This window comes from Callithrix jacchus, chromosome 9 (genome assembly GCF_049354715.1).
Source record: "Callithrix jacchus isolate 240 chromosome 9, calJac240_pri, whole genome shotgun sequence".
Classification (NCBI taxonomy): Eukaryota; Metazoa; Chordata; class Mammalia; order Primates; family Cebidae; genus Callithrix; species Callithrix jacchus.
Genome location: NC_133510.1, coordinates 90,027,002 through 90,315,359, shown reverse-complemented (window position 1 = coordinate 90,315,359; position 288,358 = coordinate 90,027,002). Strand labels below are relative to the sequence as shown.

The window sequence follows — 288,358 nt, the reverse complement described above, 5'->3', positions numbered from 1 at the left end:
GATCATGTGCTACAAAGCCATACTGGAACCATCTCCAGTTCCCAACCTTGCTGTGGCTTTGTATTCTTGCTGATAGCTTCTTTGAATCCATTAGGCAAGAGCAGAAACATTTCAGATTGTGTCTACTATGAGTCTGATTCCATTCTAGATTTATATTATTTTTTCCTCTGAGTCATTATTTTTGTTATATGTGTATATAATTATCTAACCATCACAACAATTATGACATAGAGTATTTCCAGCTTCCCCTCAAAAATTAGTTCATGCTCCTTTGTCATCAATCCTCTGCTGCCATCCCCAGATCCTGAAAAGTACTGATTTGATTTCAGTCACCATAGTTTTACCTATCCCAGATGATGCATTTACCTATTGCATATAAAGAATAAAGTTTGTTGAGTCTGACTTCATTTACTTAGCATAATTCTATATAGATTCATCAGTGTTCTTGTGTATAGTAGTAGTTTGTTCTTTTTTATTTCTGAGAAGTATATATGTATATATCACAATTTGTTTAAATATTCCTCATTCGATGAACAATAGTTTGTTTTCAATTTTAGGATATTATAAAGAAATATCTAAAAATACCCACATACAGATATTTTCATGGCTATACAGATTCTTTATATTTAAAAAAATAGCTGGGAGTTGAAAAGCAGAGCTATTTGATATAGGTAGGTTTAACTTTATAAAAAAACTGCCAAACTGTTTTCCAAAGAATCTGTACCACTTTGCATTTCTACCAGCAATGTATGAGAGTTCCAGTTACTTCTTATCTTCAACAGCAGTTGTATTGGTTTTAGTTTGAGCCATTATAGTACATACGTAGTTGTGTCTCACTTGGATATTTATATGCATTTATGTAATGATTAGTTATGTTGAGCATGTTCTCATGAGCTTACATGACAGTACTATATCATCTGTGGTGAAGTGAATTTTCAAATATTTTGTCCACTTTTTAAGTTGGAATTTTTTTTTTAGTATAGAGAGTTAAGAGTTTTAATGTGTACTAAATACAAATCTTATATCAAATATGTTTTGTAAAGATTTATTTCAGTGTTTACCTTTTTATTTTCTTAACAGTATCTTTTAAGTCAAGGTAGGTTTTTTTTTTAATTTTGTGAAGTTAAGTATATACATTTTCTTGTGGTTCATGACTTTTGTGTTCTAAGAAATCATTGCTTAACCAGTGTCACTAGAAATTTCTTTCGTGTTATCTCCTAGAAGTTTTATTGCATTAGGTTTTAGGTATGTTTCATTTTAAGTTGCCTTTTTTGTGTGTGTGCTTCTTTGGTGTATAATAACCAATTGTTCCAGCATCCTTTTTTGAAAAGACTTTTCTTTTTTCATTGAATCATCTTGGCATCATTTTTGAAGATTCAATTGGTGGTTTCTTAAGCTCTAGCTTGAGCAAAGCAAAGCACCTGGAGATCATAGGGAGTTCAGAACATTAGGAGGAAGATCTTCACAGCCAATAAGCTTAATTGTCTAATCTACATTGTCCATTGACTTCATAATTTAGTTCAGCAAAGATGGTGACATTCTGATAACTTGGAACCAGTATTACTGATGATAAAAAGGGAGCCTTGTATATCTTCATTAAGATTTTGTTGGCTGTCTTACACATACTGGGAAGAAATGGCTGGAGCAGAGAAGAGCTATCACTATTGTCTTGTAGATCTTCTTTACTGGGTACAAGGTGGAGTCCTACTCTTTAAAGGCCTTGAAGATGATTCTGGCCATCAACCAGAGTTGAGAGCTATACACTCTCTGCTAAAGCCCCATTACTGTCTGCATCTTGCCAATCTTTTAATATATTCACTTATTTATTTTTATTCAAAGAAAAACAAAATTATATAAACAAACATATGTTAATGTAACATTATGTGAAAATATGCTCATGGTTCTTTGGATTCTAAATACAGCCAATCCAGCATGAATATTCATAGTACAGTTAACTGAGCTGCATATTCTTGTTTGCACTGAAAATTGATGGGGATAAATGAAACTGCCTTGCATAGAAATTCTTTTGACTACTTGCTATCAACATCTTATTGCTTTACAGCCCTATTTAGCTCCATTTATATTGCCTTTTGCATAGGAGTGAAAATCAACCAAAATGATGTAAATATATGTGAGGGATATGATCCATTAGTTCATGCTACAAGTGAGGATGAAAAAAGAGATCACAAATCAAAGGGCAAAAAAAAGCAAGTGGACATGAATGCCTTGCATTGGGGCTTGGGGTGCTCTTATTTAGAAAATAAATGTCATTTTGCCAAAACTAAGGTAGTCAAAATGATTTCATTCTGATACACAATAAAGATGAAGACCAAGTTGACCAACAATTAGCCAAAAGACCATTTTTGCCACTAAGTTGATCTTAAAATCAGCCAGAACTATTTAAGTCTTGATCTTTTAAATTTTAAATATCTAAGTAGTTGAAATCCAAAAGTTTACTTAATGGTCTGTAATTCAAAGACTTCAGCTCTAGATTTATTTTCATGAGTCAGAGAAATAAAAAACTTGAGTTAAAAATTCATCATTCAATAATCTTCTAAATGATTTCCTTTCTATAATTTGTTACATTGACTTTGTTGAGATTAATTTAAATTATTTTTTGTAAGAGGAGATTTCAAAACTTGGTTACAGTTCACTTGGCATTTCACTTTTGTATCTTGAATTTCTAATTATTGCATGTCTTTAATGACCTTCTGGCAATGATGTTATAACCTACCCCATCTGAATTAATATGCATTATAACTATGGAAACAGTCCAGGTTAACAGAAACTAATCTGCTGCCACCTAATCAAATGAACATATGTTTTAAAATATCTTCAAAATCATACAATTAGTACTTAACCTGACAGAGTAATATAAATGAAAGACAGTCTGTACAGCCACTGAAAGTCAGAATTACATTGCATGGTTTCATACCATACCCACACACACCGAATTCCAGTATATCACATTTCCCTTTCTAAATGATTGTCAGGTATCTTTCTAAATGGGTTGAAGGATGATTCCACTTTAAAATTTTCTAAAATAAATTAGAACTTAAGGTAAATTTATTAGACTTTGGAATTTATCATAATGGATTGGCTCAAGTTTAAAACTAAAATAAGAATCTGTCCTTCATCTATAATCTTTGAACTTCCATTTTATTTTGATGTGATCAAATTTATTCAAAAAGAAATATTTTTAAAGGGGGGTTTGATTTTTCTAATATCTTCCATTTAAAAAACTATGAACATTTTTTGTTTAAGGGAAACACGTTTCAGATTCTTTTTTAAATAGAATCTCTTAAAATGAAAAGGCAACACTAAAATAACCAAAACAAAAACTTACTACAGATGTTCTTCGATTTATGGCAGATTTATGTCCCAATAAACCTATTGTAATTTGAAAATATTGTAAATTAAAAGTGTGTTTTGCTTAGAATATTTTGTATCTATGATGGGTGTATCCAGATGCAAACCCACCATAGAGTGAGGAGTTTATTGAATGCCTGTCAGTTTGGCACCATTGTAAAAGTCCCAAAATCATTAAGTCTAAACATTGTAAGTTGGGGATTTTTTGTATTATTTGTGATATTGTAATTTAGATAAGGTTTAACTCACATGTGAAATCCTAAAGATGAAGGGTCATTTCTAGACTATTTTTTCTTAGGAACGTATAATCTGGAGCTATGCTAAGGCCTAACTTTAACACCATTGACACAAACATATTAATCATTAAAAGAGAGAAAATCAGCTACAGAAAAAAAAAATCACTGTAAGAACAAGAAAAAAATATTCTCCCTTTGCTGAAAATGTTGCAGCTAAACCCCTCAAAGTTCCCAGTTGAATAAATTATAGGACAAACTTCAGCACATCTACAGGACTGGTGTCAGTAGTGAACAACCTGTAGTTGTGAGCATCACTGGCACTTGAATCCAGTCCTTCTGCATCCTGGATAAAACTTCCTTTTACCTTCTCAGCATCCTGGAGCATTCTTTCTTTTATAAGATCTCATTCATACTTGCACTCAGTGCTCTCTGGCTGCCCTCTGCCCCTTTTAAAATACAATCTCAAGGGCAAAAGATCACTTAGTACTTCCCTGTACTACATGTGTCCATTTAAAGTTTATCCCTCCCTCTCTCTAATTCTCCTTAAAACCAAAATGCCATCTTTGAAGTAATTCATGCCTTGTTTTGCGATACTATAGCTGCTCCATACATTTTTATCCATCATTCTATTTTAATAGAATGTCCATTTAAAAAAATTAGTAATATCTGAATTTAATCTTACATTTAATGAGTTTAATGGATGTTACTGGGTCAATTGTGTAAAAACACTGGTGTTATGGAAATAAGAAAATGTGGTACTTGTTTATTGGCTTTTACCTCTAAAAGCATGTTTTCCTAAACAAAGTGTGTATAACATTAGTGGTACATGAGTAACTTTAGATGAGGCATCAATAAATGTGCTATGTTAATAGTTGTATGTATATTTTGATGTATGCCAGGAAAAATATATTGTGCACTTGAAACTCATGATTTTCAGGCATAAAATTGCTTAGAGTTAAACTAAGTTTTAAAAAAAAGTTAATTTAAATTGGAGTGAGAAAAAATCCAAAGTAAATAATAGTGCAGATGAGACAGGAAAATCATGAGTTCCATAAGGACAAGGAATGTACCTACCTTCTTCATTTTTGAATCTTTAAGCCTTCATAATTACCACATTATGTGTATTGTATTTCTTTGAATATTGAATGCTTTGTCTCATTTATGGTAGATTTTATGATCTAAAAAATTTACCCCAAAGAGTGAAATGCTTGATCTATAAAAATACTTCTTCAGGAACCAAAGTATTTTAGAAGAAGAGCTTGTGATTCTCAATTTTTTTTTTTTTTTTTTAATGGCAAAGAAGACTTTAAAGGTATCACAATAGGATAGGGAAAGACCAAAATGTAGTCTGAACTTGACTGTGCCGAATCAAAGGGTGGGAGGACTTTTAAGGGCTGGGGTGAGCTGGAGACCAGGGGCCGTCAGTGTTTGCTAATTGACTTCACCCAAAGGAAAAATACATTTTCTCTTATTATTGTGACAGGAGGTAGTTTCATAATTAAAGCAAGGCTCCGGTAGAAGTTAGGCTCCTACTATCCCACAAAATTGGGAAACAGCAGCACTATCTCCCTTGATGTTTACATTTGAAAGAGATGGCTTCCATGTCCTTGAGAAAGCCATTCCAGGGTTGTAAAACTGGTAAGAGGCTTTTAAAAATATTTGCATAACATAGAAAAGATTTACTATTGCAAGTTTTCTAAAGAAAGAAAGGCTCTAAGGAAAGGGAAATCAGGGCCTAGAGTCAGAAAGAACAGGTACGAAGTTTTTCCAAGCTGAGAACCCAAAGGCCATGTTGATGAATGCTTATTTCTCATTATTTAAGAAGAGTTGTAAATGGCTAGGTGAATGTTTTAAAACCCATTGATTCCTATTGGGAAATTGCCTTCAGAATTTTTTTTTAATTGTACTTTAGGTTCTGGGGTACATGTGCAGATCATGCAGCATTGTTGCATAGATACACACATGGCAATGTGGTTTGCTGCTTTATAAGTGCGTGGAATGGCTTTAAGCACTTCCACCACCACCAGCTTTGCTGATTCTTTCTTCTGCACACCTTAAGACTGAAGTTATTCACACTGTATTTCTTTAGAATGCCTGATCATCTCTGTTAAACTACATGAAAATAAGCCTAAATCAGAAAATTGAAAATTGTTACATTATGTGAACACATTTTCAACTATATGGCACATGGAGTAGACTGCAGACTAGAGGCTTAGGTTGTTTGTTAGGGTTATTGCTTCTACTTGCCTCTTTTTCTGGCATCTCTTATTCCTCACTTTGCATATAGCATTGAATTCCAGTGGGTTGAACACTGTGAGGATGATGTTTGGGGTCAATATCTTTTACTTTTTTCTGTTTTTTACTTTTTTTTTTTTTTTGAGGCATGATCTCACTTTGTTGCACAGGTGGGAGTGCAGTGGCACAATCCCAGTTCAATGCAGCCTCAACCTCCCAGACACAAGTGAACCTCCCATCTCAGCTTCCTAAGTAGCTGGGACTACATACATGTGCCAGCATACACAGCTAATTTTGTTCATTTTTTTTTTTTTCTGGTAGAGATGGGATCTAGTTTTTTGCCCAGGCTGGCCTCTAACTCCCGTGCTCAAATGATCCTCTCCCCTTGGCCTCCCCAAGTGCTGGGATTACAGGCAAAAGCCACAGGACCTGGCCAATGCCTTTTTCTATCCATTGAAAGGCCTAATGATGAACCAACCATATGAGAACCAATTCCAGAAATGCTTTGTGCTTCTGCAGGTTTCAAGAAGGTACAGACCCAATTCTCATAGATAGGTGTCAAGAGAGGTTTTATCCCACTCCTATGTGGTGAGATATTATTGTTAAGCAATAAAATTACCGCTAAACTAGAAATCAAGTGTCTTGTTCTCATATACGTCCTGCCTTATTCTAATTCCTTCATTTCTCTGTACCTCAGTCTTCTTTGCAGTAAAATAAAAGCTTCAATTAGATGGTTTCTAAGGCTGACTTCCATCCTGAAGTTTCCTGAGTCTCTCATAGTTTAGCATGGTTAGACTATAGATGAGGTAAGGAGGGAATGTAAAATAAATGAGTTTAGCATCATTGCCCACCCACCTGTGTGTCTATTAGGAAAAAAACAAAATATTCCCAGCTGTCATCACGACAAATGATTCACTGCTGATTCCTTTGTTACTCTCTCTCGCTTCTTTCCAAAAATGATTTATTCCTGTCGTAAACAGACCTAGAGTAAGAATAAAAATAACCAGAATGATGGCTTCCATAAGCTCTCCCTGAGAGGCCTGGCAGTTTATGTGAAATTGAATAGAATCCTTACAACAAAGAAGATATTAACCACAAAGAACATAGGTTATGCATGACAGGCATGTGTGTGAATGTATGAGTGTGTGTGTGTGTATGTGTGTATGTTCAAAGCAGAGTTGTTACAAGTTACAGAAAATAAGAATAGGTGAAACATATTCTCCCTCAGATTAATCCTTTAAAGTAAACTTTCAAGTAAAATTCCCAAATGGATCCAGATTACAGCCAACCGCCTCCACCCTATCCCCAGTGACAAATACAAGACAGCTGCTAAATTTAACATGCCTTTACTGGAACACCAGTACCTCCTGCACAATAGCAGGCTATGTGCTGCCAGTCCACAGGATGTACTCAATTTCTGAATTGCTGCACAGCAGCCCTGCTGATCCTTAATCCTTGTGAATATAGCACTGACATGTGGCCAAGACCTTCAGAGGATTGATTTTTAAGGGAAAAAATAGGAACAAAAGAAAAGAAAAAGCTCAGCACAACATGTTAAGACACATCCTGTGAGACAAAAATTTTGAGATGAGGAAAAAATGACTCAATAAATAAATTTAAAGACACGCAGTCTCCAATATACAGATGGTTTCTGTTCTTAAATTTCATTTGCAGATGAGTTGTTTCAAAATGGGAATACATTCCTCCATGGAAATAATGGTTTACTTTTCAGTTGGGCACCCATGTTAGGCCATAAGATCCTATTTAATCCAGAATGTGCCTTTTGTAAGTAATATAGAAATGATATCAAATCCATCACTTATAATACTAACTGGGTTGAAAAAATAATCATTAAATGCAACATATGTGCTGTTAGCCTGATTCTTTAATTTATTGAACACCGAATAAGTTGTAGGTGAGACTACATGACCAATGAAACAGGTCTAATTCCTATCCTTATCAAACTGATTAAGATCATGATTGATATGCTTAGGTACTAGCAATATTTTCAACTGATGCTGACTGCAAAGAAGGCAACTGGATACTCCAATATACAGTGTTCATATGACTCAGTCAGTGGCGCCATTCTTGTGTGGTACACATGGGAAAACAGAGAGTTGATTCAGTGAGTGACATAAAATATTGCATTATGGGTGTTAGCAACATATATCTGCATGGTCAGGATCTCAATTAGTGTCTGTGGGCTTCAGGAAAACTGTCAAGAGATAGGTAGGTTAAGAATATCGTAAGTGGAAAAGGCATTGACATACATGGTAGGCATTGATCCCTAAGTGAGAAAGAGAACCATTTAGCACTAATATATAACTTACTTCTTATGCCTGTCTTAGAGGGTTAAAGAACTTGGTCCCTAAAACTCACATTTGTCTAAGTGTTTTGGATCTGTTGAATTTGTTTGAGGCGTGGTAACCAGCCAGAGTTAAAACTGATTCTCGTTTTAGAATAAGCTTTATTTCTTTCCCTATTTTCTTCAGCCTCTGGGTCTAGTCTCACTTGTGATCTTGTGGCAGGCACCATTATGGCTAGAACCTATTTGCTTTCTATTGGCAGTTTCCAACATCCTGCAGCAGACTCATTTCTCTTACATTTTAATCATATTAGAGCCCCCTTTAAGTTCCTGTTGACAGTCTCTCTGAATCCAGGAAATAATCAGGGTTATTATTTAAAGGGACCCCATGCAAGGTGACCCTTTAAAGTACCCTAGTAACTTTTTGTAATAGAAAAATGTTCTGCATACACAAAAACAATTTAATATAAACAGGCATCTTCTCAAGAAGAGGGCTTTCTGCTCAAAGGGCACAAAAGGATTTAGCACTGTGGCTATTATGTGAAAGACCTGGACTTCTTGCTAACATAGATGTCTAAAGTGTCTCCCAATTAAATCTTGGCTCAATACCATCTGCTCATTCCTCATGAAGAACTCAGGAAGTAGCCTCTGCACTATTTATCTTTTCAATTTCACTGTGTCTTTCCTTCTCTGGCTTGATGCTGATGCCAAGAATAGTCCTGAAGCTTTCCTGTTACTTTATAATCACAGAATTGGCCACTTTTGAAAATTCAAGGGGCGTTTCTGTTGCAAGAAAAGAAAAATAGCTTTGAGCTCAAAGATTCCTTCCTGTCCTCTTTTTTTTATTATTATTTTTTCTCCTTAAACTCTTTAAAGGAAGACAAAGGGACACATAGGCGGTGGTAACAGTGGGACTCAGGATTTACAAACGGCAAAGTTAAAAGTTGATTTCTTTATTTCAGAGGGATTCAGATTTCATGGGCTCAGGGAATGAGTATGTCAGGAAAATATCCATCCTTCATTGTGGATAAGCCATGCTGAGTTGAAAATGAGGATATTTATTTCAGAATAATTGTGACCTCAGAGAGCAAGAGGGTAGGGTCTTCAAGAAGAAAAGATGTCTCTAATTCTCTTGCCCAAGTTTTGCAAGTGAAGATATAGAGAAAGGGCAGTTAAGAGCAGAATGAGGCTAGTACCACAGAGAAATTATTAGGTGGTGATTAAGCTAAATAAATAAGAAAGGCTAAATACTATTTAGCAGCTGGACTAGTTTGAGTTAATATAGGTTTATTCTTCTAGTCTCACCTCAGAATGCAAGAAAACAAATCCAGTGCCTGGTAAGGCTCATTCAGGATTATACTAGGACCTTTTCAATTCAGATATTAAAGTATGGCCTCTTGTAGGTTAAAGAGGTAATAACTTGGCTCAAGGTCACTGCTTTATACATATAATTTATATTCTGTACAACAAACCTGAAAGAAAGAAACTATTGTCTCCATTATAAAGAAGAGAGAACTGATATTCAGAGAGGTAAAAAATAACTTGATCCAGGTCACAGAACAAAAAAGGTAGAACAACTTGAACCCTGGTTAGTTTGCTATGCAAACCCATTTTATCCCTATTGTCCCATGCTGACTCTACACCTACTAGCAGCAAAGCAAAGCAACCAGATTAGCCTAGACCTGAGAGGGAAGGAGACCAGGTTCTAAGCACTGTGATCCTACCTTCTGCATTCTTGTTTGAATGTGTTTGTGAGTCTAGGGAAACCATCAAAATGTGGGAAGATAATAAACAACATAGAGAACCCTGGCTCCCTAATGCCATTTTTCTATATAGTCAAGCCAACATGGCTCACTTCCAGACTTCAGGTTATAGAATAAACAACTTCCTATTTATGTAATGCATGATTCACAGTATTCTTACAGTTAAACTTGATCCCAACTTGCATGATAATAGGGCACCCTGTACAGCAGCAGAGTGCCAATTCTGGAGCAGAGTACCTGGCTTCAAATCCCAGTCCTGCCACTGACTGGCTGTATGATGTTGAGTAAGTTCCCTAACCCTCTTTGTCATAGTTTCATCATATGTGAAACTTAAATGGATTTACTGGCGCAAATGGATTTAATGAGGTAGAAGTCAATATTTGTAAGAGACTAGGAATTGCACCTGGCAAGCTATATACAAAGGCTTTTTAAAATTTGTGTGTGTGCTTCATGTGTCTGTCTTTTAAGTAGAATTGTTTCAATTTCCTCATATAGTAATTTGAAAAATCATAAATTTTTCTTTTTGTGGTTTTATAAAGTTTCTGTGTGTCATACTCAATTTTAAATATAAAAAGCTGTCGTATTATACTCCTTGTTTAAACTTACTAGTATTTTCTATCAACAAAATTAAAGTTTATATATGTGATGTACATATGTGTAACAAAGACCACTCTCTATGATACATAAGTATTTATGAGTGACTTCCACATCTACTATCTCATTTTAATTCCTTCAGCACCTCCAAGAAGTATTTAAGGTGGCTATATCAACCTCATTTAACAGATTAAAAAAGAAAGCTTACTGACATGCTCAAAATTACGTATCTAGTGATAGAACTGAGACCAAATCCATACCTTTTCATACCAAATTAGTGTAGCTTGTGCAACTCATGGTAATATGCCATGTGGCAAATTTATATAATTTTCCTTTATTAATATTGTAATACTGACCTCTCATCAGTAGCCCCTAGTTGGTGAAATGACTTCAGTTATCTTTGGTTAAGCATTTAACATACATTTAAGTAAATATTTAAAATGATACAAATTACGATTAATCTAAACCAATATGGAAATGATCTTACGCAAATTTCCAGATTACCTTGCAGCTGAAGTGGCCATAAAACTCAGTCCAGGACAATGAGATTGGAATTCTGAAGGCATTCTGGGAACATTTTTGCTAATTTTTCTCCATATACTTTGTTCAAAGTTCAGCCCTCACTTTTTGTGGCAGGAATCAATTAGTGAGTTTTATTAAAGATGGCAGAGGTGTCAATTGAGAACAGGACAGTGCTTGTGAATTTGGCAGCTTGAAGGATCGGTTCTTAACAAAAGTTGAGGTGATGAGTTAATTAGTGATGTGAAGAGATGGGTAGTCTATCAAACTTTTTGTTGTTGTTTGTTTTTTTATAGAGATGCAGTTTCACCACTTTGCCCAGTTTGGTCTTGAAATTCTAGGCTCAAGTGATCCACCTACCTTGGCCTTCCGAAGTTCTGGAATTACAGGTGTGAGCCTCAGCTCTTGGCTGTCTATTGAACTTTGATTCAGAACGTAAGTCATGGAAGTATTTTTTGCAGCATCAACTAGTGATGTCTGTCAAAATGTAAAATGCACCCTTGAGAGCCAGAGATTTTACATCTAGGAATCTATTCTTAGCAGCATTGAAGTAGTGAAGATTAGAAATAATTTAAATTTCTCTCAGTAATGAAAGTATGCACCTCTGCTGTAGGATAGACAGTCAATAAAAACACTGAAGTAGCCTTAAAGGTACTAACAGGGACAGTTGTCCAAGACATATTCTTAGTGAATAATTTTTTGAATGTCAAGATTTGAAAGAATAAATGCAGTACATTGCAGTTATATATAAAAGCCCCAGCTGGGGGCAGTGGCGCACACCTGTAATTCCAGAACTTTGGGAGACCAAGGCAGGCAGATTGCCTGAGGTCAGAAGTTTGAGACCAGCTTGGCCAAGAAGGTGAAATGCTGTCTCTACTAAAAATACAAAAATTAGCCAGACATGATGGTGCATGCCCATAATCCCAGCTACTCAGGAGGCTGAGGCAGGAGAATCACTTGAACCAAGGAGACAGAAATTGCAGAAAGCCAAGATTGCACCACTGCACTCCAGCCTAGGCGACAAATGCAAGACTCCATCTCACGAAAAAAGAAAAAAAGACTATATATATATATACACATACACACACACATACAAACACACAAACACACACACACACACATTGTGAAGGGAAGGAGGCATTAGAAAATGTTTAAAACATGCATTCTTCTGTATTTTTTTGTGCCTTATACAATGGTAATGTGCTTATATATTTATATTATTTTTTAGAAAAGGGTTTCTTAAAAACTGTGAATGGTGGTAAAGAAAGCAGATACAGTCTTGTAGAGATTACTTTTGAAAACCTATATCAATAAAGACAAGCACAGAAATTATGTTGTAGCTGAGAAAAATTGGGGTTCAGATTTATTATTTTTTTTAAGATGAAGGGCACTGTGTATATATTAATTGGGAATGATTTGCTGGGTAGAAATACCATATTTCTTCTATTGTAAAATACAGTTTTTTTCATATTTTAATGATTCTGCAATTGGAATATGTTTTGTAATCCGTTAAGTGAAGTATAGAGGATTGGCATTAGCTTCTACAAGTCATCTTGAGGCAATATTCACCAGAATCCTTTTTAGATTAAATTTTCCACTTGAGGTCTTTGAAGCCTACTTGTGTTCACTTCTTGGGTTGTTTACCCCTCCTCTTTTCATTCTATGTTAAGGTTGAAATTGGCACATTCTATTACTTTCCCTTTCAGCCTGGTAGGCTTTGTCCTCACATATCCTTACATTGAAGAAGAAGGCCTTTGATGTTCAAGTATTTGGGGGATTTTTTATTAGCTTTCCTGTCTTGAAGCATATAATTTTTATCTTTGTGAAATGCACATAAAAGCTATCATAAAAGTGGAAACAAAAGCAAATTAAGAAATATTGATGAGGATGTAAAAAACCCAAAACCCTTCTGCATTGCTGGAGGGTATGTAAAATGCTACAGTCTCCATGGAAAATTATATAGAAGATCTTCAAAAAATTAAACATAGAATCATTATTTGATACAGAAATTCTACCACAAGGTATATATTTAAAAGAATCTAAGGCACACCCATGTTTATAGCAGCGTTACTCACAATAGTGAAAAGGTAAAATATTTCCAAGTGTCAATCAACAGGTGACTAGATAAAGAAAATGTGGTACATACATATGATGGACAATAGTCAGCCCTAAAAATTTAGGAAGGAAATTCTGACACATGCTATAGCACAGGTGGACCTTAATGAAATTATGCTAAGTGAAATCAGCCAGTGACAGAGAAAACATACTGTATGATTCCACTTATCTGAGATACCTCAAGATCTATCTCATGAGGTCAAATTTATAAGAGAAAACAGAATAGTGGTGCTAGGGCAAGGGAGGTGGGAGTAGAGGAAAATGAGGAGTAATTGTTTAATGGACACATCATTTCTATTTGGGAAGGTGAAAGAAGTTCTGGAGATGGATGTTGATCGCACAACAACGTGAATGTTCTTAGTGTCACTGAACTGTACAGTTAAAAATGGTTTATGTAGTAAGTTCTATGTTTTGTTTATTTTACAAAATTAAAAAGGAATAAATGTACATAAAGTAATGGCACAAACTATATTTCATGGCAGCTTAGATTTTAAGGATTATTAAAAGCTCCAAAGAGAAAGGTAGCACGACACTTGAGAAGCAAGATTCAGCTCAGAAGTGCAGGATCTGGCCTTCAACAGGAGGAACTAAAGGTGCATCAGCAGCAGGGAGGGACAAAAGGTTGCAGGGGAAGATATGTTCACAGATGTATTAGTATGAAAATAAGGGAATTTCCCTCTAAGTGGCATCTTAAGGGAGTTTCCCTCTAAATGGTGAATTACTTTAAACAACATTTGAAATGAGGCCATCAGGTGGGAGGGAAGAAAAGGGAGGGGGTGTGTGACATGTAAGAAGAGACTCTAGAAGAAGTAGTTAACCCAAAGAATGGGAAGTTAGCCCCACAGAAAAACATAAATTGTCAGCAGTACTGAGTCCCCACTTGAGAACATAAAGTATAATCAGTATGAATAATTGTTATTTACTCCAGCAAAGTTCACCTGTTTGTGTGCAGATAAGACGAAACATGGTTAGGTTACTTCAGGATCAAAACTGTACAAGTTTAGAACAATGGCAAGAAGGAGGCAGGTGAGGAAATTGAGGATCATTTGCATATATATATTTAAATGATTGTTAATTTTTTAAATTTTAAATGGTGATAATAATAGATCTTACCTCATACAGTTGGGTAAGTTGAATGTAAAGCATGTAAAACTCTTCAAATAGTGTATCTGGTACTCAGAAAGTATTTAATAAACATCAAATATTATTACTGTCATATTACCATGGGTTATGAAATATATTCTAGACAATGAAGAAAGTGAAGACAAGTGAAAGATGACGAATAATAAGAAAGTCACTCAGCAGCTTAGAGGTGTTGGTGAGAACAACAAAAAATAATCATATTGAGGACTTTTGAGCAAGTAAGCCAGAGTTAAAACTTTGAATGCCTGGAGAGCATGACAAGAGATTGGTGGGTAAACTAGGGAGGCAAAGAAGTGGGTAATATAACTTGATAACACATGCTTCAGTGAGCAAGAATTTGCAAAAGGAACAGGCTGTTACACTTGGAAACTGTCAATTTGAGCCAGGAGGAAGTTAACTTCCCCTCCTGGTCCTAAGAAGCATGGCATAAAAGAGAAAAGAAAAACAACTGTGATTCCATTTGAAGAGAAGCAGCTTCTCAAGGGACAGCTCAATTTCAGTAAAAACAGACATGAAGGGAACAATCAGAGAAAAAAGTAATAATTTAAAGATGTTCACTAATTACACACTTAGAGCTCAAAAGGATGGAGAGATAAAGTTTTAAGACAGGAACTTTTATTTTTCTTTATGACAGATTGAGTCAGATCAGAAGAGGTGCATCGAGTATGGGAGGAGATGGACTCAAAGTCAAACACCTCTTGTTCTCATGACTATAAATGGGAATGTGGCTGATATGCTTATTTTGACCTTTTAACAGGGTTAAGGTCTCAGACCTGATTGAAATACTGGGGAGTCTGAGAGCTCCTGCTTAAAGTTAAGGTAACTAGCAGTTTAAATGATGCACTATTCTGTGCTGTGTGTGTTCTGCCTACTCCATCATTTTAACTCTACATATATTTATACCTTGTATCCTTGAATAGATTGCAGACTTCCTCAGAAAAAAATATTTTCTTTTAAGTTTATCCATTTGAAGAGAAGTAATTTAGAGTACATACTCATATTTTTTTCTTAAATATAATTCCTTTATTACTTGGGTCATAGGAGAGACTACATTATCATTTTAAAATTTATACTTGGCTGTGGGTTTATAAAGAATAATTTTAGAAAAAGAACCGTATATTCTCTGTTATTAATCTTGGTATGATAATATTTTATGTTCAAGAAGGAATATGGGATAGAAGAAGATTCCCATAACCAGAATATAGAATACAATTGAAATGAAATATGAAGAATATTGTATTATCTGCCTTACATAATTGTTTCTTTTTTCTGGCCTTTTTTTTGAATATTTACACAGTTTGAGCAAGACCAAATTTACTTGAAGATTGTTTGCTTTAAAACCTAATGATTCTTTTAGCAACTAAAGTACTGAAAATAATTTTGTACAAATGTGTTTGCCACTAGATTGTCTACAAGTCAGACACATTCTTGAAGATGAAAACAAGTATTAGGGGAAAAAGGATATGTAAATATGGGGAAAAGATCTGTTTCATCACAGGAATTGAATCTGATATTAGGCTCTGCAATAGCTTATGGCTAACATGTCCTGAATAACGTTTTGCCACAACTTTAGTCCCTGGGTTACTTCTGATTCAAACCTTTGCAACACTACCATCTTAACCTCTCCTGCACAAGGAACACAAGCATTTTCAATGAGCATAGTACCGCAAATTGAAAAAAAAGTTCAAAAAATTCTTAATACAAATATTCCTAGGATGTGTTAACTGTTATATGTCAGAGTACTTTCTTTCCTTAGATGTATCATTAAACAATATAAATATAAATAAAGGCCTTTGTAAATGCATTTGATCACATTACAAACCTTATTTGAAAATTCGGAGTGATTTTGATATTTGTATTTTTTTCTTTTTTCTTTAATATTAAAAGAGGATATATCAAAGTGCTATGATTGATGTCTTATTTTTTCCTTTCTCAACAAAACTTGAGTAAAATATTCAACAATCATATTAACTGCCTTCATTTTTAAAAACACTCAATTATTGACTGCTTGCAAAATGTTCATTAAATGCAACAAATATCATTAGCATGTATTAAATAATATTATTTTGTGAAAGGAAAGTAAATCTTGGGGCCCCCAAATCATGAAGCTAAAGGGAAAAGTTAAGCTGGTAACTGCTTAGGGCAAACCTGCCTCTCATTCTCTTCAGTCACCCTTCTGCTCAGATAAATGCATACCTGATTGCCTCATTTGGAGAGGCTAATCAGAAACAAAAGAATGCAACCATTTGTCTCTTACCTACCTATGACCTGGAAGCCCCTCCCCACTTTGAGTTGTTCCATCTTACACATATTAATTGACGTCATCTGCCTCCCTAAAATGTATAAAACCAAACTGTGACCGTACCACTTTGAGCCTATGTTGTTAGGATTTCCTGAGGCTGTGTCACGGGCATGCGTCCTCAACCTTCCCTAAATAAACTTTCTAAATCAATTGAGACCACTCTCAGATTTTTGAGGTTTATAATTTGACAGAACAGTTATATTTCTATTGTTGAAATGCAATGAGAAAAGTATTAATATCAACTACCAGATATTTTATCTTTATATTAATAAGAAAAATAATTCAAAAATGACTAATTTACAGCTTTCAAAAAAGTTATCTTAGCCCAGTCTTAGATTAGCAAAGTTGTTAGCGAGTCATTGATATTTTAAGTCAAATTATAGTAAACTTTATAATTATTGTATCTGTACCTTTCACAGATAAAATAGTTAAGAAAATGAACTATATAATAATTTCAACCTTTTTAAGTCTCATAAAATTATTATACATGAGGACTTTAAGGGTCTAGTGAAATAAATAGTTCATATTATGTGACTTCTAGATAAATAAATACCATAAAACTCTCAAATTTTCTGCTAGAAATAATAAAAATAAATACTTTTTTATGCTCTCAATTTTGCTACCTCTTAAAACCCAAAATATATGTTAAAACTTGGTGAAAAACGGCTATAAACTTGCCTTGATTTTGTGATTTTGATTTGAAAGTACCTTAATGAAGTGGCATAAGCATTTGATTTTTTCTATTTTACTTAGTGAACATTTAAATGGATGTTTTAAACTGCTGAATAGCTCTGAAAGAACTAAGGTTCTTCATTTTCAAAAGCAAAATTCTCTTCCCTCACTTTAATAGACACTCATACAATTAAAAAGCAAGCACAGCCATCCAGATGAGCAATCAGCAGCAAAGGGAAAAGTTATTATAAAATTGCTAATTATCAGAACAGGCAATTATAGTTTAGACTGACTTTCTGAAAGCACTGCTAACATATGTGTAAGACTAAATGGTAAAATGACTTGGGGATATTAAAAAAGAAAATGCTTGTTACTTTACTTTCAATAAAGCACTCACATGTAGAAAAACTCATTCAAACCACATCTTTACGAGGCAGATAGTGTTGTTCCCATTTCACAATTGAGAAAACTGTAGAGGAGAGTTGTAGTAACTTTTGCAAAGCCACAGGGTTGGTAAGTGGTAGAGCTCAGATCATCAGCCAAGTCATTCTGACTTCTGATGTCCTTGTTTCTTTGTGATCACACAGAGCCCTGTCTGTGTAGACACATGGAGCACTATGATAAACAAAACCAAAAATTGGAAGATTAGAATTTCACTGCAAAAGTTTTGGATGTGTGAAGCTCTTGGCACTCTGTCTGTGCTACACTGTAGTACTTCGGCAGGCCTGTCGACAAGAATGTTATCTGCAGTCAGCAGTTCTAGCACTGCACAGAGACAGGGAAAGAATATCTGCTTTATATCAACGTGCTTGCTTGCTTCCTAGACTTTCTGTTTGACAGTATTTACTTGAAAGTGACCTCTGCCAGAAATATAACAGGACTCATTCAATGATAGAAAACTCAACATATAACATGGTTCTTCCATTCATCCCAAGGATGTGGTCTTGTCACAAGAAGACTATCACCTCAGCAATTTCCAATTAAACAAACCTCTTACTTGTGTACATTTTCTTGTTGATCTATCTATTTGCTTTTCTTATCTACAAGTGTTTCTTATAATGTTCAAAATAAATTGGGCATAATTCTTTCTCTTAAGAGAAATCAACATCTCTCTTAGTATATATAGCACATCACCCCAAACCTTGGGGCTAACATATCACCCCAAACCTTGGGGCTAAAATAATCACTACTACCAATTTTTATTTATTTATTTGGTTAGTTAGTTAGTTTATTATTTTTTTATTGCATTTTAGGTTTTGGGGTACATGTGAAGAACATACAAGATTGTTGCATAGCTACACACATGGCAGTATGATTTGCTGCCTTCCTCCCCATCACCAATATTATTTGGCATTTCTCCCCATGCTCTCTCTCCCCAACTCCCCACCCCCTGCTGTCCCTCCCCTACCCTATTCCCCCCAACAGACCCTCCTGGTGGTTGTCCCCTCCTTGTGTCCATGTGTTATCATTGTTCAACACCCGCCTATGAGTGAGAACATGTGGTGTCTGATTTTCTGTTCTTGTATCAGTTTGCTGAGAATGATGGTTTCCTGGTTCATCCATGTCCCTACAAAGGACATGAACTCATCATTTTTTATGGCTGCATAGCATTCCATGGTGTATATATGCCACATATTCCCTGTCCAGTCTATCATCGATGGGCATTTGGATTGGTTCCAGGTCTTTGCTATTATAAACAGTGCTGCAATGAACATTCGTGTGCATGTGTCCTTATTGTAGAACAATTTATAATCCTTTGGATATATACCCAGTAATGGTATTGCTGGGTCAAATGGAATTTCTATTTCTAGGTCTTTGAGGAATCTCCACACTGTCTTCCACAATGGTTGAACTAATTTACACTCCCACCAACAGTGTAAAAGTGTTTCTATTTCTCCACATCCTCTCCAGCATCTGTTGTCTCCAGATTTTTTAATGATCTCCATTGTAACTGTTGTGAGATGGTGTCTCAATGTAGTTTTGATTTGCATTTATCTAATGACCAGAGATGATGAGCATTTTTTCATATGTTTATTGGCCTCATATATGTCCTCTTTTGTAAAGTGTCTGTTCATATCCTTTGCCCACTTTTGAATGGGCTTGTTTTTTTGTTTTTTTTTTTTTTTTGTAAATCTGTTTTAGTTCTTTGTAGATTCTGGATATTAGCCCTTTGTCAGATAGGTAGATTGCAAAAACTTTTTCCCAATCTGTTGGTTGCCAATTCACTCTCATGACTGTTTCTTTTGCTGTGCAGAAGCTGTGGAGTTTGATTAGGTCCCATCTGTCTATTTTGGCTTTTGTTGCCAATGCTTTTGGTGTTTTAGTCATGAAGTCCTTGCCTATGCCTATGTCCTGAATGGTTTTGCCTAGATTTTCTTCTAGTGTTTTTATGGTATTAGGTCTTATGTTTAAGTATTGAATCCATCTGGAGTTAATTTTAGTGTAAGGTGTCAGGAAGGGGTCCAGTTTCTGATTTCTGCACATGGCTAGCCAGTTTTCCCAACACCATTTATTAAACAAGGAATCCTTTCCCCATTGCTCGTTTTTGTCAGATATGTCAAAGATCAGATTGTTGTAGATGTGTGGCATTGCCTCTGAGGCCTCTGTTCTGTTCCATTGGTCTATATCTCTGTTTTGGTACCAGTAACATGCGGTTTTGATTGCTGTAGCTTTGTAATATAGTTTGAAGTCTGGTAGTGTGATGCCTCCATCTTTGTTATTTTTGCTTAGAATTGGCGATGCAGGCTCTCTTTTGGTTCCATATGAAGTTTAAGATGGTTTTTTCCAGTTCAGTGAAGAAGGTCATTGGTAGCTTGATGGGAAACTACTACCAATTTTTATCCTATCTTGCCATTTTGGACAGGAATTCAGCTGAGTAATTTGGTGCCATGTGAAATTAAGTCAGGATTAATTTCCAGTTAATGTCTGTTCTGGTCTGCCAGATGCTTAATGCTTTACTCAAATGCCTGGCACCTTCTTGGAAACAGGTAGAAACTGGGCCAGCTGGGCTCTTCTTCTTTTTATGTGGTCTCACAGTCTCTACACCTGCACTCTCCAACCAGAGAGTCAAGCTTCTTACAAAGAAATTAAGGCTTCAAAAGAAAAAGTTCAAAAAGCTCCAAGTCTGAACTGCAAACCTTGTCTTACTACCTTTGCAATACATCTCACAATCGTAATTAATAATTATAAATTCATTTTTGATGTCTGTTGTGCTATATTGTAAGGTCCATAAAAACCAGGACAATGCTTGCAGTCATTCTGCTGTGTCCCATGTGTTTATCAGAGTGTCTTGGGCACAGCAATAAATATTTGATTAATGAATTAATAAATAAATAATTTCAGTCCAGGTTGTGGTGGCTCATGCCTGAAATACCAGCACTTAGGGATGTTGAGGCAGGTGGATTACTTGAGATCAGGAGTTCAAGACCAGCCTAGCAACATGGTGAAACACCGTCTCTATTAAAAATGCAGAACTGGGTGTAGTGACACATGCCTGTAATCCAAGCTACTCGGGAGGCTGAGGCAGGAGAATCACATAAACCTGGGAGGCAGAGGTTGAAGTGAGCCAAGATTGCTGCCACTGCACTCCATTCTGGGTGACAGAGTGAGCTTCTGTCACCCAAAAAAAAAAGAACAAATGAATTAAATATAGAAATTTTAACAAAAGAAGTAGAAAAGCATAGCACCTAAAGGTATGGTAATTATTGATTGTCCATCGAACAGGATCATTTTTGAGACAGCATGAATTACTTGTTGAATTATTTTATGATAAAAATATTACCATTTTAAAAGTACATGCTATATACCAGGTTTTTTTTTTACAAAAAATCATCTTTTTTAATAATAACTCTAAAAAGTAGATATTATTATCTTCATTTCGTAAACAAGTAAACTATAACTTAGGATAAAGTGACTTGTCTAAAATCACAGAGCTATTCAAAATATCATATCATATTCTGGTCTTCTACCTGGTTATGAGGTGATAGGGGTTGACTAGAGGTGGGTTTTAATGTTACACTGTCCAAGTCAAGTGCAGACCCCAGATACTTTACTTTGCATATTGTGAAAAGCACTCTGAATCAAACACCTAACCTATTGATTTGGTAGCTTTTGAGTAACCTTAACCATCGAAAATGTAGGACTTAGCCCGTATAGGACAAGTAAAAGTGGTGTGGCAAAGATTCAAGGTGCAGGAATGTGTCTATTGATATTCCCTGAGGTAGCTTTCAGTAGAAGACCAATATCCATAGAGAAGACATGAAAGGCCAACTGCTCAAATGGCTTATTCTGATCTGTAATGAGTAACAGGATAGTCTGTGGTCCTGTATTTGCTTCCCTGCCATGATCTGGCAAATGTAGGCCCTTAATGTTATTTTATAATCTCTGATTAACACCTGTTTTAGCAACATTTTATTAGGCTACCTACCAAAATTCTGTTTACAAAATCTACCAAAAGCTCTGGCTGACTCAATAAATATAAGGACAAACTCCAGCATAACATAAAAGAACTGATGAAAATTTGAGCTGCCTTCCTAAAATAGAGTTTACCATTTGCATCCAACCAAGTTTAAATTGCCTACTATAACAAACAAAAAAATCAGTTCTCTTTAGAAAAATATAACAGAATCTACAACATAATATCCAGACTGCAATCTTAAATTAGCCAACATGCAAAGAACCAGGAAAATCTGACTCATTCTTAAGAGAAAAGACAATCACCAGATATCTACCCTGAAATAATCCAGATGTTTTCTTGAGTATATAAGGATTTTCAAAGAAGATGTTATAACTATGCTTGATCATGTACAATTAAATTTTCTTCAAATAAATGAAAAGCTAAGAAAATCAGCAGAAAAATAGAAACTATAAAAAATAGTTAAAAATTCTAGAACTGTAAAATACTAAAAGCAAAAAGCAAATAAAAATTATTGGATAGACATATTCAAGTGTCCAGGGAAAAAGCTCATGGGAATAAAAATTGATGAATAAAAATGATCCAATACAAAGAACAGAGAAAACTATTGAAAAAAATCAATGACTACACAAGGGATGTGATAATGTTGAAAGATCCAACATACATTTATTTGAAATACTGAGAGAAGAGAAAATGAGACACATAAATAATTGAGAAAATAATGGCCTAAAACTTTTCAAAATTGATGTAACATGTTAATTTATAAATGCAAGAAGCTAGTGAACTGTAAACAGGATGAATACAAAGAAAATCATACCTTCTTATCTCATGGTAAAACTACTGATTAACAAAGATATAGAGAAATTTTTGAAAGCACCCAGAAAAACTTATCACATTACATATAGGAGTGTAACAATTTGAATAACCATCAATTTCTCATCAGAAACGATAGAACTATAGAGGCCAAGAAATAGTAAAACATGTTTAAAGTGCTGAAGGAAACAAAACAAAATAAAACAAAGCTTTGATCCAGAAATCTATATCCAGCAAAATATTCTTTAAAAGCTGTATTAGTCTGCTCAGGCTGCCATAACAAATTAATACAGACTAGGGGGATTAAGTTACATACATTTATTTTTCATAGTTCTGAAGACTGGAAGTCCAAGGTGAAAATGTCATTAGGGTTGGTGCCTAGTCACAGTGCTCCCCTTAGGTTGTAGATGGCTGACTTCTTACTGTGTGCTGGTATGGCCTTTCTGTGATGCATGCAGTTGTGGGGGGCGGAGAGAGAGAGAGAAAGAGAGAGAGAGAGGAGATTATATATATATATATATATATATATATATATATATATATATATATATATCTGTGTTGTTTTTTCTTGTAAGGACACTAGCTGTATTAGATCAGGGCATAACTCTTCTGACTTCATTAACATTAGTTACTTCCTTATTCCAAATACAGCCTCACTAGGGTCAGATCATCAATATTTGAATTTGGGTGTGTGTTGGGGGCTGAGAGGGGCAGGGGATTATGTATTCAGTCCACAACAAGAATGAAGGCAACATTAATACATTTTTAGATATAAGCAAACTTGGAGAATTTATTACTAGTAGATTTACACTAAGAAATGCCTAAAGGAAGTTGTTTAGGTGAAAGGAACATGAGACTAAAGGGAAATTTGGATCTTCATGGAAGACAAAAGAGCTTCAGAAGTAATAAATATCTGAGTACATATAATTTTTTCCTCCCAGTTTCTTTAAAATATGTAGGACAGTTGAAAGCAAAATTTTATATATATATATATAACTTTACATACATATAAAATTATATATATATATAACTTTACATACATATAAAATTATATATATATATATAACTTTACAAATATATATATGTAACTTTGTTTATATATATAAAATTATATATATATATATAATTTTACAAATATATATATATGTAACTTTGTTTTGTGGGATTTATAATGTGTGTACAGGAAATACATAAGACAACTATAACATAAAGGATGGAGGGCAATATAAATGAAGCTATGTGGTTGCAAAGGTCTTATATTTTAATGCAAATATAATATTCTATGTAGGGTACAAAATATTAAAGATATATTTGTAATAAACATAGCAATCACTAACAATATAAAATACAGGCCTATAACTGAAAAGGTACCAAAGCCATCTTGAAAGTGTTCCCACTGAATGAATTAGGACCACTTTGTCAAAAAAGTCAGAAATTTTAGTGACATACTTATTGCATAAGCCCCCAATGTCATCAATAATTGAAAGTGGATCTAAACTCCACATCTGTCAACCAAGTCTGTGAATGAATTACTATTCTCTTCATTCTGCAATATTCTGTAATCTGTTTTTTCCCCAGGAAAAAGGAGTATACTGTTTGGACCTAAGAGACTATTGCCTGACTAATTTATTAGCTCCTATAATCCCTTCAAGAGGTTAGTTGCTTCAATCATTCTGCAAATATTTATTGAGTTACTGCTATGTTCCTGGCACTGCTCTTGCCCTATTACCACGTTACAATGCAGAAAAAAAGCCTTTTCAGCAAGCAGTGCTAAAAATCAATTTTATGGTAAAAAAAGTATCATTCTTGGCCTTGTGGAATATACATAAGAATTAAACCTTAACCTTACTAAAGCTTTCAGGTCTCAGAGACAAACCATCATAATGATAGACTAGGGGTTGGGGGACACTGATGAGAAACTGTTAGCCGGGGTGGTCTTCAAGATAACATCATTACATTCTTCGCAGCCTAAAGGATTCTCTCCCATTTAATTCCACTCCTAATACACAGTTTTAGAGCCAAGAAAAATAAAATGCACACTCACCTTGTCTAAAGAGGATTTCTAATTTTAAACCAAGCTGAAACAGTTAAACTTTTATTAAAGTAGTGTTTTTTTTAAAAAAAAAAAACTATTGTGGCATATTTTTTTATTACATATTCACAAGATAGCCAGCACTAATCTAGGCCCTGGAAATGCAGTTGAAAGCAAAACACACAGTTTTTGCCCACAGAGCTTATATCCTAGTAAGGGGAGATAAATTATAAGTAAGCAAATAAATAAAAGCATATGTCCTGTATTACAGTGTGTTAAGAGATAACACCAAGTAATGCCTTCATGAAAATAAAAAGCAGTGGAGGGATTATGTGAGATTAGATGGTCATCTCAAGCAAACACATCCACAAGGCATAATAAGCCTCAGGAGTGGCAGGTGTTCATGAGCACTTTACATTGCATACTTGACCTAGGACATGAACCATGTAGGGAGCAAGTCAAGGCAAGATTATGGAGAAAAGATTTCAAGCCCATGGAGGATCAAGGGCCAAGGCAGAAAGGAGCTTGGCACATTTACAGAACTGAAAGAGGTTAGCAGGGTCTGGATCATGTGGGATCTTGCGGTTTTATTAAAGACTTTGGAGTGCACTCTAAGTGCGATAGTACAATCGGAAACAACTAGAGGATTTTAAGCAAAGGAGTGATATGATTGGATTTACATTTTTTAAAAAGTCAATCTTGACACTTGGAGAGATTGGATTAAAGGGAAATAGGAGTGAAATCAAACTGACAAATCAGAAGGCTATTGCTTTGATTCAAACAGCAGATGATGGCTGCTTAAAACAGGATAGTTGTGGTGGAATTTCAGGATGTCTGGGATCTCTTCCTCCTCTGAATTCCTGTAACATTTTGTTTATACCCCCCTTTTTTGTACTATAACAGTCCTGTACTCCCATTTTAGACTCTTTTGATAGAAGGAACTAAATCCTGCTCACCTCTATTTTCTCTTGGTTTCTGAATAGATTTTATGTAGCAAGTAGCCAATGATTATTTATGCAAAATAAACAAAATTATATTATTCTCCTTTGACATGTGCATTGTTACATGAAAATGTACATGCTGTATTTGGATAACAAAAATTAAGAATACAATATTTGTTATGTTTTTTAAGGTTTAAATCATATAGAATTTTTTTTAGTTTGGCTTTATTTTTATTCCCTTGTGTAATACTGCCAAGTATACATTTTATATCTACTCTTGAGTTAAATCAGTACAAACAAATCTTCAAGCAATTTTTAAGTGGAGGAAAAATGTATTTTTCACTGTCTCATATCTTAAAAATAACTGAGCCAATTTAATTTACTCTTTCTAAAGTGAGGGCATTGGGAGAGAAATGGTAGTGATGAGATGTGGAACAAATAAAAAAAAATAACAAACCTCTATGTCCTGCACATGTATCTCATTAAAAAAATAAACTTTTTTAAATAAAAAATAAATTTAAAAACCTTTTTTTTTATAAGACCAAGGCTAACATTTCAATTGCAAGCAAATTTCTTGAATGTTGTAAGCAAGATGGAAATTGAAATAAAAGTTATTTTTGCCTTTGAAGAAAAACTTCTGCAGTTTAACGTCAAAGGTCTTAAGCTAAGATAAAACGTTTGGGTTTTGAAAGAGCAATTCAAGAAAACACTACTTGAGGAAGATTATGAATACATGTGATACATCTTTAGCAAGAAAATATTGTGAAAACATATTGTGGAAAGAGAAATATAAGAACATCAAGAGTTGAATTTAATGATCTATATTGGTGTACTGTTTTTCTTTACTGATTATAACTTCTTATCCTATTCCCTATCCATCTGTCAATAAGCACCTCATCTGCAATAAGGCTATTCTGTGCTCTGTAATAACTATTACTCCATCATATACATTATGCATATATCCAAAAAGAATCACATGGATTCCATAATATTTAGAAACACTCATTGAAAAAAATTCAGAAGTGAGGAACTAATGAAAAGGTGGACTACAAAGGAAATATCCATGATATATTAACTCATCTGAAAAGTATTCTGTGGAAAAAAATGCATCATAAGGATATCAGCTAACTGTTGGCCAAATGGAAGAAACAGTAAGGAATTGCTTATTGCGGATTTATTTGGAGAAAACTGGTCAGCAACAGCTAAAACGAATGCTAATGATGTATTTCATGCTGTGTTATGAAAGTGTTTTTTTATCTTTCATCGAAGTCATGTTATTGCCCTTATGATAATCTACTGTCTTACGTGCACTTTGAGAATTGGTGCTCAAAGTTCAGCAAATTTCTCTTTGTAAACATGGTTATACCAAAACTTATCTTCTGCTTATTCTTCAGATATTGCTCAGCAAAACTTTTCTGACTAGAAATTTATCTGTTACATGCTGTCTTTTGACTGAGATTTTTAGATCCACTACCATGATTATTTGTTAATGCCAACTCATTCACCAAACTGGTGGGTTTAACTGACATTGGTATCTCAAAACCTAGTAATAGATACTTCATAATATTTAGCAAATGAATGAATGAAGTGCATTTATGCCTTGAATTTCTTACCTTAATTTTTTGACTGAAACAATTACCAGATAGAAACAAGTTCTCTAGCAATTATAATGAATAGGTTTTCTACTATACAATTGCTTAAAAGAGATGTTTTTCAATAAATTGAGATATTTTGACAAAATATTTTATGTTTTTGTTAAATATATCCAGAATCTAACTTTTATATTGGCATAATATAGAGCTCATCTTTTTAAGTGCCCGTGTAACCAAGATGGACCAAATACTGGGCCATAAAAATTTTAAAAATGGAAACCTTGCAGTGTGTGTTCTCTGAACAGAACAGAATCAAACTGGAAATCACTAACAGAAAGAAAATAGAGAAATCTCCAACCTCTTGGAAGCTAAACAACACATTTCTAAATAATCCAAGAACCAAAGAGGAAGTCTCAAGGAAATAAAAAACACTTTCAACTCAAAATGGATTATGGACTTAAGTGTAGAATGTAAAACTATGAAACATTTATAAATAAGAAGAAATCTTTGGAATCTAGGACTAGGCAAAGTTATTAAACTTGACACCAAAAGCATGACTCCTGAAAGAAAAATTCATGAATCTAACTTGATCAAATTTATATCCTTTTGCTCCATGAAATACCCTCTTAAAAATACAAAAAAGAGAAGCTACAGACTTGGAGAAAATACATGCAGACCATACATATAAAAAATACTAGTATCTAAAATATATATCTATATATTCCATATTATATGTGGAATATAATTTATTCATATCACATATGGAATATAATACATATCTCAAAACTCAACAGTAGAAAGACCATCCAATTACAAAACAAGCAAAAATAGGAAAAGACATTTCACCAAACAGTATACACAGGTGGACAATTGCACATAAAAAGATGTTCAACATCATTAGTGATTAGGGAAACGTAGATTAAAACCACAATAAGATGTTACTGTTCATCTTTTAAAATGACTAAACAAAAAATACTGCCAATGCTAAATGCTGGTGAGGAAACTGAGGAGCTGAGTTGCTTATACATTGCTAGTGGCAATGTAACTACTGCTCTGGAAAGCAATTTGGAGGTTTATTTAAGAAAAAAATGAGTATTACATAACCTAGAAAATGCATTCTGAGTATTTATCCTACAGAAATGAAAACTTATTTTTATATAAAAACCTGTACACAAATGTTTATAAAAGCTTTATTTGCAATAGTTCTTAACCAGAAACAACACAGCTATCCTTCAATAGGTATATGGTTAAACTGTAGTACATATCATGGAATATTACTTGGCAATAAAAAGGAGCAGGCTATTGATACAGCCTACTACATAGATTAGTCTCCAGATAATTATGCTGAGTAAAAACAATCAATCCAAACATGTTTATACTTTATGAGTTTATATATATCATTAGTGAAACAATAAAATTATAGAAATGAAGAACAGATTATTCATTGGCAGTGATAAAAGAAAAACTTAGTGATATTTCAATTTTAAAGAATTAGTGCTCAAATAAACTCTTTAAAATTTAAATGTGCTCTAGTTTTTCTTTTATTATATCTGGTGTCAGAAGTGAGAATCTGAAAGACACTACCCAATGAAGACATCTGGGAGCGACAAGCGGGCAGGTGTAGACGCCCTACTGACTGTGCTCACTACATCTTGCTGCACATTTGGAAGTCATCACTGGGAGCACCCTAGGGTACAAGAGTCCCACAACTTCTGTTGATTCTCCAAGTTTACTTGAGCGTTTTTTTGTTCCAACTGAGTTTAAAAGTTGCAATGGAAATAAAACTGGGTCTGGTAGGGAGGCTTCAGATTTCTGACTGGGTCAAGGAATCTGAGACTTCATATCAGAACCTCTAGTTAAAAAGATAAATCTTATGAAAATTTAGAATTATTTTGGCCACAATGAAGTTGTAACCCAAACCAAATTGCTCATCTATGGGGGAAAAAATCGTGAACACTTCTGAAACAATGGAATGTATTTTGGATTGGCATGTAGATGCTTCTAAGGTCTTTGTCTTTCTATCGTCCTCTCTACTCTGAGTCTGCTGATGTTTTTACTGGTTTGCTTACCTTCCTCCAACAAAAGGTGGAAGGAGAAATAGCTAGATAAGTTACTGCTAATGTTAGGCTCTCAGATCAACCAGGTATGCTTTTTTTGAGACAGGGGCTTGCTTTGTCAACCATGATGGAGTGCAGTGGTACATTCTCAGCTCACTGCAGCCTCATCCTCCCAGGCTCAGACAATCCACTTACCTTAGCCTCCCGAGTAGTAGGACTACAGTCATATGCCACCACACCTCCCTAATTTTTTATTTTTATTTTTATTTTTTGCAGAAACAGGATCACACAATGACCCCTAGCCTGTTCTTGAACTCCTGGACTCAAGTACTTAGTAATCTAGTTAAATCCATGCTGATAGGACCCAGAAAAGCTCAAAATTGAATGAAAGAGTGAGAATGGTGTTGCCTTGAGGATATTAGTGAATGCAAACCCCTATTTGGCCCATGTATGAGCCAGAAAAAGACAGACACACACACACACACACACAGGCACCTCTTTTAAAAGCCATTTCTAAAGTGTTTCCTGTCCATGCTGACTAGTCAATCAACTAGACCTGCAGACAAAAGAAAGATAAATTGCTACTGATACCAAAGCCCACTTGGAGAGTATATTAGTCCATTCTGGCAACGCTATAACCAACTACTTGAGATTGGATAATTTATGAAGAAAATAGGATTAATTGACTTACAATTCTGGAGGCTGTATAAGAAGCATAGATGGGGAAGCCTCGAGAAACTTACAATCATGGCAGAAGGTGAAGGGGAAGCAGGCACATCTTCACATAGCAGAGCAGGAGAGAGAGAACAAAGGGGGAAGTGCTACACATTTTTAAACAACTGGTAATGACAATTAACAGATTGTTACTAAATATCTGAGTTATTTCTAAGTTAAAATACTTTACATTAATTACTGAACATATGTTTAAAGTATGTATATTTTGCCATCTCATTTTTCATATGGAATAGAGAAGTTAATGTGTATAAATCTGTTAAGCAAAGCCATAAAAATTGTGTTATGAGAGGATGTTTATCTACAAAATGCTAATCTAAAGCAGTTAACAATTCTTACCAGTTTTTACTAAAAATTAAAGTTACTAAAAGGTAACAATTCTGATTATTATATGTAATAAAAACTTCTAGAAATAATAAGGGAATGACTGTGCATGCAAGGGAAATAGGCATGTTTTAGAAAGAAAGAAGTCTAAGGATGTGACTTGGTTAAGGAAAAAAGAGAGTAGTTTTTGTCCTAGAGTGACTAATTGCTCCACACTTAAAAAAATAAAGAATATAGGACAAACTGAATTGTTATAAGAAAGTTATAGAAGGGTTGGAAAAAAGAAAATTTGAAAGAGGAATCTCATGTGCAGTGATGCTAGCTATAATTGAATGAATTTATAAGAAGTGCTTCAAAAATGAGCTGTAAAATCAAAAGTACACTGGTACAAAACTAGAAGCTGGATTTTTTACTGTTAAACAAAGTAAAGTGTACTTGGTAAAATGTTTTCCTTATTTTTAAGTAATTGGCCCAGGAAACAAGGAGTTGTGTTTTATCAACATGATTTCTTGTACTTCATGTTGGCTGTTATTAGTCCTTTGATAACTGAAAAAGCGAGTCTTCTCAATATTAGAAGAACTAAGTTTTTTTGTTCAACTCTGCAACCTTCCTGTCCTTGCTTTTGTTTCAGAATAAACTGCCGATCCTGTTTAATCAAGTGTTTTAGACCTTTTGAAAATTTTTACAAACTTCTCAAAATAAAACTCTAATTTAAGTCTGTTTGTCCTCAAACTAACTTTGGAACATACCAGAGGGTTTCTGTGATGTTTGAAAGAATCTTTAAAAGAGAGATACAGTAGTCCTCCCTTTATCTGTTTTTCTCTTTCCAAGGTTTTATGCACAGTTAACAGTGGTCCAAAATTAGGTGAGTGTAAGACAATAAAACATTTTGAAAGCGAGAAAAAGAGCACATTAAAAATTGTTCTATCTTATTATTAGGTATTATTGTTAATTTGTTCATTTGCCTAATTTATAAATTAAACCTTACCTATATATGTACGTATAGAAAAAGAGTCATAGTACTCATAGAGTTCAGTACCATCTGTGATTTCAGGTATTTACTGGGAGTCTTAGAACATATCCACCATTGATAATGGGGACTAGTGTATAAAACTTATTGGGTTCATTTAATATGTTAAATTATATGGGAAGCATTGCCAAATAAGAAAAGGTATTTAACATTCTTTGAGTTGGATGTTAACCCATATGGATACATTGCTAATATGTATTCCAGAAAGTATAGAAAATTTTTAGAAACCTGATATGTTATCAATCATAATTTTGGTTATTATTTTAAAATGCCATATGATACAGAAAAGAGCTACATTTATTTGCCAGTTGTGTCATTATTATAATAAACTCTCATCAGATTTTTAACCCTGGCCATTCTTATTCATAGACAATTATTGTTTTGATTCTTCTCAAAAGCACTCAGCCACAGTCCAGAACTGTTTCTATTACTCTGGTAAGAATTTCCAGGACTCTAGCTAAGAAACTGTGTTCGTGAAACTGCTAACCAAGATCAAGCAGTACAAGTCTTAATTATGTGGAACTAAATAACTGATGAGGACAATACTTTTTTGATTTTTTTATTTGAAACATTGCTAGTTCTTTAATGCTTTACTCTTCAGATACAAAGATTTTTTTTCTTTAAAACTATAACTTACAGCAATTTGGCAAATTATACTTTTACAAAAAAAGATTATTTTTTCCTATCTACCTGATTCCCCAGAATCTCGAAACTATTTGTGAATATTGTTATTTTATGGCTATATAGTTATTTGTATAAGTTCAATAAGAGTCTGCTCTTTTTGTGACAAGACAATTAAAAAAACTATTTGTATTACCAAAGTTTTGATTGGAATGTCTTATAGAAGAACGAACATAGAACCACTTGTAACCAAACAACTATAAGAAACTGAGATTGACTTTATACAGACAATAAAAGCCCCTTGGAAAAACTGACATGGTAGCTTGAATGTATCAGGTACATACATGACTTCCTCACAAGGTTCCTCACCTTACAGTGAGTTAAGAATGTTACTTCCTGACAATCCCAGGAACTTCTAAATATTCTAGAGACTTTGAGAAGAGTTTATCCAAATCTATAGGTAGTAGAGGTACAGTCTGACTGTGAGTCTTTGACCTGGTTTCTCACCCTGGAGAGGCTTTTTAGAAGTCCAATCTGAGGTTTTTTAATCAAAAGTTTCAGCAAAAGCAAGATTAACAGAAAGAGCCTCGGGCTGGGTGCCATGGCTCATACCTATAATCCCAGGATTTGCCAGGCTGAGGTGGGCAGATCATTTAAGGTTAGGAGTTGAGGGAAGTCTGGCCAACATGGTGAAACTTCATCTCTGGTAAAAACAAAAATAAGATAAATAAATTAGCTGGGTGTGGTGGTGCACACCTGTAGTCCCAGCTGGGTTTTGAGAGGCTGAGGTGGGAGAATCTTTTGAACCCAGGAGGCAGACGTTGCAGTGAGCTGAGGTGGTGCCACTGCACTCCATTCTGGGTGACAGAGAGAGATTCTATCTCATCAAGAAAAAAAAAAGAGCCTATATAACCAATCACTATTCTTACTGCCTTGCTGCTTTTATATAAATAGGCCAAGTTTGATGAGACTAAATTTATTTGGTTATCAAATTAGTCTTACTCTGATTATCTTCTGTAAAAATCAGGATGTCTACGGAGAGGAAATGTATGTTTCAGAAGCAAGTATAGTACACCTGTTATTAGCTTGTAGCTCTATTCTTTGCTTTCGAGTTTTATCTTTTACCTATAGATTGGACTGGATCTTGAATTCATATAGATTCCTACAGTTCAATATTCTCCCCCTTTTCTGAATTGGTATAAATGAAAACAAGAACTGCGGTTTCTGAAACACTACAAGTTGCAGATCAACAACTTGACATAATTTTAGAGGATATCTCTAATGCCTAATGTGTGGGCCACTCAAGAAGTTGCCTGAAATGTCCAATGCCATAAGCAGGGACACTGAAACTGCAAACCAGGAACACGTGCCTTGAACTCAAATCTAGAAATCTTCTTGACTAATTACGCTCTAGACTCAGAGCTGAATTTTTGGTATATTTTGGTCATTGACCTTTGCTTTTCTTTTGTTTCTTTAGAAATATTAGTGGATTTGGTTCATGGGGACCTTGGCTAAGAGGCATACTCCACTGTCTTGGTACTATCTTCCTGATAGTCATCATTATAATCTCCATGGTATGTTATATTTTCTCAAGGGTCTTAAATGTGTGTTTGCAGACATTTGACAGTATGCCAGATGGTCTCACTGTGATTAGAGCAACAAAAATAAAATGAACAACAAAAGGAATCTCTTCAACAAGCCTGATGCCTTGATTTATGAGTTCCACAGAGACAAAGACAATTTTGTCATGATGATCACACAGACTGACTCTCTTGCCAGTAATGGTCAATCTCTCATAAATAAGAGGATGATCAAAAGGGGTTAATTTTTTTTTTAAATTTTTTATTGGATTATAGGTTTTGGGGTACATGAGCAGAGCATGCAAGACAGTTGCATAGGTACACACATGGCAGTGTGCTTTGCTTTTCTTCTCCCCTTCACCCACATTTGGCATTTCTCCCCAGGCTATCCCTCCCCACCTCCCCCTCCCACTGGCCCTCCCCTTTTCCCCCCAATAGACCAAAAGGGGTTAATTATTTTTTAAAAATATCTAATTGGGAAGCCATTAGTCTGGGGTGAATCAGGCACTTTAAATTCTTATATAAGCAGACTAAAGTGCATTGTAAATAGTAAACTGAAACTAGAAACTGCACCACTAAGAAACCACCAACTAAACTCTAACGAGAAACTTTCCACTCTAACCAATCAAAACTGTTCTGTTTGTCTTGCTTCTGCAAAGATTTTATAAAAGTTTTTCCATTCACTTCTCCCAGCAGAGCACTAGTCATTTGTGGACTGGTGTTGCCTGGATTCATTAATCTCTGAATGCACAAATAGACTCTAAAATTTATTTATTTTTACCAGCAGGAATTGAGGAAAGTATGGAAATGGGAGGGAAATAAATGCGACTATGAAAGTGTACATGAGGGATTCTGATGGAAATATTCTGTATCTGGAGTGTATCAATATCAATATCCTAGTTGTGAAACTGTGCTATAATTTTACAAGACAATCCCATTGGGGAAAACAAGGTGAAGAGTACCTGGGATCTCCCTGTACTTTTTCTTACAACTGCATGTGAATCTACAATGATCTTAAAATAAAAGGTTTAATTAATAAATTATAAGGTGAGTGTAATTATTACTCCAATTTACAAAGAAGAAAATGGAGGCATAATTAATTTACATGATTTGCTCACTGTGAAAGGATTATTATGGAAGAGTTAGAATTTGAACCACTTTGGTTTTGAGAGTCAGTTCCTCACTTTTAATCCTGAAGCTTTGTATCTTTTACTTTTCTTTTGGCTGCATGTGGCCCACAATTAAGTGGGATTTTGCTTATGATTACACAAATTACATTTTACAAAATAATCTTGTAACATTCCAAGGAAATCAATATTAGACAGCAAACAGCGAGAATTCTTATTAATAGCTCACTACAAATTATTCCACATTATACATTAAATACCAATATTCAAACCCTCATAAATTATTATGAAAAAAATATATAATCTAATATGTATACACAAAATTAAATTTTTGTGAACTAGATATATGTGGAAATTCTAATTCAAAATGTAATTTGTGCAATGGCTTATAAGGACTACTTGCATGTTTATAAAGGTAACCAGGAAAAGCAGCATGTTTTTAAAATAATTGTTTGGAAATCAAACAAAGTTAATGTAAGCCTCAATTCAGTCTTCAGGCTCAGTCTTCATTCTCAAGAAGGTCTCTTAATTAAAAAGCATAATCATATAAAATTTATGTTAACTCTTTGACCATTAATGAGACTGATTTTTTGGTTATATTGAGGTAGCAGTTCTACATTGAAAATATTGTAACCCGACATTGTATGAGGTCGTATAATGTTTCTGTGAATAAAGATTTAAAAATATTCTAAATGTCTTTTTTAAAATCAAAATATAAGTGGCGATAATTAATCCAAGTTATTTTCTTAGCTTCTCAACTGTTTTTTGTTTTTATTTCATTCTCACAACCTTATGAGGTAGAGAAAATATGATGGACTATGCATGACAGATGAAGAGAGGCAGATGAAGAACACCTAATCAGTGTACAGTCTTCTAAATAATAACCTAAGTGAATGCTAAATTTAATGTCATTTGAAATAAAGAGTTTGTGATTAGCCTGATATAATGTAAACAAAAAGGTACCAGTATATAAAGTTGGTCCTGAAGTCATTTATTGAAGCACAATAGACCAATGGTGAACTCTGTATTTGTGGATTTAGGAAACAGTATTGCATAGAGTTTGACAAACAATAGTCTTCCATATCAGACTGTGACTGTGCTTAAATCCTCAAATGGTTATAGGGTCAATAGGCAGTTATATATTACTCTTTTTCTGTCTCATTTCCCTAGCATATTAAGGAAAGAAAATGCTGGCAACTACGTGTGGTTATTTTTAAAATGAGACAGGATACTTACATAAAATACTGAATGAGTTACTGCCTCACTGCAAATGTTTAATCAGTGATAGGAGCAGTGAACATTGGAATCATAATAATTACTGAACAAAAAAGAGTTTATTAAAGGAAAGAGGGAGGAAACCTGTTATTAGCAGGAAAGCTAATTGTGACAGGTGCTTTATATTTGGTATGTCATTAACTCTAGACAAAGACATACTCATACTTCAAGTTTAAACTTTTTTTTTTAATGGTCATTTTGCCCAATTTTATCAAGGCATTTGTTGAGTTAAAGAATGCATCAAGGGTTGGGCAAGGTGGCTCACACCTGTAATCCAGGCACTTTGGGAGGCCAAGGTGGATGGATCATAAGGTCAGGGGTCTCTACTAAAAATACAAAAATTAGCCAGGCATGGTGGCATGCACCTTTAATCCCAGCTACTCAGGAGGCTGAGGCAGGAGTATTGCTTTACTCAGGAAGCAGAGGTTGCAGTGAGCCGAGATCACGCCATTGCACTCCAGCCTGAGTGACAAAGTGAGACTCCTTCTCAAAAAAAAAAAAAAGAATGCATTAAGTATTTTGCATTTGAAGAGCACCTGACATACAGCAAACATTCAATATGTCAGTACCTATTACTATCAATATTACTAAGTAGTGAAGCAACCATTAGAATGTGTTCTGTGTGACACCAATGCACATCATACATCATGGAGGTATTAATTATCAGTGCTTTTGAGTTTAGGTTCTAAGTCTTCCACAAAGAACAATAAATATCTACACACAGGAGACTGGAAGGAAAAAAATAAAAAATAAAAGTCTTTTTTATTTGTTCTCAAATTTACCATCACTAGAAGAAGTCTAATTAATATACTGAATTTCTATTCATCATAAATAGATGTGATGATTTGGAGATGAGTAATACACTGTCTTGTCCCTCAGAGAGTTCATAGAAGACTAGGAGCAACTTACATTTGAACAGATAATCTTATGTAATGTGGCAGTTACTATAAAAGAAATAGGTAAAGAATAATATGATTATATACAATTTATTTTAGTAGAAAAAGAAAATTACAAACATTTCTATAATAACTACATGTATATGAAAACCCACATATACATAAAAAGCTATGCATATACATCATAAAGACTTTTATATATATAGTATACATATGTATCCTTTATATATAAAGAATACATCAAGGGCTGGGCACAGCGGCTCATGCCTGTAAACCAAGTACTTTGGGAGGCCAAGACTGGTGGATCACGAGGTCAAGAGATCGAGATCATCCTAGCCAACATGATGAAAAACCATCTCTACTAAAAGTACAAAAATTAGCAGAGTGTGGTAGTGCATGCCTGTAGTCCCAGCTACTCAGGAGGCTGAGGCAGGAGAATCGCTTGAATCCGGGAGGCGGAGGTTGCAGGGATTCGAGTTTGTGCCATTGCACTCCAGCCTGGTGACAAATGAGGCTTGAGACTCCATCTAAAAAAAAATATATGTATAATTAATATGTATAATTAATATATGTTATATATATTTATATTATATATAATATATATTTATAAATATATTAAATATATTATACATAATATAATATATATACTATATCATATATTACAATATATCATATATAATATATATAACAATATATATCATATATAATATATATAACAATATATATTATATATAATATATTACAATATTGTATAATATGTTACAATATATATTGTATAATATATTACAATATATATAATGTATAATATATTACAATATATATTATATATATATACTCATTCATTCACTTTAAGCATGCTTGCAAGTTAGACCACCATATTGTCATCATATACAAACCACTGTATCATTACTTTATTTGATCCAAATGTTCAGTTGAAATCAAACCAAGTAAGGTTTGATAAAACCCAGTAAGTAATCTAAGTCTTTCATATTTGGGTCATCTCTGACATTTTTATTGCACTCAAGATGATGCTCCCTAATATTATAAACAATGATTTTGAAAGCAAAGTTTACATTGAAAACTTCATAACTCATTATTTCTGTCATCTCTATATATTATTACTAATTAAAATTAGTCTCTGGAAGCAGAAATGCTATTTTCTTATGTTTTTCATAATAGACTATCATTATCTGAGATTAGAAATAGTCTAGTAATAAATATATGAAGACATTTGCTACTGATTGCTTTAAGCAGACATTTTGCGTGAGATATATTTGTATTTGTGTTTATAAAGTTTATCTTCTGCACATTCCAAAAGCACTTCATTACATGATGTTCCCATTTATGAGCTATCTCATAGAAAGCATTCCATTTTCTGCATTGAGAGAAATGAGATGCTTTCTCCAATCATTGTTACATTGTGCAGGTTTTTATATTTTCCTTTTTCAACTTCTCACATCACATGTTATTATAACAAATATATTATAAAATAAAATAAATGACTATATGGGAAAATAATGAGGCTTGGGAAGAAATAGTCTTCCATGCAATAATTTTTTCCTCTGCAGAATAAAATATTCTAATTTGCTCCCAACTCAGTGCTTGAAATAATGGACATAATAGTTTCTGAAATTACAAAAAATAACGTGACAAGAAAAACGAAATTTAGAATATCATTTTAAATAATAAAACAGTCAATACTGCAAAAAGGTAAAAGATGCAAAGTAAACTCAAATGTGTGTAGACTACACCACCCCCACCCACCACCATTTACCAAATAAGGTGTGTTCCACTGGCCCTCTAGTGGTGATGTGTTAGAATCATAGATTCCTATACTCAAAGGGTAAAAAAAAGCTGTCTTCTTTCAGAAGTACTAAAGTGAAACATGTTCCTGTAAATGCCATATTCCGGGAATATATTTTTAAATCTCTGTGTGGGATGTAAGTAGAGAAATTTTCCTCAGCCAATGTGGGGTTTCTTCTTGTACCCCTCAATAAAAGCTATGTCAAGTGAAGATGACAAATTGGGATACCACATGGTACATCATAATAACGCAGTACTTTTGCCACATTAAGCTTTGCAAAAGGTTGCAAATGAGTCATAGCACAAAGTTCTGCAAGCCCTGCAATGTCTCTCTCCATTGCACCTTAATTCTTTTCAGCAAGCCCCATCTTACTGGAGCCCTAGCATTTTTCTCAAAAGAGAGTGCCCTATTGTTATATGTTTATGACAGACAGAAATGACTCTGAGGTTTCAGACTGAAGAGCAAGTGCAGTTACCTCCTGCATTGTCATCTTCTTAGAAAAGCTTCCTGATGTTTCTGGACAGATAATCCTTCTGAGAAAACCCCCTCAATATTAAATGTATTACAAATAATACATTTTATACCATCCACTGAACTTTATTTGGTTCTTGGCCATAACAACAGTGGTCTTTATAAGGAGGAGGATGTCACAGCTCCCCTGACAATAATGTGAGCCTAGGACTCATTTTTATAACTTAATGCAAAAATATCCAAAAATGAATTAGCAGCTCTCTCTCTCATGTTTCTTTTTTCCTTCTTTTTTTTTCCTTTTATTTATGTATTTTTGAAATAGAGTCTAACTCTGTCACCCAGGCTACAGTTCAGTGGTGCAACCATGACTCACTGCAACCTCAACCTCCTGAGCTCAAGGGACACTCCCATCTCAGCCTCCCAAGTAGCCTGGACTACAGGCACATGCCACCATCCCTGGCTAATTAAAAAAATTTTTTTTTGTAGAGATAGGATCTCCCTATGTTGCCCAGGCTGGTCTTGGACTCCTGGGCTCAAATGATTATCCTGCCTTGGCCTCCCAAAGTGCTGGGATTACAGCCTTGAGCCCCTGCACCTGCAGCCCCACCCATTAAAAAAAAAAAAACAAAATCAAAACGTTGCTACAGAATAAATAATCTATGTTTGCATAAAAACTGAAAATAATATTTTATCAATTCAGCCTCCTACAAAAGTATGGTTGCAGAGCTCTGGGATTAGTGCTGTCTATGTGGAATGGAAAATTAGGCATTTTGTGTGCTTATTCTGTCTACAATATTTTGCTGCAAAACCAAGGCAGAAAGTGGGGACAGTCGTTCCTCAAAATAAACAAGTTAGTTGGAAGGAAAGGAAGGAAGGAAGGAAGGAAGGAAGGAAGGAAGGAAGGAAGGAAGGAAGGAAGGAAGGAAGGAAGGAAGGAAGGGAGGCAGAGAGGGAGGGAGGGAGGGGAGGGGAGGGAAAAGAAAGGGAGAAAAAGGAGACAGATAACAAAAAGCAAGGAAGGAGGGAGAAAGAAAAGAGTCAATATATCCTGTTTACAGGAAAACCTTTTAGAGCACAGTACTTCTTCAAAGCAAGCAAAGATAAAACAGATCATTTTCAATAATTTACTCTGAGTTGCTAAGATCTTCATTTTTTTTTTTGAAGGACAACATCCAGGTTGATAATCAGGGATAAAGTACCATGTTATTGTAAAAGTCAAATACACAATTAGATGCTTCTTTTGCAAACAAAATGAAGTACAATAAGTATCACAACTCTGTAAGAACAAAGAAGTATCACACTTAACACCTGCAGCTAAGTTATGTTCACGTTAAATTCGTGGCAGTAGCATAGCATATTATTAAATTTCATTTAACGTACTGCTTTTCAGAATTCATTTGCCATTGCCAATTTTAATGCCTAGGACTGTGTTAAAGAAATTAGTTCTTTAATTTTCATTTAGTTTTATAATATTTAATGCTCTTTTGACTTGATATTTCCTTAAATAAAAAAGATATACATATATTTGCAAAAATATATTCATAATTGCATATGCTATTACTTATATGCATGAAATATACATATATGGATACATACATTTGCATACAAACACACACATATCTCTATGTATTTGAATCTTGACCATATATTAAATACATTAGTTTTATTCAGTATAAACTTTATAATATATTCCAGAAATGTTATTAAGAATGAAGAAAGATTAAAGAGAAAATGCACTATATTCCAAAACTAAATAATATTAATTTTGCATAACATTGATTTTCAGTGGCAAAAATCTCAATTACTTTTGTGCCAATCTAAAAACTCAGGAAACTTTAGTCTAATATAATATTATTATACAATGAAAAATTTTTTTAGCAGTTACAAATAGTAAGATCATCAATGTCATGCATACAGTTGGGGCTACAATTAAACACACCCTTATTAATGCACATAAATGCTGAAAGAGGAAATCATGCATTACTTTAATTTGTAAAATTTTAAGTTAGCGATTTCCATCTAACTTTTTAGGCCTTCTGAGTCCTGAGCTTTCAAGGATGCCTTATAAATTGGTTGTTAACACCGTAAAAGATGGAGCAAACAGACTAACCTAAATAAAATTCTGGCTCTATTATTTAGTACCTCTGTGCCTTTAATTCAGATATGTCTAGTCTCTGAATATATTTTCCTAGTGGTAAAATACCACCCAACTCTATGTTTATTCAAAGGATTAGAAGAGACATAATATGCCAAGTGCTTTTGCACAGAAAGTTTTACATTTTAAGAGTTAGGTAGATGGTGAGGCATTATTATTGTTATTATATAAAAAATGAATCAGTCTATAAGACTATTTGGGGCAAAGATTAAAGTAGGGGAAGTGCTACATATGTATTGAAAGCAAAAGCTTGACTTTAGGAGGACTATCAGGTTTTGGTAAAGAAATAAATTCCAAGGCTTGAGTCCACAAACTAAGGTCAAAAGATTGCATGAGGTAGATGTCTGTGACACTGCTTTCCATTAAAAGAATTAAGCAGAGATTAACTTGATAGTGATTAAAAAAAACTACAATTATATTCAAATGCAGTATTTCAGATTATAATGTTAATTTGAAACAGTGGTAGATCACTGGTCTCATCTAAGGTGTTATCTGATTTTGTTGTCTCATGACTGAGAAAATTAAGGACACAAAGAGTGAAGTTGGAGTGAAAGTTCAACAAGTCAAAGAAAAAGGCTCTCCTCAGCAGAGAGGGAAACCCAAATGGGTTGTCGTTTTTACAATTGAATCCAAAAGCTTTTATGAGAAACTCCTCTCATCTCTATAGCTGTTTGTGTAACTTCTCTTATTTATAAAGCTGTCTGTGTAACTTCCCCTTTACCTATGTAGTTCAGGCACAATCTGCACTTCTTTTGTTTGTCTAATTGTGGGTTTGTTTTAGGTAAGCTCCCCTCCTTCCTGTGTAAGTTCCCATCATGTACATGTCTGAGAAGGGGAGAAAACTTTTTCCTGGGAGCCTGCCAATTACACAAAGAACAAAAGGCTTTTGTGTTGGACCATGCCTGCCTTGCCTGCTTATCTGTGCAGGTGCAGCCAGAGTTTTCCCCAGGCTGCTCTATTTTTGCCTGTAGCTGTGATTTTTCAGGCAGGGTGCTTCTCTGAGGACCAGCCTTAACTGTTTACCTAACTGATGTTTATCCTTTTCTTCTCTCTCAAATTGATTGCCTGCTAAAGATTTCTGCAGAAATTAGCTAACTTACATGATAGAACTGTATAAGTGAATGTTGCTCTTAAGAGGTTAGTAAATGTATTTTTATTTGTTGAGTTCTTGTGAAAAATGTTATTTCTTATGTCTATTTATTATCCTTTTTATCTAACTATAATTTATGTTTCCCTAATCCTTCAGTAATAATAATTACTTTTTTGCATAAGTAAAATGAAATACTACATCAGAAAAAGACAAAACACAAATCATGTCATGTATAGGAAGAAATTTTGCTTCATCTGTTTTATTTGCACATAAGCAAATGAAAATGTGGGAGAGAAAAATATTGAAAGTTGTGCTAACTTTTTAAAATTTTTATTACAACAATTGTTTCAGAGTTCTCTTGTTAAATATACTTGGCTACAAAATTATACACTGTGTTTATTACTCTTCATTTGATAGTATGATTAAAGTTTTTCTGCTTAAAGTATTTAACATTTGGAAAACACAGAATTTCAACAAATAAAAATTTTAGAAACTTTTGGTTATAGATAGAATTTCATTTATATCATCTACTCAATGGGATTGTTTAGTGAAAGCAGAGTACATGCAGCTAACCAACATATTTGGTAACTGCATACCAAGAACTTTCTTCTGAAACAAAAGCTTGCAATTTCAGTGCCCTTTCCTTTAATACATAGCAATGAAAGGGAATCTGAGTTAGATTATACAAATCAGTTTATGCAAGCTCACCAAACTGTGGAGAAAAAAAACACAGCATTACTGGCTCCACGAGTGAACTTTCATATAGAGAATGTGATACTCAATGTAAGAGTATACTCTTATGTTTTCTCTGTAACTTTTCTTCAATTAGTTATTAGACATTTTATACTAGAAATAGTAATATACACAAGCTGTCCAAAGGAGTTTCTATTTCTACAGAGGAAATAAACATGTAAACAGACACAGATTGTAGCATGTTTTAATATTGTACAGACAAATCACTTTAGTGACCCATAAAAGGAAATAACTAACTTGAGAGCCTGAGCAAACTCATCCATCATACATACATAAATAATCCATATGTACATCCACACATGGTTACAATTACTGCCTATTGATTTACTGCTTCCAAATATTTATCTTTAGCCAAGACTCTTCCTGAGTTCAAGATCCAAATATTTAACTATCTACTTGCAGTCCCATGTAGATGTCCCCTGGGCAAAACTCAAATTATTCAAAAGTTTTTCTGTACAAGGCAAGAAGACTTATTTAATGGCTGAAATAGTAAAAAAAATGGGTGGTTTTTATAGTTGTTCTGTCAAACATATGAGCTATCTATAGTCTCCATCCTAGTTTCAAATGGAAGATATTCCCTGTCTGGGCTTTTGTACACAAGAAGGGCACCCAGCAGAGGACAGATAGTGATGACTTTCTTATGCTAGGACGTGGGTGCTAGGAGATCCAAGTTTATTTTGGATTTGTTCTTACAGAAAAAAAGGAGACTTGGGCAGTAAATTTGATATCACAGCAAAATCTGAAGGAGCTTACCCATCTTATGTACTCTCCTTACCCCTTGGTTGGGACTCAGGGTTCCTTTGTGTACTCATGGTCATCAACTCCAGGTCCTGCCTAACAGAGTACATGTATCTTTTTCCTGGATCCTTCTCTCTCTAGAAAATATCTTCTAAGTGGGAGCTTATTTTTCACTGACTTATTTCCATTTACAACACAGTCTAGGGAGTGAAAATTAATATTTTATTGGTCCAACTATTTTTATCTGACTTAAAGTGACAGGTAATTTAAGGTTAAAAATATGTTTCTCTGACCAGATCAAGCTATTTGTCTTCAGTTCACGAATTGTTTAATCATAAAAATTCCATCTGAGTCAAATGGAATTTCTATTTCTAAGGCCTTGAGGAATCGCCACACTGTCTTCCACAATGGTTGAACTAATTTACACTCCCACCAACAGTGTAAAAGTGTTCCTTTTTCTCCACATCCTCTCCAGCATCTGTTGTCTCCAGATTTTTTAATGATCGCCATTCTAACTGGCGTGAGATGGTGTCTCATTGTGGTTTTGATTTGCATTTCTCTAATGATCAGTGATGCTGAGCCTTTTATCACATGTTTGTTGACTGCATAAATGTCTTATTTTTAGAAGTGTCTGTTAATGTCCTTTGCCCAATTTTTAAAGGGATCGTTTAGTTTTTTTTTTTTGTAAATTTATTTAAATATCGTTGAGACCCTGGATATTATACCTTTGTCAGATGAATAGATTGCAAAAATTTTCTCTCATTCTGTAAGTTGTTTGTTCAATGTGATGACATTTTCCTTTGCTGTGAAGAAGCTCTTTAGTTTAATTAGATCCCATTTGTCAATTTTTGCTTTTGTTGCAATTGCTTTTGGTGTATTTGTCATGAAATCTTTGCCTGTGCCTATGTCCTGAATGGTATCAACTAGATTTTCTTGTAGGGTTTTTATAGTTTTGGGTTTTACATTTAAGTCTTTAATTCATCTGAGTTAATTTTTGTATAAGCTATAAGGAAGGGGTCCAGTTTTAGTTTTCAACATGTGGCTAGCCAGTTCTCCCAGCAATATTTATTAAATGAGGAATTATTTCCCCATTGCTTGTTTTTGTCAGATTTGTTGAAAATAAGACGGTTATAGGTGTGTGATCTTATTTCCGGGTTTTCTATTCTGTTACAGTGGTCTATCTGTCTGTTTATGTATCAGTAACATGCTATCTTGGATGATGTAGCCTTAGTTTGAAGTCAAGTTGCATGATATCTTTAGCTTTTGTTCTTTTTACTTAGGTTTGTCTTGGCTATTTTGGCTCTTTTTTGATTTTATATGAATTTTAAAATAGTTTATTCTAATTTTGTGAAGAATGTCAGTTGTAGTTTAATGGTACTAGCACTAAATCTAGACCGTTTTTATCTATTGTCCTTTAGTCAGTTTATTAGTTGAATTGCGCATGGAAAATACTCCTGTCTATATCTTAACAATTGCTTGCCACCCAAAATAGCCTGCAACTTCCATCTACCTCCTAGGTTCAGATTCAGATATAATGATAGTTGTCAAAGGGAGTGAGGAGTAGTGACTTGATATACGCAATTACCATCCCAACAGAGGCATCTGCCAATGTCTGGAGGTATTTTTGGTTGTAACACTAGGGGATGCTACTGGCATTTGGTGATTAGGATCCAGGGATGCTACTAAACGTGCTAAAATGCACGGGACAACTCTCACTCCTCACCCTAACGAAGAATAATCTGGCACAAAATGTCAGTCTGGTTTGATAAACCCTGAAACAGAGTGTTACAAAATACTTATGTTTATTTGTTATTTGCCAGACTGTGTTTTCCAGTACATTGTCTTATTTTAATCCATGACATCGCAGTGATCTAGATTTTGTCCCCATTTTGCAGATTTGGAAAATGAGGCTGAGATTGTGTTCAGAATTGCCTAATTTTCCATGACTCTTAAGAACAGGTAGCAGTTTTGAGGTCTTGACTTTTAAGTGTAAGACTCTATACTGAATTGTCTTTCCTTTATCTCAGTATGTGAGTCACTTCTGAAATGTATATCCACGTAAATTACACCATACTAATGTGATGAGTTTTTACCCAAATATACATTTCTAGAAACTTCTGGTTTAATTGTAGGATCCACTTTGAAATAAAGAGCTATGCGTTATATTTAAATCTTTATTTTATTTTATTTTTTTCTCTCCAGTATTTACTTACCTCCTTTTATATAATTCAGGTGAATGGTCCTGAATTATCTCAGCTGCTCTAACCATATACCTGAGAGACATCCTAAATATCTTGCTTATTTCTACTACTCTTTCCCCTACAGTCATCATCAAGGCCTGCCAATCCTATCTCCTAAACATGGCTTACATTGATGACCTCCCCTCTATTCTCATCATTACTGCCCCGGTTCAGGTTTATCACCTTCTCTTTGCAATACTGATGCATTTATTCTTTCATTCAATTACTCTTGTGTTTAGATATCCATTTATTCAATAATGTCACAAACAATTAGTGAGTATAAATTCTATGTTCTAACTTGCTAGAATTTATGTCTAGAATTTAGGTGGGATAAAATCAAAACACAATTATTACCCAAAAAGAACATTTAGTACAATGGAAAGAAAAAGGTTCTGGAAAATACAATTATAACCTTGTTCATAATGACAAAAATAGGCTATGCCAGCTCTCAGAAAACACATAGAAACACAAATATTAGACTAAAAGCCAGGCCAACAGATCTAGAAGAAGCAGTGACTGAAATGAAACCTATATAATCATTAGGCAAGGTAAAAGATAGGGGATTGTAGATCCCATTACTGGTTATAACACTTTCTTCACTATACTCACGCTTTTTACTATATGTCTTTGAAGTCCCACTCACAAAAGAGGGAGAACATATTTCCCATCTTTTTTACTCTGAACAGACCCATGTCATTTGGTTTGGCCAATTATTAAGCAGATCTCTGCCCTCACCTCTCCTCTCAAGACATTCTCTGCCTTCCACCTTTCCTTTCCAGACACCTGCCCCACCTCCACCACAAATTACTCTTGTATTTATGTATGTATTTATTCCATAATATCCCAAACAATTAGTGAGTATACATCCTATGTTCTAGGTTGCTGAGTGGGATAAAATCAAAACACAATCATTACCCTAAAAGGACATTTAGTACAATGGAAAGAAAAAATAAAGATCCTGGAAAATACAATTATTAATTTGCTCATCATGACAAAAATAGGCTGCGCAAGCTCTTTGGTGATAGTTGTCTAGTTTTGTGACTAGACCTTAAGAGATCTTGTATATTTTCACATTCCCTCTTGCACCTCTACCATCACCATGAAAAGAACATGCCCAGGATAGCCCACAAGCTCCAAGGGGAAGATGACAGACACATGGAGCACAGCTCAGCCTAAATAAGCTGGCTAGCCCACTGATTCCCAGCTGTGTACATAGATATGACTCACATTTTATGGTTGTTCGATAAGCAACTTTGCAAAGCAGAAACTTTGGTGATAAAGATGGCATTTTAGGGAAAGAGAAGAACATGATTACAGGATTAAAGGACACTTGAAAAACTATAGGTGCTTCAGATAGATTGGGGCATAAAGTTGGGATATTAGCTAGAAATAATGTACAACAAATAATGTGGGATCAATTATCCAGGGCATTGTATGTCACACAAAAGATTTAAGAGATCTTCTTGAAAGATGTAGGCGAATAAGCAGAGAGCGCTAAGTAAGAGGAGATGTAAAGAGATGCTCATTTTAGAAGTCATGCTGACTGTAGTATAGAAAATGGGTTGGAGAATGTGATTCAACTTTAGGATGACCAGTTAGGAGCTGGAAATGCTGGGGGAAAAAACGCTAAACTAAGGTAGTGGCAATGAGTACAGAATGGAGGTAATAAATTCAAATAATGCTATGGGATACATACATATTAACACTGCTAATCACTTTTTTTGGTATGCTCTAGGGCTGTGACAAATATGGGTTAGGGAGATCTTAGTCTGTACTTTAACTTAGGCAACCGAATATACATAACCTTCGTAGTACCATTTACTGGGTTTTGTTTTGTGCTCCTTTTGGGAGGAGATAAGGAAGAAAAATAATTCATATGAAGATATGTTGCATTTCAATGTCTATGAGGTAGTAAGATGTAGGTATTCAGTATAAAGTTGAAAATTTGAGTCTGCTACTTAGAAATAAGGCCTGTTTTAAACTAGATACTTATCAGATGGTTGAGAGAAACACAAGTAAAGAGTCAAGAAAAGATAGCATCAAGATTTAAGGCAGCAATTGGGGCACAAAGAGAGATAAAGTGAATAGGCTTATAAGGAACTGTCAGAGAGAAAAAAGGAGAAATGAGATAAAGAGGAACAACAGGATGGACATAGAAGACACACGTGTAGTGATCATTATGTAACAGGCAGTATTCTAAATAAGTAACATATATACACAATTTAATCATTACAACAGTCTTGTGAAGTAAATATAATTATTATCACCATATTACAGACTGGAAAATAAGGCACAGAGAGGCTAGGTAAAGTTCTCAAAGTCTCACAGATATTTGATGGTAGATATGAGATTGAGCGTCTGAGTTGAGGCTCTTACTCACCAGCTGGACAAGGGAAGAAACAAGTTTGAGGTAAAGGAGTGACTATCAGCATCAGTGCCTACATGGTGAATAAAGATCTGATAGGAGCTCACTGGTTTCAGCAACAAGGAGGACATTAATAACTTTTGTGAAAATAGTTTTGATGGGGAGATGAAGATAGAAAGTTGCCAACTGATAAGGTTTGGCTGTTTGTCCCCACCCAAATCTCATGTTGAATTATAATTCCCAGTGTTACAGATGGGCCATGGTGGGAGGTGATTGGATCATGTGGGTGGTTTGTAATGGTTTAGCACTACCCCTCTAGTGCTGTCTCATTGTAGAGTTCTCAGGAGATCTGGTTCGAAAGTGTGTAGTGCCTCTCCCCCATCCTCTCTCTCTGTACTGCTGGCCATATGAATATGCGCCTGCTTCTCCTTTGCCTCCTGCCATGCTTGTAAGTTTCCTGAGGCCCCCCTAACCATGCCTCTTGTATAGCCTGCAGAACTGCTAGTCAATTTCACCTCTTTTCTTTATAAATTGCCCAGTCTCAGGTAATTGTGTATAGCAGTGCAAGAACAGACTAATACACCAACTGAGATCTTCCATGGCAACTTTCCTGACTGGGGATCCCCCAGCCTTTCTATTCAGGTTGGTATTTTCCAGAAGCATGGTCTGAGACCATATTTAGGATGCAAGATGCTTATCAGGGATCCACTGTGAAAGGAAGATGGCAGAACTGGATAGGGTAAAAAAGACGTCAAACCAGGATGGAGACCTGAAAAAGTTTCAGTCAATCTGATAGGGAGATCTGGGGTGATGAATGCTATTAAAGTTGCTCTATACTGGGTTAAAATGCCTTGGTTTTATAACCACTCTTGGCTGTCACCGGATGTGAGCTTCTCCAGGAATGGTGTGACCATGGATGAAGGAAGCTGTTGTAGCTGAAGGAAACGGCTAGAAATCATCTGCTGACCAAACGACCTGCAGAAATCCCTTGAGGGAGAATTGTATGAAGCTGTTTCATTTCTACCACACCTTGCAACAATTGTTTAAGCTTCTATTTCTTTATGTTAAAACTTAATAGTAGGATAACTAAAAGTGGATTTTTTCTTTCACTGATAAATAGACGTAAGCAACTTGTTTATTATATATTAATTATTTCCTTGATGTCTGTCTCATTAATAGATCAGTAGCATCCTGAGGTTATAGGACCTATATTTTCACATTTCTTTCAGCATCTAACAGAACATATGACTAATAATAAAATGTGTTAATAATTGAATAAGAGGGTCATATGAAATAGATCTTAAATGATGATTAAAAGTTTGCCAGTCAGAGCACAGGCATAAAGACTAAATATCTTTTGTGCTAATTAATTGTAGTCACTAAACTATTTTCTTTTGTTTTTAAGATATATAAATGAATAGTTTACATTTATTCATGGCATTGTTAAAGCTTAATCATTTAAGCAGATGTCTCTTCAAAAGCAGTTGAGAGAATAAGTAAAATACACTTTATTATTTTCAGATAATTTATTTAAATGTAAATGCTTCAGTATGTAAACTATTTTCAATGGTTGTTTTTGAAAAATCTAAATTGCATTTGTAAATTTTATAAGTTTAAATTCAAAAGACTGGAAAATAAAAACATTTTCTTAGAAGTATTTTAAATAGAAAAATATTTTCTATTTTTAATTAATAAAAATTTATACATTTTTCAGCCTAATTATTGTGGATTTTACTATATGCTAGGCTATATTTCTGTTCCTCTTCTATAAATGGGATAATTTATATGTTTTATCAAAATTAAGTTAAATAGCATGTTTAAAGTCCTTTGGTATAATGGATTCTAAAGTATGTCTCACTGTTGTGTATGTTAATTATCTTTTTATTTAGCAAAGGAATTGCCATCCCATCTCCATATTTTTAGCACTAAACATAGTATTTGACTCAGAGTATGCACTAAATAAATGTTAGTTTATTTAAAGTGAATAAAAAATCAATAAAATAGGTTCAAAATTATGATAAGAATTTTAAACAATTAGAAATCAAAGAAAAAAAACAGTCTCAAGAACATAAATTGAGCGTTTAAGACTTCTATTGCATTGTTTTCTTCAAATACCAGCTCACAAATGATATCTGTCTATCACCCAAACAGATTTTAAAGTCCGAATGATGACTCAGAAAGAGAATCTGAGATTACTTACTTTTCACTTACAGTTGAAAATATAAAGATGTTCAACTAATTTGTTGTAGATTGAGAGTAGGAAATTTAATCTTCAAATATTAAATTCACAACAACTATTTCCTAGGCAAAAACATTAATTGTGAGGTTACCACTGCTTCTATCATCTACTCTTCTAGAATTGTAAAGAAAAAAGTATAAAATAGATTCCATTGCACAAATCAAATTATCTTTATTTTTTCATATTCAGCAAATATTTATTTGATGGCTCTGCAATATGTGAAAGAAAGTTCTTTGTTAATGTGATTAATCCTATAAATCAATAAAACTATTTTCATAATGGGTCTATTGAGATAGTAAAATATAGTCAGCTCCTAAAGCTGCTCACATTTTACAGTTTACCCAATTGCTTGCCTAAAATACAAACTCCTCTTATCATCCAAAGTCTAGGCAGCCTCCACTGCCAGTGTCAAGTTTTGTTTAATACAAGGTGACTAGGATGTTGAAAATTAAGATTTTAGGCATCACCTCTAACTTAAGCCACATTATACGCTAGAGATTGAAGTCTCTTTGTATATCAGACAAGGGTCTACATATGTGATTTCTAAGTTCTGTTCTTACTTTAAAAGTTGCATGCATATAAACATAAGACCTAACACCATAAAAACCCTAGAAGAAAACGTAGGCAAAACCATTCAGGACATGGGCATAGGCAAGGACTTCATGACTAAAACACCAAAAGCATTGGCAACAAAAGCCAAAATAGACAAACGGGATCTAATTAAACTCTACAGCTTCTGTACAACAAAAGAAACAATCATTAGAGTGAACGAGCAACCAACAGAATGGGAAAAAATTTGGCAATCCAGCCATCTGACAAAGGGATAATATTCAGAATCTGCAAAGAACTAAAGCAGATTTACAAGAAGAAAACAAACAAACGCATTAAAAAGTGGGTGAAGGATATGAACAGACACTTTTCAAAAGAAGACATACATGATGCCAACAAACATATGAAAAAATGCTCATCATCACTGGTCATTAGAGAAATGCAAATCAAAACCACATTGAGATACCATCTTATGCCAGTTAGAAGGGTGATCATTAAAAAATCTGGAGACAACAGATGCTGGAGAGGATGAGGAGAAATAGGAACACTTTTATGCTGTTGGTGGGAATGTAAATTAGTTCAACCATTGTGGAAGACAGTGTGGAGATTCCTCAAGGACCTAGAAACAGAAATTCCATTTGACCCAGTAATCCCATTAAAGGATATATATCCAAAGGATTGTAAATTGTTCCATTATAAAGACATAGCACACATATATTAATTGAGGCACTGTTTGCAATAGCAAAGACCTGGAACCAACCCAAATGCCCATTGACAATAGACTGGACTAGGAAAATGTGGCACATATACACCATGGAATACTATGCAGTCATAAAAAATGATAGGTTCGTGTCCTTTATAGGGACATGGATGAACCAGGAAACCATCATTCTCAGCAAACTGACACAAGAATAGAAAATCAAACACTACAGGTTCTCACTTATAGGTGGGTGTTGAACGATGAGAACACATGAACACAGGGAGGGGAGCAACACACACTGGGGTCTGTTGGCAGGGACTAGGGGAGGGACACAGCGGGGTAGGGAGATTGGGAGGGATAATATGGGGAGAAATGCCAGATGTAGTTGAAGGGGCAATGGGGAGGCAGCAAACCACATTGCCATGTATGTATTTATGCAACAATCCTGCATGATCTGCACATGTACCCCAGAACCTAAAGTACTATTATATATATAATTAAGTTAAAAATGTTAAAAATTAGCTGGAGGTGGAGGCAGGAGGATTGCTCTGGGAGTTTGGGGTTGCAGTGAGCAATGATCATACCACTGCACTCCAGCCTGGGCAACAGAGTGAGACTTTGTCTCAAAAATAAAATAAAATAAAACAAATATTACTATATATAAAATAAATTATATAAAATATATAATAAGAAAAAAAAGTTACATGGAACTGCATAGTGTTTTTACTTATCATTTTCTTGCTGATTTTCTACAGCATTTCATACCCACTGCCATACAGTCTGGGGCTTGGAAAAAAATATATTTAACTTTGTATGGCTTTCTCTTTGTTTATTGCTTGTGTACATGTCTTATTTTCTAAACCAAATTACAAATTCTTCAAGGAAAGTCTTGTACTTAATTTTCACCAATTTCTCTCTCACTTAGAACAATATTTAACAATAGATACTTCTGAGTTTATTTAATAAGACCATTGTTCAAAAATTTAAACTTAGAAAAAATAGATAATACTTATTAGTAGTATTCTATAAAGGGACCTGTTGCTTTACCAAATAAATAGCATTTGAGAAGTGTACAGAATTGTCAAAACTTTTCATTGCTTTCTCCCAGTAAACAGATGTGACCAGCAGAGCTTCCTAAATACAGTATATCAGAAACACATCTCTGCCTTTTCTCTTTAGGAACTGCCTTCATTCACAACTATCCTCAAGGAAATAAATACTAAAATCTGGCTTACCTGTTCAGAAGTTACCAACTCCTGCCAGAAGAAAAAAGAAAAAATAATAATTAGAGAAAATGGCAGTTTGATTGGAAATGATATATGAGTGTTATCTTTTTCATTTCACCTCTTCTTCCCCTATAAATTAATCTGGAATAATTCTTCTCATTCTGAATATATTTTTCTCTCCTACTTTTTCTCCCATCCTTGCATAAGGCTCTGGAAATGATTTTCAATGTGCAATTAGAATGGTGCTCCGGAGCTTACGGTCTTATTCAATCCTCCTAAGAATCTTGTGAAATAAATATAGAACTTAGCGTCTGAATGTTACACAAAGTAAAGAAATTGAATGTTAGACTGACAGAGCTGAGATCAGAATCCAGGCCAGGTGAAGTGAATCATGATGGTATTCCCAGACTTTGGGAAGCCAAGGTAGGCTGGAGGATCACTTGAACCCAGGAATTCATGGTTCAAGGCTGCAGTGAGCTATAATTGTGCCACTGCATGCCAGCCTGTGTGATCGAGCAAGACCAGTCCCTAAAAAATAAAAATAAATAAAAAATGTAAAAATCCAGATATTCCAAAGAAAATTTCTGGAAGTAACTATGTAAAACCAGATGCCAAATATTAGTAATGTAATCTTTCTTCCCTACTTGAATTTTTTGAATTGCCTTTACTGTTTTGTTCTAAAATACCTTTCCCATTATACTCAGGTTGTTTAAATATAAGATAGTAAATAAGAGATACTAAACATCTGAAGATATAAGACATAAGACATGGAGCAATCTTTTTAAGAAGTCATTGTCCTCTATTATGTGAATAAAACATGTATACTATATTCTATTATAATATAAACAATAACTTGATAAAGCATATACATGTATTTTAAATATATATATATTTTTATTGCATTTTAGGTTTTGGGATACATGTAAAGAACATGCAAGATAATTGCATAGATACACACATGGCAGTGTGATTTCCTGCTTTCCTCCCCTTCACCTATATCTGGCATTTCTCCCCATGCTATCTTTTCCTAACTCCCCACCCTCTGCTGTCCCTCCCCTCTTTCCCCCAACAGACCCCAGTGTGTAGTGCTCCCCTCCCTGTAAATTTTATTGATATGAGCATTTTTGAACTTGCTAAAATTTAAAGGTAAACTATTTTGAAATGTTGCATCAATTTTCTCTCTTGCTTCTATTTTGATAGATTTTCAGGAGTATTGTCCCAGAACTAGTACAAGAGAATGGTGAACTCTCGTCTCTGACCTGGACTTTTTAAAGTATCAGATTTTCCTTTTAAACACTCTATAATTAATCAAGTATAACCAATTTAATTTTAAAAAATATATGCCAAATATTTTTCATAATTTGTGAAACTTTCCTTATAGTCAATTGAACTATGATCTTCAAACTGCTTAACTTTGCTTTTTTCTTCTGCTTGTAAGAGCCTGCAGGTAAGTACTGATCCATTTCAATTAATATCTAATGATGATGAGCTAAAGACAAAATCCCAGCTAACAGATCCAATCTGTGGTTATGCATAAAATAACTGCTGCTGGCAAGTGACACTATATGCAAATCAAAAATTTGAATGCTGCAGAAGTTACATAATATATTCATATATGCCTAAAATAGAAATTTCCCCATATCATCTTCCATTTCTGTAATCCTCATAAATGCTATAAATATAATTAGAAATATATTTTTATTTTTATTTTTTAGTATGCTTGTTTTGGATCTCATATTAAAGAATACTTTGCAAAATATATTTAATTTAGTGAGTATTAATTTTAAAAATTAGCATTGTTTTTGATGTCCTTATAATATTCTTAAGGCTAGTGGTTATATGTAATTATTACAGTGTTTTCCTAAGACCTAATATTTAGCATATACTTGCTGCCTTAAGGCCTTCTATGTATTTGCTGCCAGCAAAACCACCCATCCATATGATTCACTGTTTTCAAACTTAACAATGAATATAAATAATATATTACATGTGCAGATTTTAAACTCTTGTTGTTTCAGAAAAAAAATTGTCTAGTCTCTCTCTTTACAGTAAGTTTCTAGTTGGTATTAGGTTGTTTACATTTTGGTGGCTGTATATCTGTATAATTATCCTAAGGTTCATTTTAAGGGAGCATAATTCTTGGAAAGCCTTGTCCTGGAGAATAAATTATGAAATGAATAATTAACTTGACATTACATGGGCAACTCTTGATGGAATCCAGTGTTTTAAAAGAATGTTAGCGACTTGGAAGAAGTCACTGGCAGAACCTTTTAGAGACAAAGTGCTCTTCTGAAGTGTATAAGACTGTGCCACTGTGTGTCTGATATCAGAAAGCTGGGCATTTATGGCTTAACAATACAGTTCTGTTATTAAATAGTAAGTATGCCCTCTTACTTGGAAACTTTATATTCACTTGGAAACCAGGTAAACTCTAGAAATTGAAGAGAGGAAAGATGGTAAAAAGTGAAACTATTTTACGAATGTAAGGATACATCTTATAACTTCTATAGCACCAAATTTTTTAAGTGGAACATAGGAAGGTAAGTTTTCATTATCTTTTGATTGGGCATGACAAACACTTTTTTATCATCTCCTGAAAAATTATGTGTGTTTCTCACATTTTATTAACTAGTAAAGTATACACTTTAACTTTAAACCAGTCAAGCTAATCCTTCTCTCACTTGAGGAATTTAATTATAGAACATTGCCTCAAGTGAGAAAACTAATTTTAAGGGTGTGTTTGCATAGGTGCTGTGCTGTGTCTTTCTTGACCTTTATTTTATTCTTTTTAGATGTTCACTGAGTTCAGCTGGGATCTCTGAGTCTGTGAGGTGTTAGAATACTAGCAATTTTATCATCAGTAAATGTTTATTAGTAGAAAAGATGAGTTTTGAAAAGCTGGGATGTTTTATCTTTTGGAACAAGGCATACAATGATGAATCACACTTTAACTTACTGAGAGATTTATTCATTTATGGGAACTTTGAGAGGAACAACTCCCACTCCTAAATATATGACTGGGAGTAGTGACTTAGTTCACATGGAGGTGAGGAGGCAGAGGTGAGTGGATCACTTGAGCTCAGGTGTTTGAGACCAGCCTGGCCAACATGGTGAAACCTCCATCTCTACAAAAACAAAACAAAACAAAACAAAACAAAACAAAAATTAGCCACATGCAATGGTGTGCTTGTAATCACAGGTACTCGGGAAGTGGAGGTTGCAGTGAGCCAAGATCACACCATTGCACTCCAGCCTAGGTAACAGAGTCAGACCCTGTCTCCAAAGAATTAAAAAAAAAAAAAATTTTAAAGAAATAGTAAATGAGCTAACAAACCATGAAAAAACATGGAGGAAAGTTTTAAACATTTTTTTAAATTTTCAGTTTTTGTGGGTACAGAGTAGGTGTACATATTTATGGGTTATAACCTTAAATGCATATTACTCAGTGAAAGAAGCCAATAGGAAAAGGAGCATATTGCATGATTCCAAGTATAAGGCATTCGGGAAAAGCTGAAACTGTAGAGACAGTAAAAATTCAGTGGTTGCCAGGAATTCAGAGGAGGGAAGGATGAATAGGCAGACCACAGGTTTTTAGGGCAGTGAAACCATTTTGTAAGATAACATTGTGATGGATACATGCCATTATACATTTGCCAAAAACCCAAGGAATGTGGAAGTGAGGAATGAATCCTACTGTAAACCATGTATTTTGGGTGATAAAGGTGTGTTAATGTAGGTTCATCAATTGTAACAAATGTAGCACTCTGGTGGGGGATGTTTGTGCTGGGGGAGGTTATGCATGTGTGGGGGCAAGAAGTACTAGTATTTGAAAATTTTCTGTACTTTCTTCCCAATATTTCTGTGAACCTAAAACTTTCCTAAAAAATCAAAATTTGTTCACATTGTTCAACACCCGCCTATGAGTGAGAACATGCAGTGTTTGATTTTCTGTTCTTGTGTCAGTTTGCTGCAAATGATCGTTTCCAGATTCGTGCATGTCCCTACAAAGGACACGAACTCATCCTTTTTTACGGCTGCATAGTATTCGATGGTGTAGATGTGCCACATTTTCCTAGTCCAGTCTATCATAGATAGGCATTTGGGTTGGTTCCAGGTCTTTGCTATTGTAAACAGTACCTCAGTGAACTTACATATACATGTGTCTTTATAACTAAACTATTTATAATCCTTTGGATATGTACCCAGTAATGGCATTGCTGGGTCAAATGGAATTTCTATTTCTAGGTCCTTGAGGAAGCGCCACACTGTCTTCCACAATGGTTGAACTAATTTACACTCCCACCAACAGTGTGAAAGTGTTCCTATTTCTCCACATCCTCTCCAGCATGTTGTCTTCAGACTTTTTAATGATCACCATTCTGACCGGCGTGAGATGGTATCTCAATGTGGTTTTGATTTGCATATCTCTAATGATCAGTGATGATGAGCATTTTTTCATATGTTTGTTGTTCTCATATATGTCTTCTTTTAAAAGTGTCTGTTATGTCCTTTGCCCACTTTTGAATGTTTTTTTTTTTTTTTTTTTTTTTTTAATCTGTTTTAGTTCTTTGTAGATTCTGGATATTAGCCCTTCGTCAGATGGGTAGATTGCAAAATTTTTTCCCATTCTATTAGTTGCTGGTTCACTCTACTGACTGTTTCTTTTGCTGTACAGTAGCTGTGGAGTTTAATTAGATCCCATTTGTCTATTTTGGCTTTTGTTGCCTATGCTTTTGGTGTTTTAGTCATGAAGTCCTTTGCCTATGCCTATGTCCTGAATGGTTTTGCCATGAGAACACATGGACACAGGGAGGGGAGCATCATACACTGGGGTCTATTGAGGGGGAATAGGGGAGGGACAGCAGGGGGTAGGGAGGTTTGGAAGGGATAACTTGGGGAGAAATGCCAGCAGCAAACCACATTGCCATGTATGTACCTATGCAATAATCCTGCATGATCTGCATATGTACCCTAGAGCCTAAAGTGCAATTTTATTTATATATGTGTGTATATATATGTATACACACATATATACATACATATATATAATAAAATTTATTTGAGAGGGAGTAAATAAATAAATGAATTAGTGTTTTAGGAATTACACAAAATATATTAGATGGAATATACCAGAGAAATGGTTCCAGCAATACTGTAGGCCCATTAACCTAAAATCATTTTAACCTAAGTAAATGTGCTACTTTATTGATTTTTGATGTGTTAATAAGCTTTGTAGCTGACATTGTAAAGATACTGCCCAGTCACAGACATCAATTAATTAGTTCCCAGGTCCCCTACCATGATCAGGCTTGCCAGCCATTTAGACCAACATGTCTCCTTAAGGCCTTGCTTCACTAAATCAGAGGCCAGTCAGAGTCTCTCACTGTCTGTGATGGTTAATACTGAGTATCAGCTTGGTTGTATTGAAGGATGCAAAGTATTGTTCCTGGGTGTGCCTGTGAGAGTGTTGCCAAAGGAGATTAACATTTGAATCAGTGGGCTGAGGAAGGCAGATGCACCCTTAGTCTGGTGGGCACAATCTAATCAGCTGCCAGTAAATATAAAGCAGGCAGAAAAACATTAAAAGGAGGGAATGGCCTAGCTCCCAGCCTACATCTTTCCCTCATGCTGGCTGTTTCCTGCCCTAAACATCAGACTCCAAGTTCTTCAGTTTTGAGACTCGAACTTGCTCCTTAAGCTTGCACACAGTCTATTTTTGAACCTTGTGATCATAAATATTCACTTGCATGATCACAAGGTCCAAACTGTGATCTGACCAAGCTCTGAGCTGACCTTGATTTCAGGGGACCCAAAACGCCATTGTGGTCCTCCAGTTAAAGTAGAGGCTTGTGGAGGTCATGTAATTCGTGTCATTTTAGCTCAGATCCAACTTACAGTGTGTCCAGTGTGTCCTCTTGACTCAACCTGTGATCATTTCCCCAGTCCCAGAATTCATAGTTGGCACAGACATACTCAGCAGCTGGCAGAACCCCCTCATTGGTTCCCTGACTGGCAGGGTGAAGGCTACTATGGTGGAAAAGTCCAAATGGAAGCCATTAGAGCTGCTTCTACATAGAAAAATAGCACACAAAAAACAATATTGCATCCCTGGAGGGATTGTAGAGATTAGTGCCACCATCAGGGACTTGAAAGATGCAGAGATGGTAATTCTCATCACATCCTCTTTCAACTCTCCCATTTGGCCTGTGCAGAAGACAGATGATCTTGCATAATGACAGTGTATTGTCCTAAGCTTAACCAATGGTGACTCCAACTGCTGCTGCTATACCAGATGTGGTTTCATTGCTTGAGGAAATTAACACATCTCCTGGTACCTGGTATGCAGCCATTGACTTGGCAGATGCATTTTTTTTCATTCCTCTCCATAAGGCCCACAAGAGGCAATTTGCCTTCAGCTGGCAAGGCCAGCAATATATCATCACCATCCTACCTCAGGGGTATATCAACTCTCCAGCTTTGTGTCATAATCTTATTTGAAGAGACTTTGATATCACAAGATATCACACTGGTGATTACATTGATGACATTGTGCTGATTGGATCCAATCCAGTGAGCAAGAAGTAGCAAACACACTGAACTTATTGGTGAGACATTTGCATGTCAGGGGATGAGAAATAAATCTGACTAAAATTCAGGGACTTTCTACCTCAGTAAAATTTCTAGGAGTTCAGTGGTATGAGGCCTATTGAGATATTCCTTCTAAAGTGAAGAATATGTTGCTGCATTTGGCCCCTCTTACAACCAAGAAAGAAGCACAATGCCTGGTGGGCCTATTTGGATTTTGGAGGCAACACATTCCTCACTGGGGGTGCTACTCTGACCCACTTATCAAGTGATCTGAAAGGCTGCCAATTTTGAGTGGGGTCTAGGAGAAGGTTCTGCAAAAGGTCTAGGCTGCTGTGCAAGCTGCTCTGCTGCTTGGACCATAGACCCAGCAGATCCAATAATGCTTGAAGTGTTGGTGGCAGACAGAGATACTGTTTGGAGCATTTGGCAGGCCCCGATAGGTGAATCACAGTCGAGGCCTCTAGGATTTTGGAGCAAAGTCTTGCCATCTTCTGCAGATAACTACTTTCCTTTCGAGAGGCAGCTTTTGGCCTGTTACCAGGCTTTGGCGAAAACTGAACATTTGACTATGGATCATCAAGTCACCATGTGACCTGAATTGCCTGTCACTAACTGGATGTTTTCTGACCCATCTAGTCATAAAGTGGGTCATGCACAGCAGGATTCCATCAAGTGGTATATACATGATTGGGCTCAAGCTGCTCCTGAAGGCACAAGTAAGTTAGATGAGGAAGTGGCTGAAATGCCCATGGTCTCCACTCCTGCACCCTGCCTTCTCTCCCCTAGCCTGCACCAATAGCCTTATGGTAAGTTCCCCATGTTTAGTTGACAGAGGAACAGAAGACTAGGGCCAGGTTTAAAGATGGTTCTGTGCAATATGTATGTACCACCCGAAACAGAACAGCTGCAGCACTAAAGGCCTTTTCTAGGACATCCCTGAAGGACAACAGTGAAGGGAAATCTTCCAAGTGGGCAGAACTTTGAGGACTGCACCTGGATGTGCATTTTGCATAGAAGGAGACATGGCTAGATGTGTGATTATAGACTGATTCATGGATTGTAGCCAATAGTTTGGCTGGATGGTCAGGGACTTGAAAGAATTATGATTAGAAAATTGGTGACAAAGAAATTTGGGGAAGAGGTACATGAATGGATCTCTCTAAGTGATTAAAAACTATGAAGATATTTGTATCTCATGTGAGAGCTCATGAATGTTATGACCTCACCAGAGGAGGATTTTAATAATCAAGTGGATAGGATGACCCATTCTGTGGACTCAACATCTTTCTCCAGCCACCCCTATCATTGCCCAATGGACACATAAACTAAGTGGCCATGGTTGCATGGATGGAGGTTATGCATGGGCTCACCAACATAGACTTCTAGTCACCAAGTCTGACCTGGCTACTGCCAAAGCTGAGTGTCCAATTTGCCAGTAGCAAAGATCAATACTGAGTCCTTGATATGGCACCATTCCTCTTGGTGATCAGCCAGCAACCTGGTGACAGGTTGATTATATTGGACCTCTTCCATCATGGAAAGGGAAGAGATTTGTCCTCACTGGAATAGACAGTTATTCCAGATATGGGTTTGCCTATCTTGCATACAATGAGTATGCCAAGACTACCATCCATGAACTCACAGAATGCCTTATCCACCATCATGGTTTTCCATGCAATATTGCCTCTGACCAAGGCACTTGCTTTACGGCTAAAGAAGTGCAGCAGTGGCTCAGGCTCATGAAATTCACTGGTCTTATCATATTCTCCATCGTCCTAAAGCAGCTGGATTGATGGCATGGTGAAATGGCCTTTTGAAGTCACAACTACAATGCCAACTAGGTAACAATACTTTGGAAGGCTGGGGCAAAGTTCTCCAGAAGGCCGTGTGTACTCTGAATCAGCATCCAATGCATGGCACTGTTTCTCCCATATGCAGGATTCCTGGGTCCAGGAATCAAGAGGTGGAAGTGGAAGTGGCACCACTCATATCACCCCTAGCGACCCACAAGCAAAATTTTTGCTTCCTGTTACCACAACATTATGTTCCACTGGCCTAGAGGTCTTAGTTCCAGAGGAAGGAATGCTGCTACTGGGAGACACAACAAGAATTCTATTAAACTGGAAGGTAAGATTGCCATGTGGACACTTTGGGCTCCTCCTACCTTTAAGTCAACAGGCTAAGAACAGAGTTATAGTGTTGGCTGGGGCAGTTGACCTGGATATCAAGATGAGATCGGCCTACTACTGCATAATTGAGGTAAGGAAGGTATGTATGGAATACAGGAGATCCATTAGGGCATCTCTTAGTATCACCGTGCCCTGTGATTAAGAACAGTGGGAAACAACAAGGGTGCAATCCAGGCTACACATGGTCCAGACCCCTCAGGAATGAAGGTTTGGGTTACTCCCCCAGGAAAAAACAAACAAACAAAAATGACCCGTTGAGGCGCTTGCTGAAGGCTAAGGAAATACAGAATGGGTAGCAGAAGAAGTTAGTCATTAATGCCAGCTATGACCATGTGACCAGCTGAAGATTGACCAGAAATGAAGATTGTAACTGTCATGAATGTTTCCTCCTGCTTCTATTAAAAATATGTTTGTGCATGTACACACTTGTACTGAGACAATATCTTCATTTTATTTCATTTTCTTTTATCATGTTACATAAGATTTATTGACTTCATATCAGCATTTAAGTGTTGCTAACTTTATGCAACAGTACTTGGGTTGGGGACTGATGCATTTCCAGTTGTACAAAGGATAGTTATATTATGTTAGGTGTAATTATGACCTTATTATTGTCTTTATTTGAAGATTATGTGTGATCTCAGAAGATGTGTATGGGTTCAAGTTGACAATGGATGGACTCATGATGGTTAATTCTGAGTGTCAACTTGATTGGATTGAAGGATGCAAAGCATTGATCCTGGGTGTGTTTGTGAGAGTATTGCCAAAGGGTATTAGCATTTGAGTCAGTGGGCTGGAAAAGGCAGATCTGCCCTTAATCTGGTGGACACAATCTAATCAGCTGCTGTAAATATAAAGCAGAAAAAAAACATGAAAGGAGAGACAGGCCTAGCCTTTCAGCCTCCAGAAATGTAGTTTCTCCTGTCCTGGGTGTTTCCTTCCCTCAAACATCGAAATCCAAGTCCTTAAGTTTTGAGACTCGGACTGACTCTCCTTGCTCCTCAAGTTTGCAGACAGCATATTGTGGGACCTTGTTATTGTGTAAATTATTAATAAACTCCCCTTTATATATATATATATATATATATATATATATATATATATATATATATATATATATATATATATATATATATATATATATATGTATATATTAGTTCTCTCCCTCTAGGGAACCTGACTAATACAGTCCAAAGAAATGACCTTTGTTTTGAGTGGGTGAAGTAGTAAAGCACAAGTTCAGGAGGCATGAATGACCATCTTATATCAGACATATGAACCAGAGAGGCTAAGTGAGAAAAATAAAAAAGGTACACAGAAGCAAACACAGATGTGAAAACAAAAGTTTATATGGCTTGGCGGTTCCTTATTGCTGCATATTTCTGTGACCTGCCTTCATCCCCTAGGTTCCCATTTGAAAGCTCTAATCTAAACCACCTCCATTCTGTTTTTCCCCTTAAGCTAGTTTCTGTAGGTCATTGCTAGCTACATCCTTAATCTTGACTAAGGTGTTTCTTCTGCTAGGCAGTTAACTGCTCTCATTTTTATATTTCCTAATGAATTACATTTGCTATTATTAATAAGGAAAGCCTGCAGAGGTGGATGATATTACCTAATTACATTCAAAGTGAGGAATCTATCACTTATTATCAGCAAAAAGAGGTTAAATGCAGAAACAAATTTATTATTGTGATTCTTGCTATGGCTATTTACTTCCTTTTATTAATGACAAGTCTACAAATTAAAGGTAAATAGACAATATTTAATTTTAATATTTAGTATTAAATATTTAATTTTAATATTTATTATTAAATATTTAAAATATAAAATTTGAAAATTGTGGTCCTAATTAAGACAATTTTTTTTTTTTTTTTTGAGATGGAGTTTCACTCTTGTTACCCAGGCTGGAGTGCAATGGCGTGATCTCGGCTCACCGCAACCTCTGCCTCCTGGGTTCAGGCAATTCTCCTGCCTCAGCCTCCCGAGTAGCTGGGATTACAGGCACGCGCCGCCGTGCCCAGCTAATTTTTTGTATTTTTAGTAGAGACGGGGTTTCACCATGTTGACCGGGATGGTCTCGATCTCTTGACCTCGTGATCCACCCGCCTCGGCCTCCCAAAGTGCTGGGATTACAGGCGTGAGTCACAGCGCCCGGCCCAAGAAAAATATTTTAAATCATATAATGGGAGAAAAAATGAACATAATTAAAATCAGAAGTTATTTATTCCATGGGGTGGACCCACCATATCACTTTAATGTATACAAAAATCACCTGAGAAGCTTGCTAAGAAAGTGTAAGATGGGATACAAGGTTAACAATTCTGATACTGCCACATTACATATATTGGAAGTGAAGAATTAAGTAAATGGAGGGTGAGTGGTGGGAGCCAGGTTTCTCACTGTGGGAGTGAGAATTTAAATTTAAGAAAAAGAGAAGACTAGAAAGACCCATATAATGAAGGATTACAGCTGGAGACATCAATAAAAACTTATGCTTAGATTAACATAGATACAGGTTACATATGAAAATACTTATATATGTGTGTATATATACAAGGGCAAAATAAACATATATATTTCCTTGTTCTGTCAGATGAAAATACTTTTAAAAAAATACCCAAGTAGCAACAAACATGCCTAGCACAGAGATCTTGGTGTCTAATACTATTCTCTGATATAAGGAAGCATGACTTCTCAGAGAAATTGCTTAGTTTACAACCAGGGTGGGAAAGGTGACCCTGAAGCATCTTGGATTGCCAGAAAGTAATAAACTGTTAAAACACACACACACACACACACACACACACACACTCACACACACAGATGGAGAATGTCAATTGGACATAAGAGACAACAGAAAGAACTCCCCATAGCCAAAGCTGGCATAATTTGAGCAACAGAATAAAGTAATATTGGATGCTAACCTGGAATAGAAAATAAATACTCATGAGTCCATAGTGATCTAAATAAATGATTTATTTGATTTTTTTAATTCTATAAATAAAAGGTAGATGGGGATGGTTAAGATACAAACAATAGAGAGATTAAATAAGACCTACTATTTTGTAGCACAAGCAGGTGACTATAGTCAATAATTGAGTTGATTGTAACTCAAAGGTTAAATGCTGGAGGGGATGGACACCCCATTATCCATATGATGTGCTTATTTCATATTGCCTGCCTATATCAAAATATCTCATTTACCCTAGAAATATATATACCTACTATGTATTCCCAAAAATTAAAAATTAAAAAAGTTAAAATTAAAAAATAAATAATTGAATAAAGTAATACATGGTTGAGAAGAAACAAATCTCCCTGAATAAAAATTCCAAATAATTTATGTAGACATAAAGGAAGGTAGAGCATAACTTCCCACTTCTTAAGAATGGGCTGAGCACAGTGGCTTCCTTCCAAATAATACATTATAAAAGGTAGATAGTGAAAGAGTAACTTTACAGCAACAAAATCTGTTAAATGGCCTCAGCTAGGTGACTGAGGACAGTATCAGCAGTCATGTTAGATCTCTACTAAATTTTATTGTATATAATGTACATAGTATAAATCTGAAAACTTTCATCAATAAGTTATCAATAGTTCCAAGAATGCTTATGGGAAGAAACTAAAATTTAATATATATAAGCATTGTAGATAAATACTTTAAATGAATTTTCACATAGAAAAATAAACAATGAAATGTTTATTTTCATATGTTTATTTCATATGTTTGATATATGATGAAAAGAGAAATTTACCTCTGCCATATTCCTCCCCCAAATCCATGACTTCAGTCTGTGGGAAAGATGTTCAGACAAATTCCATATATCCCATTTTAGGTGAATTCTGCAAAATACTTCTCTAGTACTTTTCAAAATTGTCAAGGTCATTAAAATATAAAGAAAATCTGAGAGATATTTATAGCCAAGAGGAGCCTAAGGAGACATGACAGTTAAATGTTATATGGGACCCTGGAACAGATAAAGGACATGAAAGAAAAACTAAATAAATCTGAAAATATATGGACTTAATAATAATGTCTCAAAATTGGTTCATCAGTTATAACAAGTGTGCCATGCTAATGCTAGATGTCAGTAATATGAAAAAATATATGAGGAGTATATGGGGACATTTTGTACATTTTTCTTAATTTCCCTGTAAACCTAAAACTATTGTTAAAAAATGGAGTAACTATGATATCTTGTTCATGTTGTGCCTCAAGCCAACAGGTATAAGTGTAACTGGCACTCAGTAAATATAATACGTGTTGATTATTGATTTCATCTTTCATCAGTTAATATATTTCAGTTGCTCTCTAGTTAAGACAGATTTCTACTTTCCTGTGAACATCCCTGTCTACAAGCTTCTCATTATTTTTTATTGTTTATTTTTCTATATAAAAATTCATTTAAAGTATTTATCTACAATGCTTATATATATTAAATTTTACTTTCTTCCCATAAGCATTCTTTGAACTATTGATAACTGATTGATGAAAGTTTTCAGATTTATACTATGTACATTTATATACAATAAAATTTAGTAGAGATCTAAATATAAAAACTACTATTCAAGGAATCTTTAAAAGTGATAGAAATAACATACACACATACATATATAAATGTATGTGTATATATATATATTTCCCATCTGCCCCCTCCCTCCTCTAAATGTGCATATATTATTTAGAGCCTAACCAGATAATCTATGGTAATATCCCCCTCTAAATATCTCTAGTAATATCCACAAAATTCTTTTTTCCGTATAAGGTAATTTATAGGTCCCAGAGATTAGGATACTGATTTATTTGGGGGGGAGTGCTATTATTCAGACTAATACAATTAGTTATGAATCTGCAATTCCCTCCATGCTCTCTCCTGCTGATAAAATGACATTATATCCTATTTGTTTAACTTCAGGTAACATTTCTTGGCTGAGAACACCAAAATCCTTACATTTTTGCCATTTCTCTTTTCCAAATTCTGCTCCCTCTTCTCTAGTTGCCTACTATACATTTTTATAAGACTTATCTTGTCTTCTAAACATAGCATAGCTGAAATCAAAGTCACTAATTCTCTTCCAAATGCAACTTCCTACATAAATCAATTTTTGTAGTTTTATTATAATCATAATCATCTATGCTGCAAAATACACTTATCTCTTGAACTCCATCCAATATATTTAATAAGGCATCTACTAAGTAAATCACTTTCATAGATTCTATAATTTTCAATTTACATTATATCCAGTCCTCTAGCTTTTTTTTTTTTTTTTTTTTTTTTTTTTGAGATGGAGTTTGGCTCTTGTTATCCAGTCTGGAGTGCAATGGTACGATCTCGGCTCACCACAACCTCCGCCTCCTGGGTTCAGGCAATTCTCCTGCCTCAGCCTCCTGAGTAGCTGGGATTACAGGCATGCGCCACCATGCCCAGCTAATTTTTCTTTGTATTTTTAGTAGAGGCGAGGTTTCACCATGTTGACCAGAATGGTCTCGATCACTTGACCTCGTGATCCACCTGCCTCGGCCTTCCAAAGTGCTGGGATTACAGGCGTGAGCCACTGCTCCTGGCCTTAATTTTCTACTTGCTTTCTAATCTCTCGTCACTTACTCCTTTCCCTGCCTTTACTCAGGGTTCTGGTACCTGAGTTTATTTCTGCCTGGAAGCCTCTACCCCAGAACACATAATGGATCAATCCCTTACTTTGAATAACATCTACTTCAACATTGTATCTCCTAAGAGGCCTATTGATCCCACCTTATCTAAAATAGCAACCTTATTTATCTATTCTTTTAAATGACTTTATTTTTCTATATAACACCTTTCAGCTTCTGACATTTCATGTAAGTCTTTAATAATTTATAATCTGCATTTTACCTAGAATTTAAGCTTCATGTAGGCAGAGACTTTGATTTGCCTCCTTTGCATTCCAAGAATCTACTAAATCTGTGTTTGATGAATAAAAAATTGAATGTCTCTCCACCAACTGTGGCCCCAATCCAAGTCCCTTACCATACCACAGTCAAATATGTATTAATAGATTTTCCTATTTACATGCTCTTTCAGCACTACCATAGTTACCACTACTCTATAAACATCATTAATTTCCTTCAAATAATTTTATCATATAATTTATCTTCAAAAATTTACACAGAGGTTCATTAATGTCCACTGGCTTCATTTTACATGGCTTGTTCAGCTTTCAGTGAGCAATCTGGTTGTATCAACATCTAATCTTGCCTTTCATGACTTCCATACATGTGTCTCAACCAAGTCTTTAGCATTTTTAACAGCCCTGGACATTGCCTCAGTCAAGATTCTGCTGCAGTTGTTCCCTGGAAGGCTGTCATCTTACATAAACAGTACCTCCAATAAATGTTCCACCCAAGATCTTCCTCCTGAGCACACTCACTCCCTGTTGTCTGATCACTTTGTTTTGAGTCAGTTCTTACTCAACGAAGACCATTCATGTTAATAACACTTTATTCAAAACTGTAATTTTCACTTCACTTATAATATAAGCAAAGCCATGAGCTGCATAGTTGCAGTTCTTGGGGATACCAGCTAAGGCCAAAACTCCCTGCATGCCTTGAGAAAGAGAAAAGGTAACATTAACTTTACCTGCTGGTTAAACCAATGTGTTATGTATCCATGGGGTATACATTGTGTGTACCCTTCATTGTCCCAAATGCTACTTGTCATAGACAGTTATTCCTGGCGATAACCTAAGAGTTCTTTATCTTTGCTCTTCCAACCTGTTGGTACTTCAGCCTCCAACAGTATGTCAGAGACTGACCAGATGTTCACCAAATCTGGCTCCCTTTTCTGTTAGATGCACAGTAAGATTTCATTTCCCTGGCTACCTGATAGTTAGGTGTATCAGGGGACTGAATTATGAATAATTAGGGGAGAAATAATGTATGCCACTTCCATGCTATCATGGGTTGAAATTTGTGCCCCTCTCCCTCCAAAATATATGTTGAAATTCTAACTTCCAGCACCTCAGTATAGATATGGAAATAGAAGCATTATGGATTTAATTAGTTAAGACAATATCATACTGAAATATAGTAGGCCCCTAATCCACCGTGAATGGTATTCTTATAAGACGATGGGCATATGAGGACACACAGGGAGAATGCTAAGTTATTACTAAGGCAGAGATTGGAGTTATGCAACCACAAGCCAAGTAACACAAAACATTGTCATAAAACCCCTGAAAGCCAACAAGAGGCAAAGAATGATTTCTCTATAGGTTTCAAAGGGAAGTCAAATCGGCTTATGCCTTGATTTCAGTCTTCAACCCTCCAGAACTGTGAGACAATACATTTATTTGATTTTAAACTACCCTGATATGGTTAGGCTTTGTGTTCCCACCCAAATCTCATCTTGAATTATAATCACCATAATCCACATGTCAAGGGAGTGACCAGGTGGAAGTAATTGAATCATTAAGGTGGTTTCCTCCATGCTATTCTTATGATAGTGAGTGAGTTCTCATGAGATCTGCTGGTTTTACAAGTGTTTGGTAGTCTCTCCTGTGTTTGTTCTCCCCAGCCACCTGTGAAGAAGGTGTCTGCCTGCCCTTCACCTTCCACCAGGATTGTAAATTTCCTGAGGACTCCCCAGCCATATGGAACTATGAGTCAATTAAACCATTTCCTTTATAAATTGCAATTGTGAGTCAATTAAATCTCTCTCCCTTAGTAATTACTCACTCTTGGGCAGTTTTTTAGAGCTGTGTGAAAATGGACTGCCCAAGACTGGGTGATTCATTGTGGTAGTTTGCTACAGCAACCTCAGGAAATTAACATATACATCTATCTCATGAAAACATCAAGGGAACCCTCCGTACTCTTCCCTGTCACCTTGCAAATTTAGAGGATCCAGTAGATGACTACAGATGCCTTTGGAAGGACAGAATGTACGTTATAAGGATCTAAACTTGTGGTCATTTGCCAAATACCTGCACTGAATTGTTATGCAAGTTATACCGCATTATAACACAAGTTATATATAATGTGATATGTACATGTAAATATATTTTATAAGTTATGCATAGAAAAGAAGTTATATATTGAATTATAACAGAAATTACATTGTGTTTTTCCAGTTATATTATGCTACTCATATTGTCCTAAAATCTGCTGAGATTTGGGGATTTGTAGGTTATAGCAATGAGTGTTACCTTAATATAGAAAGTGGTGTACTTGAAGACAGCTGCTCTCATAAAGCAAACCTAAAATGTTTGGGACTGGCTTAGTAGTCGGGTAGGAGCAGGCAACAAAGATACTGATATCTGAGGCTGGACAGCTGAAAAGTGTGTCTGTGTGTGTGTGTGTGTGTGTGTGTGTGTGACTTTCTTTTCTTAATGCTCACGCTGTGGAACTTTAAAATAACTGTGGAATAATAATGACTGTGTATATCTTATTGTTTTTCCTCCTATATGTAAAATTGCAGTTTTTCTACACATGGTTCATCTTTGTTTACTTGGTGGGATTACTGGGTGTCAAATAAGTTGTATATTTTGTTTTGTTTTTTAGTTTATAAGACCCCCAGACCAAGAAGAGTCAAATCCAAAACTGATAGAAAGAACTTTGGATCATCGGGAGATCCTTGAGTTTGAACTAGATCCAATGACTAGATGGACCTTCAGGTTGGCAGTTAAGTCGGACCATGTAATTAAGTTTAAGCCAATGAAATGAGCAGAAGTTATGTAAGCCTTTTCCAAGTTTGACTCATAAAATATTCCCTATGAAATGTAGTTTTCCTTCCTTTCTGTCTGGAGGCCATATTTCAAGGATCTAATATAAGACTCCAATGCGCTAAGGAGCTAATTTTCAAATACCCACAACAAACTATTGCATGAGTAGTAAATAAAATTTAATTTTGAAAAGCTAGTGATATTTTGGAATTGTTGGTTGTAGGACATAGTATAATATGTCTATTTGTATAACATACAACATTTACCAAAATACGTTAGCCCAGAATAATGTGAGGTATACCTGAAATCTAAGACTATAGAATTTGAGTTTATTTGTCCTTTGTCTATTAGCAATGATATTTTCAGATGTATACTTTTTAACCCAATGAATATAAGTCCCAGGAGGACATCTTCCACAATACACTCTGCATACTGTCTCTGCTTGTACTTTGCCAAACAGCTGTCTCCATAATTCATTCTTTTTCTCTCCCATTAATCTCTCCATTGTACTGGCCCTTTCCTATTATCATTTAAACATTTTTATGTCTCCATGATGAAATAATTTCTCTCTTTATTACATTTTACCTTACAGAAACAGCTACAATTTTTCCTCACATCCGTTACCAAACATATTGAAAGTGTTATCCACTCATTCTGCACCCACATCTTTACTAACTGCTTGTCAATGTATTTTATTCTGACTTATAATTCCACCATTCAAGCAAAAATAACTTTTGATAAAGTCAGAAATGACCATTATCTTGCTAAATACAATGAAATTTTGTTCTAAATAACCTGTTTCTTTTATATAATGTTTCTTATTGGAGGCCTTTTGAAGTACATTTTCACAATAATTCAATTAAGTCGAATTTATTAAGTTTTCTTTCATTACTGGTACTGTGTTGTCAAGTTGAGGAACTATTTCCTAACTCAAGCCACAAAGATTTGCTCCTCTATTTATAAAAGTGTTGTAGTTTTAGCTCTTGAATTAACATGTGCGATTCGTTTTGAGTTAATGTTTGCATATGATGTGGGATAAAGTTGCAACTTTATTTTTTTTCTTTTGGCCATCAGTTGTCCCAGTACCATGTGTTTAAAACACATTTCTTTTCCCAGCATTATATTGTTTAGGAAACTTTGTCAAAGGCAGTTGTCATAAATGTAAGTGTTTATTTTGGGGCTTTCAATTCTATTTCACTGGCCCGTATGTACTTCCTTAAGATAGTATTACAGTTTCTTTCTTGATTACTAAAGTATATTTAGTACTTTAATGAATATAAATCCTTATCAAACTCTTTTAAAACATGGAAGAGAAAGGAACATATCCCTCTTTATTCTATGAGGTTAGTATGAATCCAATAATAAAACTGAAAAGAATACATTACAAAATTTACAGACCAATATTTCTTATTAATATAGATGCAAATATCCTTGACATGTTTTAAAATAGTATTACAGTTTCTTTCTTGATTATTAAAGTAAGTTTAGTATTATGGTCTCTTTCCTGATTACTAAAGTAAGTTTAGTACTGATTACTAAAGAAAATTTTGCAGTACATTTTGAAATCAGAGAACGTGGAATCCTATAACTTTGTTCTTTTTTTAAAAAAAAAAATTGTTTTGGCTATTCTTGGTTCATTTTTCTCATAAATTTTAGAATCAGCTTGTCAATTTCTGCAAATATCCCTGCTGGATCTTGATAGTAATCATGTTGAATCTGTAGACCTATTTGGGGTGTATTTCCATTTAACCAAGAGTACTTCTTCTAATCTGGAATATCGTTTTATTTATTTAAGTCTTTATTTTCTTTCAATCATGTTTTATAGTTTTTACTGTACAGGTTATGCACTTTTTTGTTAAAATATCCCTAAGTGTTTTATTCTTTTTGATGCTATTGAAGATAAAATTTTCTTAATTTCATTTTTAGATAGTAATTGCTAGTGCATAGGAATATATTTTAATTTTGTATATCAATCTTATATATTATAACCTTGATGAACCCATTTATTAATTCTAATTGTCTTTCAGTGAATTACTTAGGGTTTTCTACATACAAGCTTGCATCACGTTGTATGTAAGTACAAAGTAGAAAGAGAGTTACAACTTTATTTTTGTCTAGTTACCTTTATTTTCTTGCCTAATTACCCTCACTAGAACATTCAGTATAGCTATATTATGGGAAATAGCATTCAGATTTTCACTATGAAGTATGATGTAAACTGTTGGATTTTTATAAATGTTCTTTATCAAGTTAAGGATGTTTCCTTCTATTCCTAATTTGTTGAGCTTTTTTAAAAAAATACATGAGAAACTGTTGGATTTTGTCAAATGCTTTTATTACATCTATGGTAATAATCATGTTTTTGTTTTTGCTATATTAATACTTTGTGAGAGTTAATTAATGTTTAAAGTATTAAACCAATATTGTAATACTGGGATAAATCCTACTTGTTTGTAATACCTAAAAATGTTTAGATGCTGGTAGATTCAACTTGCTATTATGTTAAGGATATTTGCATCTATATTAATAAGGAATATTGGCCTGTAATTTTTTCCTGTAATGTATTCTTTCTGGTTTTATAATTAGATTAATACTAACCTCATAGAATAAAACAGAACTGTTTCTTTCTCTTCCATGTTTTAAAATAGTTTGATAAGGATTTATATTGATTATTTTTAAAACTTTTTACAGAATTCACAAGTAGAACAATTAGGTTTTGAGATTTCCTTTGTGGAAAGATTTCAAATTGCTAATTTAATCATTTTATTTTTCATATTTCTAATCAGCTATCCAATTTCTTCTTGAGTCAGTCATAGTAGTTTGTGTCCTTCCAGGAATTTTCTCATTTCATCTATATTATCTAATTTGTTGGTGTATAGTTTTTTATAGTATTCTCTTATAAGTTTATTTACTTCAATGAGATTAGTGATATCTCCTCTTTTCTTCTTGATTTAACTTACTTGAGTATTGTCTGGATTTTTTTTTTCTTGGTCACTATTGTTTACACTTTGACCATGTTGTTAATTTTTTTCCAATAAATTTGGTTTTATTTTTACTATTATTTTCTATTTTTAGTTTATTTTTGCTCTAATATTTAATATTTTATTTCAACTCATTCCTTTGGGGTTACCTTGTTCTTTACAGTGGATTTTTAAGTTTCAAACTCAGCAACATTTGATACTTTTAAATACTTCGTTCTTTACAACATACTTTCTTTCTTAGTGTTCACTACTCAACATCATTCATTTTATCTACTTTTGTGACTTCCCCTTCTAGTTCTCCTTTTCTGGCTTATCATCATCTTCTTGACCTTTAAAAGTTGGAGAGTCTCAAGAGTCAGCCTTACACCCTTTTCTTTCATTTGTGGTGGATGCTGTCATGCACTTCTCAAAAGCATCATGGAAGTACCCTTTCAGCCAGTCACTGGGAGTGCTGGTGGCAGATAGCCCTTATCATTGGGACAGCTTACATTCAACACATTCAATGACTGGTCAGCAGAGTGCTATAAAGGCCTCAAAACATCCCTTAATTTTGACCATTCTGAAGATTTGTCTTGGTTTCAGCTTCCCTGTTGAGTCTTCTGAGGTCTTTGTAGTTATCGCACCATAGTGGTTTTTCTCAGGCTACCCAATCCTGCCTCCTTCTTTTTCATTTATCTTGATCCAATAATCACTTTCTAATAAACTGCCAGTATATTAATCTCCACCACAAAGTCTTATTTCCTGGGGAACTCAGAGTGTGATGCTGTTGTATAGTGTCTCCACTGATAATTTTCATCTGTCTTAATAGTTTTCCTTCCCATCTGTATATTGACAACCATTAAGTGTATCTCTATCCTGGACCACCTCGAAACTCCAGATGATTTATCGCACAGATGTATGCAATATTTACTTGGATACCTCATAGCAAGCTAAGAATAAACATGCCAAAAATGGAAATCATGATTTTCTTTCTGAAACTCTGTCTTCCTCTGGCTTTTAGTGTAGCTGTAATATATTGTAATAAGATACATTTGATCCAAACTTTTTCTTAGCATCTTCTATAAGACTTTCTTAGGAAAGTGAGCAGAAATATTAAGTAGAAAAATTGAGGCCAGTATGTCTGAGGTCAAACATTTTCTGTCCATTTTTCATGTATTAACTCATTTAATTCTCACAATAACTTCATAGAGTAGGTTTTATATATTTTTTTAATTCTTATAGAAAACAATTATACAAAGAAATACATAAGTCATCTAAGGCCCTAATATCAAAACAAGAATTTACACATTAGTAAGTTCTCTCCTGAAATCCACATATAATTATTTTCTCATACTGCCTTACTGGTACATACAAGTATTGGTTTGAACTGTGAATGTATTACTTTGAAATGGGTGGGAAAGAAATATTTGGTTATATTTGTTGTTATTGATATGAACCACAATGGACACGAACATGTTACTTGAACTTACTGTCATTTTTATATATGTTACAACTTGCTGAAAGGAATATCAGCTCCCAACAACCAGAAATAAAGATCCTTTATCTTAGGGTGTCAAGAGGTTGCCCAAGTTTGCACTATATTTCTTTTTGTTAATATGTTTGGAGTAATAACATCTTAAATGTAAAATCTATCTATCCATTTATTTGCCTACCCATCATTCATCCATTTATCCCCACATGTGTAACCACAGTCAAAGCTCTTATTGATAACTAAGATGCTCACTATCAGATGAACAAGCCAGAAACTAAAACTCTGTAGTTATCATAGAATGCTCCCTCCCTCTCCATTTCACTCCTCCAATGTAATAAATTATTGTTATATTCTATTACAAATATTCTAAAATGTACTCACTTCTCTCTAACCAAAGTGTGACTCACACCGCTACCCCTACATCTACTCATAGGACTCTTATCACCACCATCCGTGATGCTAGCTCCTTTTCCATAGACTCCAAACAGACTTTCTATTTGATCTCCTACTATCTACTTTTGCCTTTCTAATAGATGCTGTTTCAAAAAAAGTGATATTTTTAAAATAGAAATCTGGTCATGTCAACTTTCTGCTTAAAACCTTTTTGTGACTTCCCTTTGCTCTTAAGAGAAAGACTAAATCCATTAAATGAAGTGTAAACCTTTATATACTAGTTATTCTTGCCTGTCTCTCAGGTAGTACTCAGTTACTACCTCTCCGTCAAACTTCTTATAGGTTAATTAGTATGTATTATGGCCCTACACATCTTAGGATCATTGTATATGCTACTTTCCCTTTGTGTAAAACTCCCAATTCCATATCTGAGTTGACTCATATTTCAGATTTCTGCTCAATCAATACTCTTTCTGGAAGGCATATGTAACTTGCAAAAGTAAAACAATGTTCCATATTACAAACTTTAATAGCACTTCGCTTTTTTCATTTGTGGCTAAGTTGGCCAATAGTTGACCACTATACATATTTAAAATTATGGCCTAACCACATATAAGAACATTAGAAACCACCCTTAGTTACATTTGAGACATTTTGGAACATTATGTTCACAAGCAGCTGAACCTTTCTTAAGCATGTATTTGATTTATTGACCTCAAGTGGGAACACATTTTATTTCAACTACTGCATTTGGCTGGAAGCAAGAGAAAAAGGTGGGCATCTTAATCAGTATACAGAGATGCCTCAGTTGTTAATCTACTAACCTGAGGCCCAAACCTTCTCTCCATAAAATCAGTCTTATTTTAAAAAATCATAAATCATGTGAGAAAGATATTTCAGCCTTTAAAATTATAAGAAAAAAACCAACTTTCTCATTTATAACATTCAGATTATTGATAAAATTGTAGAAAAATGGAGTTGCAAGGCATTTCACTTGATACCAGTATCCCTGCCCCTACTATTAGAGGGAGCTATGTGGACTGAGGAGATATACAGAGTAGATGCTAAAACTGAGTGGACATAGTAAGGAATTTGATTGATCTTGGTAGAGGAAACAGAGTCTAATCACACATCCTAGATCAAGAGGATGATTCGAAAGTCAATACCTCAAAAAGTAACTGTGAAAAGGATAAGAAAATTGGTGAGGCTGGCTATTAAAAACAACCAAGTCGAGGACTCAAGATGGCGCTGTGAGAACAACCCAGGATTGGAGCTCTCATTGAATCCGCAAAGAGGTGAGTCTGAGCTGCATTTCCAGACTGATCTTTGTTGCCCACAGAACGGGGAAACTCCCAAGTATAAAAAAGACACGGGATGCCAGGCAGTAAGTCTGCCTGGCGAAGCCGGCAGCCGGGGCACGGCGGCGGCCGGCCCTACCCAGCAATCCCCACAGGGCGCGCTTGTCCGGGTGCCCTGTTGAACCGGCAACCTGAGACTTGAGAGGGCTGGACTTGAGACTGAACAAGACTTGGACAGTAGGCCAGCCCAGGGGATTGCAGGGACAGAGTGTTCGGGATACCCAGTGGGACGAACAAAACCGTGATTTCAAACTATCCCGAGCAGACAGTCGGAGATGCTCTGTGGGAGAGGGGCGTCAACCACTACCGAGGCAACCCGCCCGAACTGAGATACACGCCCACTGCTGATGCAGCCAGCCGTTGCCAAGGCAACACGCTACAGTGAAGAGACTCCTCGCAGGGCATGGCGGAGACCACAGCAGAGCCTGCAGGAACACGGCGAATCACTCAACAGCAGGGCGGAGACTCGGCAGGCAAACAGTGGCTAGTCTGCTTCCTAGCTGGGCAGGACACCTCAAAGGACATCGAAAAATAAAGCCCGAACCCCCCAACACAGAGCATTTGAGAAAAAAAGGGTTTTTTTAATGAGCTCTGTTGAAGCAGAATCAAACATAGCAGCCTAACAGCCCTGAATGAAAAACAGAGCTCACAGCTCAGAAATTGAGCTCCTAAAAAGAACAGACTGTCTCCTCAAGCAGCTCCCTGACCCCTCTATATCCAAAAGACTGACATTTGGCAGGCATCATCCTGGGACAAAGATAGCAGAAAAAGAAACGGGTAGCATCCCTCACTGTGCCACAGCTGCTAGAGGTGCACCCCAGACAAGCAGGGCCTGGAGTGGACCTCAGCAGTCATACAGCGAAGGGGCTAGGCTGGTAGAAGGAAAACCAAGTAACAGAAATACTTCATCATCAACAATCTGGGTGTCCACTCAGAGACCCAATTGAAAACTCAGCAACTACACAGACGACAAGTGGATAAACCCACAAAGATGGGAAGAAACCAGCGAAAAAAGGAGGAAAACACCCGAAACCAGAACACCTCGCCTCCTAGAAAGGACCACAACTCCTCACCAGCAAGGGAACAAAGCTGGATGGAGAATGACTGTGACGAAATGACGGAATTAGACTTCAGAAGGTGGATAATGAGAAACTTTTGTGAGCTAAAAGAACATGTTTTAGATCAATGCAAAGAAACTAAGGAACTTAAAAAAAGATATGAGGAAATGAAAACAAGAATGGATAACCTAGAGAGGAATATGAATGAATTAAAGGAGCTGAAAAACACAATACGAGAACTTCGCGAAGCATGCACAAGTTTCAATAGCCGAATTGACCAAGCAGAAGAAAGAATATCTGAAGTCGAAGAACAACTAAACGAAAAAAAAACGAGAAACCAAGATTAGAGAAAAGAGCGCAAAAAGGAATAAACAAAGTCTCCAAGAAATGTGGGACTATGTGAAAAGACCTAACCTACGTTTGATAGGTGTACCAGAAGGGGACGAAGAGAATGAATCCAAGCTGGAAAATACTCTTCAGGACATCATCCAGGAAAACTTCCCCCACCTAGCAAGACAGGCCAACACACAAATGCAGGAAATTCAGAGAACACCACAAAGATATTCTACAAAGAGAGCAAACCCAAGGCACATAATCATCAGATTCAACAAGGTTGAAATAAAGGAGAAATGCTAAGGGCAGACAGAGAGAAAGGTCGAGTTACCCACAAAGGGAAGCCATTCAGACTCACACCAGATCTCTCGGCAAAAACACTACAAGCCAGAAGAGAATGGGGGCCAATATTCAACATTCTTAAAGAAAAGAACTTTCAACCCAGAATTTCATATCCAGCCAAACTGAGCTTCAGAAGTGAAGGAAAAATAAAATCCTTTGCGAACAAGCAAGTACTCAGAGATTTTGTCACCACCAGGCCTGCTTTACAAGAGCTCCTAAAAGAGGCACTACACATAGAAAGGATCAACCAGTACCAGCCATTCCAAAATCACACTGAATGCTAAAGAGCATCAACATAATGAAGAATCTACAACAACTAACAGGCAAAACAGCCACTTAGCATCAAAATGGCAGTATCAAATTCACACATAACAATATTAACCCTAAATGTAAATGGACTAAATGCACCAATCAAAAGACACAGACTGGCAAATTGGATAAAAATCCAAAACCCATCAGTGTGCTGTATACAGGAAACCCATCTCACATGCAAGGATACACAAAGGCTCAAAATAAAGGGATGGAGGAAGATTTACCAAGCAAATGGAGAGCAAAAAAAAGCAGGAGTTGCAATTCTCATCTCTGATAAAATAGACTTTAAAGCAACAAAGATCAAAAGAGACAAAGAAGGCCATTACATAATGGTAAAAGGATCAATAAAACAAGAAGAGCTAACGATTCTAAACATATATGGACCCAATGCAGGAGCACCCAGATACATAAGGCAAGTTCTTAATGACTTATAAAGAGACTTAGACTCCCACACAATAATAGTGGGAGACTTTAACACTCCACTGTCAATATTAGACAGATCAACCAGACAGAAAATCAACAAGGATATCCAGGGCTTGAACTCAGAGCTGGAGCAAGCAAACCTGATAGACATTTACAGAACTCTCCACCCCAAATCCACAGAATATACATTCCTCTCAGCACCACATCACACCTACTCAAAAATTGACCACATAATTGGAAGTAAAGCACTGCTCAACAAATGCAAAACAACTGAAATCATAACAAACAGCCTCTCAGACCATAGTGCAATCAAGTTAGAACTCAGAATACAGAAACCAACCCAGAACCGCACAGCTTCATGGAAACTGAACAACTGGCTCTTGTTGACTGGGTAAACAATGAAATGAAGTCAGAAATAAAGAAGTTCTTCGAAACCAATGAGAACGAAGACACAACATGCCAGAACCTCTGGAACACATTTAAAGCAGTCTCTAGAGGAAAGTATATAGCAATAAGTGCCCATATGAGGAGAATGGAGAGATCCAAAATTGACACCCTATCGTCAAAATTGAAAGAGCTAGAGGAGCAAGATGAAAAAAACTCAAAACCCAGCAGAAGACAAGAAATAACTAAGATCAGAGCTGAACTGAAGGAGATTGAGACACGAAAAACCCTTCAAAAAATTAATAAATCCAATAGTGGGTTCTTTGAAAAGATCAACAAAATAGACAGACCACTAGGCAGATTGATTAAAAAGAAAAGAGAGAACAACCAAATAGATGCAATAAAAAATGATAAAGGGGAAATCACCACAGATTCCACAGAAATTCAAGCCATCATCAGAGAATATTACAAACAACTCTATGCACATAAACTAGTAAACATGGAAGAAATGGATAAATTCCTGGACTCCTGCATCCTCCCAAGCCTAAACCAGGAGGAAGCTGAAACTATGAATAGGCCAATAACAAGGTCAGAAGTCGAGGCAGCAATTAAGAGCCAACCACACAAAAAAAGCCCAGGTCCAGACGGGTTCACAGCCGAATTCTACCAGACACACAAAGAGGAGCTGGTACCATTCCTTCTAAAACTATTTCAAACAATCCAAAAAGACGGAATCCTTCCCAAATCATTTTATGAGACCAACATCATTCTGATACCAAAACCCGACAGAGACCCAACAAGAAAAGAAAACTTCAGGCCAATAACCATGATGAACATAGATGCAAAAATCTTCAATAAAATATTGGCAAGCCGATTGCAACAGCAAATCAAAAAACTTATTCACCATGATCAAGTAGGATGCATCCCGGGGATGCAAGGCTGGTTCAACATACGCAAGTCTATAAACGTAATTCACCACATAAACAGAACCAAAAACAAAAACCACATGATTATCTCAATTGACGCAGAGAAGGCATTTGACAAAATTCAACAGCCCTTTATGCTAAAAACCCTCAATAAACTCAGTATCGATGGAACGTATCTCAAAGTAATAAAAGCTATTTATGACAAACCAACAGCCAATATCATACTGAATGGGCAAAAACTGGAAGCATTCCCTTTGAAATCGGGCACTAGACAAGGATGCCCTCTTTCACCACTCCTATTCAATATAGTTCTGGAAGTTCTAGCCAGAGCAATCAAGCAAGAAAAAGAAATAAAGGGTATTCAAATAAAAAAGGAGGAAGCCAAATTGTCTCTATTTGCAGACGACATGATAGTATACCTGGAAGACCCCATCATCTCAGCCCCAAAACTCCTGAAACTGATAAGCAACTTCAGCAAAGTCTCAGGATATAAAATCAATGTGCAAAAATCACAAGCATTCGTCTACACCAATAACAGACTTAAAGAAAGCCAAATCAAGAGCAAACTGCCATTCACAATTGCTACAACAAGAATAAAATACCTTGGAATACAACTCACAAGGAACGTAAGGGACCTCTTCAAGGAGAACTACAAACCGCTGCTCAACGAAATCAGAGAGGACACAAACAGATGGAGAAACATTCCATGTTCATGGTTAGGAAGAATTAATATCGTGAAAATGGCTATACTGCCCAAAGTAATTTACAGAATCAACGCTATCCCCATCAAGCTACCATTGACTTTCTTCACAGAACTGGAAAAAACCACCATGAACTTCATATGGAACCAAAAGAGAGCCCGCATAGCCAAGTCAATTCTAAGCAAAAAGAACACAGCGGGGGGCATCACACTACCGGATTTCAAACTATACTACAAGGCTACAGTAATCAAAACAGCATGGTACTGGTACCAAAACAGAGATATAGACCAATGGAACAAAACAGAGGCACCGGAGGCAACACAACATACATAAAACTATACAATCTTTGATAAACCTGACAAAAACAAGCAATGGGGAAAGGATTCCCTGTTTAACAAATGGTGTTGGGAAAACTGGCTAGCCATGTGCAGAAAGCAGAAACTGGACCCCTTCCTGACACCTTACACTAAAATTAACTCCAGATGGATTAAAGGCTTAAACATAAGACTTGGCACGATAAAAACCCTAGAAGGAAATCTAGGCAAAACTATCCAGGACATAGGAGTAGGCAAGGACTTCATGACCAAAACACCAAAAGCATTGGCAACAAAAGCCAAAATAGACACATGGGACCTAATGAAACTCCACAGCTTCTGCACGGCAAAAGAAACAGTCACTAGAGTGGATCAGCAACCAACAGAATGGGAAAACATTTTTGCAATTTACCCATCTGACAAAGGGCTGATATCCAGAATTTACAAAGAACTCAAACAGATTTACAGGAAAAAAACAAACAAGCCCATTCAAAAGTGGGCAAAGGATATGAACAGACACTTTACGAAAGAAGACATATATGAGGCCAACAATCATATGAAAAAATGCTCATCGTCACTGGTCATCAGAGAGATGCAAATCAAAACCACATTGAGATACCATCTCACGCCAGTTAGAATGGCGATCATTAAAAAATCTGGAGACAACAGATGCTGGAGAGGATGTGGAGAAAAAGGAACACTTTTACACTGTTGGTGGGAGTGTAAACTAGTTCAGCCAGTGTGGAAGACAGTGTGGCGATTCCTCAAGGCCTTAGAAATAGAAATTCCATTTGACCCAGCAATCCCATTACTGGGTATATATCCAAAAGACTATAAATCGTTCTACTATAAGGACACATGTACACGAATGTTCATTGCAGCACTGTTTACAATAGCAAAGACCTGGAATCAACCCAAATGCCCATTGATAATAGACTGGATTGGAAAAATGTGGCACATATACACCATGGAATATTATGCAGCAATCAGAAATGATGAGTTTGTGTCGTTTGTAGGGACATGGATGAATCTGGAGAACATCATCCTCAGCAAACTGACACAAGAACAGAAAATGAAACACCGCATATTCTCACTCATATGCGGGTGATGAAAAATGAGAACACATGGACACAGAAAGGGGAGTACTAAACACTGGGGTCTATTGGGGGGAACAGGGGAGGGCCAGTGGGAGGGGTAGGTGGGGAGGGATAGCCTGGGGAGAAATGCCAAATGTGGGTGAAGGGGAGAAGGAAAGAAAAGCACACTGCCATGTGTGTTCCTACGCAACTGTCTTGCATGCTCTGCTCATGTACCCCAAAACCTAAAATCCAATAAAAAATTAAAAAAAAAAAGGATGTAAATGGAAAAACAGAAAAAAGAAGAAAAAAAAAAGAATGATACATGAATAACAATATAACTTGCAAATTGTGAAAAGGTGTAATTTTTATGTAATGTAACACATAATAATAACTAATATAAAATCTTTATTGTTCAAAAAAAAAAAAAAACAACCAAGTCAGGACTTCTTCCCTAAAATTGGCTATTTAATGTTATTTGCTGGACAATAAGCAAGACCCAGGTCATAGTGCTAATGCATGACAGTCGGTTATATTCAAATCCTCAGTTGTATCTTTCCCACCATGTTGCAAATTCTCCATGTCCCATTCTGCATGTTGCAATTGAGTGTCATACCTTGAGTGAAATGTGAAGATTTAAAAGTGGGATTATACCATATTCTCTACTTTCTCAACCATTTGTACCCCTTGAGGAATAAACTCTCCCCAAACACAGGAAAGAAAAAAGGAACATTTTTTATTTATAACCTATAACATGCAAAGACAGTATTGTCACATTTAATCCTTGCAACAACCCTGATAGAGGTAATAATTTTATTTCACAAGATGGGAAACTAAGGATGATTTTGTTTCTACCTCTTGGGAGTTAAGAGTTGAGTTCATGTCTCATTCTAATGCCCATTTTCTCCTTACCATCCTGAGTTAGTTATCTATTGCCTTTCAGATCTCTATACTGCCCCCTCTATCCACATGCAAACTTATTTCTCTTTATTTTATACAATCTAATTCACACTTTAACAAAGTAACTTAACAACAGATGTTTGCCTAATAGACATATTTGTTTTAAACAGTTTCCTATCCCCTTGTGACTTGAAAGAGTTAATAGAATTCTAATTTGCTGAAAGTAGTTTAGATATCAGATGAGTTGTGGAGGGTCAGAAAAGCATATTAGGATGAATTGGTTGTCTTGGCAGATAAAATTCACTTAATCCTTTTTGAGGGTGACCAAGTCCTGAAAGGAAGTTCTCCTGTCCCATCAGGTTGAGTTTCTCCTCCATGGAAAATCACCTGAGGACAGGAGATATTGCATCTTCTCTGCCTATTTCAGGCAACTGGTGACTGTAGAGTAGCCAGGGTTCTTTCTTCACCAACTTTTTCTAAGGGCTTTTGGGGGATGCTTCTACAGTTACGAATCATCATCATCACCGTCATCTCCAGTGTCAGTGCTCAGTTATCTACTTTTCTGTAATGCTCCTAAGCGGATTTTGATAGTGATGGCCCACGAATCACATTTGAAAAACACTAAATTGGAGACAGTCCTGTTACTATTCACTTGCTGGTAAGGGTTCCTCATGCAAAACTTCCTGCATCTCTATGTCTTTTTACTCATATTTACCTGAATCCTTTTCCCTTTTTTGCCAACTTGTTGACATTATTTTAATTACCAATGTATTATTTATTTGTCATTTCATTCTGTATACTACATACTATTTTTTTAATCTCTAATGATACAGGTTTTGACAACAATGTGGTAGATGAGAGAGTAGAATTTCTTTATTAAAACAATCATTACATTGTTGGGAAATCATATGTTCATGCTATTAGAGCTGAGGCAGTGGTTAGAAGGAAGGAATTCAGGTTTGAAATTGAAATCAATGGTTTAGAAAAGTTCAGGAAAGTTGCAAGTCCTGAAGTAACTGAGGTAAGAGGTAGAAAAGTTAAGGGGTTACTGCTGCAGAGATCTCTAACTGCTATCTGTGATTTGATACATTTTAATTATATGTTTTTTCTTATTTAAATATAAAAGAGCTAGGTGGGAGTATTAAGCTGAAAGTGATCTGTGGTTGAAGAGACAAGATGCTGAGCTGGAGATCTCAGAGAAGACACAACCCCTCGAATGGTACTTCTAGCATCATGTGCCATGAGAGGGAAATTCTGTGGGGATTAAGCAGACTTATAAAAAATTCTAGAATACATAAAATTGACGCAATGAACAGTCTGAAGGAAAAACATGTGAGGAGATTGTGTCAATAGTGATTCTGAAAGAATGATCCAAAAGAAAAGATAGGCTTTATCTGTTAAATCAATAAACATATGCCTATATATGGCATTTTTAATGTCCTGAAAATAGTAAAAGGAAGTGAAGAGAAAGTTGATCCACTAGATCCCCTTATAGGTTTGAGATTCTTTTTTTAATCTGTAATGGAACAGAGACAGTCGAAATAAGGTGAGGTGAATCGCTGCAGATGTTTTCTAAGTAGCAAAGTTATAATTAGAGTTGCTTATCTTCATAATAGAAATGACAAAAGAATTGAAGTGGACACAAAATGTGAGACAAGAAATAGTTATATTGGGGCTTACTGGAAATACTTGTAGACAGAGCCAAGGGACAGGGGTGTTTGAATATTGCCAAGAACAAAAGATGAAGTAGATCCCATTGATGTCTGAAGTTGTGACCATTTTCTCATGCACAACTAATGCTTCTAACAATTTCTTCAGTGTCCAACAGTGTTTTAATTAATTGTTTAATTAAAATACACTTTAAATAAAAGTGTATTTCCTCCAATCATCAAATCTATTTAATTTTGCCCAGTTCTGTAACACCAACAATAATCTACTTTATATATTTTTTCTTGCCTATCTTGGAAAAATTTCTGGAAAGTGCAATATACAAATTATCTTCAGTAGTTTAACTGTTTTTATACATTTTTACATTAGAATCTGTCTAGATCACAAAACTATCACTTTGTAGGAAAGCCTGGAAAGTCATTTTTACTCTGATTGAGATAGTATAAGGTGGATCTCATATAAATATTTTTAAAGGACAAAAATTAAATGCAATTGAATAGCTGGTAACTCTAACAATTTCTTTGGCCTCTATTGTATTTTCATTAATATAGAATTCACCAATTTAGATAATTCAATCTGTAGTCAGTTAACCAATTTGCTCTGGGATTATTCGTACTGAGTAATAATAAAAAGTTCAGTTAATGAAATTGAAATTGCATATTAAGTCATGTCACAAAAGAATCAAACAACACTATTATTCTAAAAAATAATATTGATACTGTTGCTTCAATTCAGAAATAACTGTATGGAGAATATTCATAATCTGATTGTGTGAGTAAGTAACAAAGAGGGTCTAATTAAATGACCATACTTTACAATCTTTTCCATAATAAATTGAGATTAAAGCAGACTTTTGTTTGCAGCAAATTTATGCTGACGTTAACATTCTTCATGATTTTTTTCATGTCTGAATAGGTGTAATGTTGTGCAGAATGCAAAAATAGTGGTTGCATTTTGATAGGTTTCATATATATCCAAGCAGGTTTCAGTAAAATCTACTCTGATGGTATTAACATAGACATGACTTCAAATTTCATATATCCTAATGTTACTGGGAAGTGCAGATATCCTGGCTCCTTTGTCTTCCTTGACAGAAAGAATTTGGCAGAGAGACAATTAAGCCAAAAAAGATAATTTATTGAAGGAAAACAGAGCAGAGTTTATTTAAAGATACATACACTTTGAAAGATGAGGCACAGCTGGCTGCAGAAAGAGAATAAGCCAGCAGCCCTCCCAAGAGTTCTGTATTGGGTCGGATTCTGTTTTTAGGTTCCTGCCTCTGTCTGGGCCTTTCTTCTTTGCTTCATTTTTCCATTTCTGCGTTAAGTCCCTGCCCTTTCTCCACATAGTTCCCATCCCAGGTTTGTGGGCCTCTCCCTTACTGTTGGTTAATGAGCATGTTTTGGCTCGTGTTGACTACAAATTTTACATAATGGTTGCCTTGCTCATTACCAACACCCAAAGAAGGTTATATAACTGTTAAATCTATACTTATTGCACATGTGCATTTCTTAGGAATTTCTCCTTTGCCCTTTCTCCTTCATATCAGTATATAGCTAGCTACATTTTGACAGTTCGACTACAGAGTGAGCTGTTACTGGACATCTTAAGGGGCGTTCCTTTTTGCATTGGTATTTTCGTTCTCCTTGCTTACAGTGGACTAATTGCCCACTCACTTCATCATTACAGATATCATTAATATGCAGATTTTGGATGGTCCCTGGGCATGAGTGAGGCTTCCCAGACTTTCTTTTCTCAGGGCTTCCTCTCCTGCACATGTCTATCTATCTGCCTACTGTAACATTAATACTTTTGCTAAAAACAAACAAACAAAAACAGTTATCTCATTCATGTTATGCAATATCCTCAAAAGAATCAGACTTGATAGGCTCCCATGAACACCAGTATTCAACTATATTATTAATCCAACATCATCTGGGGCTGGCTACTTGCGCAACATAGGACAGAATATCTGCTTAGAGGATGGAGATGAGCAAAGGCTCTCAGGGAAGAGTATTTGATCCGGAAGTCGCAGACTTCAATAAGATTTTGTTAGGAATATTTGGCAGGAGGTAGGCTCTGGGCAGAAATAGTAACACCAGAACATTTCCACAGGTCTAAACATACTTCGGTAAGCATGGGAAATGCCAAGTGTGCTGGAGTGAGCTTGGAGCCCAAGTTGGTGAGAATGAAATTAGATGAGACATTAAATGTTTTTATAAGAAAGGAGGGACGAACAGAAGTATTTAAGCAGAAGGAAAAAAGGTTACCTCTAAAGTTATCAAAGATCAGTATGGCCTCTGAATGGAGTATCAGTGAGCTGGAAAACAGGAAAGTCAGTTAGAATCCTATATTATCAATCCAGGTAAAAATTAATAGACATCTGAATTTAGACAAAAGTCAGGAAAATGTTCTTCAAATGGCCATTTCCACCACCCTCCAGCCTCATTTTCATCCTTCATATTCATTTTCTTAGAAGGAAGGAGTACATACTTCATGATTATTCTTTCCTTTCCAACTTATAAGTAAAAGAGTTCTTATCTTCTTTTAAATTCTATGGCTCCTGACGCACAGTATCAAACTGAGAATCCAATGAAAGAGCACATTTGAACATATGCACATTAAAATGTATAAATGATCTATTTTATATATTTACATCTACCTATATAACATATAATTCAGTTGCTTTCATTTTTTTAAAATTTACTTACTATACTTCAAGTTCCGGGGTACACGCGTAGCTCATGCAATTTTATTACATAGGTATACATGTGCCATGGTGGTGGTTTGCTGCATTCATTGCCCCATCATCTGCATTTTGTATTTCTCCTAATGGTTTCATTTTTTAGGATTTAGTATTATTTTCAAACAGATGTCTTTTAAATAATCCCATTCCAACCAGTCTCATGATACATATTTACCAACTGTTCATTTAAATGTTTTTACTTAATTTCTCTTGGCCCTTGAAAGTTAATTTGTATAATATGGAACTCAGCCAGTTGCTTCTGAAGTTCCTATGACCATGAATGGTTCATCCATTCTTCTAGTAACTGAGAGTGGAAGGTCTGGCTGCTTATGCATGCAACTTCTGCAAAGCTTCACAACGGACCTCTTTTACATTTTTTATATCACCACCCTTTCATAGGCCACAAAATCTCTCTTAGGAACTATATCCAGAATCATTTACCTGTTTGGTGTGCATCCTCCTGCACACTACCTAATAAGATGAAGCTTCCTACAGTGAAGTGCTCCTCATAATTAGTCTCCTGCTCAAGAACCTCCAATTGCATTTAAAAGTGCAACCTGCTTTTCTAGGCACAATTCCTGCTTCTTGCCTTAAAAAGGTTTATAATAAAGCCAAACCGGATGCTTTCTTCCCTTAATTTAATGCCACGTGTTTTCTTGAATTTGGATATGCTCTTTGTAAGGTATTGTGGAATGTCGTCCCCGTACAAAGATTTTTGCTGATATTCTTCTTCCCACTACCAAATAAGTTTTCAGTCACCATTAAAACTTCATAGTACTTTAATTCATTCTTTTTAAGTTTTCTTTTTTTAATTTTTTGTATTTTATTTTTTATTAACAAATAATTTTACATATCCATGGGGTACATATTTTGATATGTACAATGTATAGTGATCAGATAAGGGTAATTATCATGTCCATCATCTCAAACATTTAATTATTTTTAAAATTGTACTTTAAGTTTTGGGGTACATGTGCATAAGTGGATGTTGAACAATGAGAACACATGGACACAGAGAAGGGAACATCACACACTGGGGCCTCGGGTGGGCAGCTAGGGGAGGAATAGCAGGGGGTGGGGGAATTGGGGAGGGATAGCATTAGGAGAAATACCTAATGTAGATAACGGGGCAATGGATGCAGCAAACCACCACCATGGCATGTGTATACTTAAATAACAAATCTCTAACTTTTCTACCTTAATTTACATCTTGATAAGTGGTTGTCTTAACATAGAAAATTCACTATATTGTAAAGTTTTTGTGGGAAAAGACTGTTGTCTATAATTGTTATTAGCACAGAGAAATACATGCAGAAGAGTTTCAATGAACATCATATTTATATTTACTTAATTCTATTGGACATGCCCTTAAAGCACATATTTTCCCAGCCTAGCTGCAGTTGCTCTATTTTGGTTGAACGTGCAACATTCACTGAGGCACCTTTTTGTCTTTCATTGTCAACATCACCACCATTATGTTCCTAATCAATAAAAATCTGTTGAATTAATACAAGTGCAAGGCATTCCTATCTTAGTAGAGTTGTATGTAGTCAGCAGAGATTCAATAACTTGCACTCCAGAACTCCATTGATCCTTATGGTCAAAGTTAAGCATGGTTTGGCAATATTGGCAATGTATTTAAATCATGAAATATCTTTAGGTACCGTCATATTGATGGAATTTAGAAGTGTAGGTACTGAATACAGCTCAGTTCTTGTAACTTTAGCCTTTTTAATTGTTGTTGTTGTTGTTGTTAACATCTGGTATATTGCACAATATGCAGTTGATCATGGTAGCTATATTCTATCACATTGCTGAAAACACTGAACTAGCGAATGCTGAATTATTGCTCCTAAGAGAAATACAAAATTATGTTTCTGCAAACTCTGGTCACAATATTTTTGGCAAATGATCAATACATAGCTTTGTTTTAATATGTTTCTGTTCAAAGACACCCAAATGTAATATATATTGTTGATTTATTAAAATTAAAGTCACACCCGACAGCAATGTGACCCAGGCCCAAAGGAGGCTTATCTAACATACGAGTTTTATTTTCTCCATAAAACACATTACTTATTATGCTTACAAATGCTAAATAGCACTTCTGCACTATATTTTGGGGCCATTTTAACAATTAAATAAATAAATAAATATTAAAAAATGCAAAATGTATGGCACAAAAAGTACCTTGGAATGGATACTTGTTTACAGTCTGAGAGCTGGAACAAGAAGGTGGAGCATTGCCTTGTCTAACCCCCGATGGGCAACTGGATTTTTCACCACTCTGTGCCATGTCCACTAATTCCCACAGAAGTGCTGACAACATTGATTGGGGAGTTACAAATAAATTTTAGTATGTTGGTGAACTTGCAGATATGGAATATATGGTAACAGGAATTGACTGTACTAAAGACAATTCAATGAGGAGACACTCAAAGATTACGTAAGTTATTAGGTTGGTACAAAAGTAATTGCAGTCTTTGGTAGTACTTTTATTTTTTTCGTTTCTTCTGAGGCCTCTCTCATTTGCTTGTATTTATTTATTTATTTAGAGACAGAGTCTCACGCTATCACCCAGGCTGGAGTACAGTGGCATGATTTCAGTTCACTGCAAACTTACCTCCCAGGTTCAAGTGATTCTCATGCCTCAGCCCTCCAGTAGCTGAGACTACAGTCACGTGCCCCCACACCTGGCTCATTTTTGTTTTTTTTTACACCTGACTCATTTTTGTATTTTTATTTTTAGTGGAGATGGGATTTCACCATGTTGACCAGGCTTGTCTTGAACTCCTGACCTCAAGTGATCTGCCCGCCTCCACTTCTCAAAGTGCTGGGATTACAGGCGTGAGCCACCATGCCCTGCCCTGCCATTACTTTCAATGGCAAAAACTTCAATTACTTTTGCACCAACCTAATATTAGTTCTTTAGTGAGGTTGAAATAATGTGTTTAAGTTTTTCACCGTTTTTCAGCTTGCATTTTACACTGCTGGTAAGAAGCTGTTTATAGATCCCAGATATATTTATTGTTATAAGCCTCTAAATTTTTGATCAAATAGCTCCCTCTGCCTGGAATGCTGTAGTCCTATTTTCTTTCATTATTTAACTTTCATGCAATCTTTAAAGCTCAATTTAGCATAATCTCCCCCAGGAAGCCTACTTCCAAGCTGACCAAGGGAACTCTGAATTTTTGCATTCCTCCATCTTCGCACTTGGAATTTAACACATTTTCTGTCACCTCTATATTGAGGACTTCATAATAAGGCCTGTATTTACCATTTGGTAGCCTTCATATCTAGCGCAAGGACTGGCTCACAATAGGTGGCAAATACTGAGTTGAATTCAACTGAGCTGAATGAGGAAAAGCATAGGAAAAAAACTGCTAATTTAAAACAGGATGAGAATTCAACTTAAATATGCAAGAAAAAAAAACAACCTAGGACTGAATTAAATAAATTTAAATGAAAGATTACAGTGAGGAACAAAGTATAATTTTGATTGATTTAAGAAAGGAAAGATTTTGTGTGCTCAAGTGCTGAGGAAAAAAATGACTTACACTCATCATATAATACAAATCAGATGAGTCAGCTGCATAAAGCAATTATTTATAAAGGAAACATTATGCTAGAATATATTAATAGCAGTATGACTAGCTTATCATGAGTGAGTAGTAATCTTTATTCCATATTTGGCAATAATCAAGCCTTTCCTGAAGTATTTATGAAAGTTGTAAAGAAATTGGAGCACATTCAAAGAAGATCAACAAAAATGAAAATAAGACTATTAGCAAAGATGAAAGGGACTCCAGGACTCTAACCAGGGCATAGAACAGCAAGAAAGATCATGAATTAAAACTTGTCATCAAGCCCAGCCCAATACTTGGCACCAAGCTCAATAAAAAAACTTTTGATTAATTAAAGTACTTAAATTGAAGCTCAAAGGACAAAGATCAGTAGTCCTACATTAGTATAGTGGCCAAAATTGTATTAAATATATTAAAATTCTAGAAATAGGTTAGAAGTTATTTGAAGGAGAATCTCCTGATGGTACCAAGTAATTACACACTGGAACAAAAACTTCAGTGGGACATCATGAAATATTTCTGCATCCATGTCAGTTAGAGTCATTTAGATTACAAACTGCTTTGAATGGCTTAAGTTCAGCCTAGAAATAGAGAGCTGGGCTAGTTGCCCTTTTAACCACTCTCTCAGAATGATAATGCTAATTGGTATATTGTATCTAAAAGTATATTACTGTAGTTTTATTTAATCTATTTAACTTGTGTGTACCATGACTATTTTCATATTTCTCATTTGCACTCTGATGTGGTTTGATTGTGGCCCCACTCAAATCTCATCTTGATTTGTAACTCCCATAATTCCAGTGTGTCATGGAAGAACCCTGGTGGGAGGTAGTTATGGGGGCAGGCCTTTCCCGTGCTGTTCTCATTGATAGTGAATAAGTCTCATGTGATCTGATGGTTTTAAAAAAATGCTAGTTTCCCTGCACAAGCTCTCTTCTCTTGTCTGTTGCCATGTGAGACATGCCTTTCATCTTCCACCATGATTGTGAGGTCTTCTCAACCACGTGGAACTGTACATTCATTAAACCTCTTTGTATTGTAAATTGCCCAGTCAGGGATATATCTTTATCAGCAGTGTGAAAACAAACTAATACACACACTGATATATATTTTCCTAAGTGTGATGAAAAAAAGCATCTTCATTTACTTTCTTCTCCTTATCCTCACCTTGTGAAAGATTCTAACAAAGCTGCAAGAAAAAAATAAATTTTGATTGGGAAAGTAGACTATATCTCTAGCATAAATAGAAAAAGTAATTATTTTTACTATATCTATTAAGAATGTAAATTCCAGACCCTATGATTCTAGGTTTGTATGCTTTATCTCCTTTAATCCTAAAATAATCTGAGAAGGGCACTATTATCATCTCTTCCATGTATAATTTTAAGTAAATTATTCTAAGTCACAGGAATTGAGAGGAAGAGCAAAGATTGCAATACAGATTCTTTTTTACTCCAGAATGAAAATTCTTAAATATTTCTATTCTAGTCCATTATTTTTCATTCTAATTTATTCTTTTTTTTTTTCTTTTTGCGACAGAGTTTCACTCTGTCATCAGGCTCCAGGCTGGAGTGCAGCAGTGGTGCAATCTCAGCTCACTGCAATCACCACCTCCTGGGTTCAAGCAATTCTTCTGCCTCAGCCTCCGCAGTAGCTGGGACTACAGGTGCGCCACCACACCCAGTTAACTTTTGGAATTTTTAGTAGAGACAGGGTTTCACCATGTTATCCAGGATGGTCCCCATCTCTTGACTTCGTGATCTGCTTGCCGCAGCCTCCCAAAGTGCTGGGATTACAGGCATGAGCCACCGTCTAATTTATTCTCTATTCACCCGTTCATTCAAATAGTATTTATTATATCATTAACTGCACATCATGCTTTTTACAGGTGCAAGGATATAGATTGGGTTTCCCAGGAAATAAAGTCTGAGATGGTTTGCTTACAAGAAGTTTATTGAGTAATTCTCTCAAGAACAACATGTGGAGGGAAGTGAAAGAAGCAAGATGTTGGCAGAGGGAAAGAGGGAGAGTTGAATCATAGCACAGCTACAAAAAAGACCTCCACCTTTGAGATAATCTCATGAGCTCCATGCACCTTGAAATTTGTCCTTAAATGTGGCAAGGAGTCTAGGCCTTTGTACTCCTATCTACTAGTCATGGAATGGTGGCTTTTCCAAGGGAAGGCACCTTGGTCAGGTATATCCTATTTGGCCAAGGCAATTACAGGAAAAAGATTCAACTGTGGGCCCACTCCCCAGTGCATACCACATGCACCATAACAGAAGAGCACCTACCCTCATGACGCTTATTTATTAGCGGGGAAATGGAAGAAACAATCAATTAATAAGTGTTTTGTTTTGTATTTTTCCTATGGCAGATAGTGATATGTTGTAAAGAGAAAAAGCAGGGAAGAGGAAGTTTAAAGGGTGAGGGCTGAGTATGATACTATTTAAATAAAGGTTCATTGAGAAGGTAACATTTGAACAGATTTGAAAGAGATGAGGAGGAGATACAGGAGTACATATTGGGGAAGATCATTGCTGGTGGGGAGAACAGGTCTATACACACACTCCAAGAGGGAGCCTGCCTGGAATGGTTGAAGCACTGCAAGGAGGGTCAGCTGGCCAGTATGGCTGGATCACAGCCTGTAAAGAATAGAATGACAAAAGTCAAAGAAATAATGAGACATAGAAGCCTAAGTAATGCAGGGGCTCCATGACACATTGAACTTTGTTAGTTATTCTGAATGAAGGAAGTCCTTTGAGAGTTTTCAGGAGGGGTGTGAATGATCTGACAAATTTTACAAGTCTCCCTCTTATGTGTTAAGAACAGACTCCAGGGAGATGGTGAAATAAAGTATGAGTTGAACTATTGCAATAGTTCAGGCAAGAAATGGTGGTAGCTTGTGCCAAAGTGGTAATTGTCAAGATGGTGAGAAGTAGTTAGATTCTGGACACATTTAGAAGATGGAATCAACAGAATTTGCTAATCACAGCTTTACAATTACTGTTTAGCCTTAAGCAAACTAGTTAATTTCTTAGAGCCTTAATATATTTTCCTTAAAATAGGGATAATATGTCCATTCTGCAGAGCAGATTGTGAGGATTAAATGGAAAATATATGTGATGTGACTGGCATTGTGCCTGAAACACAGCAGATGTCCAATAAACACTACTTTGTTTCCTATCTTCTGGCTCCCATATTTTTCACTGTGCTTTTTCTTTTACCACTACATGCTGTCTTAAAAAAATACTGTCAGGTACCAGAGTAATCAACAGCAACCTTGATTTATCAATAGGTAATAAATAGCATTAATTTAAATGATTTATGTAAAATTGCATCAAAAGTTAATGAAAACATCTCTGGACATAACTCCTCATACAGTGTACATTCAACTACAGAGTGAGATTTCTTACATGTTGGTGTTTGAATCCTTTCAGATATCTCAGAAGAAATAAAATTCACCCTGGTGGATTTTAAAAGAGTGCTCTCCAAATTTTAAATTTTAAAGGTTTCTTTTAAAGAAACATATGCTATCCCAGCTGTCTACATCTAATAAAGCAACTACTGACATAAGGGGAAGAAAAATGGAATATAACATTTCAGAGGTTTTTCAGATACACTGGGGACTTTTGAATAATATGAGTGCCATTATATCAAGTTAAAATGTTAGTATAGAAATTATGGAAGAGTGAAAGTCTTTACAAGGCATGTAGTATCTAAGACTTTCAAAGGCAATACTGTCTACAATGCATACATTATTAATAAATTAGAAATATCACAGGTTTTTAAGCAAAAACAAAATCTCAGTTGTTTTAGCTACTGACACATTTAAATGTGTCAATATTTTATATTGTTTTAAAAAATATTGTTTTTAAAACAATAATGTTTTTAAAAAGATTCTTATGTATGATTTTATTATAACTAGATTTATCATCTTGTTTGTCTAACTTTTATTAACTATGTGAATAATTATGCAGAGAGCAGTACATGTCTCTGTGTGTTATAATTGCTACTGGTTAGAATTAGAAGTATTGCAGCAGTCTGTTGGTAATATTGCTCACCAAAAAAAAATATTGAAAGTCACAATGGTAAAAATTAGTTTAAAAAAAAGGAACAGTATTACTAGACTTGCGAATAGCTAATCCTATGCTTTCAAGTTGAGTCAATAACATAAAATAATTTTTATATAATTGATTGATCAGGAGAGCTAATATTTTCTGTTATTCATTGTATGAGTTAGTTTTCAAAGTTAACTTAGTTTAAGGTATAAATAATTCTAACCTTTATTTGCTCACAAAAAGGCAAAATTAATGAGCCAGAGCCGAAAAGAAAGAACAAGGGCTCCCCAAGCTGTCTACTACCTCTTGATAGTCTTTCTTCTACTGGGGAAGTCGAAATAAATACCTAATAAAAAAAGAGTTATGAAAGCCCCAAGTGAGTCTCACTATCAGAATTATCTGGAAGTTTATTAAACATACAAGTTCCTATATCGTATTCACCCCTCCAAAATCAGAATCCGTAGGGTAAAACATAGAAATCTAACTTAAAATTTTAGATGGCTCTCCACCCAAAATCAACAGAATAAGTATTCTTCTCAGCACCACATCACACATATTCTAAAATTGACCAGATAATTGGAAGTAAAACACTCCTCAGCAAATGCAAAAGAATGGAAATTATAACAAGCAGTCTCTTAGACCACAGTACAATCAAATTAGAACTGAGGATTTAAAAACTCACTCGAAATGACACAACTACATGAAAATTGAACAGCCTGCTCCTGAATGACTACTGGATAAATAACAATATTAAGGCAGAAATAATACATTCTTTGAAACCAGTAAAAACAAAGATACAACGTACCAGAATCTCTGGGAAAAAGTTAAAGCAGTGTTTAGAGGGAAATTTATAGCACTAGAAAGCCCACAGGAGAAAGAAGAAAAGATCTAAAATTGACATCCTAACATCACAGTTAAAAGAACTAGAGAAGCAAGAGCAAAAAAACTCAAAAGCTAGCAGAAGACAAAAAATAATTAAGATCACAGCAGAACTGAAGGAGATAGAGAAACAAAACACCCTTCAAAAAATCACTGATTCCAGGATCTGTTTATTTGAAAACATAACAAAATAGATAGACCCCTAGCCAGACTATTAAAAAAGAGAAGTGAGAAGAATCAAATAGATACGATAAAAAATGATAAAGGACATATAACCACTGATCCCACAGAAATACAAACTACCACCAGAGAATAGTGTAAACACCTTGATGCAAATAAGCTAGAAAATCTAGAAGAAATGGATTAATCTAGAAGAAATGAATACACACAATCTCCCAGGACTAAACCAGTAAGAGGTCGAATCCTAGTTAGTGAATTACCTTGAGATACTTTCCATCAATACCTAGTTCATTGAGAGATTTTAGCTAATTCTGAAATTGAGGCAGTAATTAATAGCCTAGCAACCAAAAAAAGCCCAGAACCAGATGGATTCACAGCCAAATTTTACCAGAGGTACAAATTGGAGCTGGTACCATTCCTTCTGAAACTATTTCAAACAATAGAAAAAGAGGTACTTGTTTCTAAGTCATTTTATGAGGCCAGCATCGTCCTGATAACAAAACCTGGCAGAGACACAACAAAAAAAGAAAATTTCAGGCCAATATCCCTGATGAACATCAATGCAAAAGTCCTCAATAAAATATTGAAAAACCAAATCCAGCAGCACATCAAACAGCTTATCCACCACTATCAAATCAGCTTCATCCCTGGAATACAAGGCTGGTTAAACATATGCAAATCAATAAACATAATCCATCACATAAACAGAACCAATGACAAAATCCACATGACTATCTCAATAGATGTTGAAAATGCTGTCGATAAAATTCAACATCCCTTCATGCTAAAAACTCTCAATAAACTGGGTATTGATGGAATGTATCTCAAAATAATGAGCTATTTATGACAAATCCACAGCCAATATCATACTGAATGAGCAAAAACTGGAAGCATTCCCTTTGAAAACTGGCACATGACAAATATACCCTCTCTTGCCACTCCTATTCAACGTAGTATTGGAAGTTCTGGCTAGAGCAATCAGGCAACAGAAAGAAATAAAGAGTATTCAAATAGAAAGAGATGAAGTTAAATTGTCTCTCTTTGCAGATGACATAATTGTATATTTAGAAAACCCCATTGTCTCAACCAAATCTCTGTAAGCTGATAAGCAACTTCAGCAAAGTCTCAGGATACAAAATTGATATGCAAAAATCACAAGCATTTCTATACACCAATAATAGAGAGCCAAATTATAAGTGAACTTTCATTCATGATTGCTACAAAGAAAATAAAACACCAAGGAATACAACTTACAAGGGCTGTGAAGGACTTCTTCAACAAGAACTACAAACCACTGCTCAAGGAAATAAGGAAGGACACTAACATATAGAAAAACATTCCATGCTCATGGATAGGAAGAATCAATATTGTAAAAATGGCCATACTGTCTAGTTTAGAGATTCAATGCTACCATTGATTTTCTTCACAGAATTATAAAAAACTACTTTAAATTTCATATGGGAACAAAAAAGACCCCATATAGCCAAGACAAGTTTATCCAAAAAAAAAAAAAAAAAAAAGAAAGAAAGAAAAAGCAAAGCTGGACACATCATGCTACCTGACTTCAAACTATACTACAAGGCTACAGTAATCTAAACGGCATGGTACTGATACCAAACAGAGATATAGACCAATGGAATGGAACAGATGCCTCAGTAATAACTCCACACATCTACAACCATCTGATCTTTAACAAAACTGACAAAAACAAGCAATGGGGAAAGGATTCCACATTTAATAAATGACATTGGGAAAACTGGCTAACCATATGCAGAAAGCTGAAACTGGACCCCTTCCTTACAACTTATACAAAAATTAACTCAAGATGGATTGAAGACTTAAATATAAGACCTAAAACCTTGAAAGCCCTATAAGGAAACCTAGGCAATACCATTCAGAACTTAGGCATAGACAAAGACTTCATGAGTAAAACACCAAAAATAATGGCAACAAAAGCCAAAATTGACAAATGGGATCTTAATAAACTAAAGAGCTTCTGCACAGTGAAAGATACTATCATCAGAGTGAACAGGCAACCTACAGAATGGGAGAAAAATTTTGCATTGTATCATTTGACAAAGAACTAATATCTAGAATCTACAAAGAACTTAAACAAGGAAAACAAAGATTTACAAGGAAAAAAAAAAACCCATCAAAAAGCAGGTGAAAGATATGAACAGACACTCCTCAAAAGAAGACACTTTTGCAGCCAACAAACATATGAAAAAAAGCTCATCGCACCTGTCCTGGTCAACAAGGTGAAACCCCATCTCTATTAAAAATACAAAAAATTAGCTGGTCATGGTGGCGCGTGCCTGTGATCCCAGCTATTTGGGACGCTGAGGCAGGAGAATTGCCTGAATCCAGGAGGTGGAGGTTGCGGTGAGCTGAGATCGCACCATTGCACTCCAGCCTGGGTAACAAGAGCAAAACTACATCTCAAAAAAAAAAAAAAAAAAAAAAAAAAAAAGAAAAGAAAAGAAAAAAAGCTCATCATCACTGACCATTAGAGAAATACAAATCAAAACCACAGTGAGATACCATCTCATGCCAGTTGGAGTAGAGATCATTAAAAAGTCAAGAAACAACAAATGCTGGAGATTATATGGAGAAATAGAAACAGCTTTTACACTGTTGGTGGGAGTGTAAATTAATTCTGCTATTGTGGAAGATAGTGTGATGATTCCTCAAGGGTCTAGAACCAGAAATACCATTTGACCCAGCAATCCCATTACTGCAAATATATCCAAAGAATTATAAATCATTCTAATATAAAGACACATGCAGACATATGTTTATTGCAGCACTATTAGCAATATCAAAGACTTGGAACCAACCCAAATGTCCTTCAATGATAAAATGGATAAAGAAAATGTGGCACATATACACCATGGAATATTATGCAGCCATCAAAAAGAATGAGTTCATATCCTTTTCAGGGTCATGAATGAAGCTGGAAACCATCATTTTCAGCAAACTAACACAGGAACAGAAAACCAAACACCACATGTTCTCACTCACAAGTGGGAGTTGAACAATGAGAACACATGAACACAAGGAGGATATATCACACACTGGGGTCTTTCAAGGTTTGGGGGTCATGGGAAGGGAGAGCATTAGAAGAAATACCTAATGTAGATGACAGATTGAAGGGTGCAGCAAACCACCGTGGCACATACATACCTATGTACAGACCTGCACATTCTGCACATGTATCCCAGAACTTAAAGTACTAAAAAAAAGATTTTAGATAGTATTTTTATACAATATGTTTATTTCTTTATCTATTTATTATTTTTCCATAAGTTATTGGGGTATTTATGGTATTTAGTACCATGAGTAGTTTCTTTAATGTTCTTTTGTGATATTTTGTTGCACTCATTACCTGAGCAGTATACAATGCACCATATTTGTAGTCTTTTAACCCTGAGTTGTGCCCCTATAAACATGTGTGTGCCAGTATCTTTTTTGAATAATAATTTATTTTCTTCTGGGTAGATACCCAGTGGTGGAATTGCTGAATTAAATGGTAGTTTTACTTTTAGTTCTTTAAGGAGTCTCCACACTGATTTCCACAGTGGGTGTGCTAGTTTACATTCCCACCAGCAGTGTAGAAGTGTTTCCTGTTTACCATGTCCATGTCAACATCTATGGTTTTTTGATTTTTTGATTATGGTAATTCTTGCAGGGGTAAGGTAGTACCTCATTATGATTTTGATTTGCGTTTCCCTGATCATTAGTGATGCTGAGCATTTTTCCATATTTGTTGACCATTAGCATATTTTCTTTTGAGAATTGTCTGTTCATGTCCTTAGACTACTTTTGATAGGATCATTTGTTTTTTTCTTACTGATTTGTTTGAGTTCACCATAGTTTCTGGATATTAGTCCTTTGTCAAATGTATACATTGTGAATATTTTCTCCCACTCTCTGGGTTATCTGTTTACTCTGCTGACTGTTCCTTTGGCTGTGCAAAAGCTCTTTAGTTTAATTAGGTCCCAGCTATTTATCTTTGCTTTTATTGCATTTGCTTTTGGGTTCTTGGTCATGAATTAGTTGCCTAAGTCAATGTCTAGAAGAATTTTTCCAATGTTATCTTCTAGAATTTTTGTAGTGTCAGGATGTAGGTTTAACTCCTTAGTCCATCTTGAGTTGATTTCTATATAAGGTGAGAGATGAGGATCCAGTTTCATTCTCCTACATGTGGCTAGCCAACTATCCCATCACCATTTGTTGAAAAGGGTGTCCTTTCCCCACTTTATGTTATTGTTTGCTTTATCAAAGATCAGTTGGCTATAGGTACGAGGGTTTATTTCTGGGTTCTCTGTTCTGTTTAATTGGTCTATATGCCTATTTTTATGTGATTATCATGCTGTTTTGGTTATGATTGCCTTATAGTATATTTTAAAATCATGTTGAGTGATACCTCCAGATTTGTTCTTCTTGCTTATTCTTATTTTGCCTATGTGGGCTCTTTTTTGGTTCCATATGAATTTTAAAATTGTTTCTTTTTCTAGTTTTATGAAGACTAATGGTGGTATTTTGATGGGGATTGTGTTGAATTTGTAGATTGCTTTTGGCAGTATGGTCATTTTCACAATATCGATTCTATCTGTCTGTGAGCATGGGATGTGTTTCCATTTGTTTATATTATCTATGATTTCTTTCAGCAGCGTTTTGTAGTTTTCTTTATAGAGGTCTTTTGACTCCTTGGTTAGGCATATTCCTAAGTATTTTATTTATTAGTTTATTTATTTGCAGCTATTGGAAAAGGAAAATTGATTTGATTCTCTTTAGAGTCTCTATTTCATCACTGTTGCTATATAGAAGAGCTATTGATTTGTATACATTAATCTCATATCCAGAAACTTTGATGAATTCTTTTATCATTTCTAGGAGCTTTTTGGAGGAGTCCATAGGGTTTTCAAGGTATACAATTATATCATCAACATGCAGTGATAGTTTGACTTCCTCTTTGCTGATTTGGATGCCCTTCATTTCTTTCTCTTGTCTTATTGCTCTGGCTAGAACTTCCAGTAGTATGTAGAAGAGGAGTAGTGACAGTGGCCAATCATGTCTTGTTCCATTTCTCAGAGGGAATGTTTTCATTTTTTTCTCCATTCGGTATTATGTTGACTCTGGATTTGTCATAGATGGCTTTTATTACATTAAGGTATGTCCCTTGTATGTCTATTTTGCTGAGAGTTTTAATCATAAAGAGATGCTGGGCTTTAGGAAGGCTTTTTCTGCATCTATTGAGATGATCATGTGATTTTTATTTTTAATTCTCTTTATGCGGTATATTACATTTATGAACTTGCATATGTTAAACCATCCCTGCATACCTTGTATGAAACCCACGTGATTATGGTGGATTATAGTTTTGATATATTGTTGGATTTGGTTAGCTAGTATTTTGTGAAGGATTTTAGCATCAATGTTCATCAAGGATATTGTTCTGCAGTTTTGTTTTCTGGTTATGTCCTTTCCTGGTTTTGGTATTAGGGTGATGCTGGCTTCATGAAATGAATTAGGGTGGGCTTTGTCTTTTTCTGTCTTGTGGAATAGTGTCAAAAGAATTGGTACCAATTTTTCTTTGAAAATCTAGTAGAATTCTGCTGTGAATCTACCCGGTTCTGGACTTTTTTTGTTGGTAATTTAAAAATTACCATTTCAATCTTGCTGCTTGTTATTGATCTGTTCAGGGTATCTACTTCTTCCTCATTTAAGCTAGGAGAGTTATATTTTTCCAGGAATCTATCCATTTCTTCTACATTTTCTAGTTTATGTGCATAAAGGTGTTCATAGTAACCTTGAATGATCTTTTCTATTTCAGTGGTGTCAGTTATAATATCTCATGTTTCATTTCTTAGTTGGGTTATTTGGATTTACTTTCTTCTTTTCTTGGTTAATCTTATAGTAGCCTATTAATTTTATTTATCTTTGCAAAGAATTGGCTTTTTGTTTCATTTATCTTTTGAATTTTTTTATTGTTGTTTCAATTTCATTGAGTTCTGCTCTAATCTCAGTGATTTCCTTTCTTTTGCTGGGTTTGAGTTAGATTTGTTCTTATTTATCTAATTCCTTGAGGTGTGACATTAGAATGTCAGTTTGTGCCCTTTAAGTCTTTTTGATCTAGGCACTTAGGGATATAAAACTTTCCTTTTAGCACTGCCTTTGCTGTATCCCAGAGGTTTTGATAAATTGTGTCATTATTGTCATTCAGTTCGAATAATTTTTAAATTTTCATCTTGACTTTTTGACCCAATGTTCATTCAGGAGCAGGTTGTTTAAGTTCCATGTAATTGCATAGTTCTGAAGGTTCCTTCTGAAGTTGATTTCCAGTTTTATTCCACTGTGTTCTGAGAAAGTGCTTGTTATGATGTCAATGTTCTTAAATTTACTGAGGCTTGTTTTATGGCCTATCATATGGTCTATGTTGGAGAAAGTGCCATGCACTGTTTAATAGAATGTGTATTCTGTAGTTGTTGGATGAAATGTTTTGTATATGTATCTGTCAAATCCATTTGTTCCAAGGCATAAGTTATCTATTATTTCTTTGTTGACTTTCTGTCTTCATGATCGTCTAGTGCTGTCAGTGGAGTATTGAAGTCCCCAACTATTATTGTGTTGCTATCTATCTCATTTCTTAGGTCTATTAGTAATTGTTTTATAAATTTGGGAACATCAGTGTTAGGTGTGTATATGTTTAGGACTGTGATATTTATCTGTTGGACAAGGCCTTTTACCATTATATAATGTCCCTCTGTTTCTTTTAGCTGATATTACTTTAAAATTTGTTTTGTCTGATATAACAATAGCTACCCCTGCTCACTTTTGGTGTCCATTTGCATGAAATGCCTTTTCCACCCCTTTACTTTATATGAGTCCTTATGTGTTAGGTGAGTCTCCCAAAGGCAACAGATAGTTGGTTGGTGAATCCTTATCCATTCTGTGGTTCTGTATCTTTTAAGTGAGATATTTAGGCCATTTCCATTCAGTGCATTTCAATGTAAGGTACCATTGCATTCATTGTGTTTTTTGTTGCCTGTGTACTTTGGTATTTTTGTTTTTTGTTTTTGCTTTTTAACATGTATTTTTGTTTTATAGGTCCTGCGTGATTTATGCTTTAAAGAGGTTCTGTTTTAACGTGTTTCCAGGATGTGTGTCATGATTTAGACCTCCTTTTAGCAGTTCTTGTAGTCGTGGCTTGGTAATGACAATTTCTCTCAACATGTGTTTGTCTGAAAACAATTGTATCTTTTCTTCCAATATGATGTTTAGTTTTGCTCAATACAAAATTCTTGGCTAATTGTTTGGAGACTGAAGATAGGGCCCCAAACTCCCTCTAGTTTGTGGAGTTTCTCCTAAGAAATCTGCTGTGAGTCTGATAGATTTTTCTTCATAGGTTATCTGTTGCTTCTGTCTGACAGCTCTTAAGATTCTTTCCTCTGTTGTGACTTTGGATAATCTGATGATAATGTGCCTAAGCAAAGATCTTTCTGCAATGAATTTTCCAAGTGTTCTTTGTGCTTCTTGTATTTGGCTGTCCAGGTCTCTAGGAAGCCCAGGGAAGTTTTCCTAGATTATTCTCCTGAATATGTTTTCCAAGCTTTTAGAATTCTCATCTTCTTAAAGATCACTGATTATTCTTAAGTTTGGTCATTTAACACAATCCTAGACTTCTTACAGACTTTATTCATATTTTCTTACTCTTTTTTCTTCATCTTTGTTGGATTGGTTTAATTTGAAGACTTCATCTTCAAGCTCTGACTTGCTTCCTTCAACATGTTCAAATCTATTGCTGAGACTTTTCCATTTCGCATTTCTAAAAGTGTTTTCAAAATTTCCTAAATTTTTGTTTTTTCTTTAAGCTATCTATTTTTTTTGAATATCTCCCCCTTCACTTCTTGTATTTTTTTTATTTCCTTGCATTAGGTTTTACCTTTCTTTAGTACCTCACTGATTAGCTTAATAACTAACCTCTTGAATTCTTTTTCAGGTAAATCAGGGCTTTCTACTTGGTTTGGATTCACTACAGTGAACTATTGTGATTTTAGGGGGTGTTAAAGAGCCTTGTTTTGTTATATTACCAGGGTTGGTTTTCTGGTTCCTTTTCATTTGGGTAGCCTCTGTTGGAGGGAAGGTCTAGAGCTGAAGGCTGTTGTTCAGATTCTTTTGTCCCACAGGGTGTTCCCTTGATGTAGTATTCTCCCCCTTTCCCTGTCGATGTGGCTTCCTGTGAGCCAAACTGCAGTGATTGTTGTGTCTCTTCTAGGTTGAGCCACCCAGAGAGTCCCGGCTCTGGGCTGGTACTGGGGGTTGTCTGCACAGAGTTCTGGGATGTGAACAATTTATGGGTCTCTCAACTGTGGATACCAGTGCCTGTTCCAGTGATGGCTGGGTGCAATGGACTCCTTATGTATTTTTAGCTTTGGTGGTTTCTCTACTTTTGTGATGGTTGGCTTCCTTCCAGGAGGTGACGCTTTTCAAAAAGCATCAGCTGTAGTAATGTGGAGTCAGATCCGCAGTGGGTGGGGCTGTAGAACTCCTGAGATTATATGTCCTTCGTCTTCTGCTACCAAAGTGGATAGCGAAGGACCATCAGGTGGGGGCAAGTTGAGGTGTATCTGAGTTCAGACTCTCCTTGAGCAGGTCTTGTTGCAGCTGCTGTGGGGGATGGGGTGACATTCCCAGGTGACTGAAGTTGTGTACCTGGGAGGATTATGGCTTCCTCTGCTGAGTCATGCAGGTTGTCAGGGAAGTGGGAAAAAGCCTGCAGTTGCAGGCCTCACCCAGCTCCCAAACAAAATCAAAGGGCTAGCCTCACTCCCACTTTGCCCCTTCACAATAACCCCAAATCTATTTCCAAGCAGAAGGCAGATGGGCTTGAAAACTTGCCCCAGGTTTCCCACCTCCCAGCTATGAAAGAAAAGGGCTTGGTTCTTCCCATACCTGTGGAGCCTGCACACTAGGTTTCTGCCCTCCCTCAAGTTCTGGTCAGGAGCTTTTCACCCTGTTCAAATTGTTACAAAGTTTACCTAAAGAATTTCTACTCCCTGTGGAGTTTTACCCCCTATTCCTCTGGTCATCCTCCTGATGGATCCCTGTTGTACCAGGCAGGAATAGCCTGCTAGAGGGTGCAGTGAGCTCCCAGAGCCTTTCTGCTGCTGCCTCTACCTGTGTATTTCACTCAGGTCTCTAAATTGACTCAGCTACAGGTAAAGTCAGAAACTTGTCTTGCAAACAGAACTTCAGCTTCTCCAGTGACAGTGTGTGTTTGGGAAAGGAGGGTCTCCCTTTCTCACTTCCACAGATGGGGCACTCACAGTATTTGGAGTGTTTCCTGGGTCCTGCAGGAGAAGTCCACTTCCTTCAGAGGGTCTGTGGGTCCTCTTGCGATTGCTGGTTTGTTCTCATAGGCGATCTGGAGCTAAAATTCATAATAGAAGCTTCCATAAGCTTCTCTGTCCTGAGCTGTAATGTAGTCCTTCCACCTGTCTGCCATGATTGCGTCTATGTCACTTTTAATTTCTAGGTAGTATTTTTATAAGCTATAGTTTCAGAGCCACAAATTCTGACTTCAAAAATAACACAAACAAGTCACTGAACTTTGTTAATGCACAATTTCCTTAGATGTAAATTGGGGATAATTGTATTCATCTCATAAGATCACTGTGGAGATTCAATTAGATAAAACCAAGATGAAACATATCAAACAAGCAATTTTTGTAGAAATTTTTGTCATTATTATTGATTTTGAGTTTATGTTTCCTGGGCTGGTTCAATGGAAAGACAAGAGATAAGAAGATATTTCAAAAGATAAAAGGTAAAATATTTTTAAGAAAGTAATTTAAGTAAGATTGTAAAATATGTACATTACTAATTACAGTGAAATTAGAAAAATTTGGCAGAGTGAAATAAAAATGAGTTCAGGAGGGTCTGAGACTCTCAACAATGTCAAAGATTTGTAGTGAGCTTATCTGGAGAGTTAGCAGGATGAAGAGTGGAAAGAAAGCATGTGTTCCTTCACCTTGAATTTCCAGAATGGAAGTGTGTGTGTGCATGTGTGTGTGTCAGTAGTATCCGTATAAAATTGTTGGAAATGTGACAATATTATCAAAAATACTTGAAATCAATTATGAAGACACAAAACATGAGACATTGAACAATTTGATATGTCATAACTTAAAACTCTTGAGAGAAAACAAAATCCTATTTCTATTGTATCCAAAAAATCTTTTCTCTCCCCTAAAAAAGTTGTATCAGTCTTTGTGAGAGTAAAGGTTTATAGAACAAAACAGAGAAAAATTGCCAAAGAACAGGAAGTTAAAATGTAAGATTTCCTTGTTCGGTGCCTCCCGGCTATATCAAAGTGCAAGATATAACCTCAAAATTAAGTTATTAAAATGGAGTTGAAGAGCAATGGGGCTGACGTCAAAGGCCTGTGACAGATTGTTGCATGGATTGTAAACATAGCTGGGGGACAGCAAGGTTTGAGGGTGAGAAAAAAACTATACTCTAGACGCAATGAAATAATCAGTGTAAGAGGGATAGAATACAGGAGCTGACTGCTGGGAAGTAGTAGAGTGTAAAGGATCCACAGTCAGGATATGCACCTCATTGACGTTAGGCCAAAAGAATAATGCTTTATGAGTGAGTCAGCATTGTGAAGCTGAAATTTCTTTCTGCTCCTCTTTCATCCAGTTCCCATGAGCATGAGAGAATAAGCAATACATGCTCACGCAGCTTCAAGGAACCGAGTACCTCTGAGGAGCACCAGACTTCAGTAAGAAAGAGATCTGACCTGTAAAAAGGTCAAGATTGTCAGGAAAGCCATTTATTTTGGAGGGGGACAGGCCCAACTTTGTGACTTCTCTCAATGCCCTCAAATAGATTCTCACTCTCAAAAAGGGACACTATTATTGGGGCTTAATGCTCTGTGGATACCATCTTGAAATTTTTAACAAGGCTATCTTGGAATTTGTGTTCTGTAAGTGGAATCTGATGGAATATTAATAGATGTGCCAGGGCTTGGAATCTTGGCTCACCTGTGAAGCTGCCTTTCCACTGCTTTCCCACCTTCTCACCTTCGTAGGACAGAATCACAGCTATCTTCTCTCCTCCCCTGCCCAATGATGACTGCTATTCCTAGTGGGGGCTTAGGCATGGGCTTGAGAAGGGACAAAGTCAGGCGTATGAGCCCCACAGATGGAGCTGTGGGCAGGACCCAGGTACCTGTGAAAGTTTGCACTTGCCTGGCGTGTTATTTAATCCATGCCCCAAAGAGCTTGAGATTAAATAACAAAACAACAACGAAAAAAGCCACGTAACTGGCTTAGACAGAAATCACAGAAGGAAAATGATTTTTTTTTTTTTTTTTTTGAGACGGAGTTTCGCGCTTGTTACCCAGGCTGGAGTGCAATGGCGCGATCTCGGCTCAACAGCAACCTCGGCCTCTTGGATTCAGGCAATTCTCCTGCCTCTGCCTCCTGAGTAGCTGGGATTATAGGCACACGCCACCATGCCCAGCTAATTTTTTGTATATTTTTTTAGTAGAGATGGGGTTTCACCATGTTGACCAGGATGGTCTCAATGACCTTGTGATCCACCCGCCTCGGCCTCCCAAAGTGCTGGGATTACAGGCTGAGCCAACGCGCCGGGCCGATTTTTGTTTTTTTTGCCTGCTTTTTGTATAGAGCCCTGCATTGACATTTTGCGCTGGGCTCCACACATTTGTAGCTGGTTCTGATTGGAGGTTTCCAAAGGTGACAGTGGGAAGAGTATAGAAGGAAAACAATGGTGAAGAGTTGGGAAAAAGAAGCATGAAGGAGACTTTTTGGGAGAATGGATTGATACATTGAGATAACGAAGGTGATGGACTTAACATTTTGAAAAGTCACCAAGGGTAAGTTTGAAAGAGACAGAAAGTTAGTCTGTCAAAGATCCAGATGGCATTCTGGCCAAAGTTTTAATAAGTACACTGAACTCCAGTGCTTAATTTTATTGCCCATGGCCTCTGCTCAGGGTACCAAACATAAAGTTGAGAGGTTCGTCTAAGTTGTTTCAATAAATCCTTATCCAGAATCTACTTCACCTTAAAATTGAAACTACTCCTCATAGTGAATACAGGAGTAACCTCATGGTATTTATGAGCAGAAAGAAGCCAAGGAAAGGCAGTGGAGACACAGTTTGAGTCCCATTATGAAGAGCTGGTTACAGCCAAAACATCAGTGAGCATACAAAGGAATCAGAAAAAGCTTTGTCTTAAGTTTCTAGTGGCCAACTTTTTAACTTTAATGAAAGACCTTAATTTCTTTGAGGTTTATCTGTAAAATGGGAATGATGATGGTTTCTGCTTTGTGACTGCTCAGGCTATTGCAAATGTCAAAGTACATAATTCATATAAATTTTCTTTGCAAATAACTACTGTAATATTGTTTTTTTTGTTGTTTGTTTGTTTGTTTTTTGAAGTCTTATGGGATTCTTTGATTACTCTGTGATTACATTTAGGAGAGGGAAGCTGTAGTCATGTGTCATCACTGCCAGCCTCACATCTCCTGATATGGTTAAAGCCTTAGGGTGGAGCAAGATAAAATTTAAAATAACAAACAAAGCAAAAGCAAGAGGTGATGTTCCAAAGCAGAGGAAGGCTAATTTTATATGTACAAATGTCAAGTGTGTATGGGTGTCTCAGAACTCATATATAAATACAGAAATAAGAAGACTGAATAGGGTAAAATGTTTTATTTTTCTGAATTTTAGAATATTTTCTGTTCCATATCATTTATCTACATTTAGGGAGACTGTTTTCTATTTTAATGTCTTCTCCTATCTTTCAATATATTATGGAATGAGCTAAGGTATAAGTGACTTCGCCATGCCTGCTCACCTGTTTCATTCACCAGTGGGATACCCCACCTAAAGGAGCTGTCACAGAAGAGCAGCTATGGACAGCCTGAAAAACAGTGACAACGATTATAACTCTAAAGAGATGAATGAAACCTATTGTTATTTATTAAATAACAAATATCGGAGTTTTAGGGAAAAAGCTGTAAGCAATGAGCCCAGACTAAAATTTGAGTATGATTTTTCATGCTACATCCATAATTAACCACAATTCCAGAACTAATATTCCTGAAATATATTTTCTCTAACATATATTTAAGTTCTTAAAGTAAATAATATCCATATATCCAGTTTTGTAAGATTTTTGAGAACAGGTTTTAAATTCATATTGTGTCACCCCCCCCAAATTGTATTTTCTCTTCTGTGTAGATGAAAATAGTATTATTAATAGCTAGAGATTATTAATAGCTAGAGTGGGGTGTATATAGATATATATATCTATATACACATATACACATGTATTAGCTCAATTTTCTTAGATGGAAGGGCCTGTACAGCTTCTTTGAAAACATCGCCACCTAGGGGAAATTAACGAGTCAATGCAACATCTGCAATGCACCACACATGCTGCATAATATTTAATGGCATATGTATTTAAGAAAAAAAAATATGCAAAATGGTGTCATAGCTCAGCAAATATGGTAGGCCACCTAGGGAAAATAGACTACCTTGTAGGCCTAGAAAGTGTGTTTGTGTAAAATTTTATTTCTAACGAACATACAATTGCATGTAGCTTTCCTTAATTCGTTAGGGCTTGATTTTAGTGTCTTCCTCCATATCTAGAGAGAGTTTATAATATAGATTTTTGTTTTAGAAAATAGATATCCATTTAATTATGAGTATAGACCTTACATTTTTGGCAATTTTTGCAATTAAAAATAATAGTTTTAATTAGTACCCCGGAAGTGTTTAAGATTTTAACATGTAAAAGAATTTCTATCTGAATTCAGTCTCAAAAATTAACAGACATTTCTTCTTAAACTTATTTGTTTGTTTCTGAGAATTTATAACTATATCTCCAAATGAGAGACAATTAAAGTGGGAAATAATTTAGTTGGTTAATTCAAGTAAAAATGGATTATTTTTCTTTACTTAAATTTCTGATATATATACATATAAATACATATATGTACATATGTATACACACACACACACATATATATATATATATTTTTTTTTTTAATTTTTTTTTTTTTGAGACAGAGTCTCACTCTTTCGCCAGGAGCCAGGCTGAAGTGAATGGCACGATCTTGGCTCACTGCAACCTCCGCCTCCCTGGTTCAAGCAATTCTCCTGCCTCAGCCTCCCGAGTAGCTGGGACTACAGGCGTTCTCCACCATGCCAATATTTTAGGAGAGACGGGGTTTCATCATGTTGGCCGGGATGGTCTTGATCTCTTGACCTCGTGATCTGCCCGCCTTGGCCTCCCAAATTGCTGGGATTGCAGGAGTGAGCCACTTCGTGGCCCAATTTCTGACATTTTTAATAAATATCTTAGAGAATCACCGTGTTTTCTGAAAGCACATTTAACATTAAATATGATTCGTGTTTTCTCTACATGCTATGTTGCAGATATGGGAACTTTAAAGAGAGAAACATATCTTTAATTTGAAATGATTTAGCAGCCATGAAAAATTTATGTTTTGTTTTATAAAAACAAGCTACCATTTTCAAATAAAAAGTCCTAAATATGATTTTAAATTAAATTTCATGCTCTGAAGATAATTTTTGGTTAATTTGCTAGTTTGGATCATACATTTTAATGCATTAAGATTATAAAGTAGGCAAGAGTCTAATAGGGAAGAAAAAACTTAGGGGATTCTTTGAAAAAGTTTTATCTCTGCTGTGTTTACAATTACTAGAACAGTTGTCAAATTGTCTAGTGATGCCTTTTAACTCAGTCTTCTGAATAAAGTGGAAAACCCTTTGGGGAGAGTGAACATTTTTATATGCAATTATTTCTGAGGTGCTATCTGGGCAGTGTCTGTTCTGCTTACTTGGTGCTCATAGCACCAGTGGTTAAAAAAGTTGAATATAATTCCTAGATGTATCTTTAGCATTTAGAAGAGACATGAGACACAATGGGTGAATGAATGAATAAATAGCCCCTCAATTTAGGCCTGCCCTCTGCTTTAAGTTTATATTTATGGAATCTATTATCCTCTCACACAAAAAAAAGGTTAAATCTGCTGTAGAAGGCATAGTTAATCTTTGTAAGGTAAAGATAAATATAAATTATTCTATCCCTTGAGATTATCCCTACCCTAATAATCTCCATAGATAAGCAAGTGGTACACCAAAGGTAACTGTTTTGTCATATGATATTATATGTATGTAATTATTTATTTTTTGTATATATATATATATGCATATACATTCTGTGTGTGTATGTGTATATATATATAATTTTAAAAATCAGTAGTATATTTGATCATGGAATAGAAAATATTCTTTGATGAACTAAGACGAAAATATGTACCTGGATAAGTACACTTGATATTTTATCCCTGCTTACTAAAATCATTTAAATTATTTGACAATCCACTTGTAACATTCCTTAGCTATGCTAAATTCAAGAACCACTGATTATCTTCGGTTTGCAAGCTGGATATGTTTTAAGGAATACCAACATTTAAACTCCCTGTCTTTTCTTATACTTCTGGCTGAATCTGATGGTACTTTCAGTGAAATAGGAGTTATAATATCTTACCTGTAATAGTATTCTTAGACAAGTTCTTCTTTCTTACTAAATGAATTCCATACTGTCTATTTAGATTTTTGCCTACTCTGAAATGCCTGATATGTTCATAGCAAATCTTTCCAACTTTTAACTTCCTTTTTTTTTTTGAGATGGAGTTTCGCTCTTGTTACCCAGGCTGGAGTGCAATGGCGCAATCTCGGCTCACCGCAACCTCCGCCTCCTGGGTTCAGGCAATTCTCCTGCCTCAGCCTCCTGAGTAGCTGGGATTACAGGCACGCACCACCACGCCCAGCTAATTTTTTTGTATTTTTAGTAGAGATGGGGTTTCACCATGTTGACCAGGATGGTCTCGATCTCTTGACCTCATGATCCACCCGCCTCGGCCTCCCAAAGTGCTGGGATTACAGACTTGAGTCACCACGCCCAGCCTTTCATTTTTTATTATATCCATTTTTTTTTCAACTGACCTCCAGATAGTGGCTATTACTTTGTTTTTATACTGTATTTTTTTTTTTTCTAATTGTGACTGCCATATAACAGCTCAAAGGTTCTTCTCCTGCCAGTAGCTAGCCTTTTTCCATTTGCACTCACTTCCATTAGTAAAGGCTGATTCCTAATTTAGAGAATGAAGAATTCTGCAATCAGAGTGAGCTTTATACTCTCACCTTAGAAGAAAGGAAAAGGGACCAGGGAACCGCTTTAATGATGTGAATATTTTAGCACAATTTTGCACTCTGCTTCTTTACTTTCTTTAAAACATCTAATCACCTAAATAATTTATCACAGAACTTTTGGACATCAGTTACTGAGACTCAGTCCTTTTTCCAGGACAGCATTACAATATGCAGAATGACTGCAAAAGTTTGACTTTGGATATTGATGCAAAGATATGTCCATGAATAATATGAACTGAATCTAAGATTTCATCATACTCACCACCATTTCAGGACTTCATGATATAAAAAAACAGACTGTGTGGCTTCCTAGCTCTGTCATCTATTAGCTGTGGGACCTTGGGTAAGTTGGTTAGGACCTCTTAGCATTGGCCTTCTCAGTGCTAAACTAAGTATATGTTCTAAGCACAGGTCCTACACACGGTAAGCACTCAGCAAAAGTGAAACAGAATAAAATAAGTGTTGGCCATGGTAAACTTCACCAGGTGCTTTAAGTTGTAAAATTATAATAATCTGAAAATGTATTTTCATGTGCCTTTTAGAAACAGGAACATTGCTATGAGTATTTTCCAGGTGGTTCACACTCATGGTGATACTGTGGCCCAGCAAGTTGGAACCAAGAGCCAAAAAAATTGTGTTCAGTTCCTATGCAAATCTGTGCATGAGGACCGAGCTATTATACCACACAGTTCAGAGTAAAAGAGATGTAGTTGAGTCTCTACTTAAACCCTTTCTTCTGCTTTCCTAATGAAATAGGTTTTAGTACATACACAGATAAGTAACTATGCTACTCCGTTAGAACTACCTAAGAATCATAGATCATTTCATAGATACATTTTTATTTTATTATTTTTTAAATATTGAAATTATGTATTATGGACTTCTAAAGTGCAAGACTGTGTGCTGGAAATAGAAAGGTGATCAATTCCTTGCCCTATATCCTTTTCTAGACAGAAGAGAACCACAGGTAATTAAAGATACTTTTTAAAGATACTGGAAGTATCAATAAAGTGAAGTGTTAAGGAAGTACAAAGCACCTCTTTCTAGAAGTTCTCTGGAGTAACTGATGAATGCATCAATAAGGGAGTTGTAAATGCAGAAACTACCTCTCAGGCTAAGGCAGAACCCATTCTTAACATTGATTTGTGCTCCCATTAGATGTAGGTAAGCAGCTGGAAAGAGCTGGGAATCAGGCAGCAATAAAAATATTAATTATCTTCTAGGTGCCAGACCAGCAAACAAGCAAGTTTATTTCTTTCCCTAACAAGACAGGTTACACCGTGTTTGAGTCCCAGGAGGTGACTATCTCAAGTCCTGCTCTTACTACTGGGCCAATGGATACATACGCTCATTTTTATTCCTCGGGATTAAAGTGTTAAGCATTATTTAGTTTAGCAATTTTAAACTTGATAATTGTCTTGTTTATTGTCAGTATTAAAAGCAAAACAGATACACTGTAAGTGCAGATCGTTAATGTTAATTAGTGGTGTTATTGTCAAAAGGAATTCAAATAGAAGTACTGTAGAAATGCCTTCAGATGAAATATGATTCATGGCATAAAATGATTATAACTGTATTAAAATAATAATCTACAGAAATACAAGGACTCTTGTGGGCCAGTATTTTCCCCCTTTCATTCACACACTTTGGTTGCTAGTCTTGTAGTTCGAAAAGATACTAACTTTTAAACACCAAACCATATAGCAGCATATTTAAATAAATAGTTTCAATATCTTAATACAGTTCTTTGTCATAACACCATTAAAATACTTTTTCTGCATATGTATTAATGTATTATGTGTTCCAAAAGATGCATCTGTGAATATAACGCAACAGCTCATGTATCATTAACTTACATGTAAATGTTTTGCCTTTGCCACTAGGTGGCGCCTATATGTAAATAGTTGTAGAGCATAAGTTCTACTTAAGGCGAAACAGGCAGTGAAGAGCAAGCTATTTTATTAAATGCGTTTTGTATTAAATATTTGTGCAGGAAATAATGTAGAATTCACAAACTTTTTTTAATATTAAGAGAAAACATTAAATACTTATTCTTTTTTCAGAAAAGATGAACATTGATTTTGGAAAAATCCATGGGGTGTTACCAGGGGAACATATAGAGCCACTTAGTCTTGATCTCAGCTTGCCATCCTATATTATAATCTCCCAGCTCAAGGAAATTCTGCAATCCATAAAAATTAATAAAAAATAAGAACCGTAATTATATATGGCAGCATTACAATTCTGCTTTTGGTAGTACTATTTAATGATAAATGTCATATAAAATGTCGAGTCTAATAGAAATTTTTGTGAGAAATGGTAAATTAACACCAGTTAAGAGTCTTAAATTACTAGGACTAAAAGTGACACGCTAAAAATCTGAATATATTCATAGGAGAGGATACACAAATAATGCATGATAACAGAACTACCAATCATTATAAAAATTTCAGATGCCATATGAATCCATCAGACGATGCCAATATTAATAGCTTGAATAACAGCTAAAAATGCCAGTTAATGTCAAATCTAAATTTTTAAAAAGAAATATATATTTCTAGTCACAGGTGTTAAAAGTTTACTCAAAATAACCTTCCCAGAATAATAAAATATCACCAATAGAATTTGAAAGAAATCAAAAAGTAAAAGAAAATGCAGTAAGCATTAAAATTTTATTACAACTCTTGGTACTGTCTACTATGCTTCACTAAATATTGCATTGCATTTATTTATTGAAATCACAGTACTGAATTTAGGCAGCACAGTCTTAATGGCTGAATAGAAATATAGCGTCCAGCTCATGAGAAGAGTGAATGAATAGTGTGTGATTGGTGTCTTAAGTTTAGAATGACCATTCTAAAAGCAACACCCAAAAAAGAAAAAGAAAAGTATTTAGAATGAAGCAAGCAGCCTAGGAAAATGATAAGTCAAAATTTATGTAACGCAAACAATGGTGTAAAGAAGTAGGGGAGCGTCTCCAAAAGATAGTCCAAATCCAAATACAGCCAAGTCCTTTTTGTGTTTGAAATATGACATCTTTGTTTATTTTCCTATAGTGCAAAACTAGAACCAATTGGTGAAATTAAGGTCAAAAGCAAAAGCCTTTTCTTTCTTTCTTTTTTTTTTTTTTTTTTTTTTTTTTTTTTTTGCTAGGTAAGCGTTTTGCTCTTCATCTCTGCTCACTTCAGCCTCCATCTCCCGGGCTCAAGCCATTCTTCCACCTCAGCCTCTTTAGTAGCTGAGACCACGGGCATATGCCACCGTGCCTCAGATTATTATTATTATTATTATTATTATTACTGATAGGGATGAGGTTTCACCATGTTGCCCAGGCTGGTCTCAAACTCCTGGGCTCAATCTCGAAGTTTTGGGATTACATGCATGAGCCACTGCACTGGGTCAGCCAATTAAAAAAAAAAATGAAATCTAGAACTTCTTACTGCTGGAAATAGGACCACATATTTTACGTCACTAAAAAAAACAGTTCTGCATGTGATCTTCATATAGAAAACATTCAGATATTTTCTGTATTAAAAAGATGGGAAGAATAAATGATTTGAGCAGATGACCTTTCAACATACAAATTCTACGAGCTTTTTATTTAAGGCTATTGTTTGTATGTTAAATTTTACAATAATTTACAATAGTTTAGATAATACAGATACTCTAGTAGTTGGAAACCAGAGTTAGAAATACATGCATGGTCTGTGTGCTAGAAATCAATTTATCATACTAAGGTAGACCCACTAGGGTACTATAGCATCTGCAGCAGAGACATGACCCTAGCAAGTTGTCAAAAGTCACTAGCAGCTCAAAGTTGCATGGCATTAGGCCCTAGAGTTCATGTTACAGAGAACAATTTTAGCTCTGTTTTGTAGTATCCAATAACTGCCCATCATTCAAGGAAGGCAATTGTCAGTCACTCCTCTTGGGAATCCTTCTGAATATAGGATTTTTCTGTTAGAGAAACTCTGCTATGTACCTCTATTTATACAAGTATTTGTATGTAAGCGGATTTTCTAAAACGGTTGACATCTAAAAGTTAAATTCTGTACTTGTTATACCCATCTTGACTGAATTTATTTTGAAATGAATGTATGCTTGATTTAAGGCAATGCCATAGAAGTATTTAAATGTGGTTTGTTCCAGGAATACATTTGTCTCAAACACTCCCTCCCTGCCTCCCACCCTGCCCCTTGTAGTAGAACTACTATTCATATTACCATGCAGCAATATATAGGTAGAGCAGTCTATTCTTCTGTGTCTTGATTTTCCAAATAACTTTCTTTTAGTTCCTCCTGGCCATTAAAAAGAAAAAAAAAAAAAAAAACACTTATATTCTAGGATGACTGATTCCAGCCCAGTGGCCTAGCAAGGGTGAATCAACCTTGCATATCACACTCTTGACGTTCGTGTTTGTTAGTGTAAGAATTATAATTGAAATAGGGATTTTAGCATCTCTTCTCTAGATGCCTACCCTCCTTGGAGTCAGGTCAAATTTATCAAAGGAAGTTTTGTTTCTAGACAAGTTGTTTGTAATAAAACAATAGTATGTTGAAGTAACACAGTGTGCCTACAGCTTTTAACTAAAATAGGGAACTTGGGTCCTGAAATAATTTCCTTTCAGTTTCAGTTATTTTATCCATGAAAAGGGAAAAAAAGCATTAGTTCATAGAGTAGTTATATGTTTAAAAGTGATAATGTGTGTTAACCACCTTGTATGTATTCAAATGTGCTTTGAAATCTGAGGTTTACGTTGTGATAGTTTAAATGTTCTGTATAAGTGACTTACAACAGGCATTAAACATTGTTTGGCATTTCCTTTTTTTTTTAAATTAGATTTGGTGTTGAAACAAGGACTTCCTGGGTGGTCCTTAGTTCTCACAAGCTCCCCGGCTGGCCTCAGCTTTTCACAGTTGGTAGCACCACAATAAAGCAAAACAACCAGAAAAACAGGACTCTAATGTCCTCCTATTGCTCATGACCTGACTTAACCACTTACTTACTTACTTAAATAATTAATTTTAAGATGGAGTTTCCCTCTTGAAATGTTCTAGCATTTTCATATATCTGTATCTGTATCTTGATTTACAATAAGCTTAACTTTAAGTGTAGCATGAAACAGAACTTTCGATAAAGTGGTAATAAGAAGAATGATATCCAGCTATCTTATACAAGCATAAAATTACCTATACATTCTTATAAATATTTTTCTAAAGTAAAATTTGGATTTTACTTTAATTATATATGAGAAGCAACAAAACAACATTTATAGCAATTTATCCCACTTAGGCAACTTTTTTCCCACCAAATGTGTATATCAGTATACATTATGCATAAAATATTCATGTGTTAGATTGTCATGATATCACTTACATAAACTATTAAGCCACTACAAACAGATTTTTTTTCAAGTATTACAGTTGCTTTCATTTTGATTTTGAAAAGATGCATTCAAGTATCCATTGCTTCTATGGAAAAGGATGAGTAATTCTTAACAGCAACCATTATAGCATTAATGTCAACCATAAAAGGACACATCATGGACCTGGGGCAAGGGCAGGGGCAAAGAGGTGATAAAGGACAGAGAATATTATCTTGGAAAGAGTGTAGCTCTAGAGATTTAACTGGTTCTTAGCTGGGCTGCATAATGGTGTCTGCAGCTCAAAGGTAAAGTATCTGATTATAGTTATACTAGCTGAAATAGGACAGAGTTAATGAATCATTTTGTTATTTTGAGAGATTTTACTTTTATAGTTGCTCCATCACTAACAAGTAATTTCTAGACATCACGTAATATGTCTATGCCTCATTTGTGTATTTACTGAATACTTACTATAACTAGAAAGTACTGATTGCCATTGTTCAGAGTGCTTGGTAACTATTATCTCACTTAGTCTTTATAATCTCATTTCATTCATGAGGTAGGTACTATAGATGAGATGTCAAAATTTCAGTAACAATCCTGAGGTCATACAAGTAGAATATGATAGTTTTGAATGCATAAACCATAGAGTTAATCATTAAATTCCCATGAGCCTTCTGCAGTGGGTCTAACACCTAAACCACAGAGCTTCTGGGTCTTTAACATACACGCCTATCACTTAGAGACTTTGTTAGAAATCATATTCTAATTTAGTAAGTCTGGGGAAGCCTGGGCTTTCTTCAGCATTTGTAATAAGCTCTCAGGTGTTGTCAGTGCTGCTCATTCATGGACCATACTTCAAATATCAAGGCAGTAGACAGTGTGAACTGTGCATTTACAGACTATTTTGCCAGAAGCCAAAACTGCGTTTCAAGGACTAGTTGGTTCATACTTAGTCTTGTGGTATTAATAACAACTGAAATATCTGACATGTCAGCCCAATAGAATTGCTATGAAATTTTCTGGGCCTTGCTAATAAATTTAGACTGATCTAATGTTCAGAATTTATGTGAGATAACTTTATAAAATGTAGTTTAATGTATAAGGGTCAACAGTGTTTTGTAGTTAAAATACCATTCTGCTTAGATATTGGGTATTTTGTCTTCACAATATGCCGAAGTAATCACGTATAATCACTAACATTGAGGAAACAGAAACCCAAGGCAATTGGCTACCACCACAGGTCACTTAGGCAGCAGAACAACACACATCCAGGCCTCCCCACCCCACATCCAAATCCTTTCCTTCTCTTCCATCAGCTGACCTTGATACTGGACTGTATTCCACTAATTAACTAAAACGAAATGAAGAAAAACACTAGGACTGAAACAGCTAAGAAAGCCACATTCTGATTTTGATTTTAATATCAAAGGCCAAAGTGATTTGACAACCTTGAGTAACTTTCAATTGTTTTACATTAACATAAACCTTGATTGAATACAAAACAGGACTGCATGTATCATTCTGTTATCCTGCTAAAAACAAAATACAATTTAAGAAAACTTTTTAAATCTTATCGATTCCCTTAAAACCCATGGTCACTTATGGGAGATGTACCAATTATTTTCCAGATCTGTAGGTTTGGTGTTAAGTGGCAGGAGATTGGTCATTTCACCTTTTCCATTTATTTTAACGGAACTAAAGATGTTAGAAATATTATCTTCCTCATATATGGATGTTCTAAAATTTTATAAAATTATACTCAGAGTTCAGAGTTGATCTCTAGATGTCAAGTTTATTTGCCATCTTTAGAGGGCTAATCTTTTCACAGAAAATAAAATTTCTCTAAGTTACTGCGTAGACAAGTAATGAAGACAAATCAAGAAATGCTGTCAGTCCCTAGAAGATGAAAATGCAAGAATCTCTACTTGAGAAAAAAAAAAAAAACACCTCAGAATAGACAGCAAAGATGCTTATCAAGTTCAGGACCTTGAATCATGTTTATAATTTATAATGTTATTTTTCTGACAATTGACAAAATAGCTCCATTTTTGAAAGAAATGACTGACACCTCATCCTCACTGTGTTCAACCAATAAAGTTGGAAATGATTTTTTTTTTTTTTTTTTTTTTTGAGACAGATTCTCGCTCTGTTGCCAGGCTGGAGTGCAGTGACTCGATCTCAGCTCACTGCAACCTCCGATTCCCTGGCTCAAGCTACTCTCCTGCCGCAGCCTCCTGAGTGGCTGGGATTACAGGCATACACGGCCATGCCCAGCTAATTTTTGTATTTTTAGTAGAGACGGGGTTTCACCATGTTGGCCAGGCTGGTCTCCATATAACCTCGTGATCCACCCGCCTCGGTCTTCCGAAGTGCTCGGATTGCAGTGAAATGATTTTAATAACGAACTTATTTTGGAAAAATTGTCTTTTCTTTTCAGGTATACATGTACCTTTAAAACTAAACACTGGGTTATCAAGAGCCATACTAACACTGTAAAGGCTATGGGATCATCAAGTTGTACTGAATACATGGTGCTGCAAGAGGCTCTCCATGGGAGTTGAGAACTATGGTGCTCCAATCTGGATGGGATTGTGAAGACATCTAATATAGAAGGAAAAAAGGCTTCTCCAGTGAAAACACACTGAAGTTTCACCTTTTGTATTTATGGGCTATGACTTGCAAGGATTTATTACTTAGCTTCAGGAGGTGGATTATTGATTTCCCTCTACATACATGTATTAGAACAGTAAAATTAGGAAACCCTCGGATCCCCTGCATTACATGATAGTGGGTGGTTAGGATGGTGGGTGTTCCGGGATGAGCAATCCCTTCAACCCTTCACATGGCTGAATTATTTCATATTAGTCATCAGGATTATTAAAGCAAACATCACAATATCTGGCTAATTAAAAAAAAAGTTCACGTAGAGAATCATTGATGACTAATAGATTTTTCCTCACGTTAATTTTTGCTGGTGTCTATTTCAGAAGATATGGATGGCCTAAAAGTGAATAGATGATATGGGTTCTGCACACTTCTCTCGCCTTCATTGCCTGTTGCTCGCAGTCTCTCTGGTCTGTCCAGACACTCAGTTCCTCAAAAGCACCAAGCTCCTCCCACCTTTCGGCCTTTAGACTTAGGGGTTTTTCTGCCCACAATAAACATCTTCAGCCTTATTCATGGGCACTCCAGTGCTCTATGTTTCTTTAGTGGTACCTTTCTCTCAGAACACTTGCTATGAACCATCCATCTAACTCATTTAATGTCTGACTTTTTTACTAAACAATAACAATGTCAGAGAGTGTTTTTGCTTATTCACTATAGTATTCTCATCATTGTTCACAGTGCTTGGCCCTCAGTAGTTCAATATTTGTTGAATAATGGTTCATGAGCAAGAATGTAGACTCCTGAGGCATTGCCCATGTTTACATCCCTTGAAGTAACTAGTGAATAACACCTTGTGCATATGGAGATAATTAATATGTAGTGAATCCTTAAATTTAAAAGTAAAATATTTTGCAGGAAGAAATAGAGAAATATCTGGATGGGATTGTGAAGACATCTAATCTAAAAGGAAAAAAGGCTTCTCCAGTGAGAACACACTTAAGTTTGACCTTTTGTATTTATGGGCTATGACTTGCAAGGATTTATTACTTAGCTTCAGGAGGTGGATTACTGATTTCCCTCTACATACACGTATTAGAACAGTAAAACACATAGAGATGGCTAATTTTAATTTTAGAGGTCATTAAGAAATTCCATTTGTAGAAAGTAATGATTTCTTAGAGTTTTGGTTATTCACCACTGCAATTTGGAATGTTTGGTGTAATTTTAAAATTATTCTGTCTTCCCCCTTTCTTCTATTCATCCTTTTGGCCACTGAAGCATTGCTGCATAGATTTGTGATATTTAAATAATGATAAATGAGAGGCAATTACTTTCATTTAATCCTTTTTTAAAATTATTTAATAGCTTAAGCTTATCCCCTTGAAAACTGTGATATATCAGTAACAATCAACACTCAGGTAAGACATCACCACACCTTCTTCTCTTCAACAAATAAATGCTAAGTTGTGGTTTAAAGTCAAATGATGTAATTTCTGAGAAGGCAGATTCAAATTCAACATCTAAGGATATCCTGGAAATATGCTATGGATGGAACTTTTATTAACTGTCCAGGAAGAAACATATTATTACATCCGAAAAATGTTTGAACAAAAGTTGTTACTTTGAATGACATATTCTCTCCATAGGTAATTGCTGTTTAGACATCAGAAACTAGCTCACACAGACTCACACTTACATGTCTTTGTTTTACTCTCCTTTATAAGGAAGACAAATTGAAAAACAAATAAGATATTCCATCCCCAAAAGGTCAATAATGTTTTTCTTTAAAAAAAAATCCATTCTGTAAAACTATCTTTATGGCTGCTCAGAACTTATGACAAAGACTATGTCCAATAACAAAGCTTCAAAACCTAAGCTATATTCCATTGTTTGCAGTTACCTTGGATTTTAACTAGATGTGCAAGTTGACTTCTGACCATGGGAATCCTCTCCATGAATGGATTATGGATTGTTGAGGCCATGGCAGATAACCAGTTCCACAGAAGCAACTTCATGTTCTTCTGAGGAAGATCCATAGCACTGTGGAACAAGGAATATAAATGAGCGATGCCACAAGAGACTGCAAATGGGGTTAAGAAAATACAGCCCTCAAAAATGAACTCTGAAGGTGGAAAAATCTATGAGGAAAAATATTGTTGAAAAAATGCAGGAATTTAAAATGGCTTCAGTTTTGTTAAGAGCACTGGTGAACATTCAGTAGCCTTAGAATGTTCTTCTTAAGCATGTAACATATTATTTCTTAATTCCAAGATCAGCAGTGGCTAAGTTGTATAAATTTGTTGCAAAAACAAAGCATTTTTTTTCAGCATTATCAGATTTAAAAAACAATCCAATTTTCTAGAGGGGAAGATATCAAATGAAAATATTCAAATGTAAGTAATAAAATATTTGGCCTTTAACCAGTTCCAGTAAATTTATATTTGAAAGCTCCCTCCCCCCACCACCCATAGTCATACACAACCACATCAAATTTTAAACATTTTTTAATGGCCAAAGAAGGTGTTTACATAGATCTGTTTATTAATGGAACTCACTTTTTAATCAGTTTTTAATAAATTGCTAATCTAGTTTAGCCTCAAATCAGTTCCATCCTTTTCCTCAATCCCTTTTCTGATGTCTAACAGTTAAAGTCCTGTGCCAGGAACAGGGATTCCTGTGGTATGTTGGGAATTATCTGCTCTGGGTTTAAAAAAGTACAGTTTATAAAGTTCTCTCTCGTTTCTTCAGCCCCTACAAAGAGTGATAAAGGCATTTCCAGAGGCAGGTGAAATTCTTCCCCTCCCTGCCTGTTCTCCTCCAGGCCCTCCTCTTCCTCTTCCAGCTCCTCCTCTTCCTCCTCCTCCCCTTCCTCCACATATTCAGCCTCTTCAACCTCTTCCTCTTCATCATCTTCGACCTCTTCTTCCTCCTCCTCGCTCTCTTCCTTTACATCACACACCTCCTGGTCATACTCATCATTTTTCTCCTCCTCCTCCTCTTCCTTCACCAGCATAGGGGCAGGAGACTGGTTTTCCTCTGGGGTAGGACTGAATGCTAGAGGATTCTGTACAAGGTCATACAAAGTTTCCTGCAGCGCCCAGGTTTCCTCGCTGCCGCCAGGGGGCGCGTTGTTTCCGGAGGATCCTGCTGGGAAGGCCTCGCCGCCCACCACGGCCTGCTGCACCCTCTTCGCCTCCTGCTGACGCTCCAGCTCCTTCTGCTGCCTCATGTCCTCATAGATCTGGTCCATGATGAACTGGGTGGTGTTGCGCGGCGCTCGCAAGCCAGGCGCTCTCCACTCGTACGGGCTGGCCGGCCGCAGCGGCATGCTCAGATCCCCCGGCGGGCTCCGCGAGGAGGAGCGGCGAGGGTGGTGGCGCGGGCCGCGACCTCTGCGGCCCCTGCGGCCCCAGCGCTTCTTCTTGCCTGGGGACCTCGTCCAGCCAGGGTTCCAGGATCCGCTCCAGCAGGAGCAGCAGCAAAAGCAGAGCGGGTGCAGGCCGTACACACTAATCACTTGCACTCGGCCGGGGGGCCTCCAGAATACTGGAGGGGGTGGGCGCCAGGGCCCTCCCCAGCACCCCCAGTTAGAGCACACGGGTGATTGGAACCAAAACCCCGGGCTGTGCTGTTGCTTTGGCTGTTTCCTTGGGGGCCCATACTCGGTCTTGGGGCCATAGCGGTGCCATCTATTGTACACGGTAGCGCCCCGGCGCCTTCGGTAGCAGGACGACCAGGAGTGCAGGGAGGACGAGTGTGCTCCACCGCCACCCAGGTTCACAGGGTCTTCTTTCATGTTGAAGGTCTCCGTCATGGTTCAGGGAGCTCTGAGAGGTCTGGATGGCAGCGACCCAGAAGCTGTCAAGTTTGGCCAAACGGGACGGTGGGAAGAGCCTCGTCTGTTTCTTCACGCAGCGCCACGTGTCTGCCCCTGGGATCACGTTTTACTCTCCAGGAGGCCGCTGTCTTCCTGGTTTGCTCGCTCTTCGGTCGTAATCTCTTGTCCTTCGCACCCGGGTTGTCTCGCCCAGGTATGCTGGGTGAGACAGGGGCTGGGTAAGGATGGTGGGGGAGGAAGGTGTTGGCAGGCGACACGCAGTGAGACCCACTCCCGGGTCCCCCCACACCCGGCTCGGCTGAGGCGCCGGCGGGGGCCAGGGAGGCAGGGGTTGTGCGGTTACCTTACTGCTCCCTCTCAACCCAGGTGCTTCACTGTCACCGTCCTGGCGGGACTGGTGTGGCGCAGGTAGCAGCAGCCTTTATATACCCGCCGTGGCCTCCCGCGTCCCCACCAAGACAACAGCCAGGGCAACAGCCAATTGGGGTCGAAATCGTCCTCCCTGTGTAAGACCGGGTTCTAGCCAGAACCAGGCTCCAGGCGAACATTCGCAGGGGGCTTATGACGCAGTGTTTGAGGGAGGCGAAGCGGGTGTCCAGGCTGAGTTTGGGCTGCTCAATCAAGCAAGGCTGGAGGGAGTTTAGCTGAACGCGTTGTATCGCCTTGAGTCAGGGGTTTAGAAGATGGGCCTTCAGCTGAACCGGGTGGGGACGGGAGAACTTGAGTATTGGAAACCCCACATTCTACACCATTGGATGGCCTAAGGGATAAAGGAAAATTACTGAAGAAAGAAAACTTGGCCCATTCTCTTAACCTTCTGGCCGGTGCCAACTCTTCTTACTCTTGGGAATCAGGATTCATAATAAGTATAACAAGACCACAAACATTTTTATTGCATGTGCTCACTGACAAATAATCCTGTCATCGAGCCTGAGGGACAGGCATATCTTATCACCTGTCACAGATGAGGGAACTGAGAGGTTACTTTCCCCGTGGTTGTGGGGCTAATAAATTTCTGGGCTACTATTTAAGCCTAAACCTGTTTGACCCCAAGTTAGGTTCTTAGTGGCATCGCTATATGCTCTCCCAAACCACCAGTAGGACTTTTGTGATAACTAAATGACATACATTTTGGAAGGTACTTTGCTATTTGTAATATATGCACCTCAATTAAACAAATATCATTATTTCCAGGATGAATACCACAGGTTTGTCCTTGGGAATAGAATATTCCCGTTGTTTTTCCTTTTATCCCTTCACTGACCATACAGCATATACAAGGGAAGCCTTTAAAGCATTGTGGTTAAGCATGTGGATTTTAATTTAAATAAATGTGATTCAACTTCAACTCACCAATTACTAATCTCCTTAAGCCTCAGATTCCTTACCTATACCACAATTATACAGGAACATTTTTCCAAACAGTTGTGTAAAGAATTCAATGCATATAGCATGTCCTCTAATAATGTTTTACTCAATGTCATTTCCTTATAGCGTTGCTGAGGCAAAACAACCAAAAAAAAAAAAAAAAACACATTTTTAAAATGTCTTTCCACTTAAAAGTAGCAGTTTCCAGGAACCTGTGATGCTAAGTGAGGACTTACTGTAATTCCTTTAAGCACTTAGTGCAGGTACTCAGTAACTGTTAACTATCGTCTTTATATTTAAATACTTTGTGACTTATAAAGGAGGTGATATAGTACATGTAAAGACACTTGTGCTTAATGCAAAAATAGGTATCCCCCTCCCCTCCCCTGGCTTGTTTCCTTGCTATGTGAAACGTCAAGGAAAGTGCTACCATACTTGAACCTAGAGAAAATCGTCTCAGAGTATATCCCTTTATTACTTTTTTGTGCTGAGTGGAATTACACAAAATGGAACACTGCCCGCTGGGAACTTCAGTCTATATAAGACTCCATTAAATGCCAGAAAAGCAAAATATGTGAAAGCCCTGGAGCTAGCACAGGTCATTTATGCTCCTGGCTGAAAATGGAGACCTTTATAGGGGGTCTTGGATCAGGACTCCAACATTTGCCCTGGGACCTGTAGAATCCACAGACTTCATTTAATTTCATATGCTCTGTGGTTTGCTGAGGACAAGCCTGCTTGACTCAAAGTACAGAATGCTGACATGTTTAGCTTACAGTATCCCTTTCTAGATATGGACTCACCTTTGGCAGTTATTCTGACCCTGCTCTACTCAATCAAAATGGAACGGTGAGAGCCCAGATATACTTTTCTAAGGACATGTGTGTCATGCAAAAATAGATTTAAATTGAGAGAATTATACATGGACCATTTTTCTGTAGCGGAATTCCAATCAGTTTCTTTTGTTTTAAAAGAGGTGGTTAACTCATTTTACTGGTGATTAAGGACACCAGTTTTTCATCAATTGATGTGACCTCTATACAACTATTCTTGCCATTATATACTTTTTACATGGTGATAATGTTTACTCTCCCTGTTAGAAAAACATTGACACATTATTGACTTGCCCAAATTTTCTTGAGAGAGGCAGCAATTTATTATTTTGATTATGATTTTAGTTTTACTGAGATTAGAAATATAATACAAGTTTTGAATGTACTGGTAAATTGTCTAAGAAAATTTACCACCAAAGCATGTTAAATAAAAAGTCAGACATTGAATTAGTTTTTAAAGACACATTTTTATAGTTTCTTTCTAGTGACAAATGATTGCATATATACATATGTGGTAACCTGATAACCACATGTGGTAACGTGATCTTTCCATCCATGTATACTTTGTGGAATTATCAAATTAGGCTAATTAGTATATTACTTCAAATATTTGTTATTTAATTGTGGTGAGAATTAAAATCCTCTCATAGCTATTTTGAAATGCACAGTACATTAGTGTTCATTGTAGTCACTTGATAAGTCACCAAAACTTATTCCTTCTCTCTACCTGTAACTTTGTACCTGTTGACAAATGTAAGGACACATTTTTAATTTACCCATATTCTTTCAATACCATGAAATGAAATATTCTGATTCAATATTGAAATATAACACATTCATCCTGTTGTTGAATGTTGTATTAGCTTTCTGTTGCTATATAACAAATGATCACAACCTTGGTTACTGAAAATAATAAGCATTTATTATCTCCAGTTTTTCAGAAGTCAGGGGTCCAGGAATAGCTTAGTGGGCTCTGCCCAGGGGCTCAGCTGGCTATGATATGGTTTGGCTGTGTCCCCACCCAAATCTCATCTTGAATTGGAGCTCCCATAATTCCCACATGTTGTGGGAAGGACCAGGTGAGGGATAATTAAATTATGGGGCAGTTTCCCCATACTGTTCTTATGGTAGTGAGTAAGTCTTAATCTAATGGTTTTATAAGAGTACCTTGACTTTTTTAAAAAAAAACTAAATGCTTTATTTTTTCCTCAAAATGTTATAAATGTTATTTCTCCTGAGTATCTATAGTACAGAGAGCTTTATACATTTCTCTGGTAATGAATAGAATCTAGTTTAACACTGATCTATTTTTACTAACAGTTCCTTAATTTTCAATGGTGTTTGTGCTTTTTTCCCCTGACTTTAGCTCTTTTTCTAGGCTTCTGCCACCATAAAATGTTACTTGGGAAACTAGATCCCAGAAATTCCATAATCTGAGATGACCTGTACTTATGCTCTGCTCTCTCCCCTAATGCAAAGAGTCAGCGAGGGCAGCATTAGTAAGCTTGATTCAGGGGAAGGTAACAGGCCTTCAGAGAAAGGGTCCCAGGTCCGCAACCGAGGCAAGTGAACTTGTCAGACTGATGAAGCCTCTAACTGGAAGAAAGGATCAGTGCATTCATGGATGCACCACCATCCAGAAATCTCCCAGTGGCTTCCATACCAAAACTGACATTTCCAAAGATGGGAAGAACAGGTCTAGGAGGCAGGAAAGTATCTTCCGGCAAAGTCTTCTGTAGCCCAAATAGTGAGTGGGCTTTGGTAGCAAAAGCTTTGAAGGCTTCATCCTGGGTGAATCTGACAAGGGCTGGAACCGGGCTGGAGCCAGGCTGGACCTGCAGCACCTCCTCAGTTTGCCTCAGTTTGCCATCTCAGCAAAGAAGCCCCCATCACTGGGCGCTGGGCATGCCTAGGGCAGGTGTGGGGCCTGTAGCAGGGCAGCGACAAGTGGTGGGTGTCCCTGTAGTGGAGGCTCAGCACATGGCTTCACAAATGAGAACAGGTGGGAAGCTGCTGCCTTCTTTTCCCTTTTGGTCTTCTTGGGGCTACCCTTCAGCTTCCGCTTTTCTTTATCTTCCCGGTTTTGAGGCCAGGAGGCAGCCAGTATCCTGGCCGCTTCTGCTTGAGAGCTAGTCCCCTCCTCTTCATTAGAAGAGAGTTCACCTCCTGCATCTGCCTGGGGAGCTGGTGCCTCACTCTTGAGCCCGCAGTGATGCTTCGGCCTCTCCCTGATGAGCAGACCTTTGGCCAGCAGCTTCCAGTTCCCTAGAGCCCACTTCTCTCTTTTCTCCTTCTCCTTCTTTTCAATGATCATCTGCTCATTTTCCTAGGTGGACAGGAGCACATCTTTGAATACCGCGCAGATGATGTATTCATCAGTCATGTGATGGGAGTGGCTGCCATGGAAATCAAAGCCAGGACACAGTTGATGTCCAGCTTGTGGGCCACGTGTTTTAGATTGGGCAGGTCCTCCAGCTGGACACAGCCAACAGGCATCAAGGTAGGCACATGTTCCCTAACTCATTCCGGGCACCTTCCCACCCACGGCCACGAGGGGCTGATACTCCTCTGTCTGCCAGTAGCCAAACAGGCCCAGGTCATTTTGTTCCTCCAGCTGGTGCTCAGCAAGTCAGGCTTTCCAGGCACAGTTGGAATAGCTTTTCACCATCTTGTAGGGCACTTCTCCATGCCTCACCACTCTTGCTTCAGCCATGTGTCCCTGGAGTGCAGAGTGTGCACACAATCCCTGGAGTAGACCACTTTTTCATGACAATACCCAAGGATGGCAGCTGTCTCTGGAGAGATGTCCTCATATTTTAGGGGATGTTGCTTCAAAGGCATACAGAGAGTAGTTCACATATAAGCCAATGGCAGTGGGCAAAGACTGGTCCCTGTGTTTTGCCTGAAATTCAAAGTCTTCTTTCTTCCCCGGTCTATAAATAGGCTCTGATATGGTCTCAAGGTCTTTACCCATCACTCAGCAACAGCCCAATACTTGAAGGTCACTGTCAATCAGGCTGGGTCGTTCATCTGTGTGACATCTTTGACCCAGCAGTCACTGTCAGTGCCCACCACATAGGTCATGGGCTTGGTGGTGTACCTGTAACAGGTCAGAGGCTGGACCACCAAGTTGTGCCCACAGTCCACACATATGCACTTTTTCTCCTGTTCACAGAATGCCTCTAGCCACTGATCTACACCAGCCAGGCTACTTCTTTCTGCCTTCTCACCATTGCTGGACATTTTCTTTCCTCTTTTTCTGCTCTAAGAGCTTGAAGATGCCGCTGGAAAGCTTTGGTCCTTATGATGGCTCCGATGTTGGGTGCTGGAGGCATGCTTGGATCCAGCCTTTGTCCTCTGAGGAGCAGGGGCCTTCCTCTGCTTTGGAGGGCTGGGCTCAGAATCCTCATCAGAGGGAGCAGTTTTCTCCAGTGAAGAGCTCAGAATCAGAGCCATTGCCAGCCTCATGACTGCCACTATCCTCTTTATAAAACACCCTGGAGGCCACTTGCCACTCCTGGCCATGTGAACATCACACAGTTGCTTCCTCTTGCTTGTCCCTTGTGCCCTCATCTTCGTCACTGGAGGAGGGCTTGCTCTGTTTCTTTCTGCCTCCCTGTTCCTCTTCCCTTTGGCACTTGGCTTGCAGATGCCTGTAGCAAAGGTTTGCTCTTGTTTGGTTTCTTTGCTGGTCTTTGGCTTGGTGTGATTTTCTAGAACTTAGCTGGAAGTTTCTGAGGAGCCTCCAGGATCCACAGTCAATCTCTCCTTGGAAGGTTTCTTTCCCTTTGCTGCTGCTGACTTCAGAGGAATTGGCTGTAGAGACATTACCAGGCAGGTCAGAAGCTGCAGAGCATGGAGAATCAGTAAGAATATATGTACCAATTCCTCATCATTTCGAGCAGAGTAAATAGGAAATTTTCTTTCCAATGTAGTCTGCAGGTTATCTTGTTCAGTGTCTGAATGAAAGCTCTGCATTAACTGTAAATGTTCCAGTGAACCACTTCACCAGATTTGAGAGGTAGTAGGTGTCCACATCTCGAGTAGGCACTCTGATAAAGTGGACTGGGATGATGGAGAGGCCAATAGCATGCAGATCTGGCTGCCTGCAGATATTATTTCAGCAGAAGCCATTTGCTAGCAGACAGAATGCACCTTGTGTGTGTCCTCATGGACCTCTTTATTGAAACGTCTCATTGTCCTCCAAAGATGTGTCTCAAACTCCAGTTTTGTCTTTTCACTTCTTTCTCTTGTGTTTGTCTGCTCTGGCATTTCAGTCTCTATCTCCACTGGCTTCACAGTCAGGAGAGATTGAGACAAGGCTGTGCTTTCTCTCATGTCACCCAGCACAGGCTCACTAAGTTCTTCAACCTCTTCCCAGTCATCTTCACTTTCTTCCTCTTCTTCATGGCTGTCTTCATTCATGGTAGCCCCTCTCTTTGGATGGTGTGCCTTCTTGAGGTCACTTGGAAAGTCCTTGAAGTCATCCCCATCGCTGAGGGCTTCATTCTTTATAACCTTGAGGTTTTCAGATTTAACAGCCACCTTGGCCACTTTCTTTTTGCTGGACCATCTGCTGAACCCCCAGGATCACTGCAGCCTCTCTTCCTCTTTCCTTGTGAAACTTTGGAGAGAAGGCTCTTCTTTGGGGGTATCTCATCTTCAAAGGCATCCTCTTTCTCCATCTCACACGTGGCCTTGCTCTTGCCTTTGAACTCCTTGCTTGGTTCATGTCCCTGCTGCTCTCTGTCAGCTGCGCATTTCTGAGCCCTGTTGTTTTCCAGGGTAAAATCCACTTTGTGAGTGATGCACTGGCCATTGTATGCTGGAGTGTGGGCTCCGCCCCAGGGATGAAACCTTTGCCTGTTGCCATGTAAGACATGACTTTGCTCCTCCTTTACCTTCTGCCATGAATGTGAGCCCCCACCTCCAGCCAAGTGGCACTGTGAGTCCATTACATCTCTTTTTCTTTATAAATTATGCAGTTTTGGGTATGTCTTTATTAGCAGCATGAGAACAGACTGATACAGGCTGTAATTAAGGTATTGAATGCTTTGGGTTCTCATTGATGGGCTCAATTCAGAAAAATTCACTCCTAAGATCATTTGTATCATTGGCAGAATTCATTTCCTTGTGGCTCTAAGGCTGAGGGCTCTGCCTTTAGCTGTCTGTTTCCTGGAGGCCACCTTTAGGACTTGAGGGCACCTGCTAGTCCTAGGGGCCAAGGGCAGTTCCTAAACACTGTCCACAGTTCTTTGTTTTTTTTTTTTTTTTTTTTTTTTTTTTTTTTGATGGAGTTTCACTCTTTTTACCCAGGCTGGAGAGCAATGGCGAGATCTCGGCTCACTGCCACCTCCACCTCCTGGGTTTAGATAATTCTCCTGCCTCAGCCTCCTGAGTAGCTGGGATTACAGGCATGTGCCACCATGCCCAGCTAATTTTTTGTATTTTTAGTAGAGATGGGGTTTCACCGTGTTGACCAGGATTGTCTCGATCTCTTGACCTCATGATCCACCCGCCTTGGCCTCCCAAAGTGCTGGGATTACAGGCGTGAGCCACTGCACCTGGCTTGTCCACAGTTCTTGCTGTGGGCTTCCTCAGTGGGACTGCTCACATCATCAAACCAGCAAAGAGAATCTCTCTGTAGTTTTTCCTAGCAAGATGGAAAGTTACAGATATATATGTGTATGTGCGAGTGAAAGGGTGTGTCTGTTTATCATAATCCTGGCCTTGACATTCTGGCCTTGACATAATCCTAGACTTTCTGGCCTTGACATTCTGGCCTTGACATAATTCTAGACTTTCCATCACCTTTGCCATAGTCTGTGGGTTAGAAGCAAGGCCCAAGCCCCGTGGACACATGATGTGGATGGGCTGGGGGAGTGGATATGACACAAAGGCATGAAGACCAGGAGACCAGGAGGCGGACAATCTTACCATCTGTTTCCCACACATATGAAGTAAACTGAGTCACATATGTCATTCATACTCGCTTGTTACTGCTTTATTTGGAAGATTTTAATGACACTGATGGCCTTTTTGAAATTGTCGTTAAGTGCCATAGGATGGCGTAGGCTCTGCTATGTTTTATGTTGTGCAGAGTATTATGTTTTTATGTTGAAAACATATTGCAGTTTTGGTGGTGTGTTTTGTGCATTTGTGTGACTTGAAACGTAGAGTTCTAACACTTGATGGCAGTAGTAGCTCATTCAAGATACAGTAAGCCATTGTTCCTGTACAAAACAAACTGAGAAGTAAACGTCTCGTTTTTGTTTTATCATTAAGTTCATTTTTAAACGATTCCAGTTTGCATTATTAATTACCTTTTATTCTCGTGCTTAAAATTGGGTGTTTTTTCATACTTTAGCATTTTTCATTTTGGCTTTGAAAAAGCAAACCTCTGCCAATTAAACTTGTAAAGAAAATTCTTCAGAGAGAAGTTGGATATGCCCAATCTGCTCAAATAAATTAATCAAATATTTGTTGTATTCATCGATGTCACTAATACAAAAATAAATGGAACGCATGTTACGTTGTCCGACTTGCCTTTTCCCACTTGCCTTTTCACCCAACATTTTAAAACCAAAGGGTCATCGCCATCTTGTGGTCACAGAGGCGAAGTACAAAGTATTAAGACTTGCTAGCTTTTCAAAGGTGAGATAAAGAGATTCGAAGTGATGTATTGCTTTCTCTTAATAATTTGGGAAGTTGTGGGGTTAGTTGGCAGGCTTTTTGAGGTGTGTTGTGCATCAGGGAATGCAATTGTGGTTTTTATCAATTTATGAGTCCTTGAGTCATTTTAAGCAAATTTTGAAGGGGAGGTTAACGTTGTGATGACAATGTTTCTAAGAGAAATAAGAAATGCCAGTTTCACAAATAATAGTACTATATGTAGGTATTTGCTACCACCTTTTGAATTATTATTGATCCTATAGCAAGTCAAGATTTTCAGAGCATTAACACAACATATTGTAGTTATGACATCTAAAAAGCATAGATACTCATAAATGCTTAGATAGGAATTATTAGCCTGGTCATGTTCGCTTATAAGTAGTTTTAAAGTATAACGTGTGCTGGGGCAATAGGATGCAGTGTTCATTTTTTTCTTGGACCTGTAATATTTAGAGAAAAATAAACATATATGGCAATTGAATATGAAAAATAATATGATGCTTAAAATATATGTTGTGTTTTAATCAGAAGTCAGTTTTAAATTTAGAGTTTTCAAATGAGAATTTGAGGCAATTGAAATTGCCACTTAAATATGATACAGTTAGCAGGATCACTAAAATATTATCATCACATTTTCAAAGTTATAGTCGGCACTTCATCCTTCTAGAGTTCATGTCAAATTACTTCTACAAAGAATCTTTGTGAGTAGGCAGTCATAATGCCTGTGAGAATGTCAGCTAGCACCATAACATTTGTATAATAATGCCCTTTTTATCCCAGTATTTTATTTTATTTCTTACTACAGTCTCTTCTTCCCCAAGATTCTGTAATAATTGTATGCTGAGTAGGCTGTGAGGACAGAAAGTTATTTTATGCCATTTATGGAGCGGGTAATCTGTTATCATCAATAATGTTCTTATAGGCAGGACCTCATTAAGACTTCCATGGACCCCTTTCTTCATAAAACATTAATTAAATTATATTTTATGGCTTGTTGCTACAGAAAAGAATATAATCCAGGTTTGACTGATTATTGCACATATATTGCTATTGACATGTTCTCTTTATTTTAAAAGAAACTAAATATTTTTATAGGTTCCTAAGCTCTTGCAAGCCATGGGCACTGTGCCTACTGTACCTATTAAATAAGTCAGTACTATCCACCAGGAGTCTTCTCTTACCCTGATGGCACTAAGGATCTAAGTCTTTTTGCTGATTTTCCAGAGACTGGATACCTGCAGGACTACTCTGGCCTCAGAAATGGTCCCTCCATGGTGCTTGAAATAAGGCATTTGATCAGTGGGAAGTCAGTGTTGCATACAGAAAGATGATGCTGATCTTTGCATCTCTGTCCAGTCGGTATACCCTAGTCTTTATTTTACAAAACTGGAAAAAGGCATGTCTGTGGTATTTTAGGTGCAACAATGGAGTAGAATAGCACAGGACTTAGAAGTTGGTTGTTGATCCCGGCCAAGTTATTAAAGCTCTCTTCTCTGATTTGTTACTGAGAATAGTGATGATCTCCAGCTCCTAGGTTATTGTGAATTAATACATGCTGAACACTTTAGTAGATTCCTGACACATAAAGTTTGTATCCAATAATAGGTTGCTATTATAACAATGTGCATATTCATGAATTAACTTTAAAACAATATTTAATATGCCTCAACGTTAAACACTAGACCTAAAAATGATTTTCTGACACTGTCCTCTGAAGTATACTCGCTTATGGCTTCTCTTTTGTGTAGCTCTTATTTCTATATTGTGATATTGTGTAGCTCTTATTTCTATTTTAATAAGAGCTGTGCAAAGTTATCCTGTGGCTGTATGGACATTCTGGGAGCTACAAGTTTGTCCACTGACAGTGCTAATCATTTAACCTCATTAAAAGGCATAAACAATAAGATGTAGCAAATGACTTTTCTTTCTGCTATATTACTTCATTTATATTACCCACAAATGAAAGCAAAAGTGACATTAGAAGATAGTTTTGGCTAAAAATATGTCTACATGTTTAAAGAACTGAATTTTTCCAAGAATCATTGCAATTTTTTTTCTTAAACTATAACAAGTGAACCAAAACCAAATCATCCACTTGGCTACCTCATTGGCGTAGCAGAACTTGAAAAGTCAGTGACTTGTGTATTTCTTTGTCCTCTTAGACACATGATCAAAGGATAACTATTCCATCCCAGAGATATAATAGTAAAAGCTTTCATTAAATGTTACTGATATTTCCTTATTATTCCCACTGCTATCATCACTATTTTTTATGTGTTTCTAGGAGTATTTAAGAGTAGAGAAAGAAGGTCATTATCGATGGTGAATCACCATTTGCTTTCTTATACTACCAGGATTTGGAGATTGTGTTGGTAGAATTTTAGATAGGTCTCTGAGATTCCTGCCTTCTTGTTATTCAAACATTCTTCTAGGTACTGTTAAAAACAAAAATTGCAGTGTTGGGCACGGTTACTCACACCTGTAATTTCAGCACTTCGGGAAGTCGAGGCAGATGGATCACGACGTCAGGAGATGGAGACCATCCTGGCCAACATGGTAAAACCTCGTGTCTACTAAAAATACAGAAATTAGCTGGGCGTGGTGTAGTCCAACACATGCACCTGTAGTCCCAGCTACTCAGGAGGCTGAGGCAAGAGAATTGCTGGAACCCAGGAGGAGGAGGTTGCAGTGAGCCTAGATCCTGCCACTGCACCACTTTATCCTGGTGACAGAGTGAGACTCTGTCTCAAAAAAAAAAAAAAAAAAAAAAAAAAAGCAGATGTAATTAAAGCCCCAAACCAGTTGGCCTTTTTAAGGTCATATGAAGGTTTCCTGGGTGGGCCTGCCCCTACCAAAAGAATACTTTAAAAGAGGAAAACTTTTTCTAGATAGCAGAAGGTGAGGAAATCAGAGACTGAAAGTAGAAGTAGAATTTGACATGCCATTGCTGTGTTTGAAAATGAAGGGGGCCTTGTAATGTGGAGTGTGGATGCCGTCCAAAAGATGTGGGAGCTTCTGGCTGACAGCTAGGTACTGGGGACTTCAGCCCTACAACCACAAGGAAAAAAAAATGCTTCCAAAAAGCCAGGTATGCCTGGAAGTAAATCATTTTTGATGTCTTTCATATAAGAGGCTAGCAAGGAACAATTGGATTTTGGTCTTTTGAAATCTTAAGCAGAAAACCTGGGTGAGTCCTGTGGCACTTCTAATCTAGAACAACTATGACATAGTAAATAGGTGGTGTTTGAGCTGCTAATTTTATGGACATTTTTGTCAGGCCACAGTGGAAATCTAATATATGTGTACAACATATAGGATACAATTCTACTTTTAGTCCGGTGCATGAGCATATAGTTATTGGGAAGTATATCTAAAAAGTAAAAACAAAGACTTCCAAATAGTTTTTAATTGTCACTGGTTTGTGGCATTTGATGATTAGATGGTCATGCTATTTTAAGTGTTTTGACATTTGGGGTATACAGTTTAGATTGAATGCATGATTGATTTTTCTCCACAGATCTCAAGCAAATTAACGTATCCTTTTTGTTATTAAAGACATATTAGTGTTATACTTTTAAATTGAAGTAGAAAAATGTTTATGCACCTAAAGTGGAATACATTAGAGCAATGCTCTGTAGCTCTTATATTTTGAAATTTTTGGACTTAACTGTAGTTATATGTAGTAGCTTCTAAGGAATGGTATAGAGCAATGGGGAAAAATTCAAATAATTTAGACAAAAATATATTTAATTGAAAGATACAGCTGAAAAAAAATATATAGTATTTTTCAATGCTGGAAGAAATAGATTGTCAATTAATTGTCTCTTTTTTAATATATTAATTCAGAAATAGACTATGAAGTGATGAAAAGGTTTGATACTAAGCCATCTAAGTGAAGTTCTAGAGGGTGGTGTACTTTCTCACACTGTCAGTGAAAGTGTAAGTGGTTATACTGTCTTTGAAGGGCAATTTAGTAATGTTTATTAAAATTTAAAATAATCTTTGACCCAGAATTCTACTTTCATGAATTTATCAATACATGTACTCTCACATGTATACAAACTTACTCATGTTCAAGCCAGGGTATTCTTTGAAGTTCAGTGTAAATGCAAAAAATCTACATCCATGTGATGGACTGATACTTGGTTTTCAGAATCAGTAGCGCTCAATGTGCTGATATGGATGATTATCCAGCAACAATTTTTAATTAAACAAGCAAAGTTCAGAGTAGTGTGTATCTTATGTACTTTAAAATGCATATTTTATGTATAAATAAACATATACTGGTGAAATGTACATGTAGCATGTGCACATATATATTTGTATAAAAAAGGAAAAACCACTTACAGGCAAGTTTTTGTTTCTTGTGGAAATCTTTATAAAGGTATGCAAGAAAACATTATTTCTGGGGAGTAGACCTGGAGGTGTTACAGCTGGAAGGAAACTCACCTTTCATTGGCTATTCTTTTGTCGTCTTTCGGTTATGAACCATGTATGTGCCTGTATTATGATTACATATTTTAGAAAGATGAACTCTCTTGAGAAAGTGTTACTTCTTCCCTAATATGATTATATCATCTTCTATATTTTTCATTTTCTATATTTTATTTTTCTTCCAGGTGCAGAAATATACTACATAAATAATCAGTTTATCAAAGATCTAAAATGAATTATCAAATCTTTAAGATGATAAAAGGTTATCATTCAAAAACTGGAAGTTATGTGTATTATTGTTGGCTATGGTTATTTGCATGGTGTGGCTATAATGATGAATATTTCAACAAGGCCATTGTAATTTTCAAACACATTTATTATTTTCTTCATGCTCTTTAATGGATTATGGAAATAAAAATGCTTTAGTGGGAGAAAAGGAAGAGAAAGGTTTAATTAAAAACATCTACATCTTGGCAAAAATACCTAAAGTGTTCATTTTAAAATTTGACTTTATTATGCATTTAATTTGAAATTATTTAGGATATGAGCTCCTAAAACTTGCAATTGATACATGATGTATAAAAACATGTGTGAAATATTTTCTATCACTTAATTTTGCTCTTCTTTTAAACATTTTAGGTTTATTCCTAACTCATCTGGTGTTTCCTTAAGTTACATTTTCATTATATTATAACAATTTTAATTATATTTTATGTAATCATATAATATCTTAGAACACAACCTCAAAGTATCATGCTGAGTTTTGTTTTGGAAGAGAGCAGTAAGAATGGTTTAGGTATAGTAGGCATCATAATGCTAACCATTATCTGAAATTAGACAAGGCTTCCAATAGGCAGACGAGGTAGACACATGTATGCTTGAGGAGTTTTGCTGAGATTAATAGGGTTCCCGTCCAATCGAATGTCCTCTAGTGCCTTACGAATATAAGTCACATTTTTAACATTGCAGAATGTATCTTCGTGCATCTCCAGAATGTTGTTATTCTAAAAAAGATGAAAATAAATTATGACGAGATATAACACATCCTTAGTATTGATTGATAGTGTAGTCCACTGTGCTTCAACCTTATTTTTATTCTTTTGTTCTTTTCCTCAATATATGCCAAGAACTTACTAAACAATGGAGATGAATTAGGAAATAGATGTGCTCCTACCTTTAAGGAGCTTATACTTTAGTAAGAGAAATAAAATTTGAGGTGAGGAAACAACTGAAAGAAAAAAGTTATTTCCAAACGTGAGGAGTATTGTGAGGAAAATAGGATAACTATTAAAAGTTATTTTTAGAGATAACAAACTGAGAATGGAATAACAAGAAGAAAAAAGCATTAAAAAATAAAACAGGGAAGAGCATTCTAGGCACAGAGAACATCAGGTTTAGAGTTCTGAGAAATTAGCATGGAATGCTCCTCCCTCAACATTCAACCTTCCATTCAATGTGGTTGAAGTAAGGGGAAGGAAATATCCTGAAGGTAAGCAGGGCCCAGGACTGGTACTGTGTCTCACATACCATAAAATTCACACACTTAAATGGTATAGCTCAGTGTTTTGTAGTATATTCACAGAGCTTTGCAACCATCTGTCTAATTTTAAAGCATTTTCAACACCTGCAAAAGAAAACCACACATTCCCCGTCTCTCACTCCAACAACTGCTAATCTATTTTCTGTTTCTAAGATTTTCCTATTTAGACATTTCACCTAAGTGGAATCATATATTATTTTTTATTCTGAGTTCTTTCACTTAATATTGTGTTTTCAAAGTTCATACATATTGTAGCATGTACTGGTACTTCATTCTTTTTTATTGTCCAATAGTATTTCCTTGTACTGATATACCACATTTTTGTTTATCTATTCATCAATTAATGGAAATTTGAATTATTATTTCCAAATCCACATTTCGGCTCCTATGAATATGCTTCTGTTTACATGTATGTACACGTTTTGTATGGATGTATGCTTTCAGTTCTCTTAGGTATATTCTTAGTCATTGAACATTTTGAGGGACTGTTAGACTGTTTTCCAAGATAGGGGAACCATTTTACACTTACACCTATAATGTATGAGGGTTCCAGTTTTCTCTGCATCTTAACCAATACTTCTAATTGTCTCTTTTTTTTTTTTTTAATTTTAGCCAACTAAGTGAGTATGAGTTGGTACCTCACTGTGTTTTTGTTCATTGGGAGTGTATTGAAACATAATTGATACTTTATGTTGATATCGTTGCTGAACTTATTTATTAGTTCAAATACTTTAGTGGATTCCTCAGGATTTTCTATATCTAAGATTTATAGATTAATTTGGGGACCATTTTCACCCTAATCATAAGTCTTCTGATTCATAAATATGGAATTATCTTTTTTAAATTTAGATCTTAATTTCAACCATGTGTTGGAGCTTTAAGTATACAAAGCTTGTACTGCCTTCATTACATTTATTTTAGGTAATTTTTAAACTTTGTGACTATTATAATCACAGGATTGTTTCCTTACTGTTTTCAGGTTGTTCATTGCTAGTGCATAGATATTGTGTATACAATTGATATTTGTATATTGATTTTGTAACCTGCCACATTGCTGAGCTCATTTATTAGTTCAATTAGTTTTTAGTGGGATCCCTTAAGATTTTTTATATGCAAGATTATGTCATCTGAAAATAGAAAAATGACTTCATTTCTAATTTGGAAACCATTTATTTATTTGTTGTATTTTATGTATTTATTTTTTCCTAATATTCCTAGCTCTAACTGCCAGGCTCAATACTGAATAGAAGTGGTGAGACACAAAAATTTAGTCTTGTTTCTGTTCTTATGAAGAAGCATTTAGTTTTTCTACATTGAAGATGATGTGACCTTGAGTTATTTATAGATGTTCTTTATTGAAGAAGTTACTTCTATTCCTAGCTTTAATTTTTTTAGTAATATTATAATAAAATGGTGTTAGATTTTTGTCAAATGTTTTTTGATGTCTATTGAAATAATTACATAGTTTTTATCCTTTATTCTATTAACATATTACATTGGTTGATTTGTCAATATTAATTAGTCTTATATTTCTGCAATCCCACTTGGTTATGATAAGTAATCATTTCTATATGTTGGTGAATTCAGTTTGTTGTGTTTTGTTGAGGATGTTTGCATCAACATTTATAAAGGATATTGACCTGTAGTTTTCTTTTCTGGTGATATATTTGTTGAGTATCGTTTTTGGGTGATATTGGCTTCACAGAATGGGTTAGGAAGGAAATGTTCTCTTTTTTTGTTGTTTTTTGAAATAGTTTGTGAAATATTGTTCTTTTTTAAATCTTTGATAAAATTAACCAGTAAATCCATGTGGGAGTGGGTTGTCTTTTTTGGAAGATATTAAATTGCAAAGTTTATCTATTTGATTATTATAGGTCTATTCAGATTATCTATTCTTTAATCAATTTCAATAGCTTGCATTTTTCTAGAAATGTGTCCATTTGAAATGCTATATGTTCATTTAAAACGTAATTTTTGTTGGTTTACAGTAATCCCTTATTATCCTTCTTATTTATGTAAGGTTGGTAGTAAGGGGCCCTTGCTTATTCTTAATTTTAGTAATTTGTGACTTTACTCCTAGGTCACTTCAACTAAAAATATGTCAATTTGTTGATCTTTTAAAGAACGAACTTTTAGTTTCATGTATTTTCTCTATTATTTTTCTGTTATATATTTCATTTATTTCTGCTTTCATTTTTATTATTTCTATCCTGCTCACTTTGGGTTAGTTTTCTCTCCTTATTCTTATCTTAAGGTGGAAGGCTAAGTTATAAATTTGAGATCTTCTTTTTGAATATATGTATTTACAGCTGAAAATTTCCCTTTAAGTGCTACTTTAGCTCCATCCCATAAATTTCAATATGTTGTATTTTTGTTTTCATTTATCTCTGATTGTTTTCTAACTTTCTCGAGATTTATATTTTGACCCATTAGGGATTAAGACAAATTTTGTTTCATATCCACTTATTTGTAAATTTCTTAAATTTTGTTTTTTCTTGATTACTAATGTAATTTCACTGGAATCAGAAAACATGTTTTGTATAATTGTAATTATTTTCAATTTGTTAAAACTTGTTTTGTGGCCTAGTATGTGGTCTATCCTGGGAAATGTTCCTTGTGCACTTGAGAGAAATGTGTATTTTGTAGTTGATGGGTGGAATGTTCTGTCAATGACTGTTAGACCAAATTGGTTTTCAGTGTTGTCTAAGTCTTCTGTTTACTAATTGATCTTATAAATAGTTGTTCTATCCATTATCGAATGGGGGCCAGGTGCAGTGACTCATGCCAGTAATCCTAACACTTTGGAAGGCTGATGCAGAAAGATCACTTGATCCCAGAAGTTCAAGACCAACCTGGGTAACATAGTGAGACCCTGTCTGTATAAGAAATTTTAAAAGTAGCCAGGCATGGTGGTTCACACCTATAGTTCTAGCTACTTGGGAGACTAAGGTAGGACAATTGCTTGAGCCCAGGTGTTGGAGGCTGTGGTAAGCTATGATTATACTACCACACTCTAGCCTGGGTAACAGAGCAAGACCCTCTCTGTAAATTAAATTACATTAAATTAAAAAATAAAAATAAGAAGATGGAATACTTCAACCATTACTATTGAATTGCCTATTATTCCTTTCATTTCTGATAGCTTTTGCCTCATGTATTCTGGGCTTCTGTTGTTAGATGCATATATGTTTATAATTGTGTATGTATTGACCCTAATGTATTAATCCTCATCATTATAAAGTGAGGAATAACACATTTTGTGCCTGTTAACTCTGCTATTTCCTTTGATATGTGATAGATATATGTTGTTAATAACTGTGACTTACATTTAAGTATTTATCATTTATCAGTAACTATATTAAACACCTTATAAACATTGTTTTATTAATCCTCCCAGCCATCCTGTATAGATCACCTTTTTATCCAGATAAGAAAACAGAAATGCAGGGAGTTTCAGACAGTTTTGGGTCTAGAATTTGACTCCAGAGCATATGCTTTTACCAGAGCCTTCAATTTTAATTGCCATACTATATACTGGCAAACATTTTTCAAACAATAAAAAAGGGGATTGATTTATGTATTAAAAATATAGAAATGTAAGACAATGTAAGTTAAAAGCAGATATAGACTGGATGTTGTGAGGTGATAGTGACAGAGAAAAAGTTTTTAAGGTGGTGCACTTATTGCCTTTCAAAGCTTAGAATGGGAATGTAAAACCAGTTACTTTAAATAAATTCCCTCATACTATATATGCAAACAAATCATATTTAAATATAACATCAAAGACTTCATTTCTTCATAGAATCAATATCATCCCAGATAATAGTAATATAATTTAATTCATAATTAGAAACACAATCTAAAATTTATTTGTGTACTCCCTTGGAAATCTTTCCTTCCATCATAAACAAGGAAAGAAGTCTTTATATGTATAGAAATTCACTCCCAGAAACAAAGAAACAGAGAGCCATCCAGAAACCAAATGATGGCTAGAAAAGACATATGCAACAGGGAAGTAAGCAAATTGGAAAAACTCACAAAAGAGACAGATATTCAAGTTGCAGACACAGATAGATAGATAGATAGATAGATAGATAGATAGATAGATAGATAGATAGATAGATATTCCAAAAACATGAAAGATGTATACTAATAGGAATAAAAGAAAAGGCACAAAGGTAAAATATTTATGAAATCCACAAAGGGGAACACAGGAATTCATGTCCTGCTTTTACATAGCAAAGTCACTTCTTGTACATTTTCTGCCAAAAAACATATTAAACTATAACATTGTTTCTTTGAGCATGAAATGGGTGTTTTCTCTATTTATTCCACAGATAAATTTATAAGAGAATGTTGATTACAGCTACAGACTGAAATAAAAAACAATTTATATTTGTTTTAACAACCAAAAATATTTGTTTTGATTGAACTATTTTTTAATCAAAGGGGTGAAAATAAAATATTATTAATTCATTAAATCAAGCAAACTGAATGCTTCAAAGATAAATGTAGTTTAATGGGATTTAAAATAACCAAAACTCTCAAATATGTTGTTTAGAAAAAAACCTGCACTTTCTTTATTTAGAGTGATGGCACTTGTCATCTCTAAGCACATAGAAATGCCCTAGGATTGAATTTAATTCAACACATAAAACCTAAAATCACAGGCTGAAATTGATTTTTTCCCCCAACAGCTAAACATCAAGTTAGATTTTTATTTCTCCCCTTTCTTTTCCACTTCTACTATTTACATTTTCTTGATCAGGTGAAACTTTCCATTTGTTTTCAAAAGAAGCTTTGTGTACCAAAAGGTTGCATTTTGCCTTGGAATATAAGGAAAAGAGTAAAGTTACCGGAATTCAGTTAGGATCAATAGAACTACGAATGTATAAAGGTACCTTTCTACTCAGATAAAGAGAGAGAATAAATGAGAAAAGAGAAAAAGAAGAAAAATTGTCACTATGTCAACATGTCATTACAGACAAATTCTTGTGTCCTGACATCTGCCTTCTTGGCTTTGCTTTCTCCAAAGCTTTTGGGGACACCTTACCGGTAGATTCATACCTGGAGGTGAAGGGCTCGTAGATTTTCCGGGAGTGGCAGAGGGATGTGGTCCAAGTTGTTATCAGTGAGGTACAGATGATGGAGGTCATACATGTCCTGTAAACATTCCAGATGTAGGGACTCAATAAAAATTAGTAGAAATACAATTGTATTTTCCATTCCCTTTCCATGCAAATATTTGTAAAATGACATGTTCCAGTTCAGGTCTTGTTTTGTAAATTTGAGGCAGCTTAGTTTTCCGAGTTACTAGACAATTCAGATGAGTTTTGGAAAAACTGACTACAAGAAAATATTTCTTCATGGAAATACAATGTTCCTCAGTCTCTAGGAAAACCTTGTTTTGTTATGTCTAAGTCTGCTTCTTCCAATGAAAGACATTCCGTAGTGGGATTTCAAGTATTTTGATGAGACACAGCAAGAATTTCCTTTATTTTATAGGCATGGAAACAAAGAGTTCTGCCCCAGCAATGGCCTGGTAGCACAAGTACCAGGAAAGGGGCAGCCTAGCAAAACAGAAAACATTTAGACAGTAGCTGGTGTACTCTAGCCAAACACCCCAGAATAAACTGTGCCTCATCACCAGCTGTGGCAATAGAGGCAGAGTGGGCAGCCTAGACTATGACCCTTGTCTGGCTATAGCGAGATGCCCTAACCCCCATAGCTACCATTAATGGAATCACAAGAGGCCTAGCCAAGAGTCAGGACATTCACCACCATCCAGGGGTAATGAGGCCACACTATCCCCTATGCCATCCCTGAGAATAATGTGGTATCTCTCTAAAGAGTATTTTAAAATTATGTGTTCAAGGTACACTGAAAGGGGCTGCTTGAATGTTGTAAGAGTGGGCAGAAAGCCAGTTGGTTACTGTTCTCAGAGTCTATGCTGTTTTTGTAAGCAATTCCTCTAGTGAAGCAAACCTGTTTGCTTCACTTAGTAAGATTAACTGAATCCATCCTCTCTTTACAAGGCCATTTAGTAGCCTTCTGTCTTCAAGACACTGCCCATACCCTGCCAAGTAGCTGTCCTTTTAGTCAGATAGCCTTTCTGAGTGGAGGGTCTGAACAATACATATTCTCTGGCTTGCACCACTTCCAGGTACTCCTATAGATGGTGCTCCAGGTAACCAACAAATTCTTATTCCAGACCTGCTTTCTGTTCTTGATTCTTGATCACCCTCAGAATGTACCAGAACATGGTATTTCTCAAAAGCATGACAGATGTAGTTGGGAAGTTTATCCTGAAAGTTAAAAGTCTCACTAAATTAAATCCTTTATCGAAGTTGAGCATAGTGGCTCACATTTATAATCCCAGTACTTTGGGAGGCCAAAACAGGAAGATCACTGGAGCCCAGGAGTTCAAGATCAGCCCGGAAAATATGGCAAGACCGTCTCTACAAAAACATACAAAATTTAGCCAGGCATGGTGACATTCCCCTTGTAGTCCCAGCTACTTGAGAGGCTGAGGCAGGAGGATCATCTGAGCCCAGGGAGGTCGAAGCTGCGGTGGGCCATGATAGTGCTGCTATACTAAAGCCTAGGTGACAGAGTGAGATCCTATCTCCATCAATCAGTCAATCAATAAAATTTCCCTCTAGGAAGAAAAAGGCTAGTTAATGACAACAAATGAAATTGGAAGATAAAAGTCTGCAAACTTTTATCAAACATAAAACTCACTTTAAATGCTTCTTGCTTTATCCCTTTCCTTCCAAGTCTATTGTTGCTAATATCAATAAATGTCAAAGTGGTTGGCAGTTCTGGGAGCTGCCTTATTTTGTTGTCACGCAGGACAAGCTCTCGAAGTTGTGGCAGTTTTCGGAATGCATCTTCATCAATCTCAGATATTAAATTTGATGTCAGATCAATCCTTCTTAAGTCACCTAGAAGAAAAAAAAAGGAAGTAGTTAAATATTTTTGTTTTGTTCACATCAAAATATAAATTTTCCTATGTTTTGCAAATATAAAAATAAATTTAGCAATGAAGTTAATGAAATGATTATTTTTCTCTTTATAAAAATTATTTCCTCCAAATACTGTTTGTATTTATGTACTTACAAGTATAACTTTAGCAAATAAATTGGTATATTTCATTTAAAATAACTCGTCTTCTCTCTATATTCTTTATAAATAATTGTCTGAATTTTGTCATTTAAAATATTTCCCTCAGTGATGAAAGAGTGTTGTATTTTCTAATACTCAAAGATACAGACATTAGAAAGAAATCTTCAAATAATTAAAGCACTTTATGAAGACACATACCAAAATTCTTCTAAGTTGGCAACAACTATAAAGTCAGAATTTAGGCTTGCATTCGTCTGTCATAAAACAACGATGCTTTAGTGGAAGTTTATTTTTAAAAAGCCAACTCCTCATACACATAATCATAATATTTTACTCATAATGTCATAACAAGATAAAACATTCCAGCATATAAAATATAAATATTTATTATGCATATTTAGTTTGAATAGCTCATTTGAAAATATCGACTATGTGGTTTTGAAATGACCATTACTAATTTGTTGTTTATTTCTTATAATTATTAAAACAAACTGTCAAATTTTTAAACAACAAAAAAATGATTGATTCATGAACCATGTTTTGGCATTCAAGCTTCATTCTCAGTGCTAACATTTGACAGTGTAAAAATTTTAGGGAAGTGTGTAAAGAAGTGAAGGCCATTAGTACTGTTATCCATACTTAGACTTGCAAAGTCATTTTTGTTGATCTTTTTAATTCTGTTAAAGCGGGAATAGAAGTAAGCGGTGTTCTTGGGCAGCGGAGGAATAGCATCAAGTTCATGGTCATCACAGTACACGGTGGTACTTATGCAAGTGCAAAGAAGACAGGTTGGAAAGTCTAAAAGATAAAGGAAAATAAAATTACATGGAAGTAACAAATCGATTTCTAAGAAAGAATTTCAATGTTTGATAAACAAGATTAGAGTCTCCCACTAACCAATTATATTACGTATTTTCTCAAAAAGTTTTCTGTAAATAGAATATTCAAGTCAAATATACCAACTAAAATTGTCTCAGCAATTAGTATATTCAATGTAACATTTTGAAAGTAAATTAAAATTACTGAGTACTTTTTATTTAGTAGAAATTCTATATTCAAAATGTAAATATTAATATTGTGCTTTTCATAGAATTTTCATAGAATACCAAATGTAATAGTTTCATTAAGTCTTTGGTTTCATAGTTTAACATCTCACTGAAACAACACCTGCTTCAAGAAAAATAAAAGATAATTATTAATATTCAGTTGCTCAATGCATATTATTGAGTCCTTTCTATGTAAATGTGCCATGCTAGCTGGTGAAACAGTCGTGAGTACAAAAAGACACAGTTCTATTTTACGATCTGCTATGTGAGATCATTGTTAACCACACAAATGAAATTATGAATGTGATAAACGTCATGAAGCATCATACATAACATAGAGGGATTTTACCTAGTCTGGAAGTCATGGCAGGCATCTCTGGAGTGAAAACTGAGATGAGACCTGCAGAAAGGGAGTAATTGACTATATAGGTAGGAAGGGAAGAGTATGCCAGTCAGAGGAAGCAGCATGCGCCTTCACTTTGGAGGGTCTGAAAGATAGTCTGTGTGGCTAAGTCAGAGAGCACTGGAATGTATGGGACATAGCATGCAGGGGCCTTGTAGGCTGTGCTACAGCTTTATTTCTTCCCATAAGGATGGGAAGAGGTACCATATGATGCGGTTTGCATGCTGAGAGTTAAGTCTGCTGGAAGGTGTAATGGAAGGCGGATGCAAGGCAACTGGAAAAAGTGGAAGTGAATCATAGTGTAGACAAAAGTTGGTAGCTTGGCTAGGGTAATGGTGATAAAGGAGGCAACGGAGCCAAAGATGCTTCTGAAGCTGGGTTATATCTTGACACACCGATTTTTCTTTTCTGCCTTACACACACACACACACACACACACACACACACACACACACCTACCTCCACCCCTTTTTCACTTTCTGTTTAGTGATCATGGAGAGGACAGTAAGTTTCTAAAGGAGATGCAGAACCAATGACCAGGGGAAAGTAGAAGAATCAGGATAGGGCGATGTTATGGAGGACACGTGGAGACAGAGAGTTTTAAGGGAAAGGAAATAACCAACAACGTTAGCCTCCTGAGATGTCAGGTAAGTTAAGGACTGAAAAATGTTCTCGGATTAGTTATTGCAGTGGTTATTAGAGAGTTTACAAGATCTGCAAAGTGATGGATCTGAAAGCCAGATTACAGTCCACTAAGGGAAAAGTTGGAAGTAAGGGAAAAGCTGCCACAAATACAGAAAACACTGAAATGTTTGTGAAGAGCAAGGAATGAGACATAGTGATAACTGTAAGAAAACATACTTCTGTTTGTATGATGAAGGAGGTGATTAATGTGGAAGCAATTTGGAGAAAAAGATCCAGAGGATGTGAAGTTGAATATAAAAAGGATCATGAGAGGACAGTAGGAAATAGAACTCAAGGAACATGGAAAGATTTTCATCCCACGTGTGGAAGGATGTGTCTTTGTTTTGCTAGAAAGAGAGAGAGAGCACATCAGTATAGTCGTAGGTAGATTGTTTGTCTGAAAACGGAAAGACCAAGGAGCTGCTGACTGATAAATTGCTTTTTCTTTAAGAAGTAGGAAGTTAAGTTATCTGACAGGCTTGAGCAGTCTATGTATGAGGTAAATAAGGATTGTAAGATGTGAAATGAATGGAGAAAGTGAAATCTCTATGACATAAACTAGAAAAGTGGTGGAAGAAATGTCTTAGAATTGCTAGTGATCAATTTGTCTTAGTGTACCTGAGACTGCCTGTTTTTAACATTGAAAGAGACTTGTCTTGGGAACTCCTCACACCCAGATAAAACAGGAGATTTCATCATCCTAGTTGAAAGAGCCATTTGTGGTTGGTAACCAAGAACTAATAATGTGACTCTTAAGGTTTTATTACTATCATTCAATACAAAAATTATTTCAATTTTAAGAATGGAAAGCCAGGAAAAAATGTTTAAGTGGGAGCTGTAAAATATTTAATATGTGCTAATTTCTCCAATCATTATAAAGTAATATGTTCTACTCATCACAACACTTTTTAGAGGTAAGACATTTGATTCTACTGCATATTTATCACCTTGATAATTTAGTAATAATTGCTTAGTGTAATTTTTATATATTCACTGTAGTTTTAATTTAATTCTAAGTTTTTCTGCTCATAACTCAAGGCTTCATTTTTGTATGGCTTTAGATTATTATTTTTAGGAATTTTAGTAGTAAAAATACGGTGTTTTCATTTTTAATATTCAAAATATTTTCAAACTATTTAATTTTGATGAATGTGTGCTTCTTCTTAAATTAAAATGTGAATTTAAGTTTTTAACTTCATTATTGATCCTCAAAGTATGTAACAGACAAATTTTTTTAAAAGTCTTAGTTTTTGTTATGTTTCTAAATTGACATTATTAAACCACTACTTGACTCAAGCTTTTGAAAGGATTGGGCATTCTTCTTCTCTGTCGTTTCTGGCTCGGCTGAGAGATCCAAAGTCTAGATATTGATACCAGGTTGCTCAACTTTTAAAGGATCTAAAATCACTTAAACATAAGTAATGTTCTAGGGATATTTAATTTTCCTAGTTTGGGTGCTTTCTGCTGGATATTTGTATTTCCTTCTCATTGTGCATCTTCCTTGTTCTACTTGTAGAGTTTTCTAATACACAGAAATTTAACTACATGGAAAGAATATGATATATTCATTAATGACGCTGACAGGACTTACTTGTCTATATTGCATTCTACATATCACCTCTGTGATACTAAACCAATTTTATAGTATGTTGGAGTTTTAGTTTTCTTATTTTTAAAAAGGGGTAATCAGTGCCTAGTACCTAGTGTCATGACTCTTCAAAAAGTTAATGTAGATAAAACACTTCAAGTGTCTGGCATATAGAAAACACTGGGTGAAAGGGCAACTTTTTATATTACTTATTAAAGAACAGTTAAAAACTCAGAAAAGCAAAGCATAAAATGATGGTACCAGAGGCTAGGGAAGTGGGGAATTGTTTAAGGTGTATAAAATTTCAGTTATACAGGATGAATAACTTCTAGAGGCCTGCTATAAACATAGTATCCACGGTTAACAATACTGTTTTGTATACTAAAAAATTTGAGAGAAAAAAATACATAAAATCCTTTATGATTAATAAAATTTTCATAACTGACATTTATTGTATTTACTATGGGCCAGTAACTACATGTATTCATTTAATCCTGACAACACCTCTAAGATAAGTTCTATTATTTACTATCCCATTTATTTTAGATGAGAAAATTAAGGCCCAAAAATACTGAATGCCTCTCTCAAGACTATACAAACCCAACATGTCACCGTGCCAGGATTTGAATATATATGTTTTGGCTCCTCTATCTCTCCAAGAAACTCTCAGTTTTGATTCCTGTACTTTGCTCTTAGTCTTGCCTTATGTAATATTGCTCCCCACTCTCTTTTTGTCTCCCAATGTGCTCTGTACAGACTTTTCTCATAAGACCTGTAATACAGTTATATGGTTTGGCTGTGTCCCCACCCAAATCTCATCTTGAATTGTAGCTCCCATAATTCCCACATGTTGTGGGAGGGACCTGGTGGGAGATAACTGAATCATGGGGGTGGTTCCCCCATACTGTTCTCATGGTAGTGAGTAAGTCTTATGAGATCTGATGGTTTTATAAGGGGTTTCCCCTTTCACTTGACTCTCATTCTCTCTTGCCCGCTGCCATGTAAGATGTGCTTTTCATCTTTCACCATGATTATGTGGCCTCCCCAGCCATGTGGAACTGTGAGTCCATTAAAACTCTTTTTCTCTATAAATTACCCAACCTTGGATATCTCTTTATTAGCAGCGCGAAAATGGATTAATACATACAGTATTGTCCCTAAATTTATTTCTATGTCTATCTTCCTGTGCTAGGCAGAAATATCCAAAAGAACAGTGGCTATTTAAAACTAAGTTTTGTGTCTGGAGAACTTGGAATACAGAGACACTCTATACTCAATCAACCTTTGCAGTGGGAACAATCCTTATTTTTTTCTACACTCCCTAACTATGCCTTTCTCTGTGTATATTAAACTATTCCAGTGTGAGTCCTCTTGAGTTTACCAAGGTTGACAGTGATACATTCAAACAAGAATTATAAACATATTATAGAATCACATTCAGCACCAAGAATTCCTTCTCATTAACTAAACAGCTCTGGTTTCAATCATCTGCAAGTCATGCAACATGGTGTCTGATGTTGTGCAATATTTTCCTCTCTCTGTTGCTTCTTAGGATTAAGTGAGAAGAAGCCTGTTGTTAAATAAATAAAGAAAAAATAATCTGAACAGACTGGCTTCAAACCCACTCTATAACAGCTTTGTGATGTCTGGCAAGTTACTATCCCCTTTGAATTAGAGATTTCTCTATGATACTAAAAAGGGTAACATTAACACGCTCACAGGGAGGTTTTAATAATCCAATGAGATAATGTGAAGTACTGAACATATGAGCCACAGATAGTATATGCTCAATTAGCATGAAATATTATTGCTATTACCATCAGCTTAATCCTCATCATCCCTTATATCCTTGAACTGCTGTGGCCTGATATCAGAGGCAAAGATTTTATCCTGCTCATCAAATACTCTCTGTTCTACAAATACATTCTACCACACAGGTTTTGAGTAATGATGCCCAATATTTTTATCCCAAATCTTTGGTTATTTGATCATTTCAATCAGACTAAAGCTAAATTATTAAAACTGCTTTATATTTAAACATAAAATATATATATATATTTTATACTTCAAACCTAGCCTATTTCAAAACTTTCTTCTTGGGTCATGTCATGTGAGTTCCCTGTAGAGTTGAAGCTTTGCAGTTTTGAGGATGACAAAGTGGACTCAATTGTAATTCTGCTTTGATGTACCTGACCTTCATTGGTGTGTGGGCCCAGAACCCCTGTGAATTCAGGCTCCTGGAGGGAAGAGCCATCAATCAGCCTGGGAGTGGATTCCTCCTCCTCTTCCTCCTGCTGGGCCTTCTCAGGCCGTGGGGGTGGAGTGAGGAGCTCTCTGTTCCCCGAAGGCATCACTGTGGCTATTTCAAACTGAAAAATAAAAGAGAGAAAATTTCATCAGGCAAACTTCTCAGTCACTCAGTGTGGCAGTGACACAAATTTAAAATGTACCCATCTTTGCCACAAGAGGACACTCATGCTCTAAAGTTCCACAGTGTGACCATCCTGCTTGCTTAGAGGAACACACATGGTTCTAGTAACTGCTGTTGTTGTTAGTTTTGTTTCTTAAATCTTAGAAGTTGTTTCCAATGCCTTTTTTTTGTCTTCTTGTTCTTTTATTATCTTATATGTTTGTTCATTTCATAGGTTTAAAAAAAGCTCATTTATTGTTATCTAATAACAAGTAGCATTATAAGAATGCATCATTGTTGTGAAAGTGTCACAACAATTCAGAAGTGTAGAGAGTAAAGTCCAAAAGTCCCCTTCACCATCCAGCCCTCACTCTGCTCACTTGAAGGTAACAACTCAGCAGAAATTGATATGTATTTGTCTGTCCATTCAATCCTTGATTTCCTAGTTTCTCTAACAGAGCTTTACAGAAAAGTATTATTTCAACTAAACTAAAATATATAATGACATAAAAACTATGATATGATTATGATATGCCATTTCTCATGTGTTTTCAATATTATTAAAATAACAAATATTACGATATTACGATATCTAGCAATGTTAAAATGGACTTTTTTGAGAGCGTTGAAACTAGGAGGCAGTTATAAAATTATGAAATTATTTAAATATTATTTTATAGTTATTATATTTTAGATTATACCCACTTTGCGCTTATCTAACTTGTGTATTTTAAGTAATGGATTCATTGCTTTTAAGAATACTGTTTGGATTTTTAAGAAGCCTTCTCTTTCAGATTCCTTCCTTTATCTGAATATCTATTTCTTGTTACTTAGTAAATGTCTACTTCTCTGATGGCCTAGTAAGCTTGGGCTGAAAATTTGATCCAGGTAATTAAGGTGGCAACATCCAGGACCCACCCTTTGTGGTCCAATGTCCTTGTGTATCCCCAGAAATCCTAGATTTTTCTTTGACCACACCAATATGACCTTTTGCTTCTTTCCACCTTTCTTCTTTGTTTTCATTAAAAAGTAAAGAAACATCTAAATTATTTCTGTATTACTTAATACCAAATGATGTGCAAACTATGCCTTTCATCTATAACACAGATATATTTTAGACTAGATGTCCTTTAAATGTTTGAATAGCCCCCAAATTTTAAAGATATGCTTATTATTAAATATTAATTTTCATAGATTTAAATGCATTGCAAAGCACAAATGAATTTTTTTTTTTTTTTTTTTTTGAGACAGAGTCGCTCTTGTTACCCAGGCTGGAGTGCATATGCGCGATCTCGGCTCACTGCAACCTCCGCCTCCTGGGTTCAGGCAATTCTCCTGCCTCAGCCTCCTGAGTAGCTGGGATTACAGGCACGCGCCATCATGCCCAGCTAATTTTTTGTATTTTTAGTAGAGACGGGGTTTCTCCGTGTCGACCAGGATGGTCTCGATCTCTTGACCTCGTGATCCACCCTCCTCGGCCTCCCAAAGTGCTGGGATTACAGGCTTGAGCCACCGCGCCCGGCCCGAAATTTTTTTTTAAGATACACTAAACCTTCTTTTATTAGCTTATATTTCTGAATTGTGCCTCCACAGAGTCTCTCTATTTCAGCTTTTTCTGCTCTGTGTTACATTGGTTCTATTTGTTTTCTGTGTTTCCAAATCTACTGGATGGTAAAGCATGTCATGTCTTTTATCTTTGTACTTCTAGGCTGTAAGCATAATAGGCAATCAGCAAGTACTTACTGAAGTATAATTTTTTCAAACACTGCTTGTCCAAAATATGTCTAATTCACAGCTCTATGTTTAGAGATTTTCTGAGAAGAATCAGTGAATGTTCTAATACATACTTTAAATTATTTAAAGCAAGAGATCAAAACAAAAGCAGATTATACTGTATTTGATACATTAGGAGCCATACATGAAGATACTGTAAAGCATGGTCAGAAAACTCCAGCTGAGTAGATTGGGCACATTTTCTTAAACAGAAAGACATAAGGTTTCCATCTGTAGGTCAGAATGAGGCAGATTCTGAAGGAATGGATTTGTAGAGAGACCAAAAGGAGGCTCCAGGAAGAGCGGAAATTGAGACAGATGTTTCATGGAATGGAGGCAGCCTAAAGGGAGAAACAAATTCCAGACAGATTGCCTTGAATCTTAGCTTTGTAAGAAAAATGTTTGCACATACTTTTTGCAGATAATTATTTTTCCACTGATTTGATGAGAAGCTGTAATATCTTACTTGTCATCCAATATAATGAGGCACACAGCTTTTTGTGTTTATCAAAAATTGTTTTGTTCATGCTTCCTTGCAAATAAAATATAAATGGAATACAACTGCAAATGAAGAAAAAGGAATACCTTTTCACGTCAGCAAAATTGCAGAACTATAACCTCAAAGTGTTATGCCTGCAGAGACTTTTGTAGACACATTTATTTTCACTGTTAAGTAGAAGTGATTTAGGCATCTCTTTTTCTCCCCTTCAACAATCTTCATACTGTGATATGAAGTTGTGAGGCAATGCATACAAAAAAAAAATGAGGCCAGGGAAACAAGACCATTTGGCCTTCCATGTCGCAGACTTGTGTGGTTATGTTGCAGAAGACTAAATTTGAACGTAAACACAAATGACCAGAAAACATCCCTGCCCTTTTTCTCAAGCTATAATTGGTAACATTTGAATGCTAACATAATTGGGCCTTTTCTACAAATATTCATAAATTCTTTCAGAGTTTTCCTCTATTATTTTTTCTTTAGCTCCTTGTTTTACTCTGAGTCGCTTCTTCCTGAATTGACTTTTTGATCTGTTTATTACATTTCCTTAAAGTTTACAAATATTATACAAATGGCCATTACTACATATGACTTTGATTTTAGTCAAAGTCACTGCGCTTGTGTATGTTCTTAACATTGTACCAGCAAGGTACATCTTTGAGTTGACTGGTTTGCAGTAAGTTATCTATTTTCATTCTCTTGTGTACCTGGTCTTAGAACTGTGGATAACTAATATCATGGTAGCCTTTGCTTAGGGAATACATTCTGTGTCCACATAACAGTATATCTATTACAGAGATGACACATGCATAGCTCACTGTGACCTAGGCAGACTGAGATATCAGCAGATGTCAGCATGGAGAGATAACTACCACGAGAAGAAGTCCTTTGGCCTGTCCCAGTCTCTGCACCCTGCATATCCCAACTCCAGGTAAGCAACGTATCACCTCAACCCAATCTGAGCATAAAGATGTCTCAGACTAAGTTTCTGCTCACTGGAGAAATAAAGACTTTCAGTAGAAAATAATCCAATTACATTTATTGTATCAGATTGAACTGAGACTTTTACTAGCAATATTTGTGTTATTATTTAAAATATGACCAAATATTTAAAACTTTCATTTTCTAATAATCAGCATTGTTGTCCACAGAAGAATCTCTATAAAATTACTCAGAACCATATTAAGTGACAGTAAGATGTGGTTAACAATAATTTTGATCAAATACATTTGCCTCTTAGCAAAAACTGCATCTAAGTTATCTTTATAATTATATTGCTGCCACTAAGCCTACTTATTTGTCTTAATTTCAGAGTCAAAATATGAAAAACTGGGTGTGTTCAGAAACAGCAATCATACATCTTCCTGATTGCTTCATTATCCATTGAGTCCTTTTAGTACAGATTTCTTGTTGAACATGTTAATTATACCTGTTTATGAGGATCACAAACCAGTTGCTACCATTCAGCATTGTGTTTGAATTTAAAAAACTCATTATTTTATATTTTGATTTTTTAAATCTTAGTGGTTAATCTACAACTAAGTATCTAATAAGGAAATCAATGATAATGTAATATATATGTTATGAAAAAAATGCTGTTAAGGAATTCACGTAAACTGGATTTGATTCCTACCTTTATAAACAAATAAAATGATAACCAGGTGAATGTGTGAATTTGTAAATGATGGGAGGTTTTCCAGTCTTTATAGTTATCTAAAATGTCTATAAGCATTATGCTTAAGTTATGATCAACTATTCATTTTATTTGTCAATATTGTTTTCTAAACATCTATCAATATCATTACTTTTGCTCTCTATCTGCCATCATCACCATTATCTAAATTACTATCCTCTCTTACATGGAATACAGCAATAGACTACTTATATAAAGTTAGGTTGTCCTCTAATGTAGACATAGTAATAATGGATTGTTTTAAAAACAGCTTTATTGAAATAGAATTCATATATTATACAGCTCATTCATTTAAAGTATACAGTCCAATGGTTTCTAGGTACAGTCCAATGGTTTATGTAAACTATCACCCAATCAATTGTATAGCATTTTCATCACTCAAGAACAAAAAACTACAATCATTAGCAGTCATTTCTTACTTCCCTCCTCTCATCCTCTTTCCTCCCGCCCTCCAACCTTCTGGTCCCAGCCAATCATTTACCAACTTTCTGTGGTTGTACTTTTGCATAACCAGTTTCTAAATTTGCCTATTCTGAACTTTTCTTTTCCCTCCTCTTTAAATGTAATTATGTATCTTTCGACCAACATTTCCCCATTCCCCTCTTCTCCCTAACTACCTAGGCTTCTGGTAACCACCGTTACACTCTATCCTATGGAATTAACTATTTTAGATTCCACATTTACTGAGATTATGTGGTATTTATCTTTCTATACTTGGCTTATTTCACCTAACATAATATTCTCTAAGTTCATCCATGTTATCTCAAATGACAGGAGTTCATTCTTTTTTATGTCTGAATAGTATTCCATTGTGTGTATATACCACATTTTATTTATCAGTCCATCCATTGATAGACACCTCGGTTAATTCCTTGTCTTGGCCTTTGAATAGTGCTGCAATAAACATGGGAGTACAGATATATCTTTAACATACTGATTCATTTCTTTTAAATATATACCCAACAGTAGACTTCCTGGATCATATGGTAGATCTAAATTTAGATTTTTAAGGAAACTTCTCACTGTTTTTCATAGTGGTTGTGCTGATTTACATTTCCAACAACAGTATCTAAGGGTTCCCTTTTCTCCACAAACTCACCAACACTTCTATTTTATCTTTTAGTAGCTATTCTAACAGGTATGAGGTGATATCTCATTGTAGTTTTGATTTGCATTTTCTTGATGGTTAGTGGAGAATGAACTCTTAAAAAGATTAAACTGATCACGACAGCCCTGTTTAAAATTCTTCATTTGTCTTTTATTCTTCGTAATAACCACAAGAATAATGACCTTGCAGAAGCACTATTACATATTGGTGAAAAGGAATGATTCAAACTAGGCGAGTTTGAGTCTAGCCTCATGGTGAGACCTTGAACAAGTTGCTTTACCTCCTTGACCCTCAGTTTATTTATTTGTAAAATCCTAGTATAAATAGTATAGATGATTTTAGGATTAAAATCTAAAACATATACAGCATTTAGAATAATGACAGGTACATAGTAAGTGACAAATAAGTGGCTGTTATCATTACTATAATAAATTCAAAGTTTTATGACTTACAAGGCAGTTTCACCCTTCTAAGTGTTTCCATCTTCTATCTCATACCAACTGAGTTCTTTTGCTGTCTGATTAAGCTGTGTTGGCCATCTTTACTTTCTTATGCTCTCAATGTTCCTTCTCTTATAGAACAATTGTGTGCACTAGGCCTTCTACCTGGAAATCCCTTCTCTCCCCAGCTTTTCTTTTCTTTAAAAAAAGCAGCTTTATTGAGATATAATTCATATACCATAAAATTCACCTATTAAACCATTCAATTCAACAATTTTCAGTTTATTTTTTTTATGAAATTTTTATAAAATACATATAGTATAAAATTTGCACTTTAATTATCTTAAAGTATATAACTCATTTATAATATCCAGTTCAAGAGTCACTTCCTCAGGGAAATTCCTTGTGATACACTTGACTTAGGTAAATATGTTTGGTGGTTCCAGGAGCATTGTGTACTTCTTGTTAGCAAATCAACCATTGCATTTGTGTCTCATGCTTTAAATTGTTGCAGTCACTTCCTTGGATCTATGCCCCTTTGTGATATGGCTTTTCAGTGTCTGTAATCACAAGTTAGAGCCTGATTCCTTATCCTGGAGTTCTTAATTTAGAGTGGCCCCCTAATTTGCTTTAGTCAACAGAATATGCTGATTTCATGTTAATTTTGAGGGAAGTTGTCAAGAAACAGTGCAAACTTTCATTGTCTTCTATGAACGCTGTTTAATAATCATATAAACAAGCTGGGGCTAGCCTGTTGGAAGTTGAGAGAGCACATGGTGGAGAGAAAAGCCACCTCAGCTGAGGCCAAACTAGTCCAGCTAGCACTGTACCAACCTAGCATATATCTGAGTCAACCCAGTGCAGACTAGTAGCACAGCAGATCCCATATACCTGAACTGCAGAATTGTGAGCTAAATAAATGGTTGTTTTAAGTAACCACAATTTGGGGATTGCTTGTTACACAGCAAAAACTGATACAGATTTTTATATTGTATCTGTATTTGATTAATCTCTCTCTCCCCATGAGGATCAATACTACTACATGTTTGTTTTTTCCCCATTATACACCCAGATGCTACTCCAGTATGCCTGGCAATTATTAGGCCTCCTGAAAAATACATTTGAATCAGTACAGGTTAATAATGATAATTTTGATACATTAAAAGATTGTTTTGTGTATAAGAGTAAGAAAATATTATAACATGGTTAAAGTTGCATGAGAGTGACAGAGCAGGAGTTTTGCCATCTTGGACAAGCACTGTCATTTTAAAATTCACCTTGATTAAAAACCACCTAAATACACCTTGATTAAAAACCACCTAATGGTTAAGGTGGTTTAACTATAAACTATAAACCCCAAATAACTATAAACCACAAATAACATCTCTGATCAGAAACATTTCAGAACCCTCCCCGACCAGCAACATGCCAGCCAAGAGATAACCTCCCCTCCATTCGGAAAGATGTCAGCCCCAAGATAACCACCCTTCCACCCAAAAACATGCCAACCCCACCATAAACTTTTTCCCCACACAGAAACAGTCCAAGCTTGCGATGGCCATCCTCACTCTAAAACCAGTATATACTCTTCGTCTGTTAGGGAGAATGCTCCTGACCAGAATTGGCCAGGAGCTCCTCTCTTTGATTGTTAGTTACATTTTTATATTTCTTTCCTCTTTAACTCATACAGAGAGAAGGTATGAAAATGGCTCAGACATCTCCCTGTCTGCTTATGGACCTTCATTGTATGTACTAATATATTATGAAAGGGAACTAAAGGAGATGTGCTTCAGCTTCATTAGATGAAACTAGTTTTGAATCTAATCCTGAGCCAAGAATTTCAGTTAGATATGCTTTATATTTGAGGGAAAGACAAAAAAATTATACACCTAGAGGCAGAACCACTCCATTGCACAACTCTGAGAGGCACTATCTATGTTGTATGCTATGTGAATGGTGCTTCCTAGATTTGTACAATGTAATAGCCTTACCTGAGTACATATTAACTCTTAAGTGGTCAGTTAACCACTAGGCTTCCCTTTTGTTTCTCTACAGCCTCTTCCACACTCCTTACAATTTTCCTTAAAACCCCAATTTAGGCAGAGAAGGAAAATTTTTTATTAATCTTTCCTTCGCCTGAATGTGCAAATGGGAAATAAGGATAGTACAGGAAATCTCCAAAGAAAGAGAAAGTAAAAGCACATGTACACTGAGATCCTTATTGATTCCTTGATATTTATGAGGATACCACTGTTTCTATTAGAAAAGGAAAAATAAGGGATATTTTAGTGTAGATACACCTAAGGCCAGAGTTAGTCACATTAAAGTCCCCACGCCAAGCAATTGAACTTACTTTCAGTTGTTCTCATCATAGAAAAGTGATCTTTAAAATGCCCAATGAGAGGAAATGATTATCCTGAAGCCATTAGGAACAGCTTCTTTACTCCTGACTCTAACTCATTAGTGATGATGATACAGCTAAAGAAAAGAAAGTAAGCTAAGGAGGCAGCCTAGAAAAACTGGGTTCAGAGAAGAATGGTTTGTTATTATGGTCAGCACTGTTTGGGGGAGGGAAGTATTAAATTTGTTGACAACGAATAATTCAGTCCACTAAAGAGATTATATCTGACTTGGAGAAAAAAGGTTTTATTGGATCTCATCATGGGCGAGACGAAATATTCCCCAATTATGAAAATAACTAGTATGAATTATAACCTCAGCCAAGTATATTTCTGCTTAAATCAACCTTTAAAAATTGCTCCCTTTGTACAACTGGGAAGTGCAAATGTACAACTGGAAAAGCAAAAGTTTAAAATGTCTGTATTATGGCAAGTTACATTAGTAGCTGTAACAAACAAGTCCAGAATCTCAGTGGTTGAACACAATAAAAGTTTCTATCTTGCTGACATGACTATCTAATGCAAGTCAGCAGGTTTACTACTTTCCTCTACGTAATTACTGACTTTTTTCTTTCACGCTAGAACTTCACCATCTTCAATTTGAGACTTCAAGGTCCACTAGCATCGTCCACTGACCAATTAAGGGAAGAGAACTAGCCACATGACCCAACTTAGAGTCAAAAGTAAACAATGTGTTTTAGCTGAATGCCCAGAAGGAAAATGAAACAGGTGAATGCATGAAATTGTCTCACCCATCATGTAGATGTAAGTTAAAATTTCATTCTGACACAATACTTATTTCTCACAAAAGTAAGAAAAATTATAAAAAAGGCTGATTGACAGTTTACAATCCTCCTATATCAATGTTAAATAAAAGTTTTCAAACTTGTCAATTTTAAGGGAGACTAATGATAGGTTGATTTATGTAGTACATACCACTGACATTAGAAAAAATAAAAGCATATTTTTGTCTCTTGATCCTTTCTGATTTCTTTTTTATAAACAACTGTTTAGATCTTTTTGTTGTAGTATTTACTGAATTATAATATCACCAAATTTGTGTAAATTCACTATTATTTCAATTTATTTATTGTTAAATCTCAGTATTTTACTAACTGAAATCAAAGTTAATAAAGTTATGTATTGAATGAATACTTGCAAGTCAAATATCAAAATAGTTAATGGCCTTCGATCACATCAAAATAGCATAAAATCATTATATTTGGTATTGACTTGCTAGGAAAGAAAGTTTAGAACATGTGGATGCTTTTTTAAAAATCTATCCCAATGTATAGTTATTCTTCATAGAAACATAACTCTATGAAAAAAAAGAAACATATCTCTAAAATATAATGCTTATTCATATTCAGTGTAATGTTCAAGTGAAAAATTCAATGCAAAAGAAATGAGAGCTGATTTAAAGTTTCATTTAATCATACTCTCTAGTTTTGTCTCTTTGGGGACTTCAGTATTTTTTCTCTGCTCACATATTTCTCTTCCTATTTTCTTTCCTTATTGTCAAAAATGGCAATATTCCATTTTTATTTGCCAGAAAGAGTTTCTACTTCAGCTTTATCCCAGTTTATTCAAGACTCCATTCACCGTCATCTCCTTAGGCTCCAGAAACTTAATAGGTTTCTTAAAATGTGTCATCTAGTTCTAATTAAATGCCTCCAAATAATATTGGTAGGGAACTTTGGCAAATGCTTTAGACACATTATCTAATGGCAAAGTCAGTGCATATTCCTTTCACCCTTATTGCCCTTGTTCCCAATGTAAGGATGCCAGAAAGACAATTTAGACAATTTAATGTAGGCTGAAATCAGTAATCTCATGAGGATGGGAGGAGGGGAGGAGTCAGTCACAGTAATTGAAAACAAAGAAGTTGGACTGAAAACCAAGATATTTGGAACCTTCAAAACTCTAGCTCTTTATTTCTAATGGAGTAATTTAGTATTTTTAATTCAGTTTCAGCCTTTCTCATTGTAACACAAAGAAAATTGTTTCTTCTAACATAGCTTGTATTGAGGCATAAATAACATAGCCTTTATTGAGGCCTTTTAATTTGTAGAATTTCTTTGTGGAAAACTACTAGTACATAATGACAATCAGTATAGTGATGATTAATATATTATCTCAGGGTAGCTATAGACGTTTGTATAAGAAGAAAGTGTGTATTTACAGAGGATATTCCAGAGAGGACTAGCACACAATTGCCCTTGGAAAGGGATAATAATTACATATTTTTTATTACTGTCCAGTATCACTGGCAAATTCTTGCGAATTTTATACATTTAGAAACCTGATTTTATCTCTTAGGGCAAAATTACCTTAAACAAGTTCAAAAGATCACATTAAACCTAAAGGCTAACCTGAATCCTCTTAGTGCCACTAACACGTTCTCTGTAGGTAGTCCCACTTGGGAAGCTAATTGTAGTGAAAAGATTGTTGCTGATCATAGAACCAGTACAAAGAACTCTGGATAAAACAGCTCCATAATAGCACAAGGCAAAAAAAGGACTCTTTTCCAAGGGATTGAAAACTTTAATGTGTTCATTCTCATAAGTTTTTGCAGTCATTAGCATGATTAAGAAAAAACACACACCCTGTCAAAAGAAGACTGCTGAATAGTGATTTATTGGCCTTAACAACATTAGCCTCTGGGATCTTCTTTTTTTCTCTTTACTTCCAAAATTTACTGATTCTCTTCAATGTCCATTCTTTCCTTTTATATGTTACAGATTCACTGTAGTTGTAGTAGAATAAATTATTTGATCTTAAATGACCTAAATTTAATTTCTTTCAGTTTTATGTTTTTAATCAGAGTTTTGATATATAACTCCAGAGAGAACACACTGACAAAAAGATGATCCAGTTTCAATATTTTTTAGATGCATTTCTTTGTTCTTCTCAAATGCATCAAGGAATGGAGCATATAGTACAAATTAGCATACACGTCATTTAACCCTTTAAAGGCCACACTGAATATTAGCAAGGAGATTAGCATGCCTATGTGAGTGCATGTTAACCAACACAGGGTAAGTCTCTCTGTCCCTGGAAAACTCAAGACAGGGTGTACTACAATTTGCCCTAGGAGTGAGAATGAGAAATGTGGAATTAGGGAACAGTGAAAATTAGGCGTATTAATGGAGGGTTAGGCAGGACAATAGCAAGTCAAGTTCCATTCTGGCTTAGTACAATAAGACAACATATCCAATCAGAATTACCCAATTGAGAAATGTGAAGATTTCCAAAATGTTTCAGACAGTGTTACTTTTAGCAGATTCATGAATTACTGATTTGCAAAATCTAGAGGACTGTGCCAGGAAGGTGTGGAACAGAAAGAAAATTAAAAAAAAAAAAAAACTAAAGAAGAAGGCTCTTTTTTCTAGAGAACACAGGACCAGATAAATAAAGAGATAAAATTAAGAAGCTTATTGATTTTTTTAAAGCAACTGCATGTGACACAGAGTATAGATGAGGAAAGTCAAACACCAAACCTGGGTCTCATCCACAAATAATTTCACCTTCAGTGGTCAGGATATGGCCTGGGCATTGAGATTTTTAAAAGCTCTAGAACTGATGCAAATATGTGACCGAGGTTGAGAATCACTGCACCAGAGAAGTGATTTATGATGAAGACTAGGATGTAGGAGACAGAAACACTAATTAAGTCCTGGAACTTTCAACTGTTGAACAAAGCCTTAAGAAGAATGTGGCAAAGGGAGTTTTTTACTAGGCTCCCAGGGGCACAGACTTCAAAAATATCAACAGTAACTTCAGTTCCAAAATCTGCTGAGGTTGATTCTTCAGATCAGCAGTCCCCAACCTTTTTGGTGCCAGGGACTGGTTTTGTGGAAGACAGTGTTCCCACAGGGTATAGTTTCAGGATGAAACTGTTCTGCCTCAGATACTCAGGCATTAGATTCTCATAAGAAGCACACAACCCAGATACCCAGAATGTGGGAGTTCACAATAGTGTTTGCATCCCTATGAGAATCTAATGCCACTGCTGAGTTAACAGGAGGCAGAGCTCAGGCAGTAATGTGGCCTGGTGGCTGCACAGCTCCTGCTGTGTGATATGGTTCCTAAAAGGCTTCACAGCTTGCTAGGAACTGTGTAGCCAGGGGATTAGAAATTCCTTCTTCAGCTGACTAAAGCATGGGGAATGGAGAAAACTCTCTGAGAAGTAGACTTCTCGAAATCCTTAGCAGGAGGAAAGGGTAGAAGCCATTGGTATACAACATCCAGACTGGAGAATGCCCTGGCTGAAAATACTTGCTCACTAGAAAGTCTGTCATATCACAGAACATATGCAATGCAGCATCAGGTGGTAGAAAGACAGGCCTTAGCACAAAAAGGGAATTCAAAGCCTTCAAGTATGCAGAAAGAAAGAGAAACTTTAGGTAAGACTTGATGACTGATTCTGCCACCGTTACATATTTATGAACTTACAGAAAACAGAAGGATCTCAAATGTTACTCTGAGAGAAGTGACATTATATTACAGAGAATTTTCCTAGTTCAATTCTTCTTAACTAATAGGCACATCAGAACAATCTAGCTTGTTTACTGAGCTCCTTCCATAGACTTTCTGATTCCCTAGGTCTGGAGTGGGACCTGAGTATTTGCATTCGTGACTAGCTCCCAGGTGATGCTGATGCTGCCAGTTCAGGGACCACACTTAGAGAAGAACAGCTCTAATATTACTCAAATATGGTGTCATAATTTAACCCTTGGTGGGGCATTTCTCCAAATCATGTTTGAATACACAGGTTACAGACCAGAGTCAAGGGACATTAACTGACCAGCGTCTGGATGAGGCTAAACCAAGATGTTTTCCATCTTAGGACTTTCCTCAAGAACAGTTGAATCTCTTCTTAGATCCTCTATTCATCCATTTTCTCAATCCTAAGCTAATTAACGACCGAGAGAAGGAACTGACCCCAGGTGGTTCACCTTCCCTTTTGGGGATTATTGACTGTCTATCAACAGCATACATTTCATTTTGCCCCTCCATAAATGAAGATTTACAGGGTAGGCTCTGTCCTGAGGCTTGTAGCTGGCCAGCATTGCCTGTGACTGATGGCATAGTTTATTTCTGGAGTTTTGAATTAGGAAGCTTTTACTTGCGTACGCTGAAGTCATATATTAAATTCAGGGGTACATCTTGCCTTTATCAATATAAAATAGAACATCTTTGAGCTCTATTTTTGGTTAAATCCCATTTCTCCTTCTCAGCTAATCCTGAATTTAGATAAGACAGAGTGGGAGCAAGTATAGAGGTCCCCTAAAACCTAGCATTACTGCCCAGAAAACCTTCACTATTTTTATGTATCTCTATGAGTTACAATACAAAATGGTGTGAAATTTGATATATCTACCTGACTTCTGGCTTTGTATTATGTCCCCAACTATTATTTTTTCTTTGTCTCACTTTCTTAATTTGTATTTGTCACCTCATAACACATGATCAATAATATATATAATACAAGGTATGATATTGCAGATAATAGAAAATAATACATATTACATATATTTTACATAATATTTTGAGATAAAATTATTGTGCTAACACTTATATTTTATCTTTGTATGTTAATTTGTGTGCACATTATAGCATTTATTCATGTAAGTAACCTTAAATACTGTTAAGAAAAGGTAATGGATAAACAAATAGATACTTTATATCTCAGATTAGCTGCCAGGTCTAAAACCAATGACAGGGTCAAAAACATAATTTCTCAGCATATGCATTTTGTGAGTGAACTCACAGAAACTTATATTCCAATAGATAGCTACAGATCCTGTATACTTATATCTTGTGTGTATCTTTTTTAAGTTTCTCTACTGTGTTGAAACTATTTATAAGACTACTAGACCTAGAATGCTAAGGCACAAGAAGAGACTTGGTCTAATTTGCCTTCCCTAATTCTTGGCTCTCAGTAAAAGATCAGTTAAGTGTATCTAATGTGAACCCAAGCACAATGGGGCTTAGCCTTCATCATAGGCCAAGTACCATCCCTTTCTTTAAGGCATATGTCATTATCAGCACAGAAGCGTCAGTGGCTGTTAACTGAGTGAGTGATTTGATGGTAAAGTTACTCTCATTTATTAAACATTTGCCATGTACCAGGCTCTGTATTAAACAGTTAACATGTTTATCTTACTTAATCATCAAAAGGTATCTTTTAAATAGAAAACTGTGGCCCAAAGAGTTTATATGGCCTGCCCAAGTTTATGCAGTTTGGGTGACAGACCTGACACTTACATTGAGAAGTCTGACTCTAGTCCCTGTGTTATTCAGCATTATGACAAGATCGTCTCCCAGTGAGGAAATGGGTGTAGAAATGAGCAGCACCCAAAGCCAGTGGTGTCTCCCATTATTCTTTATAGTGTGTGTGTTAATGGTTATGTGCTCAAGTAGAGCCAAATTGGAAATAAAATATCTGTGCCTATTTATTCACTTAATTTAGGACACCCATTGCACCAGTCAATTGCTAATGAGAAAGCCCAGACCTACAGCAGATCATATTCAGCAGATAATATTTAAATTATTGGTCTCTTTTCTTTTGTTCTTTTTTTCTTTTTTTTTGGGGGGGGAGGAAGGCAGGAAGGAAGGGAATAAGGACGGTAGGGAGGAAGGAAGGGATGAAGGAAGGAAGGAAGGGAGGAAGCAGGGAGGAAGGGAGGGCGGGAGGGAGGGAGGGAAGGGAAGAAAGGAAATCAAGCAATGAAAGAGACATTGCCGACCTGGATCTAGAGGTTTACAAGTTGATTTCTTTTTTTTTGAGAGAAGAAAAGAAAAAAAAATAAAAATAAAAAAAAAATAAGTAAAGGAGAGGAAGAAAGAGGGAGAGTAAATGGAAATATTGCTTTATTTTGAAAAAAATTGGGTATTAATAATGGCCAATCAATGTTTCATTTAAACTAATGGGTGGGTGTGATGTGGTATTGACAAGAATGTATATTTTGTGTATTTGAAGTGGAGAGCTCTATAAATATTTATTAAGTTTACTTGTTCTGGATCTGAGTTCGAGTCCTTGATATCCTTATTAATTTTCTGTCTCATTGAATCTAAGGTGTTATCTGGGTGTTAGGATCGTTAGCTCTTGTTGTTGCATTGATCCTTTTACCACTATATCTTTGTTGCTTTAAAATCTATTTTATCCGATACAAGAATTGCAACTCCTGCTTTTTATTTATTTATTATTTATTTTTGCTCTCCATTTGGTTGGTAAATCTTTCTCCATCCCTTTGTTTTGAGTCTTTGTGTATCCTTGCATGTGAAACAGGTCTGGATGTAACATGCCGTTGGGTTTTGGCTGTGTCTTTTGATTGGGAATTCAGTCAATTTAAACTTAGGGTTACTGCCATTTGATGTTGACTGGCTGTTTTATCCATTTGTTGGTGTAAATTCTTCTTTATGTTGGTGCTCTTTACTTTTTGGTGTAGTTTTAGAAAGGCTAATACTGATTGTTTCTTTCTGTGTGTAATGCTTCTTTCAGAAGCTCTTGTAAAGCAGGCCTGGTGGTAATAAAATCTCTGAGTTCTTGCTTGTTCATAAAAGATTTTATTTTTCCTTCAGTTGTGAAGCTTAGTTTGGCTGGATATGAAATTCTGGGCTGAAGGTTCTGTTCTTTGAGGATGTTGAATATTGGCCCCCACTCTCTTCTGGCCTGTAGAGTTTCTGCTGAGAGATCTGCTGTAAGTCTGATAGGCTTGCCTTTGTGGGTAATCTGACCTTTCTCTCTGGCTGCTCTTAGTATCCTCTCCTTCGTTTCAACCCTGGTGAATCTAACGATTATGTGCCTTGGGGTTGCTCTTCTTGAGGAATATCTTTGTGGTGTTCTCTGTATTACCTGGGGTTGAATGCTGACCTGCTTTGCTAGTTTAGGAAAATTTTCCTGAATAATATCCTGAAGGGTATTTTCCAGCTTGGATTCATTCTCTCCGTCGCATTCAGGTACACCTATCAAACATAAATTTGGTCTTTTCACATAGTCCCACATTTCTTGGAGACTTTGCTCATTCCTTTTTATCATTTTTTCTCTAATCTTTTCTTCATGTTTTATTTCATTAAGTTGGACTTTGACCTCTGATATCCCTTCTTCTGCTTGAACAATTCGAGTGTTTAAACCTGTGCATACTTCTCGGAGTTCCTGTATTGTATTCTTCAGTTCCATTAATTCACTCATACTCCTCTCTAAGTTGTCTATTCTCAATAGGATTTCATCAAACCTTTTTTCAAAGTTCCTAGTTTCTTTAAGTTGGGCTACAACATGTTCTTTTAACTCACCGAAGTTTGTTATTATCCATTCCTTGAAGAGTGATTCTGTCATCAGGAGGCGCTCATTCTCCATCAAGCCTTGTTCCATTGTTGATGTGGAACTGTGATCATCTTTAGAGGGAGAGGCGTTCTGACTTTGAGTATTCTCAGCTTTTTTACGCTGGTTTCTTCCCGTCATTGTAAATTTATCCTCCTGTCATCTTTGAAATTACCAACTTTCAGATTAGGTCTCTTGAGTGGACGTCCAGGTTGTTAGTTCCCAGGGCCAGAGCAGCGGCGTTAAAACTGATGGTGCTTTTCTGCCCAGGATTCTCCTGTCGGGCTTCCTTCTTGTGTCGGTAGTAGGCGACTCTGCCTTCCCGGGGCTCCAAACCTCGGTCAGAAGGGGAACCGGTCCCGTTTACTCTGCGCCACGTCGAGGTGCCAGCGGAACCGCTGCGCCGACCACGAGAGTCGCGCTGGCGACTCGTGTGTTTCCACCACTGGGGGATCTTCTGCTCCGTGAGCGACCAGACTTTGTCTGAAAGTGTGGCGTCCTCTAGTTCTCCGCGCCTTCCCTGAGAGCTGCAATCCCGGGATGTTAGCGATCGGCCATCTTGGATCGTTCTCCTCTTTTGTTCTTTTAAGAAAAGCTTTTGAAATCCAGAATATTTGGACTTTTACTCAAGCACAGAATTAAGGTTTTCATTTAAAAGAAAACCTTAAAAGAGAGATAAATTTTGAGTTTATCTCTCTCTCAAGTTGTTCTACATAGTTGAATAAATTAATAATGAAGATACTTCCCTTTATTACCACTATGGCAACGATTGATTTCCAAAGGTGTTAGAAGGCTCTGCACTGTTTTGCCTGAGTTACTAAAGATGTATTTTTATGGGTTTAACCCACACTCATGTAGATATGTTAAGCGCAGTGGAATTCTGCTTTAAACAAGAGCCTGGTGCTCACATTTGTTTCTGTGATCTGCGTTAATTATCTAAAAGACTGTGACCATGAATACCTGGCAATGAAGCTGTGTCTTATTTTCTATTTTATCTTGAAAAAAGATGAGGAAGAAATGCATTTGGCAAAGATTGCTCAATCCTCATACTCCTGACAAAGCAGCTCTTAGTTCAGAAGGATCTTATTACCTCCTGCCCTTTTGAACACCTCGACATCCAAAGAGATGTCTGGATATTGTGTTAATTGTAATCACTTGAAAATGGTTGTTTTTCTGATTCTTAATAATCAAATGACTTAATTTCAGAGAAAGGAAACCTCAATATTGGACACAGCTCAAAGAAGTAAAGATTAAACAGAAAACACAGAAAACAAATGGGGTATTTTAGGGCCAAAGTCTTTCTCCTTTGGCATTAAAATACTCTGATTTAAATTTTACTCAGAAATTTACTAGATGGAAAACTCTGGGCAAAATTTCAATCCCCAGTTATTGTTATTATATTAAATGGTCACAATAATATCTTATTTTCAGGGTTAGTTATTTGATTTATGCTTGTGGTCTCATAAATAATACAGACTACAAATGTAAAGAAGGCACTGGCAAAGACTATCAGTGTTTGTTTTCCCAATGAGTTTCCATGATTGTATTTTTTGTTGTTGTTGCTTCAGTTTTTAAGATTCTAAAATACTGTAGCTTAGGATGAGAATTAAATAGTTGGACACTGTTTTTTTTAAAAGAATCATATGGGAAGTCGATCAGACAACCATATTAAAAGCTTATCTGCAAAATTCTTTCCTCTCTTTCTGTAGATCATCTTCAGTAAAGAGAGATTAGCTTTTATTTTTCACATACTCTGAAAAAGGATATTTAATTCAGGCTGATAGTGTTAAAGTGTCTTCTTCCAACATACGTGTTGAGTATGCAAACCATATGTATGAAGCTTTAAAATATACTGTATAACTTGTCCAAAGTAGGATGTATTTTTAAATATAAAGATACATATTACATATCTTTTGTCACCAGAATAGTGCAAATATTGCTAATATAAGTAATTTGTGTTCACAAAATTCAGAGACAATTTCCTAGGCTAATTATTCTTTAACCTTAATGCAGTCCTATACTGGTGTATTATATTTAGAAAAACTAATGCTAAGATACATTTTATATATCATTATCTAAAATGGACTTTGATTTATAGAAGTTGTCCAGAATTAGCTTGATTCTCCTCCTTAAACAATTTCTGGTGTTACAGCGCATCAACATATGTTCTAAAATTATTTTCTATTTTTTAAAATTTTATTTTTACCTTAAGTTCAGGGGGTACATGTGCAGGTTTAATAAAGGGCTATATCACTTGGTGCTAAGGTTTGGTTATTTTGCATTATACCATATTATAATAATGACAAATAAAAAGAAACCATTCCTCAAATTTTCATCGATGCAACTGCCTTTATTGAGTTCTCTACCATTACTAAAGCTTTGCTAAATTTAATTTTCATTCCTTTGAAAAAGATTCTAGAGTTAAAAATATTCATCATCTGTTATGGTGCTTTTATTTATAAGGATGATTTTAAACAATCTAGCTACTTTATCTCTTCATGGGGGAGAATTGGCCTCAATTTTAAGATCATTGTAGATAAATTGGAGGGAAAGCATCTCTCATGCTAGAATATTTTGACCAGTTTTTAACTGATATTCCTTAATTCATTGCTACTTTATTTACTGATGAATGCATATACCATCTCATTCCAAAAAGGATATGAGACAAATTTCAAAACAACATATGGTATGACTTTAAAAATATCTACGTAAGTAGTTGAGGTGACAAGAAAATAAAGGTAGGTGAAGATATATGAAACCAGAGAAGACAGAAATAAATATTGGGCTCCAGGTTGCTGAGCAGGCCAGCCAAAATGACAAGCACAGTCAGTTACCAATATAGAACCCGGAAAGCAAGCAATGGTTTTAGAAGTTGCAATCCATTCTGACACTGAGACCTGAGAGAATTTTTTGTTACGCACATCCACAAAGAGCATCGCATAGTGTCTTTGTAAATCCCATCCATGTCATCCTATAGCAAATAAAGTGACAACTCTATTGCACTTTGTAGTATAGCATTTCTTGGTGTTTATTGAATACACAGGGATAGTACAGGCAAAGTAAAAGTAATTACATAAGACTAAATTAATTAATGCCATACAGGTGAGGAGGAGTTTATTTATCTGGATGAAACCAAGAAAATTTTACTAGAGGAATGGATGTTGGCATCCTTCTGTAGAGCCTCCATAAATCTTAATATTGTTACCAAGCCCTTTGCTGCGGCATTACTGAGTATGGCTAATGTTGTTCTTTGAAAACAAGTTGAAGCCCCCTCCAACCTAAGAAATTATTTTCTGATACGAGAAGACAACATCACTATTATGATACATAATTACTAACTGTTCAATCTTTGGTCTACTTACCTAACTGCTCTTTGTCTCAAAATCCTCACATATTCAATAGGAATAACAATAACAATGTACAGTTTTGTTGTGAGAAATACATGAGATAATATATGTAATACGACTGGAACAGTACCTAGCACATAAGAGATGCTCACTCAAGGTTAGCTGTTGTTTATCAGAAAGCAAAAAGTCTACAGTTTTATCATATAGCCTATAACCAATTCCTATACGCAGCATTAGGGTAAAATAAAAGTATAGTAAAAACTGAAACCATTTTATGTCACACCAATAAATTTACCTACTGGGTAATGTATAGCACTCTGATGGCATCATTGGCTCTAAAACTTGCTTCTAATATAGAAAAAAGTGGATCATAGATATTCTAGAATATGAGAAATCACATAAGTCATCATTTTGGAATTATATTACTGCATATAATTTTCAAATGCAAATAATTTAATGACCCTTTCTCAACCACTAAGGCGGCAATAAATATGCCATCATTAGAAATCAACAAAGTTCAATTGAGATTCTTCGCCTGGGTTTGGGCATGGTTTGGCTTATTGGCCACCTAAATCACTAGACTCACAAATGCAACACTTGCAGTGGAATAATTCAAATTTGATTTTCAGATTAAAAAATACTTTTCAGTTTTTCCATGTCGTTTTGTTTTTTTTTACCGTTGCAAAACAAATTGCCATAAGCTTAGTAATCCTATACACATTCTTGCAGCACACAGTTTTTGTGGGTCAGAAGTTCAGGCCTGACCTGACTGGCTTCTCTTCTAAGGGTCTTACAAGGTCAAAGTCAAGATGATGACCAAGGCTGTGGTCTCATGCAGAGCTCAGAATTACTTGTGTCTATAGGTCTGAGGACCACATATGCTTACTGGTCATCAATTTCTCTCACCATTTATAGGCCTTCTACATTCCTTGCCAAATGGGCCCTTCTGTCTTTAAAGTCATCAACAGATAGTTGACTTTGCTTTGAATCTCTGTAATGCTTCAAATTTTGACTCTGACATCAAGATGCTGATTTAAAGAGCTCATGAGTTAGGTCAGGCCCTTTTAGATAATCTCCCTTTCTTAAGTTCAACTGCACCATACAGCATAGCCCAATTACAGGAGTGATATCCCCAAATACCCATGATGTTAAGAGTTATAGATGACATATGCATACTAGGGCATGCGCCCATTAGGTAACAGCTTAGGATTCTGCCTACAACATACATCAAAGGCCTTAAGAATTAATCTGCCAAAGCCTAAACCAAGTCTATTACACTGGTCGAAGATGCCAAGTCTTATAATTTATAAGAAACTGGCATATATCAAACGCATTGTTCAGTTCTATCCTATAAATTTATAATTTTAGAATCAAGGTTTTTTGTTCTACAGTTGAAATAAATTCTCTGCTAAAACAGGCAGAAACATACCCTTGCCACTGGAGATTTAAAAAAAATTCTGAAGGATCTCATTCTACCATTCTCCATGTGCTTTACTTACCATGGAGTTTTTTCATCAACTGTACCCTATATTGGTTATGTTAGTAGTATTTAGTCAGAAAGTTTCATATGAAATCAGGAACATTTGAAACAACTCACCTTAATATATAAAAATGAGATAAATAAGCTTACCAGAAGTCACTGAAATCTGGACCTCCAAGACTGCATGAAGAAATTCAGGTCCTGAGTAGCTATATTAATCAATCTGTTCACATGATCAGATCTATGATCTTTACTTCACATCACCCCATAAGAAATTGTGCACTATTTTTCTTTGCTTGTTTGAAAAGCAATTCATATTAATTTGTTAATATCTCAGCTAAAGTTTTCTAAATTTTGTTCCTGATGTCATCTTACTTTATCATATTTTTTATTTTTGTATTTCTTTTTTTCATGGGTAATGGATGAGTGAATTGGTTGATTTCTTGTTACTAGATCAACCCTATAAATATTTTTAAAAATATATTTACAGTTTTTATTTTAAATGCATTAGTTTTATTATAGCATATGTATTTGCTTATTTATATCTATATCTATAACATCTATCTACGAACTGATTTTTCTGATGATGAGTTCATCACCAAGGAATGTTAAGGGATAAGTGATATATTTCAATCAACCACAAATAATTGTTAGTGGCTCTCTGGATTCCTCAGTCACTGAGGATTCTAAGTTTGGTTAGAAGTAAAATTGCTCAGAAAGTACTCTGTGTAAAAGTAGAGATGTTTGTATGTGGTAAAGGCTGAAGTATGTAAAGGTGCAATGCTTTATATTTGGTATTTCACAAGAAGTTATTTCAGAAAATACAGATACAAAGGAAAGATTGTATATTAAATAATCTTTATATAGTTGTTTGTTAGCTTAAATTTCTTGATGTCATGAAAAATGTCAGAACCTCATAAGACTTCCTAGGGCTTTGTGAGCAGCGAAAATGATCCTGACAGTAAGGAATGGGTTAAAAGAGTTATGCAACTAGGCTAGGCTTAGTGGCTCATGCCTGTAATCCCAGCACTTTGGGAGGCTGAGGTAGGCAGATCATGAGGTCAGGAAATCAAGACCATCCTGGCCAACAGGGTGAAACCCTGTCTCTACTAAAAATACAGAAACTGGCTGGGCAAGATGGTGCATGCCTGTAGTCCCAGCTACTCAGGAGGCTGCAACAGAAGAGTGGCTTGAACCCAGGAGGTAAAGGTTGCAGTGAGCCAAGATCCTGCCACTGCACTCCATCTGGTGACAGAGCGAAACTCCATCTCAAAAAAAAAAAAAAAATAGTTCTGCAGATATAGTCATTTTTTCCATTTTGCCTATAGGAGCCAGGATCCCAAGTAGTATTTTTGTTTTTGTTTTTATTTCTATTGTGTATTTCATCATGTGAAAGGAATAAACAACATCCTTGAATCCATTCCCAAAACCGACTCAACATAGAAGATTCACTTACGGTAATCATCAAATCTCTCTGATCCTCTGGAATAGTTTGGGGGTAAATGACAAATAAGTTTGAACTAAAATATTTAATTTTGTAGATAAATTCAGAAATGTACTGAAACTTTTTTTAAAAAATATGTATTTATTTAGGAAGCTGAGGCAGGAGAATCCTTGAACCCAGGAGGCAGAGGTTGAGGTGAGCCGAGATTGTACCACTGCACTCCAGCCTGGGAGACAGAGTGAGACTCTTGGTCTCAAAAAATAAATAAATAAATAAATAAATAAATAAATAAATAAATAAATAAATAAAAAATAAATATATAAAGATATATATATATATATATATGTATTTATGCAAGATGGAAAAAGGAGCCAGGCAGATGAGTTAACTACTGAAAATTTTCATCTTATATTGTACGTTGATGCATCACATTGCAGATGCAGAAGTCACATAGGGCAAGATTGGTGTTAAGGACCATAAATTCTCAATATAAAATCCTGTTAACAAACAGAATCCATATAGTAAAAAATTCAAACAGTGAATATTAATAAAGACTTAGAAAATAGAGTCACAATCAAAAGTGCACAGGAAAAATGATCTGATATTGAACATAAACCTTTACTAAGGAGAGGAAAAATGGGAGGGAAAGATGAATTGAAGGTTGAAAGTAAGAGAGAAAGAGAGAGAAAGGGGAGAGAGGAGTAGACTTCTAAAAACGATTACATCATGAAAATCTGACTCTTGTATTTCATAAGGCAACATAAACAATATTGAAAAATTTTACTATCTTCTTAGTAAAGATGTATGTAAGTTCAATATAGGTTAAATATATGATTTCATCTAAATATTTCCTATCCTTGCCTATCAAAAGTAATTATTCTAAGAAGATTTAGACTTTAAAGACTTCTCAAAATATGTTATAATCCTTTACAGGTGATGTACTTTCTCTTTTTGTTTATTTATAGTTAATTAGCCTTTGTCAGTGTTGCACATTACTTACACTCCAGCATTTCAAGGTCTGTTTGCTTTCTGATTCATAAAAATTAACCTGTATCCTTTAGTTATATTTAAGCCTTGCATTTAATTAGGAACATGTCATATCAGATTTATGTAATGGGTTACATCCTTGCCAATTTCCACATTACTGCCAGAGAGACAATCAGTTATTTAAGGAAGCACATTCACTCTTCAGATACAGTGGAATTCCAAACTGTTGTCCTTTCTCTGTATTTTTAGTTTCTTCTAATTTGATTCAATCTCTCATCTTTCTCCTTTACCCCAAATGTTCCTCATCATTGCAGGTGTACAATTTTAACTCTTTTCCTTGCTGATCAACTTTTACTAATTTTCTCTGTTCTAACTTCATAGAAATACATTTTTATATTCAGTTTAGCAACAAAATTTCAAGGATATAACATGAACTTTAGAAAAGCAAAAGACTGTTCCAGTATTAACCTCCAGAAGGTTGAATGTGTTTTGGAGAAAAGGTTAATATGAAATTATTAACATAAAATATTTCTACTTATAAAAAAAGAACAATTCTAACATCCATTTGAAGAGAGCAAATCCCACTCATTCCTCATCTCATACTTTTAAAAGTCTCAACAGTAGGAAGATTGATTACCTCAACTCGATCAACAGGTATGTTTTCATAGTTGTATAAATTATCCAGGTCTTCTAAGGTGGCATCATAGGTTTCTGAGTCATAGTTGATGGACTCTAGAGTTGGGGCAGTCACAGCAGCATCCAAGATGACAAGTCCCAGAACAAGTCTTGCTAATGTCTTCATTTTCCCAACTTCCCTAATTATAAAATTTTAAAATGCCCAAATGTTAAATTGAAAACTTATTAATAGTTTGCACTAAATAGAAATGATAAATTAGTGTCAATATCAAAGAACCCAAGCTGGTAGCTTTCCTTCCATGGATAATTTATAAACATAAAACACAAAATCATCTTACTTCCTAGGACCATTGCTGTCAGATATTCAAATTCGTTCACAAACCTGTCTCTGATTTTACTGTGGATATTTTAATTACAGTAATATTTTATTTAGTTTAGTTTTATTTTATCTTATAGGGAAAAATAGAGCTTATTCACAAAGCTTTTTTGACACCTAAGAGTTTTACCATTTGATTAAATACTAAGACCCTTCATCAACTCTGGGATATGGAGTTGAAGAAGATGAGGATGAGGATGATAATGATGATGACTGCTGCTGTCATACTATTTTATAGGTGAAGAAACTGAGACAGAGTTAATACAACTAAGACATACACAAACAATTCCAATTTGAGTGGTCTGGGGTGTAGCTTGGTGGGTTTTAAAAATAATTTTACAAAACCTAGGACTCATAACTGTTTCTTGTACATTGAAGCCTAAGAACAAAGTAACAAAGTTTTGTTTTGTTTTGTTTTGTTTCTGTTACTTCTTTGTAGCCTCTGGATATATAAATACATACATTATTTAATATGCACATTAATATTTCATGCAATATTTCTTAAAATGTTTCTAATGAAATAGAACAGAAAAAGTTTTCCTTTAGTTCTTACTATTTTATTTAATTCTTACTATCTAAGATTTGAACTCAGAACCAATAGGAATACATGTTTAAAAGGCACTATTTGGCAAGATTCCTTTGTATGCCTATGGGATTATAGCCATCTTTGTTTTTTAATTCCTTAATAAGCACAATTCTTATTTTCCATTATAACATTATGCTTTCTGAGGATTCAATCAAAATCCTATAATTTTAATTATTTTTTTATTCTATATATACTCATTTGAATACATTTTGGTTTAGAAAAACATAAACACACTTTATGTTTAGTTGTCAACATTTAAGTTAGTCTTATCAAAATGTTACCTGGTGATCCTTTATTGTGTAGGCAAGTATTGTAAAATTCTTTATCAAGCATGTCTAATTTTGAAAGGTTTTATATCTTGTGCACACTTCTTGGGTTTGCTTTAAGAACGGTACCTGTGGTGTTAGTACTTATGCATACATATAAAAGGGAATTCATGATAAATATTACTTTTAAACTTGAATGCACTGGCAGACAAAATGACCTTCAGTTACTTGAAAGAAAGTCTTTATGAAGCAGGTTTAGGCAGAAGGATATGAAATTCCTCTGAGAATAAGAAGCAGTACAAGGAGCTCCTTCTTAGCCCTTCTATGCTTTCTTCAAATAAATTTCTTATTCATACTGGATAAACTAAGCCTCTATTTCAGTTGCCTTTGCAGAAGTCTTTGCAGGATTGCAGATTTGGAACTGTTCTAGGCAATTACCAGCAAAGTCCTACTTAATAAAGCAGTGGGTTTGCAAATCTTCCAGGAACCATTCTCCCATAATCAAGTTGGTAACATTAAAAGAAGCCACTACCAACTTAAAAAAAATATTTTCTTTATATATTTCTGGCAGCTTCCATTGTTCAAAGAAATTATACACTTGCTGACCATTTTTTTTTACTTTATGATATATTTAATTACCTATGGCTACATCTCAGAGTTTATTTGCATTTTTGCATTGCTCCTAAAGCTATCAGCTTTAAGGCAGTCTGTATGAATCTTAAAAATATAAACAGTATCTATGTTAGTTAAAAAATTTATATTCCTTTCTTCAAATAATTATATTAGCATTTAATGTAGTTTTCAATTGAAACTTTAATTTTGTGTTCACTTTATACCATTTCCTAATATTTTAAAATTTGTATATTTAAAACTTTTAATATATAAATATTTAATGTTATGTAATCATCACAATACTTTTAAACTCCTGAAATTTCACTATTTCCTCACTTTGCATAATATTTCAATTAATATCAATCAATAGTACTTGGCTATACTGGCAAAGTATGTGGTCTGTGTCAGGGCACTTGACTTAAGGCATATATTGGAAACTACTATACTTTTATTGGCATCTGTCCTGACTATTGAGATCAACTATTTGCTATATGTTATTAATTCCTAAGCTATTTCAAAGTTTTGGATTTTCCAAGAATAATATAAATACAGAGTCAATAACAAAAAAAAATCCATTGAATCAAAGTTCACCAGAAGATATCAAGCAAGTTGAATTATTTTTTAAAGGTTTTTATAGTAGGGAAAAAAGTCTCTGACCCAAGAAGAAAGCAAGTATAAACACTTACCTTTGGCTCTGACTTGGTGAAATGGCACAAAGTGACTGAGGATGCAGAGCTAGTGGTATTTGCCCCTGACCAATGGATGTGAATTCTGGTCTGTGGGAGGTGGAATTTATAACACTCAACTTTCTGTTTGCAAAACCTAACATTGAGAAATACTTCTCAGTCTTTAAAAAACCCCAAATTATTTTATAGTCACTCAAACTAAGCAGTAGAATCCAAATCACACAGTATATAAAGTTCTTGAAATTATGTTCATGGAGTTATAATTGCCAAAATGTCACCTTAAGATTTTTAAATGGAAAAAGTTGGATTTCACATACCTCATCTATAACAAATTCACCAATTAAGAAACGAAGTTTATGTATACAGTGATACAATAGATGGATATTTCAGTTCTAATAAGAAATAATTTTCCCGAAACTTGAAGTCTTGAATTGTTTTCTTCACTTTTCACTAATGTTAAGTGAAATTTGGTAAATGTTGCAGAAACCTTGCCTGTTTAATTTTGTGTAAGTAAAAAGAAAAGATATCCAAATTATTTTAATTGCATGGAATGCTTTGATAGCAAATCAGTGAACAATGAATATTTTGCATAACTTTAAACAAAATTATGTCCAGAAGTAATGCATAAATATGATCAGAGTATTTTGAAGAGAAAGTGGGTTCTTTTTTTTAAAAAGTTATTTTATCTATCATAGATAAATAAATCAAATTACACATTTTTTCCCTAGAATACAAGCTTTATTTTATACTCTTGTTAACTTACGGTTTGTAAAACTAAACTTTATTACAGATATGTAGAGAAAAATATATGCTTTATATTTTTATATCTTAATTTTACATTGGATAAGTCTTCGAGAAAGATGAAACTTGCATCTTGTATTCTGGTATGCGTTAGATAAATCTGGGAATTTGGTTCTCACTTATGCTTCAGGAATCTTTTTCTTCATGCCCACAAGTGAATTGCTGTATTGAATTTTGAAAGCGGGATTACACCTGGGCCAAGTGATGGGAGAGAAGAAGGACTTTCTTCAGGATTCTCTCATTCCCCTTTCTGCAAATGTCTTTGCCTATCTATCTATTCAGGGCATTCTCATTTGTCATCCCCCATCAGCCAACCCTGTTTCCAAATGATTTGTTTTTTGCATGCATTGTTTTTCTCAGATATCATTTGATTTGGAACAGAAGCAGTGATAATGGATAATGTATGAAGCCTACCAAGATCTCTCCAAAAATAGAGAGGTCATCTTCGAGGCACGGATGTCTTTCTGGCATCCATGAAGTCTCACCGCATCATATAAAGGTCACTTTTAGAAGCAGTGCTGAAAAGATGCCTGAATCCGAGTTTCTAGGCTGGTCCTTTCCAGCAGCAAGGTCCACGTGGGATGTCAGGTGATTTCATATATGATTGTTAATTTCCTCAGCACATTCTTAAGCAGAGTGGTTACCACTATTCACAGATGGGAAAACTGAGAGTCAGCTATTAAATGATACAGAACTAGGTGTGACACAAAGAAAGAGACAATCAAATTGGCTCTTCTCTGGGTCAGGTCCCCAGACATGATTAAGCCTGTCTGAGGGATATAAGTATATATAAAAGCAAGTGTTAGCTCTTAGTTCCGTAGATTTCTAATTCAAAGCCTATCTATCTGTCACTAGCTTTAGGTTCTGCTGAATGTTTTAGAAGAAATGACAGATTCCAAGAATATCTGTGAAACTAATTTACTTTCTTTCTTTTCCCTCAATATTCGACCTAGTACTCTGTGCACCTTGTTAGGTGACAGAGAGGTGAGAGCTACCTAGCCCCTTGCTTTCTGGGGGGCTCTGATTAAACTTACAAGACTATTTCCAGAAATATTTTTTGACACTATCCTTGGTTGAACTGTTGGTGTTTAAATGGTGTCTTCCCTAGGCTTCAGAATGCTGTGCAGTTGAAGTTCCATTTTCATGACAATTTGGAGGCCAAACTATTTGTCTTAGTTTAGCATTGAAAGCAGAAATGATCATCCTTGAACCTTTCTTCCTCCAAATAAATACAAATTTTACATTTCCTTATAACAATTAATTTCTTAAATCATTTCTCTTTATCTTATTGGGACCCTCTCCAATATTTCAAAATCTGTTTTGAAGTGCAGGCACTCAAATTTATTACAATCCCTTGAGGTCCTAATCAACACTGAACAGTGAGGAAGGATACATGACCAGTTACAGCCTCTTTTATCTTGGTAAATATCTTCTAGTCTCGTGATAGTTTTCTTAATAGTGCCCAAGCTTGGTTATTAGAAACCCTCGGGGGATCAGTTATTATGACTCCTGGCGTTATCTAGTAACTGAGGCTTTGTGGCTTTATCTCCTTAAACCCCAAAACACTTTACAAAACCTTTTGACTGAAGCTCTTAACAAAATTAATTAAACACCATCCTGCTTCTTTAAACAGAATTAATTTTAAACAAAACACAGCCTTCTCCCAATGATTGCTTTCTCTTTGTTCTATAGCAAGGGTGAGCAGAGAGCAGCAGACACTCTGAGGACAGCCCCCTGCTGCTTTCCTTTGCCCCTGGCCACAAAAGGTGACATTACTAACTACTAGAGGGTGTGAGTATTTCACCTTACTGACTGTAAGGGAAAACAAGAACAAGAACAACAGAAAAATTCACTGCAATGATTACCTGTCTTCCTAAAATGAACTGTTAAGGTACGTCTCATCTTGTCTCAGAGGTCCCCTACTCAGCAGAAATCCAAAACTCCAGGCCTTCATATCACCATAAACCCATATGTACCGTGCTGATTTTATCCAATCTTCTCCTCCCAGTATCTTTTAAGCTTTGTCTGCAATCTTTGTCTCAGCTTCTTTCAGAAAATGTCTCTTTATTTCCTTTACCTTAAAAGAATCTGTCTGTCTCCTGACATAGGTTTTCCTCTGCAGTCCTTTCAAAGTGGTGGTTGGTTGGTTGTTCCTCCTCCCTCACAAAATTCAAGAATGGAGAGGTTTTTGTGCTCTACATTTTCTCTCCCAAATCATCTCTTTACTTTTTCAAAAACATTATTCATTCTGAAACTCATAACACGTGGCTTAGTTACCCACAACATCCTCCCTGTCATCAACTGCTGGACATCCTTGTCTAGCCCTTTTATGGTTGATGACTTTTGCCCCTGGTTCATTCATTCCTTCCACACATGCCCATCATCATTTTCAATTACATGAACCTCCATGTATGAGCCATCTATCATGGCGGCCTGGTGGTTGCTTTGTCTTCTCACATATAGAAGTTACTACATTCCTACCCAGCCTCTCACCATCATTGTTGAAACCATCTGCTTGTTATCACCAGGTATTATATAACTTACCAGTAGGGTACTGTCATTATTTGTCCTTTTGCCCTGTGAGACTTCCATTCCATAGACCCCATCACTTTTTTTTAACCATCCGTTAAAACTTCTATTTTCACTTTCTCCTTACCCTTGGATTCCATGGGCTATATATATCATAATTACTCCCCATCAAACACTTTTGTTCTTTCTTTTTTCCCTTCTATTATACTCACTTGGGAAGACCTCAATTTTGGTTTAGCACAACTCCCAAGTGTCTTCCATTCTGCATCTGAGAAGCTGTATATTACTGGTGAAGGTCACACGCAATGATATTTGATTTCATTTCAGATTCTTTCAGGTAAGTTTGAACCTTGGCTGGCAGATCTAGTGTGTCTCTGACGTTGATTTCCTTTCCAACATTAAGATGAATATTTTATAACATAACTTCTGTCCTCAAAGATTCTATATTTCTTTCCTCTGCATTGAAAAGATAGAAGTCGTCAGAGAAATAGTTAAATTTCCACCATCAAATTCACCTGCATTTCCACACATCTTCTTTGACTTCCCTGTTATAACAGAGCAAGAGGTTAAAAATACGTTCCCATTCCTAGGATTGTATTTCTTTTTCTCTCTTCAAGGCTTGTGTTTATTCAGTTCTCGCCTCCTTTTCACTATCCGCTGCTTCTACTAGATTAATTCCATGTAAATGCACACATTCTCTGAGCACAAGGTCAGGCTGGTATTCTATGTAAACCAAATGAACCGAGTTAAAGTCAATAGAAAGTGGTAGATACAGCAGCAAATTAAAGATAATATGTTAAGTCTAAAGGAATTCAAATAGCAAATGTTTTCAAATCACTATAGAATCCAAAACTGTATCTGCAGATTTAGTTCAGTCTATAAATTCTTCAAATTTGGTTCCTGCAATTATGCTATTTTTTTAACAAATTAATTGCCCTTGAACTCTACATTTTCATCTTGCTACATCCCTATTTCTATGTCCCCTTTTTCAGGAAAATAAATCCCCAAATAAGTAGTGTGCATTGGCTGTTTCTGCTTGCTCTGTTCCCATTCACCCATCATTTCACTGCGGTTTGGGTTCTGTATGAATAGTTTTCTGGCTTTGTCTTAATTAATGTCCCAGCAGCCTACCTTAGCCGTGATGTGGTTTTTCTCACCTTAGTTATGCCTTCTAAGTGTCTTTGTTTGCCTTCTTTTTCTCAACCCAGCCTCTAACTTTTGGAGTGCCTGAGGTTTTAATCATATGATTCATCTTTTCTCTTGTTATCCTTTCTCTGTGGGTCACCTCCTTTGCGTCCATGCTATAATTACAATAAAAACAGTAATATGTTAACAATAACTAGTTTTGAACATGGACTATGAGCCTGACATTGCTTATTATCCTCATTTATAGAAGAGGAAAGTAAGGTCCAGGGAGGTTAAGTAACTTCAACAAATAAGAAGCAGAGCCAAATCAAAGCTGAAGCAGTCTGGCAGCAAAGTTCTTACCCACAACACTGAGCTACCATTTTATGTGTCAATCTTCCAGCTTTACATCCTCTGCCCTCATATTTTGTTCTGAGCCAAAGATTCATATATGTCATTGACTACTTAGAACTTGACATCTTCACTTGGATGTCTAATTAGAAAATCACACTACACCCGATATAATGGCTTTTAGACCCACTCTAAGCTTTGATCTAAGCTTTGCAGTGATCGGTTGGTATCACATCATCCTAATTCGTTCCAGCCCAAAGCCTTAAAATTCCTGTTGATTTCTTCCATTTCCTAATGTTTCCCCTACATCCAATCTATCAAAAGAAATCAATTCTACTACAGATATATCTCATTTCACAATCATCTCTCTCCTGTACTATCAGAAAAGCATATTACCGAAACTTTCTGCTTCCTTTTTAGTATCATTCACTCATCAAATACAAGGCAGAGAGACGATGAAAAAAATACACACAATTCCACATTTTTTGTATGTGTTTCATCCACTTTATTTTATTTTTAAATTATATTGCTTGATGTTATAATTATACTTTAAGTTCTGGGATATATGTGCAGAACGTGCTAGTTTGTTACATAGGTGTACACATGCCATGGTGGTTTACTGTGCCCATCAACCTGTCATCTGCATTAGGTATTTCACTGAATGCTATCCCTCTTCTAGCCCATCACTCCTTGACAGGCCCTGGTATGTGATGTTCCCTTCCCTGCGTCCATGTGTTATCGTTGTTGACCTCCCAGTTATGAGTGAGGACATGCAGTGTTTGTTTTTCTGTTCCTGTGTTAGTTTGCTAAGAATGATGGTTTCTAGCTTCATCCATGTCCCTGAAAAGGACATGAACATATCCTTTTTATGGCTGCATAGTATTCCATGGTGTATATGTGCCATATTTTCTTTATCCAGTCTATCATTGATGGACATCTGGGTTGGTTCCAAGTCTTTGCTATTGTGAACAGTGCTGCGATAAGCATGTATATACATGTGTCTTTATAGTAGAATGATTTACAATCCTTTGAGTATATACCCAGTAATGGGATTGCTGGGTCAAACGATATTTCTGGTTCCAGATCCTTAAGGAATTGCCACATTGTCTTCCACAATTGTTAAACTAATTTAAACTGCCGCCAACAGTGTAAAAGTGTTCCTATTTTTCCACATACTCTTTAGCATCGGTTGTTTCCTAATTTTTTAATGATCGACATTCTAACTGGTGTGAGATGGTATCTCATTGTGGTTTTGATTTGCATTTCTCTAATGACCAGTAATGATGAGCTATTTTTTATGTGTTTTTTGGCCATATGAAAACTTCTCTTGAAAAGTGTCTGTTCTTATCCTTCACCCACAATTTTTTTTTTTGCAAACATTGAATAATTTCACATTTCTCTTTGAGTAAAATCAAAACTCTTAGGCCATGGCCTGCAAAACTCCCCATCAGCTAGATCCTCCCTACTTTTTCAAGCTTAGGTCAAGCACCTCTCCCTCGGTCACTCTGCTTCAGTCGTATGGATGACCTTTCTGTTCTGAAATCGAGCCAAATCTGCATATCCTCAAAATGCTACAGTTAGTATTTGCTCCCACACTTTAGAATGGTTGCCTCACTTTTTAAACTTCTGCATAAATATTCCTTCAAAAGAGGCTTTCCCTCTTCTCATCAAGGTAGACTCTCTTCCTTCCTGTTATACTCTACAAGCCCACCACATTTGTTTCTTCAAGGCACTTGACATATCTGGCTTTTTTTTCTATTCTTATATATGTCTGTTCAAGGTGAATAGAAACACTATGATAAATATATTTTACTGGTCAGATTTACAGTTGTATTCTCAGTTCTAAAATAATCCTTGGTCAAACTTTATACTCCGTGTTTTTGAATGAATTAATCAATTAATGAAATAGTGAATTAATAGATAATAATTGAATAATCATTATAGAAGTAACATAGGAGGTTATTTGTATTTAGATAATGATAGCTAGTTTCTAATCAACATGCTAAATTAATTTCTTTTCCTGTTTTTTTTTATTAGTTTTTTCTGTTCTTTTCATCCAAACTACCAACCTGTTCAGTGACACTTTTCAAGCTGCTATCAAACCTCTCTTGATGTGAGGTTTTACTTTTATTTGCTGCTAAGACTTTCTTATGTAATCTACAAAGATATATGGCATGGACTACTGATGAGAATCTGGGAGTTTCTGAACATTTTAAGACTCTTTCTGGCCAAAAGTTAAGAAAACCAAAATTCAAGCTGGCTTAAAAATATAATCGATTTGCCCAAATAACAGAAAAGTATGTTTCTTTTTTTCCAGAGAGCTTTCTTTGGTAAGCACCATTCCCAAATGGGTTTCCAAATGGAGGAGATGGCTACAGCTGCTCTATATGATACATGTTTTTCAGGTTGAAATCCAGAGTCGAGGAATTATTTATTCTAGAAAGCCCCCCAAAATATTTTCTTTGCGTAATCCATTCTGAGCAAACCACATACTCATCACTCAATAAAGAGGTGGCAGGGGAGAGTAGTTGAGGGAATTAAGTAATTAAGTGTCCTAACTGGCCGAATCCTCATATCATTCAAGGCTCTACTCAAGTGTTACTTCTTGAGTTTCTTCTTCCCTAACCACTTCATTTAAAATAGAGCCAACCTTTTCATAACACTTAAAACTATATGACATGATTACACAGGATATTAGCTTATTTACATCCTACATCAGAATGTTATCTCCATGAAAACAGTTTATCAATTGTGTCTACTGCTGTATTCCCAGCCTATGACACACAACAGGCATTCAACAAACATTTGTCAAATAAATACATGAACTGATTTATACCTTAGGACAAATGCTTTTATTTTTTAGTTTTCAGAGGACGAGAAAAGGGGTGGAGTGGTTTTCAGCAAGGACTAGTAAAAGAAGAGCAAATTAATCATGAGTAGCAGTAGTCTTTGAACCTTGGCACATAGTCTTTCTGATGCCTGTTTTGGCTGAGCTGAAGCCTCTTTTGCTACATTTCTCGGTCTAATCTGTCTTCCAAATGAGTTGGATGCAAGACACTCATACGTCAATTGATAAAAAATATGTTATAGTAATATTATTAAATTTCCGTTTCATGTATAGCTTGTGGTACACTATATTTCTCATATCACTTTTCACAATGCATATGCTATATCAATAATAATTAAAGTAGTAGTTATATTCAACCACTATTAATTCTTATTTTATCATTATAATTTGGACTTCAGATTGTTTTCTTTTACTTGCCTTTTTATGTTGCATTTTTTAAAAAAGCTTATTGTTTTGGTATACACCCCATCTTTTATCATTATAACTTTTATCATTGTAAAAAAAAAAACCAAGAACTAGATATTTTATTCTCTTTGTTGCTATTTTGAATAGGATTACATTTTTGATTTGGCTTTCAGCTTGGATGCTGTTGGTGTATAGAAGTGCTATCGATTTTTATGTATTGATTTTGTATCCTGAATCTGCTGAAGTTTCTTATCAGAGCTAGGAGGCTTTGGGCAGAGCACAGAGACTATAGGGTTTTCTGTATAGAATCATATCATCTGAGAAGAGAGAGAGTTTAATGTCCTCTCTTTCTATTTGGATGCCTTTTATTATATTTCTTTCTCTTGTCAGATTGCTCTGGCTTGAACTTCCAAAACTATATTGGATTGAGTGGGGAAAGTTGGAATCCTTGTGTTGTTCCAGTTCCTAAGGAGAATGCATCAAGCTTTTGCCTGTTTGGTATGATGTTGCCTATGGGTTTTTTTTCCATAGATGGCTTTTATTACTTTGAGATATGTTCCTTTAATGCCTAATTTGCTAAGTGTTTTTAACATGAAGGGATGTTAAAGTTTAATAAAAGCTTTTCTGTATCTATTGGAATGACCATGTGTTTTTTCTTTTCATTTTTGTTTATGTGGTGAATTTCATTTATTGATTTACATATGTTTAACAAACCTTGCATCTCAAGGTTAAAGCCTTCTTGATTGTGGCAGATTCGACTTTTAGTGTGTTGCTACATTCAGTTTGCTAGTATTTTGCTGAGGATAGTTGTATGTACGTTGGTCAGCAACATTGGCCTGAAGTTTTCTTTTTTGTTGTTTCTCTACCAGGTTTTGGTATCAAAATGATGCTTGCCTCATACAATGAGTTAGGAAAGAGTTCCTCCTCCTTGATTTTTTGGAATAGTTTCAGTAGAATTGATACTAGCTCTTCTTTACAAATCTTGTGTAATTTGACAGTGAATCCGTCTGGTCCAGGACTTTTTCTGTTTTATTATTATTATTATTACTGATTCAACTTCAGAATTTGTTATTGGTCTGTGCATGGTTTTAATTTCTTCTTGGTTCTATTGTGGGAAGTTGTTTCCAGGAATTTATTCGTTTCTTCTGAATTTTCTAGTTTGTGTGCATAGAGAGTATAATTGTCTCTGAGTGGTTCTGTTTGTTTTGTATTTCTATGGGGTCAGTTATAATGTACCCTTTGCTATTTCTGATTGTGTTGTTTGAATCTTCTCTCTTTTTTGTAAGTCTAGCTAGCAGTCTATCAATCATAGTTATTCTTTCAAATATCCAGTTTTGAGTTTTGTTGATCTTTTGTATGGGTTTTCACATTTCCAGTTTATTCAATTCAGCTCTTTTTTTTTTCCTGATAACTTTAGTGTTGGCTTGCTCTTTTCTAGTTCCTCTAGGTGTGATGTTAGATTGATCATCTGAGTTCTTTCTAACTTTTTGATGTGTGATGTAAAATATCTAAACTATGAGAATTACAAAACACTGCTGAAAGAAATCAGAGGTAACATAAACGAATGGAAAAACATTTCACGCTCATGGATAGGAAGAATCAATATTGTTAAAATGGCCATAGTGCCCAGAGGAATTTACATATTTAATTCTATTCCCGCAAACTACCAACAACATTTTTTCATAAAATTAGAAAAAACTATTCTAAAATTCATATAAAACCAAGAAACTGCCTGAATACCTAAAGCAATTCTAAGCAAAAATAACAAAGATGGGGATAGCACATTACCCAACTTCAAACTATAATACAAGGCTGCCATAATCAAACAGCATGACACCAGTACAAAAGCAGACACATAGATCAATGGAACATATTAGAGAACCTGGAAATAAAGGTGCATGCCTACAACCATCTGATCTTCAAAAAGCTAAAAAAACAAGCAACGAGGAAAGGACTTCCTATTTAATAAGTGGCGCTGAGATAACTGGCTAACTACATGCAGAAGATTGAAATTGAACCCTTTTTGTTTATCATATACAAAAATCAACTCAACATGAATTAAAGACTTAAATGTAAAACCTGAAACTATAAAAACTCCAGAAGAAATACCATTCTGGACACAGATTCTGGCCAAGATTTCATAATGAAGACACCAAAAGCAATTGTAACAAGACCAAAATTAACAAGTAAGACCTAATTAAATTGAAGAACTTCTGCACAGCAAAATAAACTATCAACAGAGTAAACAGACAACCTACAGAATTGGAGAAAATATTTGTAAACTATGCATCTGATAAAAAGCTAATCTGGAATCTATAGGTAATTTAAACAAATTAAACAACAAACCAAACAACCCCATTAAATGGGCAAAGGACATGCACAGACATTTCTCAAAAGAAGACATACATGTGACCAACAAGCATGTAAAAAAATGCTTGACATCACTAATCATTAGAGAAATTCCAATCAAAACCATAAGGAGACACCATCTTATATCAATCAGAATAGGTATTATTAAAGTAAAAAAATAACAGATGTCGACAAGGCTGTGGAGAAAAGAGAATACTTATACAATGCTAGTGGGAATCTAAAGTAGTTCAGCCTCTGTGGAAAGCAGTTTGGAGATTTCCAAGAACTATCAGTTGACTAACAATTCCATTACTGTATATAAACCCAATTAAATATAAATTGTTCTACCAAAAAGAAAAGCTCTCATATGTTCATTGAAATGATATTTACAATAGTAAAAACATGAAATCTACCTAGAAGCCCATAAGCAGTGAACTGGATAATGGATAATGAAAATGTGGTACTTGTAAATTATGAAATACTATGCAGCCACAGAAAAGAATGAGATTATGTCCTTTACAAGAACATAGATAGTGCTAGAGGCCATTACGCTAAATCAACTAATGCAGCAATAGAAAAACAAATACCACACATTATCACTCATAAATGGGAGCCAAACAATGAGTACATATGAACATAAAGAAGGAAACAATAGACACTGGGGCCTACTTAAGGTTGGAGCTTGAGAGGGGGATGAGGATTGAAAAACTACTGGTTGGGTACTCTGCTTAGTAGCTGGGTGATGAAATTTGTGTACCAAACCACAGCAACATGCAACTTACTCTTGTAACAACTATGCACATGTACCTCCTCTCAATCCTAAAATAAATGTTTAAAGTAAAAATAAAAATTCAAGAACTATAATTATTTTGAGAAAAAGGAAAACTAATTGCCCACCTTAAGTATTATTCACCACCTTAAGTATTATTCACCACCTTAAGTATTATTATCTCTGAATATCTACAAATAAAAGAGAAGGTGGTATAGCTAGTTACATGTAAATAACATTACAAAATTTAAGATATCTTATTTAAAATGTTTAATTCTACTTATATTTCATATTAGAAAAAATATTGTAATTGAAGGAGCAGAAGGAATAGATAAGAGTTATAGATGTTTCACTACAAGCCATATTAGTTCACAAATTATCCAATCAACTATTAAGAGTAAAATTATTTTTAAAAATTCCGAGTTAAATGTACTCATTTACATTTAAATTTTACTCTACGATTTTTGTTATGTTTTTACTTTGTAGAGATTGATAAAAATTTCCTATATCTCAAAGCACATTTTCTTGCTTCAGCCAATGTATTTTGAAGAGTTATGTCTCCTGCACTTTTATTTTCATGTTATAGCACATTTATTCTTCACAAAAGCCTGTGAAATAGTTCTATTATTGATCTGCCCATGATTATACAGATAAAACACTTTGGAGCTGAAATTATAATACAAAATTGTGGATCCAGGCTATTTCCTCTGTCCAGTTATACAATACTGTATTTTTGACCTTTGATACATACACACTGATGTTTGACCTTAGATGAATAAAACAACAGTTTATTCAAATGATTTATTTAATACTAATAATCTATTCTTTCTTTTCTCTGCCTCATTTTTGAAATGCACAATTTTGACATAATTTTGCTTTTTAGCTATATTCATTTCCAGACAATTTTTCCCAAGAAGTTTTATATGTACTATGTCCTTTGAGTCCTGGCATGTTCGAAAATATCTGTGAACTTTTTATTCTAGGGACAAACTGTTTGATGGAACACTATTGGGTAACATTTTTTCGTAGGACATGAAGACATTGCTTCATTTTCTTCTGGCACTAAAAGTTACAGTGGAAAAGTCTGAAACCAGCCTAAATATTTTTCCCTGTTTAGGTCACTCGCTGTTTCTCTCTGGAGGCTAGCGAGATGTTTAGTAGTCCTTGGACCTTACTAACATCACCAAATGATGACTGGACTTTATGTTTCCAATCTTTTCTGGAGAAAAATATTCTTTTTTAATTTGCAGATAGTTATTTTAAATTAAAGCATAGACTTCTTCTACTTTACCTTTGAATTTTTATTTTTGCTAAATTCATTGTGATCTATTTTCTGAGATAATTATATTGTGTTGAAATTCACAACAAAATTATGGCAAAAATTATTTTGCTTTTTTACCATTGCCATCATTTTTCTCTTTAGTCAGTTTTATTGTTTTAGCATTTTATGAATCCTGCCTTTCTTCTACTGCTTTTGGCAAATATTTTGAAATATACCCAAAGAAATCATAAAAAGGCCTGCCCTTCATGGAAACCTACTCTAACAGAGTCCTATCTGGTGTGAACTAGGGGCAACCAGCCAACTCCAGCCCCCTCTAACCTTCTCATATAAAGAAAGGAAAGAAAGAAGGCTACAGATTGCTTCTGAATGTCATAGCCCAGGAACTCAAGTCTACTGAAATCTTAGATTTAATTATAAGACTATAGAATGGTTACCTTCCTAACTCCTTACCACTATATCAACAGGGCTTCTGTATAATAGCAATGGCTCACAACTAAGAGACTCTATTTAATAAAGAGATTTTAGAAAAACCCAAAGGCAAGAGGAAGAAAAATTCCAACAAGGAAATTACTGGAAACAGACTCTCCTGGCACCTTTAGCTACTGCAAACATTCAACACAGCCCAACTCTGCCAGATTAGCATAAAACTTTACACTAAACACCTATTGAGTGCCTATTACCTAATATATCATACCAAGTTTTCAACAAAAATATTGCATGACATTATAAAAGGCAAGATAAAAAGTTTGAAGAAATAAAGCAAGCATCAGAACATGATTCAGATATGACACAGCTTTTGGAATGATTGGAGAATTTAAAACAATTACAACTAATTTACTAGTAATTAATGAAACAGACAAAATGCAAAAACAGATGAGTAATTTAAGCAGAAAGATGGAAACTCTAAGACTGTATCAGTAGGAAACCCTAGAAATCAAAGGCACTGTAGTATAAATTAAAAAATGCTTTTGTTGGGCTCTTCAGTAAACAGCACATGACCAAGGGAAGAACCAGTGAGCTTGATGATATATCAGTGGAAATTTCTAAGAGTGAGATATAAAGAGAAATCCTTCTTTATAAAAAAAGGAACAGAGTATCTAAGAACTGTAAGACAATTACAAAATATGTAACATATGCATAATGGAAATATCAGAAGTATAAGAAAGCTAGAAAGGAACAGAAGAAATATTTGAAATAATAATGCACTATTTTTCAAAAGTAGTAACAGACACCAAACTACATATTCAGGAAACTGAATAAGTACCAAAAACTTTTACCTAAGAATACTGTGTGGAAACTTCAGGAAACCAAAGACAAAGAGAAAAACCTGAAATAATACAGCCTAGGGTATAGGAGCCTTATCTTTAGAGAAGTAAATGTAAGAATTGCACTGAATTTCTCACCAGAAACCATACAAGAAGAAAATAACAAAGTGAAGTATTGAGTGTTGAAAAAAAGAAACCCAAGTCCTAGATTTATGTATTCACTGAGATTAGCTTTCAAAAATGGAGATCTATAGACTCACTCAGACAAACATAAATGGAGGAAATTTTTCACCAGCAAGACTGCCTTGCAAGAAATGCTAAAAGTTATTTTGAGGGAAGGAGAATGATATAAGCTAGAAACGTGTATCCACATAAAAAAGGGAAGAGCAGAGGAGAAGCAATACATTAAGATAAAATAAAATGTCTTATTTCTCTTATTCTTAATTCATCTAATAATAGTTTTTGGAAATAATAGTAGCCACAATGTATTGAGTGATTATTATATATAGACAAGTGAAATAAATTGCAATGGTATAAGGAATGGTAGAGAGGAATCAGGAATACTTTGTTTATATCACTTTTATTCATAATTGTCCCAAACTGGAAGCAATAAAGATATTCTTCAATAGAGGAAGGATAAACACATAGTAGTATATCTATACAATAGAGTATTTATCAGAAACTTAAGATAACTGAGCTATCAGGTCATGAAAAGACAAAGGAAAATGTAATGCCTCTTGTTAAATGAAAGAAGCCAATCTGAAAAGCCTACACGTGGCATGATTTCAACTATATGACATTCTGAAAAAGGCAAAACTCTAGAGACAGTAAAGAGATCACTATTTGCCGGTGGTTCGGTAGCGGGGCTAGGGATAAATACATGAAGCACTGGTGATTTTTAAGGCCATGAAACTGTTGTGTCTGATGCTGCAGTGGTGGACGCATGACATTATGCATTGTCAAAGCCCATATAACTGCACAACAAAAGTAGTCCATATGAACTATGGACTTTCGTTAATAACAATGTATTAACACCGGTTCATTAGTTGTAACCAATGTCTCAAACTAATGTAAGATATTAACAATAAGGGAAGATTGTACAGGAAGGGCCAGGGTATTTTGGGAATCTCTGTACTTCCATCTCTATTTTTCTATAAATACAAAACTGTTCTGAAATACTTCACTATTTGTATTTAATATCAAAAACAAAGATTAATATATTCATTTACTCAGTAATTTGCCTTAATTTTTAAGTACCTGCTCTATCTCAGACACTGTACTTGGGGCACAAGCCCTTATGAAATAGTGTAATAAAAATATAGACTAATACAATATCATACTATATTAAAGATAGACCACATCTTAACATGAAGTGATTATTCATAGGTGTACTATCACTCCCACTGTTACTACATCTAGTTATGGATGGGTTGCCATATTCATCTACAAGGGTAACTACACACTACATACATTGTACATAGACTCAATAAATTTTGTCTCCTTTAGCAAATATTTTTTTGTTAAGGAAAACATTTGAAATCAAAAGAGGCTTTTACTAGAGCAGGAAACTATCACACAGTGCACTGGTGATGTTGTTACTGCAGAATATTCTACAGCTTCCAACTTTTGAGATCTACACATGCATATAAATGTCAGCAGTCTTAACACTTTTCTCTCAAGTTTTCTAACTCTGACATTTGTTGGCTCTGTTACGATTAGTATCTAGTCTTCCTTTGGCTGAAGTTTCTTTATGTTGTCTAACATAGTTAAATCACTCACTCTAAATTAAATAGGTTTGTTCATGTACTTGTTTACAAAATGATATGTTTTTCATTTTGGTTTTCACAGCTGGTGTAGGTGAGTAGGGTTTTTGCTCTGAACTTGATTCTGATTTCAAAACATCATCCAGCTTTCACTGTTCTTACACCTTAACTGTGAATTTTACTCTGGGGTTTGCAGCTTGAGATGGCATTCAGTACTGCTTTCACAACTTGCTACTAAGTTTTTCCTCTCTCCAGTTTTAGTTTTTAAAAAATATTATTGTCATTGTTATTAACAAAGGAATACTTACATAATATAAATATATATACCTAAGGATCAAAAGTGGGAATTTAGTGGGTTTGTTAATAGTTACCTAAATATTTGAAAAAGTGACTATGCAATGGTTCAGGTAACCTAGGTTCCAAATAAACACATCAAAAAAATCAGAAATGCTTTTCTTTTACAAAGGAAAATTTAGATGTTTTCTGTGTGTGTGTGTGTGTGTGTGTGTGAGAGAGAGAGAGAGAGAGAGAGAGAGAGAGAGAGAGACAACCAGGGAAATTTTTCCCAGTAAAGAATTTTATTTCTACTTAATGCATTAGGTCTAGTCTGAGCTTCTTTAAATTGTCTGCTTTGCATCATTTTACACTGCTGTTATTTTTTAAAAGTTCACTGTTGTTATTTTTGGTCATTTATAAGAAAGCAGTAACTCTTGTGCTTAGAAATAAATCCTTTATGTAGCCCAAAATATATTTTGCAGTATGGCCTTTTGCTTTTCCAACCTCATGCTACCCTGTCACTTGCCTCACTTTCCGTCTATTGAATCATACTAGTCTCTCGCTTCCTTCAGTAAGACAAATTATTTTTCACTACAGTTTTCTTATCTGTGCTGTTCCCTTTGTTTTGTATGTGCTTTTCCACCTTGCAAATGCCACCATTGATCATTCATGTCTCAGAGGCCTTGATTGCTGCTCTGCACTCAAATATGTTTCCTGTTGTTTTCCTCCATAGCATCCTGCTTTATTTTCCATATCACTTGTTGAATATTTTGTATTTATTGTCCAATTTAATTTCCCCAAAGTGGGATTCTATGGTGACAACAATCATGTTTTACTTTCCCATCTCTGTCCCTGGATGAAGGAAAGACTCCAGTCGATGATTGTTGAATGAAGAATGATTTGTTTCAATTCAATTTCATTGACTGGAATTAGTGCAGGAGTATATCAGATCCAAGTAAAGACCACCCAAATCACTATTTCCTCAAACATTCACAGCTTCTATGGATAGAAAACAGTACTTGGTGCTGGTGACTACTCTGTACATCTCTTGTCAGCACTTGAGCTGGTACCACTTACTGAATGCTTGGTTTTATGAAGTACCACCATTCTAGCCACTAAGTAAGTAATATTTTGAGATTTCCTAACTTTTCTCCCATTCATCATTTTATAACAGCCTTTCCTTTATTCCTTTAAGAAGAAGGTGTTCATTGAATGTTGATGTATAAGTCACTGATAGGTATTATGAAATCTAAAATGAATAAGGAAAGATAAAAGCTTCAGAGCTGGAGAGATTGGCAGAAGGCAGAATAAATAATATAATACCATTTCTTCACTCTGTATTTGTATATCTATATCCAAGTCTGTGCCAATGTACACACATATATGCACACACACACACACACAGAGAAGACTGGAGGGAAATACATCAGAGGTTAGTGTTTATCTATATGTGTTAAAATTACAATTAAAATGATATGTGTTAAAATTTCCATTATATACAATTTTCACTTTTCTAAGATTTTAGTTCTTAAATTTAAAAAAATGTTATCTGCCTTCAACCCTTTCCCTTATGCTACCTGGAAAATCCAAAACTCTTAAAGTTTTCATGATTATAATTTATTATAGTATTCAGATTAGTATTAAAGTCAAAAATCTTTGGAAACTATTAATTATTTTATATTATTCATGATGATTATTATTATTTTGAAACAGGGTCTAACTTTGTTGCCTAGACTGGAGTGCAGTGGTGCAATTATGGCTCACTGCAGCCTCAACTTCCTAGGCCAAGCTGATCCTCCAGCCTCAGCTTCCCAAATAGCTGAGACAACAAGCCTCCACTACCATACCCCGCTAATTTTTGTATTTTTAATAGAGACGGGATTTTGCCATGTTGCCCAGGTTGGTCTTGAACTTCTGGGCTTAATCAATCCATCTGCCTTGGCCTCCTAAAGATCTAGGATTACAGGCATGAGCCACCACACCTAGCTATTGATTCTTATATTTATAGCAAATGTAATATTTTATTCTCATGTCTGATTTACTCTGTAATTGTATTTTTCAGTTACCACTGAGTATTACCAAGCTTAGCAAATAAAAATACAGTAAATCAAGTGACATTTGAATTTCAAATAAATGACCATTTTTTTAATTGTAAGTATGTTTGGTGATATATTTGGAATCTATTTATACTACAAAAACTCTAAATTGCTTACCTAAAATTCAAATTAACTGAGCATACTGCATTTTGCTGGCAACCCTAATTAGTTTAGGACTTGGACAGGAAAGAGGAAAAATGAATTTTTTCATACCCTAACAAATCACTACAAAGATTACTCATAGAAGCTTGAAAATCTTGGAATCTCTAGAAAGGCATGGAATATAAAGTTCATCAACACAATTAAATATATAATACTTAATACCTCTTATGGGGGAATTTAAATGAAGTTTCATTGAAGGTAACTGAATATAACTTAATCAAGGAGAATTTGGGAGTATGTGTGTAGAGGCCTGGGGTAGTGGGAGTGGGTCTCTTGATCCACTCCCTTGACCTTTGAAATCTCCCTTTTAATCCTTTAAAATCTGAGGTGTTATTCTTGAAGTAGCCTGACATCTTAAAGCCATGTTTTTTAAGGCATAGTGGAGCCTAGGATTTCTGAAAACTGTACATAAAGAATTTTCTGTGTTTACAGTGGGTAGCATGAGTCAGTACATAACATAAGAAGGTATTTGTGAGTTCTGTTATAGCAAAGTCTGTTTTAAGCAGATTTGTGACCAACATCCTCTTCCTGTAATAGTTACCTAGGTATGTGATGTAACTCAGAGTAAGTTTCAATGTTCCTTATGTCAGGGTTCTCCTAAGAGACAGAACCAACAGAATATATGTATATATCTCATAGAGATTTATTTTTAGAAATTGGCTCACACAATTGTGGGGGCTGGCAAGTTCCAAATTTCTAGGGCAGGCCAATAAACTCAGGCAGGAGATGATGTAACTTTGAATCTGAAGTTTGTAGGGCAGGATGTCATGCTGGAGGCTTGGGCAAAATTTCTATATTACAGTCTTAAGGTGGAATTCCCTCTTCTCTGCCAAACCTCAGTTTTCCCATTCCAGGCCTTCGACTGATTGAATAAACCCTACCTACATTATGAAGATTAATTTCCTTAAAGTCAACTGCTTATAGATGTTAATTACATTTACGAAATACCTTAGCAATATCTAGACTAGTGTTTGACCAAACTAATGCATACTTATAGCCTAGTTATGTTTGACACATAAAATTAACCATTACACCAAACTAGATGCTGGCATTCTATCTTGGCCACTATTCCTCTTGTGGGCAGATTTTCCCAGGGAGTTCCACATATGAGGAATATCAAGAAGAAAGAAGTAAAATACAGCATTATTATTAGCCTGTCTACTTCCTGATATCTTTGGTAAGTGTTTTTGGTAATCTCAGTCATCATCCTGAAATGTGACCTTTCAGAAGAATAGTTTATCCCTTTGGGGTGGTGGGAGAAATGGAAGAAGATGTGGAAGAAAGTGTGGGAGAAGCTTCAGATGCATACCTTAACAGAGATGTCTGTGAGCAAGCCTTATCAGAAGACAACCTGTGGCTGAAGGGGTTACAGAAAATAAATGAAATTAGAATGTATTCAAAATCCATCTCATCAATGCCTTTCTCAAACTTGCCACTCCATTTGAAAGAACCTAAATCCAATTAAAACAAACTAACACATAGAATTCTTGCCTTTTTCCTCCTGCAAACCCTCTTTTAAGTCAGCAGTGTGGAGCTGCCTTGCTGAGGGCTTGAGCCATTTCCTTGGTTGTAGACAGTAGGTAAATAGGAGTCTTAAAGGATGTTTGGAGAGAGAAGCCATGGGAAAGGCTGTCTGGGCAGGTAAGAGATTGGGGTACTTGTGATCTGAATCATAAAGAAAGGTAATCTTATTTTATGGTTGCAGACTAGTGTGGCCTAGTAATGCCTTCTTTGAATATATGAATCAAAGCGATATTTCCCAAAATTCTCTATTTTCAGGCCACTTTAGTGATTTTCATCATATCCATATAAATTAATTCTGCAACTTAATATTTTATAAAATCAATTGAAATTTGATTCCTTTAAAAATTTAACCCCATACTGTCTAACAATTTATGTGAAATTATGGGTGGTATTGTGAGTGTATGTATCACATGAAAAATATATTTTTTAAACTTATAAACTACCTAAATCTGTATCTCATACAACAAATTGGTAGTATATCATACTTTTAATTAAACATTAGTTTTATGTAAACAAATATTTAGGTTTTAAATAGATATTTCCTAAACTCTGTCTCAATAAATATCTGTCAATTATAATGTCATTAGTTTTCCTATGCACTGTGAATGCAGAATAACGGAGGCGGTCAAAATTCCTATTTCATTCCAGTTTACCTTTCAAGTTAGGGTAACACACACACACACACACACACACACACACACACAGGAATATTTTCAACAATGATATGGTCTATAAAAAATAAAACAGGCTAAGAGGAAAGTAAGTTACCATGAGGGTGAATTTTTATGTTTAATATGGCTGGGTAAAGTCGATATTCCCTTCTTGAATATCGTTCAGAGGCAACATGGAGGATAATAAATAGAAACAGAAAGTCCCTTCTATAAAAATAAATGAACAAAAGCACAGATGAATTAGCAAGAACTCTAACATATTAAAGAGAAGAAAGGATTGCCCAAATAGTGCATAACAATAGGGATATAGAGAAAACATTCTTGTGGTGGAAAACTTAATTAAAAAGCCATAAGTATGGCTTATTAAGTAAGTGGCACAATCCTAAAATTCAAAAGCAACAGTTTCTTGTTTGCAAAATTGACAATAGGGTGCCTGATGGGAGTGGAGGTGCTTCTCCATGCCTGGCTTAGTTTTAAGAATAAAGATGCAGATTAATGAATAAGAAATCATACAGATAACACACAGGTCAGGTTAGTCCAAGGGGAGATGAGGGATTCTTCATGTCATTGTAAGCTGCCTGCCCCTTGTTAACTTCAATATTTTTGGATAAATAAAAGCTAATAAATGTTTCATAAACACCAGACTAGGGAATAAAAAACATTTCCAACCAGCCTGGAATATAACAGTAGTTCATCATTCGGAAAAACCTCCTTCAAATAATCAGGCTAGCAGAAAAATATTTTATTCGAACATGAATTATCAAAATGGAACCAGCAACAATAATATAAACTCTAAAAATTCCAGGCTGTATATTCTAATCCCTAGAGCAACCCCTAATAATGCAACGGAAAAGGTTAGACGACTAAAAAGTAAATAGATACTTTAAAATAGAATTCTAAAACACACACAAATCAAAAATTTAAAAAAGAATAAGTGATAGATCAAAAAAAGAAAACAGAATACAAGCAGAAAATAAAGAGTAAAAAAGTCATAGACCTAAAATTAAACACATCAATTTCTTTAAATGTGAATCAACTAAACAAATAAAAAGCAAAAGCAAAGGTTATCAATATAGTTTTTTTTTTTTTTTTTCAGAAAAAGAGAAAATACTACATAATAAAAAAGAATGGACTATTGGCAAACGTAAAGTTGAGTTTTTTTGTAAAAAGCATTATACTGATTGAAAGAAGCCTTATCATATTAGTCTGTTTTATGTTGCTCTAAATAAATACCTAAGACTAGGTATTTTATATAGAAAAGGGGTTTATTTGGCTCATGGTTCTGCAGGCTGTCCAAGCATGGCACCAGCATCTGCTTAGTTTCTGGTGAGACCTCAGGAAGATTTTAGTCATGACAGAAGAGAAGGGAAACTAGCATGTCTCATGGCAAAAGAGGGAGCGAGAGAGAGAGAGGGGAGAGGTGCCACAGTCTTTTAAACAATTAGATCTCACATGAACTCATTACCACTTGTTACTGCAGGGAGGGCATCAGGCCATTCTATGACGGATCCATCCCCATGACCCAACATCTCCCACTAGACCCCACTTCCAACATTGGAGGTCACATTTCAACATGAGATTTGGAGGGGACACACATCTAAACCATGTTATTTATACAAAGGATGTATATTCTATGATTATATTCATATCAAATTATAGAACAGGCAAAATGTCTTAGTCTTTTTGAGTTACTGTAAGAAAATACTTGAGACTGGGTAATTTATAAACAACAGAAACTTATTTCTTATAGATCTGGAGGCTGAAAGTCCAAGATTAAGGTGTCTGGTGAGAGCCTTGTCTCTGCTTTCAAGATGGTGTTTTGTTGCTACATCCTCTGGAGGAGACAAATGCTGTGTTCTCACATGGCAGAAGAAATGGAAGGGGGCAAACTCACCACCTCAAGCCCTTTTGTAAGGGTATCCTCCAATCCATAAGGACTCCACTCTCATAATTTAATCACTTTGAAGCCCCAGTTCTTAATATTTCAGGTTGAGTGTCCCTCATTAAAAATTGTTAGGACCAGGAGTGTTTTGGGTTTGGGATATTTTTTGAACTTTGGAATATTTGCATACACATAATAAGATATCTTGAGAATGGGACCGAATTCTAAACTCAAAACTCTTTTATGTTTCATATATGCCTTATACATATAAGCCAAATGTAATTGATATAGTTTGGACATTTGTCCCCTCCAAATCTCATGTTGAAATGTGATTCCCAAGTGTGGAGGTGGGGCCTGGTGGCAGGTGTTTGGGTCATGAGGGCTGATGCGTCATGAACATCTTGGTTCTGTTCTCATGGTAGTGAGTGAATTCTCATTCTCATTCTATTAGTTTCTACCAGATCTGACAGTTAAAAAGATCTTGGCATCTCCTCTCCTCTCCTCTATCTTCCTCCCCTCACCATACAATGCCTGCTTCCCTTTCCCTTTCACCATAAGGGGAAGCTTCCTGAGGTCTTCACCAGAAACAGATGCTGGTGTCATGCTTCTTGTATAACCTGCAGAACCATGACCAAATTATTCAGTCTCAACTGTTCATTTGTAGCAATGCAAATGGGCTAAGACAGTAATTTTATATATTACTTTTAATAATTTTATGTATGAAACAGTTTTGACTGTAATCTATCGCATGAGCTCAGGTGTCAAATTTTTTACTTGTGGCAATGTGTCACCACTCAAAAAGCTTCTGATTTTTGAACATTTCAAATTTTAAGAAATATAAAATATGCTCAACCTGTATCACATTGACAATTGAGTTTTAACATGCAGATTTTGGAGGACACATTCAGACTATATCACAAATAAATCTATAATAGAAAAAAAATCAGAATAGTGGGTATTTATAGGAAATTGAGGGCAAGAGTTTGGGAAGGCCAGTGAAGGAAATTACTGGGCTGTTGTTAATATTCTATATCCTAGTAAGAATTTGATGCACAGATGAATATGTTTGTTAAAATTCAGCAAATGCACACTAAAGGTTTACATTTTTATTCTATGAGGACTTTATTTAAAAAGGAAAAAAAAAAACCCTAAGCGACAGATAATCCTATATTATATATATAAACATATATCAATATATAGTTACTATATATGCTGATATAATAATAATATCAGTATACTCATATCTGGGATTTATTTTGAGAAGTGTCAAAAATGAAGTGGTCGATGGATGACTAGAAGAATTTACATATAATAAATATAAAAACAAGTAGGTTAGAACATTAATTCTGAGATCATGGTAGTGAACATGTGAGTGCTCAATGTTAAATTCTTTCATATCTCTAGTAAAGTTGGAAATTTTTAAAAAGAAAGTCATAACACAGGCCAACACAAAATCTATAGGAGGATAACATTTTGAAACAATATCAATGAATTCAATGACCAAATGCTTTTTGGTGAATTAAATTGACATAGAAAACAGAGAAGAATATTAATAAGGATTTAGAAAATTTGACCAACAAAATAGCAACAGCTAGCTATAACCACAATGTTACATGAAAACCCACTGAAAATTCCATAGCTTAAAATATCAGTTATTTATTCTCATGGATCTGAGGTTGCCTGGGACTGCTTCAGGTTACTTTAAGTGTGGTGGCTTTGCCCTACCTTGGACAGATAGGTTAGATGGAGTATGCTTATTTCATGAGAATGGAAAAGGGACAACAAAACAATTGGAAATTTGTGAGATTTCTTAAGGCTCAGCTCCAAACTGTCAGATTATTACTTTTGCCCACATGACATTCACCAAAGCAAATTATATGATCAAGGCCAAAATTACCTGCCAAAGACATATACTCTATCCATCATGAGGCCATGGAAAAGATCGAGATAAAGAGAGGGGCAGAAAACTGGCACTAATTGTGGAGTCCACTACAATTAGTGGAACATAGAACATTGCACCCCAAATAGCACAATACAGATTATTTTAAGTTTCATACCTCATATTTACAGAAGTGGATTATTTGTTGAGCTATAAGGTATGTCTAAAGACATTTTTTTTTTTAAATTTTTTATTGGATTTTAGGTTTTGGGGTACATGAGCAGAGCATGCAAGACAGTTGCGTAGGTACACACATGGCAGTGTGCTTTGCTTTTCTTCTCCCCTTCACCCACATTTGGCATTTCTCCCCAGGCTATCCCTCCCCACCTCCCCCTCCCACTGGCCCTCCCCTTTTCTCCCCAATAGACCCCAGTGTTTAGTACTCCCCTTTCTGTGTCCATGTGTTCTCATTTTTTCATCACCCACCTATGAGTGAGAATATGCGGTGTTTCATTTTCTGTTCTTGTGTCAGTTTGCTGAGGATGATGTTCTCCAGATTCATCCATGTCCCTACAAACGACACGAACTCATCATTTCTGATTGCTGCATAATATTCCATGGTGTATATGTGCCACATTTTTCCAATCCAGTCTATTATCAATGGGCATTTGGGTTGATTCCATGTCTTTGCTATTGTAAACAGTGCTGCAATGAACATTCGTGTACATGTGTCCTTATAGTAGAACGATTTATAGTCTTTTGGATATATACCCAGTAATGGGATTGCTGGGTCAAATGGAATTTCTATTTCTAAGGCCTTGAGGAATCGCCACACTGTCTTCCACAATGGTTGAACTAATTTACACTCCCACCAACAGTGTAAAAGTGTTCCTTTTTCTCCACATCCTCTCCAGCATCTGTTGTCTCCAGATTTTTTAATGATCGCCATTCTAACTGGCGTGAGATGGTATCTCAATGTGGTTTTGATTTGCATCTCTCTGATGACCAGTGACGATGAGCATTTTTTCATATGATTGTTGGCCTCATATATGTCTTCTTTCGTAAAGTATCTGTTCATATCCTTTGCCCACTTTTGAATGGGCTTGTTTGTTTTTTTCCTGTAAATCTGCTTGAGTTGTTTGTAAATTCTGGATATCAGCCCTTTGTCAGATGGGTAGACTGCGAAAATTTTTTCCCATTCTGTTGGTTGCCGATCCACTCTAGTGACTGTTTCTTTTGCCGTGCAGAAGCTGTGGAGTTTCATTAGGTCCCATTTGTCTATTTTGGCTTTTGTTGCCAATGCTCTTGGTGTTTTGTTCATGAAGTCCTTGCCTACTCCTATGTCCTGGATAGTTTTGCCTAGATTTCCTTCTAGGGTTTTTATGGTGCCAGGTCTTATGTTTAAGTCTTTAATCCATCTGGAGTTAATTTTAGTGTAAGGTGTCAGGAAGGGGTCCTCATTTTAAAGAAGCAACATCATGTAGAACACATCTGACTAGAGGATGTAAGCTACAAATCAATGGCAAAACAGTAACTAAGACAATGAGAAATTAGGAAATACATTTCTAAATGACTCATAGGTCAAATGAAAATATTTTGAACTCAATTTTAATACAATACTATATATCAAAGCCTATGGAATGTAGTTAGTCATTGGTAGGAAGAAATTACTAGCCTAAAGTGCCTATATTTAACCTGAAGAAAAGATAAATATCAAGGATGTAAATATTTATGTCAAGCATTTGGATACAAGGTAGAAAAGTTTATTAAAAGAAAGAACAAATAAAATAATATGAATATAAATTAAATAAAGTAGAAAACAAAAATTTAAAAAATCAATAACACTTAAATTTGGTATCTGAAAAGACAATCAAATTGATAAATTTCTTATGAATTTGGCCAACAAAAAACATGAGAAAGGAGACATAAGGAATGAAAAGAAAAAAGTTAATTTCCATAGATGTTCAGAAACGAAATGAGGATATTTTAGCAAATTGATGTCAATAAATTTTGTGCACATCTTTCATCACTTAGCTAAATAATTTTCTGTGTATGGTTATACTTCTATAAAAATGTTTAAAAATGAACAAAATAACAACCTTGATAAAGTAATAATTAGTGACATTTACTGAATGCTGATTTTGTGCCAAAAACTCTTCTAAAGTTTTGATTGACACATATTATCTCATTTAATTTTCACTAAACTCCTATGAGGTAGGTAATTTAATTATTTCTAAGTTAAAAATAAGAAACTGAGGCATAGAGCATTTAAGGAATTTGAGATTAATTTGACCTAAGTCACTGAACTAAGCAGAATATAAGCAATCAAGAAAAAACAGCGTGACAACAGAAGAGCAGCGCTAAGGAAAGTGAAAACATAAAATAAAATCAGTACCTAAATGAAGCCAAAGTGAAAGGAACAGAAAGCAAAACAAAGTATGTATGGCAAATAACAAGAAGGGACAGAGAGGATCGAGGAAAATAGATGTATTAATGTGTCACCAACAAAGGGAAGATAATGATTCCATAAAAAAGATATCGTGAATTAAGCAAAGAGGGTGCATCAATTAAGGATTCTGTTATAATATATGTAAAAAATGGTTTTTCTGTGAAGCTGTAGTAACAAAATGCCTCACCACCTCTGCCTTTCTGTCCATTTTACAAGCAGAAAAAAGATGGAAGCAACAAAACAATGGATATGGCGCCTATGTCTGTAAATCTTAACATATTCTAAATGTTGTCTTCAGTTTACATCTCCTTGGGCCAACACCACATTAGTAAACCCTACTGCATTGAAAACCAGGGAACGTAGCAGGTGGCAGGTATAGGATAGGACATTGCTACACCAAAGAAAATTGCAATTCTCTTAGCATAGAAGGATCAAATAGATATTGGGGAGAGAATTAACAGCTACAATTCGAGTTAAGATGGAAGTTAGCAACATGGATGTCCATGATGATAAACAGTTCCAGTGATATGGTAGGATCAGGAGCCAAATTAAAGTTACTGGGGGCAAAGGTAAGGTAAAGAGAAGTGAAGAAGTGTAAAAAGCACGGGAGGCCAAAATTTTCATGAAATTTTACTCTAAAGGAAAGTGTAACTAAAGAAAATCTGAAGTACTGGATGACCTTTAAGCACTACACAATTATATAGACATACAGTATTTCACTTGCATTAAAGTTTATGTTTTGAATTGATTTCTTCCCAAATCTCAAAATATGTTTATATATTCTCAAATTTGAATATTAATATGAACATAAATGTGTATATGCATAGACATTTCTGACTTCAGTTGCAAAATTTATTTCCTTAATTGCAGAGTTAGGGAAAGTATCTCATAAAATGAAATAAAGATCATGGCTTATACAAAAAACAATTCACCACAATGTTACCTTTGAGAATATTGATGTAGCAGTGGCCTCTGGTCTGCTTGTTGACTTGAAACCAGGTGGTCTATCGGAGAATCACTTTTTATTTCTCATTTCTAGAAGGGAATATGTGATCCCTAGATGAATATTTTGTCAATATTATACCTAAGAATTGAAATGATGATGTGGCACAGCTGCTATTTTAAAAGATTTGTATTGAAAGTGGCAAATTTTTAAAAATTGTGGAAAGTTGATAGTGACAGCGGAGTCTTCTGTTGCTGTTTCCCATTGAAGGTAAGGGCTGTAGAACATTTCAAACGTGGTCTAGGATTGGGAAACAGGGTGAACTTTTTATGAACTTTATGAAAAAGACTGTACTTAGACAAAGTGTTTATGATTACTGTGTAAATCAGTCCAACCATATCTTTTATTATAAGGGATGCATGAAGAATATTTAGTTGAAGAAAAGTAATTTCCTTTTAATTTTGCTGACAAATTCAGAATGATTGAATATTTAATTTATAGCTTAGATTTCCAAGTTAAGCCTTTTCTAGGTTTAAAGATAGAAAAGAAAGAAACATTTGCTCTGTTTTGTTTTTGTTTTTTGAATGTAATATTTTTCATATGGCTTGACTTTCAAATTGTGATGCCCCAATTGTTTTGCTGAAAATACCTAAAGATATGAAGGATAATTTTACCCAGTTGATATTCTATTTCATATTAAAACTAGATAATTAAATATTTCATTTTACTCCTTATTTTTCTATGCATTATTCTTCTCATGTGCAATGATACTCAGCATTATATGCAAGATATTTATGAGTCCAATAAATATTAGCTAATTTGGTCTAAATATTGATATATTTTTGTTGAACATTAACATATGAAGTTATAAGGTCATTCAGAAGTTTAATGCACATTGGAGTTTAGTAAAAAATAGTAATAGTCATTCTGCATTAAATTTATTCTATCTCTTTCTGTGTCTAAGTGGTAATTTTTGCATAAGGATTATCTTTGGTTTCAATAAAAATGTATAATTCTGGAATTCTTAAATTTTATGAAATGAATCACAGTCAACTCAGGAGTCCAAAATGTTCATTTTAAAGAGAAAATTTGCTGGATACAATTATCTTACCTCTCCAGTCCACCTAATTATTAACTCTAATCAAGTAGAGCTATATGCCATATTATCATATTTATAAAATGTCAATATCTTATAGCTATAATTATAATAAGAATTAAGGCACCAGTATATAAACATATTAAACAGAAATTTGAAATGAAATGAAATATTTGGAGTTTATAATAGAAATGTAACCAACTGACTTTGTCTAAGATAATATTTAATTAACTAGATAAGACAATAATGATATTGGCCAAGCCCAGAAACACTTCCAAGGGAAGCAGTTTCACTCAGGGCTTTTATGACAGGATTGTCCCCTATGTCTAGCTTTATACAGTGTGATACCATTCATAAGCACTTATTACCAGACTATGACTGGACATTGCATCAAAGAAAAGTTTATCCATGACAGACTATGAGGGTGCTCAATGGAAAATTCTCTTAACAGCAACATAATCATTGTCAGAATCCGAATTAGATATTACACTGTATAGTTGCTTTCTTTTCTTTTGGTTAATGTCCAGTAATTCTTTCCACATTTTTTCTGGATATAGAACAATATTACTTATGAGAAACCTGTTGAGTATGGTTCAGGAGGGCCTGAAACTGGCTCTGGCCCCACTGCCGCAGGTATTGCACAAAGATTGATTCAGAGATGGGCTCACAATATGCTATGTTAATTAGAGTCCATCAGAATCCTCCTGAGGATGCTATGTTGAACCAATTGGAATATACATTCCCTTCCATCTGGGTCACTAATATGAAATGCAGTTCCAGAACTGGTAGTGTCAATCTAGTCCATTACATGGAACAAACTTGTCTGAGACAGAGAATGAGATTATTTAAGCCCTGTTAAAACTATTCCAGAATTCAATAGTAAACTTTTACATATCAGTTCTGTACAACGATAAATTGTGGTTTCTGCTAATGCTAATTTTCTCTGGGTTTCTATTAACTGTAACTGCACAGATCTCAATTAATACAGAACGTTTATTCATAGGCAAAGTGATCTGACGCTTAAAAGGCACAGAAACATGAGAAATCATAAGAAAAGCAAAGTTACAAAGAAGCAGAAGCAATTCAGGAAATAAATTGGTTTTGGGAAAAAACAATGGAGAAGAAATGTTTAGAGAAAGTAGCAGTAAATTAAAAGCTAACCAGTACTGAATTATCTAGATCTTCTTAGAATTTAGGTCCAGCCTTTGTGATGCCAGGTGCAACTATGATTTTTCTCATTCTAAGGTTGCGTGCCTTAGCCTCCTATTTCCTCACAATGTATTCCCTGTTGGATCCTTATAATAAGCTACCCCTGATCCTACTGTTTGTAGATAACTTGAAAAATTATATTTTACTTGCATCTACAAGAAATAAATTAAGATAAATTATTTCAAATTTTTAACAAACTACTCAAAATTTCCATACTATGAATTGATGTCAGTTATAGAAACATTTCAAATAGAGAAATTGCCATTTTTTCTGAAAAATTTTATTTGATGACAATCTATAAACAATAAATTTTATGTAAAAATTCTGAATCTTAGCAACTTTATATCAGCATTTTTGTTTACATATTCTTTAGTCAAAATGCTATCATAAAATTTTTAATTTGACTCAAACTAATGATTGCTAAGGTAATATTATATAAATCACAACTCAGAGTTCAGAGGCAGGGCATGCACAAGGCTCTGTATGATATATCACTCAATAGTGCAACCAAAGACTCAGAATATATACAAATACATTTCAAAAAATTACGTGAAATAAATAAGTACTTACAACATACAACTTACTAAAGATCACCAAAAAGAGAGAAAGAAAATTAAAAAGTGAGAAAATTTGATGTGTCCAAGACTGGAATTTTACTGAGTTGGGAAGAGTAAGAAAGGAGATTTCAAGAGAAGGAATAACAGAGAAAGAGCCCCACATCTATACGTGTATTCCACCAAAATCATTTTCTAACCACTGAACTGCACACATGCATCAGCAACTTCAGAGAACATAGTGAAAAGCAACAACCGGAAGACAGAGATAAACGCATAGTTTCAACTGATGCCCACTTCCAGAAAATCAGAATTTTGAGTTTGAATCAAACAAGTTAATAATTTCTTCTACTAGAATAAAAAAAAAAAAATCTTCAAAAAAAGAAGGTAAACTGCAGTCTCTACAGTGTGTCATTCACAATATTCACAGTGGAATGGAAAGGTAGTAGACATTAAAAAAAATAAACTGCAACCCATGTTTAAGAGAAAAAGCAGTCAACAGAAACCAATTGTAAAATATCTTGAATATTAAAATTAAATTTAAAATACTTAAATAATTATAAATAAAAAGGTTTTGGGAACTCGAGTAAAATACAGTCATAGTAAATAGGTAGATAAGGGATCTTAGCCAAAAAAAAAAAAAAACATAAAAAAAGAGAGAGACATTCTAGAAAATTACCTAGTGGAAATTTTCCAAATGAGAATATGTGAATTTTAAAAATATATCAGGTTTTAATAGGAAAGACAGATGAGAAGTTGGAAAGAAAACAGTGTCTCCATGACTTTTGAGCTGATATCAAGGGCTTTAATATATATGTAACTGAAATCCAAAAAGGAAAGAAGAGAAATAATGAGTTGGGGAGATATTTAGAGGACATATTAGTGTCCTTGGGACACAATATCACAGGTTGGGTAGTTTAAGCAACAGAAATTTATTTTCTCACAATTTTAAAGACTAGAATACAAGATCAAGGTGTTGTCAGTCCAGGGTGGGTTTCTGTTGAGGCTTCTCTTACTGACTTGTAGATGGCCATCTTCTCACTGTGTCCTCACATATGGCCTCTTCTCTGTGCATGTGAGAAGAGAGCGAGATCTGTGTTGCCTCTCTATTTTTTTTTCAAGGACACAGTCTTATTGAATTAAGGTCCTACACTATAATATTATTTAATCGTTATTATCTCCCTATAATGCCTATTTCCAAATATAGTTATATTGTGAGTCAGGGCTTTAATATATATATTTGAGGAGAACATAAATTAGTCCATAACAGAGGAGCGATGCCTGAAATTTTTGTAAATGTGGTGACAAACTGAGACTATCATAATGAAGATTCTCAGGAAACCCTAAGCAAGATAAATACACACACACACACACACACACACACACACACACACACAGAGAGAGAGAGAGAGAATTTTATTAAATGGTAAACTGTTAAAAATAAAGAAATTATTCTGACTTTCCATCAAAAACAATAGGGGTCAGCTCACAGTGGAGTAACACCTTTAGGTGCTGAAATAATGTCTACTTTGAAGTTCATATACAGAAAAAAATAATTATCCAAAAATAAGGGAAGTAAGCCAGGCACAGAAATATAAATATCACATGTTGCCACTCATATGTGGGAGCTAAAAAAAAAATCGAACTCATGAAGATAGAGAGTAGAATGATGGTCACCAGAGGCTGGGAAGGGTAACAGGGAGTCAGGGATAAAGTGAGGATAGTTAATGAGCACAAAAATACAGTTTGATAGAATGAATAAGATCCTGTATTCTGTAGCACAATACAGTGACTACATTTAACAGTAATTTATTATATATTTTAAAATAACTAAAACAGTGAAATCAGAATGTTCCTAACAAAAAGAAGAGCTAAATACCTAAGACTATAATTACCCTGATTTTATTAATACATAAAATGTTTACTTTCTAAATATATGTATCCATCAAAATCCCATGATAATTAAAGTATTAATGTAAAATAAAAGTAAAATAAATACACTTTCAATAAATTTTCAAAAAGAGTATTTAGGTCAGCAGTGTTTAGTACTTCTAGAAGAAGTGCTAATAGTTTTCTTCAGGCTGAAAGAAAAGCTTGAAGTTGGAGAAATGTGGAATATCATAAATGAAAAATATACACTTAAGTATTCAACAATATTTTATTCCACTTATTTAAAATAATTATATATGACCCTAAACCAAAAATGATAATGCTGTTCTATGGGAAATATAACATATGTAGATGTTATATATGTAATAACAACCCAAAAACATAAGGATAACTAGAGCTGTAACCTTTGAAGCAGGAATCTAGATTTCAGACATGCTACATTTCACTTCCCCCATCTCTTTGATTGGTTTATACTGTATCACTGCTTCTCTCTGTAGTCTGTGAAAAAGTCCCTCAACTTTCAAGTCAGATGACTCTACCCAAAGCACTTTCTTGAGAATTTTCAGGGTAAACAAGTGCTGTAGGCTTCATTAACACCAATGATATAATTTTTCCATTGTATTATAACTACCATATACGACAATCCTCTGCTAGATTCCTTAAGAGCAGGCACTATAATTTCATCGTTCTTTGTACACACTGTAGCTTTTATCAATATATCTACCTCCTGGAAGGCATTAAATGTTCAACGACTTAAAAGGTGACTAACTGAAGGAAGGAATGATTGAATGAAAAAAATGCATTATTGAATAAAAGATAAATTAGCAAGAAGAAATAACTTTTAGGGAAAATAAGCTAAGTTTGAGCATCATAAATATGTGGTGCTAAAGTAGCAATCACGTCAAGATATTACAAAAGCTCTAAAATGTGGACTTGAATTATAAGAGAAGGGCAGAACATAAAGATATAGCTAGAGGTGATAATTAAGACTAATCTCATTATAGGAAAATAAAGTGCACAAAAAAGAAAAGCTCTTAGAAATCTCTTAAAAAATAACTTTCTTTTGGATTTAATCACATGGCCACTAACCTCTGGCAGCCTAAAACTTTATCCAAAATTTATGTATTTCATCCAGTAAAAAAGATTTTGACTATAGAAACTATGGTTGTCAAAGAAACAAATGTTGTAATATGTTACAGAAGGCTTATTGCCTAACCAGACATGCTCTGGCTCTTTATTTTCATAAGTTAACTTCCTACTGTTTAAAATGCAGCTTTCTCCCTCTGTAAGTTCTTTATTATCTGCTTTCATGATCAACATCTGGCATCAATAATATGGTATTTTGGGAAACAATTTTAATCATAAGGCTTTCTTGAGGATCTGGGTTTGTTTGGGATTTTTTTTTATTATTTACATATGTTATCATTCCTTGTCTTTCTTTTTAAAATTCAAAATTAAACATCTACTAACTTTTTTTTCCAAACCTTGAGGTAATACTGCTTGTACTACATGAACTATCATGAACATTTGTGAGCTTGTCCAATTTCTTTAACAAATGATTTGTCTTCTCCTGTGGAGAGATTTTGTTTTAGCAGTGATAATTTATTCATTTACAGATGGTTTTCTGACACTGGAAAGGCATTCTATTTTCTATTTAATGAAAAAAAGGTAAACGTGGCCATAAAGATTTTTAGGCCTTGACAAGAAAGAATAGTTATTGTAAATCTGCTAAAAATGTATTTAATCAAATGCCCTTGGAACTTAAAACTGAAAGAGCAGTTAGTTTCATAGTAGTTCAAGCTCACCATTCTTTTAATAGAAAAATTCTAAGGCCCAGAAAGAAAGACTATTTTATTTTGCTATCAGTGAGTGGCAAGACCAGAATGAGGTAAAACTCATGTTCCCTATTCAAATTCTGTACTGTATCTACTACCAGGACAAATTTGCAATGCTACTTATGCATTAAAGCACATAATTTAACATGACATGTTTCAAACTATGCCTTCACCTCCAATTACTCTTGATGCAGTCATGTTCAGTTCCCGGTTGTGTAGGGGAGAAAAATGGAATTGGTAAGAATGAGAATAATTATGTAAAGACCATGGCTTTCCCACCCCACGATGGATATTTCCCAGAGTTGTCCTACATGGCCTCTCAGACAGCTCCCACCGTGTTTGATCCTCAGTTGCCCACCGTGCTATATTCATTACCACATTCTTCATTAGTTTTTCTTGCTTGTCTGCCTCAATTACCCCTTAAGTTATTCCAAGGATAACTTATATTAGCCATCCACACCCAAATCCTTGTCTCAGAATCTAATTTATGGATATTTAAAATTAGGACAAAGGGAGAATTGGGAAGTAAGTAATTTATTCTTTCCAGTATCTGTAGAGAAATGGGAAATAAAAAATGGGATTTGGGAATGGATTTGGTGCAGCCAACTGACCATCTACTATAGCATCTGTTATTAATCACACTTAACTAATGAAAGCATTAAAGTCTAGATATAATATAAGGTGTCTGACATCAGACAAGAAGTGAGTCAGTGGTGTGACTGACAGGTATAATCTGTTATTTACTTGTCACCAATTATAGGATGTGACAACATATTCCCTATGGCTAAAATAAACTAAAAATAGAAGTGGACTGACCTTCGTTTGTCTTATTTGATTCTATAATTTATTTTTTCTGGTTTGAAGACTGAGAATTAACATCTTTGGTTTCTTATTTATAATAATTTTACTGGTTTATTTATGTGGCTAAAAGTTCTATTACTATTTACTGGGCAACATGAATTACTTACAATGTTATCTATGCATATTCCAGTTTACTTTTGGTGATGGAAAACAGCATTTTTTTCTTCAAATTTAGTTTTCATTTTAATGTCAGCTATGAACTCAATAACTAGATTATCCTCTTAGACAATGGGTGAACTGGCTGCAGGGAACTGATTCTACTAGGACCTAAGAATCTGGTAGGAGTTCTAGTTTCTGATTTTTTAAAATGTCATACAGGCATAACATAATATTTTTTGACACATTATCTTCTGCTCACATTAGACCAACTGTTTTCTTTTGCTATTCCTGGCATCTTGATGATGTTTTCCTTAGTCACTGCATACTCCCCTTGACAAAGTATATAGCTCAATAAATGCTTATTAAAAGAATTACGAGTAGAGGCTGACTTTCCACTTAGAGAAAAAGATTGCTGGTCTTCGAATATTTACTTCTTTTAAAGTATACTATTAGATGTCACCCTATCAGAAATTAGTATCACCACCATCACCAGAAAAAAAAAAGGTGGGGGAAAACAAAATTAAATTTTAAAAAAGAACAGTTCAGATAAGTTACTTTTCAAAGAACTTTATGCGCTTGGAATCATACAACTTTGATAAATGACATCGTGTAATATGTACCATCTGGAATCAAAATACTTGCATTTAATAAAGTAGATAAAGAATGAATATTAGGACACTTTTACAATATGATTGTAGATTAAATATTCTTCTGATTAAAAAAACATTGAAACAAATTTTGTTTGCCAACATTTTTTCAGAGTAGAAAACTATGAGAAATTAAATGTAAAACTAGGTTTTATTGTGAAATTTTCCTTCAGAGTTGCCAGTAATGGAGATTGTAGAATTCTTTCCAGATTTGCATTGGTTTGATTTTGTTGTATATGTGTGTATGCATATGTGCATGGGTGTGCATGTATGTTCAGTAAAATATGCAAAATGGGCTATCATTTTGGAACATTCATTCTCATTTACCACTGTGCACAACTTAAATTTAGTAGAAATACAACATACTTTTGGCAAGAAATCCCTGAACTAATTATATGGTATTTAATTGCAAAGCTGATTGGTATATATTTACATGGCATCTGTAAAGATCATTTCAAATGACTGTGAGCTTATTATATTTCTTTCGAACATTTTCAAATGCATAACTCTGTTTGAGAAGGAAACCTTGAATATTAATTCGTTGCCTTAGGCTCCTTAGCCACAGCTGTTTCTTTTATAAACACAGAAGCTTTGATGTGGCAATTCTCATTTTATTCTGTTGAGATCTTTCACCAAACATTTGAATTATTCCTTAGGGCCAAAATATTCTGTCAGATAATTTAGAAAATGTTGAAATATCTTGATCATTAGTGTTGTTGAAAATTTACACTGATCATTCTTCTGAAAGTTAGTTTGCTTTGGTTTTGAGGGTAAAAGCTTCAATTTTCATAAGCAAAGAATTGGTTTTACTCAATTCATTAATTAGTTTTATTTCTGTCAGAAATTATGTATGTCTATATTTAAAGTTTGATATATTGTGTAGGGTTGATAAATGAGGTTGAATCTAGAAGTAACTGGTGTGTTTTCCTTTTTCTGGGCTGTCTTGCCTTTAACCTTTTCAAACAAAGCAAAACAATTGTATCAATCTTAAAATTACAGCAACCTACTGCTGTCTGATTGTCCTGTAAGCACTAAAACTTCCAGCATGAATTCTTGTGTATAGTACTGAGTAGTAATAATTGATCTGCCAAAATGTAGAGAAAACACACATGTAATCTATCTTGGTGTACCTTTATTAGATACTCAAAATGCTTACATTAGTAAGTAAAGAGGGGTAACTTAGTTTTTATTTTTATTATACTTTAAGTTCTGGGATACATGTGCAGATTGTGCAGGCTTGTTACATAGATATACACATGCCATGGTGGTTTGCTACAGCCATCCCCCCATCACCTACATTAGGTATTTTTCCTAATGTTATCCCTCCCCAATTCCCCCACCCCCTGCCATCCCTCCTCTAGCCCCCACACCCCACAACAGGCCCCGATGTGTGATACTCTCTTCCCTGGGTCCATGTAAGAGTGGGTAATTTATAAGAACGGAAACTCACTTCTTTCAGTTCTGGAGGCTGGGAGTCCAGGACTAAAGTATCAGCTGCTGAAGGCCTGTTCTTTCTACTTCTAAAATGGCTCCTTTTTGCTGTATTCTCCAGAGGGGGGAATGCTATGTCCTCACATATTGAAAGTCAGAAGAGCAAGAGATTAAACACTGCTTGATGTTCCTTTTGTAAGGATCTTAAAACCAATCACAACGGAGGTGCTCTCGTGGCTTAATCGCCTCATAAAGGCTTCACCTCTTAATACCGTAACATTGATTATTAAATTTCAGCACCTGAATCTTGGAGAGGGCACATTCAAACTATAGCACATGGCTACTGTTATGAAATCAGCTGTGGACCCCTCAAATTTATATGTTTAATCTTGAACCCATAGTACCTCAAATTCTCACTGTGTTTGGACCTAAGGTATTTAAAGGAATGATTAAATTAAAATTAGGTCTTAAGAGTGGGTCCAGTTTGACTCTTGTCCTTACAAGCAGAGAAAATTTGAACATCCCTGAGAAACCCCAGGGATGTGCACATATAGAAAAAAGACCCTGTGAAGACACAAAGGAAGGGCAACCATTTTCAATCCAAGGAGGGAGGACTCAGGAGAAATCAAACTTGATGCTAAATTCTCTAACCTCCAAAACTGTGAAAAAATATATTTATATTATTTAAGTTACCAAATCTGTGATATTTTTTTATGGCACCCTAAAAAAACTAATACATCTATCAAATCAAAGAAATTTATATATTTTTTGTTTTGAAAAGAATCACATTAAACAACATATTTCAAAAGTAGTTGGAGTTCCATAGATTTGAAGAAAAAATTGAAGGCAACTCAAAGTAGTTTTAATATTTAACTGAAAAATAATCTTGTAATTAGAGGAAAGAGGAATCTTATTATTACTAGACATTAGAGAGTGAACTTATAGGGAACGGAGGTGTAGGGGTGGTTGTTGGATTATCAGTGGGACATTTGAGCAAAGTTTCTTATGTAGACCAAGTGCAGCAATAAGACATTTCTAAAAGCATAAAAATAACATTCACTGAAAGGCACTTACATCTTAAAAGTGAAATGAATATCTACCTCTTAATATGCAAGTCCAAATGTAGTCAGTATTCATTTAGATTTAGTTATCTCAGTCAAGTGACCCAGGGTACCACACCTAATTCCTTTCCCTTCTTTCTGTAGCTTTCTTTTGATACTTTACTCCATGCGCCTTTACCTTTAACTCCCTACTTTTTAATATTCACAAACACTTCCCCTCCCTCATCCCACTACTCATGGAGATATTTCAGGTCGGAGGTTTCAAACATCTCCATGGCATTTAGTCTTTAAAAAGGTAACAAGAAACAGAGAAGACTCTGCCTAAACATATTTGCCTCATATTCCTCCCAGAATCCCACCAAAATCATTGTGCAGAAATTTTATAAGGAATAAATCCAATACTGCAAAGAGAATTGAGGGGGGAGATCAACTGTGGATGACAGATTTCAACATCTTTGGATGATAATGGAAACAAGGTGGAAATGTGTTAATTAGTTAGAGAGGACAAGGCTTCAATTCAATGTCTGCTAAGGAATGAACACACAAAAGGGGGTCAATCTCCTATTGAAGCCCAGGGAAAAGAACAATATCTAGATACTCATACTGTGTCTGTCCTTTTTTTAATCTTTCACCTTTTAGAATCAGTTTATAGGAAACACATTCCAAACCTAGTTGATGCTTTAAGACAGTATACATTTGAACAACCTTACCATGAAAATAAAGGTACATGTGACAAAAGATGATGACAAAGTAGAGAGAATAGTTAGAAAATTACCCCCTCTCACAAAGAGAACATTTGAATAGGCTTGTAGAGTTGTTGCAACTGGAAATAGAAGTATAAGCGTTTTTTTCCTCCTAAAGTTTGTTAACTAAGTTCAGAAATTCAAATATAACACAGTTATTAAAATATAGAAAGAAGGAAGTAGATAAGTATATGTGTGCTAACTGATTTTCCATAACAGAATCAATACAGGTTGCTTAAAGTTGCCAAATCAAGAAAGAGAAAAATATATTATTAGCAATATACAGATAACTTCACAAAAAAGGTAAATATGAAAAACTGTTATTTCTAGAGAGTAGGACGGGGATAAAAAGGGGGGGCAGTAAATTACTGTTCTGACTAGAAGCTTAGCTATTTGACTTTTACCAAGCTCATGCATCATTTAGATAAAAATTTAACATTAAATTTCAAATGTTATTCTGATTTTATAGCATTAGGTTTTCAGAATTTATCAATTCATGTCACTAAAAGATACACAAAATGTGAATGAATTATTCATGTTAGACTGTTATGATGTAATGACAAATGCTACAAAATTCAATGGCTTAATACCGCCACCCCCCAAAAAAGATTAATTTCTCTCATGTGGTATGTGTTCTTGTATCAGTCAGCAGAGCAAGTCTGCCTTTTGTAATCTCCCAGACAGCCAGACTAATAGAATGATAGACCCTCTGCCATCTGGCATCTGAAACACGTAGACTTTCCCTCTCTCTACAACAGCAGGAAGGAAAAGAGAGTTGCACCTGAACAGTGCAATTCTTTGACCCAGAAGTAGTATCTCACTTCCAGTCACTGCACAGTGACCAGAAGTTTTCTTATGATTTCTTTGTTTTCTTTCAAGGAGATGAGAAAGGTTAATTCTGCCATGTGTCCTGAAAGAGAAAAATCATATGAGTAAACACTGGATAGCTTCATCAAAATAAATAAATTTGCATTTAAAAGATTTTAAGTAAGTGCGGTATCATGATCAGTATTTTGAAACCTGTACAAACCACTAGTATATTACAAGGGAAAATAACTAATACATTATCAAGTCTTTTTATGCCTCTATATATATTTTTTGTCAATCTTTTTTCATAAAACTTTTCAGGCCAGGCGAGGTGGCTCACTACAGTAATTCCAGCACTTTGGGAGGCCAAGGTGGGCAGATCACAAGGTCAAGAGATCCAGACCGTCCTGGCCAACATGGTGAAACTCCATCTCTACTAAAAATACAAAACGTTAGCCAGGCATGGTGGCACCTGTCTGTAGTTCCAGCTATTCAGGAGGCTGAGGCAGGAGAATCTATTGAAGCTGGGAGGCAGAGGATACAGTGAGCCATGATTGCACCACTGTACTCCAGCCTGGGTGATAGAGCGAGTCTGTCTCAAAAAAAAAAGAGAAAAGAAAAGAAGAAAAGAAAAGACAAGAAAACAAAACAAAACAACACTTTTGAAACAACAAACCTGAAAGAATTTTACAGTGAATACCTATATACCAAGCACTTGGACTCTAATATTAACATTTTACTCTTCTAACTCTAATACATCCTGTTCCAGGTATGTTGCCATCTAAAATCTCTTTGGTACATTTTGTTTAAGAAATTAAAATAATAATACCAATAATAATAATTTTATTTATGAGCCCCTGGTATATTTAGGCATCTTAACTACACTATTATCCTAACATGACTCTCAGGCAAAGCATACTCTTTGCCTACTGTAATTAAAGAACCAATGTTTCAAGAGTTTAAGTAACTTGTTCAGTTTTCTTTAGCAGATAGAGAGTTCAAATTCATTTGTATCTGAGTCAACAGTCTCTATGCTCTTCCTGATATACCTCACCATCCTTGCTTTTTGATACATTGGTGTACTAAGTAACTCAAAACAGGTCTCTTTCCTCCTATGTAAAAACCTTGTATATGATCTTAGCATGCAGAAGTAGCTTATCTTGTATAGAAATATTTTTTGTTCCATGTCTGTTTCCACTTCTCTGGAAGCAGTGTCTCTGCCTTTGAACCTGAATCGTATGCTTGATTTATACTCCCATTACCCACCAGTTTTGTTGTCATTTTTAACGCAAGTGAGAGGCCAGAGAATTGAATACATGGCAAAACTCTTGCCCTATTGGAAACAAATCCTGGCACCATAACATACACAATGGATAGCTTTTCAGATGGCTTTTGCAAAACGCAATCCTGCTAGTCATTTTACGGTTCTTATGTTTTTCCAGGACAACTTTAACTTGTCTTAAGAAACCATTAAGAACTCAAGACAATGAATCTTTTACTACACTTGAATTTTGTTTGCTCAGCTGAATGTCACAAAGAAAGTAATATTTTTGAGAGGTATAAAAATAAATACAAATTTAAAGATAATAGTTCTATGATTTGCCAAATCATGTTATATTTGCTTAACAGTTTTTTCTACAAAGTGCTCATATATTATTTGCTTTCTTTCCCCACTATAGTAATATTCTCAGCAAAATGTTCTGAGATCTGTCACAGATGCATAAATAACAATTTTTTTAGAGTTTTTAGTAAATATGACATTTCACTGTTTTGCTAAGTCATAAATCACCCTCATTATATGCAGTGCTGCAGATGTTGTGCAAACTATCATTGAATAGGACAAATAATTTTAAACAAGTGATTTGATAATCAATTGCTGTGTATTTATATGTATTATAATAATCCTTTAACTTTTTTCAGTTATAATGACATATTTTATTATTAGAATTAATATAACATAGTGGTCAAAAACAGGGCCTCAGAAGCTAGACTGCTTAGATATTAATCCTGTATCTGCCTCTCAGCAGCTGTGTGACACTGAACAAGATGTTCAAACTATTTATGCTCAAATAGTTCAAAATTTTCCTCACTCTGTGTTCTCTTCTTTCCTGAGTTCTAAAGTAAATCACAATCACTTGCATCATAGATTCTTAGCAAATCCAATTTCCTTGTTCTTTTGACTTGGTGACTTACTTCCTCTTAATTTTGGCAGTTCCATCCCACGACCACGCCCAGAATCTTTTCATCTCTCAACAATGAGCCTCTTGAGACATCTTAAACTGTAGGATCTCAGGCTCAGGTTATTCTTTTTCTTCTGGGTCATAAATGACCTAACTCCTCACATACCTGTACTTCATCCTACAGAGCCTTCAGTATTTTTCTCCCAACTGCCTGTCCCCACCTGATCTCATTATTTTTTCACTATCTAACTTCAACTTCATAGTTCACTAGCCCCATTCTATCACCCTCAAGTTCACTTGCTATTTACCCATCCATTGCACCAAAATTTGAAACCTTTGACGTGGATAAGTTCACCATTTATTTTGCTCAGTTTTTTTATTCATAAAATGATCTGATCTGGTAGAGAAAATCTATTCAATTGTGTGCATCAGAGTCCCTCCTAATAATAAATTTCCAACCTACCATTTATTATTTTCTATATATCAAATAATAACATGTTTTACATGCGTTCCCTCTTAATTCTCACAGCAATTGTGTAAGGCCGATGATATTATTCCTTACTTTACAGATGAGGATACAATGCTTAGAAATGTTAAAACATTTACCACAGATCAAAGAGTTAGTAGTAGCACAGGGTGGATTTGAAACTTGCCTCCTAGGCAATGCGCCATTCTTAGAGCACTTTAAATTGTAATTATCTTTACCCATCCGTCTATCAAATACCTGTATTAAGAAATATTATGTGCATGTATGTGTATATGTTTGTGTGTTTGTGTATATATGCACACACATATATATACACATACATGCACACAGTAGTAATAAATAACACGTAGTACTTACCATGTGTCAGGTGCTGTTCAAGGCACTTCACATATTCCAATTCATCATATATATTATGTATGTGTGTGTGTGTATATACACATGTATATACACACACACACATACATTCATATATTACATATATATATACATCATATATAATATATATGTATATAAAGAGAGAAAGAGAGAGAGATTAATGTCGTGGCTCCTTGTTTCCAGATATAGAACTTCTAAAACTCTTGTAGATGGGAACAATAGGAGAATCTTTTGTTCTAATATTTAGTTTTTGATCCCAGTTATTGGCACAGCTCTTAAAACCTCTGTGATTTTCTGAATGATAGGAACACCTGATACAGAGTTCCTAATTCTTTGAAATATCCTGGGTAATGGAAGCATTTTTTGTTCTAACGGGGCAACTCCTGGATAGCCTCTGAATGGAGGCTAGTTACCCAGGAAACAACTAGCCTGCAAGAGTTTAAATGTTCCCCTGCCATGACCTCCAGTGTGGAAAGAGAGGCTTAAGATTGAGTTGACCACTAATGGCCAGTGATGCAATCAATTATGTCAACATAATGAAGCCTCCATAAAAACCCTTAAACGCGCGGTCCCAGAGCTTCCAGTTTGCTGAGCACCTGGAGATTCCATGAGGCTCCATGCTTCTTCTCATATACTTACCCTGAGTCTCTTCCATCTGGGTATTCATTTGTATCCTTTGTAATAGTTTTATAATAAACCTATAAATGTAAATAAAATGCTTCCCTTAATCTGTGAGCTACCCTAGCAAATTAATCAAACCTGATGAGGGGCTTGTGGAAACTCCAATCTTTATCTAATTGGTTGGAAGTGTAGGTGACAATCTACTATTTGCCTTTGACATCTGAATTTGGGGCCTGGGACCATTTTGTGGGACTAAACCCTTAACCTGTGAGATCTGACACTGTCTCCAGATAGGTAGTTCCAGAATTGAACTGAATTATGGAATACCCAGCTTCTGTCTGCTAGAGAATTAGCTTTTGGTGGGGAGAAATTCCCTCACGTTTTGGTGACCAGAAGTACAGTGTTGTGTTGAGCATGTGTGAGTAGGAAAAGTATTTATTTCTTCCTGCCTCTTACACACATACACACACACTTTACACTCAATTATTTTGATGATTTACTGACTTCTTTCACACCAGTCTTATCATATATCATCTGGAATTTTTCTTCCACCATACCATTTGTCCTATCTAGGTTTTTTTTTTTTTAAAAGGTTATTTGGGGAAGTTAAATGAAATGATTCTGTCACAAGATTTTTACCACCAAAAATCAATCTTAATTTTTTAAAACATCGTTTGCAAATAAATTGCTTAGTCTATCCTTTTATATTTTCTTTTCTTTGATCTGTGCATTTTTATCAATTAAAGTCATGATATTTACATGGAAAGATTATAGATAATATTATTTTGTTTTGTTTTGTATTTTAAGTAGGTCCATTAAATGATGGATTGAACACGTATTAAGAGCCATAATATACAAAATGGCTTGAACTTATCTCCTAGTTATTACTCCTGAGTTTTAAAGATAATAGTCACATTGTATACAACATCAAGAAGGAGAACAGCGTATCATTTGAAAGCTTCAGGGAACCTATAGTAGCTTTATACATATGTCAAAAAAATGTATGAATAAGGTGATTCCATTCCTCATAGCTTCACTTGCCAATACTCGGAATGAGGTCTGTATTCTCCTAATCTTTATTTAAGTGCAAAATTCTGCTAAATTATCAGATAGATTAACAAAATCTATAAAATTTTACCTACATGTTTATATATTCATCCAGACCTCATTCAAGAACTTACATGACATTTTTTTTTGGATGAATCATAGTTTGAACAAAGTGTAAACTATGTGTAAAAACCAACTCATGATTTTTTCTAAATGTGCCTCTATTAGAAAATATACTGCCATCTATTCTGTCATGCAAGTTAGAAACCTTAATACCCTTGTTTCTCGCACTCCCCTTTATACAATCTGCCACCAAGTCTTCACAATTTTTACCTCCTCATACTCACATTTGTCCACTTCTCTCCAATTCCACCACAACCTTATACTCCAAACTTTCTTTTTTTTCAAACTAACTTTTTCTTTTTTACTCTAAGACTGAAAATGCAACTGATCTCTGAACATCCAGTTTTGGTTCTCCAAACTGTTTTACTCACAGTGCCAAGGAGAAACACAAACACATGCACACAATAATAATAATAAATAACACTTACTTAGTATTTACCACATCTCAGGTGCTGTTCAAGCCACTTTAAGTATTCCAACGAATTTAATCTTCACCATATGACAGGTGCCATTGCCTGTCTCCATTTTACAGATAAGGGAACACTGAGGCATAAATAATTTGAAGGTTCTGCCCAGGACAATGATGCTAATAAGTGGCAGAGCTGGGATTTGAACTCAGCAACTTTAGCTTCAGTGTTAGTGTTCTTTACCACTGCATGATGCTGCTCTACAATGAAAATAATCCACTATGACTTAAAACTCTTCGGTGACTTTCAAATTGTTCCTAAGGATTATAATCTTGTGGAATAATCTTCCCTTCTACCTTGTGCTGCTAAATACTTTTGATCTTTTATATGTTTCCTTAATCATTATTTCTTTAGGAAAAACTTGTCTCAAATCTCTATTGTTAGTTTCTTTGTAGCATGCAGCTCTCTGTTAATAGTATTTATCACATATAGAATTGTACCTGTTTTTGTGATTATTCGGTTAATTTTTGTCTCACCCACTGTAGAATAAACAATAAGCAATATTATATCATCTGTGTGTAGTATAGTCCTACGTATGGTACTCAATAAATACTTAAATTTAAAGGAAGGAAGGAAGAAAGTTCTTAGAGTTGAAAAGTTCTCAGAGAAACATTTCACACCAATGTTGCTTCCACATTAGGACTCCATTTTATACCCTTCCTCTTGAGTCATTACTTATTCACTGTTTGAAGAATTCCAGAGATGGGTAACTCTACCTCAAGAAAAGTTACTTCCATTGCTGGGTGACTTGGAACAACTATTGGAAAATTCTTTCTTAGCTAGATCCAACATATGACTTCTTATACATTTTGCCCATATGTTCTACTCTTCATTTTGAGGCTTCCTGGCATATGTTTTGTGCCCTTTTCAAATGGCATGTTTTAAAATATTTAAAATTATTATGTTCCCCTTCACATATTTTTTCTTAGTCTAATCATACCTGATTACTTCTGTTTTTATGACATAATTTTTGTAATTTTATTGTGTGCCTTGAGGTCATTTAACACATTTTTCTTTTTGTTAATGCCAATTGATTTATTACTTTCAGCCAGCATTTTAAAAACTGTGCTCAAAGTTTGTTGATGGGTCCTCCTTCTTCACCCTCAAATATGTTTTGGTATAAAAATAATAAGTTTGGTATAAGGCCATAGTAAGGGCTGGCTCTTCTTCACCGTCAAATAAGTTTGGTGTAAAAACATAGCCACACATTATGTTGTTTTCTTGGGAATTCACATTACAAAATAGCATATTAAGTTTCTGAGAGGCTTTGAAGTAAACTATTGGACATTTTTAAGCTAGTGTTTTACAAACATATATAATCATTTTTCTGTGGAAATATGCCATATTTTATAGATTTTTAAGAATACTGTTAGGAAAATGTATATAAAAGCATGCACTGATCTTTATGGAATATAGATTGCATATAGCATATGCTTGAAAAGTCAGAAGGCTAATATAGAGAACATGGTACTTTGTTACTTAATGAAATTCTGTGTTTTTTTTAATCCACAAAAGTCAGAATATTATGTCAAGTGATTAGAATACAATTTTTTTGTGTTTTCTCAAAGAAAAGAAAAACAAAGGTAGGATTAACATATATGAATATATTTATGCCAGAAAAATGAAAATAATTTTTATTATAACATTTTTTATTAAAATATGTTCTTTAAATGAAGCTTGTTAATGATGCCTTTGAAATACTCTGTTTTGTTATAAAGCATTCAATGTTTTTATTTAGAAAATCCAAAAGAACCACAATTAAATATAAAGGCTGAACAATTTGCAGTTTAAGTGGATTTCAAATGTTAAAACACTAAGATTTAATGAGAGATGTATTATAATAAACATAAAATTCAGAATTTATAGGAATATAGTGGACTATATTTAAAAACAACAGCTAAAAGAAATGGTAATGAACTAGAAATGATTGCTGTTTCATTATTTAATATTAAATAACAAGAATTCTTTAGCAATGAAGTATTTGATTCATTCCATACCTATTCTCAAGCTAAATATCAAACTTGTACCTCCAACAGCTACTTAGCAATCTGCATTTATTTCATTATGATTACAATCAAGAAATATCTCATTTTCTCATCTTCTTCAGATCTTTCTAACCCTGTTTTACTATTGCATTTATGTAATAAATTACACTATCTGCGTAATTTTGAACATACGCAAATATGTCCTTTTTATTGCATAACCATATAATTGCATTATTTAGTGTTAATAAGCTATGGAAGAGACCAAAAAAAAATTGATCTTTGAGTTGATAAACTATCTTAACTCTGTGTCTGCTGTATTAATTAAAAGAAATGCAAATTAATGCAGGTTGTATGGCATGTAACTGGCAAAAGCATATTTGAATAGAAGAAATATATTGCATCAATGAAAATTTGTGCCAAGAGCAATGGGGAATATGACTTGTGTCCTAAGCCTATAAATGGTAACCACATTTCATGTCAGAAACATTAGCTCATTAAACTAATTTTAGATTTGGTGAGAATGTGTTTAAATAATAACAGCCTGAAGAAGTCTGAAGCAGGTCATTAAAGCCATTGGGATTGGTGGTTTGATTTCATTTCCATCCAGACGGAGGTAGCGAAGATGAGGTCCATAACTGAAGAAATCTCTTTCTGCTGGCAATGTGGATGGGCTGGGACATATTACAGAGACATTCACACCTACAGAGACAAACAGCATAAATGAATGAATTGAAACACAAGAAAAACTAGCAGTGAGAAGACCAAGAAACTAATGCCATAGTCCTATGGAGGGCTTCCTGTCCTAATACATGAAAACAGTGGTTATACTAAACATTTGTGTCTGTGAGAGAGTGTACCTATATGTTTTATAAAAGTAACCCCAAACAAATGTTCAACACACTTATAGTCATCTCAGTCCATGCTCTGCTATTTAGTATAGAGCACTCCTAAGGAAATACTGTTAAGATCTGTAATAGAAGCACAGGTGTATAAGACATCACTTGTTTTCTAAACTAGCCAAGAGAAAGCACATTTAGATTGCTGTGGGATAAGACAGGTAGGACTGAGGGCATCAGAGGTGGAGACAACAGTTCAGACCTGGGACTGAAACAATGGGTAAGTACAGGAGTGTATGTATGGATGGATGGGTGGATGGATGGATAAATGGATGTATGTGTCAGTAGAAAATTAGTCTAATGTAAAAGAAAATGCTTGAAAATTACCTTAAAAGATGCAAAATAGTGTGTATAACATGATTTTAAAAGTGCAATTAACATAACTTTACATAAACAATATAGAAAACAATCTTGAATCTTCATCTTTAAGTGCATTTAATTGGAAACAAAAATTTTGCCAAGAATTGAATTACGAAGAACTCACGCCAGAAAACATACTAGCAGCCTTTTTACATGGCTAGGATGGGAGTAATTGTGTACCTGCCTTGGACCAAAGCCCTTGGCACCAGTGAATATGCTGAAATTTAGAAACATCCAGCAAACAAGGCCAGTTAAACTAGGAAAATTCAGGGAAGTCTGTAATATCTGATTTTAACCATGAATCCATATATTGTCTTTAATATCTTTTCAAAACTATTCCAAGCAAGAGATCTTCCCTGATTAGACCAACTTAATTTGGGCAATGACCCTCCTATGTGACCTCTTGTTTTATACAGATTCATATTGCAGTGAATAATTTTGTTTCCAGCAAGGTTGCTTTGCTTTGAATCTATGCCATTTTGTGAAATGAGTTTAATAAATATAATGACTCCTTTGCGTAGCAGTTTAGTTGTTATAAAGTCAAGTTTTCTTTTTTTTATATACATTCAAGTATCACCTTATCATCTCACAGGCTTTATCAGGCAATATTGTTATTCTCCCTTCCTGGGCATTTGTGGGAATTCTGGTTCAGAGAAGTAAGGAAACATACACAAGGTATTTCAGCAAGTAAGTGGCAGAGCTGAGACCTGGCCTATTCTTTCTATTTCTACACTGGGTCTCTTGCCCAGGAGAATATGTCCCTTTCAATGTGCAATCCCCTTATCTTTATTGATCTCATGTCCCATAATCAATGGAAGTCTGAATAAATGGATATAAGAAATAAGTATTCTAAATTTGATTTTCATAAATTAATTACAGTTTTTATCAGAGAACACTAGAAAGTAATTTAGTTGAGTAAATAACATTTTTACCTAATCTTAAGCCCCTGAAAGTTTCCAGAATAATAAATATTTCCATCACATTGCTTGAGACAGGTTCATAGTCATAAATTTTGATGGCTTTTCATAGAAGAGGTATGTTTCTTGGAAACCATTTTTTTAACAACTAGAGTAGATTATGTGGCAAGAAGAACAAAGTACTTAAACAGTTTTAGCACAGTGTGTTATTATGTCAACGATTCTATCCAGGGAAACTCTTATATTTATTTTCTTAAATATAGAAATGACAAAATTTAACATCTACATTAAAAAGTAAATCACTAGATTTCTCTTTGTTGCTGTTCTACTGATAGAATATTTTCTAAATTTTCATATTCATGAAAATGAAGGAAAGTATTGTTATTATACTGTATGAGTGGAAAAAAACACTTTAAGCTCAGGTCTGGCTATTGCATCTACCCTTTGTCCTTGGGCAAATATCCTTCCCTAACTGATTTTCCATTTCTCTTTCTTCAGAAATTCCTAATAATATCACACAAGGTTCTTGCAAGGATTAAACAGTAGTTCTCAAATTGTGAGCCAGCAATATCAATACTATTAATATCTGGAGACTAAACTGTGAGGCCCAACCTCTGACCTAGCAAGTCAGAAATTTTGGGGTTGGGACCCAGCTGCCTAGGTTTACAAGATCTCCAGGTGATTCTGATGCACACTAAGATTTATGAACAATGGAAATATTAGAAATCTATGAGAAATACTTTGATAAAACTCTAAAATGTGGGTCTGTACTGCACCCCTAAGACTCTAAGATTATAATCTAGAGTCTTATGCCTCTCAACTGTGTTTAAAATATTTCTACCTATCTCCTAAAAACCCTAATTCACAAATGAAATGCTCAGAATGAAACACCTATTTTATAAGCAAGGGTTCTATGTGGAGTCACTTGATGTTAACTTCCCATGTCAATTTTCTGTGGGGCTTTTAAGGAATGTACCTGTAATATACCTGTAGAAGCACAGCACACTTGTCAGGAAAAATCATCTATTTAGGTCAATATCATTGTTGTTCTATTTGGTCCAGCTAAACAGATTCATCTCTTAATTTTTTTCCTGTTGCATCTTTTGTTTTTGACTACAGGGTTAAACAATATGCTTCATCACCATGGAAAAATAACCACTGTGGTGGCAGGCTGCCAATTCCTGGACTGCAGGCTCAAGTACGCTGTTATTTGACTCCCCCCGCCAAAAAGAAATCTTGAATAAATGAGAAGTACCCAGTGGAAAAATAGTCTGTTCTTATAAATGATATGTTTATGTGATTGTTTGCTTAAAAAAACTTTAGTGGGTAGTACCCGGACAGCACAACCTTTTGACAAATTATCTTTGTTATTCTCTTGCAAACTATTCTGACTGAATCTTACTTTTGGAATGCATTTTCTTAGGTTGTCCTGGATAAATCTCCCCAAAGTGATTTTTAAAGGTTCTACTCTGAGGTTGAAGATGCATAAAGAAGTGCCAGGCTAGGTATCATAGCCCTGTGTCTGGACCCATTTTTACACCAAGTCCAGCCTGGTCTCATGCATAATTGTGAAGAAGCCAAATTCATCTTCAATGTTTCCAACATCTGCTTTCTATAATCAGTTTCTCTCTTGATGGTGCCTTTGCCTCCAAAAACTTTGCGTTCATTTTTCACTCCCTTATGAAAAGCTTTTTTCAGGAAAGGAGAGGGTATTCTACCTATTATTGCCTGTAAGTCCCAAGGATTTGCCAGCTACCAGAGAAATTTGTTTCGATTTTAATTAATAAAGCCTTAAACTATAGTACTGGTTCTAAGGTATACTTCCAGAACATCAACTGGGAAACTTAGAAATGAAAATACTCAAGTCTCACTCCAGATCTATTGAATCAGAGATCCTGGGGGTGGATTCACCGGCCTTTACACACTTGTTTGAGACTCCCATTGTTATTAGGGAAGCTTAATTAGAGACTCCAATTAGGAGAGTTTCAGGCATCAGCTGTTATAGTGATTAGTACAGAGATGCCTTCCTAATGCCTCCTAAATCGTATTTTCTTTATTACTAGTCATAAGGTTGTTTGCGCCTGGTAAGATTTCTTAAATAAGCTTACCCAGTGAGGCAGATATATTGGAATTTCCCCAAGTAAAAGAAAATAGAGACATTTAGTTTATTGAATAATAGCCCTTTGTAGATGACTCAAGTCCACTTTTTAGTCTTCAGTTTGAAGATTTGGACTTCTTGGCTCATTAAGACTGTCTGTGAGTAGACAAGATTTAATACTGAAAATCAAAAATACACTAAAAATCTAAAAGGAACATTAGTGGAAGAGGGGGCAACACAATTGCTCTTCTTAATGAAGATAAAGATACATTTAATGACCATGAGCCCTTTAGTCAAAGACATACTGTTCAGGTTACTTACTTTTAATTTTGTTATGATCAAGGTGAAGGTGCTGCAGGTGAGCACTGATTCGGGGAACCTTTGTTAGTTGATTGTGTGACAGTTGAAGATCTAGAATTGATGATACATCAAAACCTCTTGATGGGAGACCTGCATCTGATAATTTGTTGTGATTTAGTCTCAAAAAGGCCACTTTAGGAATCACATTAAAGTAATTTTCTGGTATTCCTTCAATGGAATTGTTGTCTAAAAACAATTGCATTGTATTGGCTGGTAATCTTGGAGGCATATTCTTCAGGGCATTCTTGGCCATGTTTAGCTGCATGAGGTTCTTGAGTCCTTTAAAAGTGTCTCTTTGAAAGGCATTGTCCACTAATTTATTGTTCTGTAGGTCAAGAAGGGTCAGGTTCTCCAGATTGCTAAAGGTCCCTTGAGGAATTCTGGACACCTTATTTCTAGCTAATTGTAATTGTTCTAAACTTCTTGGCAATGGAGAAGGAACCTCCTCTAACTCATTATCTTCCAGAAATAAGAAGAGCAATTTCTTCAGCTGGCTTAGGGCTCCTTTTTCAATTCCATAGTTGGTTATTTTGTTCTTGTTTAGATTAATCCATCTTAGCTGGGTGGCATTCTCAAATGGCTTTTCAGGAATGGTTTCTATCAGGTTGTTTTGAAGATAAAGATACCAAATTCTTGAAGGAATAGCTGGAATTTCTTTGAGACCTCGATTTTCGCAATACAAGGCAGTAGGAAAACTGGGTGGGCAGAAACATTCCATGGGACACTCGAAGTCATGAATAGTCAAATCTTCCAAATCGTGTACCTCATAGACCTGCCTCACACTTCTAGTCCACACAGTGTTTGTTATGAATAACACCCACATGATGACACAGATTGTGCCTGCCATGGTAGCACCTACAGAAAAAGGAATACAACTGTTAAATATTTGAAAATCTTGACCTTTAGAAAATTTTATACATCAAAATGATCTGTCAACATTGCTTCTTGATGGAAGCAGTGAAAATATGTCAATAATTTCATATACAGATATTAATTAATATACATTAGTTAGTAGGCACTATGTGCAAAGTATTTTACAAACATTGAGAATAATTCACCAACCTGTAGCTTTCTGGTTTTAACCCAATCACAATAAAAGCTGAGAAATTGAAAGAAAATTTTAGCGGGTTTAGCAGTTCTAAATGTTTTTCCATTTCAAGCTATTTAATTTAAAGAATTGAACTGAAACCAGTGGTTGAATATGAGAGTACAAAAAAAGTGATCTTTTAAAACCTCAAATTGGGAATCTGTGTTGTTCCTGAGAGGTAGACATATGCTTTTACTTTTGCCCCTAAATGAGGAGAACATCTGGATGAGATTTCCTAGGTTTTCTGGCCCTTGAACCGAAGGAATGAAGAGATCAAAGAAAATTTTAGCACTTTATGGTGAAGGAAGGTTCTAGGAGCTGAAGAAAAGTGTAATTAATCTGTTATTCTCTAGCTCAACTTCTCAGGTAAGTTTTTTGAGTGTGGGGGAAGATGTTTATAATTTTAAGCATACAATTAAGTTGTTCAGCCAAGATACTGAATTGTAAATTCTCTCTCTCTCTCTCTCTCTCTCTCTCTCTCTCTCTCTCTCTATATATATATATATATATATATATATATACACACACACATATATATACAGTCTGTCTCTATATAGATGTGTATGTATATATATATGTGTGTGTGTGTGCATATATAGTTTATTATATAGAACTAAATGCATTGTGATGTATAGCACAATTACAGGAGTATTATATTCAACTGTGGCATTATTATGGTTGATAAAAAACAAAAAACATATTTAGGATACAGGTAAATTCTTTATATTTGTATTATCAGTGTGGATAATAGAAACTAAGCATTTGCTAATATTTGATACATTTAAAACACATAAACCCTCCCACTGATCATCAAAGATTATTGGTACAAATAATTGTTTTAACAGGAAATATATATATATAACATATATTTTAATCATTTATTTATGGCATTCATGTTACATATATTTATATATACATATATATCAGTAACATTCTGACCAATGTATATTTAGTGAACTGACTGATACTAAGACAAAATAAATTTTACTGATTCCTTAGGAAAAGATAAAGTCCGCTTCATTTATGAAATGCTGATCATTTAATTTTGCCATTAAATTGCAGAAAACAAGTGCAGAGCTGCTTTTCTGCAAGCTGTCAAATTTTCTAGGATTGCAGAATGCTGCTCTGGCCATGTTCCAGCTGAGAAACATTACATTTTTTTTTCTTTTTCAGAATAGGATTTTGGTTTAGTTATTGAAGTTGGAACCCTGCATCTATTTAATAAGTACTTTGCATTCTTAACTTTAAGAGTTTTTAAAAGTGCAAAATTGTTTACCTTGCCTTCCAGGAATACACCGTTGAGTCCTGTGTCTGAGTCTGAAGTTTGCTAAAAATCAGGAGAAAAAAAAAATCTTTGACGAAAATAATTTGTTTTTACTTTAGGCTGTCAAGCCTCCTATAAGAAACAGTGAAATCTATTCGAACCAGTCACCATGAACACTTTTGATCTATTGTTTTCTCTTTGACAGGGCTTCAGAAGACTGCTTACCTCAGCCTTCTTGGATCTTCTTCTTCCTTTTCTATTGGTCACTGCTTGTACATGGTAGTGGATTGACCCAGTCTCCACTGTCATGATTTTATGAATGCTCTGTAATATATATGCACTAGTAGATCCAAATTTAACCCTTCCAACAACTACAGAATCTCAGCGCCTGCACAGCCCAGCAAAGGAAATTCTTACTTTAATCCTAAGAACCCATAACAAAATTTCTAGGAAATTTTCATTCCTAATTCACCATTCAGTGCATTAGTACATGTTGTCATGTACTGATATCTAGACCTTATTTACCGATAGGCAACTAAAGGCAGTTTTAATTTCAAGCATGAGAAAAAAAGATTTTAGAAGCATTCTCCCCTAGATGATCATTTTAAAAAAATACAAATAAATAAAAGCCATGGCCTTCTGTTTATATGGATATTTTTATCTGTTTCTGATCTAAAACAGATGCTGTAATGTGTTTAAGAGAAAAAGAAATAGATACATGTATTTGAAAAATGTAAAAGTGATATCTGCAAATCACACCTGATTTTTGTGCTAACCTTGGTATTATGCTTTGTTTGAGAGAAATAACTTTTGTGTCTCTATTTTCTATTATATTTCTTGTAAAAATTTATTCCAAGTACCTAGTAAGGTGGGATGACTTTTTATTCATTATAATGTAACGCATGTTTCGCAGATAGTCCCTTATGAGATGTTCTGTTACTGCTACTTGTTTCTTTAACATGTATCCAACTACTGTGTCCTCCGCTTCTGATATTTGAGGGAAAAAATATTATGCTTCTCGAGAACAGACACAAACAAAAAATATCTCATTGTCAGGCGTTATTCTGTGGATTGATTGTTATGCTTTTGTTTTTCCAAATCTCTCTTATTCTAGCTTCAGTGAATGCTATATGACTCATTTAACAGCTCACATGAGTATTGTCAAAGAGCACCGTGAGGAGGAGCAAGCATTAGATTCAGAGCACCTTTTGTGAACCACCTCATTCCTCTCTACTAACCATAGGAAGGTCAATTAGAGTTCATTTTTTTGTCATCTACGGAATAGTAATGTATCCCCTCACAGGGTTAGATCTAGTTTGTTTTAAACAATTACAGAAATAATAGCCTTACTTTGGAATTAGCCCTACACTCTCAAATGGAAAATGCATTTATATTTAAGGGCTTTTACAGATTAAGATCCTACTCTGACATGATTTGTTACTAATCCTATAGGAATGTAGGCATACTCACATCCCATTTTAAGAAGACAACCAAGAGTTATTTGCTTTCTCACAATTGTCTCCTCTCTCTGTTGCATTTTTTTCTCCCTCTCTCTTTTTTTTCTAAACCCTCAGGATTTAGACAACAGATGATCTTCAAATCTGCATAGCCTTCTTCCAGCTATTCTCTTATACATCCATTTTTTTAGGCAAACTCATTTTAGTCATTTTGTAATTTTCTTACACAAATGTTGCTATGTGTTCATTGTTGGAAAATTAGAGTACTATATTGGCTGCCTCCAATCTATTTCCTGTTCACCATTCCACTCGTGATCTGCCAACCAAAATATGACTTCTAATTTTGCTTCCCTAAAATTGTTCTGATGAAAAATCAGCAATGATCTTCATATTCAATAATCTGCTGAAGTCTTTTAGTGTTAAGCATACTTGGCCTTTGACAATACTGATCCACCCCTTTTGATAAATGTTTCTCTTAGTTGCTCTGACATCACTCTTTCCTAGTTTTTTCTCCCCTTTGCTGGTGACTTCTCTCTGTCTATATCCCAAAGCTCTATTTCCTCTTTCTAACATGATTTAAGAGCATTTCGAGCATTTAAAACCCTTTGAGATTCTGTCCTCTGCTTTATGCTTTTCCTGCTCTATACAAATTTCCTGTACAATTCTATGGTTCTAACCATCTCCACCATCATGAGAATTCCTGAGTCTGTCTCCACAACCCAGTCTCTAGAAGAAGACCTACCTTCCAATGTGTGTATATATCTGCTTTCTAGACATTTCCTGTTGTATGTCTCAAGGGCATATATGTAAAATAAAAGTATCTGTCTCCCTTTACTTCTAACTGCTCTTGTCATTTTATACTTTTGAGACTTTTGTCATATTCAGTCCCCCAAACCATAATCTGGAAATCATTCTTAACTCTTCTCTCTCAGTCTGTCCACATATGATAACAATCACATTTTACGGACTCTGGGAGACATGATACAAATAAAAGTGATCATCTACAATGCTTGCTGAGTTTGAATATCATTGTTTCCAGACTAAAAACATGGAATTGTTTCCACTGTCAGGGTAATCTCTATCTGTATGTTGATTTTTCCTATAACATTCTAATCTACTTTTCTTTGATTATTGATTCCTTAAGAATGGGTACTTAAACTTTTCTCCGGAAATGTTTTAGTTGAATAAATTTCAGAAGGTAGTAAGAATGTCTGTCATATGAACTGATAGAAAAATTAATAAAAGACTCTGTCTAGTCTTATCTGGTACTTCAAAGAGGTAGAAAGGAATTCTAAAATTAAATAAGGTGGCTTTGGCACTATCTAGTAACAGTTTGATATTTTAAAAGTCTATGAGATTTTGGACATAGTAGGTAGTCAACAAATGTTTACTGAGGAATAAATGAGCAAATAAATATGTAAGGCACATGTATCACCTTTTCAGCCATGAGTTTCTTTATCAGCATAATTGTGTTAGTAGGAACATAAGGGAAAGCCTTAGATACATGATATTTTATAAATGTGAGTGTGAATTTTCCTTTTGCAACTTAGTAGTCGCTTGGCCTTGCATAGGCCATTTAACTGTCATGAGCCTAAGTCTCCCCATGGACTTGCCCTGACAAGTACTCGAGGTCACCTTAAGATCAATGAAATAATGAAGATGAACATGCTGGATAAGTATAGACAACTTTCATAGTGAAAAAGTTAGAGGTCAAAGGATCTTAGAAATCATGTCTTCAAACTCTTTGCTTTCACATATGAGGAAATGATGCTAAAATTTCTTTCAGAAGAGAATGTGAATGCCATAGTGGTTTGCTGCATCCATCACCCCGTCATCTACATCTCTCCTAATGCTATCTCTTTCTTATCCCCCTACCCCCTGTTATTCCTCTCCCAGCTCCCCCACCCCGCCCGCAACAGACAATGTGTGATGTTCCCCTCCCTGTGTCCATGTGTTCTCATCGTTCACAACCCACTTATGAGTGAGAACATGCGATGCTTTTTTATTCTTGTGTCTATTTGCTGAGAATGATCTTAAAATGTCAAAATAAGACATTTAAAATACTGCAATAATACATTTAAAAAGTCAAGACTACCACAAAACTCATAATGAAGGTAGCAGTTACCAACTCTAACCACTTCAGTGGAAGTCCTGCTCAGAAGAGGCCATTATTTACAACTTTATTGTAGACATTTTTTTTAGTATTTGCTTTAATATTCCTGCTTATATTATTTTTTATTAATTTTACCTTTTTTTTTTTTTTTTTGAGACGGACTTTCGCTCTTGTTACCCAGGCTGGAGTGCAACGGTGCGATCTTGGCGCACCACAACCTCCGCCTCCTGGGTTCAGGCAATTCTCCTGCCTCAGCCTCCTCAGTAGCTGGGATTACAGGCACACGCCACTATGCACAGCTAATTTTTTGTATTTTTAGTAGAGACGGGGTTTCACCATGTTGACCAGGATGGTCTCGAATTCTTGACCTCGTGATCCACCCACCTCGGCCTCCCAAAGTGCTGGGATTACAGGCTTGAGCCACCACGTCCGGCCTAATTTTACCTTTTTTATTAAATTAACATTTAACACGCTTTCTCAGTCCCATTCCTTATACAACCTACAACCATGATTCTCTTCAATAACTCCTAATATATGCATATCACAAACGTTTATTAAATACATATTTAGTGGATACATTTTTTTTTGAGACAGAGTCTCACTGGGCTAGGCTGGAGTACAGTGGTAAGATCTCAGCTCACTGAAACCTCCACCTCCCTGGTTCAAGCAATTCCCCTGCCTCAGACTTTGGAGTAGCTGGGATTACAGGTGCCTGCCACCGCGCCCATCTAATCTTTTTGTATTTTTAGTAGAGACGGGATTTCACCATGTTGGCCAGACTAGTCTCGAACTCCTGACTTCAGGCAATCTGCCTGCCTCGGTCTACCAAAGTGATGGGATTACTGGTTTGAGCCACCGCGCCTGGCTTAGTGCATACTTTTTTATACAATATAAACATTGCTTTCTGTTAAACATTCCAAAAGTACTATAGTTTCTTTATTGTAGTACATTTATTTCCTTTCTCTCTATATGTGTAACAGTACACAATACATTACATATATATATATACGAATATTTCATTCCTATTTTTTAAAATCTCAAACAGAGTTGTAAAATCATTTGAAAAAATTGACTCCGCTCAGTGAATAGAGACAAATGGCATGGTGGTTAAAGTCAGATCTGCTTGGGTTTGGATACATCTCTGCAATTTAATAGCTGTGAGATCTTAGACAATTATATTTCTAGTTTTCTTTGCCTTAGTCTCCTTATCTTTAACAATAATAATAACAAAATGATTCTAATATCTACCTCAAAGAGTTGCTGTGAAGATTAAATGAGTCAATATTTTGAAATGACTTAGAGCATTTTAAAAGTGTTGATTAAAAAATTAAAAATAGATTAATTTTTTTCTCCTGGGAGATAGTATTTCTCCCGGGATGTCATAACTTCCTACTTGAATGTAACTGCCTTGCTGTTGCAAGGCACCTACGCTAATTTGATAGATTACAGTTTTTAGGTTCTTTACGTGACATTTCAGTTGCCTTACAGTTAAGAAGGGCTATAAGAATCCTCCCTTACAACCTACATTGAGGTGTTTTGACATTTACTTGCAGCAGGCATTAAAAGAATTCATGTAATAAGTGTTCTTGCCATGGTTTGTTGTTCCCAGTTTATGTTACTCATAACCAATTTATGTAGGCACTCTGTAGGTCCTTTCTCCTCGGCTGCTTCCCCCAACAGTCTTCATTATAAGGTTTCCTCCAATATTAAGTAGGCTTCCCTAAGGTATAAATTAAAACTAACACAAAAATAAATCACACTATTTCTTTTAAAGTAATTGTATGGATATTATAAGACTTGCTTTTTGGGTCTGCTGGGGAAGGTTATGGTCCTGGGTTTCCCTTTACCATCTCCTGTGTTGGATCCCTTGTTGCTCCACCTTGTGGTTTCTTGATTAACTCCACAATATTGGCAGAGCACATCCTCTAATTGCTTCACTTAGAAGATATGTTTACCTGGGACATGTTTTTGCCTTGTTTCTTTTCTTTTTTCTTTTTCTTTTTAGAATTCACATTTTTAAATGTGTTTATTCAGCATACCCTCCTACCTGGTATTTTAACCAAATAGAGTTTTAATTTAAAATGTTTCTTCAAAATGTTTAAGATATTTGAAGGAGCCATGGTCTTGGAACTTTTGAAGTTGGGATTGAAAATTATGGCCTGAGTCTTCAGAATGTGACATCTTTCCCTCTGAAAAACCTTAGGATTTTTTTTTTATCTTCACTTTCTCTAATTTTATAATAGTGTGCTTTGAGAGGTTGTATTTTACTCACTGATGGGGCATTCAAAGAATACATCCAACCTGGAAGTTCATGTTCATATAGTCGACCACATTTTTTTCTATTCTCTTTTTCTAAGGCTTGAAATAAACCTGGTTAGATTGTCCGATTCTAGCTCATCTTTTCTAATATTCTTCTTAAAACTGTTTATGATTTCTGACAGATTTTATCTTCTGATTTTTAAAATTTTCTATATCATGTGTTATATATTTCCTCAGTATACTTCAACTTATTCTCAAATTTTGTTTCTTTTTACTAAAGCATTCTTTTGTTTCATGTAATTACTATCTCTATTATCTCAGTTAGAATTTTAAATAAAGAGTTTTGGTGCCAGTGTGTAGTTTTTCTTCTTCTTGCAAAAATTTTGTTTTCTTTGACATATTTCTTGGTTTTACTTAACCGCTAGAGATATTTTATATTAGAGCTTTCTTCGTATGTCTGTTAGTGTTTTGCTTAACATAGATTCATATTTAAAAAGAAAATCCTTATTAAAATATCTGTGAGAACTGATAGCACCTATCAGCTTTATTCTAGAATGACTAGGTACGAACTTCGCTGTTTTATTGGGGAGAACCAGTCCCCAACTCAATCACTATGTGTCTTTTTATTTGTGACTATTTAATTTCTCCAGAGAAACATTTCTTCTCTCTCTCTCTCTACACACACACAGACACACACACAATGTAAATACATGCATATATATATACATACATACACACATATATTGTGTAATTGTACACACATATATGCATGTGGGGGTCTGCATATACTGAGTATAAATTGACAAAGAAATGTCAATACTTTGCCTTTCATTGCACTTTTTATCACTATGATATTTAAATTAATACTGGTAATAAGAAATTTTTCTGTCATTATGAATAAATAGTAAATTGCCTTCTGTTTGCAGTTTAGTCTTTGTGTCTAAACCATCCTGAGGCTATGCGGATTCCAAAACTAATATTAAACTAGTTATAAACTCTGTCACTTTAAGCTAGTTATATTTTCATTCAACTTGTATATTTCTAACTCTCTTGGGCCAGTTGCTCCAGGACTTCACAAGAAGGCTTTCATTAGCTAATTAAACAATAAAATAAATATAGTCTTGTGATTCTTGGGAGAGCTCTGTTACCAGTTACCCAGATCACTTGTGCCTGGAATCATTTTCTTCCTGCTTCTCAAGTTCTCTTTTCTTCTACCTAGTTAGCCTTAGCACCATTGGCTTTCAGGGGATATTTCCACAGGAGGCTAGCATCTTAGAAGCCAATCAGTTTAAAGCTCATCTCCAAAGCACTTCAGATGAGCTCTTACGAGACACAATGTCATCAGAATGCTAAAAAAATACTATCAGATTCATAATATCTCCAATAATATTGAGGAGATTTCATTGAATCCCAGATGCATTCTTGTTATCCTTAATATCTTATAAAACTGCCCTTCCAGGCCATCCAAAATTAGAGCTATATTTTTGAAGTAATTATTCTCAGTTGGTTCCTTAATATTATATCCTGTCAACTATCATCTGATGGTATTTATACATTTTTCATTCATAGAGAAAGCTTCTATGAGGTCTTAAGTGTGATTTATCAGAAAGGCAGCAGTGACATAGGACTAGAATCTATTTGGTCTCATTCCTGTTTATGTCATGTACTTGCTAAATCACCACAGCTGGACAATTCAGATTAGGCTCAATAGACCAGAAAATACTGAGTTTATGGGCAGTTAACATCACAGTGTTTTTCAGTCTCTCCTAGGTCCAGTTTCTAAAAAGGGTAAAAATTACTTACTAAAGATAGCATACTTTTATTTTGGAAAACTGGAGGTCGAATCCTCCTATTAAGGCTTACCACTGGCTGCATCTAGCTGCCATATACTCTTTAAATGTCATTTAATCAGATGTGTGATAACCAGTGGGATCACTGTGGCTTCATCTCTCTGGAGAACCACTTCTTGCAATGGGACAAACTCAAAGCTTATACTTTCTTGGTAGTGGCCTCACATGTGGTTATATGTGGCCTGTACAATTCAAAGAGACTCTCTCTGTTGCTAGTGGTAATAGATGTAGGTTCAACAAAATGTCTCCACTGTGAAGAGATATATCAACTTGCCCTAGACCCCAAACCACTATAATACACCAATGAATTGGCCACTTACAGCCTTCAATTTTATTTATCTCCAGTGTTTCTGACATTCAAGTGTCTTACCAAAGTGTCTAGCTAATACAGTTTACCCTCTTGATTATATCACATGACGTCCTGTAAGACAGTATTTCTGCAGACTAAAATATGGCACAAAGTCAAGAAATTAACACAATCCAGAAATAGCATAGCAAAATTCTATTGCTGTTCTTGTCTAGTAAAAGAAAGCATACTGCTTCTGGTCATTTTGTTTATTGGAATAAAAGGAACAGACATTACTCAGATCATTTGCTTGGTACAAGGCACTAAGAGCTGTAATGATTTAGACCACATATGGCACGGCAGTTGCAACAGTAGTTGCCATGTAATTAAACTTTGGAAAATTCATTTTTATCCTCTAAGACATTTTATCCACTGAACTTCCAGGAACTATTTTAAATAGAAATCTGCTGAGAATCATTAATTCTGCATTTTTAAGCCTTCAAAGGTGGCACTGATATGATTTCCTTTTCCTATTTTTTTTTTTTTTTGCTGACATGATCTTGCTAGTAATATAATATTTTTATAGGAATGGGGAGTTCTGAAATATTTGACTTTTTTTCAATCAGAATGGTCCTTCATTTATGGCTTAAAGAGCCAGTATGAGAAATCCATCACTTTCAAAGCTCATTTATTCTAATTATACATACAATTACTTTGGAAATATAAATATGAAAAGAGCTAGAACAAGATAAATTATTCACTTGTCCCATCTTAACACCAAACAACCCTTATAAAGTGGTTGATGACACCAGGAATTAATTTTTTTTCAAAGCTTCATTTTCTTCTTCAGGGACTAGGTTTAAAAATACATATAGTAGGCCAGATGTGGTGGCTTACGCCTGTAATCCCAGCTACTTGGGAGGCTGAGGTAGGAGAATTGTTTGAACCAGGAGGCAGAGATTGCAGTTAGCGGAGATCATGCCACTGCACTTCATCCTGGGCTACAGAGTGAGACTCCATCTCAAAATATATGTATATTTATATTTAGTAGCAAACACTTGTGATATCATTGCAAGGTACTTATTTAAGACAAAATGCTCTATCCTTAATTTTGGCATTTTTAGGTCCATGATTTGACTGAGGTTTGAAAATTCAATGAAGGTCAGAAGCAGAACATATTAGTGTGCTTTTATAACTAAATCTAGTCTGCTCTGTTTTTATTGCTCTCCCTTCTTGGTTGAGTATCCTCAAGATCTATCTAGCGTTCCTAATGTGTAGCTAGTATAGATCAGGAAATTCTTACAGTTCATTTAGAATAATGTTTTCATCCCTATATTTTGCTTTTTAATTGATATCCTGTTGCTACCTCTCATATTGAAGATTAAGGGGTTGGGACATGACAGCAATGATATTTCTCCTAAAGTGAATGAATGCCCTGAGTTGAGGAAATAGTCTCTGAACAAGTAGAAATTGCTTTACAACTCAAGACGAGTGGGGCTTTTCAGCAAGCAAAGGAAGTTCAGTGCGAATTGGGGATCCTTGGATCTTTGACACACGAATTCATCTGAATCTCATTGTATAATCCCTATTCCATTTCTATCTACCCTTATCTGGATTCACTGCTACAACCTTATAGAACTTTTTGCAGTTTTCTGAACTTGAGCTGAGAACATAAATATCAGTTTCCTATTCTCTCTTTTCCAGCTGTTCCATGGGTCTTTAAGCAGCTACTCCACCTAGCCATTATTTCATGACCTTAATCTTTTTCTGTGACCACAGACATATTGTTCCTCAAAGCCTTACCTTTGGGAGTTGTGTCTTTCAGGTAACTACAAGCAATATTTTCCGATTTTATAAATGACTGTCTTCCAGATTTTCATTCCTGAGTAATTTAAGGGTTTTAACTAACTTTTACCCAAGCTATGCAGATAACCAATCTTGTGGTCCCTACATTGGCCAACAATGATGTATTAGGCTATTCATGCATTGCTACAAAGAAACACCTGGAATGGGTTAATTTATAAGACATTTAATTGGCTCACTGTTCTGAAGGCGGAAGGTGAAGCTGAATCTTGCACATCACATGGAAAAAGAAGGAACAAGAGAGAGAGGTGGTGGGAAGAGGTTCACACACTTAAAACAATCAGATCTCACAAGAAATCACTATCATGAACACAGCATTAAGTCATGAGGAATCCTCCCCCATGATTTAATCGCCTCCCACCAGGTCCCACCTGGTGGAGATTACAATTCAACCTGAGGTTTCGTCGAGACAAAGATTCAAATAATATCAGATGTTAATGACCAATTTCTGTTAATGATATCCTTGTTAAACTGGCTTCTACGATTTAACACCAGAAGGTAACTCTATGTTTTCAGCAAAAAATGAATTTCTTTGAAGAAGATACATGGAATTGTATAAATGAAAGGTGGCTGGAAGACTGTGCTTGGAAAGCAGGCAAGCAACAAAGAGCCCTTGGCAAAGAGAGATAATCTGACCAGGCAGCCAGACATCTCTACTAAACATCACTGAGACTGGAAGTCCCCACTGGCTTCACTGGGGGCCACTTCAGATGAATTCTAAACCAAAAACAAGAATCTGCCACAAGTTTCACCCTGGATTTACAGGGATAAAGAGAAGAGAAATACTTGTGGGCTACAGAATCCCTATAAGAATCTAACAGGACATGGATGAATCTGGAGAACATCATTTTCAGCAAACTGACACAAGAACAGAAAATGAAATACCGCATATTCTCTCTCATAGGCGGGTGATGAAAAATGAGAACACATGGACACAGGGCAGGAAGTACTAAACACTGGGGTCTATTGGGGGGAAGAGGGGAGGGACAGTGGGGGAAGGCAAGCTGGGGAGGGATAGCCTGGGGAGAAATGCCAAATGTGGGTGAAGGGGAGAAAGGAAGCAAAACACACTGCCATGTGTGTACCTATGCAACTGTCTTGCATGTTCTGCACATGTACCCTAAAACCTAAAATGCAATAAAAAATTTAAAAAAAATACAAGCAAGATTAATTCACCAAACATAGGAAGAGTTTGAAGGTAAAGAAGTGACTGTCTTCTACCTACAATTAAAGACCTGATTTATAAAATAATAAACTAGACTTCCTTTTTTTGTTCACAGAAATCTTGTTTGCCCTCCAGGACTCCTTCCGACCCACAGCTACAGGTCCCCTGCTGCAACCTTATCATACTTTCTGCAATTGTCTGAATTTAATGGTATGTCCTCAGTCCCAAGCCTTGCCTGAAAAGAAATTTCTGCCAGAAATTCTCTTACCACCCATCTGTCCACAAAACACATATTTGATACAGCACCACTTTCTCCATGAAGATTTCCAATGTTTTCTGTCCTCTACTTATGAAATAAGCACATACTCCTTTCAGAAGCTACTATAGACTAAAATAGTTTCAACTAAAACAATTTGCAGTTCTTTCCACATATATCTCCTAGATTGTAAGCTCCTTAAAGCCAGGAAATTTTTTTTTTTACTTTTTTTTTTCAATGACTAGCACTGTGCTGGCCTATCATAGGTGTTTATGTAATAAAGAAGAATTAAATTTGGTAATAACACACAACCCTAGTCAACTTTTACGTGACCCCAACAAAATAACTAAGCTACCTGTCCTCTTGAATTTTAAGTATCTAATTTCTAACTTTTTCCTCTATTGTGATAATTGGTTGTGACAAATAAAATTATTTAATATTGTTAAAATTCATGTATTTATTCTTTATTCCAATAAGAATTTGCAGTCCTACCTATTACAACTACTCTCTGAAGCAGAATATTCTAATTAATTTCTTCTCTATAATTAGGTTTCCTTTCTTTCTTTTTGCTAATTATGTCCATTTCTTCTTTCTTAAAAATTTTAGTACAGACCTCACCTCTGAATAGGGACTTTCTGTATTTTCTCAGTAACTTAATATATATTTGGGCAAAGTTATTTTAAATAAAAATATTGCCGTACTAGTTTCCTCACTCATGGATACAACTGTTAAAGTATTTTAAAAGGACAGCTAAATAAGATAGTATACAACTGAATATTTAACACTGACTTCAACTATACACAGAATTTCAGTGGGGGCTGAGGTCTAAAGGTTAAAAGAGAGATCCAGAATTAGATGTGTAATTCGATTGCGACCTTGGATAATTAACCTAATCTTCTTCATTAGTAAAATAAAGACAATGATGACACTTACCTTATTGGGTCATTTTTAAGATTAGGTTCAACTCAACATTTAACACATTTAGAACATAGGCAATTATCAAAGATTAGCTTTTATAATCACTTCTGTCAAAAGTAATAAAACAGCATATTGCTAGGGAAAGAAAAACCTCTAACTGGAGTTGTAACGAGAAGCTGTCTCAAGATATAGTCCTCAAAATATATCAGGATTTCATGTTCATTTATCTAGCCATAACTCAGGTATAGATGATTGTGATAATTTTCCATACAAAGCTCCTCTTGTTTTATTGAGGTTTTGCATTTTTTAACCATTCCTTTTTTATTTCATGCCTCTCCTCATGCACAATACTTTTAGTATATTTAAATATATCTTTTTGTTTATATAGGTTCCTGTAAAATGTTTGTTTTTGTATATTTTAAATTTATGTAAATATTATTGTTTATATCTCATTGGTTTTGTTTTCAACCAGAATTTATTTGTATGATTCAACCTTGCAATGTGTTCAGTTGGTCCATGGCTTCTAATTGAGAACCATGATTTTTCATGGAGGTGTCTGAGAAATAGCTAGAATGTTGTACAATATTTTTCTTTTCAGTTTCTTGTTGGAATAGTCATTCATGTTGCCAGCTAGAGATCACATCCATATTTTCCATATTCATAATTTTGGATAAGATATGATTTCTTTTTGTATTAAAGGTATCCCCTTCTTAATTGAGGCATTAAGAAAGACGTCGTCTAAGAAACTATAATTTAAAAATGTTTGGTGCTGTCATATTACTGCAATAACTAAAGATGCCGAAAAAGTATAACACAACCCACTTTTCTTGTGTGTAATTCTTGAATAGAACTAAACAAAGTATGTGTTTGTTATTCTGTGAATGTGCCAGTGGATAGTAATGGAGATTCCAGATACCACTGTGAATTTCATTTATTGAATCCAAAGAAATAAGCTGCACTGATGGTAACACAGCCAAGCTTTCTTCACCCTGTATCTCCTAAATTAGGGAAGCAGAAATAAAATGATTACAATTATATTGTGAACAACTGAATCTGATGCCTTTGGTTCTGTATACAATTTTGAAAAAGACATTTGCTAGTAGAGTCAAGGAAAAGTTATCAGCAACCTTTTGTTTATTTAAATTATCTCATTAATAATATTCACTGCTGTTAGAGTGAAACTAATTTCTATAATCTTATACATAGTGTAATTTAGTTTTTTTCTGGTGAAAAAAGAAACAAATTAGTATAAAAATGAATAAAAGAAAAAATCAGAAAAAACCTGCATGATTTAGGGATTCAAGAAAAAAATAATTGTCAATACAGGCATCTATCTGTGTTCAATCCTTCAGAAAGTTCAAAGAGAATAACCACCTTGAAATAGCCATTGTCACTGGTCACTTACTTTGTCATTGGTCACTTACTTTGTCGTTGGTCACTTTCTTTGACAAATTATTATTTGTCAAAGAAAAACAATGTGAAGGATTATGGTATTTAAACAGTAAGAAATTTGGGGGAATATTTTTTATTATGTGGACAACTGAAACATGTTTTTAACCAGGCATATTTGACAATATTTCAGTTCTAGTCAATATCAACTGAAGCCAATAACTATTTAAAAAAAACTATGACATACCTTAGTAAGTGCTGTAAAAGGTAGTCATATAGAAGACATAGTCTATTATAGAGTTCACAAAGATTCAATTAGGTGTCAAATTACTTCTCCATCCTTTTACCAATTGATTTGATCTCTCAATAAAATAATTTGTTGTAATCAACTCACTGAAAGCTGTGTGCCATAATTTGCATTTAAGGTTATGAGTAAGTAGTTACATGCATTAGTGCAAACTGTGTGCTAGTATATTAGATGAACTTGGAATAAATCTTCGATTAGTCTTAGGTTTTATAACCTTGAGATGTCACACAATCAAAACTTCTCCCAAAGGTAATTCAAATATTTGGATTTTTTAAATATTTAATTTATTTACTATCAAGATTCCTTGGAATTCTATCACATCATTTTAACTGTGTCTATTAATTCTGAAGATTTTATTTCTAGAATCCTTAACATTGTAGTCTTTGTATGTATGTGATATTGCTATTACTAAAAATGGGTTTCTTTTACTGAAGAAGAAGGAAGAAAACAATATCAAATTAAAATTTTATACAAGTTTACACTGTAATTCTGCCAGGGAAACATGATCCCCTAGGTGCATGAGACTGCAAAGTATCAAAGGACCATCTGAAGCTCTTTCAAATATGCTTTGCACACTGAAATCAGCCACCACATTTTTGAAAGATGTTCTTTCTTCCTTCCAAAAACGACAATATACTTTCTTTATATCTAGTTGAAATTTTGTAGTAAGCTCAAACATTTTGTTTACAGAGGTCTGTTTCCAAAATGACACAATCTTTATTTTCACCTTTGTATATTTTCTATTATAATTGAAGTTATTGTTGTATCTGCTTAAAATTTGACCAAAGATTATTAAGTAATAGATGAAAAAAAAAAAGGAGGGAGGGAAATTGAACAAGCATGCACATTTTATAGAAAAGAATTCTTGTAAAGTAAAGTTGTTGGACTCTAAAGTGACTTGGCCAGGAGTATGTGCTACTAAGCATTTTTTTCCCTCATGTGGAGAATTGCAGATTTTATTTAAAGTATTTGAAAGTTAGAAAGAACTGTCCACATAACCTATTAGACATTTTACAAATTTCTCCAAAGCCAGCAACTGAATTCTAAACACTGTTTTCAGCCAAAGGACAATAAATATTTTCACTGTTAAATTTATTTTCAACTGCTGAAAAACCCCTTAACCTGTTGGCTTCATAAATTGAAAACTCACTCCCTACATTCATTTCTAGGATTTCTGCTCAACTCCATAAACTTTATGCAAGAATATTTTTGAATTTTTTGGCTTTTTAAGTCATTTAATAGACAACTAATTGCATTACCTTTTACATATTCACTCTCTTAATGTTGAAGATAGTTCCCCAAAGTAATTTTTAACATATACTTTACCATTTTCTGAATTCTTAGAAGACAAGAACAATAACCTAACCTCAGATTTCAAAAACAATGTCTTCTATTAATAATGTCCTTCCCCCAAAAATAAAAATAAACAAATTTTTAAATTAGGGTGCCTTCTAGAATAGTTTATTATCCTTTCACTACTCTTACCTAAGGTATTCTTAAAATTTGGAATCATCCTGACAGCTTGTAAAAATTTCATGTTGCTGAGGCTAATTTAAAGGTTCTGACTTAGTAGGCTGGAGTGGGATCCCACAAATCTGCACTTTTATCATGACTCCAAGGTGATGCTGATTCAAATTGGCCAAGCAAACACTCTGAGCAAATCTGCTCTATATTTTTTATTAAATTATGATTTATGATTTCAACTATTTTTCGCACTGCTTCTTGGGAAAGCGGATCCTAGGGCAGAAGTATTCAGAGCTGTTCTTTCTGCGATATTGCAATCTGTTAATAAGGAGTTACTTGAGCTTGAAGTGGAAGGCAGGGCATGGAGTTTCACTCTGTCACTCTGAAATATAGCCTTGTTGTCCTTTAAAATTTAGAACTTTCCATAGCCTATGAGATGGGAGAGAAAAAATAAACTCCAAATTTACTCTGCTGCCAATTGGCTGCTGTGCCAATGTGAGGACGGTGATGAAAAACCTGTGTCGTTTTCTTGCCATTTTCACCAGATGGAATCTATCGTAACAATTAATTTTTTTAGAAAAGCCCCTAAGGGTGGGTGGGGTGATTGTAGACAAACTGTCAGCTACGGTGTTGAAGGATCCTTATTTCTGGGCGTTGCATTTCTCTCTTGGAACACTTATAAACACTGTCGCAAAAACAATTAATTAGCCTTTACTATTAATTCATTATGCTTATTTATTTGTTAGCATGAGCTTATTCCCTGAGCATAGAGAAAGGAAAGTTTATTCTTCTCCCAACTGGTCTAACACAACAGATGCCTTAGCACATTTAGCAGGCTTGAATTTCAGGTGGAAAATCACTTTGTGTCCCTCAGACTTAGCACACTTTTAGCAAAAGTCCACTCAGTGATCATTTGAATAAGTGGGAGCTAAACACCACTTCCGTAAAAAAACTCATATTCTAAATAGGTGAATAAGAGATGTACAAACAAACTTAACATAGGGCACAAAGGGTAGCATGAAGCACGGGTTAATGTCCCAGAGTTCAGATAAAGGAAAGAAACAGAAACAGAGAAGAGAGAGGACAGGAAAGGGGAGGGAAGGGAAGAGAAAGGAAAAGAAGAGTATGAAAAAAGAAGAGAAGAAATTCCGGGAAAGAGAAGGTCATTTGATTTAATGATGGTAGACAATGATGACTTTGTGGAAAAAGTAGCATGGAGAGCTACCCTAAAGTGTTGGTACAAGGGCCTGGGAAAGTGGTAAAGACTAAAACTGATTAACGGTCAGACTGGGTCTTTAAAGGAATGTAGTTAGAATTAATGCTAATAAACACCTCATCAGATCCTGTGTTTGGTTAATCAGTATTTAGTCAATTAGAGGTTCTCCAGGGCATGGAAATGGCTTTATTGGGCTGAAGGAAGCCAGAGAGTATTTAAAACAAAACAAAACAGTTTTCACCAAGCACCCTGAGAGTTTGTTATAAAAGATAACTTCTCTTATTTCACCTACCTAATCATTTAAGGTATCAAGTGAAGAAGTTTTCTTTACTTTCTGCTCAGAAACACAAAAAGCAGGCCAAGTTTATCTCCAAAAGACAAATAAAAGGGTTTTTTTTTTTAAAAAAATCTTGCAGGTATTACATTTTCCCTCTCTTCTAGTGGATTTCAGTTACTAGAAAAACAATACATACCTTGGTAAAATTGTCTTAAATATCACAACTTATTGATACTATTATAGTTCCTCTAAGAAGAAAATAATGACATAGGTTCTCCCAAAACAAACAAAAAATCTTGTGTTGTTTTCTAGAATTTATACATATTTTTGTATAAATAAATTTTATTTAATTTCTTTCTATTTTATTTATTTTGATGGAGCTTCCTTGCATGATTTTCAGTAATGCAAGAAAACACATGGAATAAGGAATGTGACCTCTATCAAATTACTTCTTTTTATTGTAGATTTTGAACATTTGTTTTTCCTTTTAAGTTTTCAATTTCCTGTATCTAAGGAGAAAATGATATTGAATGATGGCCACAACCAAGGGATCATCCTGTCTTTATTCCATCCTGCATTCCACTCCTCTTCTCCACTCCAGGAATTTGGAGAATAAATGCACAGAAGTCAAGATCATACAAGTACACATTTTTTTTTTGAGACTTTTTCCCAATGTTCCTCAGTAACAACATTGACCTACAGAGAAGGCACCATTTTCCTAGGTTATAGGCAGGCATCAGAGGCTAATAACACTAAAGGCAGCCTTAATTTTTCCCAAAGACCACACCCAAATCTTAATTTTCTATTTTATATTATTATAAAGGTAAAAATGGTGAGTCTTAGGCAAAGATCTGTCAAGGAAAATTTCACCCTGTGCCATCCCACGGAATTGTCAGCTTATAAGAAGGCAAACTAACAAGCAAATGTAGCTTTTGTGAGAAAGAGAAAGAGACACAGGAGACTGAGAAGATAGGAGATGAGGAGAGAAAAGGAGGGAAGGTAATTGTGGGAAAGAAGAGGAGGAGGAGGACAAGGGAGGGAAAAGGAGGAGAGAAGAGGAGGTGGGAAGATGAAGATGAGGGGACAGGAGAGGAGAAAGAGTTCCTTAAGAGATTAGAAATCCTGAGAGATATAACTCATATCCCAGTACCGTTAGTCCCATAAATGTCCAAATCTAATGAATAACTCCTAAGGGAGTGCCAGGAACTATTCTAGACCTTGAAGATATAATAGACTAAAATTTCTGTCTCCATAGAACTTATTTCCTATTGGGAGTAATGCAATAATAAGATACCATAAGTAAGTAAAACTTTTATGTTAGATGGTGACAAGTGCAGGGCAGTGAGACAGGATGTGTGAAGGGGTTCCAAAATTTAGTTAAAGGAGTCCAAGTAGGGTTATATTTTGTAGTTATATGAAGAAGGCAAATCATCCTGAATCAATTTAAGTTTTTAGGGGATACTACCAAAATCAACTCTGACTAATTTAAACATGAGGGGGATTTATTAGGAAGACACTAAGGTCACTTGCATAAGTAAGGAAGAAAAATTTAAAAAGTAAACATGTAAGAAACAAAAATTAAACAATTAAACAAAAAATGTTCACAGTTTTAGAAGAAACCACCAAAGAGATGTCTGCAGAATTCTACCCAGAGAATTGCTGGACTCAGTTTGCTGCTTCAGAATGGTCTTCATCTCTGTGTCTCCTATGGAGTTTTCATATTTTTAGAAGAGAGAATATTACTGACTCATTTCAAGTCATAAGAAAATCAACTACAACCAAGGAAGACCTAGAAAGTCTCTTATTGGGGTGAGGAGGTTCTGCAGGGATGAGGTCACTGGAAAAGGGTGAGTAACTTGAACTAGGCCACTGAAATAAGGAAGGAGAGAAACCAATTTATATCTGCAACACTGAGTTATGTTTCTTTTTCAAACAATGGAGAAGGGAGAAGAGGGTTATTTTCTGCTTAGGCTGTCTTTCTTGTTATCTCTAAGCAGCCTTCAGGTAGGAAGAATGAACTTATTAGAGTTTGAGCAGATGAGTATGAACGCTATATAGAGAGATGATAAAATGGGAGACACCCCATGACAAGCCAAAAGGAAGTCAGGAGTCTAGCACCATTCTGCAATGGCCTCCATATCTAACTCTGTGGCCTTGAATACACTAAGGAGCATGGAATCTTGGATTCCAAAAGACTGTAGGATCTAGTCCAATCTTTTGAACTTACGGATGAGGAAACCGAAGTTCACAGAGGTAATTGGTCATGAGCACAGTGACAAAACTGTGATTATAATCCAGTCCTCTTTATTCCTCACTTAATCTTCTTGTCACTCTACAAAACCATTGCTCATCCAGGAAACCCTGCTTCATTTTCTTTTGTTTCAAAAAATGCATACCAATGTCTAGGGAACAGTTCATAGTCTTTTGGATGAGATTGAGCTGAGTTTAAGTCTCAGCTGCAAAACTTACCATTCATGTGAAATTTGACTGATTTAACTCTTCTAAGCCTCAAAATTCTGGTTTGTAAAGTGAAGGTGGGATCTAGCTCATAAAACTTCTGTGATTATAAGGAGATATTCATGTGAAGATTTTGAGGAAAAATGTTAATGGTTAAAAAAACAACTCATTTGAGTTGTTTGGTATAATTTGAACTATTTGTTTTGTCAATATTGTTTATGTTTATTGTCATATCTTATGTAGTCCTTGATAAAGATGAAGGCAAGGATGAAGACAAGGAAAAAGGAGAGGAAGAGCAGGAGGGGGAGAAGAAGAAAGAAAAGGAGACAGAAAAGAAGGAGAATAATAATAAGACAAGGAACAAGCAGCCATCACCATCAAAGCTCACACTTCAGATAAACAATCAAACCTTTAGGCATTGTTCTCACTTTAAACTTAAGATGGAAGAGGTATGAAGGAAAAAGGATTTTTCTGTCTTAAGCTAAACATTTTCATCCTCTCTGGAGGGAGACCTGGACTCAGGCAACTGGAATTTTCTTATCAGCTCAGCAGGTGCTAAATGGGTTTACTTGGGAAACAAAGCAAGCATTTAACTTCTACAGTAAAAGATTATTTGGAACCTGATAGACTGGTGCCTTATATTTCATCTCTGAAGTAAGAATTAGTTACAGTGTAAGGGAAAATAAAGTACAAAAATGAAAGGCTTCACTGGAGCCGAATGTAGAAGAATCTATCATGGTTGCAAATAGCACTGAAGTGTATCTCCAATAGCTTTTTCAAGGTCTCAGTGAAATCTAATTCTACTTGTCTCTTATTTCTGGGGAAAGATTAAGAGACTAAAGATAAAGGCAAACTCAAAATGGTTGTCTTGTTTGAAATTGAGTGTATTTCAAAATATATCTATTTCATAAAGTTAAGCTATGCTCTCAACTTACTTTCTGGCATGTGTTAGGCTTATTTTTAGGTAATTTTAAATGTGATTACCTTTTAGCTTAATAATGCAAATAATGAAATTAGGTTAATAGAAGGAAACACAGTAAAAGTGCTTTTTGATGTGTTTTGTTTTGTTTTTTGGAGGGAAAGTACAACCAATAAATAGCTAAAAGAAGGCTAGCAATAGTTCTGAAACATCTGGCCTTACATAAAAATAATATAATGAACTTTGGGGATGGGTGGGGCAGCAGTGGTGAAAGGTGGGAGGGAGCAGAGGAATAAAAGACTAAAAAAAACTTTCAAAAAAGACTAAATATTAGATACCTGGCACTACATGTAATAAAAAGTATGTAAGACTTCTATATAGACAAGTATACAATATTACTGAATGAAAAGTTTAAAAGTCTAAATAAAAAGAGGATTATGCCATGAAAAAATAAAAGTCTGGCCTTAGCAAGAGCTGAGACAGCAATGAAAAGGGTCTTGTATTGGGAGAAGTAGGTAATTTTCAAGATTGTAGTCTTTAGGAAACTCTCCTGCAAGACTGTTTTAAGATATATATCTGGAAAATAATTCAAATGGGTATGTCAGTTTCTGAGAGTGTTTATTTATTTGTATCTATGGCAGTCTTTCCTGCTAAAATTTAAAATGTGTATTTACTGCGCAATGTCCCTTACTCAAATGATCTGATTCGTAGTGATCAAAAGCCATGAACAAAAAATTTAGCAAATGGCATTTGATTTCCTGTTTTTTTTTTAATTAAAAAATAACCTTTTTAGGCATGGCAAGGAATTTAGACAACACCTTGACATTTCAAGAATAGGGCATCTGAACACCTCTTCATATATCCCAATAGCCATAAAGTCATAGTTCCTGTGGTTTCCAACTTGACAAATAAAGGTCACTGTTTTCTCAGAACAATAGAAGTTTGATAATAAACTTAGTATTAAGAGGTTTATACTCAGGATTCCAAGCCATTTAAAAAAAGATGAAATAAAATTTTTATCCCAGATTTTTTTTTCTGGGAAATTGCCAAGGAATAAAAATGGGATGACAGATGGAATTTTTATTTGTACTTTTTATGCCAATGAGTTGATAAATCTGAAAATTAACTGCAAAATCTTGGAAAGCTTCAGCAGTCTAATCTACTTTAAAAGGAAAGAAGTCATGTTCCTATCAACAAAACGCTCAGGTTCCATAAGAGTGGACCAGGTTTTCCGTCTGTGTACTTGTCTGGAAGCATAAAACTACTAAAAAAAAAAAAAAAAAAACACTGGCCAAATATAATTTTCAAAACGAATGATCTTTTCAGTCCTCCCAATCATCTTTTAACAACATTTAAGACCAAACTAATGTAGAGCAGGAATCTACATGACACCTAAAAGAGTGAAATGCCTCAAGTTCTGATAATTTCAAGCCATGAGCTCTGTTGGTCTATGAGGGACTTTAAAATGAAAGATTCCTTGGGTAGCGCCCAACTCAAATATTTCAGTATTGCTAAATATTGGCCCACAAAATAAAACAACTCACCCAAGATCTTGTTAAGGAACAAAACTAACTCTGGAAAACTGATAAGAACAGTGTGCAAGTGGTTGAGAATATAGGCTCTGGACGCTGTCTTTACAGAGACCTCCAAATAAGATCATTCCATGGTTGTGGGGGTCAAGACTTCAACATATGAATATATCGGGGACATAATTCAACCCGTAATATGGAGGAAGAGAGGAAGCAAAAAGACTGAGCACATTGAGACTATGTCAAATTAACTGAAGGTTGCATTTGAAAGGTGTATTAGCCTGTTCTCATGCTGTTATAAAGAAATTATTGAGACTGGGTAATTTATGAAGAAAAGAGGTTTAATTGACTCACAGTTCTGCATAGCTGGGGAGGCCCTGGCAAAAGGGGATGGAGGCATGTCTTACATGTGCAAAGGAAGTGAAGGGGGACGAGCCTCTTATAAAACCATCAGATCTCCTGAGGACTCACTCAATATCACAAGAAAAACATGGAGGAAACCACCCCCATAATCCAATCACTTCCCACCAGGTCTCTATCTCAACACCTGGGGATTACAATTCAGGATGACATTTGGGTGTGGACACAAAGCCAACCCATATCAGGAGGTAACAAAGGAGATGGGGAGAAATAAATGGAAAAATCTGGGATCTATTTTGGTGGCACATTCATTAGGAATTGCTAATGAAATGGATGTGAGGTATGAGAGAAAGAGAAGACTCAAGGATGCCCACTAGCTTTTTGTTTTGAGCAAATATTGAATGCCGTGTATTAGCTGTGCAGCTCTAGACAAGTTACTTCACCTCTTTGTTCTGCAGAACTTCATTGATGATAACAGCATATATAATGCATAGGGATGTTGTGAGAATTCAGTCTGTTAATGTATGTGTAAAGTAGTAAAATGCATATCTGTATTAGGTATTATTTTCTCTTGATTTATGATGCATAGTTTAAATTCATTATTTAAAAAAAATATAATAACACTGATGGGTTCAACATTCAATCCAGGAAACAGAACATTGCAAGTAACTTCCATCTGCCTATTGCCTCCTCCTCAAGGCATCACTGCTGTCTATCCTCATTATGAAAATATTATCTTAATTTAGTGTTTATCATGTTTTGGTTTTGTTTTCATAATTGTATCCTCTTAAAGAAAAGGTCTTTCCTTCTCATTTTAGGTTCATGAAAGGGATCTCTATAAGAAAAGACATATTAACAAGAAAAAAGCATACATATATATTTAATATAAATTTTACATGACAAGGGAGTCTTCTAAGGAAATGAAGACCTAAAGATCAAGTAAACCTCTGTATTTTGTGTGTGTGTGTGTGTGTGTGTGTGTGTGTGTGTGCACGTGCGCGCGCTAGGTTTGAGGAAGAGTAGAAAGTACTGGAGATTTATTATTAGAGGACAAATGTGTAGAACCTAATGGTAATAAACTGGGGGGAAATTTGCAAGACCAATTTGTTCAGGTTCATCATGGCATCTATATATGTTTAGCTCTTTTCCTTCAGTTATAGGGAGGGCATCTCTTGAATGACTGTCTCATGGCTTACTTCACATGAAGATCAGAAAATTCTTCCTGGATATGATGACCTGCTTCAGGGAATAAGGGTGACCTTCCTACTTCTTCTGTTTTCTCAAATGCCAACATAATATATTGCCCTGAACTGCCATACCTATACTTAGGTATAAATAAATATGTCTTAATTTCCTTAATGTTGAACTTTATAAAAAATATATCATGGTGTTCTCAGAATTGTTTGTTCATTCAGTGTTCTATTACCAAGATCCATGCATGTTATTGTGTTTAGTCACAGTTCATTCATTTTTATTACAGTATAATATTCCATTGGACACCACAATTTGTAAACTGTTCTATCGACAAACTGAATTATTGGCAGTATTTTGCCATTTGTAAGGGGCCGTTATGGGTGTTTTGTACACATCTCACATCTCCTTTGCCCAATGCAAAGTTTGTGTTGGGTTTATCTTGCTCAACCCACACCTCAAAGTGTGGGTTGACAGGCCACATGTGCATCACCTGGGAGCTTGCTAAAAATACGTAACCTCAGCTCACACCTGAGAGTTTGCAATTTAGCAAGCTCCTTGGTCAATTAATAAGCACATAAAGTTTGAGAAACATTGTAGGAAGGGAACTGCTGGATTATATGATACATGAACTTTAAACTTTACCAGATAATACTTAGGGAGATGTACCAATTTATACTAGATATAATTGTTTATATCTCCTTCAATCTTTAAATTGCCAGACTTCTTAATTTGTGATAACTCAGTAGGCAAAAATAATATAATTTTGTAGGTGTTCTTTTGTATTTCTTTAATTTCTAATGAGCTGAACATCTCGTTATTCTTTTTGGTAATGTGTGCTTTCTCTGTTCATTTTAAAACTAAGATGTTTGCCTTTTCCTTTTTGGTTTGGATTATTGTTTTTAATTATCTGTAGATTATATTTATTATAACTATAATAAGAAAGAAAGAAAGAAAGAAAGAAAGAAAGAAAGAAAGAAAGAAAGAAAAGAAAAGAAAGAAAGAAAGAAAGAAAGAAAGAAAGAAAGAAAGAAAGAAAGAAAGAAAAGAAAGAAAGAAATCATTCCTTACTCTGTATTGGAAATATAGTCACATATCTGTTTTTTTTTTCAAATATTTTAAAGTTTTATTCTTTATATTTTGGTCTTTATTGTAAACAGATTTTGTGAGTAAGATAAAGTTAGAATACATCTTTTTTTTTCTTGTGGATTACTTATTTTTCTAGTTACTTTTATTGACTAGCTCCTATATTCCCTAAAGATATGCAATGACATGTCTCTGATAATATGCACATTTCCATGTAAGTCTGAACATGGTTATAGACGTTCTCTTCTATCCAATTGATTAGCTGCTTTATCCTTTGACAGTATCACTTTATCTTAATGACCATACACTTATTAAATCTTATAGTAGGACAAGTTCTTCATCATTTCTTGTCAGGAGTGTTTTGGATACTCTCAGCCTATTGCTTTCCACATACATTTTAGAATTAGTTTCAAGTCCATAAAATAACTATGCTGAAAGTCACTTTTCTTTTTTCATCTTTCAATTTTCATGTAGTGTCTTCCCTGGCATACTCCTGCAGGCAAGGGAGTATGAATAACAGTTTGCAAAGTTCCATACCCAACATCACAAAATATAAAGACTAATATAAAATTCTGCAGGTAAGTAAATGGCACTTTCATTTCTTATTTCTAATGATGCTTTTATAAAGTCCTTTGTGTTTTCTATGTAGACGATCATGAAATTGGCAAAATTTACAAAAATTCTTTTCTTTTAATTCTTTTGATGCAGTCCATTTACAATCATGCACCATGATGTTTTGGTCACCAGCAGACTGCATATACAACACCGGTCCCATGAGAGTAACAGAATGTGTATAGAAGCTTGATAAATGGCACTTGATGTTAGCATTGCAGGTCAGTAGGAAAATAGGGAAAATGATTGATATTCAGTAATGATGCTGAGACATTCGGTTTATCATTTGAAAAAATACATATACAAATAAAAATACATAGCATCTAGGTTAATGTAAGTACACTCTATCATGATCACAAAACAACGAAGCTGTCTAATGACATTTCTCAAAATGTATTCCTATCTAAGCAATGCATGACTCTATTTTTCTTTTCAAATTGTGTTGGCAAACTCCACCAACAAACTATTGAATTGAAGTAGTGATAGTGAATATATTTTCTTTATTTCAGACTTAAAATAAAATCATTCTAATTTAAATTGAATGTATGCTGCATAAATTCTGAATTCAATAAGCAGACTTAAGGCTATATATCATACTTGAATTATTACTTTCATGGAATCAAATTAATTTTGAAATACAATATTTTTACTATTATTTGTATCAGATTTTTAAAGTCTCTATTCTGATTTCTTCTTTGACCCATAAGTGTTTTTAAATTGTTATATGAATTTTCAAAAATATGTGAATATTCTTTATATTTTTTGGTCATATTCTGGTTTATTTTGTGGATTGAAAATGGAATCTATAGGCTCTCTATTGTTTGAAATTTGTTAAGACAAATTTAGTTTTGTGGCCCAGTATAAAATTCTTACAAATGCTCTATTTGAATTTGAGAAGAATGTAAATTATCTAACATTTTAGATATCAACTATCATTCCACTAAATTTGGGTTGGAAATTTTGTAGCTCTAATATTTTATATCTTTGCTAATTTTATCTGCTTAAATATTAATAATTTAAAGATTTGTTTAGAAATGTACCAAAATACTAATAGGTTTTTCTTCCTATAATTACATTATTTTACTATGTATATTTTGATATTACCTCAGTCGCAAATGTATTTTAAATTATGGTATGTTTTTCTGGTATATTAAACTTTTCATTGTGCCATTACGAAGTTTCTCATTACTAATGATGTATGTTGTCTTAAAGTGTATTTTGTCTGATATACTTAGAACTACATCAGACATTTTGCTATTATTTACCCAATACTTATTTTTTCACCCTTTTAAATTTGATTTCTATGATTATGACAAATTATGTTTTAAAGCTGATGAATTTGATTTTATTATGAATGCTAATATGCTGAAACTCTATTCTACCATCTTACATTTTGATTTCTACTGTCCCATTTTCATTTTTGTTTCTTATTTATTGCCTTCGATTTTTTCTTCAACTTTTATTTTAAGTTCAAAGGTACCTGTGCAGTATTTAAATTCAGGAGTACATATGCCGGTTTGTTACATAGGTAAACATGTGTCTTAGTGGTTTGCTATACAGATCATCCCATTCCCTAGGTATCAAGCCCAGTATCCATTAACTATTCTTCCTGATGCTCTCCCTTCCCCCACCCCCACCCCCACCACAAACAGCCCAAGTGTGTGCTGTTCCCCACCATGTGTTCATGTGTTCTCATCATTCAGCTCCTACTTCTAAGTGAGAACATGTGGTATTTTATTTTCTGTTCCTGTTTTAGTTTGCTGAGGATAATGGCTTCCAACTCTATCCATGTCCCTGCAAAGGACATGATCTCATTCCTTTTTATGGCTGCATAGTATTCCATGTTGTGTAAGTACCACATTTTCTTTATCCAGTCTATCATTGGTGGGAATTTAGGTTGATTCCATGTCTTTTCTACTCTGAACAGTGCTTCATTGAACATACATGTGCATGTATCTTTATAACAGAATGATTTATATTCCTTTGGGTATATACCAAGTAATAAGATTGCTGAGCCAAATGAAAATATATAGCATCTAGGTTAATGTAAGTACACTCTATGATGTTCACAAAACAACAAAGCTGTCAATGACATTTCTCAAAACATATTCCTATCTAAGCAATGCATGACTCTATTTTTCTTTTCAAATTGTGTTGGCAAATTCTACCAATAAACCATTGACTTGATGTAGCGATAGTGAATATCTTTTCTTAACTTCATATTTTAAATAAAAGCATTCTAATTTATATTGGGTCTTGGATGTTTATTCAGCTTGCTATTCTATGTCTTTTAATTGGAGCAATTAGCCTGTTTACATTTAAGATTAGTATTGTTATGTATAAATTTGCTACTGTGGGCTAGGCTCACTGGCTCTCACCTGTAATCCTAGCACTTTGGGAGGCCAAGATGGGTGGATCATGAGGTCAGGAGTTTGAGACCAGCCTGACCAACATGGTGAAATCCTGTCTCTACTTAAAATACAAAAATTAGCTGGGCATGGTGGCACATACCTATAATTCCAGCTACTCAGAAGGCTAAGGTAGGAGAATTGCTTGAAGCTGGGAGGGGGAGGTTGTAGTGAGCTGAGTTTGTGCCACTGCACTCCAGTCTGGGCAACAGGGCAAACTGTGTCAAAAAAGAAAATGCTACTGTGGTCATGATGCTAGCTGGTTATTTTATATACTTGTTTATGTGGTTGCTTCATAGTGTCACTGGTCTGTGTATGTCAGTGTGTTTCTGCAATGGCTGGTAATGGTTTTTCCTTCCCATATTTAGTGCTTCCTTCAGGGGTTCTTAGAAGGAAGGCTTGATAGTGATGAATTCCTTAGCATTTGCTTGTCTGAAAAGGATCTTATTTCTCCTTCGATTATGAAGCTTAGTTTGGCTGAATATGAAATTCTGGTGGGTGGGGGTGGGGAATTCTTTTCATTAAGAATATTGATTGTTGGTTCCCGATCTCTTCTAGCATGTAGAGTTTCCACATAGAGGTCCACTGTTAGTCTGACAAGCTTCCTTTTGTAAGTGACCTAGCCTTTCTTTCCGGTTGCCCTTAACATTTTTTCTTTCTTTTCAACCTTTGGGAATATGATGATTATGTGTCATGGGGTTGATCTTACAGAGTATCTTCCTGTGGTTCTCTGTATTTCCTGAATTTGAATGTTGGCCTGTCTTGCTAAGTTGGGGAAGTTCTCTTGAATGATATCCTGAAGTATGTTTTCCAACTTGGTTCCATTCTTCCCGTCTGTTTCATGTACCCCAATCAGTTGTAAGTTGGGTCTCTTTACATGATCCCATATTTCTTGGAGGTTTTATTTATTCTTTTTCATTCTTTTTTATCCATTCTTGTCTGCCTTTCTCATTTCATAAAGAGAGTCTTCAAACTCAGATTCTTTCCTCTGCTTGATCTATTCTGCTGTTGATACTGTGATTGCATTGTTAATTTTTCATGCTGTGTTTTTCAGCTCCATCAGGTTGGATATAGTCCTCTCTCAACTGACTATTCTGCTTATCAGCTCCTGTTTTGTTTTATTAGGATTCTTAGCTTCTTTCCATTGGGTTACAACATGTACCTTTAGCTCAGTGAAGTTAGTTAATACCCACCTTCTCAGGCCTACTTCAGCCATCTCAGCCTCAGCCCAATTCTGTGCCCTTGCTGGAGACATGTTACAGTCATTTGGAGGAGAGGAGGCACTCTGGCTTTTTGAGTTTTCAGCATTTTTGCGTTGATTTATTCTCATCTTTGTGGGCTTATCTACTTTCAATCTTTGAGATTGCTAACCTTTGCATTTGTTTTTTATGGGGCCTCTTTGGTTAATGTTGTTCTTGTTGTTTCACTGTTTGCTTTTCTTTTAAAAGCCAGGTCACTCTTCCATAGGGCTGCTGCAGTTGTCTGGAGGTCCACTCCAGACCCTAGATGCCTGATTTTTTCATACCTAGAGGTATCACCAGTGAATGCCATAAAACAGCAAAGATGGCAACCTGCTCCTTCCTCTGGAAGCTCTGTCCCGTGGGAGCCTGCCCAAATGGCTTATAGGAGTTGGATGGAGGTCTCACCCAGTAAGGAGGAACAGGATCCGGGACCCACTTAAAAATGCACTCTTGCTGTTTGTTGGTAGAGCTGCCGTGCTGTTTTTGGGGGGACTCTTTCTTTTCTGGACCATTTATAATCTCCAAAGCTGGCAGGCTGGAATGGCCAAGTCGACCAAACCACAGAGATGGCAGCCGCCCCTACCCCCAGGAACTCAGTCCTGCCTCAGACAGACTCCAACCTGTTACTGTTGGCTGGCTGGAACTCCAAGCCAGTGAATTTTAACTTGTGAGGTGCTGTGGAAGTGGGGCCTAAAGAATGATGCTGCTTGGCTCCCTGGATTCAGCCTCCTTCCTAAGGATACGTATGGACAGATCTCCCGTGTTGCTGGGGATCCTGGGGTCAGAGTATGTACATCTTCTGGGTTTCTTTGTGTGCCTGAGTGGCTGCTGTGCCAAGACTCCACACAGCTCTGTGTATCAGACCCTAGGCCTTGGTGCCATGGGCTCACAAGGGGATCTCCTGATCTGTGGGTTGCAAAGATTCATGGGAAAGGTGTGGTTTCCCAGGTGGGGATGAACAAGCATTCACTGCTTTCCTTGGCTAGATGTGGTGGTTCCTTTGGCTCCATGCTGTTTCTGGGTGGGTTGTCGCCGCATCCTGCTTTTCTTCATTTTCCATGAGTTGAGTTGTTTGTCTAGTCAGTCCCAATGCAAGAACCTGGATATTTCAGTTGAAGGTGCTAAATTTACTCGAGTCTTTTCATCCCCCTCTGTCTGTGCTGCAGAACATGGCTGCTTCTAATTGGCCATTTTGGCCCTGAATCCAGGCCTTCAATTTGTAATTATCAAATATATGTTTATTTTTCTTTATTCCACTTTTTAAACCTCTATTGATTTTTAATTTATAAACCCTATTAATTTTTCTTACCCTTAAATTTTTATCCTACAAAGTTATCTTGGAAAAAATAAAGTAAAACAATATATTTATCCTTGTTTCTAATGACAAAAGGATTTGAAACATGTCCATTTATGTTTCCTAATTTACCTAATTATTTACTTATTGCATATAATATTTATGTTCTAGCTTCTTAAAATTTATACACATTAAGCATAATCATATAGATACTTAAAATATGCATTTTCATTTGTCTAATATTTGTCATTTAATTTGTTCAATTTTCATTTTACTCCTTAGACAGTACTTCCGAGATCATTTCCTCCTTGAATATCATTCCTTAGAACTTTCTAGGTGGTGAACTCTACATATCTTTATTTGAAACAGTATGTTTAAAAATAGTTTTCATATATAAATGTTACCAGTTATTTACTATAAGTTCTTTAAAGATGTTACACAATCATCTTCTGGCATGCATTGATTTTAATAGATAAATTTACTGTCATTGTAGCTGATTTGTGTTGTAAGTAATTTTTTCCTGGATTACTAAATTCATATTTTTACCAATTGGGAAAAATTGTTATCTCTTTAGATATTTTCTCTTCTGCATCATTTCATTTTTTCCTTGATAGATCTTCATTTAGACCTATATTAAAATTTCTTGGTCTAGCTTTGTATGTCTTAACTCTTTTTTGTTTTTGTCTCCTTTATCAGAGCACTGTATAACATTTCTACTTAAATATCTTGTAAGTCATTAGTTTTCTTTCTAACTGTACTTAATCTGCTCTTAATTTATAAAGTTGTTTTAATCATATCATTAGTGAACAGAGATAACTTGACTTCCTCTTTTCCAATCTGGTTGTCTTTGATTTCTTTTCTTTGCTTGATTGCACTGGATAGGACTTCCAGTATTATGCCGAATAAAGTCGTGAAAGTGGGCATCAGTGTCTTCTTTCCATTTGTAGGAGGATTTCTTTCTTTTCTTTTTTTTTTTTTTTTTGAGACGGAGTTTCGCTCTTGTTACCCAGGCTGGAGTGCAATGGCGAGATCTCGGCTCACCGCAACCTCCGCCTCCTGGGTTCAGGCAATTCTCCTGCCTCAGCCTCCTGAGTAGCTGGGATTACAGGCACACACCACCGTGCCCAGCTAAATTTTTGTATTTTTAGTAGAGACGGGGTTTCACCATGTTGACCAGGATGGTCTCGATCTCTCGACCTCGTGATCCACCCGTCTCAGCGATCCCCCCGTCTCGGCCTCCCAAAGTGCTGGGATTACAGGCTTGAGCCACCGCGCCCGGCCGGGAGGATTTCTTTCAACTTTTCCCTGTTTAATAAGATGTTGGCTATGGATTTACAGTACACGGTTGACAAACATAGACACAAAAATTGTCACCAAAATACTAGCAAACCAAATAAATACAACAGCACATCAAAAAGGGAATACGCCATGATCAAGGGGATTTTATTCCAGGGATGCGAGGATGGTTCAACATATGCAATAAAAATGATTCATCACATGCACAGAATTAAGGACAAAAAACACATGATGATCTCAATTGGTACAGAAAAGGCATTTGATAAAATTTAGTATCACTTTATGAAAAAAAATCAACAAACTAGGCAGAAAAAACATTATTCAAAATATTTGACCCATTTAAAATCACCAAGTATTAATAGCAATAGCACTCATTTTATTTTAAAACCCTAAGAACACCAAAAGAGTTAAGAGTGAGCTTCATTTCTGCATCTCAATAGCTATCATGTTACTAGATTATTTTATCTCCTCAGTTTCAGTTTTAAAATTGTGATGATTCATACTGGGTTGTGAAAAATTCAGTGAACACATATAGGTGAAAGTTTTCCACAAACTTTAAGGTGCCACACAAATGGAAGATTGATTATCCATCAAAAAAATTTTGAGAACCTACTGTGTGTTGGCATACTTCTGAGCACTATGGATTGATATTGTGGGGAGGAAGAGCAAATGCTTTACCTTTGTGGAATGTTCTTTAGATTGTAACAATATGAATAAAACACACACACACATACACACACACACTGTGCACAAAACAATGTCAGATTCTAATGACTATTACAACAAACAAAGAAACAAAACTAAATCATGGTAAAGAGTAGAGGCCAACATGGGTTGCTTTTTTATATGAAGTGATTAGTAAAGAGCTCTCTAATATTTTGAAAAGAAATCATAATTAAATGAGGAAACAAACTGAATCACTAGCTGGTGAACAGGCAGAGACAAATGCATAGAAACCAGTAACAAGGGTATATTTGGAATGTTCAAGAAACAAGGTGGCCAAGTGTGATTGGAGAGGAGTGGGCAAGAAGTGTGATAAGGGAACATGACCTTGGAGGTTATGATAAGGGCTTCAAATTTTAAGTTTGATGAGAAGACATTTCAGGTATTTAAGATGAGAGAGGACAGGAGGTAATTTGTATTTTTCAACCCTAACTTTTGTTTGAAAATAAACTGTAAGATTCCATGCTTGAATATTTCTGAAATCAACTAGGAGGCAACTACATTGGTACAGAATAAAGGTCATAGTAGATTGGACCAGTAGTGGTAAACAGTCAGATTTGTGATATATTTTTTAAATCTAGCCAAAAATTTTGTTGATGAAGGCTATGGTTTGAATGTGTCTACTGAAGTTTGTGCATTGAAAACTTGATTTTCAACGTGAAGGTGTTGAGAAGTGGGGCCTAATGGGAAGTGTGTGGGTCATGAGGGCATCACCCACTTGAAAGAATTAATGCCATTGTTTCAGGAGTGGTTTCCTTATAAAATGATGAGTTTGGTCTCCTTTTGTCTCTCTCTTTTCCTCTCTTTCCCCATCTACTATGGGATGATGCAAAACAAACAAACAAAAAAGATCCTTGAAAAATGCCAGCCTCTCAATCTTTGAAGTCCCAGATTCCAGAATGGTAAGCCAATAAATGTCTGCTTATTATACTTACCTAGTCTCTGGTATTCTGTTAGAGCAGCACAAAATGGGCTGAGACAATAGATTAGATATGCGTAAATCGACTAATATGTCTCTATTCAGTATCCCAAGATATGAAGGTAGATAATACTCTCTGGATAAAAGACAATACCGACAGCTAACATCACAGTTAATGGTTAAAAGCTGAAAGCTCTTCTAAGATCACAAACAAGATAAGAATGCCCACTCTCACCAGTTCTGTTCAGTGTGGTACTGGAAGTTCTAGCCAGAGCAATTAGACAAGAAAAAAAGATGAAAGGCACCCCAATTGGGAAAAAGAAAGTAAAATTGTCTCTGTTCACAGATGATGTATTTTATACAGAAAACCCTAAATACTCCACTAACGTGTTAGAATAAATAAACAAATTCAAGAAAGTTACAGGATACAAAATCAACACACAAAAATTAGTAGCACTTCCATATTCTAATAATGAATGATCCAAAAAAGATATCAAGAAAACAATACTATTCACAATAGCTTCAAAAATACTTAGCAATTAATTTAACCAAAGAAGAGAAATATCTGTACGCTGAAAACTATAAAACATTACTGGGCTGGGCACGGTGGCTCAAGCCTGTAATCCCAGCACTTTGGGAAGCTGAGGCGGGTGGATCACAAGGTGAAAAGATCGAGACCATCCTAGTCAACATGGTGAAACCCCGTCTTTACTAAAAATACAAAAAAATTAGCTGGGCATGGTGGCGCGTGCCTGTAATCCCAGCTACTCAGGCGGCTGAGGCAGGAGAATTGCCTGAACCCAGGAGGCGGAGGTTGTGGTGAGCCGAGATCGCGCCATTGCACTCCAGCCTGGGTAACAAGAGCGAAACTGCGTCTCAAAAAAAAAAAAAATTACTGAGTAAAATTAAGACACAAATATATTGACAGCTATCCTGTGTTCATAGAGAAAAAATTTAATGTTGTTAAAATGTCTGTACCACCCGACTTAGTCTTGTTTTGTGCTGCTATAACAAAATACTTGAAACTGTATAGTTATAAAAATGTATATTTATACATTTTATTTATTTATAAATTTATTTATAATAAATCATGTATTATCAAAAATGAATACATTTATAAAAATGTATTTATAAGTTGAAATAAGTCCATCAATTTATTTCTTACAGTTCTGAAGACAGGGAAGTATAAAGTCAGGAAGCTCACATCTGGTGAGTGTCTTCTTGCTGCATCATCCCATGTTGGAAGGGCAGGGGAACACACGCACATATGCAAGAGAAGCCAAATCTACTTCTGTAACAAAATTATATCTTCCAGTAATGACAGTAATTCATTTATTTGGGCAGAGCACTCATGCCCTAATTACCTCTTATTAGGTCCCATCTCCCAACATGATTGGATTGGGGATTAAGTTTTCAACATATGAAATTTGGGAGATGCACTTAAACCATAGTACCACCCAAAACAATTTAAGACAATCCATATCAAAATTACAGTAACATTTTTTACAGAAATAGAAAATAATTTCTAAAATTTGCATAGAACTAAAAAAGATCCCAAATAGCCAAAGCAATATTGAGCAAAAAGTTGGAGGCCTCACACTATTTAACTTTAAATCTATACCAACCAAAAGAAAATGGTACTGGCATAAAAATATACACATAGGTCAAGGAAATTGAATGGAGAGCCCCAAAGTAAATCCATGATTTTATGGTCAATGAATTTTTAGCAAAGTTGCCATGAACACACAATGGGGAAAGAAGACTCTCTTCAATAAATAGTGTAGAGAAAACTAGACATTCACATATAGAAGAATGAGATTGGATCCTTAGTTCATACATATACAAAAATCAACTAAGAATGGATTGAAGATTTAAACATAAGACTTGAAATTACAAATCTACTAGAAGTACATATAGGGAAAAGTTCCTTGACATTGGTCTCAGCAAATATTTTTTGGATATGAACTTAAAAGCCCCAACAATAAAAGCAAAAATAGGCAATAGAAATTACATCAAATTAAAAATACTTCAGCATAGCAAAGGAAGCAATCAACAGTGTGAAGAGACAACCTATGTAATGGGAGAAAATATTGCCAAACCACACACCTCATAAGGGTGATCATGATAGCAAGGAAATACATAACCCAATTAAAAATGGGCAATGAATTTGAATACACATTTCTGAAACAAAGACATGCAAATGAACAGCAGATACATTAAAAAATCCTTAAAAGCACTAATTCTCAGAGAATTGCAAAGTAAAACCACAGTGAGATATTGCCTCATGTCTATTACAATGGCTATGATCGAAAAGTTGAAAGATAAATGTTGGCAAAGATGTGGAGAAAAGCAAACCCTTACATTCTGTTGGTGGGAATGTAAGTTAGCACAGCCATGACAGAAAACAGTAAGAGGTTTCTCAAAAAATTAAAAGTAGAGCTACTGTATGATCCAGCAACATCACTTCTGGGCATATACACAAAGGAATTGAAATCAGTATGTCACAGAGTTATCTGCACTCCCCTGTTCATTGCAACATTATTCACAATAGTCAAGATATGGAATCAGTGTAAGTGTTCACTGATGTATAAAGAGATACAGATGTGGTATATATGCAAATGGGCCTCAACTTAGAATAATTCAATTTATAATTTTTTGACTTTATGATGGTGCAAAAGTGATACACATTCAGTAGAAACTGTATTTTGAGTATTCATTCAACCATTCTATTTTTCACTTTCAGCACAGTGTTCAATAAATTACATGAGATATTCAATACTTTATTATAAAATAGGCTTTGTGTTAGGTGATTTTGTCTAATTGTAGCTAATGTGAGTGCTCTGAGCATACTTAAGATAAATTAGGCTAAGATATGGTATTCAATAGGTTAGATATATTCAGTGCATTTTCAACCCACGACGGGTTAACTGGGACAGAACACCGTCGTAAGTCAAGGAGCAAACGCATATGCAGTAGAATACCATTTAACCATAAAAAGAAGGAAGTTCTATTTTTGCAGTAACTTAGATGAAACTGGAGAACATTCTTCTAAGTGAAATAAATCAAGCACAAAAAGAAATATACTGCATGATGTCACTTATATGTGGAATCTAAAACAAGTTAAACTTACAGCAGAAGAAAGAGTAGAATGGTGGTTGCCAGGAGCTGAAAGTGAGGGCTAGGTAGATGGGAAATTGTTGGTTAAAGGGTATGAAGTTTCAGTTAGGATAGAGAAGAATAGGAGATCTATGGTATGTGGCAACTACAGTTAATAATTATGTATTGTATACTTGAACATTGGTAATAAAAGCAGATCTTAAATATTCTCACAACAGAAAATGATAGGAATGTGAGGTAATATGTTTGTTAATTAGCTTTATTTAACCATTTCACGATGGATACATATATAAAAGCATCATGTTGTCCACTGTAAATAAATACAATTTTTATTTGTCAAGTATACTTTAATGAAAACAATAGATTTAATGGATGGATGTGGATAATCCCATGAATCAAAGTAAATTGCAATGTTTTGTGTAATATTAAAGGGAGTAAAGCAGAAGCAATTGTACTGGAGCTCACCAGGAGAGGTCTGCCTTAAGACTGACCTTTGTAACTTGTTCCTTCCAACCACAGCTTCATTGCATTAATGCTACTCAGCAACCATATCTGGAGAACTTACTGCCAGGCCCTGTGTTTTGTCAGTGTTCAGACAAGGTAATTTACAAACACTCATGTAAACACATCTAAGCCCCCTTTAATGCCATGGGAGCTTACTGAGTTATAATATACACTCTGAGAACAGAGATCTGATCTCAAATGAGAGTTACAGTATTTCAAATCATGTCTGATCCTACTTCCCAGTTTTTCTCCCCGTCTAAAAGTAGGAAGGTTCCTTATACCTATGACTTGAGCTAAAACAATACATAAAGATATTCCTTGAATTATCTAATGTATCATAACATTTAAATTAATGTCCAAATATATGTTATAATTTTACAATTAGGTCTGCTCCCCAAAAATCTTTCCTTATCATCCAAAAGAAATGGCCACTCCCTGCATTTCTTCATATTCCTTCAGGTCATCTATTTCTTCATAGCCTTTATCACTACTGTCCTCATGTCATAGACTGTACGTTTATCTGCTGATTGTTTGAATCTCCTGTAAATGTCAACTTTGTTGAGATAAGGATTTGTCGGTTTTGTTCAATACTGTGTCTCCAGCACCTAAGCCATTTCTGGATTAGATGCTTGATTTTAAAAAAAGCTTGATTAGAAGCTTGATTCAAAAAAAGTTTAATGAATTAATGGAAAAGGTACAGATGGATGCACCATGAATGAATTGTTAAAAAACTTAACTTTGATAAATGATTTTTAATAGATTTTCTTTTTATAATAAAGGATATTAATTCTATTAGAGAAAGCTCAGAGGGGGTACTCTAGTGAAGGGTTAGAGTAGCTTAAAGTGAGTCTTAAAAGATAGCTATGTGTTTCCAAGTGAAAGAGGCATAAGGGGATTCCAGGAAGAAAGGTGTTTTCAGAGACATTAGAGCAAATGCAACTGAAAATTAGTAAGTATGGTTGCAACAATTCAAGCAATTTAATGTAGTGCATCATGAAGTCTGACAAAATCTGCTAAGAGATGAGTCTAGAGAGGTAACTAAGGACCAAATTGCAAAGGACCTTTGGTGTCCTGGAATGCCTTTTGTGCTGCTCTGAAGAGCCTGGATCACATCCTGAAAGCAATGGTGCATCACTGAACAGTTTTAAACAGGTAAATAATACAGTACCAGGTTTTTTAAATTTTTATTTTATTATTTTTTATTGCATTTTAGGTTTTGGGGTACATGTGCAGAACATGCAAGATAGTTGCATAGGTACACACATGGCAGTGTGATTTGCTGAGTTCCTCCCCTTCACCCACATCTGGCATTTCTCCCCATGCTATCCTTCTCGTTTCCCCCGCCGCTGCCCCTCCCCTATTCCCCCCAATAGACCCCAGTGTGTAGTGCTCCCCTCCCTGTGTCCATGTGTTCTCATTGTTCATCACCCACCTATGAGGGAGAACATGGGGTATTTCATTTTCTGTTCTTGTGTCAGTTTGCTGAGAATGATGTTCTCCAGATTCATCCATGTTCCTACAAAGGACACGAACTCATCGTTTTTGATTGCTACATAATATTCCATGGTGTATGTGTGCCACATTTTCCCAGTCCAGTCTATCATCGATGGGCATTTGGGTTGGTTCCAGGTCTTTGCTATTGTAAACATATGTCAGAGAACTTGCTGTAATAATGCAGTTCATGATTAAGTTAGGCAAAACATGAGAATTTTCAGAACTCTAAGTGAAAATTCAGGAAGTCTTGAAATAAAGCCTTGGCGGCGAGGCTAGAGAGGAGGGTGTTTGAAATGCAATCCACAGGGTAAGGTTACTACTAAGGCTCTTTAATATTTTTAGGATACACTTTTTAAAAAATAGAAAATCAGGTACATTGTAAGGAGACACACAAATATAGATGACACTCTTTATGCCAATCAAAATTTTAAAGCTACCAGTGACATTTTAGGGCTATCAAAGTGAGATTAGGATGAATGCATGTGACCTCACTTACTGATGTTGCTTACATTTCTATTATTTTATGTGTTGGAGTGCAATTTGTTATACCTTATCTGGAAACAAAATTTACTGAATACATGAGTAAAAAAGTAAACATAATTTGCTGGATATTTTTAATGCATATCTATTTATTTTATGTATTTACAAGTCTATTTTAAATATTGTAATGTCGTCATTTATATACATATTTTTAGTTCTGGTAGTAAAGTCACTTTGCGGTTCCCTTTAAATAAAATGAGAACTTCCTTTTACGTGTCAGTAAATGTTAAGTATGTATAATGGTTGCAAAATTCAACCAAAGAAATGTCTAAGGCCATTATTATGATAAAATTACAGCTATAGAAAAACCGGAACCCAAACTTAAAAGATCACAAGGAAAAAAAAATTAATAGTCTTTTGAAATACCAGCCTTTTAAACTCTTCAGGATTTCTAACAACATAGCTATTACCAGTTGGAGAACTTTTTACCGAGAAATCAACATTCCTCTTGCTCATTTAGTGGTCTATTATTCATCTGTATTTTTTGTACTTATTAGGCATGAGAATTTCTCACAAACCTCAAAGCCTTTGTACATTATAGGTCTCCTCCACCATAAAGGCACCAGTTAGCCCTAATTTTTAAATGGAAGTCTTGAGAACAAAAAGGAGCTTTCCTAATTTTTCCATTTTCTCTCCACAGTAAGGAACTACAGTTAAGGCTCTAATGAATCAGCCTTGGGAAAGAACGAATTTATATGCATTATTGCTTTAATCCACTCGTGGAGAAGTTTATCCAAGAAGAGATAAAATCAGGATCACTGTTGTTAGTGAGACAGTTGAGAGAATCTCTTGCTTTAAATTCAACCTGCTGTTGACATTCCCCATGGGTATCATCTCGAATATTTAATCAAAGTGAACCCTTAGCCATTTCTCTTGACAGAATACCAGTTGGATAACTCTGAATGGAAAGGAACATATGTGGATAAGAAGTGTTATAAAGCCAGTCTCAAGCAAGTTTCTTGGCAGAAGTGACTCATGCTATCTTAATGATACCAGCATCTGCATTCCTTGCTTACAGATGAAGAAATAGAAGGCTAGAGAGCTTAAATTAGTTAGAATATGGAAAAAGTTATATACATATATATTAAACATTCCTCTTGCTCATTTAGCGGTTTACTAGTCATCTGTATTTTTGTACATATTAGAGAATGATAATTCCCATATCATCCATATATGTAGTTCACATGTATATACGCTGTGAAGAGCAGGCTACTTTTTATTTTGCCTCCTTAGAGAAGAGTACTTTTCTGCTTTCTAACTATTTGTGATTTTAGTAACTTGATCATAGTATCACACTAAGGTGGTGTTTTGAAAAACATGCAACATTGAGCACTAGTATAAGAATTACCCATGAATGTGCTTTAAAAATGCAAAATCCTATGTTGCACAATTCATTAGGTCTGCATATCTGGAACACTGTGTGGTAACCTGCATGTAGAAATACACCCTAACGTGCTAGTTATACATTTACAATTTTGAAAAACACCTAAGTAGGGTGGGGATGGAGAGATGAGGGGAAAGCAGATAAAATTTTTGCCAGACTTTCTTCCCTCAGCACCCCACGAGGGATGCCAGTGAGTGAAGAAGCAGGTGGGAATCTTCTCTTCTCCAGCTTTGCCCTGAAAAGATGAAGTCTTCCCTCTAATAAGAGGAGTTGTCCCTAAAGAGGATAAAGCCAGTTCCTTTCCCAGATGCTTCTATAACAAAATGTCACTATGTGCTTAACTTGGTCTTTGTCAACTAATATTAACTACAAAGGGAACTGCTGTTTTAAAAGTCATAGTTTTGCTTTCCGGGCATAAAGATAACATAGGACTTTGGATAGAGAGAAATCAAAGGCTTTTAAAGATTCAGACAGACTGCCAATTGAGATGTTTTTCCTAAGTAGTATAGAGACAAAGCTCATGTAATTTCATCATGTTCTTTCTGAAAGATAATTCACGGCACATTATCTACTCTCTATTTGAGAATAGGTTTCTAAGGATTGATAGTGAATTTTGTAGACAGGGAAAAGAAAATGCATTTTCAATTCATCCATATTATAGTTGTATTGAGAAAAAAGCAGATTTTAAGTTTATACCAATAAATAAACTGAGGACTTTACCTTAATGTAGAAAAGTCATGAGATTAAAAAATCCACCTTGTACCTAATGTAATATGCATTTCACACATCTCCCAGTCTACTCAATCTCAATGATGATCCTTTGATGAAAGGATACTTTACCATAAGATAGAGGTATCTAAAAGTGGTATGTTAAAACATTTTATGCCTTTGAGATACATTTCCTTTGTATTAGACACATATTTGACTATACATACATTGTCATGGGATGAGTAGATCTTTGTCTGCAGAACATTTGACTGCAAACATAAGCCTTATTGTTAGCCAGGTAAAAGAGATGTTATTTTTATAAATTATATGTCTACTATTTCTCATATAGAATTTTATATACTCATAATATAGAAAGCTGAAAGTTGATATTACTGGTTCATAAACTCAAAACCTATGATCCAGACATATTTGTTTCAAGACAAAATTATTTTTTAACTATCACTTTCAGAAAATTTTACATTCATTTAACATTTTTCATCCTGTGAGTTATTTCTTGACAACCAAGGAGTGAGTGCTGAGATCATATATCAGCTTCTTATCTAATACAATACTATGTATATTAATCAGTAAACATGTCAGGAATGGGAATAATGACAAATGTCTAAGTAAGTTGTAAAATCTAAGTACTTATTACATATGTGTATAAACTCTTTGTAAGTGAATCCTAGAAGTAGACAAATTATTTGGTGGAAAATGCTATGTTCACATCAGTAAGGTATCGCAGGCTAGATATATCTTTTGAATTCTAATCTACTGTTTTATGTATTTTATACTTAAAATATATAAATTTCACAAGAATTCAAACACAGTGATGCCATTTGCTATGTTTTATTTTGCTAGTAGCTAATTAAACATAACATGCAAATAATCAAAAAGAAACATACATGACTTATAGTGAAAAATAATTCTAGAAAAGTTTCACTAGGTGAGTATGTCAATTCTTAATACTAAAAATACTTCTTTAAGTGCATAAGACTTCATAAATTTTGTCTAGTATTTTGCCTCAGAATCTACCACCTATTTTTCAACCAGACAAATGTGAATGTATCAAGATAATTTTGTTCAAGACAGTAAACATCTATATGTGGTTAGTCCATCCTTTGGGGCCCATTAAAGTTTAAGAATTATAAAATTTGGCTGATTTCTATGCAACCAGTCAAAGGCTTTACACATCATTTGACAGTAGAAATGAAAAACACTAAATTTACAAATAAAGCATTGAGTTTGACATCTATTCGTGTATAAGTGTGTGTCCTTATGATGAAATAGGCCTGCCTTTCATCTTCTCTTTAAAAAAAATAAATGTTTACAAAACATTTCCCTCAGATTTTAAAAGTCATAGAAGTAATAAACAGTAATAAAATATGGATACTATGAAAACTGACACACAGAAAAACATAACCATAAAATATTGTTGTTCCAGGATACAGATATTAATTAAGAGTAATTTCATTTGCTACACGTAGACATTCATACATATCCGGCGGCAGACTCATTTCAGAGATGCGATTGCCGTCCAAACGCAAATGCTTGATCTTGGAGTAGGATAATGGTCCCAGGATCTTGCAGAAGCTCTTTACGTCAAGCTCTAAAAAATAAAGAATAGACAATATTCATCATTTTTCAGTATACTGGCTTAAAACAATAAAAAAATGTTTAAAATATTATAAAGTGGGGCATGTTCCCATTTAGAAAAGTCATAATGTATATATATGAACTTGCAACCATGAAAGGCATATTTCAGGCTACTAAAATGGCACAGCAATATTTACTAATCATGGTACATCAAGACATTCAGTGCAATCTTTCAAATAACTGAACTTATTTATTAGTAGAAGTTGTTTTTTAAAGGCATTCAATAAGTGTGTCATATTATCTAATAACTTTTTTGAAATATTTAGTCTAACTTGAAGAAACATAAATGGATCCTGCTGTATGAACAATCTCATCAATATAAGTACTCTTGGTTTTTACATCTAAAAATGAGAAGGGTCAACTAGATGATCTATAAATAATTTTCTAGCAAATTCACACCATGACAATGATAAAAATTCCAAGGCAAAAAACAAATAATTCCAGGAACCATACACCGTAACGATGATCAAAATTCCAAAGCAAAAAACAGATCATGACCATCTGAACACGTGTTTTTTTTGTTTGTTTGTTTAGTTTTGTTGATGGTCAAAAAGCTGCCACAAATCAAACAATGATTTACTTTTTAATAGAAAAAACAAGAGTGTTACTGAATTGGCAGACCTGTATGTACACAAAAACTATGTTTGCCCATATCTATTTTCAAGTCCTTTATCTTGTTTTCGTTTTCATGTCCTTATCTTGTTTTCATTTTAAAACTCTAGTTAACAAAGGCTTCAGTGGAACCCCAAACACACATACATGTTAAAATAACTCACCAGTCAATTCCTGGTATTTTTCTATGGTACCAACATGTGAGAAAGTGAGGAAAAGTGGAAAGAAGATGGGCATAGCCCCATCTTGGAATTTCTACCTCTGCCACTTACCAGGTAGGCAACCTTGGAACACTTATCTGATCTTCCTGTTAGAAACAACACATCTATCTTACCTTGTTGCATGAAGGTTAAATTAAGTTGTGTAAAGCACTCCACACAGTACTAGACCATACTATGTCCTTGACTAATTTCCTTTTAATTTTGCTGTCTTTTCCAAATAACTCTACATTAGGAAGACCTCTGATTAAGCTAATGCTTAGAGTTGCAAGTTTGAAATAGAAAACAATGTATTTTGGCTATATGCTTCCCTAATATTATAAAATTAATAAGGGGAACTTTTTCTATTTTAAGCAAATGTGAAATGTTGGTATGGATGATTACTACCTGGCAAAATAACGTAAACTGAGGAGATAAGTGAAAAGACAACAAAAACACCTGACCAAATGTCAAAGATAAGGAAGAAAGAAAGGAAACGAGTATGTTACTTATTCAAATGACCACAACGTGCTGGGCACTGTGGTTGCTGTCTCAGCTGGGCACTGACAGGTCATTGGCCTTTCTTCCACAGACCTCTCTTCCCATCTTCCACACCAGCTCTTCCATCATTTACTCACACAATGTATACCTTCAAATGTGCCTACATCTGTATCCCTCTTTCTTGTTTCAGAGAAAGAAGTAGCCCTGCTCTTGCAGATAATCTCTACCCACCAAATCTAATGTATTCCATCATCCCTCAAACATTTTTGATTCCTTTAGCATTTTGGTCTGTCCTTTCTCCTAACCACACATATTTAAAATGAGGAATCACATATTGCCACACAGTGAATTTTCCACTGTAAACAACAATGGAGGTTAGCTATGTTAGCCTGACTGTGTATTGTGTGACAGTCAAATAGTACCAACCCCTACCTTGGCTGCTTTTCAGAGACAGCAAAGAACATGTGGTGCTTCAGAATTGGCAAGCATGGTCTCCTGTATAAGAGTGTTTAACCCTACTAGGAGTTATGTGAAAGTGGCAGAATTAACAAATATCATATACATATGGTATATTAAAATATTTTCTAAGAGCAATACCTTTATTCGGTATGGCCAGAAAACCAATTTTCATCATATATAGATGTTCCATTTTAATAGATTATTTGGCAGACATGATTACTTTATATGTGAATCAGTGTTTATATGTGAATTAGTGTTTTTATATGTGTATATGTGAATCAGTGTTTCATTCAGAAAAATCTTATTGGTGAATCATTTTTTTTCTCCTCTGCCAAGTTCTCCTCTGCCAAAGATTAATGGCAGAATTATCCTGGTGGGAAATGGTAAATTTCAATTTCCCACTGGAATCTGTACTACTTAAAGGGCAGGATTGTACCCAAGATAAAAAAAGCTTTGTAATACTATCTCTTTAAAAAAAAATGTTAGGAGGCCCCATCATATTCCTTTTCTCCTTAATCTTCTTCACAGTCCTCATCAAAGCACTGTGAAGGCCACACACCATAACCAAGATAACAGAGGCAGATGATGGTCATGACAGCAGAGTTACATGTTGAGTCCCAAGTAGTTGATGTCAGGGAAGACCATGAGGCTATATGAGGGTGGGCATGGTGGCTTACACCTGTAATCCCAGTACTTTGGGAGGCCAAGGCAAATGGATCATTTGAGGTCAGGAGTTCAAGACCAGCATGGTTAACATGGTGAAACCCCCATCTCTACTAAAAATACAAAAATTGTCCAGGTGGTGGTGGCCTGAGGTGGAAGAATTGCTTGAGCTGGTGAGGTGGAGGTTGTAATGAGCTGAGATTGCACCACCACACTACAGTCTGGATGACAGAGTGAGACTCTGTCAAGAAAGAAAGAAGAAGGAAGGAAGGAAGGAAGGAAGGAAGGAAGGAAGGAAGGAAGGAAGGAAGGAAGGAAGGAAGGAAGGAAGGAAGGAAGGGGAAAGAAAGAAAAAGAAAGAAAGAAGGAAAGAAAGGATGTTGGATATATGACTGAGCTACAATTATTCTTTGTTTGAAGTAGAGGGATATTTTGTTGACTTTTTAATTTTTATACTATTTTTATTATGATTATGATTTTTTCTGAGACAGAGTCTTGCTCTGCACCAAGGATGGAGTGCAGTGGCATGATCTTAGCTCACTGTAACCTCCACCTCCCATGTTCAAGCAATTCTCCTGCCTCAGCCTCCTGGGTAGTTGGGATTACAGGTGCCCACCACCACACCCAGCTAATTTTTGTATTTTTAGAGGAGAGAGGGTTTTACCATGTTGGCCAGGATGGTCTAAAATTTCTGACCTCATGATCCACTCACTTCTGCCTTCCAAAGTGCTGGGATTACAGGCATGAGCCACTGTGCCCGGCTGACATTTTATTTGTTTAATGAAGTCAGATGCAATATTTGTGTTGCACAGGTCGGTCATTTAAACACTTAAGGACATATCAAACACAGGAACAGCTTTTTACTTACTCTCAAGTTCATTGACCTCCAAGTAATAGTTTTCAAGGTTTTCATTGACAGTTGGTATGTTTTTAAGCTTGTTATAGGACAGATCCAGCTCAACCAGGGATGACACATTGAAAGAATTTCCAGGTATTCCACTATCAGCCAGTTCATTGTGAGATAAACGCAGATACTGCAGTGCATTAAAACGCTTGAAATACTCATCAGGGATGTTGCTGATCTTATTGTTGTCTAAGTAGAGAGTTAGAAGAGAGACAGGAAGACCAGAAGGCAGTTTGGTCATCTGATTGAAGCTCAAGTCAAGGTATTCGAGTGACTTAAGACCTTTAAAAGCAGCTGAAACAGCATCCTCTTTCAGCCGATTGTGCTGGAGATGAATGAAGGTCAGGTTTACCAGTCCTTCAAAAGAGCCCAGCTTTGTGATCTTGTTATGAGTGAGCTGCAGATCCTCCAGAGATTTGGGAAGTGGGCCCACAGACTCAGTCAGGTTGTTGTAGTTTATGTGCAGCTTCTTCAGTTGTTTCAATTTAGAGAAAACTCTCCCTTTTATCTTGGAGTTTTCTAGAAGATTGTGATCTAGAATGAGCCACTGCAGATCAGTGACATTCTCAAAGGCCTTTTCATCAATATGGTCAATCTGGTTATTCCTAAGGTAAAGATACTTGATTCCAGGAGGCACCATAGGCACACTTTTCAATTTCAGCTCATCACAGTACATGGCACTTGGGTAGCTTTCAGGGCAGTTACATTCTGGTGCACAGTTTGGTGATGATTGCCCATAAATTGATAAGGAATAATCATATTCATAGTACTGGCCACTGGTACCACCAATCAATGCCAAGAAGAGAGTAAATGCACTTATACTCATTGTTGGCAAATGGTTTGAATCCTAAATAAAGATGAAACATTTATTAATATAAAATACTTTCAAGAAAATACAATTTCCAACACTAAATGCATTAGAAAATGTGCATTTTGTTATTTTATAGCTATTTTTAGTGCCCTAACGGCGTCTTTTACATTTTTATTTAGGTATGAGGACAAAGGTGTACGTTTACAAACTGTGGGGTGAGCAGGTTTCAGATTAGAGTGCATACACGTGCGCCCCCTTCTGGGCGAGCCAGGCCTAATTGTTCCAGTCGATCTCTTTAGGTTCTTCCTTAATGAAATAAATGCCTTCCTGTAAGAGGTTTCTGGGTGGTGCTCATTGAGCACTGTATTAGACTACTGCTTCAGATCATCTCTCAAAAAATGAGAATGAAAAGACAACTGTAAACTGTATACTCCACCCTACCATTCGACATCATTAAAATGACTCATGAAGAAGATCCTTACGGGAATATGGGCAACCTGTGGTTTTGCTTGTATGTGGGAGGAAAATAGAAGGTACATTCCTTTAAAAGTGTCTGGTTTTTGCTGGTTTTGAGGAAGGAGAACAGAATTCCTGGTGCTGGTGTGCATACATACTAATTCAAGTTGTGCTTAATGTTCCACACTTTTTAAAGCACATTGCAAAACTGAGTTCTGAAACTAATTTCATAAATTAGTTATTAAATTAAATGTTAGTAATATTTAATAATAACAAATGTTTACTTATCAGGAAAATGTCACACATTCTAAGACTTTCTCAATCTGGAAAGAGATTCAACAGGTATAGAAAGATAGCATTTTCCAAGTTTTAAACTAGAGTTTATAGTATCTCTCAATTACTCACAAGTTCTCTACCTTCTTCATGCCAAAAGTGAAGAAGCCATGGTTTGCTAATATGGCTGTTAGTGGCCTCACAGGATGGAGACGGGAGAGAGGTGGGATGTCTTTAAAGTTTGGATTTAACACTGGCATCAGGAGCTATCTAGGAAATTATTCATTTGAGAATACGAATTTAAAATAATGTGTAACGGTTATCTTGCCATGGGAACACGTTTCTAAGGTGAGATTCAAAAAAGTACAGTTCAATGTCTTAAGGAAGTACAGGGTTAGCAATTTAGATAAGGGGAAATTATGATACAAGAGTTAGACTTTTATAGAGTGAAGAGTTGTAGCTGAGTCACACTTGGTAGCCCTGAGAGAGAAATCATTAATGTGAAGAAAGATCAACATTCTAACAGATAACTTAGAGTATGGTATCTTCCTATGAAAGTATGACTACAAGCTTTTGAATCAAGTAGGATATTTGGGGTTAGAAACTGAAAATGTCTTCTATTTGCTTTAATTTGAAATTATAAGGCATTTATTTCAGATCAGATGGAACATTATAAAACAGTTGTTAGAAATACTTTGATTGCTGACATAATGTAACATGTAGCCAGATTCTCAGTAAATTACTCTCTAAGATTGTAATGCGGGGCATTTAATTTTGTTGACAGAACTTGGCCATAATAATAATTGCATAGCACTAAAAAGAATGTGATGATATTCCCAGAGTTATTTATAAGTTATAGAATGTTAATATTATAAAGATTTGTCTTGCTTCATTAATAAGCTATTTTCAATTTAGTATATCCCAAAATATTCATGGTAGCTATAATGTGAGTATAAATAGTAATGAAAAAATGCTTCCATATTTTTTGGCAAAGTGAAAACAAGGATGCTGAATTCAACGAGAGTTTGTAACCATATAATGACTTCACTATGAGGCAAAATTAGACTGTACTTTCCTCCGTTTTTTCAAATACCTGTGGCTATAGAAAAAATGCTGCTTTCAAAAACTAAATCATTTCCCAGAATTTCTTTTAAAACTCATTCCTTAAGGCATATATCCAAGAAACAAATATTTTAAATTAACAAAACAGAAATAATCCATGGAGTCTCTAAATCTTTTGACTCACGTTTTATAACATGGAATGTTTATTGTAAATTATAACAAATTGTTACAAAATACTTATTGAAATGTATTTTGAATGCCAATTAAAATGATTTTTCTTTGCCCCAATGTTAGGGTCCAATACTAACATATATACTAATTAGGATACATAACAAACATTTTAATTTCTATATATTTTTTCACTGTGTTTACTTAACTATTTTCTCATTCTAACCTTGAAACTTTTTATAATTCCTCTTGCCATGCAAAACAACATATATTGTATAAAATCTTAAGTCTATAAATCATGGAAAACATATTAAACAAAATGTGAAAGTAAATGCTCAAAACTGTGGATTTGCTATTGAATAGCAATTGGCAAAATTGCTCTGGAATTTTTCCTGTTCCTGTTACAAAAAACTCTGTCCCAAACAGTTAGCATCCCCAGTGCGATAGTTAAAACAGCACTTACCTTGCTGTCTTGACACTGCTTTAGTTAATTCTTAAAGCAGATGCACTATGGACAAGAATCCACCAATATATGCTGTAAACTCTGTCAGGACGGAACTGGCTGCCAGATTCTGAGTGATACAAGAGCTGAAGGGGGGTGGGGAGACCCAGCCCAGTCACGCCAGTCTCTGAATGGAGTTATGTCATTGTGGGGATCTTGTGGTGTGGCATGTAAACACTGCTCTCTAACGAAGTGCAGGTGAACGTGGGGAGGAAGGACAGCCCAGCTCACTCCCTATGGAATGGGAGCGAGATACGTGTTAAACTAGCTCAAACACTGTAGCTTTTAACCAAGAATTGGGTCCTGCTTCAAATAAGGAAGCTCACTGTGAGAACATTTCTCTTACAAGCCTCTTTACATCTGTGGCTGTGGCAACAGTTAAGTGCAATGTGCTCAGCCAACTATAATGTTCATCTAAAGAGCTCATAAATCATAAGCAGGACAAATAATTTCAGGAAAAAGCAAATGAATAGACTCAGAGGAATTGAATCCCTTTGCCCATCACTTTTGAAATTTATATTGATTTACTTGGACTAAATTTTTTGGACATGAGGGTAACTTTTATTAGTTTTGAAATGTGCTTCATATATACTTGGATACACATGATAAATATCAACATTTCAAGTTTACTTCTAATGCTAAGGAGACTCATTTTATTTTATTCAGGTCTGGAACCAATCAGCAAAGTTTTGCCTGTTTCTTATTTTGTGGATTTCATTTAGGAATTCAACCAAAACCTTACTTGGGAATAGCATTCTATAGCTTAATGCCAAAAAACATGAAAGAACAGAGAAAAAAATATATGCTAAAAATATCACAAGGCAATAATCTTTCATTCTCTCATTGCATGCTAGGAATTTTTTTTCTAAGTTAAAAGTTATTCAAAGTTATAATCTCCCAAAGGCCTGGCTTGATATATCTTTCATTATCGGTTCCTGATGTATGGTTTCAGCAAATGAGAGATGCACTTAAATCCTTGTCTACTTCATTTTATGATTTTTATCGGATGTATTTATGAGATTTTTTTCCAAAATGTTCACTTCCTCATGTTTATAAGAACTTTTAGAACAAGACATTTTAGTATAAGTTGTCACATTGTTATTTTTGTCTTTAAAAATAACTCTATCACACTTTAGCAATGAGACTTGAGAAAAATTAACTCCATGACTAATACTGTATTTGTCCAAAAAAGAATATTAGAATAAATGTCTTATTTTTGTAATAGAACTGTTCAAAAACAAAAGGTAGTCTTCTTGAAAGTACCTAATGGAATTGTAAGATGATTCATAAGCATAACATTTTTACTGATATTACTTTAAGAAAATTATTGATAGGCATCAGTTTCAACAAAGTAACTGAATAAATTTGTATCTTGAAGTGTGGATGTGGCTACATGTGTGAGTGTTAGTGTGAAATGTGAAAGGGAAGAAACTATCACTTAACTAACGTTTGGCTTTAAAAAGACTATTGCCTACAAATATTTTCAGGAGTGTAAATGGAAACTCAGAAAGTCTAATTCATTTGTTAAAATCACCTGACAAGTAAATATAAGAATAAAATCATGAATGTCTTCATTCATTGGGAAGAGGGTGAACAGGATGGAGCTGAGACAATGTAGTTCACTCAATCAGTTCAAAATATTTTATAGACAATGTTATTAACAGTTGAGAAAAAACAGAAACATTAATTAGGCAATAGTTTTTTTTAAAAAGCCAAATATTAAGTTAAAGTTTCTTTCCTTTTACATTACCCACTAAGACACACATGCGTAGCCACATCCACACTTTAGAACTTTTGTGTAAGGTATAAACATTCCATCCTGGCCAAAGGTGATTCATATCACTGGTGATAATGAGTGATGATGGCTGAATGTGTTTCATCGTAATTCATGTTAAAATGATGACATTCTCATTGTTCAACTCCCCGTTATGAGTGAGAACGTGGGAACAACACACACCTTTCGGGGGTTGTGGTTAAGAGGAGAAAGAGCAGTAGGAAAAACACCTAATGCATGCAGGGCTTAAAACATAGGTGATGGGTCAGTAGGTGCAGCAAACCATCGTGGCAAATGTATACCTATGCAACGAACCTGCACATTCTGCACATGTATCTTGGAACTTAAAGTGAAATTAAAAAAAAAAAAAAGATGAAGTTTCCCTCTTTAGCCTGGGGACTGGATTTCCTGTTACCTGAGACTAGCAAATATGATAAAATATCTTACGACTATTTCACCCACTATGTTCTGAACCCAGCCCTGGACTTACAGGGGAAAATAATAAATTGAATATTCAGTCCCACAGATAAAGTGTGTGTGTATAAACACAAACACACAGCCAATTTGGTTTTCACATATGTCAAAATATTATGCTTGCAGTGTCAGACCCATTTTCATATAGCAGTAAGTCATGGATGTTTTTCTATATCATTAAATATCATTCTCTACTGTCATTCTTATTTGCTACATGAAATTCTGTTATATGGATGTACTGTAATTTAGTTGTTAGTTTTTAATATCGAATACTTAATTTATCTTACAATTTGTAAAGCACTGTCACATAAAATGGAATTTTATTCTTTAAATTGGTTGTACCTGCCTTGTCTACTCCGCTTATCTCAAAAGATACATTTTAATGAAACCATATTTGGATTAAGTTGTTTATGCTTTCAAATCATACAATAGAGTGGATTTGAATGTTTTTCTCTTCTCACAACAATCTAATTCCCATTCATAATTTTAGTATTATAAGTTATGAAACTATCTTTTATTTCCATAGTGCTTATGCTTGTATGTATATGTATTTTTAGACAATTTCATTTTTCTGAGTATCTTACATGGCAAGTATATTTTTGGAATTATCAGTGATATGGTTTATTATATATTTTTCATTAATAAGTGTGCATTATACAAGTACTATGTGTAAATGGTAGACTATACTAAAACATTAACCAGTGTAGCAGTATATAAGTTTAAATGTGAAATAACACATGGCTTAACTAACTCTCCAATTTCATTTTCTATGAGTAATTATTGTTTAGTCTTTATTACTTCAGCTGTTTTGGACATGTCTTATATACACAATATAATTTCATTTCTCCTTCTTCTTTTATGGCAGCCTATGAGATAACTCAGACAGTTTAGAACACAGGTAACTTCTTCGCTTAGGTGAGTGCACAGTCATAAATTTGATTTTGGGAGAAATTACTCTTTTCTCATGATGAGCAATGCTGTATTGAGCAAATTGTGTACAAGAGAGTTAAGGAAATCACAGAAGTAAGTGAGCTTTCAGGAGAATACAAATTTGTACACATATTTTAAAATTTTGTTAATTATTACCTAATTACCTCCAAAATGCTGTTCTGCTTATCATTCCCATCAATGGTATGTAAGAATACAGTTTTAATAGTAATTCATAAAGTTTGAATATGATCAAGCTTAAAATATCTGTGATCTAATTGTTAAAGTTTTATTTTCTAAATAATATCTGGTAGTGCCAGTCTCCCTTCTTTATTTCTTAAGTTTAAGCTTATCAAACCTTAAAGCATCTGACCACAGCTAATCTTCCTAATGCCATTTTCTTTCCTCCTTCTGCCTTACATTCTAGCCATTTTGGCCTTTACCCAGGACCTGAAATATGACACGTCTGTTCCTACTTCAAGTCCTTTACCAGCTGTTCTCTGACTCAAATGCTTTTCCCACATATTAGTGGTTCTCAAACATTTTGCTCACAGGACTTTAAATACTTAAAATTTGTGGATGTTTTGAGGACCCCAAAGATGTATGTGGAGTCCATCTACCAGTATATGTCACATTCAAAATTAAAACTAAAAATTAAAGTATTTGAGTAATTCATTACAATAAAAAATAAGAAGTCCATGTCATGTTAATATAAATAACATTTTTATGAACATACTAACATTCAAAAAAAGTAAGAGAATCTAATTGTCTTATATATTTGACTATATAACTTTTCTATGACTATAGAAAATTCTAGAACACACAAGTAGATATCTTACTAGCCATCAGAACGACATTGTCACGTTATGTGACTTCTGATAAAATTAGTTTTTTCTTCTGAGATAATTAAATTGAGTTGAAATTTAAATGGAATTAAACTGAGTTGAAGTTACCTAAAATGGCTACCAATAATGCTTGTTTTCTCAATTAAATATCTATGTAGGGTGAGTTTTTCTTTATCTGCATCAATCATATTTTGTAATCTTTGTAGTCTCATTTTGCAATACTATTTTGATTTTTTTTTCAACTGCTCTTCTTTTTGAAAAACAATAAGAACTCAACAAGTGGTAGTTTATTAAAGGGTAATTGCAATGTGGTATTTAAAGTTACATTGAGGAAGATTTTTTACTATTTCCAAAATTCTAATTTTTGCTTTAAAGTTTAAGCTTTGCCAACTACTGTCAGTTGTTCTCCTTGAAAAGAAAAATACACTTTATTTGTTGACAGTATATTTAATAAATACTCTAATCTGACAAACCACACTTTTAATTAAAAATAGGTTCCATAAAAAAGTGGCTAGTCCAACCAGAATCAGCTGTAGATTTGTCCATTTGTAAGGCAAAAATACAATCCCACTGATATGCTATTAATTCAATCTTCATGTCTTGAGTAAATCTTTATTTTGATTAATTACTATATCATTGGAAAGTAGCTCGTTGTGATTTATTTCACTGACTTTTGTCCAGCAGACAATCAGCAATGACATTGTAGTTGTCAACATTTGTGTGTACTTCTCAGACCATGCAATATACTTCATCTAGTAAAATGCTCAGTGGCTTTGTGATTTCCAGTTTGAAAAGCTATAACAAATATTTTTTGGCTTTTAGGGTCCGGTACATCTATGGTTAACTATTTAACTCATTTTTCTTATTGTACTTTAGGTTCTGCAGTACGTGTGCAGATCATATAAGACTGTTGCATAGGTATACACATGGCAATGTGGTTTGTTTCCTCCATCCCCCGTCACCCACATCTGGCATTTCTCCCCATGTTATCCCTCCCCAACCTCCCCACCTCCCTGCTGTCCCTCCCTTACCCCTACCAACAGAACCCAGTGTGTGATGCTCCCTTCCCTGTGTCCCTGTGTTCTCATTGTTTAACACCTGCTTATGAGGGAGAACATGCAGTGTTTGATTTCCTGTTCTTCTGTAAGTCTGCTGAGAATGATAGTTTCCAGATTCATCCATGTCCCTACAAAGGACACGAACTCATCATTTTTCATGGCTGCATAGTATTCCATGGTGTATATGTGCCACATTTTCCTTGTCCAGTCTATCGTTGATGAGCATTTGGGTGGGTTCCAGGTATTTGCTATTGTAAGCAGTGCTGCCATGAACATACATGTGCATATGTCTTTATAGTAGAATGATTTATAATCCTTTGGGTATATACCCAGTAATAGGATTCCTGGGTCAAAAGGAATTTTTATTTCTAGGTCCTTGAGGAATTGCCACAGTATCTTCCAGAATGGTTGAACTAGTTTACAAACCCACCCACAGTAGAAGAGCGTTCCTTTTTCTCCACATCCTCTCCAGCATCTGTTGTCTCCAGATTTTTTAGTGATGGCCATTCTAACTGGAGTGAGGTGGTATCTCAATATGGTTTTGATTTGCATTTCTCTAATAATCAGTGATAATGAGCATTTTTTCATATGTTTGTTGGCCTCATAGATGTCTTCTTTTGAAAAGTGTCTGTTCATATCCTTCACCCAATTTTGGATGGGTTTGTTTATTTTTTTCTTGTAAATCTGTTTTAGTTCTTAGTAGATTCTGGATATTAGCCCTTTGTCAGATGGGTACATTGCAAAAACTTATTCCCATTCTGTTGGTTGCCAATTCACTTAATGATTGTTTCTTTTGCTATACAGAGGCTCTGGAGTATAATTAGGTCCCATTTGTCTATTTTGGCTTTTGTTACCAATGCTTTTGGTGTTTTAGTTATGAAGTCCTTGCCTATGCCTGTGTCCTGAATGGTTTTGCCTAGGTTTTCTTCTAGGGTTTTTATGGTGTTAGGTCTTATGTTTAAGTCCTTAGTCTATCTGGAGTTAATTTTAGTGTAAGGTTTCAGGAAGGGGTCCAGTTTCTGCTTTCTGCACACTGCTAGCCAGTTTTTCCAACACCATTTATTAAACAGGGAATCCTTTCCCCATTGATTGTTTTTGTCAGG

General features: G+C 35.3%; 4 protein-coding genes and 1 pseudogene across 8 annotated transcripts; all 5 read right to left on the bottom strand.

Annotated features, from left to right (window-relative positions):
• Positions 1-114,812: 114,812 nt before the first annotated feature.
• CCER1 (coiled-coil glutamate rich protein 1) lies at positions 114,813-125,077 on the bottom strand. 3 transcript variants are annotated; one of them, XR_004728928.3, is made up of 4 exons: positions 125,025-125,077; positions 122,744-122,883; positions 117,092-117,166; positions 114,813-115,050 (listed from the first exon to the last, which is right to left on the bottom strand). XR_004728928.3 is itself a non-coding variant. In XM_035257177.3 (2 exons), the coding sequence occupies exon 2, from the start codon at positions 124,655-124,657 to the stop codon at positions 123,482-123,484; it is 1,176 nt and encodes a 391-aa protein (XP_035113068.2). In that variant the 5' UTR covers positions 124,658-124,895; positions 125,025-125,077; the 3' UTR covers positions 123,336-123,481. The 3 variants fall into 3 exon arrangements, 2 of the variants coding, with proteins under 2 accessions (XP_035113068.2, XP_035113069.2); XM_035257177.3 differs by lacking the exons at positions 114,813-115,050; positions 117,092-117,166; positions 122,744-122,883 and adding an exon at positions 123,336-124,895; XM_035257178.3 differs by lacking the exons at positions 114,813-115,050; positions 117,092-117,166; positions 122,744-122,883 and adding an exon at positions 123,339-124,879.
• A 3,714-nt stretch (positions 125,078-128,791) lies between these two features.
• LOC100388002 (DNA repair protein complementing XP-C cells pseudogene) lies at positions 128,792-131,582 on the bottom strand (annotated as a pseudogene).
• Positions 131,583-138,299: 6,717 nt separating this feature from the next.
• Positions 138,300-222,584, bottom strand: EPYC (epiphycan). Of its 2 annotated transcripts, XM_035257176.3 has the most exons (8): positions 222,069-222,584; positions 219,019-219,147; positions 176,918-177,095; positions 152,569-152,743; positions 147,293-147,451; positions 146,270-146,472; positions 144,596-144,691; positions 138,300-138,992 (listed from the first exon to the last, which is right to left on the bottom strand). In XM_035257176.3, the coding sequence occupies exons 3-8, from the start codon at positions 177,080-177,082 to the stop codon at positions 138,822-138,824; spliced, it is 969 nt and encodes a 322-aa protein (XP_035113067.1). In that variant the 5' UTR covers positions 177,083-177,095; positions 219,019-219,147; positions 222,069-222,584; the 3' UTR covers positions 138,300-138,821. The 2 variants fall into 2 exon arrangements, with proteins under 2 accessions (XP_035113067.1, XP_054094677.1); XM_054238702.2 differs by lacking the exons at positions 219,019-219,147; positions 222,069-222,584 and adding an exon at positions 179,443-179,468.
• Positions 222,585-225,972: 3,388 nt separating this feature from the next.
• Positions 225,973-233,618, bottom strand: KERA (keratocan). Of its 2 annotated transcripts, XM_035257174.2 has the most exons (4): positions 233,537-233,618; positions 233,324-233,374; positions 230,922-231,815; positions 225,973-227,028 (listed from the first exon to the last, which is right to left on the bottom strand). In XM_035257174.2, the coding sequence occupies exons 3-4, from the start codon at positions 231,805-231,807 to the stop codon at positions 226,856-226,858; spliced, it is 1,059 nt and encodes a 352-aa protein (XP_035113065.1). In that variant the 5' UTR covers positions 231,808-231,815; positions 233,324-233,374; positions 233,537-233,618; the 3' UTR covers positions 225,973-226,855. The 2 variants fall into 2 exon arrangements, with proteins under 2 accessions (XP_035113065.1, XP_035113066.1); XM_035257175.2 differs by lacking the exon at positions 233,324-233,374.
• A 41,128-nt stretch (positions 233,619-274,746) lies between these two features.
• On the bottom strand, positions 274,747-282,438 carry LUM (lumican). Its single transcript, XM_002752818.7, has 3 exons — positions 282,139-282,438; positions 278,870-279,752; positions 274,747-275,522 (listed from the first exon to the last, which is right to left on the bottom strand). The coding sequence occupies exons 2-3, from the start codon at positions 279,729-279,731 to the stop codon at positions 275,368-275,370; spliced, it is 1,017 nt and encodes a 338-aa protein (XP_002752864.1). The 5' UTR covers positions 279,732-279,752; positions 282,139-282,438; the 3' UTR covers positions 274,747-275,367.
• Between the last annotated feature and the right edge of the window lie 5,920 nt (positions 282,439-288,358).

Bases quoted from the DNA above. Each gene is read 5' to 3' on its own strand.
- CCER1 (XM_035257177.3), bottom strand. From the start codon at position 124,657: ATGACGGAGACCTTCAACATGAAAGAAGACCCTGTGAACCTGGGTGGC.
- EPYC (XM_035257176.3), bottom strand. From the start codon at position 177,082: ATGAAGACATTAGCAAGACTTGTTCTGGGACTTGTCATCTTGGATGCT. The intron at 146,473-147,292 runs GTATGGATAACA...TTTTTCTTCTAG, and splicing joins AAATGACTTTGCAAGTCTAA to GTGACTTAAGAAGGATTGAT. The intron at 144,692-146,269 runs GTGAGTTTTATG...GAATGTTTACAG, and splicing joins TAAAGCAAGAAGCATTTAAA to GACATGTATGACCTCCATCA.
- KERA (XM_035257174.2), bottom strand. From the start codon at position 231,807: ATGGCAGGCACAATCTGTGTCATCATGTGGGTGTTATTCATAACAAAC. The intron at 227,029-230,921 runs GTAAGTAACCTG...TTGTCTCTGTAG, and splicing joins TGATCATAACAAAATTAAAA to GTGTGAATGTCTCTGTAATA.
- LUM (XM_002752818.7), bottom strand. From the start codon at position 279,731: ATGAGTATAAGTGCATTTACTCTCTTCTTGGCATTGATTGGTGGTACC. The intron at 275,523-278,869 runs GTAAGTAAAAAG...TTTATTTTTTAG, and splicing joins GGAGGTCAATGAACTTGAGA to AGCTTGACGTAAAGAGCTTC.